The sequence below is a fragment of the Pseudochaenichthys georgianus genome, chromosome 5, assembly GCF_902827115.2.
Source record: "Pseudochaenichthys georgianus chromosome 5, fPseGeo1.2, whole genome shotgun sequence".
In the NCBI taxonomy this organism is placed as follows: Eukaryota; Metazoa; Chordata; class Actinopteri; order Perciformes; family Channichthyidae; genus Pseudochaenichthys; species Pseudochaenichthys georgianus.
The window spans coordinates 8,738,938-9,027,295 of record NC_047507.1 but is presented as its reverse complement, the minus strand read 5'-3'; the positions used below and the strand labels follow the sequence as shown (position 1 = coordinate 9,027,295).

At 42.2% G+C, this 288,358-nt stretch overlaps 1 protein-coding gene across 4 annotated transcripts; it reads left to right on the top strand.

The window, feature by feature from the left end:
- The first annotated feature begins 102,814 nt into the window (after positions 1–102,814).
- On the top strand, positions 102,815–235,426 carry LOC117446995 (chemokine-like protein TAFA-1). 4 transcript variants are annotated; one of them, XR_011643248.1, is made up of 6 exons: positions 102,815–103,211; positions 105,663–105,799; positions 214,672–214,812; positions 225,947–226,071; positions 227,636–227,727; positions 234,495–235,426. XR_011643248.1 is itself a non-coding variant. In XM_034083553.2 (5 exons), the coding sequence occupies exons 2-5, from the start codon at positions 105,676–105,678 to the stop codon at positions 234,510–234,512; spliced, it is 408 nt and encodes a 135-aa protein (XP_033939444.1). In that variant the 5' UTR covers positions 102,815–103,402; positions 105,663–105,675; the 3' UTR covers positions 234,513–235,426. The 4 variants fall into 4 exon arrangements, 1 of the variants encoding a protein (XP_033939444.1); XR_004552184.2 differs by having other exon boundaries at positions 102,815–103,402; XR_004552185.2 differs by lacking the exon at positions 102,815–103,211 and adding an exon at positions 103,985–104,206.
- Positions 235,427–288,358: the final 52,932 nt, after the last annotated feature.

Here is a 288,358-nt window from a genome sequence, read left to right as displayed (position 1 = left end):
ATACACATTAGGTAATGGGGCACAGGTGGACACAATCAGGGGCGGGAACAACAATCAGTCTAGCAGGTGCCACACGGACAGGAAGTGCCGACACCTGGAGAGAGAGAGAGAGAGTATAGTAATTATCATCAAAAGACCGATAGACAAAACACTAAAACACAACAGCTAACAGGATACTAGCACTAAACCCTGACAGTGACCTGACCATGACCAGCAGAAAATAATTGAAAAACATACTCGTCTACCAGCAATGTGGAAGGAGTCTATTTCCTAAGCAGAGTAAAAAGAAAACCTGCTAATTCAGGTGGAAAATGTTATTAGTGACCGTGTGGCAAATTACAATGTTGCATGTCAAAACATATTTTCTTCCGTCTGCCTGTCTGCCCTGAGGAAATTGAGCGAATGTGTAGGAAGAGCAACTAATTTGAGGTTTTCCCCAATAATCTATTGTCTGCTTGCATCCAGTGAGCTGCGAGCTGTCAGAAAACCAGAAACCGCGAGCCACAGATCCCAACGGGAAGAGCCTTGTGGTCAGCTCGGACCCCTCCCTCACACTTAAAAGCCTTAATGCTTGGCTAACAACCCACAGGCCTCACAGCTAAGCTGACACCCTAAGATAGCCCAGAGTCTGGACCACACGCCTCTGTCGATCCCTGTTTGTCTGCCTACACCCTCCCTCTCTTTTTCCTTTCTGCCTCAAGCCTCTCTCTCTTTCTCTGTTTCCCCTCGCTGTGTTCCTTTCACTCTTTGCTTGCCCTCTGTTTCTGCCCTCTCTTCCTCTCCGCATGTCTTCCTCTCCCTGACCTGCCTGTTAACCAGAGTTCCCAGATGGAGGGTTCAAAAGCAGATTCTGCACCGTCCTCCTCCTGACTGCAGGGCCTTCTTCAAAAGTCAATGAAGACAATGACAGCAAGGCTCTGCCCATCTCATTAATGAGACTGGCCAGACAGCAGATCACCAGAGAGAGAAATAAGAATCCACAAGCATCTGAAAAGGTTTTTCTTCTCCATCTGTCTGTCGGTTTCACATGCAGAGTCTGGACAATTTAATGACCCTTTCTCTGACTGAATGCTGATAGCTCCAATTCATTTTATTCAACGTGCACTCACACTCTCTGTCTCTCAGCCGTTAAGGAAAGCAGACATGGCCAAGCACCAAGTTACTCGGTCTGACCTCTGTGAATATATGTATATAATGCGCTGAGGCCAAAAGTACAAGCAGTGCATACAAGAATAAGTTCACATCAGTGCATACAAGTTCTGAAAGTAGCTATTCAGCTTTGAAACAGAGCTGTTATTCTGTTAAAGCTAGAGGTTTAAACTCAGTTTTTTGACATGTTTTCATATAGATTTGTGTGGCATTAGCCAGCCAGGGAACAGTTTTGTTTTCCATCCGACAGAATAACAAATGAGTGAGAGAGAGATGGGGAATTAATGCACTTAACTGCTGAGTCAACAGGCAAGGAATCTAGCGGCTTAGTCACAAAGACAGTGAGCAGACTGCGGACAGGGAAATTAAAATAGGCAAGAAAAGACGCTGCGGAGACCTGAGATCGGACGGAGAGAGAAAGTGAAAGAGATGAGCAGGGGAGGGGATGGTCATTGCCCCCTGCGCTCAGCACATCTTTTGATATGACAGACGGCAAACATAATTAGTCATCATTTTCTCCGCTAACCCTTGGAGTTCACAATGTCACAGCTATGCATATGTATGAGCCTCTTTCATCCTTCTAGTTTGGACGGATTATGACCTAGTAAACACTTTTTTCTCCAGAAGAAGAGAAACAGGGCATTTCCCCCAGTTTGTGGACTACCTTAGCTCACCCAAGATAACTTTCACTTTTCCTCCATAAAATGCCCAGGAACATACGATTTTCGGCGCTTCACTTGCATCTGCTCTGAATGTCAGTGAATCAATACAGTGACAGCAGCTGCCACATCTTACCTAGCCTCCGCTTCGGATGTCTGTCAGCCACACTCAGCTGGACGCCCTCCATTAATGTGCTGTGCAATAACATAGTCGGTGGGTCCCCATGCTTGGAGACAGATGCATCAAACAGAGCTTGTGAAGTGTTGGGTCTATGGCTGTGTGATGTTCCTGCAGGTTTCTTTTCAGCAGATCCCTCGATGGAAATAACCAGCCTGGATCAAAGCAGGGGGGACACCATATCATAATATGACAGAGAGATACCCTGGTGGAGGTGACTGATTTGCTAATCATGTGTGCATATGAGCCGATGCATTGAAGAACATTGGTGGGCTTCTCAGAACATTTACTCATAGATACCAGGAAGATACTATTCATTAAAAGGGTTTGGCTGCGCACCAGAGGTAGGCGGTTTTGGGGACTTTCTTTTATTCCCGAAATGGAAAACGAATGCTGACAAACTCTCAAATTCAACAGCATAAACAGGTGAAAATACTGACTTCAAAAGATTGGCCTCTTTTATCCTATAGGCTCCAGAATCACTCGCACATCATTGCATTGGGGAGAATGGAAATCATAAACAAACCCCCAAACACTGCATCTGATAAACACACAAACACTCACGGACATGCGCACCCCCCTCACACACATACAGTGGGTATCAAGGCCAGCAGAGTTTTTGGAAAGTGCTTAGATGTGCATATGAGAGAATAAGAGGAGCCAGATTCCTTCAGAAGCCTCTCAGCACACGCTGTGCCACCTTCGTCACCAACGAGGGACTGGGTCATGCTTTAAAACGTGTAGCTGCTCCTCTCCTGCTTTCCATTCCCCTCACAAACCTCCAGCATATCAGCACCGTGACCCCGAAGAAGCAGCAGGTTGCCTCTCATCCTCTTCCCTGTGAAGGTGATATCTTCACATGGACAAGAAGATGTATCGAGAGACAGAACTCATGGAACAGAAAGCAAACATGATTGTGCCACATAAATCTCCAGGCAGGTTCGGAGAGATAAGGTGTCTTTATTTGATCGTTTTCAAGACTATCATCTGTGGATGCATGGGAGGCGTTCCAGTTGGAGCATGAAAAATGCATGCAGGTGAGAATGGTCGGAAATGTCAATAGAGAAATCAAAGCAATCATGGTGGCGCCGAAGGGGATGTTGGTGTGATAAATCATCTTGTTGCTGACGGAGGTCGCGGAGGTGGAAAGAGGGCTTGGCAAAGTCCAGTGTGCTCAACCGTTTGCCCCAGGGAACGGCTCGAAGACACTTTATTCAGAGGTGCGATTCAGAGTGTGACTTTCGATGCAAAGTCATTTGTGACACAGTGACCTTTGCAGGACTCCCGCTCTCGCTGTGAGTTATTTCTTTGATTTAAACCTTGTGTTACTGCCTCTCTCTCTGGGGAAATGATGACAGATTCATCCATGAGCTCGAGATTAGCTCAATGGGACATTATTGCCTACATCAGAAAAGCTGCTGCACAGCAAGATCATTGATGGATGATAGTTCCTAAAAATGGTTTTCCAGGCGAAATGATATCCAAATGCATTTTTTAGTAGCGAAAATGTTTTTCTGTTATTGCTGTTTCTGCACACTGACACATGATGATCAAAGGTCTTTGTTTTCCTCACACAATATAGCTGGAAATGGCAATTGGTTGTTTACCATACTGCCATTTCCCATTGCCAACTGGAGCATTACTTAAATAATGCAATGACCGCGAGCAGATGTGAATGTCATCTCAATGGCTAATATCTACAGTTCAAACTCCCAAGGCAGCCAGCCCCACTACCTTAAAGTCTGATGAATAACTAAGGCACAGTAACACTCTGTGTGTGGATGCATATGGACGAGGCACAGAGAAGGAGGGAGTTATCTGAGGCTCCATTAAGCTTATTTGTGTAGAGCCACCTCCACTATACTAAGCCCACATCGCGTGGTGGACCTCAGGGGACCCTCCACTAATTAACCTTGTGGAGACACCCTCAGTATAGAGGGAGGCTGGGGCCAGAATAATAAGGAGGCCTTGCAGGCCATTAGCAGGAAGATTAACACATCTACCTTTCAAGTAGCTTTTTGACACAAAACCAATATTAGTCTGCACAGGCTTGGTCCGGGCTGTGACACAGCTGAATTCAAAGTTCCACATGTGTTTCAGCCTCGCGCCCTAACACAGTCTTTTCCTTTTCATCTCTGCTATGAAAAGGTATGGTGTTCACATGAACATCTGTAAATGGACAACCCTGTAGCATCCATTGACAGTTTAAATGCATTTTTTATTAGTTTAGAGTGAAATCTAAAAGTTGTTTGATTTGGTTTCATAACAGATCAAATCTTGTCTTAGAATAAGTGTACTACAGTACGTTATTCCAGTAATAAACATGAATTAAGAAAAGTTAATGTTGAGTTTCAGGTTTTAAACTGGATACATGCCAACCTCCTCGAAACGCAGACTTCTTCTGACTTGAACAAGAAACATATTTGTACATCAAAATTCTAATGTAATATGGGAATAAATATGCTTCCCCATTAAAAACAATATCTATTTTATAGGACACCGGGCTGAAATAGAACATGTATTATAAAGCTGAATTTGTATGGCATATTCATTCTGTAACAGTTCTTTTAGCGTGAAGAGGCTCCTTTGGTGTCAAATGTATGACAGCAATGTGGTGCACGTTTTATGTACCAAACCACAGGTGCAGAGTTCACTTTAGCACTCACAGAGAGAGGCAGAGAACATCCTTCATCGATTACAGACCAACACCGAGGGGGGAAAAACATCCCCACCTTCAGGCAATTTAGATTCATTAATTCTCCTGACCTGCATGTCTGCACTGTAGGAGGAAACCAGTGTGAACACAGACACAACACATCCTCACAACCTGGAAATCACACCGCAATGAGTGGACATGGTACCAAGCACGATAGGACACAGGGTTTCTTATCCATAATTAATGGCTGCATCTTTTACTTGCACATATTCCAGTTTGCTGTTATGTATTTCTTAAATAGGGTTTATTGGGAACATGACAATCATATTATTGCGATGGTGAACAGTGTCCTCTGAAGCCCTGAGTCCTGGTCTATGTTCATTAGGCGCTTTCACACCAAGTACTTTGCCGTACTTAGTTCATCAGAACTTAGCTCATCAGAACTCGTTAGTCCTGATGAACTAAAGGGCAGATCGCGTTCACACCGGAATAAATCCCAGAGGGAGGATTAGTCAAATGAAGCCGCTGACGTCACTTCTTCTTCTTCTGCTTTGGGTTTACTGGCAACAACTTCACGGTGTATACTGCCACCCGAAGTCCCCGGCCGGAAGTCCCCGGAGTTAGGGACTGGCTTCAGTAGAAGCTGCTGGGATTCCCAGCAGCTTCTACTGAAGCCTTCTGAGTAAATCACCAGAACGCCGACATCTCCTCATCACTCCACTGCTCCCACGTTTTCTTTTGTGTTGCCATAAGTTAGTCTCTCTGCGTTTGTGCGCTGGGATGCTAATGCTAATAATGCTAATGTGAGGATAATAAAATGGCGGCTTCACAAAACTTCTTCGGAGTTTTACGGGCCGTGGTTTGCAATCCGCCGCCCAGCCAATCAGAAATGGGCTCCCATGAAAGTACCTGTACCTCTCTAGCAGGGACTGAAAAGGGGGTGGAAAGGTTCTCATGAACTAAATTCTACTTCCGGATTTTTTTGGGGTGAACACAAATGTTCGGAACTATATCGGAACTATACTGGGAAAAGTACTCCGGTGTGAAAGCGCCTAATTTGAAGCCCATCTGCTGTTCATTTGAAGCATGGTATATATTTAACTCCAAAAGGACCACGTAGAAATAATTTTTCATTCAAAAAGAAAGAAAATGCAGTTTCCAGCCTCCCAAAAATGAATATTTCTTAATTTTCCCTGTTTCATTTCATATTTAACGGAATATCTTTGGTCAGATGGTCAGATGGACATTTTACCAACTTTTCTAAGTTAATCATCCTTTTTTCTTTATAATTACTGAGTATATCTTTCCTGAATCATTTAATGAAGGAAAAACATTAAAGTATTTGTCATGAAGTGAATACAATTTAAAAAACATGTTATGTATACTCGCTTCGATGAATGCAGGAAAAAGAGACAAAATATATTCCTCGTAGATTTTAAAACTGTCAGCATAAACACGTATTCCTGCGAGCAGTAGAAGTTAAGATCTTTGACTGTTTGTTATCTCCGTCTGCTTGACATTCTGGGAATTGTGCCAGCAGTAGTGTTATAAAAAATGCATGCAAAAGTGAATGTGGCACTTTCTCACCTGCCTTTTATCAGTACATGCCATTATATAGCTTGTTTTGTGCATGATCTGATTCAGCCTTTATCTGTTTCCTTTATTTCCCCTCCGTGTTTTACTCTGACTTTATCTGCAGAACACACCTGCCAATTGTTTGGGTGGTTGCCACATCCCTAACTTGCTTTCCTTTCCTAAACTTTACAGCAGAAGAACAAAGTGTTGCAGTTCTACCCAAGAGAAAATCCACAGATATCAGAAAAATCCAAAAAAGCACTTTGAGACTTCAAAAGAAAAGGACACACAAGGCATTTGAATATATTTTAAAACTCTCCCTAGGCATTTTATATTCAACCTCCACCCACGAGGAAAAGAGATGTCTTATCTGAAAGATGACGGGACGTTAGTTAGACTTCAATAACAGAACAGAGGAGGTGGTCAAGGCAAAAAGTGTAAGAATTATCACCTCCTAACCCCTCATTGATTTGGACGTTTTTTATTGTGTCATGCAGCATTGTGAATTCTGAGAGCCTTGGTGTCGGAGTGACTTTGTACACTGGAGCCGGGCGACAGCATGGAGTGCGCTCAGAGACCTTCTGGGCTTCATGCATAATGCTCTTTGTGTTTCCTGGGAAAGGATGGACGAGTGACAGCGAGGACTGAGTCCCTTCCAGAATCTCAAATGGATTACGCTCAGTCTCTCCCTCGTCTCTCCCAGCTCTCTCCATCTCCCTTGTATGCTATTTGCTATCATTGATGTGGCCTTTCCCTGTGTGTGGCATAAGAACAAAGGCATTGTGGTTCCTTAGCAAGCTACTGCCGTCCCTATCTCCCGCTCCTTCTCCGTTTATCCTCCTCTATCTCTCCAAGCTGTTCTCCTACCTTGCTTTTATCTCTCAGTGTTATCTTTGCAAGAATGTCTGACCCGTGCTCGAACATAGTCTAAAGTGTCACTTCAAAAGAGTTATTCATTTGGATTATTTCCATTTTAGACGATGATAGAGATAAGAAAAGATTAGATAAGGATATTTGAGTGTGGCTGTTTATACAGTAAAGCCACTTATTTCCTTTCTAGTGGCCAGCTGGAAATACATTCTCCATAGGCTCAAACTGAAAATGGGTAACCTTGCATTAAATAAAAGATATATAGCCAGAACTTCCAAATTAATTAGGAAAACCTGGTTACACTACACCCAATTACATGGGGGTAAAAAAAATTCTGTACATTTCATTACGCCGTGGTTTATTACATAACAGCACATCGCCCATTAGCCTGTTGCACCCACATTTACAACACCATGAATTATGAATCAGTTTCCTTTCATCACAGCTGGAATGCTCTCCCTGATGTGCAAATTATGCTCAGGAAAACAACAACGGAGTTAGTCTGTAAAAACACAACCTCAAAGCCAGACTGTATGGACCCCAGGCAGGGTCACCACCTAGATAAAATAAAACTTTAAAATCACATGGTTGGTAAATGCAATGAGGCATGCCATGTGAGGTTAGATATGGTTCATTGTCTATAACAGCATTACAATCACTCCATTGGAAACATTGATTAAACCCTCCCTCCTATATGTACGTAGAATGCAGCCAGGGTTGATTCATTTCATTTTTTGAAGTTACCCTAACTTCAAAAAATGAAATTAATCAATATTAAATGCAATGCAAATAAATACAAGAGAAAATAAATATCCATAGTTAGTTGTATCTATCTATCTGTCTATCCAACAGAAGAATGTACACTTTAGAAAGTATCAAAATTAAACTGTGTCCTCTGCTCAGCATAAGCCCCGAGCCTGTTTTTCAGGTCTCAGACTCGAAAATGACATTCCCAGAACAAATGACCATATCTTCTCTTCTAAAAGGGTTAAATTAATAATCTTTTTTCTCAAAGCAAGGTTATACCTGTGAGTTGGATGTAGAAGTGTCAGAATCAATATAGATGTTTTTATTTTAAGGTAAATTCAGATTGAACACAGTAAAACAAATGAAATTATTGTGTCCGTCCAAAAAAAAAAATTACTTATAGTGAAAAACACCCTTGAGTGACAACATAGAATACAGTGGTTCTCAAACTTTTTCTGTCATTCCCCACTTTGACCAGGTGGGCCTTTTCAAGCCCCACCTGTTCCTCATCGCTCCAATCAAATGGTAGGCCAAGCTTAAAATTGTCAAATGTATCGTTCTATAACAGGGGTCTCCAACCTTTTTTAGGATGAGAGCTACTTTCAAAAAATAAAACAAGTCGTGAGCTACTTTTACTCCTCTTTTTTGCAGTGTATATATTTAGCACCTTTTAACATTATTATATGCTACCTTTAACCTTTGTGTGCTGTTTGGGTCTGTGGGACCCGTTTTCAGTGTTTACTAAGATAAAATGTATGCAATTTAATTATTTTAACCTGCTTTATTTGGTGGAGGACGTCACATCCTCTGGATCCGGGGGCATGCACCCCCAGGAAGATTTTTTTTTAAATGTTGAAGTTAAATGCATCAATCTGGTGCACTTTGAGCTAGGGCTGCTCAATTAATCATATTTTAATCGCAATTACGTTTTTGGCTTGCAACGATTATGAAAACAACATAATCGAAATAAAACGATTTTTTTTTTTAAAAATAGGTTTTTCAGTTGAATTATACTTAAAGTTCAGGGTAATCAAATGTTAAAAACATACTTTTCAAATTATTTTCTTCAATAAATTGATGTTTTCAAAGTAAATGGTTAGTCGTTTTTAATAATCGTGATATCAATTATTGACCCAAATTATCGAGATTATGATTTTTGCCATAATCGAGCTGCCCTACTTTGAGCCCAACATGAATTTATGGATACAGCTCTCAACACTCAGATGAAAGGGAGCTGTATACTTTTCAATAATCCAAACATCTTTAGAATATGATCACAACAAATCATTTAAACTTCTTTATTCTTATCTTATGTTACCTAGTTAGCATTCTTTCTTTTTATTTATGCATCTTTGACTAATCCCTCCCCTTTTAAACTTTTTACTGTCCTATAGTACACATTGGTACACATTGGTACACATTTCTTACTTTATTTTGTACCACTTTATTAAATAGATAAAGGTGTGCTCTCTCTCTTGCTCTCTCGCTCTCTCTCGCTCCACATTGCTTTTCTTCCCGACCTCAACGCTGTTGTGTGTGTCTGTGAGAGTGTTTCACATGTGTGTATGAGAGATTTTTACCAGTGGTGAGCCTGTCTCTGAGGGCCTAAGATATTCTACAAAATAATATTTAAAAACATTAAAACAAATTATATTTTTCTTTATATATTTTTTTTAAATATGTTTTTAGTAATATTTGTCATTAGTTTTACCAAAAATAACTCGATTAAATTGTATTTAAAATAACATTTCCAAAGAAATAAATCCTTTGAATCTGCCTATTCAGTTTCTGTTTGAATGTGAAGGGTTAAATGAAAGAAGCTCGTCTCTGCGAGGTGAAGACAGGAGCTGATTGGACGTCCAGCTATGAATTCACAGAGGGCCAGCTATAGTAACTGAAGAGAGAGTAATGTCAAATGACAGTACAATTGAACAATCATATCTTCCCTCTAAATGGGTGGGCTTTATTATCGCGGACTTTATGACAAGTTCCGCCCGCTGTGAAACATTTCTTGTTTCCATAGCAACAACAACTGTCAACAGCGTAAACTCGCCTTCATAATAAAAGCATGCCTAATTACACTTAAGACATACAACTGCAACGAAACTATCAAACACAATGCAATATCCTTTTCAATTTCAAAGAACACAAATTGGGTTATCTACAGGTGTTGTTTTGTGTGGTAGAGGGTCGCTTTCATTGATGCGTTTTGCACCCCAGGCGGACTGTTGTTTTGATATTCCACCAGTGTAAAAAAAAATATATTTTGTATTTCGCGACCCACCTATCACATCTCTGTGCCCCACCATTGGGGCGCGCCCCACACTTTGAGAAACGCTGATATAATAAGTACCCTGTATCAAGATTGATGCAAAACAAGTGAAATGTGACCTTTTTAGAGAGATTTAGCAAAAAAACCCACTTCTGGGGTCATTTGACCTATCTCTGGCCCCCCTTGCTCGATTTTGCTGATTGACATCTCTTTCTAACCGTCAGAGCCAATGGAATCGAGGGGAACTCCCACATACTCCTTATTTGGTAATGTGTGTGTGTGAGACTGACGCATAGCCAAAACCGGAAGCTGCGATAACTCTGGTGGCTACCATTAGCAGCTAACTTTTACTCTCCGAATTTTACATAAAAATGGAATTATGGATTATAAATTAAAAAAAAATATTCCACAGAAACATTATCAACCTATCGATTAACCGAGTCTTTTGATCAGATTGACAGCTACGGTGAGACGATCTCCCGTAAAAGCTCCGTAAAGGTACGTGTTGTGATGTCTGTGTTTGCTTCCCCTGTCGCGAGTTCGGGTCACTCAGTGATGATATATATACCTAAATAATCTGTGGAATCTCAGCTTTAATCTTATATCTTGTGTGTGCAGCTATGATAAGTAATAAGGGTATCTTTTATCTTGAGTTCTGTGCCCAAGTGCGTTAGCATTTTTCGCTCAGGGGTCATTTAGATGCTTCTTATGAGACTTGTGTTTTGTTTTGGTAAAAATGGTTTGTATCGTCAGTTAGCTGAGATTCTTCCCGTTAATCTGGTATAACACATTAATAGGGTCTTAAATATTAAGATGCCCTGAGACACAGTGTCGTGAAAAAAAAAGCCCCCGCAGAGGGGGGCTTCTGGGCTTAACAGGTTAAAAATAAAATAAAACCTGCCTTTTATTAATCATATTCAAGCAGTAGTCAATAGACCAACATTAAAAAACAAATGAGCCCATACTACAGTTTAAAGCCAGCTCAAATAAATCAGAGCTAACAGAAAAGGCTCCATTTGAGTTAAATACATACAGTTCAGATCACCCACACTATTTCCTGAACATATGGGTTCAGCTACTAAAAAAAAAAAAAAAGAATTAACAAACTAAAGAAAGTCTCAAATTCAGGCAGAAGGCGTATAGATTCAAACTGAAATGATCTTCTTTTTTTATGTAACTCTAAGGGAATACATTTTCTTGTAACCTGTTTCCGTAATCCACTTACATGTTATCCGTTACTCCCCCCCAAGCCTGTATGCAGCAGATCGATAATTAAAGGTGTCTGATTTTAACATCTTGTGGTTTTTTACTTACAATACATGGGATCTAATAGATAAAGGCAGCCCCTAACGTGCCCCAGGAGGTGGCCCCCGGGGCGGAGGATGTATTAACAACAGACGTATACTCACAGCACTGCTCCGGCCACACGATTTCTCAAAGGCATGGACTCCCTGTAGTGCTTTATAATGCTCTCAGATATCCAGGTCAGCCACTAGCTACATCCAAACTCCACACGAGCCCACAAGCAGAGATAAGTGAAACATAAATCAGGGAGGCGAGAGAGGAATGAGCCCCTGGCGTAATGCAAAGGTGATTATGAACTCAAATGTGCACTCTTTTCAATAAAAACATGAAATATGATCGGGCTTCAGGAGAGTTGAAAGACACTTACAAGAACATTAACAAGAGCTGTTCTCTGAGGTGAGGGCAGGGTTGCTCTGATTTAACCCAGTGCTGTGTCAAGTTCAAATTAATAAGAGCAGCATGGAAGTGCTATGAAGAATACAGCAGCATCATATTTCTATGAACCTGTTGCAACAATAAAAATATATGAGGAATATTTCTTTTAAAAAGCCCACTTTACGGCACTTAAGCAATATTTTGTATTGATTTTAGGCATTGCAGAAGCACCATTGCTGCTCTCAGCTAATGGACCTTAGATGAATTGCACCTTATGTGTGCAGGGAGCTGGCTTTCTTATTGATGGACTCTGGCCTAATAATGAACCTATTATGAGAATATCTATAGGGTTTTACTGTACTGTACATGTTCAACCTATAGCCACACGAACATGCAGCCTCTGAAGTTAAAACAAGATGGTACACACAAAAATAGAAAGGCAGAAGAGAACATTCGGTCCTGAAAAGTACATATGTGAAAGATGCACCTTAAGACACACATAATGGGTCTTCTTCAGAGCTAGACCCTTTTATCCACTGTACAGATACAAAAGAGCTTGGATATGTCAAAGTACATCTTTCCAGCATTTCAGCATGAACTAAGGGTACAGTTGCTATAGGCAGTAAGAAAGCACATTGATCAGAGAGCTTGGATGGCGCGGGAGAAGAAAGCACTCATCTATCATCAGAGAAACCTGAGGGTCAGCCCTACTAGCAGTGCTTATGGGTTGGCACAATAAACCCAAGCTGTTGCAGAGAAATCATGGAGGGTTCATGACCTAGAAGTCACTGCAGAAGCAACTCCTGATTGCTGTTCACAATGTCGTCACCTTGCTCAGGTCAAGAGCTAATCATCATTGGATGATTCTGCAAAAGGCTATGGATTCTAAAACTGGAAATGTTAAAAGCAATGATTGATTCCAAACTATGTTGGGGACAATTTGTACCTCCTTTAGACAGATGACAGTGTTTAGGTTTTCATGAAAGAAATAAGAGAAAGAAGGGAATGAAATGCAACAATCTCCCAAAGCTTGAATGGAACCTGGGACGTTATTGTTACATGGCATGCACTGGTCCATTGGGCAACCATTGCATATTCATTATAGTTTTGTTATGAAGGAATCAAACTCAAAGTCACCATGAGACACATATAAAAACTATTTAGCCCTTCATAAGCACTCATGGTTTACTTTGACTTAAAATGGTTGTTGTTCAAGTTTCCAGAACTGAAGGGATATAGACAAAAATGGCTTACATATTTTTAGTTTTGCCTATTGTGTGTTCTGTTTTAACTCGGAACATATTTCCCCTGAAGTACATGATTTGTAGTTTTGAATGTACAAATAATAGAGTTACAAATTTGACTTGCATGAAGGACTACTCAAGGTGGCTCCAGCATCCAGCTTTTGTAATACAAAAAGGTAACATTAGGCTGCACTTTCTCTAACACTGTATATCCAATCCCTGATTCATATCAATGGACCCTTTTGTGTTAAATAACTATGTCAGATTTGCTCCCATTCAGAGATGTTCTCAGCCAAGCGTACAATCTTATCCATGACGCAGGGCGACATGGATAAGATGCTGATGTGTGCTCACAGAATCTCATCAGACACGCCGTTCCACCTCTGCTCGGCTCCTCTCTCCTTCGGCTTTGCTCTGATTAGCCTCTAAATTGGATTGCAGTGGGGTTCTATCATTTTCGTGTTGTTTTGTGTGTGTGCTCCCCCCCCTGCCCCTCATGCCCCACATCTAACTCCATCCTCCTCCATTTTTCAGCTTTCTGTATTCGTGCCAACTCAGCTTTTGTTACACCGAAGGGCTGACACTTCAGTAGAATGTGTTTTTGTAATATTATGCCGTGCAGTTCAGAAGGTGAGACAACAGAACACAATTTCTCCCACTGTGTTAGATATTGTAGAGAAAATATTGTTCTTACTGTTGTAGTTGCAGTTTATCTGAGAGGTCCCAGTCCACAATTCTTACCCCACAATATGAAATCATCAGAGTTTGCCCCAAGTTACGTAACTATCTAATATGAAACAGCATCGCACCACTAATGTTATATTATATCTACTGTAATAAATACACAACATGAAATGAATCTAAGGCTATAGTATTAAAACCTTTTAGAGTACACAGAGCCTAGGGTAATATCAAATTAAAAGCAGCGCAGCTAAGTAGCTCTCTGTTTTTATTTCTATTTCTGCTTTCATAGGCCACTTGTCTCAGAGTGCAACTAATGTGTTCCTCGCATTCATGATTCATCAGTGTGTAGTTGTTTGATGATTCTATTAAGGGCACGATTTTAAAATATTCTATAAAACACTGCCAACACCACCTCAAATATTAATGTATATATTGTCCAAACTGCCATACACATATCTGTTCCTTGTAGTTGAGAGTATTATCTCATTGCTGTCTTTCAAAAAATGGTTAAAGGACTGGGAAAATGGTATAATCCCTTCACTATACAATTACCTACCAAAGTAACGATCCCCTGCCATGTTCGAACCCCCTCACCAATACAAAGCTCGTAATGTTACAAATCCTTTGATGATGCTAAATCCAGTCTTAATGTCTTGATTTTGCCCATGTGCGCCAAGTCTCCCACGTACAGATACTTTATTAGACTTGGATATTTTTTGGGCAGCTGCCAGTCCACAGCCCACTGCTTGGAGAGGCAGAGATAAAGATTCTGCTGGGTTTTTTTCGAGGAGGAAGAGCCTGAAGGTAGGTGATGAGCGGGGTCACCAGCTGAACAAGCCAAGCGTGTTGTCTTGTTGCCCTCGCCTCACCACTCTGCTTTCAATGCACGCTTCTCCCTCCTCCAGTACAAACCGCACACACGCACATACAGAGGCACACATTCCTAAAGATATGAATCCACGTGCAGCACATACACACTGTTATTGATAACCACATCCAAGACATATGTAAGGCAATCACTCATATCTAACAGTAACAGTAATACGAGCTATCTAAAGATGGCTAAACCAAGTATCTTTAAATCGTTGTTCAAATACTTTGATACTGGTTTGGTTTCAATTTCCTCTACGTGAGGGCACTTGATTTAATATATAGCATTGCTGCTGTTTTTTTAAACGTGGGTGAAATGTATGAAGCTCTTATTACATGTTGTGGTAGTACAAATATGTCGACAGTGAATGGAAATATTAAAATGGATGAGAACAGTTTAAGAGATTCGCTCTGGCAGCACAAAATGAGGGAGAAGACTTCAGACAGTATCATTTTTAGCTGCTTGTTTTAAGGACCTCTTTCACCGTCTGGACCCGCAAGGTGTTTCCATAAATGTACTGATGTGAGGGAAAGATCTTCAGCCTGAAGATGTTATGGATAACAGCCACGATGCTGTGCTTCCTGTTTCTGACCACCTTGATCACAGATATTGTCTGGCTGTATCGTATCCTGCAGCAGTATGGTAAATAGATAGATTAAATATGTGAATACAAATATATTCTCACGCAGCAGCATCAGTTGGCAGCAACATTACTCCACTGGTGTGCCTGTTAACAGGTATGTCCTACATCGTACTGTAGGAGAAAAAACATTTTGTAGTTGAAAAGTGTTTGGTCCAACCTTTGGGAGATGTAAGCAAGAATGATCTGTCCGTCTACAGAAAAGTAAGGTTCAACCTAAATGTCATAAACAGGTATCGGTCTAAGACAAGAAACTTCCCAAAGGTTGGACCAAACACTTTTCAACTACAAAATGTTTTTCTCCTAGGATGTAGGACATACCTGTTACAACAAGTCCTCCAACTCATACGACCAAATGGGCTGATTGTTCAGGCCCTTATTACGACCAAATATGTTGTTTGTTCAAGCGCTTAATACGTCCCATAATTATGTTTTAAAGTTTTCTCCCTCCAGTGCTCCCGTTGAATGCAAACGTTACAGATGGTCGTTTATTCACAAATAACCGTCTCTGTAAAATCCTAAATTGTAGGATAGTTTGGTCATTAAAACGCTTTTTGATTAGATTTCTAGCGAGAAGTGTATATTGTAGTTTTAGAATCCATGTCCAGTCGATATGTAGGATCTATAGTTTGATAGATATTACGAAGATGATTTGAGGTATGCGGCAGCCTCCATGTGAAGTTACGGGTTGAAAACAGTATTTCCGGTCTCGACCTTTTCATAATAAAACCAATGAACAAACTATTTAACAGTGATATCTGCACTACTCATCAACTAAAAAACATCAGTTTGTCCTTGTTAATTATACGACATTTATTGGTTTAAATTGTGTACAATGCTTTTGTGTTTTCCCCATAGCTTTTTCTCTTTCGATTCTGAGAGACACCTTTCTTTTTGCAGAGGTTTTGATAGGCTAAAACATCGATTGTTTTAGCCGCAATGCATTTCGGGATATGGTGTTTATATGATATGAAATCGGAAAAACTTTTTTTTAAAATAAAATAATACTTTATTCCGAGTGTTCTTGCTTTTCTCTTTGGAAGTCATCACATAACGGCATTGTAATACACGGTTCGGCTGCATTAAATATTACATATCTGCCGTAAATATTTATTTATAGAGCCCTGATCAGAAGACCTTTTGACAAACTGTAAAGAATGCCGCCAAAACTGAATTGCAATTAAACAATCCCACACAGCTGCTGTGTCCTCTCTAGAAGTAGCCTGCTAGCTAGCTAGCTAGCTTACTAGATTGTGGACTGTGTTGTTGTTCTCAGTCCCAAATCATTCCGCTTTTACTCAATTAACCCAACACAATTAATAGTGTTTTTTAGATTAAATAAAACAAATAATGTACATCTATAACTTTTTTTGAAGTGCTGTGTTCACCAAATAAATGGCAATCGTGTCACGTCACTGCCGTTAAGACGGCGGTTGTTGAGTGCGAGAAATGTCAAGCGTTGTCATTAAACCTTTTGACTGTGATGAGTGCACCAACAGGGACTCATAGTGCACTGAATGTACTGTTCATTTTACCCAGCTTTATAGTCTATTCTTCTGTAAATGGGACCATATCTTGAATGATATAATGATGTTAAATGAGGGAATAATGGAGCACCAAAGGGGAAGTTAGCATGACTCATCTTTTGACAGGAAATCCCCCAAAATACCCAAGCCCTCATCAGCATGCCTTCTCGTGATGTCTCCAGCCTTCTGAGGAGAAATCTTTACCAGAAGAAAAGGGGGCGACCTGAGAAGCATGGCCCCCCCAATGGCCTCATATTGTTCAAACACACTATTGAGTGTAAACCCTCAACAGGCTTTGAAGCCATTACTTTTTCACAGGAACTGCTGACAAAACACTCCTTCCCCACCTGGAGGGTGTGTGAGTGAGTGACAACAGATCACAGCTATTTCTGTCCATGACCACACCTGCTATGATGTCTCCAAGCAACATCATGTCCATAGTTTGCTTATATGCTAGTTCTATTATCTGAGTTAAAGGGGCAGTCAACAGACGTTGTAATTGACGATACAGTATCTTTATAGTGCTTTCTAGCATTTAAAAGAAAAATGTTTAATCAATTTCAGTTAAAGAGGGATCTTGCAAATGTTCAGGAGAACAACCCTGATGTCTTTCGGGGTTGACCTGCATGGGGCTTGAGAGTTTTTTTGAATATTTTTGCAGAAAAGTAAGCTCCCATTTAGATATACGTTTATGATGTATTGATCCTAGTTTGGGAAATACTTTAAAGTTTGACCCATTATCATATCCTGCAGCAGTATCACATATAAATGTATTAATATGTGATATCTGGGAACATTTTGCATTGTCAGTGATCGATTACAGTAGACTGTCGTTAAAAATGTACTCTTGAGAAATAATTTCTATAGAAAATGTCATGCTTTTGACCTAACAAACATGTGGCCGTCAGCTATTCGTTGGACAACATAAATAATGTGACACGCAGAATATATAGGCCAAATATTATCTTAACCCTTATGTTGTGTTCGGGTCTCCCGTGACCCGTTTCAAGTTAAAATGATATAATAACTACGCTCTAGTTTTTTGGATCGGAACAAGGTTTCATGATATCCTCCACAGCAGCTATAAACACTACAAAACAGATTTTGACCATTTTTGCCAAGTCTGAAGGTCTCTAAAAAAGAAAGTGTATAATTTGGTGTTCGGGTCTGGGGAGACCCAGCAGAATGGTTTTGGGTGACTCGAGGTCAAATTTGGCCCAATCAAGATTCATCTTTGACTTTAGCCACCCCGCCCCCTTCATACACTGTAACAATACTTTTTCGCAACATGCACCTGGTCTCCCCTCCCTCTGCCCCCCTCCCCTCCCTCTGCCCCCCTCCCCTCCCTCTGCCCCCCTCCCCCCACGGGAACTCAACCTTTCTCAAAGAATATGTGCACTAACACTTGAACCTGAACACACATATGCACGTGTGCAATATGTGGTGTAATGTGTTGTGGGCCATAACATTAAATTACAACAGGATTGTACGGTTATGGATGCATTATAAGTTAGTTATGATGTAGTTAAAACAATATTGGATGATAGTAATCTTTTGTGTATGTTTTGGACTGAAATAAATCATGGGTCAAAATTGACCCGGAACACCATGAACGGTAACAGCTTTTGAACACAACACAAAAACAGAATCTGAAATGATGAGCTCATCAATTTATTCCCAAAATTGGAAATGTTACTTGGAACACTAAAAGATAGAAATACAACACATTCCACCACAGTACCCCTTCTGAAATTAGGATTCATGGGAGACCACCTCATATTTAATGTTTTTTAATCATGTTTACTGATTTCCGGAGCAGAATTCTCCAGGTGTGTAATTGTAATTCTGTGGCTCTTCCACGTCCTGATGGAGGGAGTGTTCAACTCTGAACAGAATGTATTTCATATCTAATAAACACCTGCCGCGAGGTTTGATAAAAAGCCCCTCAGCTGAACTGTTCTTATTATGAGGCATTGCCTTTTGGCTGCTCTAATTCTCGCTCACATTCACTTCTTCTCAGTTATGTGTGTCCGCCGTTGGTCCTAAAGCTGAGCCCTCTTCCGCTCAGAGCACATTTCCTGCCTGTGACAGCTCCTCTCTGGGGAGTGACACTAATTCTAGTGTGGTGGAGTGAGAGGGGAGCCCACAATTCACTTCTCACACTGTAGTAAAACGGACTACACACCAGGGCCGAAGAGACTAGTGCCTCACATTTACTTGACCTTGTATGGACTAAGTTTTTCTCAGCAGGCAGCGGCCGGGTGCTGCTCTGAAATACTGAGTAAGAGCCGGAAGAACATCCCCTTAAGGCGACTGAATTATATTTCATGTTGGGTTCAGATGTGGCGGTCTTTGAACAAATAACTAAATAACTATAATAAAGGGGCTGTTAAAACATAGAGCTGTGGAGAGAAATACCAAAGTCCTTTTTTCACATCCTTATACCTTGCTACCTTATTACCTATCTTATGCTACTTAATTCTTCTACCTCACTGTATTTCAGAGGCAAATATCTTACATTTACTTCTCTTCATTTATCAAACACTCATAATAACTAGTTACTTTTTACATGTATTGTAAAAACACATGCTATGCTTTCATGTAGTACTGTACTAATCAACCCAGTATTTTAAAAAGTGTCTACTTCAACATCAAAATGCTCTTATATGATGTGTGTGTTGCTCATGAAAACAGGGTAATATAAAAGTAGTGTAGTAGTAAGGCAAGGCAAGGCAAGTTTATTTATGTAGCACCTTTCAACAGGCAATTCAAAGTGCTTTACAAAAGTAACAAGAGTTGCAGCGGACCTGCTGGTTTCTGGGAGTTTGTTCCAGATATTTGGAGCATAATAACTGAACTCCATGTTTAATTCTGACTCTGTGGACAGAAGGGTTAATGTTGGGCTTAAATGCTTTAGAAACCAGCAGCAGTACTTTAAAATGAGTTCTTTGACAAACAGCAAGCAAGTGTAAATATCTCAGAACTAGTATAATACTTTAAGATGATAGTATGTATACCGTCACCTCAGTAAAGGAACATACATGTAATGTTGTAATCGTATGTGAAGTCAAGGACACCAGATATCCCCAACATGAAACTGTAACCAGCACACTATATCCATCAATGATTTTCCCAAAGCTCAAAGGCTTTTATACTTGATTTTACAATGGAAATGTAATTCTGTTGAAGAGTTTCTGCATGCCACATGAATGCCCTTTTTGACTTTCAAAAGAGAGGGCTCCAGGCAAAGGTAATTCATGCCAGGCAAGAAAAGAAAGAAACCTTTGTGCAGCAGGCAGGAGAAAGTATTCCGTGACTCACAGCCTACTTCTCTCCTCTTGTCACACACAGAGGCTTTTACGGGGGCACAAATCACTCGTGAACAATTCTATATTCCGTAATTGCATCATAACACGCTTCGCATTCATTCAGTCTCAGCGCATTCACCTATTCAGGATCATCAGAGCCCTTTATCAGCGGGCTGTGTGCCAAAGGCAGATTGAGAGGTTGCCAGTCCATCTCAGTGCACAGATTCATAATGAAGTTCACACCTGTGGAGGAACAAGCGAACTTCAGAAGCCCGCAGCATTATGGCTGTGCTGCCCACTCAGCCTCTGCAAAACTTTATCTGCTTTCTGTTGTCAGACACATACATTAATATTGGCAGCTCACGAAGATGCAGATTGTTGCTTGGTTACATCTGCAGATATGTCTCGGATTGTATACAGTGTTGACACTAACAGGCTTTGTCTGGAGAATTAACGTGGAATAGTATGTGACAACATTAGAAGCAATGTCAGTGTGACAGAAAGCAAATAGGATTGCCGTGTTTACATGAAACATTTATCATGTTTCTTTGTGCAGTGATGTGAGATTGTATGTTATACTTTGAGTGGGAGAGAGTTTCTCCAAAGCTTGGCCTTTTTAAAAGTTTAAATCTCCTCTTCTTGAGCCTCAGGGGCTGAACAGAGAATGTAAATGTTCAGCGAAAACGGAGGTGAAACTTTGCACAAGGTTGTGGAAAAAGAGCTGGATCCTCCAGGCGCTTGGTAATGTTCTGACCCCGATGTAAATCCATCAGTGCCATTTTGCTAATGAACTGATCTATGATTTACACTATCAGTGGAGCTCGTTTCCGCCTCCTCTCGCAAAGTGCTGACAGCACCGCTCTGTATTCGCAAGACCTTTTGTGTTATTGTGAGTAAGCTGATATTCACCTTACATCCCTGATCCAGCCTGGTTGTCAGTTGATAACTGTTGGTCACTGCATACACAAGGAGAAGAAAATACTTTAGGAGGAAAGTTTTATAACATAAAGCCAATTACTGAGCTACACTGGGTGCGTGGTGTTTGCATACAGATCTACGCTTATTCATGATGCATAATCCAGATGCAGCACATCTTTGCAACAATAACAAAAATGTGTTTGAAGCACTTTTTTCATCTTTTACATTAGTGAGGATAAAGATGATTGAGTAGCCAAACAATAAAAGATTGCATCTGTACAAAAAGTGTTTTTTCCACATCTCTGTGAGCTGCTTAAGTGATCACAAGGTGCGCTGGGAAAAAGTATGAGCTGCGGGACATCTGCGACATTAAGGGAACATCCTGAGGTTTAATGAGGCTTAATGTTGCAGATGCGTGTCTCCTGCAGAGTGAACCCCACTTCACACAAGCTGGCACTTTGCGTGAGATGGGATTACAGTGTGAGAAAAAGGGAAGCAGAAAGCGTTCACGATGTGTCTTTCTTTTTGCAAAACTCAGCAACAACAGTCATTACATTAAATGAGTGCATCTCAGTCCATAAGATAATATAAGGCCTATATCAATTTAATATTGATTATATTACATTGATAGTCAATTTTCACCCAAGGTCATAAACTCAACTAACATAAATGAAAAACTCTTGTGTGTACCTTTTTTAACAAGATGTGTGAAAGCTCTGGCATGAATAGTAAAAGAACATAAACTTGAACACATTTTTAAACGTTTATGTAGTCTGTCGTGCATTGAGTAGAGATTGGCCTGGGATGACGTTAGATCCTGGTAAACCCTAAACAAGTTATTAAAAAGCAGAGATTACACGTATACATTTGTGAAATGATTTTAAAAGAACGTGTTGTGGAATTGTATTAAAATGGACAAAACGAAATTACAATAACGTAACTTCTGCTTGGGATGAAGTTTCCTTAGTTTACATTTCTTCAAAGAATTCTGCACAAGTGAACTCCTGGAACACACTTGTGCTAGTTTTGTTAAAGAGATTGCATTGAGTTGCAAAAGATAGTACAGAGACTATCCTGAGCACAATGTCAAGATGTAAGCTCTCTATCAGGAACAATTGACAAAACTATAAAAATAATAATAATCTGGAATACAACTTTAAGTTTAAATACAAGAGGACATGTGTTTGCTAGCAGCCTAATAGTTAGTGGAATAGTGCAATATACAATATGCTTTATAAATTAACTTCAATATATGTTTGAATGGCAATTACAAGCTCAGGGCCAATAGCAATAGTTACAATTCCTCTAGGCAGAGGCGGAGAGAGATGTGTGTGTTTCACATGCTATTGTCCTCAGGTCTGTTGTCATGAGGCATATTTCATTGATTGTTTCGTGGTAATTCACAGAACCGCTGCGATGGTGATCTGCCTGGTGTCCCTAGAACGTTATTAATTGTTTTTAGAGTGTGGGGGACGGGGTCATGGTGTGAAATGGCACTGCTTCAGTTTATATGAGTGATTTCCCTAATAGTCAGACAGGCAGCCATTTGATTTGTAATATATGTGTATTACTGTGTGGCCATGGTGTAACCGAGAGAGATGAATCACTGAGGAACATATATAGGAATCCTAACTACATTTGCAGATAATAGCAGATGCTCTGCTGTCCACGGAGCTTCTCTACAGAGACTTGTCTGGGTGAGTGCTGAGATATGGGCCCTATTCCAAACCGACCCCTACACCCTCCTTCTTCGTGAGTGAATTATATATGTAGTCACTTACAGCTGAACAGGACTCGTTTGATCAAGAGGCTCTATTATGTTTTGGGGGGATTTCCCTTTTACTGTAGTGTTGTATAGGTTTGTGTGCATGTACATGGTTTGTAAAAGGGTAAAACCACAAATGTCACGCCAGAGGGAGAAAAAGAGCATAATATGTCCTCTTTAAGATGTAGGGTGAAAATATAGTGGCAAACTTCGGGATGAAATTCCCTCTCCGGCAGAAAGAGGAGCTGTCATAACATTTAACTTCTTCTTACATTTAAATGATGTTTATGAGCCTCTTGGTTTTTGCAACATTCTCTGTAAATATAAAAAACATTACAATCAAATATACATGCAATGTTTTAGATAAAATAGTTGTTAACATCTGTATGACAATATCAAATGAAATCTCTTATTTTGCGCAGTATACACGTAAGTCTTTGCATAGAGCTCTCTCTACTCATTGGTGCCATAGACTTAAGACAGGACAGATGCAGACTTGCTTTAATAACTTCTACACTAGTTGGCTTGGAACGGCATTGAATCAAGGTGGTGGGGGCCGGATTGGAACTGAGCCATTGTGTCTTCTTCCTGTTGTGATAGAGATTCAGCTGGCTACTCTCACCTGTTCTGAGCCCTGCTGTCCTCTCTCTTCCAGCCTCAGTGCACCTCCATCTGCAACCAGCCAGACGCAGTCAGACACGGCTTCACGCTGCTCGTCGAAGAGCCTCAGGGATAAACGGTCCTGAGTGTTGACAATGGCTGTTATTTTATGAAGAGTGTGAGGCGCTGTGTCTCTTTATTCGGCTAACCTGATTACAGTCCTTCTCTTCCTGCGCGAGCACACAGTGTAATCTAAAAGCAACACCTGGGCCACTAGGCGATTCAAAATAGACGGCGTGCCAAAGTACTGGCACGTCCCCAAAATGAATTAAGGTGGGCTATTCAGGTCTGTCCTGACCTTGGGGAGGTGTGCATACTGGTTTCTGCTCTCAGAGAAACAAGTCTTTCATCACAGAGCCACTGTGAAATGTATGTTAATCCGTCTGGGGTTGGGAGGAGGAGAGAGGTTCTGAGGGGACACAATGATGAGAGAGAAGGAGATGAGGAAGAGAGGGCAGAGAAGGAGAGAAAATTGGTTCAAACGGGACATTTAAGTGGACCAGACGGGGGAGAAAGAGACATTGATACAAATGATAGAGAGGTGTGTCACAAACGAGCTGAGGACCAAAATGCAGAACACGGGAAACCAGGGATAGTCGGTAACCAGCTTTATTGAAGGCAATAGGCTGGTAGGAGACAAAACGGCAGATAGTAGGCAAAGGGCTGGTCGGGGACAGGCGAGGGTTCCAGGAGAAAGCAGGACGGGAGTCGCAGGTACAGAACGGGTCAGGGAGCAGGCGAGGCAGGCTGGTCAGGGACAGGCAGGGTCGAAACCGGGAGAGCAATCTGAAGGGTAATGCGGGAAAGACTGGCATGCTGCAAAGTACGATCTGGCACTGAGGTGAAAGTGAAGTGGGCCTAAATACTAATGGAGCTGATGGGTGTAACAGAGTGAGAGAGAGACAGGGTGTGACTACCAGGTGACTAAGGAATGTTAATGCAGAAAATAGGTGAGTGAGAAAGCAGACTGTGACAGAACCCCCCCCCCCTTAATGGACGGCTCCTGACGTCTAAGAAAATTCTAGGAGAGAGAGAAAAAAAAAAAAGAATTAAAGAAGAATCAACAAAAACCCTACAGACACAGGGTGGAAGGTGGAGGTATGGGGAAAGGTTAGTACTCATCTGAGAATGCTCTCTCGGCCTCTCCCTCCTGGAAATCCTCGTCCTCCTCGACTGATGATGCTTCCCCCTCCCCTCGACGAAGCCTCTGGTCTGTAGGGGACGAGTATCCCCTGGCTTAACGCCTGGTTGAGCGTGGGTCCTAGAAGGCTGCTCCGGGTAATGCAGGTGGAAGTCTCGGATGAGTTGAGGGTTGAGGATATGATGAGCAGGAATCCACTGCCTTTCCTCAGGACCATAGCCCTCCCTGTCCAACAAATATTGAACCCCTCTTCCTCTGCGACGGGAACGGAGTAGACGACGAAGGGTGTAGGTAGGACCCCCATCGATCATCCTAGGGGGTGGTGGTGGAGGGGGGGCGGAAATCATAGGACTCTCCCGGACAGGTTTAATCCTAGAAACGTGGAAGGTGGGATGGATCTTCATGTTCCGGGGCAAACTCAGTCGAACTGCTGCGGGGTTAATGACCTTGACAATCTTGAAGGGTCCAATAAACCTGGGAGCTAACTTCTTAGACTCCACCCGAAGGGGAATGTTCTGAGTGGAAAGCCACACCCTCTGGCCTACCTGGTACACAGGTGCCTTGGTGCATCGGCGGTTCGCTGATGTGGCGTACCGGTTAGCAGACTGAAGCAGAGTTGTTCGAGCCTGCCTCCAAGTCCTCCGACAACGTCTGATGAAAGCCTGGACAGACGGGCAGGTAACCTCCTTCTCCAAGGCAGAGAACAATGGGGGTTGAAAACCGTATGCACACTGAAAAGGGGAAAGACCAGTAGCGGAACTGATGAGGGTGTTGTGGGCATACTCCACCCACAGGAGTTGTTTTGACCAGGTCGTGGGATGATCGGAAGCCATGCAGCGGAGAGTGGTCTCCATCTCCTGATTCTTCTGTTCGGTCTGGCCATTGGCCTGTGGGTGGAAACCGGAGGTGAGACTGACCGTCGCCCCGATCAGTTCACAAAACTCCCTCCAAAACACAGAGGTGAACTGGGGCCCCCGGTCGGAAACCACATCAGTCGCCAGTCCGTGAATGCAAAAAACGTGAAGAAGAATGAGTTCTGCCGTCTCCTTAGCTGACGGGATCTTAGGCAGGGGTACGAAATGAGCCATCTTACTAAACCGATCTACCACCGTCAAGATGGCAGTATGTCCGTGGGACGGTGGTAGACCAGTCACAAAGTCCAATGAAATATGTGACCAAGGGTGACGTGGGACCGGTAATGGATGAAGGAGGCCAGCTGGCGCTTGGTGAGATGGTTTGTGCCGATTGCTCACAGGACAGGCGTTCATAAACTCCCGGGTGTCAGCCTCCAGCGTGGCCCACCAGAACCGTTGTAGGACCATCCCTCTGGTACGTTGAATTCCAGGGTGGCAGGAAAGTCTGGAGCTGTGAGCCCACTGAATCACATCAGCCCTCAAAACCTGAGGAACAAACAAACGGTTGAGAGGACTAGAACTAGGACCGGGTTGGTCCACCAAAGCGGTCTTAACCCTCTCCTCAATCTCCCAAGCGAGGACGCTGATCACTCGAGGAGCAGGAAGAATAGTGTCCGGAATACCCCAGGTGTCTCCCTCCCTCCCGAACTGCCGGGACAAAGCGTCGGCCTTCACGTTGCGGGAGCCCAGGTGGTAGGAGAGGAACAAATTAAACCGGGTAAAAAATAACGACCACCTGGCTTGCCGGGAATTAAGTCTTTGTGCCGACCTGATGTATTCCAGGTTCTTATGGTCGGTCCAAACCTGAAATGGTTGTTCTGTCCCCTCAAGCCAGTGTCGCCACTCCTCCAACGCCAACTTGACTGCTAGAAGCTCCCGATTCCCCACGGCATAGTTTCTCTCTGCCGGACTCAATCTCCTTGAAAAGAAAGCACAGGGGTGGAGCTTCTGGTTCTCACCAGAACGTTGCGACAGGATGGCCCCCACCCCTACGTCAGAAGCATCCACCTCCACCACCAACTGACCAGCGGGATCTGATACTTGCAGGATAGGAGCCGATGTAAACCGGCCCTTGAGGTCCTGAAAAGCCTCCTCGGCTGCAGGGGACCATCGGAACGTCACCTTGGACGAGGTCAGGGCGGGTGTCACTACCAGGTGACTAAGGAATGTTAATGCAGAAAATAGGTGAGTGAGAAAGCAGACTGTGACAGGTGACAGGCACAGGAAGCCAGCAGAGGGAACAGATAGAGGATCCAGGGTAGACAGATGGAAAGACAAGGGCACATTCACAGTGCAGCTGAACAGCTCCCTGATTCTGATTTTTGTCACACGTCAAGTAAAACACAGATTTTATATTTTCAATGCGATGCAAAGAGCAGCGTGACATCTATTTCTTTCACTGGTCTGAACCTGTGGACCACAGAGAATTGGGATCCGAAGCATGTGACAGGCATGCGACTTGACAGCGCTTCATGGCGATAAGGAAAAGGATATTTCACCTGAGACAGCTGACATTGTGTTGTTGTCCATGACTGCTTGGCTGAACTCTAAAACAAGATATGCAACTTTGCAAAAATTAAATAACATTCATTTAAATACAAACAATCTTTACTGATCAGCAACACCACACACTCTTACTGGATTCTGTACTCTGAGGGGTTTGACTTCATACCAGTGGAATAAATCAATCAGTGCTGCTAAACTTTGACATGCAAACCTGGCTGTTGTGTTGACCATAAACAAGTTGTCTTGACAGTGCTGACCTTTGAGAAAACAGAGGGCCAGAGAGTTCAACATGACAGCTGCTGTTGTAGCACAATAGCTGTAGAGCAGCCATTTCTCATGTTTAAGAATATGAATTGCTTTAATAAAAAACCAATGTTTCTGAGACAGTTACACGAGCCGATGGGACAAATGAACGTATGATGCGTTTACGGTGGAGAGAGTCAGCAGCTTCAGGTTCCTCGGTGTCCACATCACTGAGGACTTGACATGGACTCTTCACACCACCACCATCACCAAAAAAGCTCGACAGCGTCTCTTCTTCCCCCGCAGGCTGAGGAGGTTCAACATGGACTCCAGGTTACTCTGCAACTTCAACAGGTGCACCATAGAGAGCATCCTGACTGGCTGCATCACGGCCTGGTACTGTAAGGCTTTACAGAGGGGGGTGAAAACTGCACAGCACATCACCAGGACGGAGCTGCCATCCATGGAGGACCTTTACTCCCAGCGGCTCAGGAAGAAAGCCCTCCGGATTATCAAAGACCCCCATCACCCCAGTCACAAACTGTTCTGTCTGCTGGCGTCTGGCAGGCGTTACCGCAGCATCCGGACTAAAGCCACCAGATTCAGGGACAGCTTCATCCCACAGGCAATAAGACTCTTAAACACCTGAACTGTTGAAACAACATCCACAATATTCATCTGGCTGCTACTTAAAAAATATTTATCTAATATATCATATTTCAATGATTTGCATATAGACTCTTATTGCACTATTTCACTATTTCACTTTTTTAAACTATTTTCTTCTTGTATTTACTATTTACTTGCATTATATGTTTCTGTTTATCTGTGTTTTGTGTTGCAATGTTGGAGAAGCCTGTGACACAAGATTTTCATCGACATAACTACACTGTAGCTATGTTCGTTTGACAAATAAAGAATCATGAACCTTTAGCGTCCGAGCTAACTACCATGCTCCTGTTTGCCTATTGTGTTAGGATTTTATCAGATCTGAATACATTTTAACAAAGTAATATTTAATCTAAATGCTTAGTATTCAAATACTGAAATATACTAAAATTATGGATAGGTAAAACTCAAAAGAGCCAGTTAAAATCTCAAAGCTGTAGCAGCAACCTGGTAATAATACATACAATTATTTAGTTCAATTCAAATTACATTCATAATCATGCATTAAATATGTGCACCGCACCGCACCGCACTTTGGGAATTAAGGTGAGATTTATTGAAGGGGATCACAAATTAACACTTTGACACAAGAGCTGTTTTGCAGAGAGCACTAACACCTGATATTAATACAGTTTCATTTTGTTTTGAGATGAAGATTTTATAGTGAATACATGTTGTTTCGTGACATATTATGACAGTGTTTTTAATATTTACATGGTGAATGTGAAGATCAGCCCTGCCAAAAAAAACAAGAAGGTCCTATACTCTGCATGTTTGGTAAACTAAACATATCTAATGACTATGGATCGATTAAATAAAAAAATTGTATATGGCCTGGTTATTGTTATATTCAGTCATTAAATAAGCGTAATACTTAAAGTTTAAACAGTGCCTCTGCTGTGGAGATATCCTACAGTATCCCTGGACATACATCTAAATTAAAAATGTTCTGAACCTGTTTTGACATTAAAGATGAAGTGAAGTTCAAAATGAATAAAGAACATAACACTCAATATTATTCATCCTGTTCTGACACATTCGCTCTCACTGTAGATGCAATCTCAGGGCAAATGGCTTGAAAACATTTGATGTACATATAAAGAGCTATACTTGTTTTATGGATGTTTTGATATGGATGTTTGTGTGTGTGTTTGTGTTCGTATGTGTGGAGGAGTTCAGCACAGCCCTCAGGCCGACACCAACACAGAGAGAGAAGAGAGGAGGCAGACAGAGGAGAGGATCCATGTGTGATCATATATTACAACAAAAGCATAGTTTTCAATCCTCTAATCTCACTCACTACTTCTCAAACTACTGATAAAATGCCTCAGGTTTTTATTAATTTAGAACCGTATTTTGGAGGACATCCACCCGAACTCTCATTATTTTGCACCACTGTACCCAAGTATGTTTTCCCATTGCACAATCTGGCACTGTAGAGCTGACATTTTGTCTCTGCTTTGATCACATCTGATGTATAATTTAAGCAGGATAGAGAGCCGAAGTCCCTCCCTTTCCGGTGGACCTCCATGGGACCTAATTTCGGAAAAATTATGTATTGAAGTCAATGGCGAGAGAAGAATTATCTTTCAATCCTTTTTGAATTGTGCCATGAATTACACATGTTTGTCAATTTAAAAGATAATTTTGCAAGTAAAAAAAACACTTTTCTGGTCTCGCACAACACACGTCACCAACACCAAGCTGGCCGTCACGTTAGCACATTTCATCTCTTTCTTTCAGAATGAGGCGAAAAGTATTAAGCGAGGAAAAAATCACTACAAGTCTAGGCATGAGAGCTGTATATACACAAAAGGGGAGTTAGTCGGCTCCGTAAGAGCCGAGGTGAGTGTTAAACGAGTGTAATAACGTTAATGTCAGCTAGCTTACAAGGTAGCTAGCAAGCTTGTTAAACGAGTAGCAAGCGAGTGTTAAACGAGTGTAATAACGTTAATGTCAGCTAGCTTACAAGCTAGCTAGCTAACAAGGTACACTCCCGTGTTTTGTTTGAGTAACAAGTTTTCTCGTTAAGAACGGCGTGATCGCTGTGTATGCTGTGGATAACATTAGTGATGGCAAGGACAAGGTACACAGAAAACTAGTTGCTAAAACAAAACACGAGAGTGTACCTTGTTAGCTAATGTTAGCTAGCTGACATTAACGTTACACATTACACTCGTTTAACACTCACAGAAACCTTGTACAGCCGATCCCGCATGTTGGCTCTTACGGAACCGACTAACTCCCTTTTTGTGTAATAGCAGCTCTCAACATGCCCAGACGTGTCATGATTTCAACCTCCTTTACTTGGATACCTTTCACCTCATTTTGGTGTTGGTGACGTGTAGTGTGCGAGACCAGAGATGTAGTTCATTGAGCGGTTTCACACACTAATAAGTGTTACTTCACAGTTTTACGACAAACTGTGACTTTTTTTACTTGGAAATTATTTTTAAGATTGACAAACATGTGTAATTCGTGGCACAATTCAAACGGGATCTAAAGATAAATGTTCTCTCGCCATTAACTTCAATACATAATTTTTCCGAAATAAGGTCCCATGGTGTTCCACCAGAAAGGGAGCGACTTCGGCTCTCTATACAGCCTGATCACATAGCTTAATATTTAGCTCAAATCAAAACCTATCCTCTCTAAATCCTGCTTTTGTTCCACTTTGACCGGTAGAATATATGATATATATTTTGTTAAAATACCTACAAAGACATTTGTTGAGTTGGACACAGGTAACATACATCACTGACTTGGGCTTTTTGACTGAAATCAAAAGTATTAATTTTACGTTGATTTAGACTAGCTAAACGGACAGCTTTTGAAAGTGCCTTAAGTGCCAATTTCGACAAAAGTGACTGCTTTTGAGCAAGGACTATCAGTACTAAAAGGAATATGAGAACAAAATAAAGTTACATGCCTAACCCGAAAGCTAGTACTAAGCATTTGTCAAATCAAATAGCAAAGACACATATGACAGATACATTGACTTTGAAGAGAAGTAGGATAAGTACAGCTGATGCTATGACTTTTGACAGTGAGGAGCTTTTTGCAGAACAGACAGATGTGAGCAGCCTCGGTGTGAAAGTGGACACAAAGAGCTGCTGGTACACAGCGAAGACTCCAGTCAAATCACTCAGCTCATGGCAGCCTTTCCTGTCTCCATCTATTGAGTGGAGAGTGAGAGGCGCCTGGGCTGCCTCAGTAACTGTGGGATCAGGTGGCTGTTCCTCCCCGGGCCATTCGATCCTGTCCCGCCATCCTTCCTCCCTCTCCTCTCCTAGAACTGATCAGCATGCACGCTGTCGCACGCTCTTCCCCTGCCAAGAAGAGTGAGGGCGAGGATACTCTGTAATCTAGGCTGCCATAATGATTTTGAGGAGTACAGTTGTCACCTCCCATTCCCTCTCAGCTCTCACCTCACCCTCTTCCCCACTGCCGTAATCCTGGAGCTGTCACTGGGCAGAGAGTTATGCTCGGACTGTCGAGAGGGTATTTTGTCATAGAGATGAAAAGGGTGAGAAAAGAATGTGGGCAGCGGGAGGCCTATAAATTTGTTTTATTGCATAGCAGGGAGGCGCTTCTGTGCAGCACACTTTTAATTAATGATGATACCCCCACATGACCCAGCGCTACTCTGCGCTGTACGTCCAACAGCCGGAGTGCCCTCAGTGTCAGAGAGCCGCCCGCGCACTGCATGGTGCATCCATCCTTAAAGTGAGCACAATTTACAGTTGAAATATTAGCCCATAATTCTCAGCAGGATCATCCCTTTAGTTTTTACAAGTTTATACAAAAGCATCACCATGCTGAGAAAATTACTTTTGTTTCTAAGAGGCAAGTTCTGTAAAGTTGGGGCTTTGACCGAGATTTCAGTCAGATTCGACTTGTTATAATAATAATTACCTGTACATTTCCTTGAATGTAATTATCGAAGACCCACGTGGCAATGTACGTCCAATATTTACTCTTTTTCTAACACTTGGGAGTATTGAACCAAAGACTGACAACTTTCACAAAATAGGGACAATCTAGGACGTCTGTTCAAGCAGTTTATTGCAGAACACATTTGTGTTAAGCTGCATCCTCTAGAAGCAGAGTAATATGATAGGACTGAACGCAGGACTTTCACCTAGGTGACCAGTATTCATTTCCAATGTGAAACCAGAAAGTCAATGTCATTTATTTTAAATAATGACCTGGCCATTTCTACTGATCATAATTCCATTGTTGAGGTCTACTAGAATAGATTTACATTGTTCAATGTTACAAACTCACATTGGTTTCTCATACAGCATCTCTGTATAGCATGTGTATTCACTCTGTCCTAAACGGCTTGTTGGAGCTCCTGCCCCCCCCCCCCCCTCCCTGTGAGCCCAGTGTGCTCTGATTGGTCAGCTCGCCCACTCTGTTCTGATGAGTCCACCACCGTTACAGCGGAACATCAGTGATTACGTGTTACAATGGCGTTAGCAACCTGAAAATGACACCAGTAACGACAAACAGATGAGAATGCTGCGTGGGGTCTGGGTGCCGTGTTGGCGGGACGTTGCGCGGCTCGCTGCTCCGCCCTTTGAGGCTTAAGGAGCGGACAGTGTGAGGTGGATTACTGGTGTCGTTTCCTGGTTGAAGCCAGGCTGTGAGTGTGTGTGTGTGTGTGTGTGTGTGTGTGTGTGTGTGTGTGTGTGTGTGTGTGTGTGTGTGTGTGTGTGTGTGTGTGTGTGTGTGTGTGTGTGTGTGTGTGTGTGTGTGTGTGTGTGTGTATGTGTGTGTGTGTGTGTGTGTGTGTGTGTGTGTGTGTGTGTGCGGAGATCCGTGGCTGAGAAAAAGATAAGGCTGAGTGAGTGTGTGTCTGTGTGTGTCTGTGTGTGTGTGTGTGTGTGTGTGTGTGTGTGAGGAGCTCCGCGGATTGGTCCAACGTCACGATGACCATTACGTCACTATGACCAGGAAGAAAAAATGGAAAAAGAAAAATCTCCAACGAGGCGTTCTGGGGCAGCATAGACACGTATTTTCTGTGTTAGAGTTTTACTCGCTACAGGGTGTGCTTTGAGGGTTTGTGACTCTGCAGACCGTTCACATGCAGAAAAAGCTTCATAACACACAAGGGGACGGGTAACAACCGGAAAAGCACGGCATGGTACCTTTAACATAACATGTAAACAACGGTACTTATTTTGAACAAAATCATCTTTTATTTCTTCTACCAAGTTATTTAGCCTCAACCAACAAAAACTTGGACATGTTGACAATGTGGGCCTTTCGTACACTCCTATGACTTTGAGAATAATTGGCAAACGCCCTGTTCTGTCGTTCAGCTACGTTGATGACATGTTGCTTTATCTTGAGAACTGTGTCATCATAAAACTATACTTTTGACCATACAATGTGGAATGTATTGTGAATTCATAGCTGCTTGTCAGAAAGGATATGAAAAATACATGGGACTCAGGTAGGAAAAGTGCAGGCTAACATCAAAGCCATCACACAAAAGATAGGAAGAGCGGCCGCATGAAACATTGATGAGGCACTTAAAACTAAGATTAAAAAGGTAGAGAGGAAAACAAAAAGGAATCTTTTATAACTCATCATAAACAATAGAGGGGCTCCGCTTTCACAAGAGAACTCCTGAAATATAGATAACTGGCTTTGCGACCTAGAATGACCAGCAAGCTGAACCAAGTCTGTCTTTGTCCGCTGTGATGGGCCTTGATAGTGGGTCATGTATTATGGATGCGATAGCTGGAAGTTGGAAGAGTTCCCTGCCCTTCACTGTTTTATTAATCCCTTAACATTTGATTTTAGACCTTTGAGCTGGGATCCTTTTGTGTTTTGGAGAGGTTGCATTGGTAAAAATGTGTGACAATAAAGGAGGATGTTTTTGCTGTGAATCGATGTCAGACAAAGTATATCTGCGCCTTGCGGAGCAGCAAAAGCTTTTCAATTAGAAAAGTCGGCCATTGATTGATCTCGTTATGTGAGTCTCTGTTGGCATAAGACAGAGGCTATATTGCTGCAAGGGGCCTCTTTTAAAGTGTTCAGACAGTTTGGTGCCTGGAGTGTGAAATCTGTGATATCAATACTGAAATCGGAGTCTCTCTCTCTCTCTCTCTCTCTCTCTCTCTCTCTCTCTCTCTCTCTCTCTCTCTCTCTCTCTCTCTGATGAAGGAGACATCCCCAGATCTGTGCCTTGACTTCAATTGCTTGTTTATCAGTCTCATTATTCATAGTCTGTTTGAATTGCTTTAACAGTGAAACACAGAAGTAACTATTTCCCGATCAAAATCACGAGGTTATTGAGAGTTTTATCACGCTCCCAAATGTTTCGGGGATTGCAAAGTGGGTCCATCATTTAAATACAAACATGCTGTCACAATCTGTCTGTGTTGTGTTTTGTCTTTTTCTGTCTTTGGTTTCATGTTTTATTTTGAAAATTGTTCACCCCCTGTCTTGCCTGTTGCGTTCTGTCTGTTTTCCCTCCTACCTGATTACCCGATTGTGTTCACCTGGTGCCCCTGTGTTTTCTCCTCCCTCCTCACCTGTGTCTTGTTTGTGTGATTTGTCTTGTGTGTATTTAAGTTTTGGTTTGTCTGTCTCTCATTGTTGGTTCCTTGTTTGTCTTTGACTGTGTCACGGGGTAGTGTTCTGTTTTTTGACACTTTGGCCTTGGAATAAAGGTGTTTTTCTTTGAAATCTGCATTTGGGTCCTGCCTGCTTCACTCAACCCTGACAAATACAGAAATGTAGCAACAACAACGGGAACGTTTGAGATGAAATTTGGTACAGTTGGTCTTTTGGTTTAGTGCCAAAAACATGTTGACACTTTTTATAATGTTTAAATAAAACTAATTGATTAAACTTGACCGTTCAAGTCAGCTTTTTTTAAAATGATTAGCTACACCTTCACATTACAGTGTATACATGCATATTTATTATAAGCATTTTTACAATAGTAATTACATTTTTTTAAATAATGTTTCTGTATGTACTCTTATTTATAAATCTCACTTTCTCATACTTTGAGGATGTATCACACCAAGCCAAATCCTTATACTGCGAAATGGGAAATCCTTATTAGCAATAAACCTGCTTCTGATTCTGAATGATATGAAATTTGGTTCAGATATCTTCTGTGCTCAGAGAATGGACCACAATGAGTCAGTGATCCTGTCACCTTTACTGTAATCTAGCACCAACAGCAGGTCAAACTCTTCACCAATACACCAACATATCGTAACATCTACATGTATTCTTATAAAGATCTGTAAATACATTTTTGGTTAGCAGACAACGAATTATCAAGATTTTGGTCATCCCCTGACGTTGACTCTTAAGTGCCAATTTATCTCAAAAGTACCGCTGTGCTAAATCACGGCTTGTTTATTTGTGCCCCCAATTTATCCCTCACCGTCAGGTCCTTTCCATCTATTGCCACATAAAAGTATATTTATAAAAGAGTACTTTTGAATCCCCACTATTAACACAATTACTTTATATTTTGTGTATTTAACTTTGTAAGCTCTCTTCCTTTTTATTTGAATGGTGCAAATTTATATTTAATTCCTCTGTGACGCACATTAAACACACTTTGGATGCTAAAACGTGATCCATGAATAAATAAAATGAACTTGACTGTTCAAGTCAGCTTAAAAAAACATTAGCTGCAATAGATTCATGCTGAGAAGCAAAGACTCTCTCACATCACAGATCTACACTAGCTATTTATATACATGGCATTGACGAAATTGTAATTCTTAATGTCCTGATTTAACTTCATGGTACATTTCACATGATATCACACTGCTGGAAACACATCACTGTACATTTATAAGCAGCGGCCACTGATAAGTGCGTCCTGACAAGTAAGTTGCCATCATACTGCGGGCGTGTAAATCCCCTTAAGGGTGGAATTAGTCATGTTAATAACAACTTTTTTAATTACATCAGAGGAGAGGAGCCGATATAGAAAAGTGGTTATCCAACAGCCAAAGCTGGGATGCAGATCATGTATTTTTTATGAGCTCGTGGTAAGATCAGACATCGTAAAGGGCCACACATCTGTGGGATATTTAGTTCCTCTAAAAGCCACAAATGAAACAAACACATCTTTTGGGATATGAAGTAAACAGCAGCGGCAGGGACATCGGCCCACAGTGGCGACTCTGGAGGGAGGGAGGCTTGGCTGGCGATGACCTTTTTGATGGTTGTCATACCGTCCAACAGGGGTTCTGCTCATACTGGGCCTATTTCCCAAGGCTGTGTTTTACAGAGCAACAGAAAGTGTTTTAAAAGCATAGAAAACACAACACATATGTTTTTCACACAGAATCACATCACACCCTCCAGGCCCTGAGGGAATTAAAGGGGATTTCATTCCGTTTTCAATATAGATTTTGTTTGTTTGAGAACCTTATCAAGAAAGGAAATCCATTGCTCTGTTGTGCTGTCGCGTGAAGGTTGTGAGTGTAGAGAAAGAAATACGCCCATGAATAATAAGGAATTCTGAATGGAACTGTACAGCAATTTCCTTTCACTCTTGTTCTTTTAAATGTCAACTGTGTGTGTGTGTGTGTGTGTGTGTGTGTGTGTGTGTGTGTGTGTGTGTGTGTGTGTGTGTGTGTGTGTGTGTGTGTGTGTGTGTGTGTGTGTGTGTGTGTGTGTGTGTGTGTGTGTGTGGGTGTGTGTGTGGGTGTGGATGTGTGTGTGTGGTCATGAACAATGTCCTCAACAATAATTATGAAATTGTATATGTTTAATATTGAAAAGAATGAAAACTATGCCTCACGATGGGACAATGAATATTGAATTTCTTCTTTAATCATTTTCTTGTCTGATAGCTGTGAATATATTAATGCTGAAGCTATTAACAACATTAAGTAGGTGTAATTTCAATACCCAGATCTACCTATTGAAACGCTGAACTTCTGTAAGTTTGAAAGGTTATATAAAACGTAATTTTTTCAATATGCCCCTTCATAGAAAAACCGAGGTCAGCTTGAGGTCAAGTCAGTTAAGACAAAATGAATGAATTCCAACAGTGAACCATTTTAATTGCACAGAAAGCCAAACAACCCACATATATTCTAGTATCACCAGCGTCATCCTCCTCTCCTCCGCTCATCCAATCTGATGAAGGTATTCATTTAAGGACATTTTTTAAATCATAACATGTAAAAACAAGGATTTTTTTGCTATAGTAAAACATCAATTTAACTGCAGTTGTTAACAAGGACATAGTATGCTCATTTTAAGGTTCATATTTGTACTGTGTGCCTCTACTGAAACATGTCTCCATGCTTTAAAGGGGAAAGGAAACACCAATTAGAGCTATAATATTCCAGTAGTTTATTCATTTTACAATGGATATTGATCGTAATATTTATTGTATATGATATTACTCTCCAAAAGAAAATTAATTATCCGCCGGCCGGGTGGGGAATTCCGGGACCAGGCCGCCGCCATTAGGGGAGTCCCAAATGGTGACGACACTGGGTGGGTCTTCGCTCCGGGTATCCATACCGAAAGTCAACACAACGTAGCAGATATGGCAGCGATGGAGGAATTTTGCAATGAGATCGACGTTTTGAACGATGAATTTGACTATTCGTCGGGAGATGACATTGATGTGGAAGCATCTACAGTTACCAGGCATCCCATGGCCTAGCTTATGAACCGATTCGGTCGAATACTAGAGTGGTATACGATCCGGAATCCGCCGAAAGTACAGACGGTTCTGAACTCGCCGAGTGGGATACCACCAGTTCCAGTACCGACTCGGTCTCAGAGAAAGAAGATGTTGCTCAAAACCCGGGACGAATGGACAACACAGATTGGTGTACATGTAACAATTGTGTGGTGATGCCATCGGAAAATGAATGTAGATGTTGCAGGGGAATTGGTATCGACCACATGCTCAATTCAGACGGGAATAATCTCCAGTGTATCATGGAATACCGACTGTTCCCTATGGTTTCCATCGAGAATGATATGTTGGCGATCGCAATGGTATCGCTACGAGACGTGCGTGCAGCAACCCTCGAACGACCAATAAATAGCGAGTAAGCGTAGGTCCTATTTAAAAATATATAATTGTTTTAAATGAAATTATTTGTATTTATATGTGTATCCTATTTATTTCAGCCTCTACAGACTAACAGCTTATCGGCAATTCACCATCTGGACTAGAGGTTTCCTTGGAAAAGGGAACAGAGTGCCGATACCTGCCTGTGTTGTGAATCGGATACGAAGTCACTACCCATCAGTAACCTACAAAGGATTTGAATATTCTGGAGGGATATGATGTGACCAATGATTCCATGCATGGAAGGCAAATCTTTGACAGTGAAATCGTGACATTTAGGCTAGCGAAGAAAATTCTACTTTGATAGTGGAACCATTCATACAATGTTTGTGATATATCAGAACAGTATTTACAACTTATATTATCAAGCATATACATGTATCTCACTAGATTCTACAAATGTTTTTCAGTGCTCGATGTTCATAAAGTAATAAAGACCATTTTCCTGAACCAAACTATGTTTTTACCCTTCAAATAATAATATACAAATACTACCAGCATATATTACTTCAGCCATAGACGTCCTTTATTTATTTGCCACAGAGCCCCACAGGTTGACTAAGCTTCATACACCACAGACACATTGAGCCCCACAGGCTGACTTCATATATACGACAGACACACATCGAGACCGACATTACTTGTTCACAAATCGACGTAGGTGGTGTGCCACAGCATCCTCCTTCGATGGTTTTACCAGGCCTTTATGCGCACCAAGTGTCCTTTTCTCCTTCTCTGCATCTGTATGACGGTGTTCTGCAAGTTCGGACCTCATGGACGATGCTGATAAACACCTCTCGACTACCCCTACCATGATTTCTCTTCGGAAGTTGTAGCTTTTTGGTGTCTTCATCGCCTTCACCACATATCCTCCAGCAGGCTTCGAGTACTGCAGTTTGAACTGCAGTGCCCCCTTCTTGGTCTGTGCCTGCTCACGGTCGATGTTGTGGTTGTGATCCAATGCAGCGAGGCGTGCCAGCTCGCCAGTATGGATCCCTTCTGTAACCTGCAATTGAACAGAGTGGGTCATGAATGTCAGCATTATTTAACATTTTTGTTATTGCTTAATTTGTCAGATTGCGAACTATTGGAGTCGAGAGATGCCAGACATGCAAACATCACTATTGAATAAACACCCATGGTTGGTGGATAATTCAAATACTGATATTAATTATGCATGTGTATTTTCAATTTCATATTTTACTGTTTGTTCAGGGCTACATCCGTTGAATATATTCTCTTTAGATAAATATACTGCTTTGTGGTGAATTTATAAGGCCATAATATATAAATGAAGAAGGGCAATTAAGACAATACCTTATCTAGTTTTTTCAACAGTCTCTTGTCCATGACCACTTTCTGTAGAGTGCCAAAGGCCTTGGATGAACGCTCCAACCAAGGTCGGGAACTCCCATCCTCTTCAGAATAAGGCTCGTGTTCACACTTCAGCATCTTCTCTGCCGACAGCCACTCGTGAACATTGATGATATGATGGAGGATGGACGTCCATTTCTCCTTCAGCAGTAACGCGTCACCATCACATGTACACACACAACACCAAAGATGGTTGGATACCATGCGCACCCACTCCTTCAGCTCGGTATTCCTGCTCTGCAGCATCCGCTTCTTCACACCTTTCACAATGTGCCACAAGTCAAACTCATGCTTGATGGACTTGTGGTCCTCACGTAGCATCTTCTGCACTGCAGGGTGGCAGTCTGTGGCTAGTATGGAAATTGTAGGATTAATTTTTGCAACATGGAATTTAAGACTTAACAATTTAGGTGGATTTCCATATTTTCATGTGACAATGTTTGTCCGAAATCATGGCCTCTCTAGCATATCATGTAACAAATGTACATACATTATATATCTTTGGCTATCAGCAGAGATCCCATACATACAATGGCACAGGCAGACAGCTAGACATCACAACCTTTCTATTCCAAATTGACAATCGTTATTTAAAATTAGACAAAAGATTATACAATATATTGTAGCAATACTACATGTACTATTGACCTGTGAAATAAACAAACTAACAATAGAATACCTGTAGTTTGGAAATACATCTTTCAAGTCCAACAGGCTCCAACCAGTAGCTATTTTTGACCTCTGTCACCTTCACTGTCTGCTGGGCAATGATGAGCCTTGAGTTAATATCAAGCATGGTGTACGTTCCAAACGTAGCACAATGACCAGGGCTGTCACATCGCCCATCGCCTGACACAGTGACAACCTGATCGCCAGTTGCTGCCATCACTGCCTCATTGTCCAAGTTCCAGACACTGGTAACTTCCGGCAGCACATACACTCTCTGGATGTTATAGCAGTGTCTTGTCGAGAGTGATTACAGGCCCAGACACTGGCATATCTCAGAAAATGGGCCATAAGCATTTCCAGTCAGGAAAATCGCGGCTGGCACTAACAGGTTGCAGGACATTGTGCCATTTAAGAGGGGTTGAGAAGTCCACACAAAGTCATGGCCATCTATGCAGTCAGTTTTCACTGTCAGTCCAAAGCCTTTGGCTGAACAGTACGGCCTGCTGATCACACATTTTCCGCATCCGGCAAAGTTGCATACACAAAACAGCTTCATCAGTTGTGCATGGGATACCAGATATTTTTTGTCTGACACTGGATCTTCTGCGCCATCCACTGAATGTTCTCCATCATCCTCGCTGTCTTCGCCGTCATTCTGTATAATGTCATCTTCAGTAGGGCTGTAGTTCGACGAAGAAGGCTCAGTCCCTGGAATGCTCTCCCCAGAGCTGGAAGCATCTTCTTCAGGCATTGACACATCAGGTGTTGGACTCGGTGGTGCTTTGGCCATTGCATCTGCAGGTGCCAGTGTGGCGGATCCACCAGCAATGTCCCTGCTGACGCATTATGGATGATCATGACTGAGCAACTGACTGTTGTTGATGTCATCGGTCCCAGTCTGCACACTCACCAAAGTCACAGTTTTACACGGGCATGGTTCCAGTGGTTCCGTCTGTGTGGCCACAGTCACTGACTGCCCACGTTTAGTTGTGTGTGCCTCTAGTACCTGGGAATCATCACTTGCATCATCAGCAACTATGCAGGATGTATCTTCTGTCTGACAGGACAACAATACTGCAGCAGTATGGACAGCTCGTTTGACCTGAAACAAAACAATATAAATATGTTACAGGTTAAGGTGAACTAGAAATATTCAAAATCATGACTATGATAAGTTGGCCGGAAAAACCCCATCGCCACTATTTACCAATGTGATTATTCCATAATGGTAAAATAAAGAAACTGTTCATAGAAACCTAAGAATTAAAAGAACGTGATCGAGCCACCACAGCCCATCAGAGAGCAAACAATCAGCCTGAGCTCCATGGAGATGCCCTATAATTATGTAGACCTATGTGTATCTCGGCCGTTGGAAAAAAAATAGGAAAATATTTGTTTTTGAAGACTATTTAAGCAAACTCTCAAACTGTTATTACTCAGAGCAAAATATATTATTTATAAAGGATTGTGTTATTATTAAGCACATGTTCAGAAAATACTCAAGCAGGGCTGAGGATGGGCAGTCATCTTGATGAAGTATACTCCTACCAGGCTACCACATGTACCAGTGGTCAGTTGACATATATTTTGTATTATTTTCCAACACCTCATACATCTAGGCAATACCATCCATTAGCCGCGTTCACACTGCGGTACTTTTCCCACAAAGGTTCATGCGAACTTAGTTCATGATCGCGTTCACACCAAAAAGAGCCGGTACTAAAAGTAGTTAATGCGAACCTTTTTACCCCCTCGAAAGTCCCTGCTAGAGAGCAGGGACTTTCGAGCGGCTCTTTTTTGAGAAAAGAGCTATATTCCTGATTGGCTGGGCGAATTGCTAACCACGCCCCGTAAAACTCTCAAAAAGTTTTGTGAAGCCGCCATTTTATTATCCTCGCATTAGCATTATTAGCATTAGCATTAGCCCAGCGCAGAAACGCTCCCAGCAGCTTCTACTGAAGCCAGTCCCCAACTCCGGGGACTTCCGGCCGGGGACTTTGGGCAGCAGTATACGCCGTGAAGTGGTTTGCGGCCTGCCAGTAAACCCAAAGCAGAAGAAGAAGAAGTGACGTCAGCGGCTTCATTTGCCTAATCCACCCCCAGGGACTTTTTCTGGTGTGAACGCGATCTGTACTTAGTTCATGCGAACTAAAGAGTTCGCATGAACTAAGTTCGCATGAACCTTTGTGGGAAAAGTACCGCAGTGTGAACGCGGCTAAACCTAGTCCAGCAATACTTTTTAGGGCTGTTTTCGACAGATGAGCGTGTGTATGCCAGTTTAATTAGTTGAGCTATAGAACACCCCCAATTCTCCATTGTACGTCATAATAATAGCTACCATTTAGTTTGAGCGCGATTGCGTTAATTAATAAGGTCACACTGTGTCAGTAAATACATGTGTGAGCTAGTAATCTGGTAGTGCTGCAATATTTACCTCTCTCTCGGCAGCTGAAGCAGCTCGTTTGGTGGCTCGAACTTCACGTTTGTTGACACTGTCATTGTCTTGCACGGCCGACGTGCTGGGACGGTCGTTGTTCCCGACTGCATACGTTGAGAAATCGAATATTGTGGGAACAGATCCTAGCTTCAAATCCAATGTTTTGTATTGAACCAGGCATCCAGACTCATCAAACCTCATTTTGTGGACATTTGTAAAGTGTTCGCTGCACACACGTGCGTACTGATTCAGCGGCGGATCGGACTGTTTCATGGAAATAACCCATGCTTTGAGCAGCTTCTCATCCGTTAGTGGCAGCCTATGGAAATGTACTTCTTCCTTCTTCGTATAAAATCCATTTGTGCAGCCTGGGGCAATACAATAAACTCCTGACGACGACCGTTTTCTTTTAATGTAAACTACTGGTGCATTGCACGCCATGTTGTTTGTTATTGAGCTTTGGCCCAGGAAGCCGTAACCACTCAGTGACTTCACTGGGAAAGTCCCGGAGCAATGGAAGCGCCCATGGTCATTAGGCACGTATTTCAAAAAATAAATGTGCGTATCTCGATCGTTTACATTGGAAATAGACTAGATACATACATTTCCTAATGGGAATAATGTCGCATGGAAAGCAGTTTGAAAAGTGTTTCCATTTCCCTTTAATGTTCAAAAAGCTCTTTAGTTTTGTCATACTGCCTGTGCTGCAGCACCTCTTTTCACCCTCTGTCTGAAACCAGAGCCCAGTCTGCCCTGATTGGTTAGCTGGCCAGCTCTGTTTTGATTGGTCAACCGCTTAGAGATGTCCATTGTCCGCCTTTCAGTTTATCATGTAAAATGTATCGGAGTGCTAGCCAATAGAAGCACGAGTGTTATGTAGTGATGTCACACAGTGAACAAAGTACTCCAATGGAGACGATTCAGGAAGAAAACCTATAGAACACACTAGAGGAAAAGGAAACTCCATACAGCATAATAGGGCCCCTCTTGTATGAATGTGTGCCTGCATGGCTATGTGTGTTTACAGTACTCTGCAGTTATTTTGCAATTGTTGTTACTCTTGTGAAACCTTCTTCAATTGATATAATGCTGTTGATAATTATTCTATATACGACAACAACAATGACCACCTCCTGACTGAAATGAACTGCTGTATTTGTCATATTCACATGCATTATGTAATCACTTTGTCTCGGATGAAACGATTTCCAACATTGCTAAGCTGGGCCTGTAGATTCTCTATCAGCATGAGCACAATGGTATAACCTTTTAAACAAAGGCTCACTTGCTCTGCCTCAGGCCACACTTGCCAGTTTGCTTTCTTGTCAAGGCTGAAAGGAGACGTACATGAAAGAGAAGTGCACAAAGATGAAGGATGGAGAACATTGGTGACAAGTCAAAACTCTGACAGACAGACGCGGAGAAGCTGATAGCTCTCTATTTACATGTCTGGAATGCACATTTACACATCAAACACTTGCTCGGCTTATTTAAAAGCCATGTGCTTCCAGAAGATGAGCAGAAAGGGAAATCAAAACAGGGAAATTGTTTATATGCACACTGATGTGCACGCAAAAACACAATAAATCTATCTGAATAAACAGGAAACAAAATGCACCCAGGAATATGCATGGAAAGATATGCACACAAACACAATGAGCAAGACGTGATAACACACAAACAAACATGTAGCTTTGATATCAGATATTCACACCAATATAAAGCGTTCATATCCACCAGCTGCTGTCAGGGTAAAGAGCCAATAGACTTAACATACTGCTGTATGACACACACTTAGATCAGAATTCACCTTTTTCTTTCAGTGTTGTTAATGAACACATCGTAAAGACAAGAGGTTGTACTCACTCAAATGGATATAAACATGTCTGTTAAGCAGATCGAGCGTTTCAATTAAACTACAGATGACTAAATGGCAAGCAACAGATTCTTGGTTATCACAGATTTTCAAAAACATATCTGTTGTGAGTCTTCTGTAATTGCAGCCTTCCTGAGTTCAGTATTAAATTATACAAATCATAAATTCCTGTACATGTCCAGTTTAAAGAGGACATATTATTAAGATTTTTACATTCAATCTTGTGATTTGGCTTTCACCTCGAATATGTTTACATACATTACTGTTGAAATAACACATTTGCCGTCACACTGTCTCTCTGAATGTACCTGTAATCAGCTTCTGTCTTAAACGCTACATTTTAGCACCTGTCTCTTTAAGACAAATCCCTGAGGAAAAGTAATTCTGCTGTATATGTCTTATTTCCCAGTTTGTGTTTTAGTATGCACTCCAGTTACCCATATATTTATACCAATAAGCCTTGAAAAGTAGTTTTCATAATTTGTCCCCTATTTTCCAAGACATTTGATGTTTAAGCAAGCGCTTCACATTAAAACATTTGACCATCCACCTATCTGTCTTTGCCTTTTAAAACTGTCCCTGTCCAATATTTTCATTATGCAATGGTTAATGTTTAGGCACAAAATGACTTGGTAACAGTTAAAATAATTGGTTATGGTTGGAAAACTTCGTGTTTTGGATTAAACTGTTAACATGGTAAAGGTTTGGAGCCCTTTGTTTTCATTCTTATTCCTTCACACTTCCAACCCGAGAGTGTAGTCAAGACTGGATATTAGTAACTTTTGTAATGCATTGTTAAATACTGCAGTTTGCATGAGGACATTCATTCTTGCCCCATTTGTTCAATTAATGTGTTTTATGATGTTAATTAATACAAACATTCAAAGTGTTTCTAAAAGACCCCGCTATGAATTTAAGCAAATTAAAATGAACTACACGATGGGGTAGATTTTTACACATTATTTGGTGGATAAGTCTTGGTTCTTTTACAGCTATTTCTGGAGCTCGAGAACATTTAATGCTTCATTAACAATTACAAAAAAAACCTACGGTCTTGTCTGTTAAACAAAAGCTTATTCTATAACACTAAGGATTTGTAAAAACACACTCTTTACATTATGTTTAATCTGAGAATAAATTTCTGAGGCAACAGGTTTTGAAGGTTTGTGTCTCTGCCCTCATCTCTGATATTGATTTTACGCTTGAGGCCAAATTGTTTTCAGCCCTGGACCTGAGTGGAGATGTGTGAAAGCTTGTTTTGTAGCATGGAGTTTCTTTTTTTATTATAACCCTAGTTATGCTTGACAGTGTAATGTGGTCAGAATTTCCGGTATCCAAAAGAAACTAAAAACCTGTATAACGGATTTAGTCAGATCTGTGTGTGTGTGTGTGTGTGTGTGTGTGTGTGTGTGTGAGCTTTTATTTAATGTGTTATATATGGATCGATTAATATTATTTGTTATGAAACTGAGCTGTGTATATCATTGCATTGGCTCCTATTGCAAAGAAAAACAATCGACTGTTATGCGCGTCTCAATGTAAAGAATAATTTCTCTGACATTTAGCAGATGCCCTTAATCGCCAGTCTAACCGTAAGCAGCACAATAAAGCAAGATGAAGTTCTCCTCATGCATGGCTTGACTCAAATCATGGGAGAAAAATCTATGTGACGGTACGGATCCATCTTTTAATGTTATTCATGTTAGTTACTGGAAAACATGCCTGGCGGCCATCGATCCTGAGCCGTTGGGCCTGGAGGCAGAACTGTCTTTATTGTATTTCACCTAAACCGCCCTTTCATACTTACAGTATCGACAGCTCATAAGGAGAGAGGATGAGACACAGAACAGAAGACCGCTTACTCTGGGCTAATTTGTTCCTGATCAGTCCATCCATTGTCTTCAGGCACATAAAGAGGACATTACATAAGAAGTCCTGCACGAGTGATGGAAATATCAAGAGGTGGTACAATTCATTTGCACAGAGATAAAACATTTGTATATATAACACACAGAGAGAAGGAGAGACCGTTTTTACTGCAACGCATCCAAATATATCTAGGCGATGTGTTACCAAATATGCAGGACCTAATTATGTCAGTGAGCATCAGTGCATCCCACTTACAGACACAGAGCACTGCTTCCACCCTTCAGTACAGCGGGGCATACAGTTTGTGTCACACACATGGAGACAGTCTTATTGTTTAGGGAGTCACCTTTGTTTTAACCCAGATTAAGTGGCTAGATTACACCCCTAAACAGGATGTGGACTCCCAAGGCCGGAAGACGCTAATGTTTAATAACCAACTCAAATAACCGTGACTAAGTGAGGAGGAAAAGAGCCTCAGAGGCAAACAATAATCTATTGAACAGTCCTTATAGTTTTAATGATATTCAATCAATCAATCAATCAATCAATCAATCAATCAATCAATCAATCAATCAATCAATCAATCAATCAATCAATCAATCAATGTTTATTGATATAGCCCTATATCACAAATGTTACATTTGTCTCAGTGGTCTTCACAGTGTGTACAGAATATCAGTATGACAATACGACACCCTCTGTCCTTAGACCCTCACATCGTACAAGGAAAAACTTCCGGAGAAAACCCAGTTTAAAGGGAAAAATGGGAGAAACCTCAGGGAGAGCAACAGAGGAGGGATCCCTCTCCCAGGACGGACAGACGTGCAATAGATGCCGTGTGTAAATTGAAAAGATAATACATTTGCAACATAGGTAGACCAAATGTTTGGAAATGCATGTGTGTATAATAGGAAGATGAATCCACGAGGATATCCATCCAGGACCTATGATCCAGGACCACAGCCACGACTCGCGATCCAGGGCTCGCGATGCAGGACACAGGACCGCAGGATCATCCATGACTCCGGATCCCGGCGTATATAGACACCAAAAAGAAAGACATTTCGGGAAGCTGGATTAATCGGAACATGAGAGTACACAGGTATAGACAGAGAGAAGGAAGAAGTAAGATGTCCCCCGACAAACTAAGCCTATATCAGCAAAACTAGGGGCTGAATCTAATCAGCCCTAACTATAAGCTTTATCAAAAAGGAAGATCTTAAGCGCACTTTTAAAAAACGGATAGGGTTTCTGCCGCCCGAACACAAACTGGAAGCTGATTCCACAAATGTGGAGCTTGATAAGAAAAGGCTCTGGCTCCCATTGTACTTTTAGAGACTCTAGGAACAACTAACAACCCTGCATTATTGGAACGCAATGCCCTAGTAGGACAGTAGGGTATAATGAGTTATTTAAGGTAAGATGGCGCCTGCCCATTACGGGCTTTGTAGGCGAGAAGAAGAATTTTAAATTCTATCCTGTGTTCTATAGGGAGCCAGTGTAAGGCAGCCAGAACAGGAGTAATGTGGTCCCTTTTCCTAACTCTGGTTAGTACACGAGCTGCAGCATTTTGAATCAGCTGAAGCGACTTGACTGACTTCTTGGTACACCCTGATAATAAGGAGTTACAATAATCCAGCCTAGAAGTAACAAATGCATGGACTAGTTTCTCTGCATCGTTTTGAGGCAAGATATGCCTGATTTTTGCAATGTTACGTAGATGGAAGTAGGCGGTCCTTGAAATTGATTTTATGTGGGCTTTAAAGGATAAATCCTGATCAAATATAACACCAAGATTCCTTACAGTCTCACTGGAGGCCAAATTAATGCCACCCATAGTTAGTATATCTTTAGATAATTTGTTTCGTAGATTCTTTGGGCCAAGTACAATAACTTCAGTTTTGGTCGTGTTTAACATCAAAAGGTCATCCACGTTTTTAAGTCCTTAAGGCAGTCTTGAATTTTATTTAGATGATTAATTTCATCAGGCTTGATTGATAAATATAGTTGAGTATCATCCGCATAACAATGAAAGTTTATAGAATGATTCCTTATAATATTGCCTAACGGAAGCATATATAATGTCAACAGAATAGGTCCGAGCACTGAGCCCTGTGGCACTCCATGGCTAACTTTGGTTTGCGTGGAAGATTCATCGTTAACACGTACAAACTGAGAGCGTTCAGATAGATAGGACCTAAACCAGCCTAAAGCAGTTCCCTGTATGCCAACTAAGTGCTCTAGTCTTTGCAATAGGATGTCATGGTCGATAGTATCAAATGCAGCACTGAGATCGAGCAAAACAAGAATAGAGACAAGTCCCTTGTCTGAGGCTATTAGAATGTCATTTGTGACTTTAACCAGAGCTGTCTCTGTGCTATGATGTGTTCTAAAGCCAGACTGAAAATCTTCAAATAAATCATTGTTTTTTAAGTAATCACACAGCTGTTTTGCGACCGCTTTCTCAAGAAATTTTGAGAGGAACGGAAGATTAGAAATAGGTCTATAGTTGGCTAAAACCTCTGGATCGAGGTTGTGCTTTTTAAGAAGCGGTTTTATCACTGCTACTTTGAATGATTGTGGAACATAGCCTGATAATAAAGACATATTCATAATATTTAATAAAGAAGTGCTAATTAATGGAAAAACTTCCTTCAACAGCTTAGTTGGAATTGGGTCTAACATGCACGTTGATGGTTTAGAAGAGAGAATCATTGAATGTAATTGTTCAAGGTTAATGGCTGAAAAGCATTCTAGCTTACTATCTAGTGTAATATTAGAACTTACGTTTCCGGGAGCTGTTGATAACACTATACTGGTCAAAGGCAAGAGGTCATTAATTTTGTTTCTAAGAGTAACAATTTTATCGTTAAAAAAGCACATAAAATCATTACTACTGAGTGCTATGGGAATAGAAGGCTCAATCGAGCTGTGGCTCTCTGTCAGCCTGGCTACAGTGCTGAAAAGAAATCTTGCATTATTCTTATTCTCATCTATTAATGAAGAGTAGTAGGCTGCTCTCGCTTTACGCAGTGCTTTCTTATATTCATTGAGAGTAATATGCCAAATTAAACGAGATTCTTCAAGTTTAGTGGAATGCCATATCCTTTCAAGTTGTCTTTATTTTTGCAGGTTTCAGCATTATGCCATGGAGCTAATCTATGTTGTTTTATTTTCTTCTTTTTCAAAGGAGCAACAGAGTCTAATTTTATTCGCAGCGCATCTGTAGCACTATCAACAACATGATCAATTTGGGGTGGTGTACATTTTGTATAAGTTTCCTCCCCTACATGCAGACATGCTATCGAGTTAAGTATTGGTGGAATCTCTTCCTTAAATTTGGCTATAGCACTAACAGATAGGTTTCTGCTGCAAGAGCTTTTGACTAATGCTTTGTAGTCTCGTAATAGTACTTCAAAAGTTACTAAGAAATGGTCGGATAAAGCAGGATTATGCGGTTCGACTAATAGTTGCTCAATTTCAATACCATAAATCAGAACAAGGTCGAGAGTGTGATTATAGCAGTGGGTTGGTTTATTTACACTCTGACAGAAACCAACAGAATCTAATATAGAGTTAAATGCAACAGTAAGGCTATTTTTATCATCGTCAACATGAATATTAAAGTCACCTACGATAATTACTTTATCTGTTTTAAGTACCAAAGTTGATAAAAACTCAGAGAATTCTGATAAGAATTCTGAATAAGGACCTGGTGCACGGTACACTGTAACAAATAAGATTGGCTGCAAAGTTTTCCAGGTCGGATGCGTTTCACTACCTCCACACAGCAGCTTTTCAAAAATCTTGAAAATCTTGGAGCTGGGCGTGTCTGACAGCTTGGGGATTTTTTGAGAGCAATGCGACCAACAACCAATCACATGAATCTCCCGCCCCCGACATACAAAGCAAAAAACCCCGGGGATTTTATGCGAGCAATATATATATATATAAACTCCCCAAACAGGCGAAAACCTACCAGTTTCACCCACTGTCTCTGCCACCTCCCTCCATGCCTGGTTCCTCCGGTTTGTATCCCGTTAATAGTTCTGGTCGTAAAGAACCGGGTGATTTGCTACCGTAATTTCTCGTTTGGAATATGAGGAAATGAACTGCGGTCTGGTTCTCCCTGCTTACACGCGGTTTGATTGGCTAGCGCTTCTACTGTCAGATTTGCATAAACGTGTTTGATTGGCTGGCGCTTCCAGCTCAGCTTCAAAAGTTGAACATTGCTCAACTTTTGAATCCTGGAGATCCTGGACATCCTGGAAATCTTCGCTTCGCTCCCCCACAATGCAGTTCGGTGAAAAGCGAGGCAAAGTGACGTCATCCCCATTCAAAGTCAATGGGCAGAGAAGCGTTGGAAGCGGTGGAAGTTTCTTCTGAAGCTGCTGTGTGGACGTACCGTAAGACTAAAAACGAGGCTTTCAAAGGAGGTATATATTCTTCATGTCTCAACCAAGTTTCAGTGAGACAGCATATATCAATATTATAATCTGATATTAAATCATTTACCAATATTGCTTTAGATGCTAGAGATCTTATGTTTAAGAGACCACATTTAATCTTCCTGTTTTGTTGCACTGTAGTAGTTGTTACATTTACTTTTATTAGGTTATTATGTATGACACCTCTATTAGGTTTTACCTTAAATTGTCCTGGGGCAGACACACACACCGTTAATATTGGGTATTTTATTGGGTTCGGGATTCCTATGGATGACTGCCTAGGAGAGAGCGCAGAGAAGCGTAAGACTGCGACTCCGCCTCCTGGTCTCAACTCCAGTTTGTCATGGAAGCCCACAAAGCCCTGAAATGTTTGCCGAAATGAGATCTGCACCTTCCAAAGTAGGATGAATGCCGTCTCTCTTAATCAGACCAGGTTTTCCCCAGAAGGCTGTCCAATTATTTACGAAGCCCACATTGTTTGCTGGGCACCACCAAGACAACCAGCGCTGAAATGATGACATGCGGCTATACATGTCATCATTGATCAGATTGGGGAGGGGACCAGAGAAGATTACGGTGTCCGACATTGTTTTAGCATAACTACACACCGACTCCATATTCTACTTAGTAAAGTGATGACTAAAGCAAAGTCTTCTAACTTCTATAACCTGTTTTAAAAGTGTGTTGTTATCACATTGAGCTTAAAGATAGTGAGGTGTTTGCAAAGAAAGAGAGGCGGGCGCACCGGAGCGATGGGGAGATGGAGGATTGGGAGGAGGGAGATGGCGAAGCATGCACACTCTGAATAGTTTCTCACAGCAGAAGGAGCGCTGCGCCGAGACGTCAGGCTGCACAGCTCGATGCTAACCACACTTGGCAATGAGGGGGCTCGACTCCTCCCACCCATGCTTGCTCCGGGGCCCACCGCCTCCCAGGAGGCTTCCTGGTGATTGAAATGGAAATTCGGGAAGTAATGCTTCAGAGGGAGGAAGTGTCTCGCTCCCCCTGCCAGTCAGTCTGTCTGTTCATCCTGCGGTGCTTTATTACTCACACTCTCTGTTCACATTAACCCATAATCATTCATGACACATAATCACTTACAGTATGTCCAGCCTCCAAATCCACCTGCAGCCTCCAAAGTTTTAAAGTTTAGGAACATTGTCCATAGATTTAGTTTTTTCGATCAAATGGAGACTTTGAAGGACTGACACTTTTGTATTGTTTTAAAGGGGCTCATTTATTATGCTCATTTTCAGGTTTCATAACTGCATGTTGTGCCTCTATTGTGACGTGTTTTGTCACAGTACATGCTTTAATGATCAAAAAGGCAGCTGAAGAAATTCAACCTGCCAAAGACAATGATGGTGAACTTCTACACCTCCATCATCGAGTCCTTCCTCACCTCCTCCATCACCATCTGGTACGCTGCAGCCACAGCCAAGGATAAGGGCAGGCTGCAGCTTGTCACCCGCTCTGCAGAGAGGGTGATCGGCTGCAATCTGCCATCCCTCCACGACCTGCACACCTCCAGAACCCTGAGGCAGGCAGGGAAGATAGTGGCCGACCCCTGCCACGCTGGACACAAACTGTTCACCCCCCTCGCAGGAGGCTGCGCTCCGTGAGGACCAAAACCTCTCGCCACCTGAACAGTTCCTTCCCCTCCGCTACCGGCCTCTTAATAAAGGCCCGGCCCCCCCACTGACACTTACCTCAGCCACAACGTAGACTCTATATGCATTACATTAATGCACACAATGTTCAAATACTGCACACATTTCTTATTTTATATTCTATAATTCACTGCATTCTATTTCGCTGTAAATTACTGCTTTATTTTATTGCTATTTAACTATATTTTATAACTGTGTCCTTAAAGATTTTTTGTTTTATATGGAGATGTTTTGTTTTATATTTGATGTATGCACCACGACATCAAGTCAAATTCCTCGTATGTGTGAACCTACCTGGCTGTGACGAAGGTAACTTCGTCACTATGGACTGATGGCTTCAGGCCGGGTAATATGGCACTTTATTAGCGTGATTGCACAGTTTATGTTGTCTGTGGCTGATGATTGTGTGCAACTGGTGTCCTGTGTTGTCTCCTCCCCCTCACCTGTGTCTTGTTGTGATGATTGGAGTGTGGGTAATTAGGCTCTGTTGCCCTGTCTGTTGAGAGGGCTGGGTGTGTGTGTGTGTGTGTGTGTGTGTGTGTGTGAGAGAGATCCTTGTGGCTGCAGGATGTGGACAAAGAGAACAGCAGGATTGAGGCTGTGAACTTTGTGCCCATGTTTTTAATAAATGCCCACGTCGGGTTATATTTTTGGACGTTCTGCCTCTGCCTCCTTGCTTGGTCTGGGCCGCTCAACGGTCAGCTTCACATTTGGTGTCAGAAGTGGGATTTGACCAAGTAAGGAGGTGAAAATTAGAAGAGGGACCAAAGAGAGGAACCGCGGCTGGGGGTGGCTGTGCCTGGAACGGACCAGGGGGCCATGGCTGTTGAGGCAGCAGGAGAAGAAAGAACGATAGAGTACGAGGAGGAACTGTCTCGTTCAAAACAGGAGAACGAGAGACACCGGTAACTACTGGACGCTGTTGAACAGCCTCAGCTTCAGATCCACAGAGCAGACGTCCAGCAGCTGGTGGTGGTTAAAGAAGAGGTTCCCCCTCAGCAGCAGGAGTGGAGCTCCAGTCTGGACCAGGAGGACCCAGAGCCCCCCATACATTAAAGAGGAGCAGGAGGAACTCTGGATCAGTCAGGAGGCCGAGACTGTAGAGACACTGTGCTTCCGGGGGAGAGGGGGAAGGAAATGTGACGAAGGTAACTTCGTCACTATGGACTGACGGCTTCAGGCCGGGTAATATGGCACTTTATTAGCGTGATTGCACAGTTTATGTTGTCTGTGGCTGATGATTGTGTGCACCTGGTGTCCTGTGTTGTCTCCTCCCCCTCACCTGTGTCTTGTTGTGATGATTGGAGTGTGGGTATTTAGGCTCTGTTGCCCTGTCTGTTGAGAGGGCTGGGTGTGTGTGTGAGATCCTTGTGACTGCAGGATGTGGACAAAGAGAACAGCAGGATTGAGGCTGTGAACTTTGTGCCCATGTTTTTAATAAATGCCCACGTCGGGTTATATTTTTGGACGTTCTGCCTCCTTGCTTGGTCTGGGCTGCTCAATGGTTAGCTTCACACTGGCAATAAACCCGTTTCTGATTCTCATTCTGAAAGTACTTCATTTTTCTCACACTGCCTGTGCTGCAGCACCTCTTTTCACCCTGTGTCTGAAAACAGAGCCCAGTATACTCTGATTGGTCAGCTGGCCGGCTCTGTTGTGACTGCCAACATAAATGTAAAAAATCAGTTTCATTGAAGAGTTTAGTAGAGTTTCCTGTTGATCCAAAGTGCATATGACCGTCTATTGGCCTCATAAGAAGCCTTTTAATCATTACAACAGCTATTAAGTCAGCTATTTTTTCCCCTTAAACTGTGGGTTTTCTCTGGAAGTTTTTCCTTGTGCGATGTGAGGGTCCAAGGACGGAGGGTGTCGTTTTTCTCATACTGATATTCTGAACAATCTGTGTTGTTGTATTTGCTGTAAAGTGTCTCTACTGTAGGCTAATTTTATTATATGTACAGCACTTTGGCTCATCCATCCATCCATCCATCTTCTCCCGCTTATCCGTGGTCGGGTCGCGGGGGTAGCAGTTCCAGCAGAGAGCCCCAAACTTTCTTTTCCCTGGCGACATCAACCAGCTCTGACTGGGGGATCCCAAGGCGCTCCCAGGCCAGCGAAGAGATATAATCCCTCCACCTGGTCCTAGGTCTACCCCTTGGTCTCTTCCCAGCTGGACGTGCCTGGAACACCTCCCTAGGGAGGCGCCCAGGTGGCATCCTAACTAGGTGCCCGAACCACCTCAACTGGCTTCTTTCGACGCGAAGGAGGAGCGGCTCAACTCCGAGTCCCTCCCTGATGACCGAACTTCTCACCTTATCTCTAAGGGAGACACCAGCCACCCGGCGGAGGAAACCCATCTCGGCCGCTTGTATCCGCGATCTCGTTCTTTCGGTCATGACCCATCCTTCATGACCATAGGTGAGGGTAGGAACGAAAATGGCCCGGTAGACAGAGAGCTTTGCCTTCCGGCTCAGCTCCCTTTTCGTCACAACGGTGCGGTAAAGCGACTGCAATACCGCTCCCGCTGCTCCGATTCTCCGGCCCATCTCACGCTCCATTGATCCCTCACTCGAGAACAAGACCCCGAGATACTTGAACTCCTTCACTTGGGGTAAGGACTCATTCCCTACTTGGAGTGGAGCACTTTGGCTCGACCAATATAAATGTGCTATATAAATAAAACTTGATTTAAAGTCATTTATTGAGGTCTATAAACTTGTAAATGGAATGAAGCTACAAATAAATAAGGGCTCACTTGACAAGCTACTCAAGAACAATCTGTTTATATAATTATCTGTTTATTGCTGCTGGCATATTACACTTGTTAAATATAACAAACGGAACAGCAGCTTGTCTCATTTCTGTTTTAGAAAAGAAGATATCAAAAATTTTAAATATTTGATTTATGCAGCACTAACACTTTAGAGGAACAAAGCAGCCCTAGGCAAGCAAGAGATTTGACAGCAGCTGTAATGCAATGTATTCAGTCTGTGTGTTTGGAAAGGTCAATAATGACGGCCACGGACCCCTATAATCAAAAAGCCGATACCTCTTTATAGGGCAAACAGGCCGGAGCCGGTCCCCGCTGCGCCTCTCTGTCCAACCCCGGTGTGTCTCTCTGAACAATACCAAACAAAACTACACACGTCATTCCCCATCTATCATGTAATAAAAGATTGCACAATGGAAGAAGAAGAATTATATGCAAAGTGAGTACAGAGCGTTGGGTTCAGTAGGCTGCAACCTTGTTTCCATGGTGAAGAATATCTATCCCTGTTTGCAGCGAGGCTGTGGACAAAGAGAGGAGATGAAGTGAGGAGACCAGGGTTCACGCTATACACGGAGAGCAGTTTTGTTCATTTAGAGCAGGGGTATCAAACTCAAATACACAGTGGGCCAAAATAAAAAAATGGGTACTAGTCGAGGGCCGGACTGGTTCAATGTTTATTGCAGAACGTATTAAAATGAACTTATTGCACATATTAAACCTGGAACTAACAAAGCTTCAATTATTGCCTATAAAAACAACATTAAAAATCAGTTGCATTCATTTCATATGGCTCGATCTTCAACTTTTCCAGAGTCATTTCTTATGATTACATTTTTCCACAGGCCAACAGCAGCTTCAAAAAAACTATTTCCCTCAAAGAAAAAACCAAACATGCCCTGTTGTCGTGAGAGAAAAAGTGCAGAAGGAAACATCCATCAAACTCAGTTTGCTGCTCTGTGGTGCTAGTTCAAGCCAGATACTTGGCATCTCATCTTGGGTGCAAGTTCATCAATGTTTGGGCTCAGGCTCTGAGCTGAGGAAACCCTCAGGATGGAGTGAAGGTGTGCGTGCAATATACCGGCGGGCCAGATCTACTAGTAATTAGAAATTATCCTGCGGGCCGAAATTAAATCCACCAAGGGCCTGATTTGGCCCCCGGGCCTTGAGTTTGACACGTGTGATTTAGAGTTTACAGCCATGACATGGGCTCTTTGTTGCTGAACTGCTTATTAATATGCCAACATCCTGACAGTAATACATTTTATTTATAGAGCAATTTTCCAAACAAAATAACAGAGCTTTACAATGTAGAAATGACAGGCAAGCAATTATACAACTATTTAAAATGTCAATCTGTTTTAATTAAGAACGGCAATGCTCACATATTGCTAAGCAGAATAACATGTTTACTCTGTTCATCGGCATGCTAACATATGCTAATTTGCTCAAAACCCAAAGTATAGCTAGGGTTAATGTGGGTGTAAATGTGTAAATATGGATAGAAAACATATCTTAGAAAAAGTTAATAATCAAATTGCAACTTCTGGTAGATTAATATTATAATTCAAAGGTTACTACCTGCAACAAAAACCTTTTAGACCCATTATACATCTACTGCAGCTAAATCTTCCCCAAACCCATGCTGCTGAGTTAAATGCAGAGAAGAAGCAACAGATTGAGAAAATAATTTTGGAAAGAGTGAACAAACATATGGAGGAACTCTAAAAAAGCAGATATGAGAGGAGAATAAAGAATGTGCTTTGTATCAATGAATATGCTTTAATGTGAAGTCAGTGAAACTCTTTTTCAACTTGAAAAAGAGCGGGGGTTGTTTTCAGTGGCCTTGAATACAGCTCTGTTGATATTAGCTCAGTCAATTAGCACTTTTTCAGGCGTGTGTTTTAAAGTCCCAAGCACTCAACTCGTGCTTTCACATTGGCCCTTTTAGACTGTCTGGATTTCCTCTTGAATGAAAAGTGACGTTTCATTATAAAGAAAGCAGCTATTAACATAAGCATCATGTTGTTGCTGTTGCCTCTGTGCATGCTGAAACCTTTACAGCTGTCAGTTATGGAGATGATAATGACAATGATGCTTTGTTAGCAATGGAGTTGCTAGCTGGAAACTGATGATTGGGGTATCAGTGACACTTGATCGTACATGATCTAGTAGGAAGACAAACAATCTGACATTTTCATACCGGTAAATGTCTTGTTGATCTGTTGTTGATTAATAAACACAAATGATGATCGAACATTAAACAGTGATCGATGGATAAAAACACTCAATTCACACTAAAGCTGGTTGAGTGATAGGAGCTAAGCAAAGACACAACATTAACATTTTAATTGAATATAGTAAAAGGAAATCAGACGACCAGCTTATATTTATTTTCTGTCAGCAGCAGGGTGCAACGCAAGTTGTTTTATGAAGTGCACTCGCCGTTAAGGGCCGTTTTTCCCAAATGTGTACCTTATACTGTGAGTTTATTAGCACAAATTGCAACTAATGATAGTGTTCATTGGCATATACACTGTTGACTATTCGGACCATTACAATGTGTTATTTGATCCATCAAATGGCAGAAAATGATAAAAACTAAAATCCTCAAAAGCACATTTTGTCCACAAGTTAAATAACAAGATATTTAGTTTCCTGTCATTAAAGAAACCACATTTAGTCACATTTTATGAAGCATTTATTTTTCTGAAAGACTCAATCCAATTAATGGTTAATCCAAAGGGTTGGCGATCAATTCAAAAGCTGGCAATTAATCGCTGCCGTTTAGGAATCACTAGCAGTGTTCTTGTTGAAGCTCATCAAAAGGAATATGATACCCTCAAATAAAGTACTCAAACACTGGGTAATTTTCATAAGGGCTAACACTGCTGATTAAGTCTCAGTTAAAACAACAATAATAATTAGCAGAAGAGGCTCAGAGAGGGATGATGGTGAGATGAACCTGAAGAACAGAGGCTGGGGGGGGGGGGGGGTGCAGATAAAGCATCCAGCAGAGACGAGGCAGTGGTGAGGGCAGAGCTGAGGGATAGGAAAATCAGCATTTCAATTACATGAAAGCAATTGTTTTTTATCTTGAGTGCAAGTTAATGAAACTAATTAGTCTTTGCAGCGTGAACCCTCTGGCACGTCAGATAAACGCCAGAGGCTCAGATAGTGCCAGTCAATTTTTAGCTTACTGCAGTGGAGGGGAAAACAAACAGGGCCTTATCTCTGCAGCAGGCATTACACCTGGGGTCTACATCGACTTCAAGGCCTCCTTTCACCTCTCCAGGTTACTTAATGGCCATTTACATGAGGCATCCAAGACTTCTCTCAACTACACGCCTTAAGAACAACTTCATTAGCATTTGATGGAGAGCTCCACCTGGGAATTTAAATATTTATCTGGAATAGTATGTGGCAGCTCTTAAGAAGCCGAAGCCTTTTCGGCTTTACAAAGGGGTTGATTTGATGCACTGCTATGCACCACAGGTACAAAGACCTGCACAATGCCACAGTACGTGTATGAGGAATTCACTAAAAAGCATGAGCTACCCAGGATGAGGACACCTGCAGAGGGCTGTGTGTGACTCATGATGTCTACGAGGGGAGACGGTGAATCAGAACCAGACAGAGTTGTAAGGCCGTGAAGGAGACATGCAGCATACACAAGGAAAGCTATATTTGTCATGCTTTTTGAATGCTCCTGAATATTTCAGGAGACGATGCATGACAACAATATACAACTTTAATAATAGTAATAATCATACTAATAACTTTTATTGTTATTTTGTATATATTGATTGTTGTGTTTTATCTTAATGTGTGCATATGTGTAAATGTGTCTGTTGATTGCATGTATATAGGATATACATATTTTATACATATTTGTATTATTGTATTTTGTATGGGAGGCTGTGGTTCAGTGGATGGTGCACTGAACTTCGAATCAGGGGGTAGCAAGTTCGAGTCCCACTGCAGTCAGCATGTCGTTGTGTCCCTGGGCAAGACTCTTCACCCCAAATTGCTCCTGTGGGGATTGCCCACTGTATTGAGTGTGTAAGTCGCTTTGGATAAAAGCATCTAACAAGTAACATGTCATGTAATATAATTGGGATTGTTGGACACGTTATTGCAATCTCTCTGTCTGTACAAACACACAGAAAAGTTGACTTTGACTTATTTATATAGGACCTTTCAAGACAAAGTTGCTTACAAGTAAAAAAAAAGTTAAAACAAATAAAACTCTAAACAGATAAAATAATTTAAAATAAAACATTGAATGGAAATCCACTACAATCATCTGTATGTCAAACAATTACAGTTGTGTAGTTTTCAATGATATATCAAAATTGATATTGACTATCTGACGTGACATTTCTTTGTAATTCCTAATTATTCTAAAGCATGTCAGGTACAATATCAAACCATTGGCTGCCAGTATACCACCATTTCAAATGGTCCTCCAATAAATACCAGTACAACTTTTCACATTTGAAAAAGACTAAATGTCCCTGTTTGACTATGGGGTGATTCAGCAATATACATGTTTTATTACTGATCATGTTAAAATATCAAGTATGATATTCTCACAGGAAGGTACTTCAAAGGTTGTAGATGATGGTACAATGATGGTTCATTAAAAATAAAGGGTACATTTCCCTGAATCATGTGACGTATAACACTAGACACTGACTAAGCTCGCAATTAAAACTATAAGGGGTTATGAAAAAGCCACAATATACTGTAAATGTGAGTTTTATGGATTGAGAGCGCAGTTCTAAATTTAACAAAGGCCACGTTGAGACTTGGGGAGCCGTTAACAAAAGCAACAATACGTCTGATAGAGAGTTAGCGGATCATAGAAATAAGCCAGAGCCGGGTCATTCAAGCCTTTAAACCCATCAGCAAAATCTTCAAATCAATTTTTAAAAGACAGAGAGGGTTGTTGTGAGATGTAATGGTCATAAAGAGCAGCTTCTATCACACAGAATGAGCAGTAAGAGCTGGCGCTGAACTATCATGCATGGAAACCATCTCATTGGCAGCAAACACCCAGACGACTGACACAATCCGTGACATCGAACATGAACTTTAGTTTAAAGAATATTCATTAAAAGGCTCCAACAGCTACATGGAGGATTTATGAATAATACAACTCCTTTGTAGTAACATAAGTTCATCTCGTTTTTTTATCCTGGAGTTTCAATGTGAATGTTTAAGCAAGTTGAATATGCTTCTGGCAAATATTTTATGTGTTTAGTTTAATTTTTAAATTGATGCTTGCAGAGAGCTTGTTCAAAGCTCAGAATAGGACAAAAAGGCACTGAGTGATGGAGAATTTAACCGAAAAGGTCAGAACGTTGTGGAGTAACAGCGATAGATTGCCCCCACATTGATCCGACAAAGCATCACCTTGTGTTTCTTGTTTTAATACCAACTATTGATTGGCTGACCTTCATGTATATAAATGGACAAACCCCTCAATGTGGCCAGCATGGATTATTTCCACTTATATCTGTTTGTCAAAGCTCTTAGGAACCACGGCTTGTCAATCGATAGTCAGAACTTCATGGGGATATTTCGATCCACATCAGAAAGTAATGAAAAACAGTATTAGGTGTATTGGCCTCAGTCATATTGGAGTTCACAGGGGGGGGAGGGGGAGGAGCAGTTTTTGGCACACCTTTGATATAAAGACACGTTTAAATTAGCACATTTTGGACAATTGTTGTCACACCCTGTAAAAAATTAACAATTGAATGACTTACTCAAGAAACCATTGCAAGAAACCATTATTTGACAGCAGTGCAATGGCTTAAAATATCCTGCTTTGATCAGCTATATTTATTTTATATTAAACTGCAGCCAGTTATTAAAGATTACCGAATATAAAAACAGTAAAGTCAGTGGACATATTTAGTTCTTGTTGTAACCAATACACAGAAAACCCAGAATGTGAAGGGAGATAGAAGTTTGATGGGAAGTGCAGAAGCTTCAACTAGGACAGAATTGTTTTCTGGTCTCCCACCCGACTGCTAAAAGGTGCTCTCGTAGTGAGAGGAAAACATCAGCATGGCAGGATGCTCATCAGTCGGCACTATGGGTATTCAAACGTTGGCAGTGTCCAGCAGCTGGTCAGCCATCCAGATCTAGAACACTGGGCCTGCCTCAAAAGCCAATCTCACCAAAAAAGAGAGATGTTCTCAGCATGAATATCTTTGAAAGTACTATTCAACTACAAGGTGCCAGCTGAGTCTGAGCGTATCTCAAGTCAATACATAAGGGGGGAAAGTATCAGGAACATGTCCTAAAATCTGAGAAATCTAAAAGTGATGTTCTGTCTCTTGACTCGATTCATGTTTAAATCTGATATTAACCTAAACCCCCTGCTGCTCTATCTCTCCTAGCCCTCAGCTTTTAAACACACACACAAAAGCAGATTGGATAAACTGGTTCAGTCTCTACTTTAAATTCTCAATCCAAGGGCCACAAGATGAGCAACAGATGGCTCATGCATTTGTATGTTCATGTACATGTTGCATCTGTGTAGGTGCAACTCATACATTGTGGTTTTCTACAGTGGTATGTCTGAGGGCTGAAAAGCAATCACAGTATAAGAAGTACTGTATGAAAGAAAAGGAAAAGTTTGAATATTTTTGGAAATACGCTTATTCCCTTTCTTGCTGAGAGTTAAATGAAACACTCGTGTGACACAAAGTCGGAAGCGAGCACCTGCAGTCAGCTCATTTAGCCCAGGACAACAACTGGAAACAGAAAGACAGCCTGGACACAATGGTTACAAAATCGGCCCACAACCTGTTGCCCAGCAACCAGCAGTAACTCATAGGATACTTTTCCTGACCAGAAAATAGTTTGACATAAACATATAAAATGTTGATGGGACCGCGGCCGTCTATTCGGCCTAAAGTTAACTGTTCTACTGATCAAAATGTGCCCTTTTATTCAAACTCCAATTAATCAAACAGGAAAAAACCCTCTGAGTCAATTAAAAACGACACAGTTGGAAGTCAACAAAAAGGATCAATATAAGGATTTACTCCCAAGAGTATGATATTTATTTATAAAAATCTGAACAATTTAATGAACAGGAAACTGACAAGAAAAGTGATGAGTTAAGAAACGTGCAAAAATGACTAACACACACACACACACACACACACACACACACACACACACACACACACACACACACACACACACACACACACACACACACACACACACACACACACACACACACACACACACACACACACACACACACACACACACAGTATTTCAGTTAATTGACTTCTTTATACAGATAATAATAACACTACTTTTGGGAGATTGGAAGCTTAGCCAAACAACAATGTAAACAAAAGTAACAAACCACAAAACTATAAAACAAAATAATTTTAACAAAAAACAACTTGTGGCGGACAATCTATAAAAGAACAGAAACATTAACTTTTGTAAAAACTGATCGCTCGTATCTCGGACAGCGCTGGTTTGGTCACAGTCACGGACAAAGCTTCAGTGTGCTGAAGTAATGTATAAAAGTCAAACAACCAGAGCCTAGCATGCCGCTACCTCGATAAAAAGTAGATTAATGACTTCTCGTCTCCGTCAAACGTGGGAAGAGCTATCAGGTATCAGCTGTTATATTGTCTACAAAGTGTATAATGCGGAAGTTGGCAGTATCACCATAGCGCAAGGGGCTGAAAGGTGGTTTGCTTTTATGGTTGGCTACATTCAACTTTCAATTTAGGTGCTGGTGCTGTGTGCAGAGCCAGGCTAACTGTTTCCAGACTAAGTGCTAAGCAAGCCTAGCCTAGCAGTTTTGGTATTTTTTCTTTGAACTCTCACAGAGGAAGTGAATAAGTGTTTTTTACATTACATTTTAGGCTATTTTCCATTTAGCTGAGGTTAATATTTAAAGGGACAATAACAGGGGGTTACGTATTGTAACCCTAGGTATATAAGCACAGGCGGATCCCTCTACTGGACTCTATGGGTACTACTCTCTATCATGCTGTGCGTGCTTTCACCATACTGAGTTTACGTAAACGTAGCCGGCCAATCGGGGCGAGCCTACCTGAATGCGCGCAGGCCCACAATATATAAAGGCGGCTACACCCGCCGCCCACTATCCTATACACTCTTCAGCGAGCGGACTAGGAAAGACAGGGCCCCCAGGTAGAGGGCTCCTCCTGTGCTTCTATTACTAGGGTTACAATACGTAACCCCCTGTTATATTTCACACAGGCTCCCTCTACTGAACTCTATGGGTACAGTGGGCGGAGCCCCGATGTATACACGCCCTGTCATCCAACAACATCGATCCACCACACCGTCCCTGACCGGCTTTTGGCTAACATCCATTGCATCCCCACTTCCTCCCATCCGGTTGTAACCGTAGAGAAGTTGGGGCCGCAATTTGGATAAGGCACACTCACACACACGCTTACCTCGTGTAGAGTGTGCATGGAAAAGATCTGTGCGGAGACTCCGTCTGGAGCCTACCGCGCACCATGTTCCCCAGGTCCCTCAGGAGCATGGGAAAACATAAGTGCACCACGTCCCCCACACTCACACACGCTCCGTGTAGAGTGGGCATGGACAATAGTGAGGAAGGCTCTCCCAGCTTGCCTCCAGCCCGGTATGGGGATGATTGCGCACCATGTCTCCCGAGTCCCTCAGGAGCATGGGAAAACACAAGTGCTTTATGTCCAGGGGGGGGGTCAGACACCTGCTGACCCACAGCCACCCCCCTGTTATGTATGTGTCACATCAGATATATACAACACCCCCCTCTCACCAGTCATGCGTTGCCTCGGCAAGCACAGACGACGAGAAGGAGCCAGACATGTCCAGGAGATAACATTTTATGAAGGAGCCTGGCGTAGACCAAGACGCCGACGTGCATATATCTTCTACACTCACGCTGCTGAATAAGGCTGTTTGACACAGCCCGTGTAGAATGCGCACGGACCCCAGTGGGGAGGGCTCTCCCCGCCCGTCCATAGGCATGTGTAATGCACCCGCATAGCCATGCTGTTAGGCGCTTCTTGGAGAGAGCTTTTCTAGCCACACCATCCCCAAAGCACACAAACAGCTGTTCAGTGCGTCTAATGGCAGACGTGCGCTCTACATAACATGCTAGCGCACGCATTGGGCAGAGGAGGTGCAATTTAGCCTCCCTGGCCTCAATATCGGGTGGAAGATTAAAGCTACCTAACTGAATAGCCCTTGAACTGAACGAACTCCTTAGGCTCTTAGGAGTAAAGGAGGGGTTCGGTCTGAGTGTCGCCCCGTCACCCCGGGTCAAAAGGCGCACCGACAGAGCGGTCAGCTCGGACGCTCTTTTGGCCGAAGTCAAGGCAAGTATGCTGTCTTCCATGACAGTGCTTTCAGGGAGGAGAGCTCCAGGGGCTCAAATGGTTCTGTGACCAGAGCCTCGAGCACCAACGGCAGGTCCCACTGTGGGGCGGAGGCGTGCACTACTGGGCGCTGCCTCCTGACTGCAAAAACCGCGACATAAGCGGCTGACTGAAGGCTGACCTGCCTCCAAATCCCTCATGGCAGGACGAAATGGCTGCTGCATACACCTTAATTGTGGAATGAGCCAGCCCCCTGTCCACCAGTATCTGTAAGTAGGTAAGAATAGAGCCCAGCGTGCATGACAGAGGCTATAGACTCCTTCCTTCACACCATCGCCGGAATCCTGCCCACTTTGGCCTGCAACAGGCTGTGGTGGATTCTGCTCCTGCTGCTTGGATAGTCTGAATAACGTTGTCAGACAGCCCCACCTGTCTCAGCCTGTCCCTCTCTGGAGCCAAGCCTGGAGAGGTTGGCCCAGAGTGGGTAACGCCCCTATTGCCCCTGCTTCCTGAGACAGCGCTCCCCAGACCTGAGGAATAGCCCAGAGCTGGCCCACCATCATCTGTGTTACCCCGCGTACCACGGCGCCAAGCGACGATCTGGGGCCACGAGGATGACTGCCAGCTACTCCCGCCTCACCCCATCCAGAAGGGGGGGGGGGGGGGGGGGGGGATAAGGTGCAGCGGTGGAAAGGCGTAAAGCAGCTTCCTTGGCCATGGCTCGTGTGCAAATGCGTCCACCCCCAAGGGCGGATTGTCCCACCGGGCCAGGGAGAACCACAGGGCACAGTGGCTGTTGCGCCGATTGGCGAACAGGTCCACCTCTGCTCTCCCGAACTGAGTCCAGAACTGCTTCACCAACTCCGGGTGAAGCCTCCACTCATCTGGCAGGGGTCTGCCTCTTGACATGAGGTCGGCCCCCCCGTTCTCCCGTCCCGGGATGTGCAGGGCCCTTAGAGACAACACAATCTGTGAAACCCACAACCACAGGTTCTCTGCCGCGGTCAACAAGGCTATTGAGCGGACTCCGCCTTGCCTGTTGATGTACGGTCGTCATAATGCCGTCTCTTTGAAACGGACATTATGGGAAATGTGGAATGTGGAGAGAGATGACTCTTACTCTGGGATAAATGCACTCGTTTTTACTGAATGCATTTTACACACCCATATCACTCTAGAACTAGAGTTACACTACATAACCCACTGTTCTTCTGCGGAGGTCCCTGAACGCACCGCGGCCACTCTCACGGGGGCCGCGCCTCATAATGGGTGTCCAATCAACATAGTATGAAAACCATAGACTGTATATATAAATGGACGTAGGGTCCGTGACGTCACCCATAGGAATCTGCAGAGTTGCCGTGAAGCCCTTAGTAGGCGGAGTCGGCCACTAACGGCTCGACAGTGACGTCAGAGTTCAACTCCCGCCTGTTCCAGCCTGCTCCAAATAAGGGCGAAGAGGCGGAGCCGAGGCGGGACCTGCAGCCACCGAGCTGGAAGTTCCAGAGCTAGCTGAAGCTACCAAGCTAAGCTAACATGCTCCCCATCTGCACACTGCCGTCGCATTTTACGTTTCTAAGGTAAGCGGACATAAAACTATTCAGCAAAACTATAAATAATAATCTAAGTTATTGAGTTTTTAGCATAATACTTCAGAATCTTAAAACCCCTTAATGTTTGTATGCAATTGTGCTAAATTCAACACTGGAATCAAGCAAATATTAATATGTTTGCATGACATTAGTTATTTGTATTTTGATATCACTTAATTATACGTTTAAGTCAAGCTAAGGTACATGTGATGGTAGCTAGTTAGTGCTCTTACCTGTGAGGCCTCCTCCAAACAGCATAATAACCAGACTGTATCATTAAAACTAAGTACCAGTTCTAGATCCTTGACTTTAGACAAACAATTCAAAAGACAACATGTATTTAAAGACCAATCTTTATTTGAATGTGCCTCTTAACCTGATATATTAGTTATACAGTAATAGTATTGACAATCTAAAAAAACTGAGCAATTCAACAGTCAACTTTATGTTTCTTATTGTCTAAAGCATTTATTATTTTCATTTTCCCCCTCTCATATTCAGTGTGGACGGATTGAGACAGCGTGGTGTCCAGAGGGCTGCAGAGACTTCAGGGAGAAACCTCCGTGTAATGGACGTCCTGTCTGTTGGTGTGGAGAGGACTGAGGGTCTTTCCTCAGCGAGGAGGACCAGGGCTGATGAAGGAGCCCATGCTGGGCACAGCTGATACCAACTGCACAGGCCTAGTCTGTCACTTTATTTGACTAAATGTGTTTACTTATAAATGTAATAGGTTTACACCTTCTGTCCATATGTGCTTTTTATTTAAAACATTTGATTAACTTTTGGTTCACATTTCAATAAATTGTATTTGTATTTGCACTCCTTTCGTCCATTATTCTTACTGAAAATGTTAGATTACACATTCACATCTGACTGAAGATTGGCCCCATTTATTTGTGATGTTGCAAACTCTGCGGTACAAGGCACAAGCAATGTGAAGCTCATAAAGTGAGGCAAATAGAAATAATCAGCTGATGGAGTGTCTCATAACATCAGCTTTTAATGTTCCTCTTGGATGCTCTTCTTGACCCTCAGAGAAGGAGAAAATGTCGTGTCTTTCAGGCATGTCCTTTCCTAACAAAAATGACAGGAAACATAAAACATATTATTGCAGAACAAGTGTGTTATTTATGAAAGCGTTGTGTTTGTGTGTTTAGGGGCTGTAGATATAATTATTTTGTAATTGTAATGGTTTTTTGTTTTTTTTAACAGTGAGCAATCAGATTATGAATGAACAGTATGAAGTTCATCAACATTGAAATATATGTTATTATCAAAATAATATTTAACTGTTGTCAAAACGTAGTGCAACTGTAGAAGCTTGCTCTGTTGTCTCACTGAAAGAATAACTTTTACCACGTTTTACAGACAATATTGAGAGATAAATAGTAGCAGTTCTCACTGTGTTAAATATCTTTGCCTTCAATACATTAAATTAGAAAGCTGACAAAGTCATATTGCTAAATATCTAAAAATGTAACTTTTTGCATGGAATAAACCCTCAACTTAACTGATGTGTAGGTGATCTAGTATTTAGTATTGTTTATTGGAATGTATATCAGTGTATTCAAGTCAATACTTGATTCTTTGTACAGTATGACAAAAGAGTCTTTGTACCTGAGCTGAAGTTCACTGCTGTGAGGAGTCCAGTTCTGTCTCTCACTCTCTGGTCCAGCCTGTCTGCATCACCTGGACACTTTAAACAAACAGATATATATGTAAAGTACCATGTGTACAAACAATATGACTGATTCTCTTCTGTTGAACATGTTGGATTGTGTATTGTCCGAGTCAGGGTCCTTTTTATTTTACTGTAACTTTGGAAGTTGTGTTACCAATGCTTACTGTTTATTTGATACCCATTTGGTAATGCAATTAATAAAAACAATAAGGTTTGGGTTCGTTCTTCAGATGACTATGACGTTAACGTGTAAGCTCAATAATGAACTCCAGCTCAATCAACCATATTGTAATATCTAAGTAATCATCTTGAAATATGACATTAATAATTGTAATATACACACCTTATTGTGAGGTTGATTTCACATACACTACTTCGACATTAGCTTGTCTACATACTTGAGCATAGCCAATTTAAATTAACCTTAGATGCATCCAGTTCTACCTACATAATAAAATATCTCTAAGTTACAAGGATGACCTTATTTTATCAACCTCAAACAGAAGCCGTTTGTTCAACAGTATTATCCCACTTAACGCTTGTCTATTTCGTTTTAACCTTTATATATACAGTCTATGATTTTAACTTGGAGGCTACGATTAGCATCGTTAGCACCGATGTAGCTACCACTAGCTTACATGCTAACCCAAGCCTTACCATTCATTACGTAGCTGATTAAAATCATTAACACATAAATAAAGGACTCGAATTTTACTTACCGCATTCATGCACCGTCTGTTTTAACCGCAGAGCGAGTCACAATAGTCCGATATATAAGCACGAAGAACAAACAACCACGGCCGGCTACAAGTTGTGTTTCCTGGATGAGCTGAGCAGGCAGAGTCCCTGTAGCTTCACGGAGCAGCTAGCAGAGAGACAAGAAGCTAACAGCGGCAGGCACTTGACAGAGCCGTCACTCAATGTGACCACGCCCTAATTGATGCACAAACTTTAAGACCTAATATAAATAAAAGGGTCGCGTTAGAAAACAATTCACTCACAGATCCATAATCATGCAGGTGGAATCTAACTATATCGATAATAAAATGTATGGAGCCAGGGGTAGAAACATGTTTTTTTCTGCTGTAAAATTGGGCATTTTAACATGGGGGTCTATGGAAATTGCTCCTTTCTGCAGCCATCGCCTATCGGCCAATATATGAACTGCAGTGTGTGGCACTTCCGTATTGGCTTCCCGGCTCTTCCCCAGAGTTTGCCGCTTGATGAAAACGGCCTTGCCGATCTCAACGAGACATTAAGGGAAAATGTGGAATTGTGGAGAGAGATGACTCTTACTCTAAATGCCATAGTTTTTACTAAATGCATTTTTCACACAAACATCACTCTAGGCCTAGGGTTACAATACGTAACCCACCGTTCATGCAACAGGGCCTCTTTTCGACTTCCTGTTGAAAGGAAACCTATCTCCTCCCAGGATGAAAGATTGTACTCTATATTGCCCCTGAATGGAGGAGGCAAGCTGCAAAGCTTGAGTGAGTAACCCAGTCTCAGTGTCCTGCCCCTCTACTCTGTCAGTACACAGCTTTTGTGGGGCTTCCATTCCCCACAAAACTGTGTTCAGGGGACATGCCAGCAGCTGTGGAGCCAAAGCTAAGAAGCTGTAGTATTCTCTGGTGGCCTACTCCGCTGCCAAACCTTTCCATAAGAAGGGAGTTTTGGCATGGGGGCTGACACAGAAAAGGGCCGATTTTCTACTGAGGTCCTTGAACGCACCGCGGCACGTTCCCGTGGGGCCGCGGCTCTGTCCTAATGCCCTTTGAAACGGACATTATGGTGAAAAGTGGAAATGTGGAGAGAGATGACTCTTACTCTGGGATAAATGCAATCGTTTTCACTGAATGCGTTTCTCACACACACATCACTCTCTCTTGAACCCGCACAGTGTTTTGACAGCACGGTTTATTCCACTCATGTGCACGCGCCCACCTGCTGGCTCCTATACTGGAGTTTACAGAGGGGGCGGGGAGTGTGGGACAGTGTTATTTCCTCTGGGGATGAGCAAGAAGCAGCCACGCTGCGACTACTCCTCGCCCACGTAACCAAGGAGCACGATCCAAAGAGCCCTTCCGTAAACACGGGGGCTCACGCCATTTTCCTGGAGGTGCAAATATCCTGGAAGTGCAAATATAAACAGCTCGCTAATGTAGCCAGGCAGAGCGCACTAGGTTTTTTTTCTGAATTAACGACCGAAGAAATCGCTGCATGTCTTCGGATTACATCTCTGGACTTAAGGGGTGTGCTTTAGGTCGTTACCAGCGTAAACTAGAGCTGTGTGGGTTGTCGGATTGCCCTTACAGACAGATGCAGATGTATGGAAAAACGACAGTGGCCTTCGTCGATTTTGGCTGCATCTACGTCTAATTTCTGGAAACACCAGGTGAATACTCCACTTGTCACAATAATATTATCATGCCATTGCATTGGTATTTTAGAGTTAACTAGATATTGATTAAGGCAATAGACTATGATATTCAGTACAGGAAGCTTAGCAACACCTAGACGGTGTACGGCTGCTTGCACCTCGCGTAAAACGGCGGATACCGGAAGTACCAGGGCCCTTAGAGACAACACAATCTGTGAAACCCACAACCACAGGTTCTCTGCCGCGGTCAACAAGGCTATTGAGCGGAACTCACCTCGCGTAAAACGGCGGATACCGGAAGTACGGTGTCGCCCTCGGCCCAATACCCGTATGTGTGTGTGAAAGAATGGTCATCACCTAGGGCGGTGGACCTCCATGGACCGGACCCGGAAGTGCCCGACAACGGCAAACGGAGCCATCCGCCCCGCTGGAATGGCGAACGTGAATGGCACCACCTCGGCCATATCCTGGTCCCCCAAACACTCTAAGCAGAGGTGGTGGAGACCGACGCCCGCGATCAAACCAGGGCAGGTGCATGGCCGAGCTTCCAGTAATGGTGAGTCCATTTTTCGTTTCTTCTAATCTTCTAATCTTCGTTCGTTTAACTCTTCGGTTGTCAGCTCGTCTGAAGAGAAAAAGGATAGTGGGCGGCGGGTGTAGCCGCCTTTATATACTGTGGGCCTGCGCGCGCATTCAGGTGGCGGCCGGCTACGTTTACGTAAACTCAGTAGGTGAAAGCACGCACAGCATGATAGGGAGTAGTACCCATAGAGTCCAGTAGAGGGTAGAGCCTGTGTGAAATATAACTGCATTGCTACCGTGAAACTAATTTGGTTCAATTGCTTAAAATGAGCCAAACGAGTGTTTAACAAATGGGTGGTGCATCAAGCTAAATCCTTTTTTGTGATTTTATTCAACCCAGTCTCACGAAATTTCGTGTTATAGTCACAAAATTAATTGAATCTATTGATTCGTGTTCACCAACACGATTTTTGCATTTTTTTCGTGTCACACAGAACGATTTTAAAAAGCAATGTATTTTCTATTGGTCACTTCTTTTTGTCCGGTCGGGTCTTGGAATACCAGAAGCTGTGTGGTTCATAAAAACATTTTCTTACTCAATATCTTACCCTAAGCCTAACCCTAACTCTTTTATTTTAAATTGTATAATGTCGGAGTTTTTTTGCCAGGAGGAAAATAAATGGGGCTCAGAGCCGCAGAATACTGGAATCTGTATTTTTTCCTTCAAATTTGTTATTATTTACAATGCTTTTAAAATCATTCTGTGTGACAAGAAAAAAATGCAAAAATAGTGTTGGTGAACACGAATCAATAGGTTAATTTTGTGTCTATAACACGAAATGCCGTGAGACTGTGTTGTTTTATTGTGAGATACAGTACAGTTGTGAAACAGACGCGAGGACATTGTCTGAACGTTTGGTGGGTTGGATTCAAAACTGTGTACAGGGATGCCAGCTCAAACCACTGAGCTATCTGATAGCCCAACAAGCTAAACCTGGAAGGTACTACAATCTTTAGATCCAGTCAAAACAGGCTTTTTTAAAACCCTGCAAATGAAACTGGTGAGGACTTTCAGCAGTCCTTAAATCAACTGGGAGATTGATCTGCCATTTTGGAGTGATACGTTTAAGACTCATAGAGAATTGTGTGTCTCTCTGACATTATAAGTGACACAGCAGTAGATTATTATCAATGTCAATGTTACCTTTACCATAACATGCTGCCTTCAAAGAAACCTAAACATCCCAGTCATCCTTTTGTTTTTTGTTTTCTCTATATCTCAGAGCTGTGTCCAGCATCTTTAATTAAGTGTGCAGTGTCAGGAGAGAATGTCCATATTACTCCTCTGATATTTCAGCTTCACATATATGGAAACCAGAAGTGCCCAGATTCCAATAAGTGTACAGGGTGCATGGCAGCTGAACACGGGGCCCCCGGGGGAATCCTAAAGTGGCAGTTCCTCGGCCAGTCATACCTTCTCTGCGAGTAATGAAATCCGTTTGGCTCCTTCACTCCCAGTTCAGCACTGTCCGAGGTTTAGTTTCGCTGTTTTAGTGAAATAAATGGGTGGAAAAACGAGCTGCAGGTAGGTCAAAAAAGTCGAAATTTAGATTTTCATAGCTGTCTTTGAATAAAACAGCCTTCACTGCAATGGTAGAGAGACTGTAATTCGATGGGATATATTTTCTTAATGAATGCAGTGATTCCATTAAAGAAATGTGTCTCACACCTGAATGCGCTTTCCATCATCCACTTATTAAGTAAATGTCTCATTAATACTTTTCCTCACAGCTTCTTTTAAAGCATAACTTTGTCGATTTTAGCTCGATTTAGAAATCGTTAGATCCTCACTGCCAGGGTTTTAATGTTGCCAGAAGAAAATTATTATACAGTTCTAAATTGCCTAAAAGTAGAAAAAGTGTGCTGCTGTATACAATGGGATCCCAGGACTTCATAAAGCCCTCGTAAGGAGCGTTGACTTTGTGTATAAAGTCCCGACCAATAAATGAACCCTAACAACACCATCCTGTGTGTCAGCCCAGCTGTCAGAGGAGCAGCTGGATTCCTTCTCAGCTGAATCTCTTGAAGACAATTGAACCCTTTGTGTGCTACCTCACCGGAATGAAGCTTGAAGTGAGATTATCTGGTTATCTGTTTATGCCCTTGATATCTGCCGTGACTGACTCTGCAGCCGAAAAAGGAACAGTGAAAAAAAGTCAGAGCTGATGATATCACAGAAAGATACAGAAGAAAGATCTCTGGGATGCCACTGAGGCAAAGGCTAAAGAGAGGGAGCTTCAGGGCACATAAAGATGAATTCCTTTAAATCTTTCTCCTGGAAATAAAAGAAATCATCTGGTGTTACACCCACAGGCAGAAATAAATCCTGTAAAATTGTAGACAAGAGGATTTTATGGCTTTTATATGTCTATGCTATGTTTACATTTAAAGACCTCACACAGCAGGTCAATGAAGAAGATCAATCCCATGAACTCGCCTGAAATATTCTCTACAACCTGAATCCATCACTGCGTCACACGAAGAAACTCAGGCTAGGTGTAAAAATGGGCTACCCGCTCAGCGTCCTAAATTTCACTGGGGCCCTGACCAGTAGCGGTTCTAGACCAATTTGACTGGGGGGGCCACTGGGGGGCCAGTTATTTTCTGAGGGGGGCACAATAAATGCAGGACGAAAAAGAGAACTAGACAGTATGAAGTAATTGTGCATAAGAAAACAATGCAATACAGTTATTAGGGCCTGAGCACGTAGTGCAAAGACCTATTGAAATCGTCAGTATTATTATTCTTCTGTTACCGGTTCTGCACTTTCGACCTGTTTTTGAGGGGGTTACGACACTATTCATGTAGCGACATTTGGCAACGCCGCCAGGACCGGTGAAAATGTTAACATTCTGGATTCGATGGGAGAACATTTTTCAACTTGCTCTCTAGCGCCACCTGTGTAAATTCAGTGTTTCGAAAAATTTACAAAGTCGCAGCGTAAGTCTGACGGACCTGAAATTTTGCACACTTATCCGGGTGGAGCAGCTCTACATATTATCCTCTCATATCCCGAAGCTCCGCCTACTTTGATTTTTTTTAAATTAGCATAATGTGAAAAACATTGAAATATTAACTTAAATTCCAATTTCTTGATTTTCCAAACCAAACTTAGTGCACAGCATCAATGGAGGGGCAGACACATTACCGTACAAAATGAGCACGAGGTGTGGAAAAATGTGGCCGACATCAATCAAAACGTATTAGCAAAAGGGTGTGGCCTACACATAAATGCTCACAATTCATCCAAAATGTATCCAAATATCACAGATTTCGGTGGATAGGTTCAGTGTGTCTTGGGGAATAGGCACAACAAACAATGTTCATTTCGAACAATAGGGGGAGCCAAAAACACAACTAATTTATATCTCAAGAACCGATGGACTAAAAAAATATATATTGTCATAGACATACTGGCAGGGTGAGTATAAACTGAGATTTAAAGGGTCGCAACCAATGAAAAATGTGGGCGTGTCCTATTCAGTTTTTTCTCGAAATCGAAGGGTTAAAAAATGTACCGAGCCATAAGTAGGGGAGAAAATGAGTTACGGCCTTTAAATTCGGAACGCATGTCACAGCCCACAACCTTTTCCTGACTGTAGAAAAAAATCGGACGTTTTAGCAAATATGTCTCAGTAGCGCCCCCTATTGTGCGGTAGTCAAATATAGTTTCTTCGAACTACCCGAAACTTGGCACAGAGATTCCTCATGGAAATGCGGACATATTTCAAAATGGCTTCCATTATCTCCGCCCCCCATGAAGTCGGCCATTTTGAAATATGTCCATTTTAAGCGCATTTTTGCATACTTGTCCTAGGAAAATGATCGGAAAAATGTCAAACCAGGACAAGATCAGCCCATATCCAATGTGATGCTAAATTGCGAATGAATAGTCGACTTCTCAAACGGGGAGCTCGTAAGCTAACGGAACATGTACCAATTTTGACGATTTAAATGCCACAAAATCGCTAAAATGACTTTCGGACGCAAAACTTGGAACACACGTCACAACCCACGTCTTTTTCCAGACTGTACAAAAAAAATGTACATTTTTGTACACCAGCTCAGTAGCGCCCCCTATTGTGCGATAGTCACATATAGTTTCTCCAAACTACCCCAATCTTGCCACAGACATTACTGATGGAATTGCGGACATATTTCAAAATAGCTTCCATTAGCCCCGCCCCCCAGAAAGTCGGCCATTTTGAAAAATCTGTGTTATTCATGCATTTTAAGCGCTTTTTCGCAAACACCTCCTCGGGAAAAGATCGGGAACATTCCAGTCCAGGACAAGTTAAGCCCATATCCAATATCATGTTAAATTGCGAATAAAATAGTTGCTAGCTCAATCGGGGCGAACGTAAGCTAACAGAGAATGTACCATTTTTGACGATTTACATGTCTCAAATTACTCCAAACTACTCGCATATAGTTTTCCAGATATTCACGAAACGCTGTATACACATTACTATTATGATGGCACACAAATTTACCAGCAACAGCTCTGCTTATTCATTTCCCACATTAACCATAAACACCCAATACATATAAAACTCCTAAACAATGTAGCCTATGGTGAAATGTTTTCCATCTTTGTTTTTCTATCTACGACTACAAACAGTATATCCACTACAAGCACAACAGTAACACATCTTTCTATGCAATACAATATAACAGTATGTGTTCACAGCCAATCCATGATTTAATGAGTATTTCCTTTGTGCCAAGAGCTGATTTAGTATATTGTATCAACGACCTTTTCAATTAAATTGACAATTCTTTTGTGTAATTAATAGTGTGTGAAACCAGGCAGAGTGAGTGACATGGTGTTCATTTCCACTATGCCAAAGCAGTTTACAGTTGCTGACGGTGTAAGGTAATATATATTGTCCTAAGTAATTGTAGCTGTGTTCAAAGGAGTACACGTTACAAGGCCGTGCAGGGGGAGCTGCCAGACCCAGATGTCCTCAAAGTCAGCGAGGTATACAAGGACCTCTCAGCAGACATCTCACCATGAAAAAAAACGAATGGCTCACTACTCAACTCAATCTTGTGCACAGAGCCTATAGAACACATAATTTAAACCAGCAGGATGTAAACAGAGGAGAACAGCCGGTCTGATTTAGTGCCATGTGATTATCCTGTAATGAGTAACATACACAGTGTTGATCGACTATATAAACAGTTCATTTATTGTCTCGATACATGTGTTGTGTAAGACATTTTAATCAATTTGATACGTCAATATTAAATGTACCTTTATTTTGAAAAACTTTATTTTGAAGGACAAACCGGATGTCACATTTCCGGTATTGCCGGTTTAGGGAGAGACTTAATTCAGGTAGCTTGCCTTGGCTGTCTGTGTGCGCGGAGGTTTTGTCGTCAACAGACTCATTAAACTACCCACTTCTCGGTACATAGAAACCCTGCTCCACGGTCAAACGTGAGTAATATCGCAATTGGTGTGTTATACTGAAATGTGTTGACCTATACTTTATACTTTATTTATATATATGTATGCTTTTCATTGGAACACGCCGTGGGTGTGTGCAGTGCTAATGCTAATACCACTGGTATGGAACATACATGGCCTAATATCAAGAGGAGATGCGTTTATTGAGTAAACAAACAGTCTAGGGCAGAACGTCTGCACAACCCACTGCACCGCACGCCACGGTTAACCTGTTAAGCCGGCGGGGACTAGGGATGCCAGCGATTATTCGATTATTCGAATATTCGTTACAGTCTCCATAATCGAATATTATTTTTAAAAATCGATTTTATTTATATATATTTTTTTATTATTATTTTTTTATTATTATTATTATTTATGTTTTTTTTTTTTTTCTGGCTTAGTTTCAACCAAAATATATATAAATATATGCTAATAATAGTAATAGTATTAATAATTGTAAATGGCCATTGGTCACACCACCAGTTTGTTTTACTGTAAACTTGGAGGAAGCCTGCGAGCAGAGCAGACTGCTGCTGCAGCAGCTACACACCGACCCCACCCCCACCTCTCCCTCACACGTGCGACTAAAGATGAACAAAGCGGCAGGTAAAAAGAGTTCCTCCTTGTGGAACTACTTCGAACATACAAGTCCAAAGGAAGTTAAATGCAAGCTCTGCGAAAAGACGTTGGTCTATCACAACTCAACCTCAACAATGCGTTCGCATTTGAGTGCGAAGCACGCCAAAGAGGTTACAGAGAAAGACGCAGCACAGCTGGCCATTACCAACTTCACTTCAAGGCCACGTCGTTGTGATGACATACTTGCTTGTTTGTTGGTTGTACTGTTAAACATGTTCTAGTAAAGAAAACAGCAAAATTCCTCTTGTCTGATTTTTTTATTTATTTTTTTCTTCCCGCGGGGGGGTGGGGTCGAATAATCGATTATTAATCGCCAGGGCTGCCGAATAATCGATTTTGATCATGGTCAGTTTCTGGCAACCCTAGCGGGGACCCTGTTTTCTTTTTCCACGACACTGTGTCTCAGAGCATCTTAATATTTAAAAACCTATTAATGTGTTATACCAGATTAACGAGAAGAATCTCAGCTAACTGACGATAAGAACTATTTTTACCGAAACAAAACAAAAGTCTCACAAGAAGCGTTAGCATTAGCCCTTAGCTAAAACGGGCAGATGCTACTTCCGGTGCTAACTAGCAAAAACGACCTTTAAAACTTAATGTTTTCTACACAAACTACATATCATCTGAAAGCTGATACTCCACAGATTATTTTTGTTATAAGTATCATCACTGTAGGACACAAACTCACTGAGCTATCAGCCAGAACAGAGAAGAAAAAAAACAACAGTTTTCAAAACCATAACAATAAGTATGTCTTACCGTTGCTGTTTTGTGATCAAAGCTCTTGTTCAAGGGAATAAAAACGCTGCTTAAGGTTAATCCAATGTCTCTTAGTCACTTTAGAATTGTTCCTGATAATCTATCATTACATTCATGGCAGCAGAGTAGGTATAACGTTTTGCAGTCCCGAGCTAATGCTGTCTCACGTGCTGTTTACGCAAACCTCTCTCTACTTGACGTAAGTGTTTAGCGGGACTTACTAACTGTCACTCGATTCTATTGGCTCTAGCGGTTCAGAAAAGGTGTCAATCACCCAAATCGACCAATGGGTTCCAAATATATGATCCTGCGTAGTATAAACTACGCCCGCTCCGGCTCCATTACGCATTACGCTGCCAGAAGGGAGAGCTTCACCACCGAGGCGAGCAGGTGCTAGAGATGCTAGCTGACGATAGCGGGGCTATGATCATACCAGATGACTCTTCGTCGGATGATGAAGATCTCCTCCAGCCAGACCTGGATCCGGGCAGTAGTGACTCGGATGTTGAACTTCCACCACGGGAAAGGTATGTAATCTCTCTGTTTTTATATATTACTTATGTGTTTGGTGGAACTGCATCACAGTGTTAGCTTAGCCAAGAAGCTACAGGAATGATTAGGCAAAAATGCTAAATAGTTTTACTTAGTAAAACGTAACTTAGAGTTACATTTTCTAAATGAATGGCCAGTGAATGAATATATACATGTGTTTACTTATTTATTTGGTGTAATATTATTTATTTATAGTCCAATATTATCCTTTTTATATATTACTTTTGTGTTTGGTGGAACTGCATCACAGTGTTAGCTTAGCCAACAGGAATGATTAGCCAAAATGCTAAATAGTGTTACTTGTCTTTTTGGAGTTACATTTTCTAAATGAATGGCCAGTGAATGAATATACATGTGTTTACTTATTTATTTGGTGTAATATTATTCATTTATAGTCCAATATTATCCTATAAGTATAAGCCAGTGAATGAATCTAATCTCTTTGTTTTTCCACATTTAACATTACATAGCATGCTGTTCCCAATTACGTCAGATCAATTTTATCCTGCAATACAGTGCAATACATATGTTACAACTACATATTTAGTCATACATCACTATTACCCAACACACAGCTTCACGCATCATTGTTGTGCCATTGACAACATCACATTAACAACTGTATTGCAGGTTTGCTTTTTGATCAATACACACAGCCACAAAAAGCAAACACCACTGGTATGGACTCTCATATGAGACAGGGTTCAAATCCCTGTAGTGGCTTGAACTATTGTTGGACTGTACATATTTCTTTAACACGCCAAATATATCCCGTAAAAACTCAAACAACTCTTAACTATACCTCCATTCAACAACTATAACATCAACCACAAATCAACACCCTGCTTACACAGCCAGAACCACTAACACACAAGCCTAATACCTCCTGGTCAGATCACACGCAGCTCATTTACCACGACTCCAGCACGCCTGCAGGACGCCGGGACGACCGGCGACCCTCCCCGACAGGCGCTCGGACGCGAAGGCCCGCCCACAACTGCGTGCACGTCTGTGACCGCAGTTTTAATTGGTATTTGTTTCAGTACACTTATTTATTTCAGATAGATCTTATAGTTATTACTGTTAGCTTCAGCTTAAGTTATAGTGCAATGTTTGCACTAACACCATATTTATATAAAAATAAAGGCAATGAACAGTTACATCTCTACTTTACATAAGGGTGTCTGCACAATCTCACATTACAGCAACAAAATCCTGCGTTTTTTTGGCAAACCGAGTACCAGAAAATATACATTAAAAAAAAAAAAAAACTTTTCATTGTTAGGGGGGCCACAGGGGGATCAGAGGTCAGTGTTAGGGGGGCACTGGCCCCCCCTGGCCCCCCTAGAACCGCCCCTGGCCCTGACAGGTTGATGCCATATTTACTGTGTGAAATATAATGCAATGAGATGTGGCTATTAGAATGGCTGTAGCTCTTTTTGATGAGAGCCCTCTGCTGCACAGAGCTGTCAGCGGAGCAGCCTGACTTTTTTATTGGGTCGGAGATGCACAGCTCATCGGGGAGCGGGAGGAAGGGAGAGATGGATCCTGGGGGGCTGCTGAACGAGAGTGCGAAACACAGACGAGCTCACTAGTTCTGGATGTTTCTGCAATGTTGCTTCACTTGTTGTGTAACGAGCCTTTTCAGCGTGAAGACGGTGACAAACTCACTCTAAACTTCCGACCCTCCTGGCAAATATTTCAGAGTGTGAGATTACAAGGTGTTACTTGTAAATATTTTTGGGAATTCTAACGTTTATCTGCATTCTCAGCAAGCAAAGCTGACACAGAAATCTATCTTCTATCTATCTTTCGGCATAACAGGATCCTTGAAGGAACTTCAAATAGCAATCTTTAAAATCATTTTTGTTTATCAGTTAGAACAAGTGTTTGGGGCTGCATAAATAAACTTGAATTGAATCGACTAATGCTGAGAGCTCATTTTCACTCAATACTACAGTATAAGGGAGGCAAGGAGGCAAAAATAATTAAGGGTTTTTCTTGAAAATAATTGGTATAATCTTACTTTATTTTAGTACACAACTCAATGTAATGATTACTGAATGATATTATAAAACAAGAAGTTGGAACAGGCAGAAATGTAGCTGTTGTTGAATGTTTTGAATTTGACAAATATTATTTGAATAACTGACAAATCTTAACTGAATGTATTATAAGTGAAGTTTTACTATTAAAAAACGATTATCTTTCTGTTTGCTGTTGTCTCTCTGCTCTCTGTATCTCTTTTCTCTTCCCAAATTTGCCTTCAGCATCAGCTCAGTACTCACCAGCAGTTTATAATATCACCTTTACACAAAGAATCCAGTTAATGTAAGAGCATAATAGAGTTAGTTTCGACAGCTCGTAAAAAAAGAAGTTCATCTCATAATATCGTCAGCCATAAACATCTTTCATCACAGTAATTGACAATAACATTGCTCTTTCTAACAAACAGTAGCATGAGCAGTGTAATTAACTTTAGCAAGATATATATCAAGCATGATAGCCAATGTTAAAAAGCAAGTTTTAAAATTCAAACAAGATTTAAAAAATGACTCAACGAAGTTGGCATCCGTTAGACCTTGTTTACAATGTCTGTGATTTAATCAGAAGAGGCTTAATTGAAAGAGGTTAAAGAGAGTATCATTTAATATATTGACAAAGTGTGCAATGAATAGGATGTCGGAAGATAAATGATGAGTCCTCCGTAATTAGACTCCAGAGTGATATTCAGGATTGTCTGAGGTGTGATTGTGTGAGATAGTTATTAGTATTCAATGTATTAACTTCAGTACATAGTGGTTGGTAGCCTCCAGTCTGGAGAAGTACAGGAGTTATGGCAAAGCGATGCTATAGACAGGGTAACCTATATAAAAATCAAAATCAATATCAGTTTAGTGTGTAAACTGTAATTAGAGTATTTTTTACCGCTTTACCCTGCTCTCCGACAGCCCTTTCCAATGTAAACTGAAGCCATTATCAAAGCTACCAGACTCCACTGACAAAAACAGTAATTGTACCCCGCAGAACCCAGAAGACGCTGGTCTACTGCCTGAATCGGTTCGATTATTTGGTAAAATGATTACCTATTTTCAGTGTTGCGCAAGTTACTTCCAAAATGTAATATATTACATATTACTTATTACTCTCTTTTGAAAGTAATAAGTTACATTACAATATTACTGTCTCTGAATTGTAACTTTAGTTACTTTTTAGTTACTTTCACCAAAGTAACCGCAAAAGAATAGCTAGGTATTTTAAATGCTAAAATGTAGTTTAGTGCAGCTCATTATACATCCAGTGAAGGGCAATGTGGTATAGCATAACAACTGTGTAGGCCCTTAAGGCTACTAACAACTTGTATTACACGGCTTAGTTGAATACTCAATTCTGATCTTAAATTCTTAACATGTGACACGTTGTTAATACAGCAGTACAGACCACTGTCAAAGACTATAATGAAGGTTGCTAAGGAAGATCAAGAAAGAGAAAGGGAAAGAGGTTAAAAGACGGAGCTTTGGACGTCAGATAAATCACCAGAAGAAGGCAGACAGGAAGTAAACAATAACAGGACACGGATGGGCTGGCTCTGTAGTGTGTTTAGTATATGGCCATGTACAGGCCCGGTTCCAGAACAAAATTACTCAGGGTGCCTCTGAGGTTACAGGGGGCGCAGCAGTAATAGGGTTACATGAGCAATAGTGGCCGGCAACAGCAATGAAAAATAGCATTGATGGTCCCCAATGAACAGATTATGGCATTTGTTATGTTTTGAAACCAAACAAGTGAGACCATTTCAAGTGAGTTAAAAGTGCAATCCTGAAATATTTCATATAGTCCAAAGTGACTATGGCAAGGAAAAGCACAACAGCTTCAAAGCTGTACTGATAAAACAAATGAGAACGTATTGTAAATCAAGGCAAATATTATTTAAACCAGCTCATGGTTTGAAATGGCAAACATTGAAAAGCAAAAGTATTATTAAAACCATGTACTAAATCATCACCTTGGTGCCATCATATACTCTGGGAAGAGAATATTTACTGTGCTTGAAAACTGGTATCACATCATCATCTGAGGTTGACTTTGTGACCTGGAGAACATTTCAGCTGCAACATCAGCTTGTTAATAAGCTTGGGATATATGATATATGATATGATAATATGAGATCTTTTGTAGCCATTCGTGGCTATTGTATGCATTATTGGCTATTGTATGCATTATTTTTGACCAAACATTTCTACAGGCATAGCAGAATATGGCACTATTTTCATATGAATATTCTAGCCATTGTCTATTTGTATTTCTACGAGCTGCAAAATGACCGCCTAACCCCACTGTACAGGCGGGTACTTGTTTAGATATACCTGGGCAGGTTCTGTTTTGCCGTGGTATCCTGGCACCTGCGGGCCGCAGAGGGGCGGCGTAGTTTAGGGCGACGAAGACTGCTGCTCCGGGGCTGGCGAGTCAGGCAGAAGTAAGTTAGTGTCCACAGCGGAGGGTAACGTGATGTCCCCATCTGACCTGTTGCTACGGTCTGCAGTAGATGCAGTGTTGCTGGCGTTTAGTGATGGTTGCTTTAACCATTTTCGTATAAATGATTATCCACAGATGTGTGTCACTGCTGTGGAAGCACTTTGGAAATGATGCACGCGCAGCGGAGCAGGTCACGCGCACCTGACAAAATGTGTTGTTTGTATTATTCGCTCCGTTCTCTTTTTTGAATGGTTGCATAACATTAAACTGTCCCAAAGATCCTGACGCGAAGCCTGAAGGGTAAACACCAGGTTTACTAATCTACCCGCAGAATTTGTCTCTGGTGTCGGAATGTCTCGCTATCTTAGTACATTCTTAAAAAACAAAACACCATTTAATTTCGGGTTAAAACGTGTTGTAACTGCGTTACTGAGCATTGTAACGGATAATATATTACCCATATTTCATTAGTAATGCGTTACATTACTTCGTTACAGCAAAAAGTAATATATTACTGTAACTCCGTTTCTTTTGTAACGCGTTACACCCAACACTGCCTATTTTAATGGAGACTGGTGGTTTGCAGAGCATACTGAAAGTCTATACAGTGGCTTATTCAGTTCCCTGCCAAAAAGGGCTGTCTGAAGGCAGGGTAGAGCAGTACAAATGTTTTAAATATGGCATGATACAAGTGAACTAATATAGATTTTTTTTCCCGGTGGCCAAAATAGATATTGATGCTGCCTCTGCACACAGTATATTTATTTGATCCTGTGTCGATATTCTGCCAACTGGGGTCGTGCCAACCGCCATCGACAGTATGTAACCCACTGACTGTAAAAACGACCTTGTATAAAAACCCAATTCTAAAGGTCTCCAATAGAGACTAGACACTGCTGGAGGTGGCTGATGGATGAGATGTGGGGCGGGACTTCCGAAGAGCTCATTGGAAGAACCAACTGGGAAGACTGGTTGGTATGGAAACCAAGGAGAGGAGGGTTGCATTGACCTTAATACTGAAATGATGGCTTACACCAGCAGAAGAAGCAACAGTATCTGACTTAGACAGTAGCGAGATGATTGGCTCACAGAAGTCATTGCTCAATCCGATTGGTTTAATCATTGAAGGAGTGAATGCCGTCAATCCAGAAATTGATTTGGAGGTGGGAACAGACAAAGAGAGAAAGAGTAACAAATAGCATTAGCATGAAGATATTACGCCTTTGTGATCTGTCAGCTTAATGAAATGTATCAGTAGTGAGGTTTCAAAATGTCAGAGTTCACACAATTATGTTCACACAACGCCCAATCCTGACTGTTATTCGTCCTTCAGGCCCGGGTCCTCTACTACCAGAGGCCTGGGAGTAGTGTTGCAGACCGGTCTCAAGACCACTTTCTAAATGTCTTGGTCTCGGAATCGACTGCATTTGTACTTGGTCTTGTCTCGGTCTCTTATCTGTAGGACTCAAGGTTGTATGTCAAGACCGGTCAAGACCACGGCTGTGGCTGGGGATGCGATTAGATTTAAAACACCCTGTATCAAATGCAACCAATAACGCAACTTCACTGACCTACTATTAAGCACTCACAAGACACAGAATCTTTGCACTGATTGATTCAGCCTTGCCCTGCCTTGGTCTTGGTCTTGACCTCTTAAAGTCTGTTTCTCGTCTTTGTCTTGGTACACTTCGGTCTTGGTCATGACTTGGTCTCGGGTTAAGGAGGTCTTGACTACAACGCTACCTGGGAGTCTGAGCGTTCTGCAAAGTTCTTTAAAAAAAAGCAGAAGTGTAAACACACCTATATAGGCACATCCTGTATTTCTTAGGAGGTCACCACACAACAGAAATGCTCGTGATACGTTCCATTTCTTGGGGGAAAACAGATCAGAACATAGGCTGAACCAAATAACAAAGAAATAATGGGTGAGTTGTACAGCCCGGCTCCGGCTCCATTGTGCCGGCTGACATTGACAGAAGCCCAGAGCCTACCTATATGAGGAATGTCTAATATCTGGCGGGCTGCTGATGACTGTTCCCTTTCTTCCCCTTTTCCCCATTGTGTCCAATCCACAGATTCGATTTACAGGCCTTTAAAAATGATTCAAACTTGTATTGCCCTGCTCACTGAACAGAACACCACCAACATGAAATATAGGAGGAACAAGGCAGACATATTTTACTTTAAAGTTTTACTCACTTCGAATGTCACAGCTGGTACACAGTGTGGGGTAAGGCTTTCAATGTTTTAGCTTTTAAGCGCCATTTTGCTATGGCTGTTACAGATTATTTTACAATTGTCACAGTGGAAATGGACAGCCGTTTTAAAAAGACACCGATAGATATAGTAGATTGTGATGAAAAATGTTAAAGGAAAAAGGTGTTTTGATAATTTCCCCACATTATGCTCTTGTCTCATCCGTCTTCCTTCACCGGATGAATTGGATAAAAAATCCAAGGCCTCAGCAGGAAATAGAGTAACAACATACATATATTAATATCAGACAAGATGCCAATAACCCAGAGTCATGATGCATTAACTTACTTAAGGTGATGGAAGTGGATGAAAATTGTTTAAAAGCTACCTCTCATCGCATGCTACATTATGTATAAAATATAATTATTTATACCTCAAATTGCTTGAATATGGAGAAATTATTGTGAGCAGCACACGATCCAGCTTTGCCCAGGGGGCTTTACATTATACACAGTGCAGTAAGTCAGTATTGCATATATTTATGGGGAGTAATAGGTTTGAGTTGGTTGGTAAACTGCAGGTAGTGAGCGGTAAACCCATCTCATCGCCTCTTACGGCGACGTTTTCGTGAACTCATCGATCTGCAGTACTAGAGGAGGGGCAGCTAAATCACACAGGGGAAATAATCTTTGACCTGAAATGTCACCAGTGGATTTTTCTCCTTCGTAAAATGGGCACGGGGAAATGAATGTTGAGGGAAGAGGACAGCCTTGAGAGGATTGTCAACATGGATTTCCTGGATTAGTGTTTCGGGGCAGCGGTGCGGAGTGACTGGAGCTGCGTTTGTGGCTACGGGAAGGTAATTAATAAAAAATGTTTGTAACGCACACTGCCCCGTCTGATCATGCCAGGGCTGTAGTGAGGGAGGTTATCTGAGCGGGCCGTGCTCAGAAACTCATTTCATTAGGGCCCGCATTATCAATGCCTGCATCTTTTCTCCACATTTGTTATTATCTGCCTCTACTGAAAATGCAAGACCATGTTTCTTAACAATCTCCTCCACCACGTAAGTTTCATCTTATTAAAGTCCAGAGCAGTCCATTTACCAGCATGCTTTAATAGATGAGTCGGATTTAGCGGGAGATTGGAGTTGATTGCGCCCTTGTTCTGTTCATTTGCACAGGCCGCGGTTAATTGACTCCTGAGCAGCGATCCATTGGACACACACTATCTGCTGCCAGCCTCTTCCTGACCCCGCTCACCGCAGGACACAAAAGAGCGGGGATTGTTTAAACTAATTGTTTGATTTTCTCCGTAGCATGTGTGCAGTTACTTGTTTGTTGGTGTGGAACAGCGATGGAGAGAAAGACATATGTGTGTATCTGCTGCAGAGATAATGAACAGGAAGATAAGATTGGCGGCAGAAAAGTAAGAGGCACGATTGATGTGGATAGCAGAATGCTTGGTAAGTCAGCAAGTGATTCATAGCACTATAAAAGGAGAAAGTATGCAATGAATGTCTAATGAGAGTCTAATTCTGGAATGATGCATGGACAGCTGCAGCTTCTTATCTCACCAGTTGTTGCACAAGAGGCATGCAGATAAAACGGAAAAATTATTTCATCTTACTTTTCAAAAAAGTTACCTAGACTATCAGCCCTGAAAGGATTTAACAAGCAAACATAGGTGAGCACACATAAAGCCATTTGGACTCTCAGGCAACTCGTGATTGGACAGTTGTGTTGACTGTGATCGTACATCAGTGTTGGACCAAAGTGGGGAAATCAAAATAAAATAAAAAAAGGAAATCATGCAGCACATTACTGTGCCTTATAAGTATATAGCTCCACAAAAGGGACTAATTATGCAAATAATTTGCCAAGACTTGAACTGCAACAGTATATTATAATAGGCTTTTGTACAGTAATATTACAGGGGGGTGGTGTGGTTGCTACGTATCACTTGTTTTACTCACATTTGATTGGGCAACTGCTGAAAGAAGTCTAGGAGTCAGTTCCACACAATTAATTTAATTGCTACATACGTGTTGCCATGGTTACAAAATGACCTCATTTAAATATGCTTCACATTGCTATACAGAGACCAGAGATCACCATGAGATAACATTCATTTTGAGTTAATGCTGGATTAACAAATGTACAATAATAAAATGATATGCTTTCTTTCAAGAAACAAACGAGAAGGAAGGAATCTGCACCAGATTCAGGTTGAAATTGGTTCAATACAGCTGTAGTTTTCAGCAGAGTTTAACATATGGTTTTTAACCAACCAAATGGAAATGAGAAAAAACGCGTTTCTGATGTTGAAGGGGAAAGATTTTAGTCAGTCACTGTAGGTTTTTTCCCAATTGAAGAGGCTGCATAACCCATTAAATCTACTGACACAGTGCTCTGTATAAGGCTGGAGTGACTTCAGCTCATTTCATGTTCTTGCTAGTTGCTGTAACATTCAGTTCAGTACAGGACTGTCTTGTACGAGCACTGTACATGAGGTTAATGGCTGAGCAGCCTATTATTTACATCTGAGTGGGCAGTTTATTATTTTTCCCCCCGTGGCTTTTATAGTCTTTTAATAAGACTTTAAATAGATAGCTTCTGTTACTGCATTACAGTCACCATGAGAAGAGGTCTACTGCTAAAAGATACACATTTGCATCATAACAATGGTTCAGTATAGTCACTTCAATTAAAAAATGTGTTCGTTCACACCTTTACAGCCCAAATGAACTGTACTAAAGACAGGCACCAGAGTTTGTTTTTGACAGAATCAAGGAGAGGTGTGAAAGCCCCTTTCCTTACATTTTACAAAAACTGTTCACTGCAACTCTGCCATGTAGGTTTCTCTCTTGCTTTACTAAAGCCATCATTTACAGCAATCAGAGATTCTGGGAATTCACAGATGGAGCTGTGCATAACCTTAACTAAAGGGGACATAATATGCTTGATTCAGGTTAATATATGTATTTAGTGCCTTTACTGTGACGTTTTTACATGCTTTAAAGTGTTATTTTTCTCATACTGCCTGTGCTGCAGCACTTTTTTTCACCAACTGTCTGAAACCAGAGCCCAGTCTGCTCTGATTGGTTAGCTGGCCAGCTCTGTTGTGATTGCTGAACCTCTTAGAGATGTCCCGCCCCTTATCACGTATAATGTGATGGAGCGCTAACCAATAGAAGCGTGAGTGTTACATAGTGTTGTCACTATGTTACGGAAGTAAACAAAGGAGTCCAATGGGTGTGTTTCAGGCAGTGGGGAGTGTGTAGCTTTGAAGATCATTTACATGCACACAAACGTATATATAACACACTACAGGCAACAGAAAACTCAAAATGCAGGGGTCAAAGTTAACAGATGAGCAGACAGGTGAAGCAGGCACTTGTGGGCAGCTGTGCCAAGGAAACAGAAGTAACCATGGCAATGCCGCACGAACACACAGCTCCAAAAGCCTGAAGACTCACATTTCCTCCTTCATCATTATTCTGCTATGGATATGCCAGCTGGAGAAAGAGCCACGGAGTAGACTTCAAAACAGTAACACATCTCGTAGAGTAGAACTGAATGATGCTGGAATCGATGTATTTGTGCTGAGTCCAAACACTCCCCACTTACTTTCGAACACAAAGCATATATCTGGATCCAACGCCGCTTAGTGACTCGCAATTTTGGAAGCACGGCATTGGATTTCACTCATAAATGTTTTAAAATCCAGCAATATTTATGATCATCCACTTTTATGGCTAATCTATAGCAGAACCATTAGGCATGCATTAGTGAGTGAAGTATATTTGACCTAATCCTGGTCCTCATTGTGAAGTCAATAGCCTGCATTAAGCCTGCCTAAATAAAAACTATGGCCTGGCAATGTTTTTGCGCCAGTCATTTAAGTACCTCTTTCAAGACCCTCTCCATCCACTCCCTGCTAATTGGGACATTTATAACTGGAACATGATCCCTCTGTGACTTTTTTATACCTCAGAATCCCAGAGGATGAGGCTGGAGATGGGGAAGGGTACAGTTGAAGAAAGAGAAATGCAGAAAGGCAAATTAGGAGCAGATGCTACGTTTACTGTAAAGGGACTAGTCTCAAGAGAATGAGTGTCCATCGAATTACCTCTCCTTCAAATGACCCTTATATTTATGAGTTTCAACATTATTTGAGCTGTAGTTGGATTTCTAAAATGCTCCGAATCGAATTTGTCTTTTTTATAATTACATCAAAGCAAGAAGCAAAACTGGATTAGTGGCGCCATGGCAGCTTCTATGAACGCAGCCTAATAGGCAATTTGGCGTCCAACTGAGTGCACTTCTAAGGTACAGTCTCAAATGTGAATATTACTCTTTTCAAATGCCAGGGTTCCTTCTTTTTTGCTTACTTCTGAGTCACGCTGCAGATAACAACAGGCCCAATCCAAGTATTCACAAAGAAAGGATGAGATTTCTAAGAACTCCTGGTTTTACTAGTCTTGAGTAGAAGAAGTCTGCGGGCGTGGTTCCACCTTCTCCATTTTGACAGCTGGCTGGTACAAACCAAGACTTCTGCAGCACTCTAGCTTTGGGCGTACATGCTGTGTTTCTGAGATAAATGGGGATGTGTGGAAGAGTCTCCAGAACCCTCGACCCCCTTTGTCACCTAGTCAAACTCTCAGGCGCTGTTCTGGATCAACTGTCTGGCTGAAGTGAATGAAAACATGAGGGGTGGGACGGATGTCACGGAAACTGTTCCCAGCTGCCTTGAGCCACTGCGGCTTCTCACATCATGTGTAGTACATCTCTGCTGCTCCCATCACACCTGGGAATCACTTAGAAGAACCAAGAAATTGCCTCAGTTCAACCAATATGTTTCACATGGCTGTCTCCTAAGAAAACGCACCTTCAGTTAAGCAGGCTAATGAAAGGAGACACATTTAACAGATTAAAATGCAAATGACATTTGCATTTTCCCAAGAGCTTTTAAATATATTTTTGCGAAGTGCTTTTAAATGGTTTGAGATGTTACATGTCGACAATTTCCATCCAATTTCTAGACATATTGACCCATGAAAATCACATGCAAATGGGATCAGTCGCGCCGAGGTTAAGTGAGCGATCTTGGCAGTGGGTAAGAACTTTACGGCTCACAAATAGCAAACGGATGGCTGGACGTGGCCCGCTTGAGTCCCTCTTTTCCTCTCTCTCTCACTCCTCTTCCTCAATAACTCAGCTTTGGCATGAATATAAATGGAGACCGGTGAAGAGCAGGGACCGGGTGCCGGTGAATGGCTTTCTGCTCGGCCTCCGACAGCAGCGCTCCCCTAATGGGTTCAGCCTGACTGGATTCAATCATGTCCCCTGATACCCTCTGAAGAGGATGCAAATTGTCAATCAGACCGCTCCCCCCTCCTCTCACGCTGTCCCCATCTTCTCCCGCTGTCTTCACCTCGTTCACTGTGATCATCTAACCATCATTCACCTTGCTCTTACTACATATTAGCCACACCCCCCGCTTTCCTGTCAGGTCTGTCTCCATCTGCCTTGAAGATATTGACATGAACTGCATCCAGAAATAATGAGTGTGGAGAAGGTCATGTAGATGCAAAATGCATCAATTCACAGCGATTCCAGCTATAAAGAGAACGTCCCTTGTCTAGGATGCATTTTCAGTGTTTGTGCTGCTCATGAAGGTCTCTGGCATTTTAACTAATAAAAACATCCCTTGTTCTGATAATGTGGAGATAAAAAGGAGATAACAGGTCCATTTACTCAACAAACACCAAAAATGAAAGAGGATAATTGTGTTTTTGTTTAATCCAGCCAATTTTAGGCAAACAGCAACAGCTAAGAAGGGTTGACGTGTTTTGATTTGTAAAGGTTAATGTATTTATTTGATTGCTTCATAATGCAGTCATATTTCATTAGCCTCATGTAAAAACAATCAGACTGTGAATGCTCTTGCTCGGGGGCAGAAACAATGAGTAGAAAATTAAACATATTTCCACAGCGGATGACAACTTACTACACCCTGTGGGCTACAGGTGCACACAGCTTTCCTGGAAATAAAGGGACTTTTTCATGAGGCTCATTAGTTTCTGCCACACAATAGGAACACACATGTGGTGGTTACCTGTGGCCTAAAGTCCGAGACAAATCCCTGTCACTGAAAATGATGGTTAGAGTTAGAGTTTTTCTATGTCTTTTGTGAGATAAAACGCTCTTTAAATGTATGTATGATTTTCGTAATTTAAGCATGGCAGGCAGAGTGACATGCCAGTTTAGTGTGAGCGAAGAACTGATAACTCTTAAGCCCCCATGAAGAGTGCCGGATGTTGAAGTAAAGTTCTCATAGTGGCCAAACGCTGGCCCTACAACTTCTACGTCGGTCACATGTTACCGTGGGTCCCACCATTCTTTTTGCCAATGACTTACAATGGGAAAGACACGTCTGTAAATCACGTCAAATCCAGAGTTATTCTCCCTCTCCATTCATCTGACTAGTCCAAGACCAGACATGCTGGAGTAGATATGCGGCGAGGCCTGTAGAAAACATAAGTGCACATGATCTACAGACAGTGGCGGCTGGTGGAAAATATATCTTTGGTGGGGCTATGGAAATAGGGACCAAACCATACTAGGGCGGGAAGACATTTTTGAGAAATGACCCCTTAAATAAAGGGACACACACACACACACACACACACACACACACACACACACACACACACACACACACACACACACACACACACACACACACACACACACACACACACACACACACACACACACACACACACACACACACACACACACACACACACACACACACACACACACACACACACACTGAGGCTTACAAATATGAGATAATCCATAATCTTCAGTGTGGTTAGCTGAATCTTCCAAAACTGTGCAACAGTACAGTAGGCCCACACAAACTGCAGAACACTGGTGCTTTGGGAAGACTCAAATTATTTAATTCCCATTTAAAATCAGGAGACTGAATACGAACATTGTGTGTGTGTGTGTGTCATACTTGCCAACCCTCCCGAGTTTCGCGGGAGACTCCCGATTTCATTGCCCTCTTCCGCATTTCTCCCGATTTCTGACAAAATCAGATTTACTCACGACTGTTTCCACTCGGACTTTAATACAGCTACACCATTGTTTGGTTTCCATGGCAGCGTGTCTCTTTAGCAGCGTGTGCAACTCAAAGTTTGAGAGGGTGACAGTTGCGGTTCTAGACCAATTTGACTGGGGGGGCCACTGGGGGGCCAGTTATTTTCTCAGGGGGGCACAATAAATGCAGGACGAAAAAGAGAACTAGACAGTATGAAGTAATTGCGCATAAGAAAACAATGCAATACAGTTATTAGTATTTGTTTCAGTACACTTATTTATTTCAGATATATCTTATAGTTATTACTGTTAGCTTCAGCTTAAGTTATAGTAAAATGTTTGCATTAACACCATATCATATTTATATAAAAATTAGGGCTGTCAAGTTAACGCGTTAATAACGCGTTAACGCAAAAAAAAATTAACGCCACTAATTATTTTAACGCGATTAACGCATGTGTATTTTTTGTCCTCGGCCGCCCCGTAGTTTCAGAGCGCATCGAGTTTAAAATACCATCTGCAAGCTGATGCTGACAGCCCCGCTCCTGCTGCCCGCTTGTGGCAGACCACACTTCCACGCTCATCGGCAGGCACCGACTGGCTATTGGGAGGACCGGGAGGGTGTGTGTATGTGTGGCCCGAGCGAGCGAGAGAGAGACCTTACGTGCATTGTTGTTGTTAGCATCTGGTGCTAGCTAGCTGCGCTAACGGATATAAGGAGCTGTTTAAATGAAAACAGAGGAGCGCTCTATCCACACAACTGCGCCGAGCACTTGACTTGATGCAGGAAGCAGACAGCAGGACATTGTACGAAAAGTCAGCACACTCAGCACGGATAGTGCGCAACATGATTGCAGTGTCCAGGCAGCTCCCGTTCGAGCATATGCCTTGAGTTGCACATAGCTCCAACGATCCATCACACACACACACACACACACACACACACACACACACACACACACACACACACACACACACACACACACACACACACACACACACACACACACACACACACACACACACACACACACACACACACACACACACACACACACACACACACACACACCATTTGTATTGTATTATTGTATGAGAAAGGTTCCAGGTTGAATTGAGGCGAATATTTATAATGTTCAGAGTTTGTTGTGTTTAATATTCATGAGAATATTTGTCATTGTTCAAATGGTAATAAACATTAGCATAAAGCATATTTGTCCACTCATACTGTATGTTGATAAGAGTATTACAAACTTGAAAAATATTCCTCTAAGGTACATTTAGAACAGATCAAAAAACTATGGACAATCATGCGATTAATCGCGATTAAATATTTTAATCGACTGACAGCCCTAATAAAAATAAAGGCAATGAACAGATACATCTCTACTTTACATCTACAATTACACGGATACAATAGTTTAACTCACCTTCAATTATCGTGGTAGTCTTTCGAAACGTAGGTTTCAATCAGTCTTTCTTGGATGCAACAGCCTCTGATGATCCAAGATGAAAAGTGTTTGTTTTTCGCGCGCTTCAGCCGGACAGTGAAAGTGAGTGCATCGCTCTAATGGGTCCGACTAGAATGACGAATAACGTTAGTTCCGCCTATTCCGTCATTCAATAAATCGTGTAATAAATCATACATTTTTCATTTTTTTCACTTTTCATTTTTAGGGGGGCCACAGGGGGGTCAGAGATCAGTGTTAGGGGGGCACTGGCCCCTCTGCCCCCCCTAGAACCGCCCCTGGAGGGTGAGGAAGATAGTCACAGAAAACTGAACAAGAATCGACAACTCGACCCTCTGCTCACTCCTTTCCTGTAAAATACAGGTCCAGCCCACACATATGCTCCATGGCGCTACAGGCATTGCCCTTACAACTACAATAAGCATGTAAATGTTAATCTACAGCTCCGGCGATCCACTAGCACCCGGAGTCTCCACCTGCAGACGCAGCCATCCTCATCAACTGCTGTAGCGTTACCTTGGATACGAGTCCAAACAGCTCACAGACACACAGGCCAGGGCGCTGACAGGGCGCCCTTTGAGCATCAGATCTGACGACGCTGATTGGCTGAAATTATGTTTCGGCGGCATAGTATACAGATAGCAACAGTCAGCTTGTTGGCTGCTGCTGCTCTGGCTGAGGGCTCCTTTCTACCGCCCGGACGATAGAGGCGGTCACATGTTTCCTGCTGTGGCCAGGCAGGAAACATGTGACTTATCGGTAACTTTAGACATCATAAAACAATTTTAAACGAGATTTTATTGTAGATTATACATTTTACTGATACCAACTATATAATATTTACCTTGTTCATTAAAAATAAAAATATAAATAAAAAGTAAAAAACATATATTTTTAAATATTTTTTATTTTATTTTTAATTTGTAATGACAATCAAACATGTGGGAAGAGGGGGGGCGGCGCCCCCAGCGCCCCTATGGGCCGGCCGCCACTGTCTACAGATAAAGTTAGGTCTAGACCCAATACATCAGGAAGATCGCTGGAAGATCCTTGGAAGTTCTCGAGAGTCAGGCCATTTTGGCTTCATGTGCCACCCAGCAACTCTCACAGGAAAGCAGAAGGCCTCAATGCTCTTCATACATCCACGATAACTGCAGATAACATGCAGTCATTTTCTCTTGCTGTTTGCTATGAATGATAAACTTACCCTAAGTAATGTTGTTACTTTTTCCTCCAATCCACAAAACAAAGTTGAACTAGAACAAGATGGTGCCGCCATGATCGATTACAGGGGGTGATGCACTGCAATTAGCAGTGATGAATGGCAAGGCTCTTTAGATACTCTGTAAATAATTGATTTTAAAACGAAACATCAGATATAGGCTTTCCAAAACTACAAGCATCAATGTCAGGAGGTGATATATGGAAACCCAGTTAAGAGCCCATTTCCCTCCCATCCACCGGGGAGTAGAGGCCGCAGTAAATAACAGCTACATCGCCACAGGGAGAAAAGGAGTGAGTGAAGAAAATCCCCGGCCCTCCCACCACCTTTCTTCCTTTCTTTGCTTCATACTTTTTTGCTACTTTTCTGCATTTTCACCTGCTTCCCTCTCCCCATCTTTCCTCTGGACGTCTCAATCTCTTTTGCTTTCTTGCACTCTCAATCCTGCTCCTTTCATTCCTGCGTGCCTGGCGGAAGATTGCTGAAAGGAAGGTGGAATTGGATGCCTCCTTCACAGAGCTTTCCGTTGAGACTTGTAGGAGATTTTGTTTTTGCTGGAGTGAGTTGTTACAGCTCATTGGCTCATCGTCATCCAAAACATCGACTGTCTGTCATGGTCAGCCGTGGTCCTTAAGAGTTCAAAGCATTCAGGACAACAAACGTGCTTCTCTCACACAGCATACATTTTAGTTTAAACACACTTTATTCCTCTAACACAAAGGCTTCCTCTTGATGATGTTCATTTCCTGTTGCAGTCGCTATTATCTAGATTTGGTGAGTCATTCGAGCAGATGTGTGTTCCATAATGCTGCTTTCAAGTATAGCTGAGTCATCCCTATTACCACTCAATGAAGAGCTCTGAGTCGCTATCCAACTCCAGTGAATCGTATTGGAAAAAGTAATCCTTCGTGGGTGGAACTCTGGGTCTTTGGCATTCTGCAGCGGCAACATTTTTCTCCCCTCAGGGCTTCACTGCCACTTTTAACATCATAATTGTCGGTAGAGGGAAAATGCTGAACACCATTGTCTCATTGGCTGACGTAAAAGGTTACTCCAGACCCTCTATTATACCGTGACCTGCTGATCCACTTGTACACATGGAGGCAGCGGCTGACAACTCCCCCGTTTCCTCCCAATCTCCCCACTCTAAAGCAACATAGGGTTTAATCCATTTCCAGAGTTTGAAGCCATCTCTTTTCTTATCTCCTTCTTTTTCTGCTTCTCTGTGAGTGATGGACAGGAGGCTTGAGCAGCTAGACAGGTCAAAGGTGAGCGAGCAGAATAAGCCCTTTATGAAACCCTCCTCCCTCACTGAAGTAAAGCTGGCGTAAGGAAGGTCAGTGTGTAGGCTCTGTCCCTCCTCAGCATCAGCAACATATTGTACTGCTCTATTCACTCTCTTACCTTGAGAAGCACACAACCGGCTTATCACCCTGGAATTGGCTGTGCAGCATGAATGCAGCGGAGGAAGGAAGCCAGACGAATGTTTGAATGGGGATCGAGTGTGAATGCCTTACCTGGTTCACTTTATCTGTTAGCCAGTTCTCTCTTTCCTCTATCTCTTGTGTCTCTCTTACTTTTATCAAACGTTTTCTTCAGCACATTCTGTAACTGTATTATGGAGGGAATTGATTCTGTCTGTGTGTTTTTAAAGTGAAAACTGACTCTTACTGAAAGGGATCATGGCCTTTTGTACGGGTCAGCCAGGATCAAACCTGTTCCACTGCACTGCTTCGAGGTCTATGCTGCAAACATCCTCAGATTTCATTTCAGTGACTATCAACTTGCCCAAGGCTAGGTTCACATTGAAAGGCCTCAACACTCTGTTCAGTCTGTGATTATTCCCCTGCTCTGATGTGTGTTTTTTCCCTCTTTTCCAGTTGAAATCCTCACATGTAACCGAGTTGGAAAAACAACAAGAAAGGCTACATTTGCAAGACAGGTATTTGGAAAAATAGTGACAGCAGTGCAAGGCTTTCATCTTTCAATTTGGACAAAGTCAGCAGGCCCCAATGTGGAGGGTTTAACGGAGGAACAGTCCCACTAAACGTTAGGATGTCCATGTTCAGGGGTATTTTCAATATCTAGGTCAGATGTTTTGCCTCTATTTTGTTGTACTGTAAAGCCTGAAATTAGTTATTTTGTTTCTTTGAGGTTATTTTGTATCTCTTTGTTTTCATTTTGTGTCTGTTCACTTTTTGGTCTATTTATACCTTGTGTGTTTGAGTGACATTTTGTAGGTGAATGCCTGACACATTGGGCCCCTGGGCCTGTGCCCAAGCATCCATGCTTGAAAGTAAAAACAAAAACTTTTGGTTCACTTTCATGGCTCTCATCAGCATCATCTCCACACAGCAGGCGAGTTAGTGCCTGGCTCGTGAACACAGGAGAGCTTTCAGAGGCTGATATTTCCCTCAGGAGATATAGGAGACATAAACAGAGCTCAACGGAGAGTCTTTAAATGAGAAGGAATGCTGGTCCATGTCGCCTGGATGCGTAAATAAGCAAACTGTTAGTGAAGAGACAGTGTCATCTTGTTATTATGTTGACGTCTTGTTTACAGCGTGTTGCAATCCCCCCCAGGTGACCAACAAAATCAATTAATGCAGGTTTAAAAATCAACACCAATTTGATGAGAAAATAATGTAAATGCAGTTTTCGCTGGGTAGCTTACTATCGATGTTTTCAACGTAAATCAATTTCTACCAAAAAGGTTTAAAGACTGAGGATCTGCATGTAAGTCATTGTAAAGGTTTACAATTAGATTCACATGGTAGCTGTAAACCAGTCTTATCATCAACAAATCCCAACATTCATAAATCAAGCAGTCAGATAAATCACTCACTCTGTCTAACTCTGACTCCTTGTGTACATTGTGATCAGTAGAAATCGTGTCGAGGAACATTGACAGCTGTCATTCTGTCGAGGCTTTGATCAATTACACATCTTCTCCTTTTCCAATTGAAAAGTGAAATGTTTAGTGGGTGCAGGGGGGTTTTGTCTCCTTGTTTTCATCATCATTATTCTCTTTATCACGCTTTTTCTTCTCCCAGTGAGTCCCCTGTCTCATCAGTTTAATAGTAGTGTATTGAGCAAAGCATTTCTACAGGTGGTCTCCTCGGGCAAGAACCCAACCCCACTGTCCCCGGTCCAATTACAGCAAAGACGGAGAGGACATTTGTATTGGTCTGTGAGGGGACATTTCCATGGCTGCCATCATCTCCAAGAGTATAGTCGTCTAGTGCTCAATTACTCCTCCATCCTGATCTGGCAAGGGAAAGGAAACGTCCCCTGCTGAGACCTGGTGAGTCCCAGCGCATTACGAAGCACAGAATTTCTGACCTACTTCAAACACAAAAAACCCACAACTTATTTTCACTGCTACCTACAGTATATGATTGAATGTGTTGCAATATTCCCTTGGAGTTAGGGGGAGAAAGTCACCGGCACACAGATCTTTAATAATATGCTTTTTCCACACAACACAAAAAAAAGCATTGAAAGCTATTTCAATATGCTTAAGTGCAAATACGCAAGTAATACATTATCTCAAAGGTGAGGGAGTGAAAGCCAATTTAATAACAATAATAACTATGATTTGTATAGCATCTTTCAAGAGGACAAAAAAAGCGTTTTATATTCAAACAACGAAAGTAAATGAATCTGCAAGACTGGAATTGTTTGTATGCAGATGATTAGATTTTCTCCCTGCAGTGCTGGTTATCAACAGTAGGTATGTTTAGTGCACTATACTCTCCATAGACACTCACATTATACTCTGACTACAAATGCATGATTTCAGAAACAATATAAGATTATTTGAATAGTCTTTGTGCGAGTATAATACTCTTGATTGAGCAATTTAAGAAATCATTTACTGAATGGCATTCGGACATGTAAATAAACTGTAATGTTACCATTTGATGTGAGAGCCTGGCTTCTGATGGATTATTAGATGTTGCTTGTTATGAAAGGGTAGCATGCAGAGAGTGACAGCGTCTTATTTGTTTGCCAAGATTTAAAATGTTTGTAGTATTTTCATCACCATAAATATGCCCACATCTCAGGCAGCATATGCAGATGATATTTAAGTAGGAAGGAAACATGATTATAGATCATTTTTCCAAAAAAGTATGAAACAATCACAAAATGGACCTAAATCCGCACTCAGAGGAACGGCACAATTCGCAGAGTTAGTTAAGTTCTCTCAACATCAACAGTAAACCAACCACTTGAGAGAAGTATGCGACTCCTCAAAGTCCACTCAAGCCCAAACATCAGTAGCAAGAAGGAGATTAATAACGAAATTGCCCAGAAACCAAACAAGGTCATGTTTAACTTCGACTTTCAGTTTTAACAGGGGAAACGTACTCTGAACAAATCCTGTGCCTGCTTGGCCCATCCATGCTTACTAACTCTCCCCCACCCTAAGTAGACTAAGTCATCAGACTTCCTCCTCTCTTCCAGTCTAAGGTTGATAAAGGTTACCCCTTGTTGTATTTGTATCAGTGCGCAACCATGTGAATAGATGATAATGGCATTCTCAACCTCCAGGCTGAGCAGCACCCTTCCAACTATTATTTAGGACGGTGATAATGGCCATTCAATAGGTCGATTCGAAGCGGGTCCACAGTACAACTACAGTCCAGAGTGCAAAACAATATACTATTTCAAGCTACCTACTGGCTGCTGCATGTGGTCTTCAGCAGGCGGCTCAGGTTGCCTGACACCATTGCATCAATGTCACTGAGGCCTGACGCCATCTCACTGTTAGAAGTCTCCAAACAGAGGTTTGTTTTTAAACTGACAGTACAACAGCTGATCACAAAGCTGGAAACAAAGAGCAAACACCAGAGACAATACAGCCACAGTGAAAACAGTCCTTACCTTGTGTAGAGGCAGTCTTATGGTCGGCAGTGTGAAGGCAGGCAGGACAAGCAAACAAATCGAAAGGGCTATAACAAGCAAGCAGGTCATAACAACAGGCACAGGCAAAACACAATGTAAGGCTGCAATGCCAAGACAACATACACAATCTGGCAGAGAAGGACCACAGGTTACTATCTACTCGCCCTGCACTAATAGGACTAAGGGGCAGCTGTACCAACAGATGACAGTTGAAGGCTAGGAAAAGGACATGGCATAACAAAGCAACTTACCACAGACACACGACAGTATGCCCAACCATCTAACCCAACCTCCTCCCTACAGCTTTATACCGTGATATGCCACACTACTTCTGAAAAAAATAAAATAATAAATACTAGTAAATTAAAAATGGCCCAATTATAGAAGAGTGAAGTGTGTAAGTGATGAACTGACTTGAATTTCCCTCTTGATGAAAATGAGAAAGAACATTAGGGACACAACAGCAAAAAATCATTTATCTTTTTGGCTATAAAATAACAATTTGTTTTTGTGTTTTCCTCGTAGGGTTTGTACTGACTATCAGTGTTTGTTCTCCCAGGATCTGCTGATGGTAGAGAAAAGCTGAAGGTAAAGCCAGAGAGGTTTATGTGTGGAGAACCCTAAATCCACTATCCTTAGAGTACCTTATACACGTAAAAGTCCACTGTTAAATCTACAATATCCTTGAAGCCCCTCAGTAGTGCACCTGTGAGCAATTGCTAAAAAAGGATATTCAGATAAATGTGAAATAAATTATTTCTACAGATCATGTTCCTCCATTGCATTAAACATCTTCTTCCCTTCACCATCCACCGATGAGCAAGCGTTGCCACTGCATACTTCTTCAAAATTAATTTTCTCTCTTAGGATTTCTAAGAGATTTCTGCCTTAATCTTTCTTGGCAATTTCTTTCTTTCCCTCTTTCTCCACCTTCCTGTGCCACTCTACCTTTCTCTCTGATATAATGGCTTATGGAGAAAGTGTCTACGGAGAGTAGGTTTCTAACAAAACAGCTCCCCTCGACAAATGAAGAAATGCTTGGTTTGCTTCAGTGAGAGATGTTGAGGAAATATTAGTGAACGAGGGCTCATATTTTACAGGAGACCAGCGACGGCTGGGGTTTTGAAATGGTTTTGGTACAGCTACCGGGTGCATATTAAAGCTTGTTGGCTCCACTGGAAGGAAGAGTTGTATTAGCCGAGGGAGAAATGGAAAATAAAGGGAATGAAAGAATGGGATAGAAAGATGGAGAGCAAGTGTGTGATGTTGGCAAACCTCTCTGTTTAACAGGGCTGCCCAGATCCAAACACAGAGTTGGCCAGTGATTGGTCGGTTGTGGTTAGGACTTGGCACGGGCTGTAGCGACAGCTGTTTGGAAATGATGGAAGCCCCTGAGAAGGGAGACGGAGAAGAGAGGGACCAGGACAACAATCCAGAATGACTGTGAAATGCTGTTGTCTCTGTCCATTCTCCCAACACAGCTCCGCCTGACGCAGAATGAAAAGTAACAGACCACAACAAATCAACAAACAGATTAAGATACAAATGGGAGACTTTTGTTGGTACAGCACATCGGAACTGAAAGGAACATGTAGTAATTGGATGCCTTCAATCTTAAGTTCTCCTCTGAGGCTTGTTTGGGGCCCTGTTTCATTTCACGCCTTCATCTCAGTCCAATGGGACAGATCATAGAGACATTACGACAAAATGAATTTCAACCGTGCATGCAATTAATGCCCCCAACAAAAGGGAACATCAACAAATGTGCACGAAACACAAATAAGCCAATTTATTGGTAATCAAGCCATTGTGTGCGAATAAAGCTCGACAGTGTAGAAGCTGTCATCAATGTGTTAATTACTCTGCGGCTCCTGTTTCATGTGAAACTGGTCACTTAACATGTGGCGTGCTTTAACCCAACAGACATCCAGATGGCAGCTTCACTATTCATATCTGCATTCACATCAGATTATTGCAGATCTATTTGAACACAAAGGACGCAGTCTGAAAAAACACATCACATGGATTCAAACAGGAATAACTGCTGCAAAACTCGTATGGTTTCCCCCAATGTATCCACTCGGGTATTCACATTACACTTTGAATAACTAAACAGGTGGTGATAGCAGCACCATGCTCTTTTACTAAACCTAACCAAGTAGACCAAGTTATGTTCTGTAAAGCTCAAAGTTAACTTTTGAAAGTATGAAGCAGAAGTTCATTTGTAATGTTGAACATATGAAATAATTAGCAATAACGTTGGATATGATACACACCGAGCCAGAAGGATACGTTGCACTCCATGGCATACACAAACTGTATTGACACAACCATAGCATACAAATCAATCAGGACGCAGTTCTAGCTCCAGGACAAAGTGTTTCCAGATATTCATCATCAAGTTCATCTGTCTGCACTCCCCCACAATACCAGCACCATCCTCACTGTCTGCCAGCTTATTTAGCCCCTCAGCTGTGTGTTGTTTTGAGTAGCATAGGGTTCATTGTCAGTGAAATGTCAGACTGTGAGTGAGTCAGCCGTGGCAGGTGCGTGGGATTGTCATATACTGTACATCTCCGGTTAACAGTGCAATACGTTGAAGTGGAGCTCCTCAACATGGAAGGAAATGTGTTGGGAAAAATGATTAATCAACACAAACAACACTTAGTTCCTCTCACCCATGGCTCAGCGGAAACACACGCGTGCAACCACCCACGCTAATACATACACAAAATACAGTGGCTGTCTTTCCTTCAGAGCCAACAGGTTCAGTTTGTGAGGAATGTGACAGAAAGATGCTCACAGGCTCTTTCAGGCTGCCGCTGCAGGTGCAAGGTGAGCGGTGGGAAAACCTCCAAAAAGAACAGGCCGTAAAAACAAATCCCGGCTCCTCACCACAAAAAGCATGTCGAAGGAGTACTAGATAATTTCGTGATTGCAGCGCCGTGATGAGGCACGCTGCCTTCTATTAAAAGTGCTGTGCTTGGAGCATATTTCACTCTCACCCCTTAAACGCTGCCGGGTGATGACTAAAGAAAAGGCACATTCAGTCATCTTCCCCCCACACCCTCTCAGACTCACACACATGTGCCGATGGAGAACACATTCAACGTCTCGGAGGCTGGGATCTAAAGAGGGGTGGGTTAATAAAGCATTCCTCATTTGCTGATGAAGTCTTGATGCAGAAGCGGGCAGTCTTGCTTTAAGACATGTGATCTCTCTCAGCTCTCTCTCTCTCTCTCTCTCTCTCTCTCTCTCTCTCTCTTTCCAGCTGGGCTACATTGTAAAACAACCACACACTCACACGCACGCTCACTCACACACCCACTCTCTCGCTCTGCCTCTCTGACACAGACTCTCTACTTAGTGCGTTGGAGAGATTGAGGACTGAGGCGCACACTATCAGCACAGCTTCTCAATGGGGGGACGCAGCCAAGAGCAGACAGAGCAGACATTCCACTGGAGCCTTCCGCCGCACGCGTGAAGGGGGGGTAAATTAGCTCCCTATCATCACAACGTTGGACTTCTACTGACGGGGGATAGACACAGACTGAAGGAAGAAGAGGACAGGAGATGTTGCATGCATGTGGCTGATACAGCAGTGACATGATCAGCCTGCCATCAACTCAGATGCTGGTCAGTTTGTGACACTCGGTGCTTTTGGTGATTGTGTTGCCCAAGGATTTCCAAAAGGAGCTGAACTGAAAATATTGCGGAGGTAAAAAAAAGAGAACAAAAAACTGCGTTATAGCTCCTTTTTCTGCCGTGTTTGGCTTATCTGCTACTGGAATTTGGTGCGGGAATCACTGGCTTCAAACTATGGATGGATTTAAGACTGAGAAGTGAGACTGCTTGGCAGGGAGGCAGTGATTTCGACTGAGCTCCTTTCCTCCTGAACATACTGCTCAGGTAAGGGTGTGAGACTTTCAAGGAATACCTCTGGTGTTTGGGGACAGGGAGGGTTTTAGGAATGAAGACAAATGTGTCTGAGTTGATTAGATAACGACTTCTATGCATAGTGAAATATAAAAAAGAGCTTCCACTAAAAACACCCCAAATATCGCAAACCAATATTTGAGCAGTTATACAAGTAGGCTATTACATGTAAAACAAACATTCTAATGATACTCCAAAATGCTTAAAGACGTTTTTATAAGTGCAGTTAATCTAAGGAAATGCAAAAAAGTTAAAAGCATCGATAAAATGGCAGCCTAAATAATACTGTGGCACCTCGATCTCCCTGCTGTATGAGGATCAGTCACACGTGTTTTTAGGGAATCGTCACGAAAGTTGTTTCTGCAGGAGAAGAAAAAAAAAATCAAGACTCTTTTTGTTAGATCCATGTTTAACGCAGGTGCTTCGTGCGCCTGCAGGTGTGTCTGCTGCTTTCACTCCTCGACTGCATTTACTATCCACGCTGCGAGACATACAAATTACGCATAAATAAGCTTTACTTTATGACTTTACGCAACATACCAAAACTGAGAGTAAACGGCTTTCACTGTGATTTTTATCCGAGTGGAAAACAAGATGGATATTTGTTTGAAAGCTCTTTCAAACGCTGTTAACACGAGGCTGCAGCGGGGACAGGAAGAGTTCTGTTTTCCTGAAAGCTGCTTCCCTTACCCGAAGTTCCTTTAAAATGATGGCAATGTGTGTTCGTGTTTATTTCAAGTCTGCCGTGCGTCTTCACCTCTGGTAAAAACGCCTCTGGTAAGAACAGCATTTTATTTTCGGCACGAATGCCTCCGATCACCGGGAGGAGCTCAGTCATATCATGCAATATGCAGATATCCATGCAAACGCAACGATGTTTATGAATATGAAGCCAGATTGCTGAACAGAAAATAGTGTGGATACAAAAAGAAATGGAAAACATACCCACGGGACCCGCTCACATTTCCACAACACCGCGGATTATGTTGGATTTAGCGCAGGGGTGGGGATTTACAATGTGCTGTTCATAATTGTATGTTTAATTTTCTCTGATTATTGCAGTCTCAATGTCACTGAGGGCACTGAACACATGGACCAACATTTAGCCTAATGGCTTTAATCTCATATTCAGATTAACACAAAGTGGTCTAGTTGGAGGTACACGGCAAGCAGTGGCTTTAATGCTTTGTGGAAACAACACAGTGGATCAGGCCTGACTTCATTCTGCAGACATTTGAGACATTTCTGCTCCGAATACTTTTATTTAAATGTGAAATATCCATGGTTTGAAGCTTATATTGAAGAGAGTCCCTGAGGCTCATGTGTCTGCTTAATATTCTCCTGTGTTTTGAGATATGGTAGAATCAAACATTAAAGGGGTGAACGATTGAAACTGTCACATAAGAGCAGCAGAGTCACTGAAGTGTTTGAAAACTGACACAAGTAAAAACATTTAGACAGTCCCTGTGATATCTGATATAGTGAGTGATTTGGGTGGAATAGAATCTTCTTAAAATCAGACGGAGGATTATAAATGTGTCCAATCAGTAGTCGGCAGGGAGCCTACACACACCAAGCAGGAGTTTAGTTTAAAGGAGGTGGGTTGATGCTTTTACATTTCCCACTGCGGGGTCCTGACTAGAGAGAAGCGCTGATAACACCTGGAAAGGAGGAGAGCCTCATTATTCAATGAGGGCTAAGGCGTGTCTCCATATGCTGGCCCTCAGCAGCAATCAGGCAAACAAATCTGAAAAAGGCAATTCGTGCTTAACAATTCAATATTTTACAACCATTTGGAATACCGCTGCTGCTGTTGTCAATTAAACTGTAATTTCCATAACAGATGATTACAGAAATAATGCCGTCTGTAAAAGATTATTTCCTTTTTTTGTACTTTAATTTCATGTGTCCTTTTCAGGCTAAAACAGGTTTGAAGCAGACTATTGTCAAGATTGAGTGTTTGAGTCTGCAGGGGTTTTATTGAAGCCTCTTTATCTTATTTCTCTTTTCATTCCCACCGTTATCGTAAGAACATACCTGCACAAAGCTTTTAAACACATCTAGTAGAGATACTGTAGTGGACAAAACATGTATTGGTTATATCCGACAATGCAGCAGAATGTCTCTTTTGTTTGACACATTAAAGCATGTGTCTGCTGTAAATATGTATGAAGACACGCTGTAATACAAATGTCTCCCTGTGGTTTCCCCCCCTGCTGTGCGCCTCCTGCAGACTCGGCTTTACCATGTCCTGGTTGTTGGCCATGTGGATTAGCCTGGGCTTCCTGCTGTTGTGCCAGGCCACTCTCTACCAGACCATCCAGCAGCACCATGTGGCCCGGCCCGGCCGCACCGACATCCTCACCCTGGGTACGTGAACCTCTTTGTACAGATTTCGGCGTTACTGCGCAGTGTTTAAGTGCGAGATGTTGCCTTTGATGGGGAGAGCAGTTCTCATCATTGGCTGTTGGAAAAAAAGCAACAACATGGCTGCTGCATTATGTCAGAATGATTTGCCACAGTATGGTACTCTAACATGATGATTCACCGTGCGCACCGTTTAGCAAAAGCGAATGCTAATTGTGCTTCAAATTGTAAGTTATGTGCTCTTGTTTAGTCATACTTTATTTATTTAACCATAAACATGTGGTTCTATTGACATATGTGTACTTTCACAGTGATACACTTTGGTTCTTTAGCTGAGTTGCACACTTCTGTTGAAATTTGAATATGGAAATCCTCTTGAGACAAAGAGTGTATTAACGTTGCGTTTGCAGCAAAGAAATTTTGACTACACCCTGAAATTAGCTGGAAGACTTGTTACGAGTAGGACGAGCTGTAGGCAACACATCCTTATACTGTGCTGGTAGCCAAGGGAGCTTTGATCACTGTGGCTTAGAAGGAAATGACAATTATGTTTCCCCCTTTTTGCACTTCGAACGTTTGGCAATTAAGCCTGACGGCTCCTGCACCGTAGGGGCAAAAGTGGAGGGTAGACGGCGAGGCGGATCTAATTCTCTGATTATGGAAAAGCTTACCAGCTGTTTGTATATGGGGTTGTTATAGGGAACTAAGGCAGAGGTTTTCTTGAGCAAAGCAAAGGCTTTCTTTAAGCTTCTAACAATGAGTGTGACTCCATGCCGAACACAGAGTGGCTCTCTCTCCAGAAGCCAAGCTAGCTGTTAAACATTGATGCTATCTTCAGCTCGGTTCCCCTTTGTGTGTGTGTCGCATTGCCGAGCAAAAAGACAAGCCATTGAAGCACAGCAAGAGGGGGGGGGAGAAAAAGTCCAGCAACGAATTCCCCAATCTTGTGTTGAACATTGGTGACTTTAAGGCAGCATCTCTCAGAATTGACGTACTTTTGCTTTGTGGAGCTGACACAGGAAAATCCAAGCTATATCGGGGTGAGGAAAGTTCTCAAAGTATCCGGTTCCCGTTAATTGCTACAAGAGGTTGAGGGATGAGCGACAGAGAGCTCCAATGAATTTTTAAAGGCTGGCTTGCAGTTTTTGTGTGTTTTTGTTCTCCTTCTGACTGGTTGGCAAGTGGAGCTTGGTGCCAAAGATGTACAAGGAAGTGCAAGGCTCAGTAAGTGTCTCTTGAATAATGCAGAAGTCCCAAAGGGAAAGAAAGGAACAAATAAAAGCCCCCTCCCTCCAATCACTACCCGGGGTGTAGCTCTAGAAGAGGCAAAGGATAGTTATTCCTCAGAGTTCTTTGGAAGGTTTCCTGCCAGACAGATCACATTGTCTGCATTACATACACCACTGAGGCGGGTATGGACATGCACATGCTCACACATTTACACACCATTTTCTCACCGACGCCTTTATGGTGTGGCGTTTTCATCCACCCCTGGGAATCTTGGAGTTGTGCTCAGGACACGTCAAGTCTAAGAGCATTCAAGTCTCCACTCTACAGATGGATGATGAACACACTGTTGATTCCGTCTTTTTAAGTCTCAGATTTCATGGTGTTAGATTTGATTGAGGCTGAGCCAGTCGATTTGAAATGACGTCACCAAGAAGTATTCAAAACGAAAGAGGATTTACAGAATAGATGCAATCAACCTTGGATCGATGGTCTGTTAAAACGTCATTTGACACAATTACTCTCTAGAAAACGTCTGAATCTGTGATGGATGACAGCCTTAATTGGAGCTGACAAAATTATAACGTGAGGATGTGTCGTGATATTTTAACATCCTAATCTGCAGGCTTCCCGGGGATATATGTCTATCACAACCGGGCACTCAAAGAGAACACAGTCCTTCTCTGCTGCTCGGCAAACTGTACAATTTAAAGTATATCATGTTTTTTTTTTAAGAGGATTAAGCTGACATCAATCTTACTCAGCCGTGGAGTGGCGTTAACCGATCTAACCAGAACTGCTCTCTCAGAATTGAAATGCCATGATGAATATTTGAATTGGAATTGATTTTATAATTTGAGAAGCTCTCTGGTTTCATTGAGGCCAAAACCCTCAGATATAAATAGATATGGCTATGTAGGACGTAGCAAAAAAAGGAAAAAAGATGTCTTGCCTTGTGCAATCCATTGGCTTTCATGCTTTGCTGTTTCCCGTAATCAAATTATTCTCGTGTTTCTAAAAGACGATGAAAACATGTATGATATACTCTCGACCATACAGAAATTAAGTTGTACAATTGTTTTCGCTAATGAAGCGTGAGAATTACCCGATTTAAAGATGTCTGTGCTGATAAACAGATTAATGGACTCACACTTGCCTTTCCATCTGCGAAGATTATTGATCTTTTTATTGCTTGCTGATAAAATAGGTGAAGCTGCTTTTTTTGATGTATTGTCTTCAGGACACAATATACAAGGTATGAAGTGAGCTTGGGAGATGGTATTTAGTTAGACAACATCCTGAAATAAGTTTATTTGGATCTTGGCATGCAGCCCGGACTACTGTCTGAGAGATGTGGTACAAAAACTCAGACAAGGGGCTGTGCGGGGATCTGAAGAGGAAGTGAAGGTCATGTGGAGCTCAGTATAGATGTAATCCCACGGCCTGTTGGAGCATCTGACAATATTTGAGAAATCAGCGCATCCGCCTTCTTCAACAGTGAGCTGACGGTGCATACTTAAAAAAAAACAGAATGTGACTGCTGAGATAAAGTTTCCGTATCCCATTTATTTATTTTTTTTCAAATGTTTCCGCTGAGGCGGAGATTGAATAACGAGTTTTCTGACTGCTTCGTCACCTGCTCGGAAAGCGGCGCCGCTCCCTTTCCCGTGAGCCTCCGCTTCTCACAGTTTCCCCCTGCGTCTTTCTGCTGCGGCGGAAGATTGATGGCGGCCTGATTCTGGGCAGCCAATTCTGGTCTCTCAAGAAATAATCCAGTACGTTGACGGATGAGCTGAATGTGACATGACACACACAAGCCCGGTTCGGCACTCTCCTCACCTGCCAACACAACGAGCAAAAGTACTCGCTGCCAACACAACTGCTGCACAAACCAGGGCAGTGTTGACAGTATGAGGCTCCAACACAAGCCAGTGAACGTGTGACCGATATACATTGACTGAAGTGTTTCTCCACGTGTTTCTGTATGTGCTCTTGTATGTTTTCTTTTAATGCTATCAACCTGTCAATATGGACAAATCTGGCCAAGTCAAGTGCTTATTTGGATTAATGTGCAGTCCCTTCTTAAATACAAAAAGTGCATTAATGAAGTGTTAACATTTAAGTTGTCAGTTTTCTTTGAGGCAACGCTTAGCAGGTACTGTATTTGTATACCTTTGCTCAGCCGTAGTTTCCTTACAGCAGCCATGTTCATAATATATCAATACCCAGCGGGGCCATATCTGAATATAACAACACTTTAGCTGCTGCTTTGTTTTATTACGACTCTGACAGGGCAGTTTAAGAGAGTCTCGGATCTAATAGAACAACAGGATCCTGTTGCAGGTGCAGCTGTACAACTAACTCTACTCTGCCTGTTACACTTTGATAGCAGCTTGTTGCCGACGTTTAGTTTGCCCGTTTTTATGGCAGCCATGCATCGGATCGGTCACATCTTATTAAAGCCTTTATTCTGAAAATGATATGCTGATCGTATTTAAACGGTGAAATAAACTCTGAGTGGTAACCATAGGGATGCTGGTTTCAGATGTACATGGAAAATATGACCCTTTACACAAAATGGATGATGGTAAATGCAGTGCTGCTGCTGCTGCTGTGTTTTCATCCACTTATTTTGAAACGGCTTGTAAAGTATTATCGCAGATGATTGGAAGGCATTTTAATGAGCTCATTGTTCAATGTGCCATAATGCTTCCTTCTCCTTTGTGTATTAAGAAACCTTTTGATGTGAAAGAAAACATGTAATTACTTTGATGAGGAGAGATGCATCATAAGGACAAACAAGCTAATCAGAGAAGAAGTGTTTGGTTAGGAAAAGTATCTTTGGCTTTAAGAACACAAACTGTCAAAAATACTATAGAGCTCAGCTTTATTGCTATTGAAGTTTTTTAGTGTCTGGGTTTTCTAGAGAGGAAAACATCTGACACGATACAGGCTGTTGAAGTATACCTTGAACTTAATTTAGGATAGCTCTCTTGTAAATGAGGATGGGGGAGAATCTGGAAGCCATATACACGCAATTGATTATTTTCCGTTCCATGGCCGAACGGATGGCTGCTTCAGACGATTGATGGTTTTCCTGCCAGTGTTTGGGAATGTGAAGAAATTAGCTGGCTCGGAAACTGAATGCATTCAACTCGGAACTCATTTCCATAGTTCTCAGACTCCTCATTACGACAGTGTTAGCGACAGAAATTCAAGTGAGCTGCACATTTTTTAGGCAGTCTGCCTTCAAAGTGGTTATCGTACTGCTTCGCTTCTTTTATGGAGGTGTAAGAGCTTTTATGAATGGCACATCCATCCATACTACCCTCGGAAAAGGCTTTCTTTTACAAACTCTCGGTGTTTTTTGTTTTTCCGTTAAATCCGCTTTATTTACATCCCGTTAAACTCTGGAAACTAATTAGTGAGAATTAATGGTGAAAGAAAATTCAATTATATTTCAATGGATGACGCTTTAATGATATTTATTATTATAAATACAAGTCATTACTGTCCAAGATTGAAGAATAGCCTTTTCATTGTTTGAATCTCTGCTATTGAGTCTGGCTAAATATTGACTTGTGTGGGTAAAACAGAAATGTTATACCACACAAATTAAATTAGAAACATTTTTATTTTTTTAACATGGCATCTGCAAATCCCGACAAGGGGTGCAAATCCTATAATCTACCTCCACATGGGATTATAATTGCTTTGAAAACTGTGAGTTTAGGTGGAGAGAGCTCATCTGCGCTACATGATCCCACTTTCTATCACACAGCATGCCCTTCGACTCGAGCTAATGAAAGCAACCTTTCTAAAAACTAGGCAATAACTGCCTGATCATTCAGGTGCCGAGCAGCTCTTTCTCCGTGTCCTCTTCCCCCAGCCCTCAATCGTCTTGCCCCCCATCCATCTCTCCCCCTCCCTCCATCTCCTCGTCTCTATCGGCCCCTCAGACGATTTGTCATGGATCAGATGAGACAATTTGTCATGGATTAGTGCACTTAAATGTCTGTGTGATAGTGGAAGCAGTCACTGGAAAAGCTTAGGAATCCTATTACATTGCGTTTTATGGCCGGCGAGAGGGGAGGGAGGAGTGGAGGTTGAATTGGCACTTTCTATAGCCTGTGTGCCATTTCTTGACTTTTTCCTCTACACATAATCAGATATTCACTTAGAGGTGAGCTCCACTGATGTGTCCACACTGGGAAAGTAGACCTGAGGTTACATGTTCTCTCTTGGCTCACTACTTTCTCAATATGTTTCCGTTTAATTAAGTCTTTGCTACGCCCCGCTGTGCCTGTCAAGCTTGTCATTTTGGTACAGCACATAAGCACTTAACAGTAGTAGATATGACTCAAAATTCGTAGTTACTTTTTTAAACTACAGTAAGGGCTCTTCATTTTTAACATAATTGGACAAAATCCAGCATAGTATATATGGATGGCTATGTACTGTAGCCTGAGTTGTTAAAAACGACAATAAAAACCCAGAAAAGGGGTTTATAAAATGCTGTGTTTACGCTAATCTTTTGCTCGTATTTTTGCTCCCATCCCGGGGGAAATTCAAGTCTTCAACAGGTATTGTTCTAACTGTACCTGTAACAACAGACTTAACTAACTTTGCTTAACTTTGCCTTTAAAAGAAAATGCTAGGTTATTTTTGTAGGTCGCACACAGTAGATTGTATGAAGTGGACGTAGTCACCTTCATGTCACCTATTGGTTCGGCACCACAGTGTGTAAGCCTCGAGTTCAGCATTCTGGCTTCTGCCATCTTTAGCTCTATAGCTGTTGCCATCTTGTTCAAGGTTCTTTATTAGTCATGCGAACACAGCTACAGTGTAGTTATGCCGATGAACATCTTGTGTCACAGGCAGGGGCGCCGCCAGGGATTTTGGGCCCCATGAAAAGATATCACTTTGGCTACTTAAAACATTTTTTTCTTAATGTTCTAAAATTGTTTAGGCCCCTGTCAGTCACGGGCCCTTAGAATCGTCCTAACTTTTCACCCCCTTACGGCGCCCCTGGTCACAGGCTTTTCCAACAGTGCAACGCAAACACAGATAACAGAAAAATAGAGTGCAAGTAAATAGTAATAGAAAAAGAAAAGAAAATTGTACCTGAAATCGCACAAGAGGGTGACACAAAGTACAACTGATCAGGAACAAAAATCTTTTTAGGAGGCTATGTTACAGACCCAGTAACACATGTTCCAGACCCAGAGGTAGGCAGTTGGCTTGTTAGTATTTCCAGTTTACACTAGAGCTTGTTTTTTGTATAGGCTACAAATACCTCATTGACCAAAAGCTTTAGGTAATGCATAGAGATCTTATAAGGGCCTCATGCGCACCACTTGTCTTTATCTGTGTGGAAATATTCAATGCTAAACAGACCTGTCCGGCAGTGGCTCAGTCAGTCGGGGCTTGGACTGGGAGCTGTACGCCGGTTCAAGTCCCCGACCAGACCTAAAATATGGAGTGTGGACTGCTACTTGGAGAGGTCCCAGTTCACCTCCTGCCCTGCCGTGGTGCTCTTGAGCAAGGCACTGGACACCCCCCTTCCCCCCTCACTCCCATTGCTCCCCGGGCGCTGTACAATAGCTGCCCACTGCTCCTAGTGCTCGACTCCTGGTACTAGGATGGGTGCTCTGCATGTGTGACCATTAAAGAGGGTTTCATCCCTCCCAATTCTATTCTATTCTAGTCAAGGTTGCTTATCTTTGGTTGGGGGTTTATTTTAGCAATCCTGAATGTTGTTGTACGCTTTTTTGAGATTGATACAGAACAACCCCCTGCCATAGCTACAGATTTCACCATATTATGTTACATATATCAATTGTTCCCTCAGCGTTTCATATTCTCTCTGAGCAAACGGATTCTGATTCAGCTGCGGTAATATTGTATCATTATAATCAGCATATATTTACTCGGTGTCCTCATTGCAAGCATTTAACTCTATGTACTCTATGGTCCATGTTCTCCCCCTTTGAGGTGGATTGGATTGAAGTAGATTAGATCCTATTTTTCTCTGATATCAGGTAATTGCATCAGACAGAGTGCACAGGTGCTATTTAACACAGGTGGCTAATTCCCCCAATTATTCCCAATAAATGGAAGAATATGAAAATAGACAAATCTGTCACACAGTGTTCAAGCAACCCATCTGTCTCATAATACCTGAGATGTGTGTGTCACAGTTAGTTTATCTTTCAGCCGTCTGTTTTAAATGGTGTACTCTTCTCCTGCGTCAGTGTTCATTCCATCCCCTTGAGGCACATCTATTTTATTTATACTAAACAGTGCGGCAGAAAGTTCCTGTATCATACATCATTACCATCTTTATTCATACAATATTTCATGCAGCTTGTCTTTCACCTCGAGGCCCATCAAGCCCGTTAGCAGCGTCTCACTGAAGTGAAAAGGCGTGCGTATGTTAATGGAGCAAAGAGACACACTGCCAGGTAATTGTGATGCAGCAGTGGCATCATTTAAAACCACTGCGGGGGACAAATGTTACTCATTGAGTGCTTTTGTTTGCAGAGGACTCGCTTCGCCCCAGAAACTCATTTACCCACTGGCAGTCAAATTACGTTGTCTTAACCGTACTACTAATTTATTTCCTAAATCGCTTTTGGTTTGCTCAAACGATTTGCAACTATTTTAACACACTTCCTTATATGTTTATATACGATAAATACAATAGATTATTTTTAACATAAATGTTTATTCACCATTCAAAACCAAACCAATAGTTTAGCTATGTTCTTCCCGTCTCTGGCTTCACTTCTGACATGTTAGGATACAGATAGAATACATTATGATAAATGTAAGCTTCTGGATTGCCTTTTTCATTAATATATATTAGCCTCTGAATTATTCATTGTTAAATGTCGGTATATTTATTTCAAAATATTTAAATGTTACACTTCATGCTGGTTAAATGTTCTTTTTTTGCTTCCATCATATTACCCCTCAACATACTTGGATACAATCACAAAACGCTTGAAGGAAACACTATATCTTTACACGTTCTGTGTTTCAGAAAAGATTTACTATACCATGACATTTGAGCGGCATCCATTCAATTTGTTGCCAAGGTGACTTGCCTTCTCAGTCTGGCCCACTGAATCACTCATTCGAGCCCTGACAGGGGACAAAAATGTATTATGAGGTTGGGAATTACGGAAACAGAAATCCTCTTGCTTGAATATTACCCTTCTTGTCAAATGAATGATTGAAAGTCCGTCTAAATTTTCCACCCGGGATGCTCCGTCAGCATTAGCTGAGGTCTATTTGTCTTGTCTGGATGAATCTAGACGGCAGCACCGTAATGTATATCTGACAACAGACGCTCTAATAATGGAACTTAGGTTGAGATGTCAGTCAGCTGCTCGTCACTGCTGTTCTGAATACGACACATGAGATGGACACGGAGAAAAACCTGAATAAAATGGACAGGATGTCTTATTTAATCTGCATTAGCCACCATGTTGTGGTGTTCACAGCATTGTGTATCCTGTATCGAATGGGCCAGTCACTTGTACTGTATACGGCCAGAACGCGGACAGAACGTTGAAAAAGGAGGGGGGAAATTAGTACCCACTGTCTCTGCAATGTGTCTTCATTTGCCACAGTTTCTCCAGCACACGCCAGGTTCACTGAACATGGCTCAATGCCCTCATACCTTCCTGTGCGGTGGCGGGGAGAGCGAGAGAGTGAAGGATGAGGTGGCACTTGCATGTGTCCGCCTGTAGCCTAATGACCCAGGCACGCTTTCCCTCTCCTCACTTTTATACTCTTTGTCTTTGTCGACGCCCCTTCCGCCTGTTAGCTCCACGGCTCATCTTCCTCGGCTCTTATCCCAATCTTGTTCTTTTACTTACAACGTCCTCTTTCCTCAGTGGACTTGCAAAATAAGACATGTTTAACTTTAATTATCATGGGAGATGACCGAGTGTGTTTTCAAGGAAATATTATTTAAACTTCAGGAAGAGATGGATTTTCTCTTTCTCATCTCACGTCCCAGAGGTTTAAGTCGTAGGAGCATCCGAGTTTTCCAGCAAAAAAGACCTTTTGACCTGCTTTCTGTACGTTTAACTTTTTCTTGAAGGCATTATATGAGGATTGCATAAACGTGTGCTAAATAAGAGTGAAGGGACCCGAGTGGATGGAACCGAATACCTTTAAGCATGCCGTCTTTGATCTTAACATATTTCCATCTACCTTGTAGATTCCAGACCTCTCCAAGGCATAAGCTGCATGACATACATGCGTGCTAAATAAAGACTGCTGCTACTGTACTGATGTGTAACAGGATCCCTCACCTCATCTCTTATTATTATTTTGTGTCTTCTTCTCTGTCCTTGTGGAGTTGCGCCTGTGAGCTTAAGCTCCTTCACGAAAGATAAACAAAAACCGTCAGTTTTTATAATCTTGCTGCTGAGCTTTTATGTTTGTAGGACAGTCAGCAAAATCATTTCATCCCCCACATTCACCAAGGAAAAGCAAGAGTGGCTGCACATACATTTACAGTACACGCATGAGTCCAGCACTTGCACACTGTCTATAACAGCACATGTCAGTACTTTTAATGTTTCTTTTATTATCTTTTACTGTTTTTAAATGCCTTTATCTGAATGTCTTTCATTTTTGTAAAGCACCTTGAATTGCCTGGTGCTGAAAGGTGCTATATAAATAAACTTGCCTTGCCTTACATCGTACTTTTCAACCTAGAATCCATATAAGTGGCTCATCCAACTTCTTTGTAATTGGTTGAATATTGAGCGAGAGCGATGCTGTGAAATGGACAGAAAAGTAGTCCCTCGTGTTTCGAATGTATCTCCAGCATCAAAATACTTCCATTTGGCCTGGACCCTGAGGAAAGACCCTTCATAGAATAAACTGATTTTCTTAATCGCTTATTGGAGAGAGTTAGTCCTCATCCTCATTAATATCAGCTACATATTCAGCCATGACATGAGCAAACACTTCCCGGTACTCCTCTCTCCACCTCTCCCTCACATCTCCACCTTTGTGTCAAGCGAGATTTCAGAATGAGTCTGACTTGGCTGGACATAATTACATGGGAAAGAGTCCAGGTAGAAAAAGTAACCATATCATGCTTTCAATATCATGCATAATCTGCGGATCCTGATTTTTCCCATTCCATGCTGGAAAAGGATTTCCTTAGACAAGTTAAGTGCTGCTTTGATTGTCTTTTTGCCCATTGATGGTATATGTTCCTGTGAGTGTTTGACTTTGGTGTAAGTGCGTAATGAAAAGTCTACTCGGAGCTGATCTAATGTGCTCTGCTCTCGTCAGGATCAAGGGTTTTAGTTTTGCTCTCAGCAGAGGCAAAGCAGCACAGTACCGGTGTGATGTGCTGCTGAAGAGAGAAGAAGTACCTCTGGCTCACTTACTGTATATTAGCTTTTAGCATTACATTCCACCTCTTCCCCTGTTTTTGCCGAGTGCGTGCCTGGCGTAGCGCTCACATCTCAACGCGACTCCCCCTCTTCTCTTAGGTGCAATCAAAGCGCAAGCCTTTGATTTAACCATGAATAAGATACAGAAATGTTTTCGGATGCATTCAGTGGAGTGAGCAGCACCTCTCTCCCGCTTGAATGTTACACTTTCACTCTTTTCTTTGCAGAATGTTTGTCAGGCAAAAAGCTGGCAAAAAATGAAATCTGGTTCTCCCTCAGCACTTATGTTCGTCACAGTCATCAGTATTAGTCATTCACATATTAGCCACTTATGTCGCACTTCCACAACTTCACCATGCAACTGATGGCATGTTGGATAAGCTCACATGCTGATGGCAGGATAGTAATCCTCAGCATAAAAAGCCTTTTGCCAGAGTTGCTCTCTCACACTGTCTTGGATTATACAGTAGAGGAGCCGTGTGACTTGTGTCAGGGCAGCGCCAGTGTCGCACCACACCGGGGCTCTGAGCAGCGGCAGCATGTTGGCTGTCGTGATGTTACTACAGTTGTGGATGATTCACATGAGAGGGCAGACATGCAGACACATATTTTTTTTTCTCGGCTCTTCAGCAAATGAGAAATGTCACCCACAGCCGGCTTTAGGGGCTACATATTGAAAGAGCTATGACTATTTGTAACACTGTTGTAATGTAGTAGAAGGTATACACTGGAGGGAAGTGGATACACACGTACTGAAGGGTGGTTGTAGATTCTATAGTGAAGAAGATGGAAGCCCCAAAAAGGCTCATTAGGGGCTTGAAGTCGGAGTTTAATGCTGCTCTCTGATCTTAGGCCCAATCCCAAACCACTCCCTCGACGCTTTGGGACGGCCTCCCCTCTCTCCGGCAGAAACAGGAAGTGCCGTAACTGTATGTAACAACGGTGTCAATTCAGCATCTCTTAGACAAAAAGTTTAAATGAATAACTCAAATAAAACTCCAAACATCTTTCGTTGTGTTTCAAAGCTCTTTTAGTTTTAAACCTGATGTTTATAAGCTTCTTAGTTTTTGCAACGGTCTGTAAATATACACAACTTTATATTAAAATGCACACATTTACCTTTTTCTAGACTAAACACAGGTTTGATCCTAAGTTTAAAACATATGAGGTTGTTAACATCGCAGTTTATCAGTGGATGTTTGCTGGAACTACTTGTACACAGCGTGTTTCCTGACGGACACACACAGCGTGACTCCGGTCAGGTAGAGACCGGTCTCAAGTCAGAGCCGCTGCTGCAGACTCGCTGTTTGAGGGCTTGATAGCCCACTCCCCCTCCACACTCGTTGCTTTGGAACAGCCCTCAATATGGCGGACCCTCCGCGTGAACACGCAAACAGAGGTGTAGGGTGTGGTTTGGGAATGGGCCTAACATAGTGACATCAACCCTACCAAAATGACTGTGTGTATTTCGTACGTGCATGTCTCTGTGTGTGGGTGGAGATGTGCAAATAGAAAAGGATGAGGCTGACTCAAGCACCCACTGAAGTACAGTCGTTTGCTCCTTCTCAACGTCGAGCCTTCTGTTATTATACTCTTGAGAACTTGGTGCTGGATGTGATTGTAGTTCACACAACACTGTCAGACATCCTTATTTGTGTTACTTTTCTCGCACAGTAGAGACACTTCTATTAGTGTCTGGTTAATATTACCTCCCACTGCCACATTCTTCTATAAAGCTGTGCCAACTTATTACCTCTCTTACTTTTACAGGATAAACATTGCAATGTCAAATATTGCAATTAACTCTAGTTCTGGCTCACAGAGACCCCTCAAATAAAGAAAGGGATTAGGGAGTAGGGTTTATGCCAGCATGTTTGAGCAGGGTTATTGCTTGTGGAGAGCACATCCTAGGAGACACTGTAGGCACAGAGGTAGACACTGTTCTACAGATCTCTTTTCTATTTGACTTATTATAAGGTAACGGCTTTAAATAAGTAATATAAGTGGAACTTGGTTCACATTACGTCATTTTTCAATAAGTGCTGCCATGGTTAGGACTAAAACATGTATGCATTTATCATCTGATATGAAATAAGCCTCTCAAATCAAATTGGGTTATTCATGGTTGAGAAAAATCAAGAATTTGGAAATATATCCGTGGCAACTTATACATGTTATTTTCACGATGCATCACTTTATAGACAAGAGATATAAATCAGAGAAAAAAATCATTATTTTATTTATCTCCAAAAGTAAATAGCTGCACTCTTAATATGACGACGAAGTGCTCATAACAATTGCATGCCCTGCCTTTTCACTTTTAATCACTGATTTAAGCGTGGAACAAAACACGACATCAAACAAATGGCACGCTGGTATACCGATCAAGAGATGGAATTGCCTAAACGCCGCAAACTCTTCTCTAAGTTTGACTAAGTCAGAAGCTCCTGGAATACATGTTCACCTTCCACCCTCAATAGGATGAGACCACCAGGAATCACCTTAAGTACCACTGAATGAATGAGGAGAGGTTTTCTGGGGCCTGTGGAGATGAAAGCTTTACAGTTGTGCCTGACGGATGTTATCCATCACAAGTGCTGGAGATGAGAGGACCCTTTTTAGCTGGAAAGGTGGTGTGCTAATGTTCGTAGTATTTGTGATATTGGAAGGTGAATACGAGCCCCTCGTAAGGTCTTATAGGCTCTCGTGAACACGCCATCTCATCCTGAGGTGAATTGGATGAGGAATGAGTACAGATCTCGTAAGTCCCCTCTAGGAGTCAAGGCTCTCTCAGCAAGGGCACTTGTAATGGATGTTTTACACATGGGAGAGCAGCGGTAAAACAGCCTCATGAACATGAGGCTGTTTTACCGCTGCTCTCCCATGTGTAATCCATCCATTCCTCTTCATGAGGAAGAAGGATTGTGTAGTCTTTAATGAGGAGTTTGTCTCATGCTTCAACGTGAAGGACACATCAACACCAGGCATACATTGCAGGTTTAACACTAGTGGAATAGTGTGCAGATCATGAGGTAACTACATGCCAATCAGGGTTTCCACTAGGATTTTTTTCTCGCCGGTCAAATGTCCGGGCAGAATTTATTTTACCGGACAAATTTGAAACTTACCGGTCATATTTCAATAATAATAATAAGAGTTGTGTAGCAGAGTTTCCGTTAGCAGGTAATTACCGGACTATGAGCAGATATGCTTCAGTTTAAAACTCAGTTCACGGGGCTCATTTTTATATTGCTTCAGTTTATAATCGTAACAGATCGAAAAATTCAGATTCATTTTTCAATAAATGATTCAACAAACAACATAATTATTACATTCAAACAAACTACTTGTAGTAGATAACATACATTATTCAGAAGTTTACATTACATTTGAATAATAACACGGGAGAAACGGATGCTCTCTTTTCCCCTCTCCCTCCCTCTCTCTCCTGACAGCACGTCAGTTTCTCATGCAGCTCCTGCAGCTCGCTAAACAGTGGGCGGGGCTTCAGGTGATTATGCAGAGCTGCGTGTCTCGGTCAGACTCAGCAGCTGATCTGATCTCTCTCTCGCTCCGGTTACACTTCACTCGCGTTTATGTCCATATCGATCAGATCCAGCTCTCCTGATCGGCCTTTATAGAGAGCACCGATCAAACTATTAAGAGTGAATATCGGCCGATAATGACCGGCGGCCGATCGATCGGAGCCTCCCTAATTATTACCAGACATTTTGACCGGCAGGTTTTGAATGTACCGGTTTTTAATAAATGTTACCAGCTAAAAACCGGTAATTACCGGCTAACGGAAACCCTGATGCCAATCTCTTATTGTCATTGTCCTTTGTGGCTGAATACGAGATTGAAGATAATTACCATTGATGTTTTTTTTGTGATTCTTGCCTTGCTGCCATTCGGAGGAGGCGGCTTTCTCTTAGAACAGTCAGAGAATGTGGCCGATCAATTACATTACATTGCACAGTGTGAGAAAAAGTTTTTAGAGAGTACTTGTCCATGGACAAGTGAGTTTGGCAATTTACTTGTCCGAATACATTTTTCACTTGTCCAGAATGGACAAAAATTGGGGCCACTGGAATCTTCTTCTTCGTCATCGTATTTTACATTTTCACACGGTTTTTATGACACCGCTAACGTAAGTGAGCGGTAAGATGTTACTGCATCACACATAGGGTTGGGTATCGTTTGGATTTTAAAGATTCCGGTTCTGCTTTTCGATTCCGGTTATTTTTGGTTCTCGGTTCCAGTTCTTTGAGAGGGTAAAAATAAGTCTCATGACAAACTGGGAGAAAAATATATTTATGAAAACATTAAGCCAAATCTGTATTCCTATTTACAAATCACTTCATACTGTTGAATTTCTTACGGTTATTGAATAAAATTATATAAAAATAATCTCTGCATTGTTTAGTTAGTTCTAAGTGGTGCAGTTTGAGAATGTACAATTGGCCCAGTGTCCTCTGATGTTACATTGCAACCTGCCTGTGAGACACAGTCCAACCACACATGTCCAACACAAAGGACATACATAACCTAATAATAATAATAATACATTATATTTATAGCCTATAGGCCTAGCGCTTTTCTACAACTCAAAGACGCTTGCACGCATTTATTTACAAACAGTGAGCAGCTGCTTGTCCGGTACCGGACAATTGTTATTTGTTCCTACTCGGAACCGAGTTTTGCTTCCCAACCCTGCCACTGTGCTACACTTCCCGCTCCGCTCCGTTAACTGTACAGAAAGCGGCGTGATGCATTTCCTTAGGAATCGACAAGCAGAACCGAAACTACATTTCTAAACGAACAATGGCGGACACGTACAATTTGCGAATGAGTTCTGCCTTTTGTAAACTGAATGTATCAATAATTTGTCAATAAATCAGGGCGAAAAACGTCACTTGTCCGCTGGACAAGTCAATTGAAAGATCTACTTGTCCGATATTGTAAATAACACGTCCCGGACGGTGGGACGTGTACTTTTTCGCACACTGTTGCATTTAGCTGACGCTTTTATCCAAAGCGACTTACAATGAGTACATTCGACCAGGAAGACGCAACCTTGAAGAAATCCGAATCATAAAGTACATCAGGTTTCATAGAGCCAAGCATTTCAAGCGCTACTCAACTGGCTTTAGATAAGCCAGTCCCAATCCCACATCTCTTGCCCAACGACTATACCACCATCCATCATCGTTTGAACAGAACGTCTCATTCCCAGCTATTTGCTTGTTGCCATCTTGTAACATTTTCCCTGGACATTTGCATGGTCTGGCTGGATTCACCCGTTTGTGTTGGGAGGAAAATAGAATGAGCTTATGTGAATGCTGAAGGACGAGATAGGATGTGTCTGTCGGAGCCAGCCAACCCGTTTGCTGCGGCGCTGATGCCTAGCCAGACAGATGGCTTCCATTTGATCAGGGAGAAGCTGTAATGGTGGGACGGGAGCGGCTGAGAGAGGCAGTTATCAGGCCTTCATGAGCAGAGTGTACTTCCAGTCTGGCAGGCATTGACAACTCTAACCTTTTTTAAAGAGCTCACCTTCTTTCCCCATACTGCTGCACTGATCTGTTGGCTGATGTGCCAGGTCGTTAACGGGATGGTCGGAGGGCTCACAGTGTGCATATTCATGACATTGATACATGATGTAAGAAGGCTCAATGCCATATTGTCCCCACTTTTAAACGTAGCTTATTTCTGCGTTTACTTGCACATTGTGTCACCATTCTCTTTATTTTCAATTTTATTTCTGTTTCCTCTTGCACTATTTTTACCAGTTTGTCTTGATTATACTGTATGTTGTATGATTGAGGAGCCTAAGACTTTCATTGCCCAACAACTCTGTAGCTATTATGCAAATGATAATAAACCCTTTAAATCTTGAATCTTTGAACTTTCGGGATTCAACACGGCACGAAGGCTGTCAAAATTAAACTACCGTACTTTTCGGACTATACGCCACAACTTTTTTCCCCATTTTTTTCTTTTGTACAGCTAACGGCCACTAGGGAACCTCCTAAATCTATGGATTTTACAGGTAAAATTAACCACCTTTAACGCTATGGGCTCTATGACCGGTCCGCGCCCGCCACCTCTAAGCGGCGGGCTCCAGCAGGAAAAGCTGGAGGCCGGAAAAGAGTGAGACAGGTAGCGCGCCAAAGTAAAAGTGGAACCGAGAGACAGAACGAGAGCAAGACAGACGGACAATTTAGCTGCTGCGGCTTATATGCAGGTGCGCTTTATAGTCCGAAAAGTACGGTACTCGCAATTTTTAGTGCAGGATCCTGGGACGCTTCTTTAACATTTAATAAACTTCTTAATCCACCACAGGGAACACGGCCAGTAGGGCTGCACGATATTGGAAAAAACTGACATTGCAATATTTTTTCGCCCTGCGATATGAAAAAATACAGGAATTGAAGAAAAGACAGTTTTTTTTTTTTGTCCGCAAACCATCCTTTCTTGAACTTTAATGCCATACAATTGGTATTTTTTTAACAATATTTAACCGGATGAAGGATTTTAGTCCCGGACTTCTGGATCTTAAGTTATCAGAGCAACAAGCTCAGCTAGCTCGGTTATCCTGCTGTGATCTGATCAAAAAGGTTTGTGATCGGTGGTTTGCTGTCACTCACTCAGAGCCGCGCAAGTTTTCCTTTTGTAGCAAGCAGCAAAATAATTGTAACATGATGGGTTTGAGTTAATTTGCCTACTTAATATCGCACGTCCAAAAAAAAAAAAAGACTTGTTATAGATGGTATGCAAATAAAAATAAATCGCACGTCCTGCGATGTCAATATCTGAAACAATTCTGTGACGGCTCATACAGCTAATACTGCAGAAAAGCATGAGCAGTTATCGTTGTAATGAGAAATATGTCTCCCACATTCAAAAATATTGCTTTTTATAGTTTCTTCATAGTTTTTTTTTATTCTAATGAGTTATATGGATATTGTGGCATAGGTTATATCGGACTGGTTGGAAAACGTATCCATATTTGTGGTTTATTTTACTGTTAGTTTTGGTCTTTTCATGGAATTTGTTGACAGCTATAAATAAATGTGTAATGGTGCCAGCCTTATCCTGTAAAAGCATCTGTATTTGATACATTATGGTTCATCCCAATCTGTTCATCTGCTTATTTAAAAAAATATATATTTACAACTATTTTCTCTGTTCAGTGTTTTTGTTTGCTTCCACTGTTTTCGAGCACCACAACTCGTACAGATGGTTTCTTTAAAAGGTGTTGGAGGTCAGTGGGAATAGCTTCTTTTAGCTTTTTTTAAATTGTATTTAGGCCAACACAGAACATATGCTTACTACAGTGACTATTAATTTTAGTCACAGTACAAAGGTGTTATATTAGATGAAAGACTTTAAGCACAGCGTGCTAATTGTACTTTGAACACTGGGATCGTCTCCCCTTCTGTTTCTCCATGTTACTCGTCATGGGGAGAACACATTTCCAGGATAACATTCGGCACTTATCTAGTCACACTTGCAAATCAGTTTTTAATGGTTAGACATGAATGGCAAGAATCCCCTCCTCCCTCCTCCTCCTCCTCTTCTCCCACCCACTTCTCAGATATGAGATTACACATTTCACCCTGAGCAACAGACAGAAACTAATCCCCGGTCCGTGTGCGATAGTAGGCCGATGTTAGCCATGAGGCTGACAGCTCTGCAGGGCTGAGTTTTGATATTGAACATTTAACAGGCTGCTGTAAAAAAAATCCTGTTTCCGTTAGGCACTAAGCCACACACAGATGCTACAACATGCACACTCCCACTCACTTGCTTTTGCACCAACCATGTGCTCAAATGAAGATTGAAATATACAAAAATGTGGAAAGACATGCTTGAACTGCCACACAAAGAGAATCAGAGCAGAGGTTTTATCCGAGTGTTGATGAAAAACCATGAGGGGGGATTTCGAGTATAGCAAAATGTTAAATAGTGAGATAAGCATTGGGCCTATCTGAGTTAGTGTGATAAGTATCCATTAAGTGCCCTATGGCTTCCACTTTCCTTCTGAATCAGTGGAGCCTAAGTGGAGATATTAATATTTAATGCCTCTGGTACAGAGTGCTACAGACACTTCCTGGATGATTGCATCAAACTCACAACAGTATCAAACCAACCTTTTGACCCGCCTTTTGCAGCAGTTGGCTTATCCAAAACTAGCAATACGTTTCCGACTACCATTTCTATGAAGTGTCCCTTTTTTACATATTCGTATAACTGTAAGTGGTGGACAATCTACTGTGATGTTACCCATACTGTAGGTCCTACAGTTTTGAATCACAAATCATGTATTTTCATTTCATTTTTATTTGTCCCGCTCATGGTACGCAAAACCAAATGTACAACAATTGCCATAAAACATGACTCCACCATTGAGCGAAAAGGAGCAGGGAGAAGAATAACATCTTATGTGACCTGACCCTTTTAAAAAAAAAAAAAAAAAAAAAAAAAAAATACAAATAGATGGTCTGCCCTTCTTCATAATATTTTTTTTTTTCTTTTTTTCTCACAGACAAACATAACAGTATCTTAGAATACTAAGAGAAACACACAAAAAAAAATACTTATTTCCCACTTGAAGGTTAACGGAAACAAAACAACACCAAATGATGATGATGATGATGATGATGATGATGATGATGATAACAACAATAACAATGGCAGCGGAGATATTTACGTTGTTATAATAAAAAGGACATTGCTGATAAAAGGCAAAACTAAGGCTCAAGTTTATCATTGCCATTGGTGAAGTCTTGGGTGCTAGAGGCCTCTCGTCTATTAGACTCAATGTGGACAAACTGTACAATGCAGAATCACGCTGTATTGACAAGACTTGACAGCAAGCATTGAGAACGTAAAATCATAAGGAAAATGTTTACTGAGGTAGCAAATACATTTAGAAATATGGTCATGTTCTCTTATACTTGAAAACATTTCATTTTTAGGGACTAACGCTCTTTGACATTTACTTTACTTACAGAATCGCCCTCTGCATTTTCCACATTTGTTCTAAGCTTACGGACACATGACGTATGCATATGTTCAGTACATTCAGTCTGTATACTTGCTGCTGTTCTTCATGGATGTGTGAGGCATGTCTCTATCTGATTTGGACTGGTTTGGCGTTACGAATAATTTACACCCTGCCTGCTTTCACTATTGCTACAATCAGCAATATTAACTCACAGTTTGACATGCAATGAATAATACAAGGGTAATGTTGATTATTACACTTTTTAAAGCAGAAAGTCATTTTAATATTCAACTGTTCTTTTTGAACTGCTTTACAACACTTACCATGGCAGTAGTATCAAACTGCCCTTCATTATTAAAATGTGAGTAACTCGTGTTCACTCTGCTAAAATAAAAAACTGACACGACTGCAGTTTTAAGAGCCAGGGGGAATGTACTCAGCATTCATCATGCATGTCCAATTCATTAGCATCTAGTGCTAAATGTATCATACATTGCAGATTTTAATTGTAATCAAGTTCTTATTAACACATTACCAACCATGTGATCCAGATAAAGTGTCTGTGGTTTGAAAGAATCAATGCTGCAGTGTGTGGAAACATAGCATGTGACACTATATTTTAGTTTTTTGTGGTGAACCACTCAACAGGGTCTGCCGTTTAATGATTTATTAATTTCTAAATTTTCAAATTATATGTTACGCTTGTCACAGAAGTAAACAAGTCTTGTTGACATGACCCAGGCTTCGAAACTGAAAGGGAAATGGAAACATGCACTGATTTTGTTGCTGTAAAGCATTAACCCATCACTGTACCCTGTATGCAAGGGCTGGTTTGCTTTCACTAACTGTACGGAGGCTCAGTCACTGGTACATTTTTAAATACAAAGCCATGCTAGGGAAACTTCCATCTTATATCTGCTCCCTGATCTCACAGAGAATTGTAAGTGGCTACTGCCTGAGATCGAATGCTGTGGTTTTATTAAATGTGCCAACTGCTAGGACTGTCTTAGGGAAGACAGCTTTTAGATGCGCAGCTCCTCTGTCTTGGAACAGTCTGCAAATTAAATGGAAACTGAACAATCTGGTGCCACTAAATGTTTTTAAAGCTCGGTTGGATGCTACTCAATCGGAAGCTATTGGTTCCTGTTTATGTGGATAATTATGTAAATGATGCTGTTTGATGTCCTTTTGTTGTTCTGTTTATGTTTTTTTATGTTTCATGTGGAACTACTTGAACAGGTCTCCCTTGAAAAAGAGATCAATGATCTCAATGGGATTCATCTGTATAAATAAAGGTTTGAAATGAAATGTTGTCTTTTCACCTTATTACATGCTGTACTGAACATTTGAGCAGCATGCGAAAATCTCATTTCAAAAGCAGCAAAGACTCAATATATATTTATATATATATATATATATATATATATATATATTATATATATATATATACCTGATTTCAGATGAACGGCTGTGCGCTGGATGTACACGATCATATCAGCGACACGACTCGTGTTTTTCCTCTTCGGACTAATTTCTTTGAGACCCGGCACACCACATTGATGAGATCAAAGCACTTGGTCTCTTTATTAAAGCAAAGCACGCTCTTTTCGCAGCAAATAGTTCCCAGTTGATAGACAGCCAGTTTTTCTATTGTGCTTCTGTTGTAAATACAGCCGTGAGCTCTGGACCAAGCTAATGAGTTACTGTGTGTGTGTTGAAATGCGAGCCAACACCGGGCGCCAAAGCCATTCACCAAGTTTGCTAACGCGTGCAGGGAGGGGGGGGGGGGGGGGGGGCTGGGGGGCTGTCAGATTGTGTGTTTAGACCCTCCATTCACACCAGTCTGCTGGTCTAAATCCAATTCATCAGCCCTTAATGGACTGCACAAATTGTCTCTCTAGGATCTTAACTCGAGGAGTGGACCAACTAAGTGGGAATAGAGTGGGAGCATATGGCCCATAGTGTTGAGCACAGCATCAAGACGAGGGCTGCAGAGTTGGTCATTAACATGTGAAAACATAAAAGTGTTGTACCCATAACTCAGTTTGAATACAACTACCATGGAACTACGGCCAGAACACCTGCCGTTACAGAGTGGGGGGGATACCAACAATGTGTGTGTGTGTGTGTGTGTGTGTGTGTGTGTGTGGTGTGTGTGTGTGTGTGTGTGGGTGTGTGTGTGTGTGTGTGTGTGTGTGTGTGTGTGTGTGTGTGTGTGTGTGTGTGTGTGTGTGTGTGTGTGTGTGTGTGTGTGTGTGTGTGTGTGTGTGTGTGTGTGTGTGTGTGTGTGGTGTGTGTGTGTGTGTGTGTGTGTGTGTGTGTGTGTGTGTGTGTGTGTGTGTGTGTGTGTGTGTGTGTGTGTGTGTGTGTGTGTGTGTGTGTGTGTGTGTGTGTGTGTGTGTGTGTGTGTGTGTGTGTGTGTGTGTGGCAATAAATCTAGCAGCAAAAAAAGCCCCTTGAGTCAATTTGTTAAATAAACAGAATTGACGTGACTCGACAATTAGAATAAATTACCCAGATGTTTCTCTAAACGTCTCAAGAAAGGTGCCCCTGGATTGTGATGAGTATTTGAGCCAATCAACTGTCACGCTCTCCATTGCAATCACAGTTTAGAGCAGCGGAACAAATGTCTCTGTAAGTGCTGTTGTGTGGCTGAATGTCACTGCTCACATATCCTGCAAACACGCACCTGCAGCTCAAATTACAGATGGCACGTTTCAATAGCAACGAGTGTGTCTGGGCGATGTTCGATGGGCGATGAGCGGCGTGGCTGGGATGCGAAAGCTATCTTTTTCTCCTAAAACCCATTTGCTCTCCACATTTCAACATATCACAGCTCAACGGCAGCAACAACGCCGGTAAAGTGTCACTCATCTACTCCGTGGCAGCCACATTTACTGGGCACTCTGTTCAACTCCATCGGGCCTTTGATCCAATTTGTGAATGGTTTGTGTTTGTGAGCAAAAGACACACGGAGAAACACATTGTATTTCTCAAGGATTCTCCGAAAAGGCAGATCATATCCGAGCCTTTTAAACGGGAGCATTTGCTGCGGAGAAGTTTCTTTGCCACCTTTAACTCTTTGGCCCCCACAGTGCCGCGTTTCTGTCTCTGCTTGGTTTGTCTGCCTTCTCTCCAGCCGTCAAATGTCTTCCCCTCTGACATGTTGCACTGCAATTGATTACTTTGTGCAATTTAGAAAGAAGAGTAACACAGGTGGCAGACTGTCTCACTTTACCTCTACTACTTGCCTCTGTGTTTAAGCGGGAGAGAATCAACCCATCTGCACGGAAATAACTTGTCAGTCCTTCTCCAAGGTTGATAACACCTCAAAGAAACAGACCCCGAGACAGCATCACATATTGTCAAAAAGCATGCCGCAAAAGCCAGACTGCACCCGTCAACATACACGCTCAGCAGGGGAGTTTATTTTCATCTCAGCTGATAAAAGATGTAAAATTCAGCTCTTGGAAAACAATATTTAATGTATTAATGTAAGGCCTGTGTCGTGCCACACATGTGTTGAGTGGGGTTACAGCAGAGCAGTATCCCAAGTTACCCGTTAACATCAACATATGACATATCCACAGAATATCATCCTCACCTAGGATAATCTCCTTATGTATGTTTTATAAGTGAATAGCAACTTCAGCCTTTGTGCATCATCTGTATTTACAAACTCAATCATTATTTTGATGTTACTGAACACAGAATTGATTGTTTAATGGAAAGCACAATATAAATTAAATGGAGCTCATTTTAAATTTCTTAGTCAACAGATCTGCTTTTCTCACACGTCCAACAGTCGGAGATACATTATCTCACATTGATGTTCATACAGCCTAATTCTCCATATCATATTCAATAATATTTTCAAAATCTGCCATTTCATTTTAGTCTGTATATCTAGCCAACATCCCCTTGGCAACTACAGATACTCTCAACAAATCCATATTTATAAAAGCTTCACGAAATGCCTCGTAGCACAAAGGAATGGATATATCTTTACTTTGTTTATATTTTTGGGCCACCAGTGTCTTTCCTATAGACCAGGGGTTCTCAAAGTTTTGATGAGTGAGGGCCAATTTAGGTACCCAATATTGGATTGAGGGCCGCCCAAGAAAAAACGGAACACAAAATAATTCCAAAACAAATCCTTTCTTTATTGTACTAACCAATTACCGCAAATCGCGAGATGCCTAGTTGCCATGCAACCAGTAGTCTCGCAAACTTTCCACAAGCTGTCATTCATAATTTAGGAATGACAACCCAGGGGGCGCAGTTTTACCATTCTTAAATTCCATTCTAATTCTTACTAGATACAACCATGGAGGATTAAAATATAAAGCATGCATTTCAGCGTGTCACATTAACTATCGCGGGCCGCCAGAAACATTTCCGAGGGCCGCCATTGGCCCGCGGGCCGCACTTTGAGAACCCCTGCTATAGACGAATGTAAATGGTCCCTTGTTCGAGTGGAGCCCCCTTACTTGTATCCATGGAGAGTAGCCAATGTCCAGAACTGAGCTATAGATATCTCCCCACGGACCTCACATACTATTATTAGGCCTAATCATACTTCTGTATTGTTCTGAACTTGTTCTAGTTACTGGGTCGGTCAGATTGGTCTAGCATCAGTGCATTCCTCTCATAGAGCGGTGAAGCTTTCCCTTCTCCACCTCTCTTTGAACGGCGGCCTCTCCTCTACCCTGCATGCATCTCTCCTGACCTTACTTCACGCTCCGCTTGCCAGGAACACTTAAAGACTTCTCTCCATCCATCCTTACACTCTCTCTCCCCGTTCCCCACACCTCCGCTCTCCCCATCTCTGGCATAAACTGAAAGGGATCGACCCTTCATGATTTTTTAATATCTCCCACATCTCGGGACTCTGTGGTCGAGGTGAGCAGTGTTTTGTGTGATCGGTGTTTCTCTTCATCTGGTATTAATCAGGATATCATCTCCCCAGTGGAGTCTCCCGAGTGCCTCGTCCTTCTCACTCGCCATCCGTCGTCACCTTTTGTCTTGCACTTTTCATTCCACCCCTCCCTGAAGTGTGAGCATGTTATTCAAGTCTTCCCGGATAGAGAGAAGGTGTAAGGTGTTACACCTACGTCATGCACAGTAGTGGCCAAGTTTGTTCAAACCGAGTTGAGCAAATCCTTTACAGAAATACTGCCGAATCACAACATCGGTTTTATTTTAACCCTGTGAATATATGTTCACTGAATGAGAGTCTGACACCTTTGAACAGTCATGCACTTTAAGATGCCTTAAGCAAAAGCTGTGGTGTAAAGTCACCAAGTAGATTTACTTAGAGTGCAATTTGGAGTTATGTTGTACTTCTTTTACAATTCAGAGGTAAATAGTGTACTTTTACTCCACTGCATTCGTTTCCCTTTAGTTACTTTGAATTAATGATGTGAAATAATGAAGAACTTTAAGACTTAAGTTACACCTGGAGTACATTCACAAGCTACCCTGCAGTATACAAAGTCATTCATTGTAGCTGCACCTTTACCAGCTTTGATAACACATAAATGCATACAAAATATATTATTCTGAAATGGGCCAATCTGCATAACAAGTACATTTACTTGTGGTACATCTAATACTTTTGTACTTTTACTTGAGCAGGGTTTTGATAGCACGACTTTTACTTGTAACAGAGTATTTCTACACTCTGGTACTTCCACTTTTACTTAAGAACAATATATAAGAGTACTTATTCCACCTCTGAATAAAATACATGTATGATATTTAGCTTATGCTAACACAATGCTGCTATAACGCCTCACAGAGGCAGTGATGTTGGCTCTGCAACTCTTTGGATACAACTCAAAGGCACAGACAACTACTTTTAAGTCATCATTAAAGGCATGGTTACTCTGTTAGAAGTCGAAACTTCTTTATTGATTCCAGTTTTTTTTCGTCATCCTGTACTCAATGAGACTTTGTGGATTTACTCTGAGGTAAATAATGTCCTCTCAGGGATCAGAGAGGCAACTTGTGTACAGTAGAGTCTATCAGAAGCGTTTTACCTCTGAGCGCTCGGGTGTGGGTTGGATCAAAAGCGCTCATCAGATCAGAGGGATGCCAGAGCGGGCCTGAACCCGCACTGCAAAGGTCACGGTTCACTCCATTATTCATCAGGCTCCCATGCAGAAGCCGGGGAGTGTTGAGAAAGAAAGGAGGAGAGAGATCGAGAGATTGATTTATAATCGACGTTCCTCTTTCTAAACCTGTCCTCCCTTCAGAGACCACATGCCAAACGTCTTCCAAAGTTATTCCAGAAGCCCGAGCTCTCCCGTGGATATGGAACAAAGTGATTGAAGGAGCATCTCAAAGAGAGGTAGAAGAAGCCTCCCTCTTGTGTGGTCTGACCCACGACACCTCAAAAACCTCTGCTCTCGATTTAACCATCACGCTTGTCTCCCACCAATAACCCTCAGAGGAAGGAGACCAAAACAGAAAGCTGCCCTTCATCTCCCCAAATATAACGCCTAGCACACCACTTTAATGTCCGAGCTCCCAGATCCCTTGACCTCTGGCCAGGATGAGTAGGTTTTCCAGGAACAGAGAGAATATGTATTCAGCGGGCTTCCCTGACATGCTGGAGCCTTCTCCCATCTCCACACCAGCAGAAGCAGCAGCGCCAAAACAATTCCCATTTCTCCACCTGTTAAAGGTTCTCCAACGAATAAAAGGAGCTGAGAAACACAGAGCACAAGATGGGGTAAAAGAAAAAACACATTCACACTTTCCCTGTGAAATCTTAATACGTCTGGGGCCCTTGTTGTACATTCTGTTCGGCTCTTGTATTCCCCGCAGAGCATATTTGCTTCAGCTGTTCCGGGTTGGTTTATTTAGTTCTCTGGCATGGGCTTAGCATTGGCCGTCAGCAAAGCTCTCTCTCAACAGTAACCCGCGCTTTGCAGCCTTTCTAAAAAACCCAATGTGCTCCGTACCCCGGGGAAGGTTTCAGGAGGAGAGCCTCAGAGGTGAATCTATAACTGAATACGCAACAGTTCCTTCGCCCCTGCTATCTCCCCTATCCTGTCCACACACACCCATACCTCCTCCTCCGCAGAACAATGAGGATTCTGTGATCCCCTGTTGTGCAAAAAAATAAAGCTCACTCCCCCTCTCAACTTCTTCTTCTTTTCCCTAATAGCAGCATACAGTATCAGCAGAATTACTGCGGCTCGACTCTGCAGCAGCCTCGCTAGAGTGTGTCAAGCCCAGAGGGGTTTATAGCTTTGATCTAACGCACAATACCCAGTGTGTGTGAGGTGGAAAAGTGCGCACAAACCCGTACGCAAATGAGCACGCAGCTCACCCGTACCAACACACACACCTCCACAGGCGCACACACATCGCCTTTGATATAGTTCCTGGCTTTTAGCGGGTGATTAGGAGAGGCGACCCAGCTAAGGTCTGGGGTGATGGGAGGAAGCAGGAGCCTGCTGCTCTTTAGTTAGAGGAAACCAATACTCTGCCTGTAGATAGAGGAGTAATTATGCTCAAGGGTTGAGGGGGGAGAGAGAGAGAGAGAGGGGAGAGAGCATTTTGGAGTAGAAGCCAATGAGTGGAGGAGATTAGGAAGAGGGAGACTGTGCTGGGGGTTGATTTTAGATTTCCCACTGTGTCACCCCCACAGACGGCAATTACAATTCCTCTAGAGGGATTTTAGTGTGTGTTTACGTCTGAGTGTGTGTGTGAGAGAGAGAGGCCAATCATGTGTGTTTTACATTATGGTGCAGGGTGCGGTTGTGTATGCGTTTCCATCCAGTGTTGCATAAATGCAGTGGAGGCTGCGGCGCATGCACAGCTGTGTGTGAGAGCCTGTTTAGTGAATCCACTCCCAACACTTGTTGGCGGTCTGAGGGCTATGAAATATGAATGTGCCCTCTCTCTTAATGATTCATAAATTGTATTTCGATACTCGCCATTCTGCTTCTCCTCGCTGCTTTCCACTCCCTATAATTGGACCGTTGGCTTGGTTAAAAAAAAGAGAAGTTTGGAGCATGAGAAGAAAATGAAGTTTTCCTACCTCCACGTATTCCAGGAAGCCGCATGCATCATATTGTCGGTAAATAGTATTCGTGAACAAAAGCTCTCCCAGGGAATGTGTTTTTTAAGCATTTGCACCAACGCTGTTTATTTTGCTGGGGAAACCGCCGCAGACTGCGACACCTTACAAAATATCAATTTGAGCAGACAGGCAAACGAGGGAATGCTTTATTCACTGCAATAAACCATCCATTATCAGCAGAGAGTTCAAATCTGTTCTCTTTCTCTCTCCTGACACTAAGACACGGTAAGGCCCCCCTCTAATGTGTGCTAATCTGAAAGAAACAGATTCACATTATGTTTGTTTTATTTATTTATTACCCGGCATCGATCGGCGCCGCGGAATCACCACTCAGGACTAAATGAAAAGAAAATAAGGTCCTCACTCTTATGGCTTCTTTATCTGCCGCCTCTCTCGATCCCCCAGCCTTCACCTTGTTCTATTTGCGATTCAATAACACTTTATAAGATGGCACCATTAATATTTGGACAGGAGAATATCTCCAGTGGGATGAAAATGGCTGCTTAAGATGCTTTTTATCAACAGCATACTCCGTCTCACACACACACACACACACACACACACACACACACACACACACACACACACACACACACACACACACACACACACACACACACACACACACACACACACACACACACACACGCACACACACGCACACAGGGTTCATCTGCAAGACCAGCTGGGTGTCTGCTTACAATAATGGGCAAAGTAATAAACCACAACACTCTACTTATGTGTACGGTGTAACACATTGAGCTGATTGTCTTTATACTGTATGGATGCATGTCTACACGACAATGAGGCTATATACATAACATTTGGGACTTGAATGAGCTTTAATGTATTCGCCCCCATCACACACAGACACACAACATGTACTGTGGGATAAGCTATGATGGCTTTTGTAGCAGGTGGGATGCCATTCTTGTAGAAGAATAGAATAGAATTGGGAGGGATGAAACCCTCTTTAGTGGTCACGCAAGCACACACACAGTGAAATGTGCATTTTACCCATCCTAGTACCAGGAGTGTAGTACTAGGCGCAGTGGGCAGCTATTGCACAGCGTGAGGGGGGAAGGGGGGTGTCCGGTGCCTTGCTCAAGGGCACCACGGCAGGGCAGGAGGTGAACTGGGACCTCTCCAAGTAGAAGTCCACACTGCATATTTTAGGTCTGGTCGGGGACTTGAACCGGCGGCGCCCAGTCCAAGCCTCGACTGACTGAGCCACTGCCGAATCATACAAACATGAATTCAGCTTGAAAACATTGACTCTCCTTAAGAAGATGTAACCTCTATAAAGTCCTCCACGTGTATGTTCACTCACGCTCACATATCCATTCAAGGATTCATCGAGATTGATCTGTGCTGCTGTAATTCCCTCTTATATGGCCCTTATGAATAGAACATGTAGTGAATATTGCTGATCATCAATCATTCACACACAAGAATGATCTTACCATCCTTATCTCTTAAACATAGCAGACCCCTGGGAATCAGTGGTAAAAAAAGTAATACTATCGTTTCATTTATTTGAAGGAGCAATATCAGAATATACTGTACATTATTTTATATATTCTAAATGTAGAAGTCCTGCATTGAAATGTAAGCATTATAAGAACAGACCGCATTAAAATAATATATATAATATCAATCAATCATTGTTTGAATGATTGATGTATATAATATAATTGGAATGATAACTATTGATGCATTAATATTAACTTTTTTTACTGTCAGGTAGCAATTAAAGGTGGGGTAGGTAAGTTTCAGAAACCGGCTCGAGATACACCTTTTGTTATATTCCATGGAATGCTCTTAACATCCCGATAGCAATGAATATCTTAAGTGCTTTGACAAAAAAACCATAAAAAAATGTCATCTGTAGAAGCCGTAATACTGTAAAAAGTACAACGGCCTACCTGCCTGTCAGCCTTCCATCGGGGCACAAACTTATCTCGTGCCCTCATTGGTCATGTGCGTATTCGTGTGTGTTGGAGGAGGGGCTCAATAAGGAAGTGGCAGATTTTCTCCGGTTGTGTATTTTCAAATTTTATCGATCTCGAGCCGGTTTCTCAAATTTACCTACCCCACCTTTAAGTCCTATATTCATCCAAAATGTATTTTTTTTATTTCATTTTGGGATTATTGAACTAAATTGACAATTCAACTGAATAATTAAAGGTATCAAATAATTGGAAAAAATTGAATTTTACCTCTGAGTGATTAGAAGTACTTTACAATTATTCAAAATTGGACCCATGTGCAGTGCCTAAAGGTGGGGTGGGTAATTTCAGAGAAACCAGCTCGAGTGTGCTAGAATTTGAAAATACACAACCGGAAGAAATCTGCTACTTCCTCACAGAGCCCCTCCTCCAACACACACGAACGCGCACATGACCAATGAGGGCACGAGATAAGTTTGTGCCCAGGTGGAAGGCTGACAGGCAGGTAGGCCATCCAGTTACTTTAGCCGGGCCGGCTCAAATGATTGGTCATGCTTTTTACGATACTACGGCTTCCACAGATGACATTATTTTATGGATTTTTTGTCAAAGCACTTAAAATATTCATTGCTATCGGGATGTTAAGGGAATTCCATGGAATATAACAAAAAGTGTATCTCGAGCCAGTTTCTCAAACTGACCTACCTCACCAAGTGAATGTTTACCTCTTATTAGGATGTATTATTATTAGATTTAATTGTGATTTTTGAAGAAAAAAACCGCAAGCAAATCTTTGAACAATTAGTTCAAAGATTTAGCAAGAAGCACTCAATAAATCATGGCGGCGGGGCTCCTTAATCGCCCTGCCAACCTACGGTCTACGGCAACGGTCGGTTCTTCTGAGCATCGCTGGAAACGACCGGCTCTAGATATCTTTGGTGACGGGAACGTTCATCTGAACCCAAGCTGACCGATGACCAACGAAGATTGATCTAGTTTATTATGGGCATAACGACTTCCAGGAGCTAATACATCCTGCCAGGGCTGTTGAACAGACGGAGACCAAATAAGAGACAGTTAAGGAACAAGTGCAGAAAAAAACATATTGCTGATGCACCCTTTTTCCCTTTTTGTGCTGCAGACGGTTTCCTTGGGACAACATTGGGGCTACGTGCGTCAGAGGCCAGATCTGTGTTGATGTGTGATGTAAGACCATGGTAGCAATTGCTGCAGGGCTGGAATTCATGTTATTTTACAACCCCCCCCCCCCCCCAAACAAATCACCAGAAAGAAATGGTTCTGGCATCCACACACACATCGCTATAATGAGCAAATCACCAGTCTGTCACCACACCGCACGTGTCGGTATACAGACTGAATGTCCTCCCACTTACTCTGTGTTTTCATGATAATGTCACCCACGCACGAGCAAGACGTGTTAACATTCCAGCCAAGGAACAACACCAGTGTCCACTGTTGGCAAGATTGTGCATTAAAAATACAATCACTCTCTCGGTGCATTTAACACGTAGCCGAAGAAGGGACGCTACACTGTGGCCGGACACGGCATGAGCTCACGGAGACATCTTCATTTTCACAGCATTGTCTTCTTTCATTTATCTCATTATAATTGCTTTTAATGAGGCTAAGAGAACAGAGTCTGGAACAGAGAGAGGTAGCTGCAGAAGCTTTTCATCACTGGGACAAAAGTAAATGTTGGCCGACCACTAGAGTGATGCAACATGGTGACATCTTCGTCATCCTTCTTTATGTAAATTGTTCCTGAATACAGTAGGTACAGTGCCTTTTCTTTTTTAGAGACAACTCTGATTTTTCTTTGCAACTCTCATAGCTTTGATTTTTTGCACTGCCACTTTGTGCCTGTGCTCTCAAGCGTACAAAACACAAGTCATTAACTTCCCCCACATTTTCAAAATGAGACACAATGAGACTTGCAATAATTTCCCTTATTTCCCGTCTTAGTGATGTATTCAAGCCGGCAGCAGCAACCACCCCCAGATCAACCTTCCACCCACTCTGGAGGCGGGGGGGATTGCTGTGATGGGTAGAGACATGCTCTCCAGGCCCTGTGGCCCTTTCCACATCTGTAGCCTGCCACCACCGGTCTGTCGGAGCAGGCTGGTGAGCCACACTGACCACTAAAGGTCACCCATCATCCCTCAGTCTCCGTCACTGCCATCTTCCTCTGGGTGGGCGGCGGGGTACACCTCCGCCAGCTGACATGGATGCTGTCCGTGTTGATGTTTGTGCAGCTTCTAATGATGTTCAGGTCATTTATGTGCCAGTCTAGACGGTGGCGGACCACCATAATGCGACTTGTCCTGCACTCTGACCCGCCTGTCTGCTACATTTCTGTTCTGCTAACAAGGGGCATTGACTGAGCATTGTGTGTTTATTCACTCGCCTCAGGGTGTTCCGGAACAAGCTGCTGCATAGACTGTAAATGCCTTCCCCGCCGTTCCTGTCGTTGCCTCTCTCCTCCTCCGCACATGTCAATATGTCATATTTATAGTATGCATTGCACTGCATAATAGCAAGTGCTAGCTTTTGATTAGGTTGATGTCTCACGGTAATGCAATTCAATGCTATGTATAGAGGGGTAATCGAAAAGGACCAGTCTGCCAAGACGTCCTTCACCGCCAAACACTTAGTCTGGAATGATGTTTCGCTCCATGTTTGAGATAGCCGAAAAGGGGGGCGGAGAAGAGAGTGGGAAGGAGAGGCCAGGAGCAGAGAGGAGTGGAAACCTAATACTGAGGGATTGCTCCGTGACGCAGCCCTACCGAGAGATAGCCCTCCATCTCACTTATCTCCTGTTTGCTCAATTTCCTCTGTGTACGACAGTGCACCTGGGGTCTGGCTGCAGCTTCCCAATGCTTCTCAGCGGCGGCCCCCGCGAGATAATAGCCAATCCCGCTCTCCACACTCCCAAATCAGACGGGGCCAAAAGACCTTGTGCTTTGTTTAAGATTTCCAATGAACAAACCCATGTCCCTGTGGCGGTAAGCCATTACAAAACCAGACAGACTTATATCGGACTCCTTTTTGCTCGGCTAATAGCACAAAGAGAAAAAATAGAAAAAGGCTCTTTGGTCTCAGACAGAAGGTGTTTCAACTGAAAGGGGCTATTGGTGCTAAAAGATGATGACTCAAAGGATGATTTTTCTGTTTTTAAAAAAAAAAAAAAAAAAAGTATGGTTAGCTTGAAGTCAATAATTCAGTCTCTTCAGTGCTGTATGATTGGCTGTTAATGGGGGGGATTGTGTGAGCATCACGAAGCGCAGATAACAGCGATAGCAAAGCACTCTGTACACACAGTTACAGAGCTGCCACTAATGCTTTGATGTCCTACCATTATCCTCCCACTCAACACCCTGTCTTTTGTGTTTGTTGAAGGAGTCAGATGCAATTATTAGACCGCTCTTCCGCCTGCGTCAATCAGTCTCCCGTCTCCCAGGTACCTAACTCCTCTTTCAACTTTGACGTCATATCTGTCATTATTAAAAAAAAAACAGCTGCCTTTTATGAAAAGTAGTCCTACTTCTCAGTGTGAGTCCCTCAAAGGAAAGTGACCTATGTTGGCAAAAGGCTTAAGAAAATAACTGGTAATTGGATGGTTTTTGAAGGATTTATATCCAGAGCCGTTGTGAACAGCTGTAATGATTGCCAAGCATGAATTCTGATTCAGTTTTCCTTTTATAGATGTGTTCGACTGCCAGTTTCATCACATCTTATCTGTATTTGCAGCAAAATTGCCAGATGATGTAAAACCCGTATGCCCATTGTGCTTGGTGGACTTCCTGGCTGATGCATTGTGCAGATCTGTACTCCACGTCGTCCGGGAGTGTCTTGGCCTAACTGCAAACCGATGTAGCGTACAGTTACATCCCAAGGGAACACTCTTTCTGGTCAAAGAGGAAAATAACCGCAGGCGAATCGTTAGGACATCCAAAACCTCAAAAACCCAAGCACAAATCAATGAGCAGAGCTGCCTGTAAGGAGTATGCAAACCAAACAGCCTTTGACTTCCCGATTGCCGCACTATCAACATTTCATGCTGATGTGAAGGGCTCAGAAGCACGCTGGGACAACCACTTGGGCCCTGTCCGTCATGGTGGAGACATACGAGCTGCTCAGGCCCCTTAGAGATGAACACACATTACCTACACATACATATGTACAGTCACGCTCTCTCACCCATATTATCAGCCACATAGCTATCGGAGCTTGTAAGCTGCAAATCCATTTGATATAAGAAATCCGAGCAGAACAACAGGATAATCAGCAACACCCTGATACGCAGCTCCTCTTTCACTTCTCTACCGTACTTCCACATGTTCTCCTTCGTAGTCTACGATAAGCCTCACTGCAAAGGAATCCAGTCTTAATATGTAGAATACCATTGAAGGCTTTTAATGTCTCCAGTTTCCGCACTTGAAAATGCCAAATCATTGCTAACCTACTTGACCCAGCACCTCCGGAGACGGTGAGGGATTACAGCAAGACTTTTATCCCTGAAGTAAAAGACCACACTTGCCAGGGAGAGGAATCGGGCGGACTGGTTCTTTCTTAATAGGCCAGTCTCTAACTAATGCTCTTAAATGATAGATTAAACAGGGAGGCTCTTGGTGGTACAGAGGGTGGCGGGGAGATCCAAGAGATCCGTGAGCGAAATCTGAATTCGAGACACATGGTTAGAAAGAAGCGGGGAGAGGCCAGCGGGAGTAGGAGATGCAGATGGTTGGAGTTGAGTCTTAACACAGCAAGTCATTCAGCACAACAGTTCTAAATAATGCAGCTGCGGATGCACAAACCCCTCATAACTAAGATGCTTTACCACATGCTCTCCGCTCACTAATCAATTACCACTTATGGGGTAAACCAACATGCCAGGTTGGGTATAATTGGAGGCAGTTTAAGTACTTTAAGGTATTTTATTGTATACAGTCTTTAAAAGTAAAACCTCAGAGCGGTGGCTGGAGAGCTGCTATTAGAAAGGAAGAGAGACAGGGCTAGGTTAGGCCCCAAAGATCATACACACGGCTTCCTGTTTACTAGTCTTAACCGCGTGTACACTAAACACACCCACACTGGTATAGCCACTCGCATTAGCATTTCCCAGAGTTGAATTGGGAAAAGTCAAGAATGCTTGCGAGTTAATGGAAAGTCTGGAGTCATTGTAAAATGCAGCAGTGGACAAAGACGTTTTTTTTCTCCCTGCTATTGCTCAGATTCCGCTCATATGCTGTATTGGCCGTATAGTCTTTTTACCACAGTCAGGATATGCAAGTTAACTTTCTCCGTTAAAGACGGGCACTTCACATGAAGGTGTTCACGCGGAGATAGTTACTGGTTCATTAACTTGGGATGGGCCATGCTGTGTGTTCTTTCATGCGACGCGGCACATGCAACTGATCACAGATGCGTATTCATGTCTGTTATAACGGCACAGTTTCAGTGCAGTTCTCACGCCCACCCGCCCTAAACTTGCCAAGCCATCTCTCTGTTTGTCTGCGGCTCCCAGCTCATTAAACGTGCCGGTATCTTCTGCGTCTCGTGCACCGCCATCTAAAACATGAGCAAACACACAATGACACATTCACGCGTAATTATATCGGATTATTATCACATTACAGCCTCTTCATCATGTTATCAATGCACAGCCCCCATAGCTGTCTCCCTGCTTTTACCCCTGGAAGGCCTGTGCTTTGACAGTGTTGTATACAATTAAATGTAATGGCCGATGCTTCATAAAGACCTTCTCTTCTCAAGAGCAGCCTGATGATTACTTGTTGAGATGCATATCTCTTGTAACACCCGGCCACTGTGCATGAATGTCACCATGTATTAGTCAGAGCAGTAGTCACACTGACAATCCTTATACTCAGAATGACACAGATAACTCTTCATTATTCCGTTATGCTAAGAGGAGTCCTGTCAGCGACAAGGAAGCTCTAGTGGCATTTGCTTTATAAAAGATTTGTCTATGTCGAATTATAGCAGTGACATATCATGTTGTATTTTGATTTTTATTTGTTTTGATATACTTTATTAATCCCCGTGGGGAAATTGTTTCTCTACATTTGACCCATCCTAGTGTTAGGAGCAGTGGGCTGCCATTTTGAACGGCGCCCGGGGAGCAGTGTAGGGAACGGTGCCTTGCTCAGGGACACCTCGGTAGCACTTGGTCTTGCCGGGACTTGAACTGGTGACCTTCCAGTTGCCAAGCCAAGTCCCTATCGACTTCACCACCACCGCCCCGTATCATGGCGACACAGGGATTTGCTGATGGAAAGAGAAAAGAAAGAGTGCATAGGGCGACTGTGGCTGCGAGGGAGTGCGGTCGTCTTTCAACCAGAAGGTGGTGGGTTCGATCCCAGCCCATGCAGTCAACATGTCGATGTATCCTTGGGCAAGATACGTAACCCTGAGTTGTCGAATGGCATGGCCAACAGTGTGTGAATGTTAGTTCCTAGAGTAACATACACTGCTCTGTGTGAATGGGTGAACGACATGTAGTATGTAAAGTGCTTTGAGGGGTCTTAAAGACTGGATAAAGCGCTATATATGTACAGACCATTTACCATAGACTCGAGCGTGTAGTCTATAAATGTTTCAGGACAACTGATACTGATATTGATCATATGTTTCCTGTTTGATAAATGTCGGCACTAAATCTGAGTTTAAACACACATCTTTGTGCGTGTGCAACATGCTTCTGACCCTGCACATATTCATCATCAACACTTCAAATAACCAACATCTACATTTAACGCGTATGTTGCGTCAAGAGGTACAACATGTCGCCTTTTAAACTTCAGAAAAAGGGATACAAATACACTGACTTTGCTCTGCTTGTGTAGTAGTAATGAGCTCAGTTAAAAATAATATTTTGGTAAACAAAAGAGTTATTAATCCCTACTACGATTTTCAAAAGGACGTGTGTGCCTCAGAGGGCAGACTGCAGCTTTTGTGATAGTGAAAACTGAAATCCATTAGACGGGCATGCAGGCCTTGGAAGTGTAATTAAGCAGCTACCTGGCAAAAGTGTTCAAAGCCCACCTTGCATCAAAGTGAAATACCCCTGAAGAAAATAATTAAATCATTATTTATTATTTACTGACTATACACAAGATAAACAGAATATGTTTTAAGCATCTAATGCAACCTCTGAGCTAGGCTCCGCAGAGAATAGACAATGGCTGGTTTTAGACTTCCATTTCTGCACCAAGTCTCTGCGCCTCCTTTCTATTGTGTTTGCAGCAGATAGAAATGTAAAAAAACATGTGCTGCCTGCAATTACAGTGTATGACTTATGCATATGAAAGTGAGAGGAAGGATACGGGTGGAAAGCATAAAAGAGACGAGTGAGAACAAAATGAAGTGACTAGGACTTGGCACTATAGTGAGAAATGGCAGATCTGACTCACCTTTGGGTGAAGGCCTGGTGGACACTGAGTGATGCTGATGTTGAGTGACGCAGCAGCCCATTGGCTAGTAACTAAACAAAGCGCACACTTGACACGCTTGGTGACGAGCCTGAAACAGAATATTATCTCTCACCAGTCCTTCTCTGTACCACAAATATGTATCATTTCATAAAGCTGGCTTTCTCATTTCACTGTGACATGCTTTGTGGCACATCACAGCTAAGCCATAAATTCGTTTTCACTGTTTTAATATTTTTGAAACTACCCGGGCGGGCATGGATGTTATTCGAGCAAACTTTTCAACGTGTAAATAATGAGGTTGTTTAATGTGATTATGGAGGTGTCAACATGATGAATGCTTTTGTTTGAATCTAGAAACATATTAGATGTTCCACTGACTATATTTAATGTGTGGTAACGATACAAAGACCTTTTGGTTCTCACTCTGCAGCACAACGAAATGCAGTTGTAGTATCCAATGACAAAAACAGATGTTGCAGTTTTTTTTTATTTCCACGAAATATAAACGGCATTTGCATGTCAACACATTTTAACAATTCAAATTCACAACGTCTCTTAACTTTGTGGTAACTTTACTGATGCTCAGTGCTCAAAGGTCAGAGTCCGCCTCCTCTCGTCCTCCGGAGTCCTACGCTCTGTCCTGCGGTCCACCTCTCAAGTCCAGTAGCTCAATCTGTAAGGTAGGCACAACTGTCTCTGATCTCCCATTGCTGGGTTATCTTGAAGTCTTATTTCATCAATATCTTTTTTCCTGCGACGGGACATCAACTAGGAGCAGACCGAGAAGCCCAAGGTCCTAGCCTGGTTAGCTTAGCCTGGTTAGCTTAGCTCCTGTATTTGAGCTTCTATATCTTTGATCACCTTAAGGTCTGCTGCCTTCTATCCAATCCCCACGCTTCGCTCGGATGTTTTTGAGTGAAAATCATCATAAGTCAGACAGGCTCCAGTCATAAAGGCAAACATAGCTCAGTGGTGCAGCAGGCGCAGGTTCAAATCCTGCGGTCTTGTAGCGTGACATCGCCTCAATCTTCCCATTCCAACACTGTCACTCCCTAATAAAGGCACACACTGGCCCAAAAACATCTGCCTCTACATGGCCACCCTTAAAATGTCCACTACACTTTTGACTATAACAATGTTGGCAAATAACCATAGGAACCATAGGAACCATAGGGACGGTAGTGGCGAAGTCGATAGGGACTTGGCAACTGGAAGGTCACCAGTTCAAGTCCCGGCAAGACCAGGGCTGCAGTCGGATAGTTTAAAAATCAGCTCCTAAGTTCTAACCCTATCTCCTATTCCTTGACCTCTGAGTGAAACGTCACGGGGTTAAGGGATAGTGGATAGGAGAAGAGACTGCGGTACTTTAAAGAATCCGAATGCACTTTCACTATCCGACGTGTTTATGATGCGCCAGCGGACGTCATTTTGTGCGTCTGCTGCTGTGGGGGAACTATGGAAACCACAGTTTTCTATACAGCGGACTACAACATGGATGTTCAATAAGAACGAGGGACTACTGTAAACTCATCTAGAGACTCTGCTCCGTGCTCTGGTGCTGCTGCTTTGCTTTATGAACGTGGACAACAGAGAAACATATTCTTCAGGACCAAAGTTGGAATTGAAATAAAAAAGGAAAGTGAAACTTCTGCTCGTCACCCTCTCCCTCCGGTCCACATTAATACAAATGATCCCAATACGACGTATGATTGTATGAACTAAAGATCTTAAAATCAATACAGATGTATTTATTATAAACGTTAGTCCTTAACATCTATCACTGTGTATATCACCATTCAAACATCTTTTAGAAGTTGAACAAACCCCACACAGCTCAGTAAAGACTGAAATGTTGACTTTATTTGATAACTTCAGTGAAAACTAACGTTCATATTTCTCTTTTTGATTATAATACTGATGAACGTTCAAAACAAAGCACTTTGGCAACTTACCACCTATGTTTTAAAATGCTTAATAAGCACCGTAACTTTCATGATATAATTTCTCCGTCATAATCGGTTGTTTCCGTGAACGGCCGACTGTTGAGTGACGGCAAATGCTGCGGCTGCAATGCATTGTGGGGCAGCATTTTCGCTTCTCCTGTCGGTTAGGGAGGTCCAGTGGTTCCTAAGCTAAAGGAGGTTATAAAGGAAGTTTGAAACCTCCTTTCCTATCATTCTCATCATTCTAGAGAATTCGAACGGCACTTATCATGGCTGCCACTGAGGGACTTCCGGGTCATTTCACTCCTTTAGGAAGGTTCCTAAGCTAAATGGACTAATCGACTTCAGCCCAAGTGCTACCGAGGTGTCCCTGAGCAAGGCACCGTTCCCTACACTGCTCCCCGGGCGCCGTTCAAAATGGCAGCACACTGCTCCTAACACTAGGATGGGTCAAATGCAGAGAAACAATTTCCCCACGGGGATTAATAAAGTATATCATATCGAATGTAAACCTCAAAATGAATCAGTGAGCCAATGTTTCTCTTTGGAGGCGAAGCAGGGTTTTCCGTCAGACGTTGCACTAAGTCAAGTCAAGCAGATCTTTTAACTCCATCAGCCTCCTCTCAGCACACATTTAAAAGTCTGTTTGAAGATTCAGCTGAATTAAATCACATGCAACAAGCAGACAGCGAAAGTGTGTAAGATGAAAGGCCCACACACCAAACTCGGACAAGATGAGGATACTCGAGATCTGCACACGTGCCTCTTGGTGGAGAACACACTGGAATGTAATGATTCACTGCACATTGAAATGTGTGAGTGCTATAAAGAGTACCAACACGCCTTCACTAATGTCTGTTCTAAAGCCAGCAGGATTTGAGATGATCACTATCGGCTCCCACTGCCGCAGCAGACAGAGGAGTAAATCACTCTGCGGAGATGATTCGCAGATGATGGATTAAGTATTCAAAATCTCAGGGAGACTGCAGTTATTGTAAATAATGACCCTATCTACCAGCGGCATTATGCACAAAACCCGTTCTTCAACATTACAGCAAGACTGTTGTTGTTCTTCAACATCAGTAATGCTGTCACACGCAGTAACTCATGTAAAGCTTTCCTCTGACACAGTCGTGCCCTTGTTGCCGAACACTTGATTAGCAAGCAACCTTGTTTTCTGTCTGCAGCTATTCAGATGTACACTGAATACAAAAGTGTTTAAATTGCCATCTTTACATCATTAGGTGTTAAGGAAGTGTGTTTTAATCGCCATGGAGACGGATATCTGGACTAACTTATATATGATTTATGAAAAAAAACTCATATCATAAACCTAAGGCTCTCGGAGGAAGAAGATCACAAAGCGTCTGGTCAGAGAATGGATTGTGAATCCATCACAAACATAACGACCGTTTTTGTGAGTCGACGTCCGAGACAGGTTTATTATTGAAATACAGGCTTGTCAGATAGGAGACTTGCCAACGTGTTGTTGGTGGGAATATTCTGCTAACACGGCTGAGTTATGCCAACAGTGTGAAGTAATGGATAATAATGGGAACAAAATCCGTCACGACTTTTGAAGTTTTAGAGTCGGCTCAGGGGATGTAACCCGAGTGAACTGAAATCATTTCAACCTCGTTGACCTGGCTCTGAAGAAATAAAGCTCCGAGCTGAGGAATAGGAGGTCAGGGGCCAAATGGTGGCTGGGGAATGGGTCAGTGATTACAGTAAGAGGCCCAGTCGCTCATCGATCCCGCGGCTCGGGCTAAAGCGGGTGAAGGAGTGGAGCTCTCACAGACACTCAGACACAAAATGGAGCTGATGCAAGGAAACAGGAAGAGATGGGGGCCAAGGAGAGGCCAGGGACACAGAGAAGCAGAGGCACGCACGATGAAGTCTTTCCGAATGCGAGTAGGAAGGGACGTGTCAGCGAGTGTCGAGGCAACAAGGAGTGTGTGAAGTGAACCTGAACCGAGAACCCCTGGAGAAATGTTCTGTATTCGTCCAGTGATAAACTAAAAAAGATAAAAACACACATTTAGTGTATTCTGTTTTATTCTCGAAGCGTTTGTGAACACATGCACACTCTGTTATAAGCTCTACCTTGACTGCACCAACACTTTAATTACTTTCAAACGCGGTCGTGCTTATGTAGCTTGCAACCGTTTCTGACTGAGAATCACAGACCAGTGTAGTACAGTAATCACAGTGAGAAGGGCTTATTGAAAAAGCTAATTGCCGATTAGGCTCAACTTGTTGCCTTGGAGGTTCCGAGCACGGTTATGAGGCGGAGGACTAAAGGGGCTTGGGAAAAATATGAGGCGATGTTTTCAAACTTCAGAGAGAAGCTGTCAAGCTGTAATGGGAAATGCCAAGTTCTGCAATGAGGGTTTTCCACAGCCAGAGAAACAGAAAATATTTATAAAGTTGGAGTCACTCAATCACACCGCCTGTGTGAAAGGGCTATACTGGAACAAAGGTACCTTCCCTAAGATGCTTACACTAAAATTCATCTCGACATTTACAAAGTGAAATGTGCCGGTGTTAAAGAAACATGTGATCTTTTTAAGTTATTCTTATATTTTGAGTGCCTTTTGTCTTCAAGGCTAATTTTGTAAGACTGTTTTATATTATCCCTTTTTAACACGGCTTGGTTGGATTTGTTGTTCTGATTGGTCAATTTGAAATTAAGAGGTCAGCTCTTTCTTGATGGCAGACCACTGCTAAGGACACTCTGGAATTAGCACAATATACAGTCATATCAGTCATATCATCGTATCCCGCTCACCCTTTCGTGGTTCTTTTCTCATTAATGACCGGCTCGCTGCATATTATCCCTTGCATACACACCAATAGAAAGAAAATAGTACAATTCAGACACACACACACACACACACACACAAATAAGACAATATCTTCAAGTTGTCCGCCCGTCCCCCGGCCAGCCCCACTTATCCTCTGCACTGTTATTTCTGTTCAGAGCCCTTTTCTTCCCAGTCCCCAGGAAGCCTTCACAGTCATTTCACCCCCAACTGAGTTAATCAGAGGTGGAAGCTACAGAAGAAGTCTACACTATAATCTGCCTGAACACATGCAGCCAAACACACACTACACTTGTACTTGTATAGGTAACAATGGAGTTGCTTGGCTCTCTCCTGTGAGTAGAAGAGAGGGATGGGTCAGGCAGCTGGGAGACTATATTGCTCTGATGATGGCTATCATTAAGCTACTGAAGGGGCTCCACTCAGGCCTCGGCTCCTGGCCCCATACAAACTACTGCAAGTCTGACTACTTTTAAATCCAGGCTGAAGACTTTTCTTTATGTCGCTGCTTTTAATTGAACTATTCATATCTTAAACTGCACTGTAACTTTTATCCATGTACTTTTCCTTTTAATGTTTATTTTATTAGCTTTTCTTTTTTAATGCTTAATGTCTTTCATTTTTTGTAAAGCACTTTGAATTGCCTTGCGTTGAAAAGTGCTATATAAATAAACTTGCCTTGCCTTACTGCCGGACACATAGTACACCCCCCTATCACGTCTATCATAAAAATGCAAATCGATGTATTTTGTGAAGCTAACGCTGGCTTTTTCTCATTCTACAACCTCGGATATCTCCGCTGTGATTTGGTGCCAAGTAAGGACAAGACATAGATTCCTGAAATGTGCAGATTATCATGCCTGTCGAGGGATGGTGTTAAAAAAACAGCAACTACCAATGTTTCATCCCAGTGATGCAGTAAGCAACACGGATTTGAGCCAAAGCCACCCCCGACAAAATGCTCGTGGGTGTGCTAAATATAGAGACAGTTTTTTCATAATGCTATTCATCAGCACTGGGGCCGTTGCCCAGCATATTCTTTTCTGATCATTGGCAGAAGCCTGTGCCGTATGCGTTGCTTATTTATTTGGCAGAGACCGACTGTTTACTAGAAGCAGCGTCACATAGCTGGAAGTTCCTGCTTGTTTATTTATTTGACTCCGGTGCATTCTGCCGTGGTGGAAACTGAAATATATCAAAAGGAAAGAAAATATGAAAGTGTTATTGGATCTGCTGATGAATATTTGTGAACTTAATAGTGCATGTGAAGAGTGTCGGATACATGCTTCATGAGTTTAAATTAAAGTGGAAATGATTTGTCCTGCTGGGTGTTTGTGATGAGAATATAAACAAATCTGCAATTATTATAAGTCTGCAGCCACTCGATGTTTCTGAACTTTTAAATGCGTAAATAATTCACGTTTCAGCTTCATTTAACCACAATACTTGCATATATTCATTTTAACGGAAATGAGACAAACCGCAGCCAAAATGCCAGAGGCAGTTAAAAGCATTTGCATCGTCGGGATGCTGTAGGGAAAATATAAAGAAAGAAAGAAAAGCGTATAAATAAAGAAGTAACTGATGACAGTAGTGTGATATGGATGAGAATACAAGAGAGGTCTCAGTGCGATAGGCAGGATGGGCAGGATGGAATAAAAGTGTGTTCTGGCCGTAGAGGAGCCCTCCGCTTTGTAATGGATCAGATCTACTGCCACTAACTGCACCTGTGTGGTTGCCATCACTTCTCTTCAATATGTGAGGAGGTAATATGCTGCCACGAAATCTGTTGCTCAGACTCTAACCTAGAGTGAAAGCACTGCAGAATCTAAAATGTTCAGTGATAAGGCAACCGTATTGTTAAAAAAAGAAACTGAAATCAATCCCTTGCAGCAGTACTTTATCAATGTATCGCGGCACGAAAAGGGATCTTGCATTAATATGGTCTATTAATAGTCTATTAATAGTGGTCTATTGTTTTTATTATATGGCTGTTGTTTATTTTTTTAATTATTACGTTTATTTTGTTTTGTGTTGTATCTTGTATGTATATTATGTTGTGAGCTTATCTCTCTGTTTGGTCTGAAGGTTTTAAAGTGCTATATAAATAAAGTTGGATTGGATTAAGAAGTTCTGTATTCTATGGTTTGAGTGAAGGTGCTGCTCTATTTCGCATTTCATCCATTGAATCTGTTTTGACTCTTTTGTAGTCCTAAAGGGATCATTCAAGTGGCCGGTCAGCTTTTACCCTAAAAAGAACACAAGCCAAGATGGATTTGTACACAACATATGAAACACTCTAGTAAGTGATGTCAGTTATTCAAAATAAAGGTGCACACGTTTCTAAAATGCCACTATTTTCAAGTGACTCGCTGCTATTTGCATACAAAGATGCATTTATTTTTGTGACCAACTTTTTATTGTTGTTTTTTTTTTTTTTTTCTCACAAAGGGGACTTATACAGATACAAATGATATAGACAATACAAAAAGAAAAAGAAAAAAAAGAAAGAAAGAACAAAAAAATATATATATCCCCCTCTCTTCCCACCCATCTTGGCATTTCACAGAAAATCCTACCTGATGTTTTTTAGCAATCGTCTGAGTTCATCTATATTATATTCATATTTTATAGCATAACAATTTATAGCATAACAATTTATAGCATAACAATTTATCCACATAAAATACATTCATTCCCTTTTTTTTTTCACATAACATTTCATCTGTTTAAGCTGAATTGCGATTAACTCCTAATAAACCACAACTGCACCAAGGTGTGCAAAGATGCATTTATGATGATCATTTCTGTCCTTGGTTTGATTCTGGACGGGTAAATATACTTTTATAAATGTGTATTTCAGGTGTAAATGAATCAAATTGGTTATATATTTTTGTGTGGCAAGTCAGTCAAATGTGAACTTTGTCATCAATAAATCATTAAGTGGCAAAGCTGCCTTTGAGCTCATGTGAGATATGTTGGATAATAAACCATAAGAACAGCACTTTCTAAAGTAGCAGCTTTTCTCAGTATAGCACCCGATGCAGCAGGTTTTTTAATATCCATAGATGTCAACAGCATACACGGTGAAGCCCTGTGAGCAAGCGGCAAATGTTATTCAGCCTCTCGCCTTGGACTATATTGCTATTCCCCACTGCAGAACACACTTCTTTTCTTTTTAGAAATGCAGCATCTTGAAAATGTTGGATCAAAAATCTTAAGTTACATTTTGTTTTTCCCCAGCAATAGCGTTCTTTTGCACGGGAACGGTTGCTACAAGACTTTCAGTGCTAGACATTCCAGCGTAGAAAATAACTGCGTGTGCTGCAGGGGAGCAACAAAGTCTCCAAGCATGTTTTGTGAGATGAATGACAACATGCCACCCACAGGTGTAGATTCAACCAAAGCAGTATTGTTCTTCCTGTGTTGGTACTAGATCCCTGTCTGGCACTTAATCCACAGTGTGTCTTTGAACGCATTTCCTCTCTGCTAAAGACTTGTGGGTATTCTTCCGCCATAAAGAAGAGCAGCACTTGTTTCACTTTTAATTACTTGGAAGCATTCATCTAATTTCTAAAAGCATCTATTCACAGCTCTGCATCCTGACATACACAACAACAGAGATGATGTTCTTATTGCAGAGATGGAGGATAGCGGGAGGAGGAGATGCTGCGTGTTTGTGGTATGTCAAGTCAAATTGTTTTTACATTTCATCTTGTTGGCTCCTCATCTATTCAACAGTTTATCTGCATCTCTGCTGGGATATGTGCAGGCTCCTGGCGTGTGTCTCTGTGTGTGCTAGAAACTGCCAAAGCAAGGAGGCGGGCAGCTTGCTGTGTCGAGGGCTGTAGGGGGAATGTTCAAACCTCAGTCAGCGGGGGATTGTGTGTGAAATACAGATGTTAGAAATAGCCCGCCTGTTTGCCTATTGTTATCACAGCTCTTTGGATAAGGGAAGAGCAGTCTTGGGTTTTGACTTGACAAGGGAGAAACAGAATGATAAATTACTAGCTTTCATCCTACCTTACACCCCCCCTCCCCATCCCAACTCTTCCCCCGCACCGCCGCCACACCCTGCTGTAGAATAACAACAGATTACAAAGTCATTCACAGGCAGTTACACAATAAGCAAAGCAGATGGGAGTCCCCACCCTCTTGTCTCACCAGCTGCCCCTCAGGAAAACACAGCATTGGTTAAAGGTTTAATCTGTAACACTTTACACGTTAAAATGCCTTAAAACGGACAAACCTGTGGAATATATAGTATTAAGTTATGTGCTTACATTATCCCAAATGTAACCAACAATGTTCAAACCTAGACGAATGTAATTTAATCAAGGTAACATTTAAAGGCATCATTTAGGGGCGTCGGTGGCGAAGTCCATAGGGACCAGTTCAAGTCGCGGAAAGACCAAGTGCTACCGAGGTGTCCCTGAGCAAGGCACCGTTCCCTACACTGCTCCCCGGGCGCCGTACATAATGGCAGCACACTGCTCCGAACACTATGGGTCAAATGCAGAGAAACCGTTTCGTTACATAGTAGGGATGCCAGCGATTATTCGATTATTCGAATATTCGCTACAGTCTCCATAATCGAATATTATTTTTAAAAATCGATTTTATTTATATATTCTTTTATTATTATTTATGTTTTTTTTTTTTTTCTGGCTTAGTTTCAACCAAAAATATATATAAATATATAACCATATTTGACCATGATCAAAATAGTCGATGTTGATCATGGTCAGTTTCTGGCAACCCTATTACCTGACTGTACGTAACGACGTTTATATAATAAGTTGAATCTTCTTCTTCTTCTTCAATCATTTCACACCTATGTAGTTGCTTTTACTTTTACAGGGACAAAGGTCAACAGAAAAATAAAGCATTCCCTTGTGTCGGCATTAATTGTGTGACATTTTGCAACACTTGCTGTGTGCTATTATACAAAGGTATAATTCAGCCACCTTTTTCAGTCGACCTTATCACCTTATCACCAGATGAGTCGACTATAATACACGGATAGTTGAGTCATCTGGTAATGAGTCAGCAAATTGACGTTAGCTGCTGTTCGTTTCATAAAAAGGGGTAAAAGGCAACTATGTTGTTGAGTGGCCTACAGAGTGATTGTCTAAGTAAATGTAAGTTTGCTTCGGTAAGCAGTGACGTGTATTCTCCTTGGGCTTTTGTTGTGAAAGGTAAGAGAGGAAGAAGCTAAACTGAAATGCCTTTGCAAAAAAGAGTTTGCCTTCTTGGTTGGGACGATAGAGCCTCTGTGTTATTATTTTAGTGTCGAGTGTACTACTAAGTGTATGTGCAACTCATAACTGTCCTCTTAAAACTTGAATGAATTCCCTCATGACTCCTGCCCAAATCATGTAATACAGATTTTAATCTTAAACCGTGATTGTGTACCAATTTAAGAATCCCACGCTATTTCAAAAAGTCAGCAAAGTAGTTCTACTATTACTGTTTTGATCTTAAGGCAGAAATGATGATGTAATGTGTATAGCTAGAAATATCCTGAGAGGATCACTTTTTATAAAAACAAATTATCCTGGGATCTTTGCTCTCGATAATAATGAACTAATTTTCATGTTTTACTGGAACTCAATATTTACATGCTAATTAGCCAGAAGAGGAAATAAGCCCTTAACGCTGAATGATGACGATGGCCAGTTTGCCTCCAGCGGTAATGAAGTCCAGCATGTCGGTTGCCTAACAAAGTAAATTATAATGTACCTGTTTAAAAAAAGACACAACAAAGATTAAGGTTTCGGACACGTCGCTAGCAGACACGCACCGTTTGAACTGTTTGTTTGGCCTCTCGGCAGGCTGACACTGCACACAAATAAGTTTGCTTTAAGGTAAAAATAGCATAGAACAAAAGTTATCTTGGCTAATTAAAGACATGATAATTCACAAGAACAAAGTTAGGTGTTAGACTGAAGGTGGGGATCTCAATGCGTTAATTAATCACCAGAGACCGTTGGCGTGTTTGTGGCCATGAATGATGCATTGTTTCGGAAGAGACATATTAACATGTGGAAATGGGTGCCATATTTGAGTAAAAATAAAGTTATACCCTGGCTGCACCTTTAACCCCACATGCCCATACCTCTCTCATGAAAAGCACAATCCTAACCACTATCCTCATCTTAAAACACATGACTGTCAACCTGCACCATCCACCACCTCCGAGGAAAAGTAAAAGATCTAAATTCCTCCACGCTGAGCTGCAGGAGCACTCTGGCTGATTTGTAACATTAATTTCTCATGATGTCAGTCAGCATCCATCAGCGTTAAACTTTAGCATATCCACAAGATGACTGTCTGGGACATACGTGGGAAGACACCGGAGGGCTGTGTGAGAGGATGACTGGGATGGCATCCCCCCACCCCACGCTGAACTTCTGTCGGAAAAAGTACAAAAACAAAAGCCAGATGAAACTTGTCTTCTGCCTCAATGCCCTCCCATAGCTCTGTGGTCGCGTTTCCCAGAACGCCTTCCCTGGCTTTTCCAATTACAGTGGAGAACAGAACAGGAGATGGGACAGAAGTGTGTAATGGAAACACACACTGCTGGCTGGCTGGTGTGTGTGCGTGTCTGGGCTGTGTGTTAGAGCGGTTTCTTTAACTGGTTAACAACGTGTTTTTTTTTTTTTAAATATAAGACAGTGGTGTAAATTTGTATGATCCAAAATATAGGTGATATATATATATATATATTTTTTTTTAAGGAGCTTTCATTTTGTGTAGGTTTTGGCGGTCCCCGTGTACAACAACGGTGATGTTTGCAGGCACAGGAGTGGCTTTAGAAGACCTCTAACATGACTTCTGAAGCAGGGTGGGAAGGTCTGCACTTCCCAGGCCTGGTTTTGCTTCTTCGGTGCCTCCACTTCCGACAGCCGGCCCACAGTGTGGCCTGAGCGTCGATGCATCCTGATCTTCTTTCAACATGACATGTTCTTCTCTTTGAGTCTATATCACTTATGTAATGGAATTGTTCTGTTTTTTTCATCATCTTCGAACAGGCTTTGCTTCTCTGCTGAAACACTTTGGCCAAAATGCAATCTTATTTATTTATCTGCATTCATATCTTTATCTAGATATCTGTTTATAGAGATGGCGTTGTCTCTCAAATGTTAGCTGCAGAATAGTTGTCAGACCAATAGCTGACACAGAGCTTGACCTCACGCACTAGGTAGCCGATAACTCCAACAGTGGTTTGGTAGATTGAACTGCAGATGCTGTCAGCAGAGCTCACCAGCTTCCTCTCCTCACATAGTTCAGCCTTTGTGGGCAGAACAGTGTTTTCATCCATCATGCATCACCTTTCCATGATAGCATGACTTCCGCAGCCAGATAGTTTTACATTATGTAGTAAGCCATGAGGTTTTATGCAGGCTTGCTGCCACTAGAGGAACAGCCAGTTCTTCGCTTATTGAAAGGATTTTTTCTAGGGATGCACGATATTGTTTTTTTTTTTTAAACCGATACCGATAACTTCCTGCTTCTCAAGACCGATACCCGATAATAATATAATATATATATGTTAAATGTACCTGTAGTTTTTGCACACCTGGTGGTAAAAAAAGACTAGTAGTGAGCAAATGACATGAGCATTACTACTATGAACAAAGCAAAGCCAAGAACAGCTTTGACTCTTCAAAGTGACCATATTTATTTTCCTTAAATAAAGTTCTTGCCTTTTTCAAAAGCCTCGTCGATCGGTAAAAGCCCCCGGTGCCTTTGCAGCTGGCTAGTTTAGCAGCGCAGGCGTCTTCGTACGCTTTTAACACACCATTGAAATAGTCCCATGCTACCGACGACATGTTTGTTTACTGTCCTGGCTTCACGGCCGCACACCATTTACGTCACAGCCAGGCATGAGTTAGGGAGCGCTTGATTTGTGAAGAACTCCCCTCTTCCTAAACCACTAATACCACAGTACTGGCAAAACGGGAGGAGCCGAGTGAAAAACAAGCGCCCCTCACCCCAATCCACCCACACCGCAGTACTTTTTTCTTTTTTTTCACCCAAAAAATACATTGTATATTATCAGGCTATTAATACTTGTATTGGGTTTATCGGGATGACGTCATAATTCCTAATATCGGGCCGATAATTATCGTGCACCACTAATTTTTCCCCCTCTGTCTCACTTGTTTGCATTTTTATGAAAAGGAAGAGGCTTTTAATGTAGCACATGCTAGCGCTGCATAGAGAATGACCTTCACTTGGTTGAACTAATCCAATTGGCCATGTCTAGAGATGAGCAGAAACATGTCTCTGCGTTATCTTATACCGCTTTAAGCTCTGAACTTGATCCTCATCCTTTTTTCATTCTGGGTTGTAAGCAGGAATGCGTTTTTATCTAGTCCAGTCATAGTATTATTTTATTAGAGACTTGAATAATCTTTAAGAAATCATTCCCTAATGCCCTGTCCCCGAAAAACAGAATGAGGGTGAACAGTTTTTCTACTTTTAGATGTTGGATCATGTGATCAGTTCAGTCGAGAAACCATAAATGAGCTTTTCATAGTGCTGGAGATAAAAATCTCAGATTCAGGCTTCTGTCAAAGAACTCTTTGCTGTGGCACAGACAGACAATAATCTCACCTCACATTGTTTCAAAGAATGACTCAGTAAAATGTGGTTTGCCACAGAGTGTATAAATATTCCCTCAACGTGCGCTCGCTAGGGATCTATGTGGACTATCAATATGATGGATCAATCTTTGCCTTCTAGAGGAAAGAATATAATTACTCAAAGCAATAATTACACCAACCTCATGCTGAAATGCACTACACTCGGCCGGTAGATCAAATGGTATCATCAAAGTGCTGAAGTGGATAACGTACACCTCGAAGGACGAGTAGAGAGCAACAAACTTCACAGGTTATCTTCTGATTTTGCGTCTTATATCTTGAAAATAGGACCGCTTAATCTTAAATTGTCGAGGTCAACTCCGGTTTCCTATAATCATTCACACGAGGGGCATGACGCATACATATTCCCCTGCAAATATATTTAATCAAAACTGTTCAAACAAGCGAATGTCTGGCAGTGGCAACACTTGTTAATTGAAAGGATCTTTATTGTCCTGCTGAAAATAATCTAGCAGTTTGTCCGAGGTTCGTTGTGAAGATACTTTAAAGGTGGGGTAGGTAAGTTTGAGAAACCGGCTCGAGATCGCTAGAATTTGAAAATACACAACCGGAGAAAATCTGCCACTTCCTTACAGAGCCCCTCCTTCAACACACACGAACGCGCACATGACCAATGAGGGCACGAGATAAATGTGTGCCCCGATGGAAGGCTGACAGGCAGGTAGGCCATCCAGATTAGTTGTACTTTTTACAGTATTACGGCTTCTACAGATGACGTTTTTTTATGGATTTTTGGTCAAAGCACTTAAGATATTCTTTGCTATCGGGATGTTAAGAGCATTCCATGGAGTATAACAAAAAGTGTATCTCGTGCCGGTTTCTGAAACTTACCTACCCCACCTTTTAAGCTATATTATTTAGTGAATTTCAGTTCCTTCTGTTTACCAGTACAATGTTTAGGTTATAGATGAAGAGGTGTTTTTTGTGAAAGGTAATAACAAAAGGAGTGTATCTTGACGGGGCTAAATAATCACAAAAAGCAAACGTTGGATATCAGCTTTACAAAGCGGTGACGCTGTTTGGAAACTATCACAACTCTTCTCAGAGTTCCTACATGTTAAGCTTCTGGTTAACCCACATGTTTAAAACACAGATCCTTCATCCAGCCTTCAATGGCATTCCCTTGTTTGGTCAAAGTTGTCAGCTGGCAGTTATGGCCGCCTGATACATGAGCAGACATCGTACTCTGCATTGCTCCAGTGAACTGTTGGGCAGTCGTGCATATTAAAGGTCACATTACTTTTGTTTTCGTACAGTACACAAATGCACTCAGCGGCCTCTTGCTTATTAAATGATTAAAGTTATTAACTGTAGCACACTCAGCCGTTAAATAAGCCTTTTAATTGGAGAGAAGGCAGTTTGATTATGGCTTTCTAGCGAGGGTTATGGTGCTTTAGACCTCTGTTTGAGCCTCGGTGTTCACATATGCATGTGAGTTCATCATATGGTGGAGATAAGCCCGTAGCTAGTGAAGAAACAAGCAGTGCTCCAGTAATTAATTATCGATGAGTGACAGGTCCTGGGAAGACGCCGCCCGTCGATGATAAACAGATAAGAGATAATTTATGTAGAAGTTCAGGGCATGTGCTCTTTTCTGTGTTTCTCTGTGTGCTTGTTCCATTTTCGCAGACACGCATGTGAGCGTGCTTATACATAATGCAGTCACTACAGCTAATGCCCCAAGCTATGTTTTTATTTTGGTCTTGGGAGTCTTCCTAAAGTTGCTTCATAGTGAAGGGATCCATCAAGGAGGAACAACAACAGGGGAGCAGAGGTCAATTGAGAGCGCATTGCACATCAGAGGAAACAATGGCTGCTGAATTATTGAGTCCTTCCTGTCCCATCAGCCATTTGTCCTGGGGCTAATGGGTTTCTTCTCTAAAAGGCCGTGTGAGAGAAGGGAAGGAATTTACTTTAGGGTTTTTTTTTTTTTTTTTTTTAAACTGGGCTTTCCTCCTGAAGACAGGCTTCTGCCTCCGCTTGTGTAAGAGTGCTGCATTCCAAATGAACCCTTTCACTTTCTCTTTGGGTTATCACATTGCTTGAAAGTAATAGATACATTTTGACTGCATTATTTATCCAGAGGATCTGTGCCTGAACTGCTCTGAAACACTGAGATTAGATTGGCTGGTGCATGAGGACGAGGGAGTGGATGTTTGTTAAAACACGCCCGCATACACACAGATATGTATTGAAAAAGAGGCATTGACCGAGCTGCTGTCTGCAGCCGTGGAAGAATCTGTCTGCCTGCTTCTTCGATTAATCCACACTTCCCTGGGCTGCTTAGCTCCAACTCTCATCACACTGCTATCAATCAATATGAGCTCACTGCACACAAACATGCACACGATTGCACGCACACATCAGAAATGAGTCCAGTGACACGGACAGACAGTTGGTAGATACATGTTCACACACGCACACACGCACACACACACACACACGGCCTTCACACCTTTCGCAGCATGTGAGCTCCTGTGGGTTCTTTTGGGTGGGCAGCCATCCAGCCGTGAGTTCAGGAATCCGGTCTGTCAGCTGGCAGTCAGGACTCGGCAGGTGTCTCCTCAGCACAAAAGCAAAGTCAAGGGCCAATAAACAACCACAGCAGGAGAACCCGGGGCCAAATCAATAGCCAGACCATGCAGTCTCTCTGCTCGAGCAGAAGGTCTTCTTAATCACGTTAAAAACTCGCCTGCTCCTCTTTTTGAAGTGGCAATCTCACACACACCTCTGCCTCAGCGACGTCGAAGCGACACGCCGTGGGCTGCAAATGTCTTCTCTGGAAACGGCGGCATCAATCGGTATACGCTCGCCCAAATCTACAGCTGTTGTCCCCCAGTGTCTGTTTGGGCGTGATTGCTGTCAGGTCATTCAAATCAACACTGATAAAAAGCAGCCCTTTACTTCCCGCGCCTCTTCACCCAGTAGTTGCTGTTTATCTAATTCGCTGAACCGGTAATATTTTATCTGGTAGCATGCAACATTCTCAAATGGACAGTAAGTGTTTGTCGTGTGGGTTTAATGCTAACTTGCACGATGGGCTAACTTTCATGAGTGGAAATGACGGAATAAATGCATCCAAATATGGGATGTGGAGTCGGTTGGCTGGATGAAGTTTTACTGAGCTTTAAGCGATTCACAGTGAACTCAGATGCAGTCAAACATGTGGTAACTATGCTGATGTTTTTGAAAGAATAACTATTTTGCTTCTCTGCAAGCTCCTGGGGAATATAAAGGGTGGTTAGTCTTGTGGGACAATGCACTGAGGACCTCTGAGGACAAGATGGATCGTACAGTAACAATGGCTCTAAATAAGGAATGGGAATGGTTATATAACCTTGTTCATAGTCACTCAGCAATTAGAGAACCAACTAAGGTTTTACTGCACAATATATTTAGAAAAGGAAAATCAATATCCAACATTTTCATCCAGCTTTTAAGGCTACTGATTGATTTCTAATCCGTTTTCAGTGGTTTAATTTAGCTCAAAGACATTGAAATGGCATACACATTGCATGAAGTCATTAAACCCGTTCTTAACGTAATAGCCAGGCTACACATTAACGGAACAAAACAATTTGCCTTTTCCTCAGGTTGCACCATGGGAAAATAATTTTACAGCTTTCCTCCCTCTTCCTACAGCGTTTAAATCTCCCAGTTCAGTTGGTTTTACTGTGGCTGGGAATATACTTCCCTTGCCTTCCCGCCTTTACTCCCTCTCAAGAGGTACATATATTGGTTCTATATGCATGTAAACATACCGCCTCAGACTTCAAACGCGCAGGCTGTCAGCAGTGATCAGTAGACCAGAATCTTAACCAGGTTTATATGGCTCGCCTATAGAGACCAGTAAAAAGCTGCACAGTTGTATAACTGCCGAGCCTCGTTGCTTCTGCCGACTGGTTTGTCCTCAAACCTCAGCAGCTTTAACATCCACAAAGAGCCACTGTTACGGCAAGACAGTCAGACCAACAAAAGTGACTCTTAACGTAGATACAGATTTAACTAGAATGGCAAAAGGACAGCGCTGACCCCCGCCAAGGCTTTTCCATCACTAAAAAGTACATATCTGCCCTTTTTAATCGTTTCACTCTATAATATGGTTTTTCCCTTGTCTCATGCTACACCATTCAACAATGTTTCATACAAATCAGGCCATAGTGTTTCTGTAATCTTGCTAACAAACCCACAGACAAACTGACAATGAGTCATTCAACACAAACCTTGCCCGAGTTATTGAATAATATAATGATGATACATTATTAGACATACAGTTTGAACATATTCTCAGCCAGGGGGATTGCTTTGTGTTTTGATAGCTTTAATTGATTCGTGTACGTCGTCAATAGCATTGGCTTGAGAAAGAATAAAGACGTCCACAACAAGGACACAGAGCAGCGCCCCCATGTACAATGCAGACAAAGTAGTTCTCTAGTTCGTCTCAAACAAGGTGCGCAGTTTGGATGTATTACATTACATATTATAACACATTTAGACTTGAACAATAAATGATTATTAACATAAGCTTCTGGGTTCTGAAATGTATTAATGAACAACATAATCTGCTCTTGCAAATACTACTAAGAGTAACCATTTTTTAATTCAGAGGATTAAAAAATGTACAGTAATCCCACACTTTTGTTTGTTTTCTGTTTGGTCATTAGGATAAATTAGCTTGTCAATTAAGTTTCATCACAGATCAGCACATTTAACAAATATGTTGTCGTTTTGCACCCAGTGCACTTTAGTAAGCATACAATTAATCCTCCTCTTTCTATCCACTGAATATATATTCAAAATAAAATTGTGACTCCAAAAAAGAGAATCAAATTGTGATGTTTTTTAACTCCATTTATCGACTCATTTAGTTGAGTCATTTGTTGGTGACTTAACCACGGACTGCGAAAAAGACTGCTGTCAATTTCAAGTATCTGGAACTGACCGCTTTGAAGGATTTAAGAAAGTCAAATTCAAGCTATTAGGAATTTAGTGTACTGCGTCATTATTTATTTTGAGCAGCTTGACATTCTCCACAGCTTGTTATATGTATTAATGAAAACCTTCACAACCCCCTTAGACAACAGCTTAGTTCTAAACGTGAAATCCCACAGTATTTGACACTATTTTAACCAGGAAAGATGAACTACTGACAACATTTGTCATCATGTTAATCTCTGTCAGTCTGACATGCTGTAACGCCTCCCTGATTAAACGTTCAACTACTCCCTTTAAGATTAGCACTGCCTTTTTAAAGGGTTAGCAAGTCATGCACTTAACATCACATAAAGCTTTAATTATGCTATGCAGAATATTTATTTTATATTTTATATACAGTATTAATGGTTGAGAAAATGCTTTGTGGATATGAGCCAAGAACCTCTTAGATGTCTCTTCTAAGGATAGCGAGGGGACATCCCCTGTGTGGGATCTGTTCTACACACCCTTTCACTGAGAAATTGTGTTTCCTTTTAAACATATCTCTACAGCCATTAGCGAGGGGTTTGCCCCCGCTCGCGAGGCCTTTTGATACCGGCAATACGGCCACATGGCTAACAGCCTTTATCACGAACTCGGTATCCACCAGAGCCCGGACAATTACAAGGGCCCGTGTTCTTGTGAATATGTGTCACATTACATCTGCACTGACGGGAGGGAAGTGAGGACAGAAATGCTGTAGGGATTAATGTTGAGCTCGGAAGCCCATTTCTTCAAGGCATTAGCTGCCTGGTGAAGCGCTGAGGGCCTGACAGCGAACTATGACACAGCGCGTTGAGCCATCTGGGAATGCTACAACTGAACACACACACACACACTCGTTTTCTTGAACCCTGAGTGTGTGTCAGTGTAAGCTGCAGTGCACCTAACACTTGTACCTCAGAGAGAGCCAGTAACTCCAAAAGCGCTTCGACACACAGTAGAATTAGCATCTAGTGCACACCTTGAAAAGTAGAATTTTCGATCTGAATAAACGGCTAGGACATTAATTATCATTACAGACTATGACATTTTATATAAATGGGAAAGGAGGACATATTTTCAACGGTAACCCGTGGCCCTAAACCTAGAGGAGAAATAAAGGTTAATTAATGATGCAGGAACGCGTATATCTACACACAGCCGTCTGTGCCGTATGTAAATAAGTTAGGCCCACAGGTTCGCTCTCTTTGAAGGGACGGAGCTCTGAACGCAGGCCAGAGGATTTGAGCTTGGTGTTTTAACGTTGTGACCTTTGAGTGAGTGAAATACATGCAGACAGCAGCGTGGAGCCTGATGAATAGCTTGGGTTTTTTTCCCAGCTGGGAGAGCAGATGCTGAGAGAAAAACAGAACATGTTTCCCTATCCTCCTGCACTCCCTTTTTCTGCCTGCTTCTAATCTTATATTAGAGGTGTGGGGAGGGGGAAAGGGGGCTCAGGAGATGACACACTATTAACTCTCCTGGCGTTAATCTTAATGCCTCATGCTAGAGGACTATACACAATCCATTTTAATGCAATTAGCTCTTGCCAGGAAGGATGAGTTATTCAATGGGAGCATAATTACATCCTCAAGTTTCTACACTGGTTCATTCCAGGGATGTGATTACTTTCATACATGGTTTAACACGCAGCGCCACTGACGCACACAGTACGTATAGATACTGAGGCACTCATGCAGACACATACAGTCATATCAAATTAAGTTGACATGTAATATATCACACAATTTTACCTGATTATTCAAAGTGGAAAAGTAGAACTGGCCGGCATCAGGTTTCATCAGTGTTGGCATTTACATAGCATTCCCAAGCAGCAGACCCAGACGCACCGGGCTGGAGATTGATGGCTGGCTTTGGATTTGTCACCCTGAGGGGGGAACTGTGTCTTCTTGCTGTCCTACAAAGCTAGCTGCTTTGTATTCAAATCAGAATGACAAAAAGCTCCAAACAGTACCCTTTGATATTTAAGGGAGGAGATAAACTAGGATGCTCAATACACATGCTGACATTTCTCTTCCTCAGTCTGTTTACCCCGTCCTCTCTGTTGCCAGCTTCATTCTTTTTGGCTTTAAAAGTCTGCTTTGTCTAAAGTATTTCCAAGAAACTTGGCAACGGTATCATCAACACAGACCCCCCTACCGCACCCGGCTCTTCTTCCCAGGAGTTCTCTGTCTATGTATTTCTGTTTTCAACTTTGTCAAAGTTCCCTCTGCCAAGGAGGGTTATGTTTTTGGTTTGGATTGTTGGTTTGTTTGCTTGTAGGCAGCATAACGGAAGAAAACTACTGGCCCGATGTTCCTGAAACTAGGTGAAAGAATGGGCTGAGATTGAACCCATTACATTTTGGATGTGATCCGAATCGCAGGTTGGATACATTATTTTTCATTTATGGAATGTCTGGGCGGAGGCTGCACTCTCTTCCCTTCTTGTTCAAGGATTATGATTTCCTTTATATTTATATATATATATATATATATATATATACACACACATTGAAGGTTAAAAATGCTTTTTTTTTGCTAGTTAATTTATTCTCTTCCCAAAGGATAGTGGACTTTAAAAACATGAGGACATTGCAAGATGATGACATCCAGTAATAAGCTATTGCAGTGGATTCTCAAAACTTCATGAATTATCTTGCTGCTCACGCTGAATAGCTTAAACACTAAGTCCCCGTTTCCATATTGTAGTATATTAGACAGAAGGCAAAGATGGTAGGCTTACAGCATTGTCCCTGCGAGGCCAGCTCTTAACGAGGGATGTCTGTGTAAATAAAGGTTCTTTGTAATAGTGGGGGGGGGGGAGCGGAGACATAAGCCCAATGAGCTGCCGCAAGGGAGATTGTTCCTCTGGTCTGAGTCTATAAATATTGGAGATGAAAGAGAACAAGGCCTTGAAATGATGAGCCCATGGGCTGCTGTCACAGCCAGAGGGAAGCAGGCCCTAAGTCCACCTACAACTCCTGTCCCAAATCTCCAGTTAAATGTGGCATGACCGCAATGCTCAGCCATTTGCAATGAGGGGGTGATCAATTGTTATGCAACTGTTTCACTTTCACCATCTTGCTAAAAGAACAGAATAACTCACTGTGGTTTTAAAAGTTTGTCGCATTATGTTGCGGTCCAGGAGCCACAATTATCCTAAAATATGAATGCATTATAGAATTAAATCTAGACTAGCCAATGATCTCAAAGTTACTCAGACAGCCTTGGAATGGTCCTGGAATGGTCCTGACATGGCTGTCTGAGGTCGGGCCCTCGGTGCTCCGGTGCTGAACCACGTGCCCTTCACGGTGGCTCCTTCTCGTGCCCCCATTATGTTCAGCTGAAGCAGCAGTGTGTCCAGAGGCACTGACCCCTGCACCGTGAAGCAAATCGCTGACAAGTCACTTTTTCAGGCAAACTCAACATTTCCGCGGCGTTGCCCGAGACCCTTAGAGGATTTTTGCCGATCCCCCAACCCCTGCAGCTAACATGACCTTGGCTGAAGAAACTGGAAGCCCTCTCGTATAGAGGCAGATGTCGGAGCGATCTCGGCAGAACTGCGGCCGGAGGTCACTGAGGAAAAAAGCATGTGATGCGCAGCGTGAGTGACACCTGCACACCTTGGATCTGTCATCCCACGCACAGACATGTCCCCGTTCCTGCCGTGTACCACACACATTCCATCTGGGGGAGCTATTATGTCTTGGCACTGGAGCATCAGATGTCTGCTGTTGGGTTCAGAGTAAAACCCACAATGGTCCACATACAGTATCCAAATGCTTTGACAGCTGAGCCTCTCCAATCTCGACAGTGCCTCGTTGCCTTAATCCCAGACTGCAGTAAACCACTGAAGTCATTTTACTGACCTGCTTTCACATCCATTGTTCTCTTCTCCAGTAACCACCAGAGATATTTAGATATGTTTCACCTCTTAGCTGGATGCTTGCTCTGGAAGTACATGCTCATGTAGCAAGTATGTGCTAATACGTGTCTCAGCACACGGAAACACCTTTCCTCCCTATTTTTTTCTTCGACTGCCATTGCATTTCACACGAGGAAACATTTACATGGCTGATTCTACATAATACCCCTCACTGTATCCGAGTTCCCTGGAGAGAACTGACGCCCAGCCGGAGATAGCTTGTGTCTATTATTGAGCTCTCGCCCTGCTCAGGCACGTCTCATGATGTAGACATCCCGCCAACTCATTTATAAATGATCTGAGAGTATAATACAGCCCTAGGAAGAAAATATTTAAAACGTGTAACTGTCGAAGTGAATTTCACTGACATGATGCTTTATATAGAGCAGTCTGGACTTTAAAGTGTACAGAGCGAGAGAGTGAATTCCGTTTGGTGTTTAACTCCACTGTCGTAACTTCAGGCTACAGACATGGACCCACAAGTCCCACTGTGACATTTTTCCACTGACTTAGTGCCGCAGCATTTACCTGCACAATGTGAAAAACACCTTTTTTTTTGTCTACCTCGCCAACCCAGCGAAGTATAACACGTTTTCTGAAGAGATTGTTGGGAGTTAACTTCTATCATTTCCCTATAAATCTTTCATTCTAGTAGCTGTGTGAGTTTACAGCAGCACATGTCTGCATAATGATAATGCTGTTGGCAGCAGCCATCTCTGGAGGAACTTTGTGAAAGTGGAACACTCTACTTGTGTTTACCTCTGCCTGTCCCAGGGAGGCGTGTGGGGAACGTGACGCAGGCATCACTTGTACAACTATGAACCCAACGGAGGTGATCTCTGGGCCCATAGATCTTGGCCTCTGTTACGGGTAATATAGCATTAAAAACATTGCACAGGAAGCATGGGAATATATGTAACTAGTTTGTCTGTCTCTGTTTCCTGGTTTCATGTTAAAAGTGTTCCCCTCCCCCCATGTCTGTGGCTGTTGATTGTGTGCACCTGGTGCCCTGTGATGTCTCCCCCCCCCTAACTGGTCTCTTGTCTAAAACCTGCAAGCACACAGTTGTAAAGTCCCTCATTAAACAAGGGTCCACAGTGAGCCCGATAAAGAGGCAGAAACAACGACCAGACACTTCTATCTGTTGTCTGAACTGCGCTGACAGGAGATGAGATGCAACAAGGCGCTGCAGTTGCAATACGTTTGGCCATCAATCAGGAGCATCAGTTTAGAGCAGGGGTGTCAAACTCAATTTCATTGCGCGCCACATTAGCATTATGGTTGCACTCAAACAACTATATATATATATGGTAACTTTATAAATATATAATGTATATAAAATAATGTATTATATGACATTATTGCCTCTGAATTGGATTATTATCGGATAGGTTAATAACTTAGTAATTAACTACGTCTGAAAGAAGAAGTCCAGGGCAAATAATTGCGAGTCTGCTGTGAGATGAACTACAATGAAATACATAGATGAAAGATAACTCTGGCACATTTACAGAAATGTTAATGAATGTGCACTGTCCCTGTTAAGTGAATACAAATTAAATTGCACCAGATTAACATTAGCGGCTTGTGTTGGTGTATGGATGTCAGCAGTGAAAAAGTGCAAGCGAACCCACTTCCATACATCAATCCCAAATTGCAATTAAGGTTATTCCAAATTTGAAAACCTCTCTCCAACCTGCTTGTCCTGACTTTCAATCAAGCTGTCCTTCTGTTTTGTTTTTGACAAGGCGTTGCACCCCAAGGTAAAGCCTGGCGCATTAACCTTGCCCATCCTCCTGGAGCATCTGCTGCAGGGTACCCTCCATCAAGGCTGCCCTTCCACCAGAGGTCTGACAGGCCTCTGTCACACCTCTGCCTTACATCTCAGTGCTGGAGATGGGTGGATGTGAGTCCCAGTGCCCAGGTGAACTACCGGGGTCCCCTTTCTGCCCAGGTGAACTACCGGGGTCCCCTTTCTGCCCAGGTGAACTACCGGGGTCCCCTTTCTGCCACGGTGCTTTTAGCTGCCAGCTGACCGGGCTGGAGCTGACAGATACCTGGCCCAGGAACAGAGCTGGATTAGGCAGAGAGCGGCCAGCAGTCTTTTGGTAAAATTACCATAAGCCTTACAGCAATTACTCAGAAGATTATGAGTATAATTAGGCCAAACCACTTCTTCTTCTTAAGATCCAGACTTTAGACAAACCCTCAGATCTTTACGTAAGACTGTTCACTGTTCACTGTTGATTGCCATTGATTAGAACAGTTATGTGTGTACATACATCATCAACCTATTTCCACAGGTTGCTGGGATAATGAGTAAGGAGTCAGCAACTATGCTGGTGATGAACTTTTCAACAAAAACATGATACATGGAGGTCTATCTTTGAACCCCCTCAACAATCACACGGTCAACTCATGCTGCATTTGCAAGGAATTTGGCATTTGTCTTTAGACTCTTGTCGGCCTTTATAGTGCTCTGCTAGTAGCAGCATGCATCCTTTCGTACTACTTTCAAAAGTAATCATTTGCATTCAGTTTGCAAAAATCTTTTCCTTTTTTTTTTCAGTCAAGGCTTAACAGTGAATCTGCATCAGTCGAAAAATAGATTTGAGGTGGCGGTCTAAACAAGGCCAGAGTGTAAACAGTTGCTTTAAATACCCAAGGTGAATCCAAGGTGGTACCCCACAGTCCACTGTTGTCTGCAGGGTAATGAGCTAGCATGATTGATCAGAGGCTGCCCAGGGACATCGGCTGGAGTCTGGACAGTAATGCTCAGCGCCCAGCACGGGACCGCCATCAGAGGGCAGCCGTACTCGGACGCAAGCTGCAGGGATGTCCTGCACCACACTGCTCCCTACATCAGCATTTAAGAGCAAGATGATGGAATAAATCCCACATACTGTTTTTCTTTGTTTTGAAGGTTTTGCCTATTATGCTGTCTAGCATACTGTAATGTGCTCACCGAAGTGTTAGTGGCTATGATGTGGCGGTGTATTGTGCTGTAATGTTTTTCATTTTCCAGAAGAACGTGGTAATTGCATGGAGCCACAGCTAATAACAGCTGTGGAGAATGTTAGAGGAAAAACATATTTGTCTTTGTTTACTTTGTTAGCTTTCTTCTGGCCCTTTTTTTTCTTCACCATTTTGGGTTTGTTCCCCCACTGTTGTTTTCACACTTGTATTGTGTTGGTCTCTGGAGTCTGGATACATGGCACAGTAAGATTGCCTCTAAACGGACTGCTGGTCTCTCCTGGTAGAAGATGGAGCTTGCCTGGTCACACATCCCCAGCTGAGTGACAATAAAGCTGGGTAGCTAGGGAGGACAATATGACAGGAAGCAGGAGGCTGTGAATATGGATGGAGGTGCCACTTGGAAGGTGTTGTTGGTTTGGTTGGAGAGGAAGAGGAGGAGAGCCGGGGAGCATTGTGAGGTGGCAGAGCGGACAGCCTGCCTCTGTGTCGGGCTCTCCTCGCTCAAGAGCCCAGTAACGCCAAACCAGCATGGAACATCCAAAAACGTTACCGCTTAGTGACCGCTCAGCACAGGACTAGACATCTGATGGGTGACATGGCCAAGCAGAATGGAGTGTAACTAAGAGTAGATGCTACATAAAGATAGCCACCATATATATATATATATAACACCTCAAGATAATGATTAAATGGCTCTGATACAAATGTCAGCTCAAATACAAATCTAAGTTGTTGGGAAAATTCTGAATGTACTCTTCCAATATAATAATAATAATAATACATTTCATTTCGAAGCGCTTTTCCAGGTGCTCAAAGACGCTTTACAGTGGTGATAAAACATGATAAAATAGAATTTAAAAATGTATAAGAACATGATAAAATAACATTTAAAAGTTATTAAAACAGCAACACAGCATAATTCACAGATTAAAAGCCAGTCTGAAGAGGTGTGTCTTGGTCAGTGTTTTGAAAGTGGGGGGGTCAGTGCAGTCTCTGATGTGTATCAATATCAGAGTAGCACATGATGACATGATGAAATGCCCAACTGTAAATGCGTACATGACGATGTATGATTACCCAGAAGAGCGTCAGGAGTCAGGACACTGTTTTAGGGATATGATAGCTATGTCACAATGATTAACATGATGATTCAGCCTTTAACCCTTCTCTTGCATTTCGGGTCAAAAGTGACCGAATGACTTTTGTTTTAATCATAAATATTGTGTTTTTCATCCAATTGCCTCAATACCTTACAGTATGTTATCCTCCACACTAGGCAACAGTGAAACACCCATGATGTTCTCGGTCAGAATTGACCGCCATAGAAAATGAATGGGTATGAGTGTATTATGTTCATCCTGCAGATGGAAAACATCTATACATACACACACACACACACACGTTATGGGAACCTCTCCCTTTCTCGCGCTGTATGATACAATGTATCATACCTTCTCACAGATGAGAGCTCCGTGCCCCTTGAGAAACACAAACCTCTCACTTTCTCGCGCTAAATGCGCCTCCCGTACTGGCTCTCAAGCAGTTATCTTTGTGCCTTGCTCACATTTGACTCATTGACACAATGAGCAGGCGACCGATTAGGCGATTTTCTGTACGAGAGGCTCTGGACACATTTTTTGAACCAGATGAAGAGGAGATTGAACCAGATGAAGAGGATAGAGGAAGATGTCTCAGAAATGGAAGACAACAGCGATCCAGACTATGAGCCTACAACAGACCAGGGAGAGGCACCTGAGGGAGAGGCACCTGAGGGAGAGGTCCCTGAGATAGAAGCCCGAGGTGACATTCCACAATTTTGCATTGCCAACTATGTGCGTGAACACACACACACACACACACGCACATGCACACGCACGCACGCACACACACACGTGCACGCATGTTCTCTTATGGTATATTTCTCTTTCAATAAATGTTCGTTGAGGAAAACAGTATCAGTGTCTTATTTTATATTCATCACAGTGAATGCTGAACTTGATGGGCCCACCGGTGGGTCCGGACCATGACATGAAACACTGGCTTGCTTGTATCAAATCAATACATCCCGTATATCATTGGAACGGGAAGAATCTCAGCTACAACACTAACTAAAGCATTTTCCAGTAAACACAGCCTACATGGCAAACATTTGTATAATATACAGTAATGTAAAATAAGCACTATCTTTGAACTTACTGCAAGAAATAATATGAAATTCACCCCTGGTGTCTTTCTGTCTGTCACCCCTTGATTCTACTTGCTTTGACTGTTCAAATGAGATGTCAACCATCAGAATTGGATAAGGGGTTCCAGAGATATCACTGTGCAAAACACACCGGTCAATTTTGATCGAAAATAGCATGGGAAGGGGGTATGACCTAACGCAAGAGAAGGGCTATGGAGATAGACATATGACGAGCAAGATCATTTCTGACGTGGGTCTTAGCTAATCTAAACAAAACATTGTATACTGCTTTGAACCGGGATTCCTGCAACTTGTGACTGAATAACACCCTCTCTTGTATATCAGCATCTGAAGGACACTGTTTTAGTTTAGTTTAGGACAGTGCACATTAATCCACATTGCTGTAAATGAGCCGTATTAGCCAGCAGGCTAATTGTCAATTGTTGTCCTTGGCAAGATGTTAAATGACCACAACAAGACTAGAACAATAAAAACATAATGTTCAGGAACTAGTTGTACCAAATGCTCTGTATATGATGACTACTTCCATTCTTGCAAGGATTAATAAATACATGTATCCTGATATTGAAGCTCAAGCCGGTGACGAGTGATATTCTTGTAACATAAGTCTACACTGGAAAGGTTGATTTTCCCATAAAAATCACTGATCTGTGGGTTATTGCTGCAACCCACAGATCAGTGCCTCAGTGACAACATGTTTATAAGTGGTTTTTACTGCTGATGATACACTGCCGTGCCTTGAATCCAGTTATATTTCTGAAAAAGATTAATTGCCAATGATGTAGGTTTTAACAATGACAGAAAGGTTACGATAATGTCTCGGCTCACTGCCCCGGCTTTGGTTGAGATCTTTGTGGATATTGTGTTATTGAAGATATATCTGGGATCTGTTGATCGAAGCTTCCTAGAATCCATCAGCAAACCCTGAAATTATTGCCACAAGTGATGTCCACCCATGTGACTCGAGAAGAAAAGAGGGTTGGGGGTGAAGGTCGGGAGACGCTGTTACCAGGCGCAATTCAGATGGAGACAATACTGCATTCTGTGTGTGAGTGCATCCATGGGTTCACCGAAGGGTTCCTTTGCTTCTTTTTTTCTATATGATGCTTTTCTTCTTGAAGGTTAATTGAATCTTTTGACCCCAGAAACTCTTTTTCATTCAGGAGAAAAAACATATTAGTTTCACTTCCAGCAAAGAGCAAAAATAGAGGAATTCAAAGCAATGTACCAACATTTTGAAGACATTCTATAGAGTGGCATTTTAGCATTGCATGGTTTCAAACATAGTTTTATAATCCTATACTTTGTGGCACAGAAGTATAACTTTCGCATACAACCCAAGCAGGTAGAAACACTTCCATATGAACATTGGGTTTCTCTGAATTATGCCCCGCTTCGCTACCATCGATCAGCACTTTTGTGTGACGGCAGGAAATAACATCATATTACTAGCCCTTCGCTAATGTTGTTAGCGGATATTGTTCTGAGGCGAAGTGTGGACTTGCCCAATGTGATTAAGCCCTATGATGAATTTGCCCTGTTGTTTGGAGACCGTTAACTGACTAGAATGATTGACTTGAACCCAGAGCCTTCTGGGCATTTATTGATGTTCCCCGAGTGTTATTCCTTTAATGACTGCACTCTGATCATTGCCAGCTTTATGGCTTGAGGGAAGCCAACTTGAGTGAGCAAAGTTAGACTAAATGGAGTTTTAGAGGTTCATGGTCACTCACCATCACAGTTGCTGTACCCACATGTGGTTTGGCAGAGTGTTTATCCCCCTGACTGCTGTTTTCTTTTTATGTTTATAATGACTGTAAGGGCTTTCATATTGGCAAGAGAGAGCCAAATATCTGGAGGCCTCAGTATTTATACAGCTGAGGATGTTAGGTTTCTCCTGGGGAGAGGCCTGGCAGTTTTAGCTAAGACAGAGTGGTCATGAGTCCTCTAGGTTTATTTTTCGCAGCCTCAAGAGGTAAAGGAAAAGAGAGGTCAGTGGGCTGAGAATTACCCATAATCACAGAGAGCAGCCAGAGAAAAGAATCCAGTACACTTTGGTGTGTGTTTGTGTGTACAAGCTATTAGGTTTAAGTCTGTCAATCAGTGGGTTATCTCCGCACTCAAGCAGTCCCAAGAGTCCAACCCTTACCTCTTAAATTGACTCCCCCCGGTCATTTTGACACAGGGCAGCGGAATATAAAGAAACGGAACCATGACAATCCTCCCGAGCAGAAGATGGATAGCAAGTGTATCATGCTCCCCAGGGCCGTTTCTAGCTTTTTGGGGGCCCTATGCAAGATGCTATTTGGGGGCCCTAGTTTTGACAGTTTTTTAACTACAATGGGGGGGGGATTCCGAAGCCTTTAAGATGATCTGTGGAGTTGCATCAATCTGTTACACTTTAATAGGAAAACAGGCTAATTTCACGAAAACCAAGCAATTGAAAATTACAAAAAATGATATTAAAAAGGTAAACAATATTGCTCCTCTATGTCAATAAATGCAAGAGATGCAGCATTTTCTCAACTGTCAGCCCAACGATGATTTGGACTTTATTACCCCAAAAACCCAAGCAACAGCTTTGCTATCATTGCAGTTTAGTTGTGTGTATATCCTACATTGGATTTGGAAGCATATAATGCTTCACCGAACACTCACAGGAGGGGGCTTGGCTGTCTACAAATAAAGACGGCTCATTTTAATTCTCCCCAAATATATTGAGGCTGAACCTGAACTTTGAATTCTCTGCTCCCATCATAATCTTGGCGATCTTGTTAAAATTGTGAATGCAGAATTAAAAATACTATATAACTGGTTTGCAGTTAATAAATTATCCCTTAATGTGGCCAAAACAAATTACATGTTATTCAATACAAAGTCTGAGAGTAGAAATGACTGCATTATACGGATTTGCAATACAGAGATAGAAAAAGTTGGTGCATGTACATTTTTAGGACTGCTTGTTGACGAAAAACTCAATTGGAAGCACTATATAAATTATGTACGTGTTGAGATAGTACAGCTTAAAACAGTACTGATTATGCACAACATTTTCCATAACAAAATGCCTAATAATATTCAAAAGCAGTTCCAAACCACAGCGTGAACATATGAATGTAAAGAAAGTCACTTGAAAATAAGTGTTCAATGTTTATATGCAATTGTGCATATATTATTATTATTATTCATTTGCCAAGTACATGTGTACCAGGGTTTCCGCTAGGATTTTTTCTCGCCGGTCAAATGTCCGGGCAGAATTTATTTTACCGGACTAATTTGAAACTTACCGGTCATATTTCAATAATAATAATAAGAGTTGTGTAGCAGAGTTTCCGTTAGCAGGTAATTACCGGACTATGAGCAGATATGCTTCAGTTTAAAACTCAGTTCACGGGTTTCATTTTTATATTGCTTCAGTTTATAATCGTAACAGATCGAAAAATTCAGATTCATTTTTCAATAAATGATTCCACAAACAACAAACAACATAATTATTACATTCAAACAAACTACTTGTAGTAGATAACGTACATTATTCAGAAGTTTACATCAACTTTGAATAATAACACGGGAGAAACGGAGCCTCTCTTTTCCCCTCTCTCTCCTGACAGCACGTCAGTTTCTCATGCAGCTCCTGCAGCCCGCTAAACAGAGGGCGGGGCTTCAGGTGCTCATGCAGAGCTGCGTGTCTCGGTCAGACTCAGCAGCTGATCTGATCTCTCTCTCGCGTCCGGTTACACTTCACTCGCGTTCATGTCCATATGGATCAGATCCAGCTCTCCTGATCGGCCTTTATAGAGAGCACCGATCAAACTATTAAGAGTGAATATCGGCCGATAATGACCGGCGGCCGATCGATCGGAGCCTCCCTAATTATTACCAGACATTTTGACCGTCAGGTTTTGAATTTACCGGTTTTTTATAAATTTTACCAGCTAAAAACCGGTAATTACCGGCTAACGGAAACCCTGATGTGTACCTATGTATATATTTATATATAGTATTTTAATTTCCAAAAAAAGATAGTTGAAACTGCTATTGACATGTGCAGAAAATGACCCTATATCTAATTTTCGTATATATTAGGGCTGTCAAACGATTAACATTTTTAATCAGATTAATCACAGCTTAAAAATTCATTAATCATGATTGATCACCGTTCGAACTATGTCCAAAATATGCAGTTTCTTTATTGTTGTGGGAATGGAAAGATAAATGAAAGAAGGCGGATATATCCATTTAACATACAGTATCTATGTTTATTATAACATTTGTCTGCGTGTCAAAATGAAAGACAGCCCACACACTTATCAATCATCAAACCGTGGGGTCTTAATTCATTACGTGTTGATTTCTATCAACGGGGGAGTACTTCAGGAAAGTCGACGGAGGGGGGGGGGGGGGGGGGAGTCTCCCTCCGCAGCCGGTTGGCGTAGTTTTGGCACAATTCCATTGTACAGAGTAGACCGATGTTAACAGCAGCCCTGTCTGTGCACACGGAGACCGACTCTGTCGTCCGGTGATCTAACCGCCTTCTGGAAAAGCTTCACAAGTAGTCCTATGTCGGTACGCAAATGCGCTTTGTGACACAAGTGACGGTAAGCATTTCAGATTACGCACATAACTTGCGTACCAGTTATGTGCACCCCTGTACTATAGCAAAAGTATTCTCCGTCGGGACTTCCTGCAACAACACCACACCGTTATCTTGATTCTGATTGGCCAGAAGACATTATAAAAGATGTTCTATTGAGAAGACGATCACTACGTGACAAAACCGTTTCTGGTCTTCGGTATTTCCAGACAAGTGATTACTGAAATCAATCTTACTAACTGCTGTCTGTGCAATTGCCATTGGTGGGATGTATGGGGCGGGCCATTCTGCACATGGATTAATTGCGTTAAATATTTTAACAATTAATTCAAAAAATTAATTACCGCCGTTAACGCGATAATTTTGACAGCATTAATATATATATATATATATATATATATGCATTTATTGTTTTCCTGCCCTAACTTGTATTTCATTTTTTCTCCTGTTTTCTTTATTTCTTTGTACTCCTTCATTTCTATACGTTTTTGACGCAATAATGCCGCTGTATTAGGATGATGCACGGGAGGGCTACTTTCCACAAGCTATGCTTCAGCCCTCCCGCTTCTACTAATTTTGTTCATTTTTGTGTGTATGAATTAAACTTTTTTTGTTTTTCGGATGAATAAAAAAAAGTGGCCGCGGGGGCCCTATGCACCCGCATAGTCCGCCTATAGGAAGAAACCGCCCTGATGCTCCCATCTGCTCACCTGAGTACAGTGTGTACAGCCAAGGTAACAGCTGGTGTGCATGGATAAAATGAACACAGGTTGTTGGGGGGGTAAAAAGATACCATTCATGTGTTGTAATTTCCAAGAAAATCAACAATTTGCTCTGGTTGCCTGTTTGTGGTTGTGTGTTTTTTGATCAATGCCGATCTTCCTCTTTTCTATTTCCTGTTATTTCGCTGCGGTTGTCTCCCTAACAAAAGCATTAAGTGCCTTTTTTTTTTAAAACAGTTATTTGTTCAGCTCATTTTAAGCAATAGAACTTCAGTAGCCAGTTTTGTCAAGCATTGAAGGTGGACACGGAGAACTATTTGGGGCTATTGTTGTGATTTTAGCTGTTAGAATGGACTTTTAATTAAGAGCCCTGTTAAAGAGCCATCTGTGCACTTAAAGTGTTATACAGCAAGTTCAGTTTGTATAACACTGTGAAAAGAAAATATGTCTTGTAAAATAAATGTGTGGATGAATGACTCACATCTTTAATTTTCATTCCATAATATGTTTTTGTTCATTTTTAATAGAATTTATTTTTAATTTTCTCATTTTGACTCTTCAGCTCTGCAATTTGACACAGCAGACTAAAATACCAAGAACAGAATTGTTGCTGTATCTCTAATCTAAAATACACAACATCTATAGAATCTTCTATCTATCTATACTTTCTTGTATCTTTGTAGGTGACTTAAACTCCATAAACAGTGTGTGTTGCCAGCTTTTGCACTCTATATGCTGGTTAATTTCTCACACAACCACATTTTTGTTTAAGAACACTGCCCACATGCTTATGAGCATATGTCCGGCCATTAGTTGCCTGTTCGCCTTCCTGTGGTATACATGTGGTGGAATTGTGGTGATCTCCATCCCACCGCCCACACCCCACACACACATCCACTGAACATCACCACGTCCCAGATGTGTAGTCGCTCACCTGCAGAGGAGAGAGGGTTCGTCGTGGTGCATGTTGATTTTAAACAACACTCGCCATATGCTGACTGCCCACACAGAACAATAAGCTCCTGCCCACCGTTATACTAATATTTAATACGGCACTGCACTCCATGCAGCTATATTGTTTTTATTTACATTATATCTTTTCCCTCACTTTTCTCCAGATGCACATAACATTTCCAATCATCCAGATCTGCTCTTGACCAGGTGGGCTGAACACCCGCTTCATTATAAATTGGAGCCATATGGCCAGGTTTTAGATATGATATACTACATTTACACACAAATAATGAGGTGTATTATACAAATACAAAAACGAGGCACTGTTAAATAAACTTAAACAAGTTTATGTGATTTTCCTGAGCACTGGCCATTGCAGTAAAATCAAAGAACATTTCTAACAGCATGTAAGCCATTCAAAAGCCAAACGCACATTACATTATACTCCAAGGGTGCTTTTAGTAATGGACCGACAGTATTTCTTAAGCACACCAATGTAACCATCAAAATATTATAATGTTTTGAAACATATAATAATTTAACTGCCCATAAGGATATTCATGTGATTGCGTACATTCCTCACATTTTAAATGTGTGTTTCCTAGCTCTGCAAAAAAGAAATGTGCGGACTGTGAAAACCAAATATATATAAATGTGTCTTTGCCATCTTTCTCGAAGTGCTCTCCAACACTCATTATACTTTCTCTTGCCTAAAAGACGAGCAAAAGTCGTAAACATTGGTGAATCCTAGAGATCAATGGGTGCTAAAAAAATAATAATAATAATAACCTTAGATACAAACTAAAGTCTTATTCATATCGCTTCCTGCATGAGGCCCCTTGTAACTGCACAAAGGTAAAAGTAACTGTACATTCATGCTTTAACCTGTATTGTTGTTATATGGTATTGTGTACGATGAATACTATGTGATTAATAGCAGTGAATAACCAACTGCTTGGTGAACTGTGTTGACAGGCATCAGGCTTTAACCCTCCTGTTGTCTTCGTCCCCCCCACCCCTTACTTTGGTGTTCGCGGTCAAATTTGACCGGTCCTGTTTTTACTGCTATTACATTAACACAAAAAACATTAATCATCACCAAATTTCATTTAACACCCTTTCAAACAGTAAATATTGTATCAGACTACTGGTGTACATGAAAAACTGCAGTAAATATACAAAGAATAGACACTGAACATGTATTGCGTGTGCCAGGTGTGATCCATGTGGGGGATGGGCACATAAGAGCGGGAAATGTGTCATTGTTCTGTTTGTGTTTGTGGGTGCCAGGTGTGATTCACATGGGGGGGATTGGGCACATAAGGGGGGGGGGAACACATCCAGAGTATGTGTGTGTGGGTGTTTGTGTGTGTTTTATCTGATCCGGATGGTTGCTAATTCCTTTTCTTTATGGTGGTCATTTTTGACCGGGAACACCATGGCTGTTACAAAGTTGACTAAATCATCCAAAATGCAATGAAAGTGGTGATCGGCAATTTTATATGTTCAAATCTCTACTGTGAAGGATATCATAAAGCCTTAATGCAATCGAATGTAAAACAAAATAGTTATAATTGATGAAAGTTGTAAATCGGTCAGATTTGACCCAAAGACAACAGGAGGTTTAAAGCAAGACTGTCAGTTAGGAGGGCACATTGAGATTGAATACAAGCCATGTGACTGGGGGAAATTATTATTATTTATCAGTGTTTAAATGTGCATTAGTAAACACAGTCCGACCCAATACACAGGCCATTGTTGCATTAAGTCATCGAATGTGACTTTTATTATATATTCCTGAATATTTTACTCAAATGATGAATGCATGTATGCCTAATGATGCACTTGATTAGAATGTATCATAGATGCCGTCATTTTGCTTACTTCCCCTTATCCATAACATATACATATTGTGTGTGCTTTTGCGTTCTGCTCTGTCGCTTTCAATTGTTGCACACACAGCAGGAAGAGTATGGCTACTTTAACAATGTAGGGATTGGAGAATCCATGAATACTTAATAAGTGTCTGGTAAAAAAAGTGATGTAATGGTGATGTAAGCCACTGAAAGCCATTAATCAGAACAGCTAAACCTGAGTCTTGTTTTCCGCTCCAATTCACCTTTAGGGAGTATCCTTATGCGCTACAATGGCGTCTGTATACAACATGGTGAGAGTATGGTTTAATGTGTGCAGCGCAGAGTCCTGCATCGGGTCGGGTACCCGACGGTGACCCGCAAAAAAGGTGATTCGCGGGTGGTATTTTTTCAAACGCTTTTTTCCGGGTTCGGTTCTGGGTAAAACAAAGATGGGTCGGGTCGTGGGTATTGCATAATAAATATATTAAAATAATAATAATTTAGTTTAATGTTTAAATCCTCAGACCTCTCCCCCGCGGGACCGCGCATAATCATAACCTCTGCAGCGCATCAATCTGCTGCTGTGCGCGCCACATTCGAAATGGCTGAGGTGAAGCTCTCTACGGAGAATACAGCATTTTTTATAACACTTCCTCAAGAGCGAAATCCAACGTCTGGGAGGCTTTTGGTGTCATCCTAGAATCTAGATGAAGAAAATAAACATCCCACGTTTTTTGAGACAAATATGCGTGTGTTAATAATTGCACGTTTTCACTGCTCATATATAGGCTATGTCGGGTCGGGTCGCAGAACTAATTGGCAATATGTGCGGGGGGCGGGTTCGGTATTGCGGGTGCGGGTCTTCAAAATCAGACCCGTGCAGGACTCTGGTGTAGCGTGGTACAGAGTGAAGTAGCCACTACACATTTAATTTGAAAGTCTTTTATTTTGTTCTGCAAAGAGCACAAATATATATATTATCACAGTTCGACACACACACACACACACACACACACACACACACACACACACACACACACACACACACCGTGACTTCACTGAAGTGTGTGTTTACGTTCTCTGAACGTATTCACTATACTAACACAGAAACATAATGAACATCTGCATCAACATCCAAACAATAATCATGTCTACCGAATATTGTCACATTAACCAAATCAATTATGTATCTCTTAACTTATTTATCTATTAACTATACACGAGCAGTCCCGGCTCTTTAGACCGACTCATAGTTCTATTCTCCCGCCTCACGCTCGCTCAAGCTAACTAGGCCACCAGTGCTAACTACTGGCTCGCCATTTTCAATACGTTACGTTTGCTGAACAAGTAACGTTCATAAACACTACTACATAAAGTCCAACCGGGATCATAAACTCACACATAACATATTCACTCATCAATTACACAATTCCAACTCTCCGTTCTTACCTGCAAAGAGCAAAAATATATATCTTATCACAGTTCGACGCACACACACACACCGTGACTTCACTCAAGTGTAGTATAGTTGTTAGGTTGGAGGCGGGAATCATAGCCATAGAAGCCCGGCTCCGCATCTTAGAAAGTAACTCAGCTAAAGTAAAGCCCATGTTGGCATGTGCGGACCGGCAAAATGTAGCTCCTCTTAGCCGTCCCCCGGCAACTCCCGAGCAGCAGGGAGGCTGGGTGACTGTTCAGAAGGGGCATAACGCGAAACCCGCAGTTCCCCACCAACCCGTTCACGTATCTAACAGATATTCCCCACTCAGCGAGACACCCGCTGAGAAGCCAACTCTGGTTATTGGTAGCTCTATTATGAGACACGTGAATTTAGAGACCGAAGCCTCCACAGTCACATGCATTCCGGGGGCCAGAGCGGGCGACGTTGAGGCGCATCTTAAACTGCTGGCTAAAGATAAACGTAAATACAGTAGGATTGTTATTCACGTCGGTGGTAATGATGTTCGTTTACGCCAATCAGAATGCACCAAACTTAATGTGGAGTCGGTGTGTAGTTATGCTAAAACAATGTCGGACACCGTAATCTTCTCTGGTCCCCTCCCCAATCTGATCAATGATGACATGTATAGCCGCATGTCATCATTTCAGCGCTGGTTGTCTTGGTGGTGCCCAGCAAACAATGTGGGCTTCGTAAATAATTGGACAGCCTTCTGGGGAAAACCTGGTCTGATTAAGAGAGACGGCATTCACCCTACTTTGAAAGGTGCAGATCTCATTTCGGCAAACATTTCAGGGCTTTGTGGACTTAATCCATGACAAACTGGAGTTGAGACCAGGAGGCAGAGTCGCAGTCTTACACGCTTCTCTGCGCTCTCTCCTAGGCAGTCACCCATAGGAATCCCGAACCCAATAAAATACCCAATATTAGCGGTGTGTGTGTCTGCCCAAGGACAATTTAAGGTAAAACCTAATAGAGGTGTCATACATAATAACCTAATAAAAGTAAATGTAACAACTACTACAGTGCAACAAAACAGGAAGATTAAATGTGGTCTCTTAAACATAAGATCTCTAGCATCTAAAGCAATATTGGTAAATGATTTAATATCAGATTATAATATTGATATATGCTGTCTCACTGAAACTTGGTTGAGACATGAAGAATATGTCAGCATAAATGAGGCCACTCCACCCAGCCATGTCAACACTCATATTGCTCGAGGCACGGGCCGAGGAGGTGGAGTTGCAGCAATCTTTGACTCAAGTTTACTTATCAATACTAAACCAAAATGTAATTATACCTCTTTTGAAAGCCTCGTTTTTAGTCTTACGCATCCGACCTGGAAAACTTTGCAGCCAATCTTATTTGTTACAGTGTATCGTGCACCAGGTCCTTATTCAGAATTCTTATCAGAATTCTCTGAGTTTTTATCAACTTTGGTTCTTAAAACAGACAAAGTAATTATCGTAGGTGACTTTAATATTCATGTTGACGATGATAAAAATAGCCTTACTGTTGCATTTAACTCTATATTAGATTATGTTGGTTTCTGTCAGAGTGTAAATAAACCAACCCACTGTTATAATCACACTCTCGACCTTGTTCTGACTTATGGTATTGAAATTGAGCAACTATTAGTCGAACCGCATAATCCTGCTTTATCCGACCATTTCTTAGTAACTTTTGAAGTACTGTTACTAGACTACAAAGCATTAGTCAAAAGCTCTTGCAGCAGGCCTGACAGGCCTGAGGCAGGAGACTCAGGGAACAAGCGTGTCCAAGGTGCCATTGGGCATCCCGTGCAAGATGGCACCCGTGCCCACCTCTATGGACAAACATTAGTAACTTTTGAAGTACTGTTACTAGACTACAAAGCATTAGTCAAAAGTTCTTGCAGCAGAAACCTATCTGTTAGTGCTATAGCCACATTTAAGGAAGAGATTCAACCAATACTTAACTCGATAGCATGTCTGCATGTAGGGGAGGAAACTTATACAAAATGTACACCACCCCAAATTGATCATGTTGTTGATAGTGCTATAGATGCGCTGCGAATAAAATTAGACTCTGTTGCTCCTTTGAAAAAGAAGAAAATAAAACAACATAGATTAGCTCCATGGCATAATGCCGAAACCCGCAAAATAAAGCAAAAGTCTAGACAACTTGAAAGGATATGGCGTTCCACTAAACTTGAAGAATCTCGTTTAATTTGGCATATTACTCTCGATGAATATAAGAAAGCACTGCGTAAAGCGAGAGCAGCCTACTACTCTTCATTAATAGATGAGAATAAGAATAATGCAAGATTTCTTTTCAGCACTATAGCCAGGCTGACAGAGAGCCACAGCTCGATTGAGCCTTCTATTCCCTTAGCACTCAGTAGTAATGATTTTATGTGCTTTTTTAACGATAAAATTGTTACTCTTAGAAACAAAATTAATGACCTCTTGCCTTCGACCAGTATAGTGTTATCAACAGCTCCCGGAATCGTAAGTTCTAATATTACACTAGATAGTAAACTAGAATGCTTTTCAGCCATTAACCTTGAACAATTACATTCAATGATTCTCTCTTCTAAACCATCAACGTGCATGTTAGACCCAATTCCAACTAAGCTGTTGAAGGAAGTTTTTCCATTAATTAGCACTTCTTTATTAAATATTATGAATATGTCTTTATTATCAGGCTATGTTCCACAATCATTCAAAGTAGCAGTGATAAAACCGCTTCTTAAAAAGCACAACCTCGATCCAGAGGTTTTAGCCAACTATAGACCTATTTCTAATCTTCCGTTCCTCTCAAAAATTATTGAGAAAGCGGGGCGCAAAACAGTTGTGTGATTACTTAAAAAACAATGATTTATTTGAAGATTTTCAGTCTGGCTTTAGAACACATCATAGCACAGAGACAGCTCTGGTTAAAGTCACAAATGATATTCTAATAGCCTCAGACAAGGGACTTGTCTCTATTCTTGTTTTGCTCGATCTTAGTGCTGCATTTGATACTATCGACCATGATATCCTATTGCAAAGACTAGAGCACTTAGTTGGCATACAGGGAACTGCTTTAGGCTGGTTTAGGTCCTATCTATCTGAACGCTCTCAGTTTGTACGTGTTAACGATGAATCTTCCACGCAAACCAAAGTTAGCCATGGAGTGCCACAGGGCTCAGTGCTCGGACCTATTTTGTTCACATTATATATGCTTCCGTTAGGCAATATTATAAGGAATCATTCTGTAAACTTTCATTGTTATGCGGATGATACTCAACTATATTTATCAATCAAGCCTGATGAAATTAATCATCTAAATAAAATTCAAGACTGCCTTAAGGACTTAAAAACGTGGATGACCTTAAACTTTTTGATGTTAAACACGACCAAAACTGAAGTTATTGTACTTGGCCCGAAGAATCTACGAAACAAATTATCTAAAGACATACTAACTATGGATGGCATTAATTTGGCCTCCAGTGAGACTGTAAGGAATCTTGGTGTTATATTTGATCAGGATTTATCCTTTAACGCCCACATAAAATCAATTTCAAGGACCGCCTACTTCCATCTACGTAACATTGCAAAAATCAGGCATATCTTGCCTCAAAACGATGCAGAGAAACTAGTCCATGCATTTGTTACTTCTAGGCTGGATTATTGTAACTCTTTATTATCAGGGAGTACCAAGAAGTCAATCAAGTCGCTTCAGCTGATTCAAAATGCTGCGGCTCGTGTACTAACCAGAGTTAGGAAAAGGGACCACATTACTCCTGTTCTGGCTGCCTTACACTGGCTCCCTATAGAACACAGGATAGAATTTAAAATTCTTCTTCTCGCCTACAAAGCCCTTAATGGGCAGGCGCCATCTTACCTTAAAGAACTCATTATACCCTACTGTCCTACTAGGGCATTGCGTTCCAAGAATGCAGGGTTGTTGGTTGTTCCTAGAATCTTTAAAAGTACAATGGGAGCCAGAGCCTTTTCTTATCAAGCTCCACATTTGTGGAATCAGCTTCCAGTTTGTGTTCGGGCGGCAGACACCCTATCCGTTTTTAAGAGTGCGCTTAAGACCTTCCTTTTTGATAAAGCTTATAGTTAGGGCTGATTAGATTCAGCCCCTAGTTTTGCTGATATAGGCTTAGTTTGTCGGGGGACATCTTACTTCTTCCTTCTCGCTGTCTATACCCGTGTACACTCATGTTCCGATTAACCCAGCTTCCCCAAATGTCTTTCTTTTTGGTGTCTATATACGCTGTGATCCGGAGTCATGGATGATCCTGCGGTCCTGTGTCCTGGATCGCGAGCGCTGGATCTTGAGTCGTGGCTGTGGTCCTGGATCATAGGTCCTGGATGGATATCCTCGTGGATTCATCTTCCTATTATACACACATGCATTTCCAAACATTTGGACTACCTATGTTGCAAATGTATTATCTTTTCAATTTACACACGGCATCTATTGCACGTCTGTCCGTCCTGGGAGAGGGATCCCTCCTCTGTTGCTCTCCCTGAGGTTTCTCCCATTTTTCCCTTTAAACTGGGTTTTCTTTGGAAGTCCTTCCTTGAGGGTCTAAGGACAGAGGGTGTCGTATTGTCATACTGATATTCTGTACACACTGTGAAGACCACTGAGACAAATGTAACATTTGTGATATTGGGCTATATAAATAAACATTGATTGATTGATTGATTGATTGATTGATTGATTGAGTGTGTGTTTACGTTCTCTGAACGTATTCACGCGAGACTTCTCTTTGTCCCCAACACAGTGTAGCGAACGCGCTCTCTGCTGGTCGGAGTTAGACACTACATACTGCTAGATAACTAAATTTTTCAAACAATAAACCAACCATTCCTTATCAGAAAACACACAGACAATTCTCACCACACTCTGAACATGAGCTGTACTAAATGCAAATCATGTTAACCATCTAATTACTAATAATGTAGGTATATCAACCCACTGATGGCTCTGTATGCCACATGTGCTTATTTGTGTCCGTAGTATTTAAGCAAATGAATGCAGACTGTTGATGTAATAAATGGCGTTCCAGGACACAGGGTTTTTGGTATTCACTTTGAATGTCTGCTCAACACTGATGTCAGCCTTTCAACTGTTTGAATAAAACATGGTAGATCCCTCGCTCAGTAATCCTGAGCTCCGCCATACGTTTGCATAATAAGGATCTGAGCCTTAGGTGGGGCTGACAATATCACTTCATGACTCACTGTACGCGCACAGTGGCAATCCTTTGATCCCTATCACTTTGAGAGTTGGATGTGAGCCACACACAGTGGGACAATGGGAGGCGTTTGGCCTCAACCACAGGGGATGCTGATCCATCCCAAAGCAGTGGTGGAAGAATCCTTAGTATTTATTTTTTTTGAAAATACACAGCCGGAAGAAATCTGCCACTTCCTTACAGAGCCCCTCCTCCAACACACACGAACGCGCACATGACCAATGAGGGCACGAGATAAGTTTGTGCCCAGATGGAAGGCTGACAGGCAAGTAGGCCATCCAGTTATTTTAGCCGGGCCGGCTCAGATGATTGGTCGTGCTTTTTACAGCGCTACGGCTTCCACAGATTTTTTGTCAAAGCACTTCAGATATTCCTTGCTATCGGGATGTTAAGAGCATTCCATGGAGTATAACAAAAAGTGTATCTCGAGCCGGTTTCTCAAACGTACTTACCCCACCTTTAATACAATTGTAATTTGTATCACAAGTTTTATGAAATAAAAAAAAAAATAATTAGCTATAACTTTTTAAACTATAACTTTTGTTGACTTTAGAAGAAATCTACAGAAACAAAAAAGTTAGAAAAAAACAGTATCTGGGTTTATAGTTTCTCACCCAAGTCAAGTTTTAATGTTCGGGATGTTAATTGTAACAGATTATCTGTAAACTATTGTATTGCTACTTTTACATTACCACCATATTTTGGTATATTTTTCCACCACTCCTCAATTAAGCCAACTACAGCTGAAAGTGTTTAGTGATTAATGCAACATTCGAGACATTCCAGTTTCTCTCTCCTTTCCATCCTTTCTCCCTCTCCCCCTGCTCCCTTTCTTTCCATCAGTCTCTGTGTCCGCCCATGTTCTGTACTGGCAGACGAGAATGAGACTCCTCCATCCTGTTCGACTCCATTAGGCAGCTAGTGTGCCTCGGTTCACCACAAATCATAATCTGCTCATGGTGAGAGGACCTCTTCAGCGTGGATGGGACTTGACGCCACAGAGTCACATTGAGTTTAGGTGAAGGTGTGTTTTGCTGGTAGAGTGAAACTGAATTATTGGCATGTCACCGCTAACACATATCCTACCCACACTCATGTCAGCCCGTGTACCAAACATGTATCACTTTCTCGCTGTGGATTTGTTAGCACATGGATGAATGCTCTTTCAATCTTTTCTCCTCCTGACACTGATGTCCCCGGGTTGCCGTCTCACCTCAGCATGGGACGGCCGGGGGGTCAGATCTCCCATTGTGCAGACCTTACAGTGGGACACAGGAGGTGTTGTCGGCCACACATGTTGTATCGATAAATCTCGCCTACATTCAGATACGACAGGCCAGCGTGTCATTGCCGCAAAACACTATTCCCCACGTCTCCCGAGTCAGCAAGACGGATATATTGCTGTGCTGCTTTTGTCGAAACTGTTTTATGTGATTTCTCTGTTTTTTTTTTAAGCTTGTCGCGCATTTTCTCCTTGCTGCTAACAAGAATTGCAAGTGATTGACAGAGAGTGCAGAAGGAAGATATTCCAAAGCCAATGAATTGATGATGTGTTTCCTGCCTGTTTTGTCTTTCTTGCTATTAAGCTCTTTCTGTCTTCCAACCTCTAGAACGCCATTATTTGCATGCATGAGTCTTCCGTTCCTCGGTGCTCTTGGGAGGCTCTCACCCAGCCGGTTCATATTTAGGCTCCTGAATGAAACATTCATAACTCAGGTATGCGGTCTAAAAAACAATGGGAGCTGCTGCTTCGGAAAGGCTTGCATCAATCACAAAGCTGGAGAAGCCAAGCATGTAAAGAGATAAAAACAAGCGCACTTGTCAGAGCCATTTGGGCTCACCTCAGTGGGGGGGTGGAGGGTTATGAGTTCCTTAGTGGGATCCACAGGAACTAACAACAACATTTGAATTTTGTAGGACCACCCATGTCTCAGTGGGATTATTATTTTCGTCTCTGCTGGGTTATCTCTTGAATACACAGAGCCACTACAGTCGGGCAGCCTCATGTTCGCTCTGCCTGGTTTATTTTCAGCCTTCAGCTTCTCTCTGTTGTGTAACCTGCCTCTCAGCCCCCGCTATGTTTCTAAACACATTAGTGCTGAATTATGGGTATGCATCATGTAATTATTGAAGAAATGCCCAGAGAAAGGGCTTTCCCGAGAGACTCAACCGTTGTTATTGTTGTTATTATTATCATCATTACTGCCATCAGCTTGTCTGGAGAATAAATATTCCCGCTCTCAACTGTAGGACAATTGCTGATTAATCCGGAACAAACGAGGCCTTGCAATTTCTGCCTCGAAAACAAGCACAAAGAGTTCCTGTGCTCAGCATCTCCCTCTCTCTCACCACATCGACCCTTCTCTGCCCGTCATCCAAAGTGCGGTTTGATCTCTCATCAAACCACAATGTGATAAACCTCCATGGGAAACGTCTCCTTCATCCTTGCTGCTTCATTGTACTCAAACTATTTGATTTAATGTAATAGTGCTTTTCAATTTGTGGTCCAATTGGCCTTGTCAATAATAATAATAATAATGCATTTTATTTATATAGCGCTTTTCACAACTCAAAGACGCTTTACAGCATGGGGGAGGGTAGACAAACAAGGACAGGCAAACAAGTAAGTATAGTAAAATAAAAAAATAAAAAGGAAGTCAAGTGGAAGTTGATTGACAGGGGGGGGGGCTTATGGGTAGACAGAGTTGAAAAGATGTGTTTTGAGGCGGGACTGAAAGACTGTGAGGGACTCAGAGTCGCGGAGATCTTGGGGGAGGGAGTTCCAGAGCCTAGGAGCTGCCACGGAGAAGGCTCTGTCCCCAAAGCTGCAGAGTGTGGATGTGGGAATGGATAGGAGTCCGGCTGCGGTGGATCTGAGGGACCGTGGGGGTTGATAAGGAGTGAGAAGGTTTGTGAGATAAGCGGGGGCCAGATGGTGGAGTGCTTTGTAGGTGACGACCATCATTTTGTAGTTGATGCGATGGGAGACAGGAAGCCAGTGGTCAGTTGCTAGACCCCCTACCTCTGTAAATTACACACCCCTGTGGTAACACACAGAAAAAAATGCAGTTTTGAAGTCTAGTGTAAAGGGGTATCTCATAGGTGTATGCAACTCATGACACTTTCAGTAAGTGGTGAATTTTAGCCTACAGCTCGATGCATGCCTTTTCTCTTTTCCTTGCCCCACTTTCTTTCCGTTTTGAAATATCAGAGACAGCTGCCACATCCAGGTGCGGCTAGGTCGTCTAAAGGCGCTACAGAGAAAGCACAGCCTCAAGGTCTCCTCTGCCAATAAAGAAAGGGAACTGGTGAGAACAAGAAAAATACAATTAGTAAAAGTCTGCTCAGTCACACACACACACATTTGGCAATTCCCGGCTCCCAGAAGAATACACACATTCTCCAAATGGTTTGGCTTAAAAATGCAATTTTGAACAAAGTGAAGCAAAACAGGTTATATTGTACATACTGGAAATGTTTGGTAAGGTGCCAGCTGGTGTATTCAGTCGAGCTCTTCTTCAGAGGAAAATGTGTTCCAAATGAGAGCTGGCGTACAGCTTCAATCAGAAACTGAGGGTAAAGATGGTGTAAAAATAAAGTCAGCAAAAGTCACTGCAATTTCAAGCTCGTCTTAATACACCACTGGCATGCCAAATGTACAGTTATGGGAAAGCATTATTCCTCTATATCCCTTCCCAATGCAACCAGTGAGTAGCACGTACTTATTTCTTACTGACATACTTGTAGCTTATAGGACACTGAGGTCATGTTTTGTGTATATGTTCTGAATATTGAGAGGGTTTAAATAATGTTGGCCACTTTGGAGCAGCCAGTGTATTTCTGAAATCCTTGCTTCAGGCATATTTACAGCGTGTTGCATAAGAAAGGGATCACTCCATGGCCAATATGGAGGAGGAATGATCACAGCGACTATTTGTTTATTGTCTAACGTACCACACCAGAGAATGGTCTTAAGATAGACCTGCGTATATCTCAACCTACCTAACACTAACGGCTGATGAATAACAAAAGAACAGCCATGGACTATTATTACTTAAACAATCATTAATATGCATGTTTTCATATATATACCGCATATGTCATGATGAATAAATACACCCACCCTGTGTTAGCTTCTATTTTGAAAGCCTGAACACCTTAGTCAGCTTCATTGACCGCTGCTATGTTCCTGTTTCCGTGCAGGTTGATGATGCAGGCGGATGTCACCTTAGAAACCACTGTGGGTGTTTGAGTGTTTTTTTTTTTTCCTCCTGGTCTCTGTAACTCTGTGGGGATTTCCTCATTGTGTACTTCTCTCCTAGTTTTGCCTGATAAATGAGCTGCATTTGAATCGAACAAAAAGGCGCAAAGGAAATTGCATCCAATGGTAAAAAAGTTTCTATGCCCTCCTGTTCTTTCAACCCTCACTGCTTTTTGTTCAACTTCTTTGTCGGAAACATCTGAGCGGGATTGGTGAAACGGTCTGGTGGTGCTTTTAGAGTTGGGAAAATATTTTTTTTGGGAGGGGGATCTTTACGAAAATGGAAATGTAAAAATAAAATTAGCACTCGAATACTGTACCTGCTCTCAGAAGAAAGATGCTAGCAATGCCAGAAACAGGCTCATCTTCTAACTGAGACGAAGAAAATGTCTTTCAACCTGCAGCCGCTCTTCTATTCCGAGAACAAAGGAAGCTTTCAGTTGAAGTAGAGTGCTCAGGCGAAAGAGCGAGTGAGAGAAACAGACAGGGAGGAAGAGGAAAGTGAACAAGGCAGTGAGCCCTGTTTGGGAGCCTTCATCTCTCATTGTGTTGTGAGACTGTCCCACAGCTCGGTCTCAGCGATGCCAACTGCTGAGAGGAAAGCCTCCTGCCAAGTGCTGCCTATTGGCTGCCACTCTGAAACAAGATTTCAGACAACATAAAATGGGCCATTTTGCATAATTCTTTTCTGCAGGAGATTTTTTTTTATAAACGGTCAGTATTGAAATCAAACCCTCATTAAAAGCTACCACTTTCGGCCTTTGGACATTAGTGCCTCTGTTATTGTGGCAGTGCCTCTGGATTCAGATGCTAGAACATTGTCAAACTTGCCACTTACTGTTTGAATTCCAGTCGCTTTATTTCACTTCAATTTAAACATGGAATATTATACTTTTGTCACCACTGCAGGTGACCTCCCATAGGGAAAATGATGTTGTGAATAATGACTCAACCGACTGTCGGGACGTTTTATACCGCGGCAGCATTTCTTGCATTACATTCGGTTATCTTTTAGTTATTTTAGTTCACTCCTTTCCTGCAGAAAATGAGTAAAAAAAAATGGAATAGTAGGAAGAAGCGTGTTTTCTAGGGAGCATTTGTGTGTTTATGTTTGTGTGTGCTAATTGCCTCAGTGAAAGGGCAGATTCCTTTGCAGCCAGGAGCTTATCCCTGCGACATAAAAATCAGTAAAAAATCAAATCACTAAATCAGAACTAAAAAGGGTCACCAACATGAGACCTTCATTATACCACAGCCCCATGCAAATGAACCACACTGGCGAACTCTAGTGTTATAAAAAAAAGGAAAAGGTTAGAAGGGGCCCCCGTCCACCTGTCTCCGAGACGTCCTTTTCCAAGGTGAGCTCCCCAGCGCCGTCATAATTGAAAATTAAGTATTTTCCGCGGTGTAATTAAATGGTGACTTTTGAACTCAAATGAGACCTCAGTTGCATATTAAGAGATGAGAGGTCTCGGATCTACTCTCACACACATGCTCACACACACACAAAGGAACAGTGAAGCGCGCACAAATACCGACAACAAGGTAACAAACGGTGACATCTTCTTAATTATCACCCTCCATAAGTCGTTAAATAACAGCCTCCCGCATCACCTTTCGATTTCAACAGCACATAAGTTCACCGAATATCTCGCTTATTTTTAATGAATGATCAGATGGCGCCATAAAGGTGGTGAAGACGCTCTGCTGCACTTCAGGGACTTGTTCTCTGAGTTCTGTTTGAGAACATTTAAAAAAAGTTGTTCGTCAGTGTGACTTTAATGAAAGCCATTTCTATTTAAAACACCCTATTTCTGTAGGACAAACGGTTAAGGCTTCACCATGGATATTTTCACAAGCTTTCATTTTGTGGACAGGCACACAAAGGGTCCCCGCTCCGCAGCTTAATTGAAACAGATTAGTCGGGGAAAAGGCTTCCGGACCAACTTTTAAAAGTGCTCACAAAGTCATATTATTCTCATTTGCTGACCACTTGCCACCTAATGTCTCCGTTCCAATTATCTCACTCCGCAGAGAAGTGTGAAATACTTCTATTACTTTCACTCTTATAGATTGTTAATGAATTAAAGTGGGGGATAGTTTGATATGTGGAACAGAGAGAGAAAAATGCTGCGAGCACTTTCCCATTCCAACAAATGGAATCATCAATGGGGTTTGTTTAGTATAAATCTTTTAGCAATGTTAATATAAATATGATTAATGATTATGGATGCAGCCCTTTTTATTCATACATAATTACCCATTACTTTGAAAGGGCTCTCCTAAATCATTCATCTCATTTCCGATTGATTGTCTTACAGTATATTGCTTTTCAAATCTTTATCGGCCAAGTTAAAATCTCTTATTGTACACAAAATAACAAAGTGGTGATCAAAATACCTCTAAAGTCATACTTGTACTCACTGGAATATTGAATTTGCCCTGCGTTGAGTTACATGTGTGTGACTATAATGGTGGATGGACTGCAGTTTAGCAATAGCAACATTTAACCTCACAGAATCCCAACGCTCACAATAATCCCTTTACACAAACTGGGAGGGGAGTGTTATGCGGGATGCTTTGAGCTCAGCAGTGGTTTAAATTGATTAGCACGCAGTGTCTCCAACAACCAGAGAGGAGGTCTGCATTTAAAAGAAAATCACAACGGCTCTTAATCTTGGCCCTGGACGAGGGCAGAGCCGAGGCAATCGATAGCATTAGAATGTAGTTCTTAGCCCCACTTATCGTTGTCTCTTTCTGTAACATAAGGAGCGGTGAGAACACGAGTCTTAAATAGGCTCAGTGCATGATTCAGGCCAGATGTCAGAGAGCTATATGGTGATGTCAGGAAATATGGTCCGGCCCGCGGCGGCTCGGGGAGCGCTTAGCGAAACAGCGGCCATTCAACCGAGTCTCCCTGGCTGCTTCGGAGATTGAGTGAAATCTTTTGAAATCGACTGGATTTTGGACCAAAGTGTTTTTCCTGCAGCTCAACCTTATTCACAGACTGCATGGGAAATATTTCAATGACATATTACACTTCATTTTGTATCTCTCGCCTCTGTCCACTGCTGTATATAGCCGCCTGCGCACCAGGGATAAATCACTTCCCAGCCAGCTTATTACGTGAAATGAAGGAATTCATCATGGTGACAGTCTGCCGTTGCGAGGCGTTGGCTGTGATTTATCTGGGAGAAATTGATTGATTCATTAACACTGAGTGAACAGTGCTTTGCAGCGGGGGCAGCGCAGCTTACCTTGCCGCATGCCGCTGTACGTGTTGTCGGAACACATCTGTGGTTTGGGGGTCTTAGCTGGGGCGTCCACTGTATCAGCATACACAAGTTCCTAAGTGGCCAGCTCATTACCTAGCCCATCTAGTCAGTGGTCCGCAGCTGGGAGAAGAACGGAGCACTCTTTAATTAGTTCTTCTATGTCTTCCAGCGTATTGGAGAATACCTTATAAAACGATAAGGCGTTATTATTTAACAGAGCTTTCCTCCGAGACATGGCAACGTGAAGAGCACGTAGGCTACAAGGCTGAATTACTTCTGCTCGCATGGCTGGCGCCAGGCTAACACTGAGTTATATATGACAGTTATGAATAACCTTTACAGTACTGTATATGCAACGATCAATAGTTAAAGCTATGCTTGAGTGAGTTGAGAAATGTGTTAACTGTGTGTTGCACACTAATGAGGAAACTGTGTCATTCCAAAGATTGCGGTTTTCTTAAATGCAGGACGGGAACAATGGGTGCTTAAGGAGAGATTTGACGGATTATTTTAAATGGGTAAAGTAGAGTTTTTTTCTCTCTACTCCTTTAGTAGCACAAAGTCCTTCCATTTAATTGCATTAGTGATTAAGTGTTGATCTTAATTCCTGGCAGCCAGATTGAGCATCAATAGTTTTGCGATTTAAATTAGTCAGGTATTCCTAAGAGAATGGCCCATATTCATGTTTGTTTTTATCTCTTAAATCAAGAGCACGGAGATACAGCGGGAAAGTTCTTCCGCGTCCTCTTAGAAAAGTTTTAGCAGCATGTTGTGACGGGGTCAGCGAGAGACCTAGTCTTGTTGAAGAAAGGAGAGAAAGGGATGTGCCTCTTTTAAAGAGTTATATAAAGAGACACAACAGTATGGCGTGCTTGCTGGCTGGCAACCTGCTCCATCCGTCTGTTTATCTCACTTCGTTTTCCTCCGTCTTTTTCCATCTTCTTCATCTGCCGCTCACATGGGACTCGGCTGAAGATTATATTATAGATCCGTTGATAGATTTTAGGATAAATGAATTCACCATTAAATTGATTAGATGTTCACTTGGAACACTAGCAGAAGGGAGTGATGTTGATGCCAGATTGCTAAATGGTATTCCTACATTTCATATTTGTATAAACCTGTTTACACTAGGGACAAGAGGGAACCAGCCTTTCCCTGTTGAGATTGTTCCAACCGGAAAATGTTTGGTGTATTTTGCTCCTGGCATTAGTCAACCAGCTGGCCCACTACGTTGGTCCAGCCTGAAATATGTAGTAGACAGATTTCCATGAACTCTTTGTTTTTATGCAAAACGAATGACTTTTCCTTCAACCTCAGCTAATTAGCATGGATTGTGTAGGCGTCTCAAAGTGCGGCTGCTCTTTTAGTTTACGTATGTGCGCCAGTGCAAAGTGCAAAAGGGCTGGGGAATCGGCGTGTGTGATGATTAATACATACACTCTCAGCCAGACACATCTCTGGGCTCATCGCTCGGAAACAGCTGCGCCAATCATAGGGAAGCATGACAACAATACCTGAACAAAGGAACACACTAATCATATGGTGTCTGTGTGGTGCCGAGCGACACCGTGTGAACACGCAGGACCACAAACTGCAACCAGAAGCAGATGGGGTCCTTTTTTCATTTCATGTGGACAATGATGATGAAAATAAGTAACACAAATCTTAATATGATTGACTGTATACAAACATGTGTTTTAGTTCTCCTCTGTCACATAATAAATGGTGCCATCGCATTGTCAATAGTGATATAACAACATTTGCACGCCTAAGTATTTAAAAAATGAAACCTTAAATGCTGCTTTTTGCTAAATCAAGTTGGAAAGGAGGCACAGACAAATAAGATGTATGAGCTGTCATAATCCAACCTGTACTTTATAAACACGATCAAGATAAAACGGAAGCGTCATATACCTGCGTAAGTGTGTGTGATTATTTATAACAGCTCTGGGTCATTTGCATGTGATTTTAATCAAGATAAACACAGTTCTCGTGTGTCGTCGCATACTTTTATTGGCCATGACATAAGTGTATTAACTAGAGTAAATCTAATAACTGTGACATCATAGCAACAAGGTAAGACAGGAAAGAAACACATTTACCGTTACAAATACACATCATGGCCAAAACTACGACTGAAATGACCAAGGTAATATCAAACCTTAATTTCCTTTTTAATGTTTCACTTGGTTCAGAGTAAAAGAGGCATTTCTGCTGCGATACATTGATAACAGGAACATTTAATTCTGTACATTTTGAGTAAGAGCTTGTATTGCTCTCACGTTACAAACCCCCTGCTTACAAAGGTTTAGGCATCAAAACAACTGGGAAAGATTAAGGCAACAAATGTGTTTAGGTTCAAAATAACTGCCAAAGAAGTTGCGCTAGGCTAGGCTAGGCTAGGCTAGGCAAGGCAAGGCAAGGCAAGGCAAGGCAAGGCAAGGCAAGGCAAGGCAAGGCAAGGCAAGGCAAGGCAAGGCAAGGCAAGGCAAGGCAATTTATAGCACCTTTCAGCACCAGGCAATTCAAGGTGCTTTACAAAAATGAAAGACATTCAGACAAAGGCATTTAAAAACAGTAAAAGATAATAAAAGAAACATTAAAAGAAAAAATTAGGGGACAATTAAGTCATAATTTTGGTTGGAATAAATAAACAAGTGGATAATGACATACAAATACTTCGAGATTTGGGTTAAAAGGAAATAAATGGTGCCTCTGTAGTACGAAAGTTGCTGGACAAATAAGTTCTGGTTTCACAATCGTCCCCGAAAGTGGTCTTAAATCCGATGTTTTCGAACATCCTGTGGCAGCTTCCAACTCCATGGTTCAACATGTCTTGGAGAATACAAGTTGATTTGATCAGATAGTGCTCTCTTAATGCTTAGAGACCACTGCCTTTCTTCGGTATACTAACAGTGAATGAGAACAGCATGATTTCCCCTCCTTATCTGAGCGCACAGAGGCGTTTTGACCGGAGAGGACATGCTCAGCTCTCATCGTGACGTCAACCAAAGTCTGCACTATTCAGAAGGCCATATGCCACAATTTGAAGGTGATTAATTAAATTCAGAATAGCACAGGCGGGTCTGAAGACATTTCTATCTTGAATAGAGTTGGCATCTGCCACAGCAACTCTGAAAAAGAAAGATAGGAGACCTTTTAAACGCATTTCAACAAGCATGCTTTTGTACGCAGCTGAATGAGTCCGTCTGGTTCAAAACACACACAACAGTTTACTGCTGCAAAATGCCATCGGTTGTGAAAATGGATAAATAATGGCGCTCTTCCAGAAAGGTCTGGGAGGATAAACAGAGAAGTGTCACAGTACAGTAACAACTGGGGATTTACTCTGGTTGTTGTGATCAACCATCTGCTGCTGCGTCTTGAGAGCTGCACTCTAATTTGATTTGTGTGCAAGAAGCAGCTGGTAAATATTGTTATTGCATTTTCCTCTGTTTAGAGTCCATAGGTGTTGACGGTTCAGAACAATAATGTGAACAATGTACAAATTACCCCCATGATACGATTAATCAAAAATGTACTTCTTTGCAGCAGCGTCGAGCACAACACATTGAATACAATTCCATTACTTGCCATTACAGTAAGTAGAGTTATGTGCACCATGCTAAATGCCTCATTTGTAAAACAGACTTACCTGCTATAATTGGATGTAATGTGCGTGTGTGTGTGCACATCCTTAACACACTGAATAGTGTCCTAACCGTACGCCTTACGTTTGCTCTCCATGTTCAGCCGAGTCTTAAAATGCAGTGCGTTCATGCTTTGAAACTACATTGTTTTATATGTTTCGAGAAAACAAAACTTTTGCTGGACGACATTTGATTTGGAAACATCACAAATACATTTCTAACGGAGGTCTGGAATAGGGGGGAGGATATTGTCGGGGACTTTCACGCAGGAGACAGTGTTCATGTCCCATGTCAAAGCAAAAACCAATGTTGACTTATTTTAAATAACAAGGATTGCTATGGAAGATGAAGTACCTATTTCTACACAATGTAACAAATACATTTATGCCGAACCATGATTGATTTTGTTACTGTATATTTAATTTAATATTCCATTCCTTACACACTTAATAATATCCTGCTTTATATATGTTTTACAGTAAATGTATGGTTTCTACTTTTTTAATGCTATGTTATTTCTATTTGTGATAGAATTGTTTATTTCTAGTCTTTTAATTTCTCTAATGTACGATGCCTTGTCTTTTTATGCTGCTGCAACGCAAACATTTCTCAAATTGGGATTAATAAAGTACATCTTATCTTATTATCTTAAACTTATTTTGAAGCCTTACCACAGCCACGTAGCTTTGTTGAGTTTTATTTCAATATTAAGATACAACAATAACTAGAGATGTCCCGATCCGATCACGTGATCGGGGATCGGAGCCGATCACGTGATTTTCAAAAAATCGGGGATCGGGATTTTTTTTTTTTTTTGTTACAAAACAAAAATGACCATGTTCACGTCTTAAAGTCATCCTGAGGACTTAGTTTTGGCTTGTTTTCAGACCTGGTTGCTTATTCCTCTCAAAGCTGTCAACAGAGTGGGCGCAGTGTCTAATAGCAGCAGTAAGCTAACGAGAGGCTACGTTCAGCTGGTGACTCGGGAGTCGGGACAGAGAAAATGTCAGGAGTTTGGAAGTATTATAAAATTGAAAGCGAAGGCAGTGTGACAGCCAGATGCAATGTTTGCAAGGCAGAGGTTCCGCGTGGTGGAAAGAACAGAGCTACGTTCAACACGACCAATCTAATACGCCACCTGAGAAACAAACACCAACAACAACACGACGAGTACACAGCGGCCACTCAGGTAACGGCACTGAAACAACCGACACGTTCAGAGACTTTCAAAAGGAAAGAGAAACTGCCCCAGAACAGTGAAAAGGCCAAAAGAATAGCAGCCAAGATAGCTGAATTCATCGCGTTGGATGACCAGCCGTTATCTGCTACCTTTTTTCTCTCTTAATGCATTGCATAAAGATCGGATCGGGAAAAATCGGTATCGGCAGATTGTCAAAATCAAATGATCGGAATCGGATCGGGAGCAAAAAAAGGTGATCGGGACATCCCTAACAATAACCGTGCTTTAAGTGTGGGACCGTCATCCAGGAGAAGATACATCCCTTGAAACGTGCAGTTCAGCTGTATGGGAACACCTTCCTGTAAGAGACACAGTTTCCATATTGTCATGCATTCCTCCCAACGCTATGCATGTTTCTTTGTTTGTTGGACAAAGGTGCATTTTTACCGCAACAGCTTCCAGCAGCTGACGCCCAATGACCTAAGCTGGGGTAATGAGCGCCCTTGCATGGTGGGATCTGACCTCTGAACATGTCACAGTGCAGTTCAGAGGCTGTACCTCCTCCTTCACTCCACTGCTGGAGAAGTCTTTAATGAGGGAGAAACCTGAGACATGAGAAAGGGAAGGCAGGCAGCGAGAAAAGTGAAATGGAGACATTCGAAGACAAGTATTAGAGTGAAAGATACCGCTGCAGCTTCCGTGTGTCCGTGTGCATGTGTGTGTGAGACACAGAGGAGTTGATGAGTCTCTAACAAGCGGCTTCATCCGAGTTAGGAATGAGCTGCCGAGCCGGATCTTTCTTTTGACCTACCTTGGAGAGCGATGGATGGACAGATGGGGGGGGATGGATGGAGGGAGACGTAACGGAGAGAAATAGGGAGAGCATCTACTGAAGTGCTGTGCAGAGGCTCCTTTCTTCATCGCCTGTCAAGGCAGCTCTTCAGTCTGCCAGGAGACAATCACTTATCTTCCAGCTCAGATCCCACAGTCACGACTTCGAGCACCACCAGTACACAGGCAATGACCAGGGAAATGATGCGGCAGATATGATGGATAAAGAGCATACACACGGCGACTGCTGCTTTTGGCCCTGTACCAGCCATATCTCTTCCCCAGTCGATGTGTGAGGAGGAGGAGGGGGGTTGTTGAAAGTACAATATATGGATGAAAGGTAGACGCCAGCGTGGAAAAGTAGTTGAGGTGGACTTTTTATGTACCTAAAAATTGTGTTTAAACTTATTTTTCTTTCTGTATAAAATATTCTCTAAATGTCAACACTATTCAGTTTTGCCAATATATTTATTTTTCTTTGAAGGGAGATTTTCTGGTTCTTACTCTCTCTCTCTCCATCACAGAGCTCTGTGCCTGCATAGCTGTGGCATTAGTATGCACACGGAGTTCCTTCACACTTTGATGTGCAGCCACATGATTTCACAGTCCACCCTGGTGGCGCAGATCAAATGTACAGGTATGTCGAGGCAAGGCTGATGACGAGATTCAGGTTTCCATTTCATCGAAGGGTTTCACAGCTACCAGACATAATGCCAAAAGGTACATGAACTGTTACATGACTTGTTTTGGTTGTTTTGTCACTGTGTGCATTAGAGTATCATGATGAGGCAGTTGGTAAATCCAAGCGAAACTATTTTTAAACATTTCATTCACCGTCTGTATTTCTTTGCAAAGAGTCCTCCAAGAGGGAGAATCAGGTTCAGGTTCAGGTTCAGGTTATTTATTTGTACCCGTAGGTAGATTCTGTTTGCAGAGAAAAATACAAGGGTTCCATCCTGACACTAAAAACAAACACAAACAACAGACACATCTCTAATAAAGGACTAGTAAAGTATACCCTGCTCAACCAAACCGAATGACCTTGAGAATCAGTGTGGGCACGAGTTCAAAACAAAGTCATGATTCTAATCTTTGTAATTAATGGGTGTGAGCCTGAGTCATTCATTACGGCTGGTATTTAATCTGTTCGATGGGGGGATAGTTTCTGTGACTGAATCGTGGCATATTTCAATGCATGATTGATTCCTCTCTGCAGAGGATTGCTCTGGAAGATGTAGTAATCACTCTCAGTCAGAAAAAAGAAAAGAGTGACAAAGTTGAGGCTTTTTCTTTTCTCCGGCGCTCCAGCATTCAGCACATCAATGGAGCGTGTTCCCAATGTGGCGTTTGATCGGAAACCACAGGACGCTTTGAAAAGGTTTGATTGCAGTTTTATCTCTGCACGGAGAAAACAAATGAAACATATAAAAACACTCTTAATAAACACTGCCGGAATATAAAAGTGCTCGATCAAAGAGATGTCAAGGGTGAGGAAAGTTTGTTGCCGTCTTTATCTCCGCGGGAATGTGGGATAGAGGCTCGTTAACGATGAACTCGTCAATCATTTTTGTAACCAATCATCTCGCACCGCTCCGGTACAGTACGTGGTTCATTTTTCTCTGTTGTGGTCTCGACAATAGGAACAGATGAGACTCTTCTCCCACTTGTGTCACCACATCAAGATGTTATCTACAGCTTAAAAGCTTATCAAGCCGACGGTAATGACGTTGAGTGACTGAATTGTGTGTTTTGATGGATATCGCTGTGAGTAATCTGATGGCAAATTGTGTTCCAGTTCTCATATTGTTCCGATTTTAGAGTCTGCAAATAACTGCGCTCCGCTTCTCTTCTCATTCCCCTCCACCCACCCCCCACCCATGTCTCGTCTCGCTTATAGTCATTTGTCATGGCTATGATTCTTTCCCACAGGTGAAGAAATGGACCGAAAACCCATTTTAGTGCTCTGTCACACAGAAATAGATGATCATTGTCCGATGTTTATTTTGCCACTAGTTAATCTGCTGTGCATTGTGTACTGTGCTGCGTTTCCAAAGGTCTCCATTCTGCTCTCTGATAGGATTGAAACCCGTTTCTAAAGGTATCTGCAGCGCTTTATGAGGGGGATAATTGGCTTCTACGGTAAAGAAACACCGCTGAGGATGGTTAGAAGACACCTCATCGAATTACTTTTCACAAGGTCTCTCGGTACATGTACAGGTAATCATGTTCTAGGAAGTATAAAAAGGCTCTCACTTTTTTAATGTGCTGTAAAATAAAAGTTTGTACGAGGTGTGGTCCGACCCAGTTGAAAGGCAAGTGCTTATATAGGTTGTTTGTTCAAATGGCTGTAAAACGTGATCACTTTAAACCGATGTCGAAAACCGATCCATTTCTGCAGGGCGTTGGTAGAGTTGCACTTTGTGCCGCAGGATTAGGGAACATTTACACCCAGTACATTTTGAAAGCAGATCCGATGCGTGTATTATTTTGTTGTTGGAATAATCGGAATAATGTTCCTGACTCGTTAAATTCCCTTGAGTCCAGTCAAGTCAGAACAACAACTCAGAAACAGACTCAACGCAAAGAAATACAACACAACCTTTGTAGCATCCATGTTGCCTTCCAATTAACAACCTAAAACACGTGACCATACTGTTACAGCTCTGCTCCATTCGTTGTTGGTGAATCCAGCATTAGGAATACCTGACATGACATTTGGATTGATGCTACGACAAATACAACACGTTAATTTCCGAACAAATTGTCCTGCATCGATGACCTATACAGGCAGATGTAACAAAGGGGTGACTACATGGTTGGAAACACAAATCTAATTGTTGACAAATAAAGATAATTTGTAGTTAAAAAAAATACCCCTTGTGTAAACTAAATACTCTGAAAAAAAAAACTGCAGATTTCCAATTGAGAACATGTTCACCAATATCGTAGGGAAATAACCCTCATGTTCTTTATCAGACTCACGGATTCATCTAATGATGAACAAAAAGTGATTTATTTAGGGTGACCTATCATATAATAGACGGGTATTAAAATATATGGCTGTTGAAAGATCATGTGGACTAAAATGACTTCAGTCAGGACGAATTATAGCTCTTTTCGACAGCTTTACGCTCCTGTCCTGTCCACAACAAAACACTTGTCCTTGTCGCTATCTAGACCAAGGTCAACCGCTGAATGCCACATCTGACATCGTTATTCAGCATTGTGTTTAGCACATCGATTTGTCTCCCTTTTACTCTTGCTCCCATTGATCATCATGCAGAAGTCAGTCTTTGGAAAAGTGATCAATGCTCTGCCATATAATTACCATCTCAGGAATGCGTCATTTAAAAGCCAATATAGGTTTTAATGCGGTGCTTAGTCGAAAACTCTGTCAGGCACATGACACTGGACCTAGAGAGAGAATCCAGGCAGTGAGGCGTAGGACATGTGCAAGAGCTGTACGCTTTAGTTAATAGATTCTCACCGTTTGACAGGACACACTTGCTCGAGACCAGACTGCTTCGGGACCACAATGGGCCTCAAGCAGTTGCTTTGCAAGGCAGGACCACTTATTTACACATTGGCGCATTTGTAATAACGACTTATTTGTTTGTACAGACAATGTCTTTTAGGATGCTGAGTGTTCTTGCATCCAATACATAAATAAATAAATAAACATTGAAAGACAAACATGAGCGCTTCATGCCTTAATGCGCACAGGCAGCGTTAAACACACCAACATGCCAGTGGGACCAGGGATTTAAGCTTATTAGCATGTATTGCTTTTGGGGCCCAGTTATGCAAAATCATGCAACTCCCTGATTGCTGGGCTTCAAAGAGAGCGGACAGATTACGTGCGCAGTAAAGTGTCCTCTCTCTACATACACTGGCCTACTCTGGCTAGTTTTGCATGCATCCATAATGTGATGTTAAGTGCCTGCTTGATGCATTATGCATATCAGATAATGCATTGTGTGTAATTCAGACAGTCCTCGCCTGAACCTCAAGCGGCATCGTTCCAGACCCCACGCGCGGAAGTATGGCGTGATCGCAGGAGGAGACAGCCACCGTGTTCTCTGCGTCACACCACCTCCACCGTGATCTTCTGTTCCACACAATTTTCTAAATAAACCTTCGACCAGACAATCTCTGATGGATTGTACTCGATAACCCTATATGGCATTGTATAACTTTATTATAAGCCCTTTTCAGAACTTTTTCCCATTCGTTTTAAGAAGAGGTGAACTGAAACTCACGGTCTCTCTTCAAGCCGTTCTCCAGGGCTCACAGCACAGCGCCAATTGTTTCCGACCCGGGAATGTCACTTTTTGAAGGCTGCTCGATGCCGCCGTTCAAAAAGTCCGTTTTGTGATTTTGAATGGACAATTTAGTTTCTCATTTCACCATCCGACTCTCATTTAGAGTGAGCAGTGACCTGTGTCATATGGACATTGGATAGAGGTCAGGCTCTGCCAACTGTGCTGCAGGGTGCAGTAAAACACAAAGACGTGCGGTCACACCTGCGCGCCTGGATCCAGTGTTCAGGCACACACCAGAAGAGAGGAATAAAGTACAAAAGAAAAAAGTGATAAATAGGAATTTGTTGACTCTATATACGAGTGTGACAGCACATGATACATTTGTGCAATAGTGTTTCTGGCACGGCACGACACTATTCCTGGCTTTACCCTCCTGTCGTGAAAATAAGATAAGCAGGATGTAAGTGAAGGGACACGAGCCATCTCTCCCCTCCACTGCAGCTTTTCATTTTGATACCACATTTAAAATGCAGCCGGGCTTGTCTCCATACAAGATCAAACTGTCATGCATATAAAAGAGCGCCAAACAAAGTTATCCTTACACCTGAAAGACCACAGAAGTAGGTTACTTCCTGCATATATTTACCATAATCACCCTCGTTTCCCATTCATCTCGAGGGTAACTTCTCAGAACTTTTAATGTGTTTTCTCCAAAGCTGTGTTTTTTAGTTTTTTGCTACCTGCCAGATATTACATTTCATTGCTTTTCTGAACAACCGTGAGGGTAATAAAAGCTTGAATTGACATTTAAACTATAATGGTTGTCAACGGCCTCTTTATTATTCACCCGCTTCAGCTTGGCAGTGGGTCTTCTTGCTCCATGACACGGCGAGTTATATGCCAAGGCATTACAGAGCCCTTCATAATCCGGTTTGTCCCGCTGCTCCCTCTGGACGGGGGTAATTTCATGGTTCTGAACTGGTATTGATGGAGCCTTGGTATCAGAGGCACGCGGCAATCGTTAACTTTAATAACCATAAAGATGTGAGCATTGGAGTCATACAGGCCCACAAGAGGAAACCCATACAGGTGATTAAGAATCGACCAGGGCCGCGGCCAGCAGCACCTCGCATTTAGTATTCCTACTAATGGAATTACCTGTTAAAGTTGTCAAGACTATTACCACCAATGGTGCAATTGCTGCACTTTACTTTTCCTTTTCAGTAAACTAGAGCCACTATCCACTTCTCCACGCATGAATAATACATGTTAAAAGTAAAGATTTTCCTCTTTTATGTATTTTTTTGCATCATTTATGAACCCCATTCAGATTATAGACTATGCAGATTTCTTATTGGTTGTCCTTTTCGTACACATCACTGCACAATGTATGACCAACTTAAAGGGCCTTCATTAAATGTAGAAGACACACGCATTGGCTTCAGCTGATATTTAAATACATTTATCTTAACTACTTATTTAAAGCAGTATTTTGTACCCTACTCGCCAAATCATCAAGTTAGACACTCTGTCCAGATTTATTTCTCTGTCCCCTCGAAAAAAAAAAAATGGATTGGCAGAAGAGCGTTCATGTTCAAAGCCCCACCTGACTGGAATACTTTACCTGCTGCTATTAGATCTCTTGCATCATTGGGTATATTTAAACATGCATTATCATCTCACTTTCAACTGCTCTGCACTTGTTCTTGATGAAACTGATTTGCTCGACTGTCTCTCAAATTGTTATGATTGACTTTAACAGACTGTACGTGGTTTGTCTTGTGTGTCATGTTTTGCTTTTTGTCTTTTTGTTTATGTAAGTCTGTAAGTTGCTATTGTCGGGACCCCCTTGAAAACAAGATGGTGCATCTCAACGGGTTTATCCAAATAAATAAAATGTCTATATATATATTATGATTCTGTAAGTTAGAGCCACTGTAGTGGAGCATATTTAGTATTCTGTAGGACTAGCTAGATTGAGAGGTGAGCCTTACCAGCAGAGGGGAAAAAACAACATTGATTTGTCTGACTCCAGTATAGCTGCGTCAGTAGTTCCTGTCAGTCAGTGTGAGCTCTGGAGTGTCTTTCCCCCCCTCTCCCCCTCTCCCCCCCTCCCCCTTTCTTCCTTAGGTTTGCGGTAGCTCTAGGCGCTACTATAGCTGCTACGTATGTCCACTTGTTTGTCTACTCCCATTACTGTGGGTGATGCTGCCTAGGGAGGAAAGTGAGATCCAGGCCAGAGAAGGGTCAGTGAGGAACCAGCCGTCACACTGGCTGAGGTCAGAGAAACCATACGGGTCACTGCAACAGGGTGCCGATGGGCACTTGATAAATGGAGGATCCACCACTGAGGCATCAGCGGCACGCGGGTCGAAAGGTTTCTCACATTGGATAAACAATGGTTAACTAGGCCTGAGATGAATGTCTTTGTTCTTCTCGGAGACAGTCTGCTCTGTTCCACTTCAGATGTGTTTGAGTGGTGGATTGTGCAAACTCCTCTGGTAGCCTTGCTCCTCGAGGCTAGCTTTTATTATTCATTGGTGGAAGTCAGTCCTCTGGGAGAAGGCTTCAGAGTGAGAACAAGTCGGCCTTAGTGGACGATTTACTCTCAAAGGCCAGGAGAACTTCAGCGCAGCAAAAAAAAAGTACTCTGTGTCCAGAACATAACAGGAATGTTGTCTCTTCATGTTTTGTTTACCCACAGAGAAATCTTTCTTATGTGGAATACACAAAGTTAGTATCCATGTTAATACCTCCAGGAGGCGCGATGTATAACAGTGTAGCACATACATAGATACATGCTCTCTGCCTGTCCTTATTGTTTGCCACTTCACACATCCTCCCTTCTCTGTGGTGTGAGGCAGAGAGCGTGAGTGCCACACTCGTGATATATTCTGGATATAAAGGGTGTAATTTCTCTTCACATACTCTTCTTTTTGTTAGCCGGTAACATTGCAGAAGAACATGGAGCAAATGAGAGTTGTGTCATTTCTGATGAAATATATAAACAGTATCAATTGCCAGGAGGAAGGATGTTAAAAAGTTGTTCCCTAGCACTGCTTTGAATCCACTCAACGGCGCTTCGTAGCATGTTTAAACATTATCCGAAGTAATCAGGGGGAGTGTTCATGAGGTTTAACTTAATGTTTAAGTCATGAAAAGCTCAATTCTGATGAGCTTCATTAAACATATATGCATTGGGACAGCTGCCCCAGAGCCACGTTGATGCGTTTTGCTTCTTGGATCTGATCATAAATAATCAAAACAAACTAATCGGGACAAACAGAATACGTTTTTTTTCATTTTGGAGTTATCGGACAACTTTTGAATCGGATACATTTCATTATATTTAAAACTGTGTTTACAAAAAAGGGTCATTTTCAATAACGCAGCATTTCAAATAAAATATTCAACTCGACAAACAATCTGCCGCTTAATGAAACTCGAACAGGGGATTGAATTGAGTTTTCTGGCGCACAGCGCAAAGTCACTTTGTTCACTTCACCGCGACAGTCTCCATTTGTCTTTCAGATGTGCATCATTTTCAGCGATGATTTGAAATGAGGAACTGTGTCGAATTTACATTTCTCAGCTCAACACATGTCTGCATTTATTTACTGACAATGGAGGCGATAATTCTTGTTGCCACGTGAGATGTAAATTGACAATTAGAAGTGTAGCGCAAAAGCACCGGGGAACAGCGACAAGGAATTTGGAAGAAAGATGGACCGTGGTTGATGCAGCAGCTGCCTGTCTGACAAAACAAAACAGGCACTTCAGCATGCTCTCCAGCACGCTCGCCAGCACTCCTTTTCACCTGAGTGTGCACTGATTAAGTTGTTATGACGATTCCTTGAGAGGCTTAAGTTTTCCCGGCTGCTGTGTTACTTCCCTCGGCCATATGTCATTACTTAATAACCGCAGCAGTGTGAGCGAGAGCGCTAAAGAGTGTTTGAGGAGGTGACAAAAATGCTTGTTGATGGCAAGCCAGTGATTACTGCTCTTGGCCACTCCGCATAGATTATAGTTGTTGACGCTGAAGCTGAGCCAAGACGGAAAAAGTAGTTTTTTTGTAGTGACATTGTCATGAGCACCTGCATCTATCTCTGTGTCTAAATGTGCCAGCTGCACTGAGATCAAAAGGTAGTTATAGTTTGTTTGTCACTCGGAGGATGAAAAGAAACCGTCACTGTCATACCTGCGAGTGTGAAGTCTGCGGGCGGATACACTTTTAATGGGTTTATTGCTGTGACCTTGACTTGTGTGGGATGCAGCTCATCATGGGTTGTAGCTCTTGATGGTGATCTGCATGTACAGATCATTTGCTCCATGGTCAGTACGCTTGAAACACTGGTTTCCACGCTTCATGTAATAATTCCCTCTTTTGCAGCAAAACAAAGCCTTCAGATACTTTCTGGGTTAAACTGGGCTAATGAAACACTCCGCTAAAACTCCCACTGTTAACTGAGTTAAAAGTGATGGGCTTGCAAAATTGATTTTCCATTAGACTCCAACTCATAACACTCTCTGTGGGAGTCCGTGTTACAATGGTACATTCAAAGGGAATAGTTAATGATAAGACAGCCAGCCCTATTTTAAGAATTTTACATTCTAGCCAATATTATACATTTATATAAGTGTAAAACGACAGGAACTTTGCCTTTCTACCATCTTAAACTCTTCGTCGTCTTTAATATCTCATTGCTCTGCAGAAAATATTCTAATATGAAGTATTGCTTTTTATTCTGAGCTCATTCTCCCCCATCTTTCTCCACATTGTACAACCATAGCTCATTAACAGCTCCTAATTGGCCGTTGGGCTAAGCTGAGAACAATGAAGCATTGATTTCCTTAAACCTAATCATCTCATCTAGTCGTTTAATGGCTGCTGTCACTGTGGGCCGCCAAGAGAAAAATGAGCAGCCAGTGGTCTCATCGGTGCCCTTCACCTCCCCTCACCAAAGGCTAAAGTGCACATCTACCCACTCCATCTTAGCAGGTTGGTTTAACCCCTTTCGCTGCCTGACAGGCTCTGAGCACTACATCCATCACGTCTCCAGTTGTGTGGATCCTGTGTTGCACCGCTATGCACACACAGTTACTGATGTGCACTTTAGCGCTTCAGCATATATTATGCGGTGCCACGGTATCGTGTGAGTAAATACACACAGTAACAAACTCATATGGACACACACTCAGACACACATAATGGATGGTCATTTACCGAGCTCCTAGCTACCTGAATTAAATTACCTCTTGACCAAGTGGCCATTTGTCATCTAAGTGGCTCTCGCGACTGGCCCAGTAGAGTCATCACGGAGCCATTTGCCTTGCCCCCTCCTCCAATACCAGATGGTTGATAGTGATCGCCCCTAATGTCCACCTGGCCGATGGCTGGACCTCTCCCCATCACTGATACACTCACAAGCGTGGCCTCTGTGTGTGTTGGGGATCATCCAGAATTCTGATGGCCATGAATAAATGAATCATCATAATAATAAAAAAATATATAATCAGTCTAAATTGCTTAATACTTAGTATTGAGTCAATGTCCAAAAGCTAAAAAACAAGGCATACCTTTCACAATGAAAACCCCAGACCCTATGTAACTTTTGACGAGAGAGAAATCCAGTTCAATCAAAGGAAAGGCTGTCTTTTTCCTCCAATCTATTCAAACCTGTTATTGAATGTTTAAAAATAATTTAACATTGTGTAAAACTTTGCTTAAAAACCTTATTGCAACTACTGCTGACACCTTGTGTATCTGAAACGTTGGTATTGTTGACTTTTATGAATGTATGTCAACCGCTGTCCCTAGTAATGAACTATTATATGTTACAGGGATTAGTTCTCAGAGCAGAAGCTTTTCATTATTTGTTTCTGTAAAATTTGTAGCAATAAATTGTTATCTAAAACTTTCCTAAGTCCCACAGAAGAAACAAAAAGTCACAGATCACATTGCATTGCAGCGATTTATAGTGGGGCAAAAATATTTAGTCAGCCACCAATTGTGCAAGTTCTCCCACTTAAAAAGATGAGAGAGGCCTGTAATTTTCATCCTAGGTACACTTCAACTATGAGAGACAGAATGGGGGAAAGAATCCAGGAAATCACATTGTAGGATTTTTAATGAATTAATTGGTAAATTCCTCGGTAAAATAAGTATTTGGTCATCTACAAACTCCACTATGGCCAATACCAAAGAGCTGTCAAAGGACACCAGAAACAAAATGGTAGACCTGCACCAGGCTGGGAAGACTGCATCTGCAACAGGTAAGCAGCTTGGTGTGAAGAAATCAACTGTGGGAGCAATTATTAGAAAATGGAAGACATACAAGACCACTGATAATCTCCCTCGATCTGGGGCTCCACGCAAGATCTCACCCCGTGGGGTCAAAATGATCACAAGAACGGTGAGCAGAATCCCAGAACCACACGGGGGGACCTAGTCAATGACCTGCAGAGAGCTGGGACCAAAGTAACAAAGGCTACCATCAGTAACACACTACGCCGCCAGGGACTCAAATCCTGCAGTGCCAGACGTGTCCCCCTGCTTAAGCCAGTACATGTCCAGGCCTGTCTGAAGTTTGCTAGAGAGCATTTATGATCCAGAAGAGGATTGGGAGAGTGTCATATGGTCAGATGAAACCAAAATAGAACTTTTTGGTAAAAACTCAACTAGACGTGTTTGGAGGAGAAAGAATGCTGAGTTGCATCCAAAGAACACCATACCTACTGTGAAACATGGGGGTGGAAACATCATGCTTTGGGGCTGTTTTTCTGCAAAGGGACCAGGACGACTGATCCGTGTAAAGGAAAGAATGAATGGGGCCATGTATCGTGAGATTTGAGTGACAACCTCCTTCCATCAGCAAGGGCATTGAAGATGAAACGTGGCTGGGTCTTTCAGCATGACAATGATCCCAAACACACCGCCCGGGCAACAAAGGAGTGGCTTCGTAAGAAGCATTTCAAGGTCCTGGAGTGGCCTAGCCAGTCTCCAGATCTCAACCCCATAGAAAATCTTTGGAGGGAGTTGAAAGTCTGTGTTGCCCAGCGACAGCCCCAAAACATCACTGCTCTAGAGGAGATCTGCATGGAGGAATGGGCCAAAATACCAGCAACAGTGTGTGAAAACCTTGTGAAGACTTACAGAAAACGTTTGACCTCTGTCATTGCCAACAAAGGGTATATAGTATTGAGATCCTGATAATGATTTTATGTGCTTTTTTAACGATAAAATTGTTACTCTTAGAAACAAAATTAATGACCTCTTGCCTTCGACCAGTATAGTGTTATCAACAGCTCCCGGAATCGTAAGTTCTAATATTACACTAGATAGTAAACTAGAATGCTTTTCAGCCATTAACCTTGAACAATTACATTCAATGATTCTCTCTTCTCAACCATCAACGTGCATGTTAGACCCAATTCCAACTAAGCTGTTGAAGGAAGTTTTTCCATTAATTAGCACTTCTTTATTAAATATTATGAATATGTCTTTATTATCAAGCTATGTTCCACAATCATTCAAAGTAGCAGTGATAAAACCGCTTCTTAAAAAGCACAACCTCGATCCAGAGGTTTTAGCCAACTATAGACCTATTTCTAATCTTCCGTTCCTCTCAAAAATTCTTGAGAAAGCGGTCGCAAAACAGTTGTGTGATTACTTAAAAAACAATGATTTATTTGAAGATTTTCAGTCTGGCTTTAGAAGACATCATAGCACAGAGACAGCTCTGGTTAAAGTCACAAATGATATTCTAATAGCCTCAGACAAGGGACTTGTCTCTATTCTTGTTTTGCTCGATCTCAGTGCTGCATTTGATACTATCGACCATGATATCCTATTGCAAAGACTAGAGCACTTAGTTGGCATACAGGGAACTGCTTTAGGCTGGTTTAGGTCCTATCTATCTGAACGCTCTCAGTTTGTACGTGTTAACGATGAATCTTCCACGCAAACCAAAGTTAGCCATGGAGTGCCACAGGGCTCAGTGCTCGGACCTATTTTGTTCACATTATATATGCTTCCGTTAGGCAATATTATAAGGAATCATTCTGTAAACTTTCATTGTTATGCGGATGATACTCAACTATATTTATCAATCAAGCCTGATGAAATTAATCATCTAAATAAAATTCAAGACTGCCTTAAGGACTTAAAAACGTGGATGACCTTAAACTTTTTGATGTTAAACACGACCAAAACTGAAGTTATTGTACTTGGCCCGAAGAATCTACGAAACAAATGATCTAAAGATATACTAACTATGGATGGCATTAATTTGGCCTCCAGTGAGACTGTAAGGAATCTTGGTGTTATATTTGATCAGGATTTATCGCCCACAAAAATCAACACATAAAATCAATTTCAAGGACCGCCTACTTCCATCTACGTAACATTGCAAAAATCAGGCATATCTTGCCTCAAAACGATGCAGAGAAACTAGTCCATGCATTTGTTACTTCTAGGCTGGATTATTGTAACTCTTTATTATCAGGGAGTACCAAGAAGTCAATCAAGTCGCTTCAGCTGATTCAAAATGCTGCGGCTCGTGTACTAACCAGAGTTAGGAAAAGGGACCACATTACTCCTGTTCTGGCTGCCTTACACTGGCTCCCTATAGAACACAGGATAGAATTTAAAATTCTTCTTCTCGCCTACAAAGCCCTTAATGGGCAGGCGCCATCTTATCTTAAAGAACTCATTATACCCTACTGTCCTACTAGGGCATTGCGTTCCAAGAATGCAGGGTTGTTGGTTGTTCCTAGAATCTCTAAAAGTACAATGGGAGCCAGAGCCTTTTCTTATCAAGCTCCACATTTGTGGAATCAGCTTCCAGTTTGTGTTCGGGCGGCAGACACCCTATCCGTTTTTAAGAGTGCGCTTAAGACCTTCCTTTTTGATAAAGCTTATAGTTAGGGCTGATTAGATTCAGCCCCTAGTTTTGCTGATATAGGCTTAGTTTGTCGGGGGACATCTTACTTCTTCCTTCTCTCTGTCTATACCCGTGTACTCTCATGTTCCGATTAACCCAGCTTCCCCAAATGTCTTTCTTTTTGGTGTCTATATACGCTGGGATCCGGAGTCATGGATGATCCTGCGGTCCTGTGTCCTGGATCGCGAGCGCTGGATCTTGAGTCGTGGCTGTGGTCCTGGATCATAGGTCCTGGATGGATATCCTCGTGGATTCATCTTCCTATTATACACACATGCATTTCCAAACATTTGGACTACCTATGTTGCAAATGTATTATCTTTTCAATTTACACACGGCATCTATTGCACGTCTGTCCGTCCTGGGAGAGGGATCCCTCCTCTGTTGCTCTCCCTGAGGTTTCTCCCATTTTTCCCTTTAAACTGGGTTTTCTTTGGAAGTTTTTCCTTGTACGATGTGAGGGTCTAAGGACAGAGGGTGTCGTATTGTCATACTGATATTCTGTACACACTGTGAAGACCACTGAGACAAATGTAACATTTGTGATATTGGGCTATATAAATAAACATTGATTGATTGATTGATTGAGATGAACTTTTGTTATTGACCAAATACTTATTTTCCACCATAATTTGCAAATAAATTCTTTAAAAATCAGACAATGTGATTTTCTGGATTTTTTTTTTCTCATTTTGTCTCTCATAGTTGAGGTATACCTAGGATGAAAATTAAAGGCCTCTCATCTTTTTAAGTGGGAAAACCTGCACAATTGGTGGCTGAGTAAATACTTGTTTGCCCCACTGTATGTTAGCTGGTGTGCTTACTCACGGAGCAAGTGTTGAATCTAGCTGAGGGAATTAAAACCAATTTCGTATTCTGTGATGCAATGTAAAGTCCTCACTTATTCAGTGATCTGCTTTGACTTGAAAGCAAGTCTGCAGGTCAGGAAGCTGTCGGTAAAATATTCAACAAGCGAACACATTGTGGAGTTTGGGGTTTTAGCACACTCAAGGGTTTTCTCCCCTCTCTTTTATAGTCTGTGTTCTGCCTCCTCCGGCTTAGAAATATCTAACAACAAGTGCTGAGAGAGTGACATTAATACTGCACGACAGCACGGTCCAGCAGGACTGCAAATGTTTGCCTTTTAATCCTGGAGTCGGAGCTCTTTGGTCTGGCAACGGCAGACAGTGATGGGAATGGGAGAAGAAAACTGTTGCCCAACTTGTCTGGGCTGCTTCAAGCTCACTTCCGTAATTCATGATCCGAGCCATTTCAAACATTTGCACAATTAACCTAGCTTGAGAAAACACACACTGGTGCTTTTCATGCCATTGGAGGCATATGCATAACCACAGAAGGATGTCACCATTAAACCTTTGTACGGCTGAGCTGAGTAAGGCACAAACCAGACGGAAGGTGGCATTTGGCTGTCTCCCCTTTTTTTGCTCTATCACTTCTGTGGATCGGAGAGGATTGATTAAAATCCTCCTCTCGTCTACTCCTGTCTTCTCCTCTCCTCTCCTCTACTTTACCTTTACTTCTACCTTCACTTTCCTTTCTTTTCCTTTCTTATATTTCCTTTCCTCTCCTCTCCTCTCCCCCTCTCCTCCCCTCTCATCTCCTCTCCTCTGTCCAGGGATGAACTCCAGTTTAATTGTTGGACGCTGGTGTCTGTTGCGGTGGCTGTCGAGGGAAGATGAAGAGTTTTTCCTGGGGCGTAAGGAAAGGGGAGAGCGGTGATGGAAGGCCTCTCTGCCGCAGCTCCGTTGGCTGCATTAGCCTCACACTTTATAATTGTGCGAAGGGGGCACTTCCAGGCGCCCCCTCATTACTCACTGGCATGGCCGGTCCCTGGCAGCTAGACACACCTTGTCCTCTAGCTCTCTCTCACCCTGCCGGTCTCACTCATTTCTGGATGTCCCTCCTCTCCATCACCCCCTCGCCCTCCCATGGGATATCTTCCCTAATGTTATTTTGACCCAATACCGCCATTGGCGCACATCGCCTTCTCTTTTCACAGAATCCTTTTGACATCCTCTTTTGTCACAGCGGGACCTTTTGTACAGCATTTGCTCCGACTGATGTCACCTATGCTTTGGAGCTAATGCTGCAGTGTGGTATGGCCTAAGAATGTATTGGCTTATTGAGTTAGACATCTTAGAATATGACTGAGGCCTATGACTGCCAGGTCTTTCTTGAAGAAGTGTTAGTGCATCACTTTTTAATCATATTGACAACATATGGCGAATATTAAGGGTGCAAAGGCCAGCACATGGTGTGATCTTCACCATAGGCTGATTGGTATGGAATGAGGACAGCCAACACTGAATGAGAGGCAATTAGGTGACATAATTGAGATGCCTCGAGGGCCAATTTGTTACACACACTTACAGTGTAAGTGCTCAATGATTGTACTGCAGTGTGCTGCTAATGATATGATGAGGTGGGGTAGTGGAGGTTCCCTGAACCTCTCTTTCACTCGCATAATTGTTGTGTATTTGAATTTTTGATGTATGAAAAGTTACAGGAGCATTTATTTATTTATAGAAGGACCATGCATACAAAAACATTAATCTCAGCAAAGAGAAGAGATGCAATATGCCAGATTATAGCTAATAGCTCATTTCCATCTGTGGTCCTCAGACAAGTTCATAACAATCAATAAACAAACAATAACATTGCATGATCTCTATCAGTCAAACAATTTTAAAACCTGATTTAAGTACAGCTCAATAAATTAATACATAGTACACTTGAAATACACTTACATGATCTCGGTCACTCAAATAATTACAAAGCCTGATTTAAATTCAGGTTATGAACATAACACTTAGTACACTTCAAATACACTTAAATAAAAAAAATGGTGTTTGCTACATGTATATGTAATTTTCAGTGACATGTTTCCTCTCACATGTACAGTAATAACCGTGTGGGTCTTTGTCTGTTTATCCGCAGAGGGAGGTACGTGCGAGGTGATTGCCGCCCACCGATGCTGTAACAAGAATCGCATTGAGGAGCGTTCTCAGACAGTCAAGTGCTCCTGTTTACCGGGGAAAGTGGCCGGGACGACACGCAACAAACCTTCCTGTGTGGATGGTGAGGAACGCTTATATGTTTTTAATATTGTCCTGCAGCTAACTATTTGTTACTGTGGCTCCTGTGTGGAAACCTGTTGTACCCAGCCCAGCTTAATTTGGACTTATGTTAAAATTACATTAAACGTGTCCTATAACATTCAGGTTTACTGGATTTAGTATTTTAAAAGGGATAAAGTAACAGTATTTGAGGTGGTTTTAGGATGTGTTACCCACGTTTCATGCAGGAGACTGTAATCCAGGGTACAGTTCTATCCTCCATAGTTTTCTACGGTGGTTATGTTGAAAAACACATAGTTCTGGTATTAAAAAAATTGTAATCATGTCAAATGTAATCAAATCAACCAAAGAAGAACACCAATAAATAGCAGTCTTTTAGAACTCTTCAACATTTATATGAGACAAAAAAAGCCGGAGAGGTTTTCCATGTAAGCACACTGGAGGTTACTAAATATTTCTGCTGAAGTGAATTCATTATAGTATTGCTTTGATAATGAATGCATTATTGAACTATTACATAATTGGTTCCTTAGTGGCTCATTCAGACTGCAGCTGATTCAATGGCATGTGCTCCGTAAACATGACATTTTAAAAACAGAATATGGTTACAAGGCGAGATTTGCATAAGGCTTAAATGAATAATTTTCAAAAAATACTTATTCTAAACATGCTTTAATAAATACCTTGAAAACACCCTAAGCATAACACTTCCTTTGCTGCTAGATTTTTTTAAATAAAAATACATTCAACCATTACGAGCAGCCCACAAGTGCCGCGCTGCTGGGCATCATGGGAGATAAGGGGTGATCCAGTGGGGGGGTTGAGCACCTGAGCAGGGAGCACGTTGCAGATCACATCGCCTAAGGCAGCTCAGGCTGATGGAAATGAATAACTAATAAACACAAGTCAGGCAAGCTCCAGGCTAGTGCACCTGAATTACCTCAGCTGAGAAAAACAATCAGGCAGAGGCAGCTCCATGGGAAGAAAAAGAAAAAAAAGTCGACAGAAAGTCACAAGTCTGCTGAGACAGAACTGTGATGCCCCCTTCACTCCGGGAAGCTAATGTAGTGCTCTTCAATCTCAATCTTTACACCCACACCTTCAGCAGAGATCAAAGTCATCTCTCCAGCTGCCCTCTCGCCAAGATATGACACCAAAATATCTTCATTACGAGGGGTGTTACATGAAGGGCCAGACAGGCCTGCTCAGTGGGCTTCTCAGGGTTGGTTAGCCACAGCTGACACTCAAGAAAACCCTAGAATATAAATTAGATATGAGTCAAGGATGACACAAAAACTTTCTCTCTGTCTGATAAGGAAATACCTGAAACTGTATAAAACCTCTGGGTGAGCAGCTACATTTTTAGTCCTTGTGACTTTTTGTCAAGGTTTGAATGTGTGTTTCCCTGTGGTTTGACACGTCTGCTGAATGAAACATTTACAGAGCTCTGACCTTGAGACTTGTAGACTGTGGTGTCCTTGTTCAGAAAGGCAGGCAACCACTCTGCACTCTTTTATATTTACTCAGATCGTGTCTTTTTTTACTAGACATGGCATTAAAGGTCACCTATCATGCAAAATCCACTTGTTCATATGTTTTATACATAAACATGTGTCTCCTCTGCGTAAAGAGATTCTGAAAGCTTCAGGAACAAAGATTCTCTCTCTTTTTGATCCATTTCTATAAAAACCTGTCTGAACATGAGCTGATCAGATTTTGGCCACTTTGTGATGTCATAATGATGTTTTGGCTTGTGTAACCATTAGCCAATCACCAACCAAGGTAACCCCCCCCCCCCCTTATCCCCTGAATCTCCTCCTAGAGCACCATTGTGTTCTTTGTACCCAAATCTCTCTCAGAGGGGCGTGGGGAGGGGCTCCTTATTTTCATCTAAAGTAACAGACAGAGAATCAGCACTTTTGAAACAGGGCTGAAACAGAGGGGATTATGGGTAATGCTGCAATGATCTGTTTGGTGTTTCAGCCAATCAGAGACATGTTTTGTATATATCTGAGAGCTAAACTATATTGATGAAAAACAGTATAATAGGGGACCTTTAAGACAAAACTGATAAGATGATAAAACAGCAAACTGAGAGATTTCTCTTGAGCTAACCACAGATGAAATTCACGTGATAGAAAAAGTTAACAGTAAAAGTTTGACAAACATATACAAATAGAAATTACATGGCCGGAGGCCTGTAGGTGGAGAAGTAGGAGATGTTGTTAACACTTCATGCCTCCATGCTTCGGGCTCCTGCAGCGAGAGAGTCCTCGCTGTTCGCGTATCGATTAACGAGCACTTATAGATGGAGTGGCGGTAAGAATGGAAACGACAAGCCACTGAACAGCACGCTACAGTATTGAGCAGCGTTGCGCCACACTGAAATAGTAAATAGAGCCTGACCTCTTGAAAATTGTATTCCTTTAGTTAAGGCCTCTTCTCCTGGATAATTTCCATCTGCTTGAAAGTGAATCAGGCTGTTATTTATTTAACACCGAAACCACTGCGGGATAGGGGCTGAAGGGCAGACGAAATGATTGCGTGATTATTCATAAGAACTCATCTGTAGTCGGAAGTGTCGCACTTTGCAAACACGGCGTTTGATTAAAGGATCTTTTTTCATGAGTGCGGGAAAAAATGGACATATGTGGGGGGGTGGGGTTTAGCTAGCTGCGCTCTGTGAGGGATTATAGACTTGTGGAGTCAGTGGTCTCTTCCCCTCGGCAGCGCACCGGTCTGGCCCAGGTGGAGCTCTCTCCCCAGGTCCCGGCGTTATTAATGTTCCGTCTAGATGAGGAACGATGCCGCAGCCCAGCTCATCTCTCCGCCCCCCTGGGGGACACCTGCTGCCCCCATAACAAACACAGGTTATGTTCCCACAAAAGAGAAAGGAATATAAAGAGTGGCCTGTGCTCTGATAGAAGAAATCAAAAGTGTATCTTCAGAGGTCATTTGGTTTGACACAGCCTGGAGGAATGAGCACTCTATCTTTGACCAAATCAGTCTCAATCTCGCGCTGTATTATCGGGCATTAGCATCAAACGCTAACATCAAAGCCCACATTGAGGATCAGTCCCATTGCCAAGTGTTTACCTCGTGAATGAGGGCCTTGTTGGATTAATGCAGCTGCTATTGGCAACTGTTGGGTTGTTATTCATATATGGGGATGTGACGACAGCTTCGAGGTGTCATGCTCAGCAGGGGTCCGCTGTCAGATTATCCCTATAGTGGGAATTGATTATTAGCTTTGTCAAGGGGAACTATGTTCCAGTTATGTCAGGGCCAACAAGGCTCTTAGTGAAGAGCATCCCTTTTAACAAGTCAAACGCTCCCATCTCTCCAGCCTCGCCGGGCTGATCACATGCACTCGGATTAGGCGCTCATCACTGCACTACTGCCTTTATCCCAGTGTACGAGACATGTAAGCCCTCAGCCACAGTATGGTCAAACACACACACACAAACATGTACTCATTTACTCAACACATGCATGCCGATGCCCTAATATCCGCTCATGCTACCACTTTGTGTTCACATGTAGCTGCAAACTCTTTCAACAAGAGATGCACGCGGTTGCACGCGGATGCACGCGGATGCACGCGGATGCACGCGGTTGCACGCGGATGCACGCTCGCTGTTGATCGGTGATGGGGAATGAACCCTTCTGTTTAGCTGCAGGCGCGTAAAGCCAAACATGACAGGTTGTCATGCTACATTTGAGATACATCCAGGGGGAGACACACGCGAACGCTACTTGAGGGGGGGGGCAAGGCGCTCTGTAGTTCTTCTGCACACGTTACTGGTCAAACAGATGCAATCAGAAAATCATACGCATGTTAGAGCACAGGTCCCCAATCTTTTTTTTCTAAAGTACCCCCAACGTTGATGAACTCGAATGCACCTTCATTAACAATACATGGTCATTTTAATTGGTTTTGAACTAGATGTTATGCTATTAAATATATAAAGCAATATTTGTCATAAATTAAACATATTCAGGTGTACGAACACACCACTTTAAATAGAAGAAAGTTGTAATTGCAACCGTTTATGATATGTAATGCTAACTGTTAAAACAGTTTGTTTGCTTCTAAATAACCATTTTAACTTTGCATCTATTGATGTTTCCATATCCACCATGTATCTGATATGCTTCATGTTAGCTCTTTCAACAGTTCCATTTGACAACATTAACCATTTAAACTCTTTTTCAGCTGCTTCAAACTTTAGCTTTTTTATCCGATGCATTAAATGCTATGAATTTGAAGAATGTAAAGGTTATATTTAGCAAGCTTTTCCAACAGTCTATCAATTACTTTAAGCTAACTGTTTAGCTAACTGCTAGCTTGCTAACTACATTTCACACACTAGTTGGGACTCACTTTTCACAAAGTTTCACAAACGTATGACAACCGTGAATGAAACATCTCGTCCTCCCATTATAAGATCCCCCCCCCCCCCACCAGTTTGCCTCTCTATTGTTCTCCAGCCCCCCTGATACTGTGTGTGTTTGGCAAGACATGAACCTGCTGCAGATACTGCCTGAAGGGATGGACAGAAGGAGCATATTATACTTTACAATACAGAACAGTAACTCTGTTTCCTTACTGACAAAAACACACACAGGTAGACATAGTGAGAGGTTGACAGTGAAACCCTCCAGGATTCAGATGTGTGTGTATTTAGAGGAGATGGAGATAATGATTGTATTGCAGGTTTGTCTCCACCATTTTGTCACATCCCACTGAGCTCTCACAGCATTGACGATGTGATTAGACTCTCAAACTTTCCCCTGCCAGGAGAAGAGCTGACCTTCAGCTGCAGGTCTCCTTTGTTTAGTTTTCCTCTTTCCTTCTCTCTGTCTCAATCTTTAAGCAACATCATATCTCCGTTCTGCTCTCACTGTACTGGAGTAACACGTCTACAGTTGTGCTGCGAGAGAAGTGGAGAAACAAAAGCCAGATCTATGTCAGCTCTGTGGGAGATGCGTTTTCGTAAATGGCTTTTGTAACCACATAAAGGAAAGGAAATAAGCACACAACAAAATGAGTCATTGTTCAACCATTAATAGGCACACTCCTACACACACACCAGCTCCACAGGCACAAAGTAACACTCACAGATGCTAGAAATGCACACACACTGGAAAAGGAATCATAACATTGAATCATTTTGACACTGTACAGCTTTCAATGTAATGGCAAATACCACATTTACATTTTAGCTGTAGGAATTGTCTACATGCTGTGTTTGCCTCATGAATCCATTATAGTTGTATTTATAATAATACATTGCAAATGTACCTGATTTCAGATAATACACAGTTGAAAAGCTCTTTCTGTTGCACTTCTGGGAATTAGCATTCTTAAAATCCGTAAAACAATCAAATGAAAAGAATATTTTTCCTGCAGGTTCTTGGGTGTCAATTAGAAATTCAAAAATTCAGAAAAACAGTGTGATTAAAAAGATAAATTGTAGTTTCTGAATAGCTAATCAAACCTCGACTCTCACTTTCCGGAGAGGGGAGTAATGATTAATGCAATAATGACTCCGTGAGGCTGATCTCGGGTCAGGGGTCGGAGCCTTGATCCCGCTGTAATTACACACTTGCTTCATTTGCTCCGTGCTCCGATGACCCTTTCAATACTGCTGTTACACAATGCCTGCACTCTTACCGCTGTCTCATTAGGAAGGAAATGTGTGGGGTTTTTATTTAAATCAAGAAGTCTACTTGAGCTCCTCTTGCTTACTTGCAATTGATTAGCTGTTTGGTTGGTTGATAACTGGGTGATCGGGGCACTTGCGGAGCTGCTCAGGTATATGTGAGAGACAAAGGACTTTCTGTCAGCAGACATACAGAAGAGGGCTTGTTTGTACGTCAGTGAAAGAAAATAAGTGAAGCTGGTTGTTTACTGTGATGTTGTGGGAAGCATCGATTCTCTACCCCTTTACTGTAAATTAACCCAAACACAATGGCATGAAAAAGCCTAATTGCTTTCTGTTTCATATCTTGGCTAAAGGTGACCGATTTTAAGCGACTCACTACGGTATGACATCATTGGAAAGTAGGGATGTCCCGATCACCTTTTTTTGCTCCCGATCCCGATTGTTAGCTTACTGCTACTATTAGACACTGCGCCCACTCTGTTGCCAGATTTCAGAGAAATAAGCAACCAGGTCTATGAAAACAAGCCCAAAGAAAGCAACACATACATGATGTTGTGTAATTTTAAACCAAAACTAAGTCCTCAGGATGACTTTAAGACGTGAACATGGTCATTTTTGTTTTGTAACATTAAATTAAAAAAAATATATATAAAAAAAAAAAATCCCGATCCCGATTTTTTTCTCCCGATTCCGATCTTTTGAAAATCACGTGATCGGCTCCGATCCCCGATCACGTGATCGGATCGGGACATCTCTATTGGAAAGCTTTTGCCATGTGCGAGCCGCTCCAAGTTAAGAAACATTAACTATTCATTCGGGCAACACACACATATTCACATTTTGAAACGGATGGAAATCAATTCACTTCCTAATCCGTCAAGGTGTTCAACCATCCTGCTACCTGGCAGGGACGTGTCAGCCGGTTCAATCCATCACAGTGCGCGCTCACCAGTGATCTGACGGATGCACTTGTAAAAGCTCCATCGCTTCATGTTTTTCAATCAATTTAAGTCCCACTCTCGGTTGTTTGTCTATCAAAGTTAAAGACTCCAGCTTGCTACATGGCGAACATCTTGAATCAAACACTCTTTGCTGATTATTCAAAGCCCATCTGTCATCTTTGACAGTACACCGCGGCTACTTTATGGCAACGTGTGAGGGTCTTGTTAATTGGTGTTGGTAAATAAAATGAAAGGCTCGCAGCTTGGAAACAGATGGATCTGAAACATGAATAGTTGGCGCAAAAGGGTTAGTTGGAACAGTGGTCAACTGTCAGTCACCCTTTCTTTCTCCTCGGGAAGACACAGAGGGCGGGTAAAGTTTGCTGGTGTCAGAACAAAGGTTAAAGCGGCTATGCTGACGATTGTACTGGGAGTAGTTAAAATAAAATGGTTGTTGGAGGTCAGTGGTCACCAGAGATGGATCTTATCCAGTGGTCAAGGTCAGAGCCAAATGTCCTGGCCTGGGTTCAGACGCGGACATGAAAGTGTTTTAACATTTATCTCGACTCCTTTCCTGCTTTTTCATCCTCTGGGCTATCAGAGCAGAGATGTCACTAACAATGTGTTGTTTTCTTTGATGGGCCTGCTGTATTCCACATAGACTGACTGAAACGGTATTTAAGGCAAAGATCAAATTTGGACATGAATATAAGATGGATTGCATAGCCAGTGCTCGTTAAAATGTTACTATCCTTTTAGTACAAGCTGTCATGGTATTAATAAGGGGTCGAGCAAAAGTGCATTTTTTAAATATGGTCCATTATCTATCCACATCATCTTGTCTGTGCTGTGGAATAACATTAACTGTAATGCTTTATTTTTGAAAACAGCCCTGCTTTAGTTAAAATGGCTGGGCTGACTCTGGTTATTCATGTTTGATCTTGTGGGAATAATATGAAGACACCAAGAAGGCAGCGATCTCTGGAAGACTTTCAATATCTCATATCTTATTTAAGGTTTGAATTGGGCGACTTCAATAATGATGAATGCTGCTGTTTTAATTGTTAGCATTCAACTATCCCTCCAGATGTATTTTAAGACATGTAAACATTATTCTAGTTATACATATTTAATGTGTTTTATTCACAGAGAAGTGAAATTACCAAGTTAAAAATCTTAAAAGTCCACATCATCATGATTTGATTCAACAACACGATTGTAGACACTAACGTCTGAGCAACCGTCTTAAGATATTGACTTGAATAACATTCATAGACATTATAACCCTGCTAACTTCATGAAGGATAGATGGGGCATATGGCAAAACCAACAGAACCATATTGGCAGTCAAAACAAACAGATCAATAATCCTGACCTATATGCGACTCTTTGATCTAAAAACATACTCGAAATTAACATTTATTATTATAAAAAGAAAATAAGAAGGAAAGAAAAAATACTGTGAAAAACCTCACTGGCTTTTGTCTCTTGTATAAATTATCTACATTCAACTTCACACATTTCAGGGCAGGGAGGCTGAGGTGAATCCAGTTCAGTAAATATCATCCAACTTTTATGCAAAGCGGCACTCGTGTGAGGCGGCCCCCGTCTTTTCTGCTTCCTCCTGTTCTCTCTTTTCCTGCTTTCTCCCTGGCTCCATTTGAAGAAAATCAATGTTTGCAGGACCAGGTATAACTTCACCATTTTCCATTTCAAGAGTATTCTGCGTTCACATTGTTGAATCCTCTTTGATGTGAGGTATGATGACACAAATGTTCTCCATTGTCCCCCCTTACTATAAAAGAAGGGGGCCAAACAGAGTGGCGGTGTCGAGGCACATCACCCTCAGCCGGTGGAAGTGGTTAAACACATCTCCCGAGCCCATTCGCCACTTAGGACTTCCTGCGTAGTTGTGCTGTTGCAGATAAACCACAGCTGAATGCAAACACCATTAATGATGTGAAATGCATATTTAGCGCATGCATGAAAGCCTAGGGAGAAAAATCAGGAGAACGGGGAGCGTATTGTGGATGATGGACCAACATGTGGTAATTAGTGGGTAAGGTAAACAGCCATGGGGGGAGCCAGAGGGCGGGTTCACAGCCTGTTAGTGGATGCTCTCTTTCTGCCGCTGAGTATCCTCGGGGCTCATGGAGGGAAAAGTGAAGGAGGTAGACAGGAAATGCTGCAAGTTCACTGAGCAGCAGTGGGGTGTTGCTCTGTGTCCAGTCTAGTGTGTGTGTGTGTGTGTGTGTGTGTGTGTGTGTGTGTGTGTGTGTGTGTGTGTGTGTGTGTGTGTGTGTGTGTGTGTGTGTGTGTGTGTGTGTGTGTGTGTGTGTGTGTGTGTGTGTGTGTGTGTGTGTGTGTGTGTGTGTGTGTGTGTGTGTGTGTGTGTGTGTGTGTGTGTGTGTGTGTGTGTGTGTGTGTGTGTGCGCGTGCGTGTGCAACACACTCTGCGCTGCTAGGGACTGCACTTTAACCATCTTCTTTCATCAATTGGAGACGGCATGGTGTTCATACTCACAATTGATTGGTGGTTGGCCTGTAACCTTGGCAACACAGGCTGCAAGGGAAAATGTTTTTTTTGTTCAAATGGATCAAGAAATTGGTTTGGAAAATAAAGATGATACTGGTTTAACTTATTGTATCCAGCAAGATAGTTATCCTTATATCCTCCTTTATGTCAACATGATCAAAGGAAGTATTAAAAAGCATATACATGCTGAGAGTTTAGTTTTGGTTTGACTTACCGTTTTAGAAGCGGCTTTGAACTTCTCACGTTTGCTGCCAGAGACGTCTGGCTGTTGGGAAACAAAACAGTTAAAATAAATAAAACAAAACTTGACTTTCAAAAAAAGAGTTTGTGCTATTCAATTCAAAGAAAGTTCCCACAGCAAGAAATCTGGATTTAACAAAGGATTACATCTTCATGAAACTTTGCTTTTTAGCTTTGTTGATAGCGATTCTGTCAATTGCATCACATTGTCAAAGAACAAGAAATCATTACATGTTACTTAATCATCATGATTAATATACAGTGCTAATTCATTTGTATAACATATGGTTGCATGACGTTTTTATTTTTACTTTAATCTACACCATGTACAGAACCTTTCCTAAGGGAAGACTGAAAGGTGTTTTTTTCCTATCATCAAACACCTGTAAGATATTTCATTTGAACACACAGCCTCGCGCACACACTGTGTTCACCCAGAGACATGCATATAGTGCAAGAGGAAAGGAGGGAGGGATACTTGATGAGAAAATGAGAACATATTTGTTTTTGTCAGATGGCTCGAGGAAGAATTCAGTGGATGTTAATGAGAGGCAATTAGTTTTGATTAAAAATTAGATGGCTCCCCTACATGCAATGTAGCCATATCAAAACAAAATAATGATTAATTTCTGTTTGTATAAGACATTATTGTCAACAGGAAAAGTACGATACAATTTCTCTGAGGCCGAAGAGGAGAAAACATCCATTTAGAGCTGGAGCTGCTCATAAATGCAGCGTGTGGGTGCCTGAGAATATCTATTGTGTTTGCGGAGGGCGCTTTCGTTCAATTCGTTCAACTTTTTGTGTTGATTCTGCCAGCATTCTAAACTCCACTTACTCTTAACATTTTAAATTGTGCACAATGATTACTATTATGTTTGCTTTAAATGCTCATTTAAGCTTCTGTCCCTACAATTTGCTGTAATTTGCTCTTATACTGATAGAGAATGTAATCAAACCAATAGCTTAACTTATAATTCACTAATACTAACACTGGAATAGCATTTTTGATATGGATAATGCAGTACACTAACAATATAAGGCCTATATATCTTCTTTACTTGCACAGTTAGCATTTCTGAGGATAAAAAACATACTTTTGAGAGGGTCATTTCTTTCATCCAACTTGATTAAATTATCCGTTTTTAAAGAAAAAAGACGACACCTGAATTATTATTGCTTTTAAACTAATATAGAAACATTTTGTATTCCAATACCAGTCAGGACATTTTATTACCGTACTTTTCGGACTATAAGCCACGACTTTTCCCCCCATTTTTTTTGTACAGCTAACGGCCACTAGGGAACCTCCTAAATCTATGGATTTTACAGGTAAAATTAACCACCTTTAACCCTATGGGCTCTATGACCGGTCCGCGCCCGCCACCTCTAAGCGGCGGGCTCCAGCAGGGAAAGCTGGAGGCCGGAAAAGAGTGAGACAGGTAGCGCGCCAAAGTAAAAGTGGAACCGAGAGACAGAACGAGAGCAAGACAGACGGACAATTTAGCTGCTGCGGCTTATATGCAGGTGCGCTTTATAGTCCGAAAAGTACGGTACACTATTGTTGTAAGTTAATACATGTTATAGTTGTATTACATTTTCAATCCGCTTAAGTTGTATTTTTATTTAAAATGTTAAAACATTTTCAGTAAATTACGACTTTTGTGCTTCAAGTTGTTTGTTTTTGTATGTGCTGTATGTGCTGTCTGATAAACTGACCTGATGTGTGTGTGTGCTCCTCCTCCCCAGCATCCATTGTAATTGGGAAGTGGTGGTGCGAGATGGAGCCGTGTCTGGAGGGAGAAGAGTGTAAGACTCTGCCCGACAACTCTGGATGGATGTGCTCCTCTGGGAACAAAATCAAGACCACAAGAGTGAGACCTCACACACACTTGAGCACAGATGCATCTCCCTGCACGCACAGATGCACACGTACAACACAAGTGAATGCCTATTTCCTATGTACCATATATGCACAATTAATGCAGGCACACATACATTTAAACACTTTAAATATCCACAGCACTCATTTTCACACAGTGCCAGACAGATTTCACGTTACTTATCTACCTTCATGCATGGCCCTGAAACGAGGAAATCACTAGAAATGCCACGCTGTGTTTCAATACCTTGTGTAATGCTTTAACAAAGCTTTTCTGCCAACTGCCTGCTTGATTCTTAATGAATCGTCTGCCATTCAAAATTCAAAGCTGTGGGAGGTGTCGCACTTCTCAGAAAGCATCCTTTGCCCTCTGTGTAATAAGGTGGACTCTGTTCAGTATCTCCAACCTATCTAATGGGCCCATAGTAGTAAAGAACACACATAAAGCAGGCAGTAAACAAACAGGTGGGCTCTGCCTCGGGCCACACTCCTCTTGGAGATAAAGTTAACTGCCACTCTGCCTCTCACTGCCTTTCGGCTCTGTAAACTGACTCCGGATGCGACATGCAAAAGTAATGAAGGGAGTTAAGTCCTCGAAGCCAGCAGTCCAGCACTCTGTGACAGGTTGATCACCCGATTTGTATTCATTTAATTAACTCCCCACCCCACAAACCCCAGCGGACCCCTGTCTTCTCTTAGTGCGTGGTGACTTTGAATAGAAGCAGAGACTTATGAGATTGTAGGGAAAGAGGGGACAGCCAGTGCAGGTTAGACCACACGGGGCTTCCCACGGTTGACCTGCAGATTTATACGTCAGCAAATAAACATAAAGCTTTCACTGGACCCGTTCAGCCACCAAAATGTTCAGATCGTTGATCTAATGCCATCCCGTCGAGGTGAGACGTAGTGCTTGGTTCGCTTTAAAGAATGCATCTCTAATTCTCAATTCAGTCCTTTGCACAATCTGACTTAAAGGTGGGGTCGGTCCTTTTGGAGAAACCAGCTCGAGGGCGCTAGAATTTGAAAATACACAGCCGGAAGAAATCTGCCACTTCCTCACAGAGCCCCTCCTCCAACACACACGAACGCGCACATGACCAATGAGGGCACGAGATAAGTTTGTGCCCCGATGGAAGGCTGACAGGCAGGTAGGCCATCCAGTTACTTTAGCCGGGCCGGCTCAGATGATTGGTCGTGCTTTTTACAGCGCTATGGCTTCCACAGATGACTTTTTAATGGATTTGTTGTCAAAACACTTAAGATATTCATTGCTATCGGGATGTGAAGAGCATTCCATGGAATATAACAAAAAGTGTATCTCGAGCCGGTTTCTCAAACTTACCTACCCCACCTTTAATTCAAATATGATTGTCTTTATTTAACAGAGTTTTTTTGACATACATCAATCAAGCCTGTACATTTCTGGAGGAGGAATATTTATATTTATGAGTTTATGGCTTTGGTCTAACATTATTAAAACCTTAAAGAGAAGAGGGCCAGTTGCTTTTTCTACCCAATACACACGTGTCCTTCTTTTCTTGACCCTCTCTTTGCAGAATACCCAGCCATACTCCCCTTTTTAGCTTCCGGAAGCAAAATGCAGAGGATGGGTCAACAGAAATTGAGCTGCATTCTTGCTTCTGTAAAGGTTAGTCTTTCTCTCAAGCTGTTCTATGTTTTTTTTTGTTCGCCTCTCTCACACATCACTGTAATGCAAGGGGAGTGGGACCAACTCATGTTCAATGACTTCTCATTAACCCAAATACTCAGTGCGAAATAATCAAGTGTGTGTTTACATGCTGTGCATGATTAGGCAGGCGTGACACAAATACTGAACGCACCGCCACCCACTGTAAATATTTATCACCCAGCGCCGGCAGTGCACGCATAAATAAAAAGTAAGTTGCTGCATTTTCACATAAACGGTGCACTATATCAGTCGGTAAGCGTGCATGTGTACGGTGGCAGCACACTCCTGGAAAACTCTAGAAACACACACAGAGCCAAGTCCGCCCCTCAGCAGAACCCTGCTGTTTGTGAATATTGTAATGGCAGGATCAGTCGCACATCCTTTCATCGCCTCCTTTGTTCCATGTCCTGTTTTTGCTATCGGCCACTGTGTGGGCTTGATTACAGTTACACCTCTCTGCCAATCCCATTAGTCGCTAATCTGTGACATGCTACTTGCTCCTCTCTGTGTGTGCTCGTAGTTGTGTATGGACGCACGTGTTTCGATGTGTTTGATATGTCTGTTTGTGTGCGCTCCAAATGTGTGTGAGACCCCCGGGCAAGGCCTCTTCCCTTTTCGGTTGTGTTTCTTCATATCAGAGTCCACTTGATATCCTAATCCCCCGCTGAGGGTCTTGTTGAAGCAGCTATCAGCACACAGCATAGCCCACAGGCTACATGAAAGGCCTTTTATCCTGCACTCTGCGCTCTTTTTTAATCAGCATTCCCCTTTCACCTGCGTCAGAACAAATCACCTCACTTGTCTTTGTTCCGTCACAAGCCAGCAAACTCACAACACAGCATTTTTTTAAACTCTCAGCCATTTTATTTCATCTGAAAGTTTCAATTTTGCTCCGAAAAATGTCAGTCAGGCAAAAGAAGGCAGGCACATACACATGTTAACCAGAAAACAGATGTCATCGCCATCTTGCGTTAAAGAAAATTGGCAGAAAAGGAAGAAGCCGAAACAAAGCCAGATGCTCACACCCGCGTTTCTTCATTTTCTTTTTCCTCATGTCCTTCAGAGAGAGCCCTTCAATGCCTGTTCTGTCGCAGCATACAAGGCAGGCCCTTTGTGTTTGTGGAAGTCCCAGTGAGAGCGAGACATAGGGAGCACCTTCCAGAAACACTCGCCCACATTAGATCTACTGTACCTTACCCAATCCACTCGCTACATAGATCAATCCATTTCTGCTGCTTTCAAAACAAGTATACACCTTCAGAAACACAGGCAGAATGAATGGGGCCGTAATGAAAAGGCTTTTTTCCCCATTCCGCTTTTGATGAGAGTGAGCGAAATCACACTCATTTGATGTGTTAAATAGAAAATGTATTCAGTATCAAGGCAGGAATGTCATACATACTTAATACAGCCTTCATCAGGTACTCAATTTTAATGGGTTATTTTAAGTTATCTTACCCTGATATAACCCATGTAACCCACAGCTTTTCTATGCACCGTCATTTCACGCTTTGCACTGTGCTACCTATTCAACCGGTCCAACATGATTGACCTGCTGTTCGGACACCCACGAGTCTCTTATTGAGAAGAGCGGAGGGGACTTTTTCAAGCTAAATCGCACACTGTGACAGAATGTAGCGCATCTGTGACACAGTTTCAGAGCAAAACAGACGCATCGCCATCTCATTTGTCAGATCGGGAGACCGCACTTGATCAAAATGAACTCCGAGCGGCCATGCCACACACAGTTCAACGTCACAGAGAAATCATCTGTTCCATCGGTGTGCTTGACAACACCTCTCCAGCGCCAGCCCTGTCTTAAGTTATGAGCTGACAAAGGCAGTCCGAACTGAGGAATGGCCAGATTGTCGTCCTTTTTACATTGTATACGGATTTAGGGAAGGGGGGGTGATACTGAATATTTCATACACTTTTTCTTTTTCCATTGTCAATGTCATTAAATGGATCCTGATGTGTTTTGTTGTCTTCTGTTTGTACACGGTGTGTTTTAGTGCACTTTGAAGAGGTTTCTCAGCTTGCATGATTGATTTGTTCAGCACTAAACAAGAAAGGGGAAAAGGGTAGGCTGTGTTTGCACTAAATTCTTTTGCTAAGGCAATTGTCCTTGGCTCCTTTTACTAACTGAAGTCTGAGTAAATTGCAATTTAATGCGGCCAGCAAATTAGAATGCAGACGGCTTAGTTGCCAGCAAAGACGGGATAGGCAGGAAATCCTTAAGCAATCCGCTGCTACCTGCTGCCCGGTTCATTTGAAGCGGCAGAGGACAAAAAAGAACAGAGGACACTTTTAGTCACACACACACACACACACACACACACACACATGCATCTGGGCTGAAGTGACAGAATTTGCATACAACCCCTTTTCTCCCACTAACAAACCTCTGGTGGATAGTGTCTGAAAAAGAGAGTGGGTAATGTGTAACCTGTTACTGCTCTTGTTCTGACAGAGGTCACACACTGCTACATCAGTAGATGATACAGAAGCAAATGCTGGACAGATGAGCCAGTGAGATTACTGTGTTTAAGGATCATAGGGGGAAAGAAAGACCACATATGTACAGAGAAAGACACTGTGAAAAGACCTGAGGTGAAATCAGCATGTTAAATCTGAGGCTGTGAAGCTTTTTAGAGCACACAGAGGAACAGCTGCTGTGCAACTTCCTAAATAGGAATGATGTTGTCAGCAAGGGACAGTGCTGCTAAGTGTTTCCATCAGAGGAGGCTGTGAGAGAGAGCTTATTTTTACATCTGTCTTAACAAGTCATCTAGTCTTCAAAAAAAGAATCTGCCAATGGTGTTGCACCCTAGCATTGGTAACCCTCAGACAAAGTGAAGTACTTTGAAGGGGGTGCAACCCTGTGAATGTGTTATTTAAGTAAGAGAAAATCTTAAAGGACATATTTCAAAATCCAAAAATGGCAAAAGTCCATGTGAAAAGAAACTAGTCAAACCTGTGGTAAAATGTCTGAATCTGTCCCAAAACAATAACACAAGTGCTTTTATCCTAGACCGAACTTACACCTTTACAAAGACGTCTGGCTAACACATGGGACTGATCACATATTCCTCTATTCTTGGTGTAAGTGGATTTTGTTTAAACAACTAGTGAGAGAAGTGAAAACCAAAGTGTATCAAATGATTCTGTCAAATCAAACTCCCAAACAGATCAATCCAAATCATGATGTTTTGAGACATACCGTGGGGCAAAGAAGTATTTAGTCAGCCACCAATTGTGCAAGTTCTCCCACTGAAAAAGATGAGAGGCTTGTAATTTTCATCCTAGGTACACTTCAACTATGAGAGACAGAATGGGGGGAAAGAATCCAGAAAATCACATTGTCTGATTTTTAAAGAATTTATTTGCAAATTATGGTGGAAAATAAGTATTTGGTCAATAACAAAAGTTCATCTCAATACTTTGTTATATACCCTTTGTTGGCAATGACAGAGGTCAAACGTTTTCTGTAAGTCTTCACAAGGTTTTCACACACTGTTGCTGGTATTTTGGCCCATTCCTCCATGCAGATCTCCTCCAGAGCAGTGATGTGTTGGGGCTGTCGCTGGGCAACACAGACTTTCAACTCCCTCCAAAGATTTTCTATGGGGTTGAGATCTGGAGATTGGCTAGGCCACTCCAGGACCTTGAAATGCTTCTTACGAAGCCACTCCTTCGTTGCCCGGGCGGTGTGTTTGGGATCATTGTCATGCTGAAAGACCCAGCCACGTTTCATCTTCAATGCCCTTGCTGATGGAAGGAGGTTGTCACTCAAATCTCACGATACATGGCCCCATTCATTCTTTCCTTTACACGGATTAGTCGTCCTGGTCCCTTTGCAGACAAACAGCCCCAAAGCATGATGTTTCCACCCCCATGTTTCACAGTAGGTATGGTGTTCTTTGGATGCAACTCAACATTCTTTCTCCTCCAAACACGTCTAGTTGAGTTTTTACCAAAAAGTTCTATTTTGGTTTCATCTGACCATATGACATTCTCCCAATCCTCTTCTGGATCATCTAAATGCTCTCTAGCAAACTTCAGAGGGGCCTGGACATGTACTGGCTTAAGCAGGGGGACACGTCTGGCACTGCAGGATTTGAGTCCCTGGCGGCGTAGTGTGTTACTGATGGTAGCCTTTGTTACTTTGGTCCCAGCTCTCTGCAGGTCATTGACTCGGTCGCCCCGTGTGGTTCTGGGATTTTTGCTCACCGTTCTTGTGATCATGTTGACCCCACGGGGTGAGATCTTGAGTGGAGCCCCAGATCGAGGGAGATTATCAGTGGTCTTGTATGTCTTCCATTTTCTAACAATTACTCCCACAGTTGATTTCTTCACACCAAGAATCCTATTGCAGATTCAGTCTTCCCAGCCTGGTGCAGGTCTACCATTTTGTTTCTGGTGTCCTTTGACAGCTCTTTGGTCTTGGCCATAGTGGAGTTTGGAGTGTGACTGTTTGAGGTTGTGGACAGGTGTCTTTTTATACTGAGTTCAAACAGGTGCCATTAATACAGTTAACGAGTGGAGGACAGAGGAGGCTCTTAAAGAAGAAGTTACAGGTCTGTGAGAGCCAGAAATCTTGTTTGTTTGTAGGTGACCAAATACTTATTTTACAGAGGAATTTACCAATTAATTCATTACAAATCCTACAATATGATTTCCTGGATTCTTTCCCCCATTCTGTCTCTCATAGTTGAAGTGTACCTAGGATGAAAATTACAGGCCTCTCATCTTTTTAAGTGGGAGAACTTGCACAATTGGTGGCTGACTAAATACTTGTTTGCCCCACTGTACATGACCTCACATGTTATTTAGCTAAAGCCTTCATACAAAGTGACTAACCCACAATACCGCAGACTTGCCTATAGTAGCAGTTTGAGGCTGGGTATCTTGCCCAAGGATACTCCAGCATATTAACTGCCGGGGCTCAAACCACTGACACGCTGATTGGTAGATCGTTGAAATGTTCCCCCCTGAGCCATAGCCACCTCATACTGTACTTGACATTCCCTACATTTCTTCTAAATAAACCCTCAATTATAAAGTCTAATGCTTCTCTGATAGTTCTATGAAGCAGCTTCTTAAAATAACACACACACTGTCGTTAAATACATGTGCACACAAATCCATGTACAGAAAATGATCAATGAAATCATTGTAGCTCTCTTGCCAGCATGTTCAACATATTGTCGCCCTGAGATGCTCCGTGTGCTACAGCCAAGCAGCACCATTCAAAATCAAATCCACACACCTGGCGACCACCTGCCAAGCCTGCTGGAAATGTCATGGCTGTATTTCTTATTTAAACAGGATTATGAGATTTCTAATTAGCCCCACAGTGTACAGGGAACTTCAGATGTCGTTACTGATCATTTTCAAAGCAGTAATATAACTCAAAAATATGATGAAAGAGAGGAATAGAAATATACATTCTTTAGCTGAATACATGTTCATGAAAGGGCAGGGACCTCGACTGTTGTAGACATCATGCACATGGTTTGTAGACGACAGCTTAAGGTTTAGCAGGATGCAGAAAAAGCAGTACATTCAATGGCAGTCTCAAGGTTGCACAATGTACCATTGAAATGTGCCCGGGTCTGCAACTGAGGCTCAATAGGAGTCCCTGAACCAGAGGCACAGAGAAAGCTCAGACTCCACAGCAGGAGCCATGATCCCATTTAGCAAAGCCAAAGTCATTTTGTCAAATCGGAGGAAAGGTCTTGTTTTGAAGGTGCAAACCAAGGAGGGTGGCGGACGTTGGGGATGTTGCTATAATGGTCCGAGATACAGTCACAAATCTAATTGTGTACAAAGCAGACATACTGGTTGATTAAGGGAGAGGGGGAGCAAGAAAGCCGGCCCATTTTCTAAAGATTGCAAAAGTGCCCTCTTGGATGCCCTAAAAACATGATTAAGTGCCCTCTAGGATGCCCTTCAAGTTGAGAAAGCATGACTGCTCTTTGACGCACCTTTCTAGCAGAGAAAAAGTGATGAACTACCCGCAATATTGACCTAACAGGAGAGAAACTTTGATGAAGTGTCCTTGAGAGTGCCCTTCCAGTGCAAAACACATGTTAAAGTCCCCTTTTTAAGTTGCCACTTCAGTGAAGTAAATGTAATGAAGTGTGCTTTCGGTTGACTTCCGGTAGAAAACAAGTCATAAGTCTCCATTACCTTTCCAGTCGAACGGAAAACATGAAGTGCCCCTCAATTAGAGATAGAATCCCCTTTTTAAGGTGCCTTTTTATAGTAGAGAAAATGTAACGAGATTCTATTGAGTAGAGAAAGTTTGATGGCCCAGAAATATAGAAAACATGATGCAGTTCCATGTCGGCTTCTCTACCTTCTAGGAAAGTACTCCGCCACCTGCAGCTGGTGCCCTTTGTATGTCTTTTGCCTCTTAGAAAGCCCGAGTCCGCCACTGCACAGCATGGAAACACACTGAGGTTGTTTTGTAGTGCTTTCATGATATTTCCCGTTATACCTAAATGCCAAGCACACTTCTATTTCAGCACTGTTCTTAGTAGGAACCGAGAGGTGAGACGGGGCTTTTAAAGCCTCCACAGTTCAAAAGACTCCCCCTTGTTTTTGAAAAACCGCGAACGGAGCAATTCCCCAGGGTCTAATCCTCGTACACTTGTATTCCTTTGTTCTATCTAAGTGTATGTGTGTTTTCTCTCCTCTCCTCTTCCTCCTCTGTGTTGCAGATACATCCCAGGACCTAACAGAGCGCTCCCACTGCAGGGCTGCGTACCAGGCTCTTTCCTTCATCTACCCTTTCTCTTCCCACCAAACGGACTAAAACTATTACATCCACGGCGACGGACTGGATTACCTGGGACTACAGAAAGGATATCCACCCAGATAAAACAGCTTTGCTGGTGTGGTGCTAAGGATTTGAAACCAGACTAATCCCTTGTTTGATCAATGAGCCCCATGTTGGTGACTCTCCTCTTCCTCACAGCTGTGGCCAGTTTTTGACCTACTCTCTTTCTGTTTCCCTCACCCGTGTCCCCCTCAAAAACTGAAAGAGCTTAGCAGGGGTTATTTAGAGGTTGTTAAAACATTATTTGAAGATATTTGCCCCTCGTGAAGGTAAATCAGTTTGTGATTACATGGACCTGAACATGGGCTCCACAGACCTGAGAGCAAGCGGATGAAAATACCTTGGCATCCTTTTGCTTCTGTGTGGGAGGCGTTCGTATTGGACCAACTCTTCGAGCAGGACGTGGTTGAAAAACACTGGACTATCAGTGAAGGAGACCAGCAGCGAGTTAATGAAGAATCTCTGAGAGGCTTAAAGCCCCACACGGACATTTTGACTTTAAATGGTGGGCATGTCCGTTGTAAATTCATGAGCACCTCTTTTCTTTGTATGTAAGATAATTTGTGTATATATACATATATAAATACATCACATATAAGATACCAGATCCAAGAAGCTGAAAAATATATTTAAGACTCTATTAGGAGCCCCTTGGTGGAATATTGATCAGAATAGAAGTATTGTTCATCCAGAGGCTGTTGTGTTAACGCTCGCTTTGGAAAAAAGCCTCAACAGAGTCATAAAAGTAAGCTTTTGTCATACAGCGATGTCCTTGGTTAAGCCAGTTAATGCTTGTAGTTTCTGTAAAGATGAGGAAAACACTGTATAGACCTGCCTCACAAAAGAAAGCTGCACTAACAACAACCCCTGAGCCCTCAGATCCAGAAGGGACGTAGAACAGCAGCAGAACAACTCGGACCATAATCAGACAGTTAGTGTATTTTTCAGCTATGGAAGGTTGTCATGGGCAAATGCTTGACTACATGTGTTGTGTGGATCTCCCTCTCACACGCCAGAGAGAGGTGATGTATTCACAATGACAGTGAGAAAGTATACGCCACAATGGAGAAACATACAGATAACCCCCGGTAGATATACAAGTACATTACAGGACAGCCTTATGAGAAATAAAAATGGTTTTCTATACTGATATGCTGTCTCCCTTTCCTTCATAAAACTAATATTTTGAAAAATATGCCTCGTATGACAATTTGATATATGGTAATATGCGGGTGGAAGATCTTGTCAGAGTTTCATTTCTACGATATGTTAACATTGTGGTGAATGTTTGCTCGACTAAACAGGCAATCATCAACAGCACAAGGCGAGTGTGAAAATGACTTGCGGGCAGACAAACACTCGCATGCAGTAAACACACAAACAAATCGCCGATGCTTCATTTATACAAGTCCCTTCGTGGCACAGAGGATTTATCGGAACAGCATATTCAATTCATCCATGCAATTAGAATAAAGATTTCCAATATTGTCGCAGGCTAAATTCCTGATGATATTCAATATCAAACTCTTCTCTCGGCTCATACGAAATGTGTTTCTTCTCCCAGTGGACGCACCGGTGTACATTCATCATTCAGGAATTTGGCTAGTCTCGTGGAGCCCGGCGCCTCGCTGAGCAGTCACAGAGGGTATGAAAAAGACAGACGCATCAATCTCCCAGCGGTCTTGCCAGAATCGTGAAGGAATATGCAAAGGGTGGGAGCGAGAGCGTGTGTTTTCCTCCTCAATGAGCCGTTCCCATTCTTAGTTTTCTCATATCTGATAGGATTCACTGTCCTGCAGTCTTATTGTGTGTGTGTGTGTGTGTGTGTGTGTGTGTGTGTGTGTGTGTGTGTGTGTGTGTGTGTGTGTGTGTGTGTGTGTGTGTGTGTGTGTGTGTGTGTGTGTGTGTGTGTGTGTGTGTGTGTGTGTGTGTGTGTGTGTGTGTGTGTGTATTTCTGTATGTATTTTTAGAGAGGGTACAGAGAGACTTGCAAACGTTGCACTGCGAAGATTATCCTCAAATTCTGTGCTTGTGTAGAAAATCATGGGATTTCTGCCTTTCTAGTTATGCAAGCACTAAGTGGATTTTTGCTTAAAAGGTGCTCGGGGTCAAGAATGGAAGAGGTGCCTTTTTATTTTTCTCTTTTATGCACTCCTTAGCTCTATCCAGACATGATGGGAGTCGTGCTGTGGAGGGAGGTCCTGCTCCATTTTAGGCAGAGTTGAAAGGAACACAGCATGAATAGATAACAGGGGCAGGGTCCTCCTCCCTCTCAGCGGGGCTCTGCAATCTCAAAAGAGACATCCATCAAGTCCTGCCGACCTCCCACCGAGACACAGAGGCAGCCATGTCCACATCACGCCAGACGGCTAATCAACGCCTGACAGCAAGGACAACCTGTTTCATACCGCGGCCGTGTGCAGAAGGCGTCGCAATGTGTTTATAAAACTTACATAAGTCACTTCCAAGGGTATCTGAAGTGTAACACAAACTCTCCCCCTTTTTAGAAGTTAAATGCTTGGTTGCCTTTTAGCTTTTAGTAGGAGCCTCCACTCCTCTTTGACACCACTTCCTGTCTTTGCACTTTATCCTTTAATTCATTTTGTAGCAAACTATAATTTGTGGAAAGGTCACCCTGCTTACCTGTGGTGGCTTTTACGTTCTGTAATTATAGTCGTTATTAATATGAGTCACTGTAAATGTCGCCTTTACAATTAACTTCCACTGGAGCTGGACAACTAGGAGCATCATCATGACGCTCAAGCTTCTTCTCAATGAAAGCTGTTCGATGGCCTGAAGATGAATTAGTCAGACTGATTTTAGGGGATATTTGGGATTCATTATTTTGTATATTGGGCATAAAAAATTGCGAAACTCAATTACAGCTAAAAAGCTAACTTGCCAGTTCAAAATGATCATGTGATACTCATAAAGAAAACCTAATACAAAGCAGCCTGCAGCTACTCTTTCTCAACAGACTGTAACTTAACACAGTGGAACACACCAGTGCCCTGCTGAATCGGCATTGTGTGTGACAAATTGTCACACACTGATGGGTACACAATACATCATTGCCATGGTCCCATGACACTGCGGCATGACCGGCAACCACCAACACCCTTGTCAGCGAAATGACTTGGCAGTCCATGATTGTCAGCAGCCGCCATAATGACAATTTATTTCCCTCCTGCTTTCCTCACCTTATTTACCCTCATGTGTCAACCAAAAGTGTAGCAGCCAGACCCCACCAGGGACACCAGGGACACCAGGGACGCCACAGACTCCCTTAAAGGGGACATGGAAGGAAAATGTCCGTATTCACTGCTTGTGAAGATACATTTGGGAAGGGCGTGCTAACCAACAGACTGGGAAATAAAAGTCCAGTGTGTTTATATTTAACATTTGGGATTCAACAAGGCATTAAGATGTGGCTTCTCTTCCTCTGTCACATTATCAGATACCGCGCACAACTATAAAAGGCAAGCCAAGTATAGCAACTGGGCTTTTTCATAAACATAGAGGCTAAAACAGAGCAGGAAGTATGTGGAAAAATAGCTTTTTTAACATTAAAGCATCTAAACATATTCAAGTGGAAATTCCAAAGTATAAACATGAAAAAGAGCCTTATATGTCCCCTTTAAACTTGCTTTTTTTCATAGCATTGTCTCCACACAACCGGATGGACGTCATCACACGGACTCTGTATTGTGTTCCACTTTTGGTTTGAATGACAGAGAGCTGGATTTTTAAATGAATCTTCTAGAGAGAGAAGCTAATAGTACATTGCTTCGAGCCTCAGGGGAGTGTACAAGCAGCATATTTTAATCAGATAGATGAATTTAGTCTTGTTCCAGCTTCCAACTGTACAACATTCATTTGTTTTCATGACCTTTCCATGGAGGCACACAGGGGATGTGAAGCCTCTGTGGTCACCACAGACGGTGTCCGCAGTCTGCTGTTATTAGAATTGGGCCAACACAACGCAGGCTTGAAAAGCACTTACGTAAAATGTCTTATTACATATGAAAACAGAAGTGCATGTGTTTTTTTAACATGTACTGACCCCAGTGCAATGTATGCCTACAAAACTAAAGAAAATACCCCTTTATGTCTTACTATTGCCTTGGCTTATGTCATGTTTAATCATCAAGGTTTTTACACACAAGTGAAACTATATTTAAAATATCACCTTGTTGCAAAAATATATTTTCTACTATTTGTACTTTAGTACTTTTTCTCATGTGCAGAATGTGCAGAATGTTTTTACACTTTTTCATTTTTTTATTTTTCATGGAGGTCAGATGATAATGTTGTCTGTCCAAGTTTGTATGGAGAGTTCACAACAGCAGCCTGGCCTTCAGGCTTCCTGCCAGAGACAAAGCACTGTGCTGTCAGTCCAAACCTGCCCACACACACAGTATGATGCCGTGAACTTATCTAAAGTTTGAACCATGGATAGGAAAGCTAGAGCATTTGTCCTGCCTACACACTGGCTGAAAAGTTTGGCCATGCCAGTGAGTTCATGCAGTATCTCGCTTTCACTCTCTAAGATACCTGCACTTAATAGTCACTAGTTACCATCCGATCCACTATGAAACTACTACATGATTTCCAGTTGAAGTTGTTGAGACTTAATGACCTACTTTGGCATACGAACCCACGGATGCAGTAGAGTTAGAAACAGCTTTAGTCCGGGGTAATGGTAAAGGTGATTGCCTAATGGGCGCAGGATGGAGCTGCTTTTCCAAATTCCACCCTCAGCCAATGAGCTGCTCCCTTCTCTGCTATGCAAATGACAGGCACAAGGGCAAGCAGGGATGCGAAGGACAGCGTCTTTGGACCAGGAGGAGACGGAGCTACCCTGGAGGGCCGAGCATGCCTCATTTAGATTCAACACTATCATTTCACTTAGGTGGGTGAAATCTAAGTGCTGTGCTTGCACTCCATACAGCGCCAAGAACAGGCAGGCGTTTCCTTGCATAAGCTACAGAGACAATCGTGTGTGACCTGTAATTGTTTTGCAAGCCGAGTAGAGGCTATGAAACCAGAGTCGGGTGTGAAATACCCTTTCCAGTCCCTAAATGTATTTAACTCAAAGCAACATACGCTGTTTAGAGAATCACCATAACCTAGCAACAAGCAAAGAGACACACAAACACGCCAAGAGGGCAGAACACCTTTTTTCAATCTAAGTAGCCAGTATAGCAAACCCCGATGCAGGAATGAAATGTTAACATGAGCATGGTGCAGGAATCAATTGAGATGTTATTCCCATGACAGCGCCTGCCTGGGTTTCTATTTTCTATTACCTTCCCCACCTTGTTTTTCCCCAAGCTATCATCCCAAATAGAATGGTGTCTGTGTCTCAAGGCGATGGTCATTGATCCACATTGAAAGCTAGACACTACTTCCTGAGCCATCAGCACAATGCATTCTTTTCTCCGGGCCACATGGATGACTGCAACCAGACACAGGGACCATACATAAAGTTAGCTTTGTAAATGAAATGCTGCGATGAATCACAATGATGTCCATCGGACTGCATTTACACACGTCATAAAAGGGTTAGTTCGGATGTTTTGAAATGGGGTTGTATGAGGTACTTATCCAAAGTCAGTGTGTTGCAATTATTTCCCTAGTTTAGAGAAGCAGACATGAGCTGCCCGACTGAAACACAGCAATGTACTGCTGTGGATTTGGGCGTAAGCAAAATAAATAAGTCCCACCACAAAAAAAGGCAATATCAGCTGAAGTGTCTGCTCGTTCGAAAAAATGTCACCGCTATGTTAGACAACTTTACAGTTAATGTTTCTTACTGATCTGTAGCTCCTGCCAAGGACATCAGAAAAGTCTGCATTCGTTAATTTTTATATTATGTGAGTTTTGTGAATGCAAACTAATCAAAGTAACACAGTAGACCAGCAGCTTATCTGTTCTGTGAGGTAACATTAAAAAAGGTGTTCAATGAAGTGTGATGGCTTTGGTGAGAGTATAGATGGATATAGCAGCAGAAAAAGCTGTCCAAGGCAAGTTAAAATTGTACAAATATTCTAAATATAGCATTTTAGGCTGATATTCATGATCATTGGTGGGCTTGTCTTTTGGGTGGCTGAAATACAGACGACCCAGTCCAGAACAGGACATTGCTTTGCTTCCCTGGCCATTGCTACTTCTTCAAACTGTGGGCATTCACATTGTAATCTACTGTCGGTATTGCAATGACTTTGGATAAGAATCACACAAAACCCCACTTCGAAACATCTGAACTATCCTGTTGAATGATATTGCAGCAGCTCTATAGAAAGACTATTCTTTTTTGCTATGTTTATGTTGGGAAAATACTGAATGTACTCTTCCAATATCAGAGTAGCACACGATAACAAAGCTCCTACGTAGCTGTGTACGTGACGGGATGTATGATTACCTTGAAGAGGGAAGAGCGCAGGACACACTGTTTTAGGCATATGACAACGATTAACATGAAGATTCAGCCTCTATGGAGATAGACATATGACTGGCATGTGTATTGCTTACGTGGGCCTTAGCTAAGCTGAACTAAACATTGAATACTGCTTTGAACCGGTATACATGCATCGTGTTCACTGTAACACCCGCTCTTGTATAAAAAGCATGTGAAGGACACTGTTCAGGGAACTAGTTATCTCTTAAGCTCTGTATGTGATTGCTACTTCCATTCTTCCACGGATAATAAATACATGTATCCTGATATTGAAGCTCAAGCCGGTGACGAGTGATATTTTTCTAACAGTTCACATGTATGAAATGAACCATATAGAAGTATTGAATGTGATATTCTGTCCACAGTTTTGATGATTGCACCATAATATGCAGTATGGACATACTGCATGCGTCCTGCTAAAACCAATTAAAATGGCAATGATGCAAACAATAGGGTACCCAGCCACATGGATACAGAGTCAATGCAAAGCATCCAGAATGCTGCACAGAGAGTGCCCTGTTGACTCTGTGTCCCTCATGGATCTATTAGGCAGGAATCGTTGACAGCCCTCTTCGTAGATGCAGCCTGCTTGGACATCTCATTATTATCTCATACAGTTTCATATTCCAAGTGTACTTGTACTTTCACAGTCACCACTAGATACACTCACCCACACACAAGAGAATATCCATTGTGCCTACTCTACATCAGACATGCCAAGAAACAGCTTTTTCAAATAAGTAGTTCTGCAAAGCTAGAATTAGAGGTTAGAAAATAGCGACTTTGGTGACTTGTGAAACGTGAGTGTTGTGTTTTCCTTTGTCTGCCATAATGTTAACAATCCTACCTTCCTCAGAAGACAGCTGGTTGAAGACAAATCTACCTGTTTGTGTATACATTATACCTGCATGTCACATAACGCTGTCATAATGCAAACTGACAAACTCAATAGAGGCACTGAAATATAAAGGAGTTATATTTTCCCACAGCACTGTCTACACTCTTCACCATGGTTACATTAATCATTGGAAAACGCTAAGACTAATTCCTACTTGCTGCGTGGGGTCTGCGAGACAGCGAGACACCGCCAATGGACGCGGGAAGGGGGGGTGCTGAGGGGGCTGCAGCACCCCCACCTGCGAGGCTCCACTAGCACCCGCACCCCCAAACGCGGCGCACCTACGGTGTAAGCGCGCCACAGTTGCGCCGCTGCGAGGCTCCACTCGCTAAAGGGTGCACTTTGAGGGTTTGTGACTCTGCAGACCGTTTACATGCATACAAAGCTACATAACACACAAGGGGACGGGTAACAACCGGAAAAGCACGACATGGGACCTTTAAGGAATGATATATCAAAAGCCGAAGTGCATGCTCACTATGTTCAGTCTTGTATTTAACATGATGCTCCTTTTGTAAAGTGTATTTCATTTGTTAAGTCACCAAAGCCGTACTTCCATGATGAATGTTCCCATAAAATAAAACACTATTTTTGATTGCATTCAAAATACATGTCCCAGATTATATTGAACAATTGATAAACATTTTTGAAACAAAGCTACAGTACAGGGTTAGGTTAAGTAAAATAGTTTTTAAAAAAGCCACCATTGACTTTTTTCATGGGGAAACAAACAGTGAGTTCCTGGGTGAAAGTCCCATGTTTAACCCACACACCTGCATAAAGATATAACATGCACTTAAAGCAGCGACAACTTTGCTTCACTGAAGCCATATCGCACATGTGAAGGCAGTTCTGTGTGACATTATGGAGTATTTCCAGTATAGCAAAGCTTTAAGGTGAAGCGATCAACCGGAGTGAAACTGTGATACCCCGCTACGAGGACCTCCCCTGCCACTGCTCTCATTTCATATTACACTTGGCGGTGCATTTACCCCGAACTGCTCTGAGCGAAACTATTTAAACTGGCTCCCCAAATGAACAACTTAGTAAATAAATGCCTGGACTGTGTCATCGATTAAACGGCACAGTCCTTCTCCTATGATTCATAGGCAGGGAGAGTGCACTCAGCCACATAATCTCTCTTTCTCATTTCAGCACCTCCAGAATTGCCTTCTAAACACAAATAATGACGGTGGCAGCAAAGCTCTGCGAGCCTATCTGCGAGCTAATATGAAATGTGTTTTGGAAATTGTCATTTGGCTGATTCATAATTTGTCACTACCCGGAAGCACAGTTCTGTGCTGCAGCAGCCAGTATGTGTTGTGCTGCATGCTAAATAAAATGATTCTATTGTATTATATCATGTTACTTTTACTATAATATATTACCCTTTAAAGCAGGGGTGTCAAACTCTATTTCATCACGGGCCACATTCGCATTATGGTTGCACTCAAAGGGCCGGTTGTAACTTTAAAGACGATATCAAAATACATATAAAAATATTTAATATATATAAAATAATGTATTATTACATTATTGCCTCTGCATTGGATTATTATCGGATAGGGTAATAACTTCATAATTAACTACGTCTGAAAGCAGAAGTCTGGGGCAAATAATTGCAAGTCTCTTCAGTGAGAATGTCACAAAATGATTTAAAAAGAAAAGCCAAATTCTGAAAAAAAAAAAAAAGTAACATTTTTGGAAAAGAAATCTAAATCTGAGAAAAAGTAAAATTCTAAGAAAAAAGGCATATTTTGAAAAAAAAGACAAATTCTGAGAAAGTAGAATATAACCGTATAATAAACATATTATATTTTTTGCAAGCTCTTATGGGGCCACAGAAAATGAAGTCGCGGGCCGGATTTGGCCCCCAGGCCTTGGGTTTGACACCCCTGCTTTAAAGGATGGTGTAGTATTTAAAAGAACATGATTTTTTGTACATAAAGCTCATATTCTCCTTTTTTTAAACACCTTGTGTAAAGTATTATATTCTTCAAATAAAGTTCAAAGATCGTCCACTGTTATTAACACAGTTCATTTACTTTAATTTAGCAGCAGTGAAGGATTAAAGTTACTTGCAAACTTTATAAAATTATAGTTAGCCAATTTCAGCCATGGCATGTCATTTGTCGAGCCTCGCCCTGACTCTTAGTTTTGGAGCAAATGAAACCTGAAGACCTTCCCCTGAACCGACCCCTTCTTCATCACATTAATCACTCTCACCTATGAAATCCATTTAAATACATCTAGTTACACAAATAATTTGTGTAGCCAAGTTGAAAGAGTATAGGGAGTCAAAGGCGGCATAATTAGACGGTACGATTCTGAAAGCTAATACAAGATGTAATTAAGGAAATTAATAAGGTGCCAGCCCCCTTTCACCGGGTGCTCCGCCTGATGATTAATCACAGCCTGGGCTAATTTGATTTGTGACAAGGAAAGGGATGACTTGGTAAGTCAGTTAGGAGAGCCCAGTTCGACAGCATATGACATTAATAAAACATGAGTAGCAGGGGCTCGGAGAGGCACGAAAATCCACTTGTGATCCACATGAAGCGATCAGATTAGAGAGGACTTTGAATAGATAGCCTTGCCACAAAGTCACTGACAGCGGAGTGACTGGAAGCTAATCAATATCTCTAATATTACGTTATTGTCATCGCTGAATAATCGGACCCGTGACCTTTGTGAATAAACAAGCGTTGACCTGTTATAGAGGCGAAGATGAGGTTAAACCAAACTAAATTCCAGACATAATGTGAACTTTTGCCAAGACGAAGACACTGTGTGACAGATCCGAGCAGTAAAAGGGTAAAAGATGAAGACAGGGCATTAATCACGGTGCCACCGGATTGGACGACGGGGGGATGTAATCACCTTTAGGGACACAAGGAGCCTGCCCTATGTCTCCAAAAAGGTCAGAAATCATCCAGCATGGAGGATTGGGTTTATATAAAGAGGGCTTGGGCCTGTCTATCGCCATGCTGTCGGTGTAACAGGACACAGTTCACCCCCTGCCTCTCTCTCCAGGTGAAGGGAAAGCTGAGTGTAGGCAGGCAAACTACCTATTTTATTTCTCCAGTGAATTCAAATTGATTTGTCATATATTTGGCAAGGTGAGTATGAAGGGAAGCGTACGTCAATTGTTATTGTGTTTCCCCTTCCAGAGGGTACACACAATAAGAGGAATACCTGTATAATATGGTGCGTTCACACAGGTTCATATTCGATCTGTAAGAAGCGCATGGTGTATGCTTTTGATCTTCAACCCCTCTGCTTTACAGATGTTGAAATGACTTTCCTCTATCAAAAAGGCACTGAGGCATTGAACCCATATGTGAGTGCAATATGTGATAGTGCTGTTGTACACATGTATGTGGACGCAGTTAGGAATGCAACTACATTCACATGTATTGCATTGCGAAACGTAATGTGGTAAACATGCAATAACATACCGGAGCACACACACACACGGCCAGGATGCAACTGCACTGACAACAATGATCCATTTGCAGACATATTCATATACAAATACACACTGATCTACATGTAAGCACTGTTCTTAAGTACACATTTGACTATTTGTACAAGTGCTTTCTAATTTGTATTTCACAAAACACATTGTATTGCTATAATTACTTTGATTTTGCAACAAAACAGTTTATTAAATATGACGCATTGTCATAGATCAAAGACATTTTAATTCAGGACTTTTACTTGAATACTTTTAAACTGTTGAATGTTATTATCTGAGTACTGCTTCCGGCATTGCACACACACACACAGACGTACTTATAAACATGATTACACTTTCTCCCAGCAGCCAGAGTATTCCCTTTCTTGCAAACCCACTCTGATTGCTCTCCTAGGTGGGTAGACTTGACAGGGTCCTGGTCTGACCCTCGAGGGGTACACACACGTGGGGGAACCAACCCTCAGAGGACTGCAGTGGGACCAGCCGCAGAATGAGAAAAAGACAACAGCCATTAGAACCAGGTCCTTGCAGACTGAGGTGTCTTGGGGAGTGTGTCGTGCCCACGTAGAACAGTAATCCAGTGCTCATTAAGATGTCATAAGCGGAGAGCTTTATGCACTGCAACACCAGCTCTGTATCCGCTCCACATATAGGACGTCATGTATGTGCAGAGACTAATTGCATATTCATGAGTATTTATAAAGGGGCATTTATCAAGGTTGAATCAAAGCTTTCTGTGTTCAGCAGAGGAAGTGTCTGCATAGGATTTTAGAAGGAGAACTCATTTTCAATGAAAATCATGTAACGAGAGTTGGTGAAGCTTAGTCAGACGTTTCCTTTATCATTCAACTGTTGGAAGTGTTTCGATAGTGACGTACCTCAGTGCCCTTTAGAGCTTTAAACCGAATGAACATGTCTTGAAAGCTATTGAAAGTTTGATAGATATAAAAATTAAACATGATTCCGCAACAACATAGCCAGTTACCGGTCTCATTTTATACAAAAGGAGTCATTTGACATTGATGTCAAGGAACCAAACCACGTATTTCCAGTTCAAAAATGGGATTGCAATGACTAATGAAAGCCTTTTTCACCTGAACGCAAAGTAGTGATTATTAATGTTGATGTCTGGGTGAAAGTAGAACATATTATTCACCTGTTATACAATTCGCATGACATCTGTCTGGAGATTTAGCCATGGCCTTGTGGGCTTCCTTTGACCGACTAGAAAATGATGGCAGGGAACAAACTGACAAGAAAAATATTGGACACAATTAACTGCATTTACCAGACATGATGATACAAGTCTGTCCACATATTCTCCCCAAGAAATGCATGAAGCTGGAGGTGGAACAGGTCGAGCTGACAGCAGGACAGCATGTCGGATGTGAGTAGGTGTAAATAGTACTCAGGTTATGGCTGAATTGTGTCAGTTGTAATTGAGATGAGAATGTTGCACTGACAGCCAGCTAGCGACCTGGCCATAAGGGGGATATTTACTTCCATTTGAGGGATATATACAGCATAAATCAAGCATAGTCATACCCCTCACTTACCCTGCACGCGGAGAGATATGTCCTATGAATAAAAGTCAATATATCTGACATCAGACAGACCGACAGTCGGATCTATCCGTGGCTCAGTTCGATGCCTCCGACAGCTTCCTGCAGCGATGCACAGGATGTGCTGGCCGACACTAAAAGGTCAATACAAGTAATGACTTTGACTCTTTTCAGTGGAGCGAAGTGGAAAATAAACGTAACTTTGGGCTACATCTGCTTCACCTTAGACTCCCTGGGCAGCAGAGAAGCCTTTTGATTACAAGGGGCCATAATTCAAAAAGACAGCCTCCAGTTTGATCCCTGTTGACAGCAGGCATCTTCCCTGCTGAGGTATTTCTGCATTGACTCACTGTCTGCCGGCTTAATGGGCTGATGAGTCCGCCTGTCTAGTGTTCCCTCTCTCCCAGATGTCGGACACCAGGGCTGTCTCTTGGCAGTGGATGCAGATGTTGTCATTGACTCTCTGGCCCCCGCCTCCAGCAGAAGCCCTTCCCCGACACGCTGCTCTTCCTCGCAACAGTTTCAGGTGCTGCCCTTACTGCCACATACTCGAGTGAATGTTGTGCCATGACCTCGCGAGAAACTCTAACATTTCATCTTCTGTCTTTTCTGAACTGCTAATATAATAATAATAGATTTAATTTGTTAGCGCTTTTACAGGTGCTCAAAGACGCTTTACAGATATAGTGAAGGGAAAAGAAAAAGAAGGAACAACAATATAATATATAGTTAAAGATAAAGTCAAATAATACAAAAACAGATTGAAGAGGTGAGTTTTTGTGAGTTTTTTGAAGGTGGTGAGGTCAGGGCAGTCTCTGATGGGTTGGGGGAGTGGGTTCCAGAGGGAGGGGGCAGCGACGGAGAAGGCTCTGTCCCCCCAGGTCCGGTGATTGGTGCGGGTGGGGATGGATAGGAGGTTGGCTTCTGATGAGCGGAGGCAGCGGGAAGGGGCGTGGTGGTGCAGCAGGTCTGTGAGGTAGGGGGGGGCCTGATTGTTGAGGGCTTTGTGAGTAATGAGGAGGACTTTGAAGTTGATTAATAGTCATGTTATATCTTTCTTTTGCTATTTTGTTATATATCATCACCGATGTTTCCTATAATGTAGAATAAGTTCTTACCCTATTGCAAGGGTTGTTATGATGTCTCCTTGTCCAATGCCAGCCTTTCAAACCATTAGAGACAATAACTCTGATGGAAAAAACGTGCCCTTGATTGAAATATTAAATGCAACAATATACAGACGGAATGAATGGAAAAGGCCACTTTGAAAAGACTCTGCTAGAAAGAAAAGCTTATTGTACAATATGTTTCAAGAACCTCTGTGTTAACCTGCTATATTCACTCACTTTTTTCTTATGTTTTTCCGACTGTCCGGTTTCATCTCTAAGCATCTTAAACCAACCTACACAGGATGTTTGCACGTTTGGTTCCTATACATTTAATTACGTTTTCAGACACCTTTCAATAAGATGCGTATTCACTGGGCTAATGGAATGAAGACATAACAGCGCAGAGGAAGCAGCCAGCGATATGCGGGGAAGAGGATATGAAGTAGAAGACACCACCGCTACAAGAGGCTCCGATGGCCGTGGCGGGCTCAAGTCCACGGGGATCGAGACTTGGACACGCGTCGGAAACAACAGAACCACGCAGACAGGCAAACGGGCGAGAGGACTGCTGCGAGAATTCGAACATTAAGAAAACAACGCAGAATGAAAGTCTTCTTCTTCAGCCTGACGCATAATGGAAAAAGATAATATATCCTTATAATGTTAATCAAAAACATTAAGAACTGTTAGTTTTGAAATGAGAAGTGACATGAATACATATTGATATCTGGCATGTTGGCTTAAAAAGGGAATGAAACATAGCTGCCTATGTTATAAGCCTAGTATGGGCAGGTTAACTCAATTTGGGTTTTATCCTACTACTAGCTGGGGGCCCTTCCCATATGGAAGACTTTCCCCCTCAGAACAAGAGGTGAGTCAACATCTGAGGGTTGTTGACACCTCTATTTGGAGGTCGCCTTTTCTGTTTATAGTTACGTTTAGAAATGTTCTCTTGTTTTCAATGTTGTTAAGTGCCAATAGTTATATCACTGTTAACCTGAGTGGGAGACACTACAGAATGACTGAACCAAAATCAACCTATGACTAACAAACAAGACGGAATTAAGCTCATGTCCCTTAACGTTTGGGAAACCCGATAAAAAGAGCAAAAATGATAACGAAAATCAAAAAAGAAAAGTCACAGATTACTTTCCTACAAGAAACCCACCTTTCGCAGACGGAACATGACAAATTAAAACAATTTGGATTCAAAAACTCCTTTTACAGCTCCCACTCTAACGCACGTAAAAGAGGAGTAGCAATTTTCATTTCTAATGCAGTCAAAGTTGAGTACCAAAAAGAAATAAAAGACAGAGAGGGACGATATATTATTGTGAAAGGGACAATTGACAAAACTAAAGTAACATTGGTGAACATATATGCACCACCTGAGAGTGATAAGTATTTCTTTGGGGCCTTGCTTGATCTGATTGCAGTAGAAACTGTTACGGTGTATGTTGGAAGCAGGACCCAAATGCAGATATAAACTGAAAAAACTCCTTTATTTCAAGGCTAGGGCTAGGGATATAAACAAAGACAAAACAGAACACTCACCGACGAACTAGTCATGACACAAGGAGTGACAGGTGAAAACAATCAGGAAATTAGACACACCAGGGAAACTAACGACAGGAGGAAAAACACAGGGAAAAGGACCAGACAATAGACCAAGAGGAAAACATGACGGGGAGAACAGCAAAACACCCAAACCAAGACATAGAAAACGTGACATAACACAATAATCGTAACAGAACCCCCCCCTCAAGGGACGGATTCCAGACGTCCCTAAAATACCAAAACAGTCCCATAAACGTCCAAAAAACAATGTCCAGCAGGGTGGGTGGAGGGGTACCGGAGGAGGGACATAAAACTAGGGCCACCAGGGTGGGTGGAGGGGGTCTGGAGGACGGGACTGAACTGACCGCCCAGGGGCACGGCAGAGGACCAGGAAGGGGTCTCGGGCGGACGGCCCGGGGGCAAGGCAGAGGACCAGGAAGGGGTCTCGGGCAGACGGCCCGGGGGTAAGGCAGAGTCCAAAAAGGGGGATTCGGGCGGACGGCCCGGGGGCAAGGCAGAGGACCAGGAACGGGTCTCGGGCGGACGGCCCGGGGGTAAGGTAGAAGCCGAGAAGGTGGACTCGGGCGGACGGCCCGGGGGCAAGACAGAGTCCAAGGTGGGGGTTATGGAGGGGCAAGGCCACCGCGGCCGGGAAAGTCAGGGGGCCGGGCTCGAGGGCGAAGGCCGTGACTCTCAGGGGCCCGGGATCGAGGGTGAAGGCCGTGGCTCTCAGGGGACCGGGATTGAGGGTGAAGACTCCGGCTCTCAGAGGGCCGGGCTCGAGGGTGAAGGCCGTGACTCTCAGGGGCCCGGGCTCGAGGGCGAAGACCGGACAGCTCTGGAGGCCGGGCAGGAACCGGAGGCCGGGCAGGAAAGCGCTGATGGGACAGCTCCGGAGACCGGGCAGGACCCGGTGTCGGCCGGACAGAAACCGGAGCCGGTCGGACAGGCTTCGGCAGGATCCCCCACGGAAGTGGACCAGGAGTTGGCAGGAACCCCGGCGAGACAGGTGATGGACATGGGGCTGGCAGGGCCCCCGGTAGAACCTCCAACGGCACGGGATATAGGGTTGGCAGGACCCCCGGCAGGGGAGTAGACGGCGGGACCTCCAACGACACAGGACACAGGGTTGGCAGGACCCCCGGCAGAACAGTAGTCTGCGGGACCTCCAACGGGACAGGACATAGGGTTGGCAGGACCCCCGGCAGGGGAGTAGACGGCGGGACCTCCAACGAGACTGGATCTAGGGTTGGTAGGACCCCCGGCAGGGGAGTGGACGGCGGGACCTCCAACGAGAAAGGAGAAGGAGCTGGCAGGCCCCCCGGCAGGAGAGTAGACGGCGGGACCTCCAACAGGACAGGACATGGAGCTGGCAGGACCCCCGGCAGGAGAGTAGACGGCGGGACCTCCAACGGGACAGGACAAAGGGTTGGCAGGACCCCCGGCAGGAGAGTAGTCGGCGGGGCCTCCAACGGGACAGACATACGATTGGCAGGACCTCCGGCAGAGGAGTAGTCGACGGAGCCCCCAACGGGACAGGACCCGGAGTAGGGACCCGAGAGGAGACTCGAGAGGAGACTCGAGAGGGGAACCAAGGGGGAACTCGAGAGGGGACTCGATAGGAGACTCGAGAGGAGACTCGAGAGGGGAACCAAGGGGGAACTCGAGAGGGGACTCGAGAGGAGACTCGAGAGGAGACTCGAGAGGGGAACTAGAGGAGGGACTAGAGAAGGGAACTCGAGAGGGGACTCGCGAGGGGAACTAGAGGAGGGACGAGAAGAGGGACGAGAGGAGGGACTAAAGGAGGGACTAGAGCAGGGACTAAAGGAGGGACTAGAGGAGGGACTAGAGGAGGGACTAGAGGAGGGAACTGGAGAGGTGACTAGAGGAGGGACTAGAGATGGGACTAGAGAAGGGAACTCGAGAGGGGACTCGCGAGGGGACTCGCGAGGGGACCTAGAGGAGGGACGAGAGGAGGGACTAGAGCAGGGACTAAAGGAGGGACTAGAGGAGGGACTAAAGGAGGGACTAGAGGAGGGAACTCGAGAGGGGACTGGAGAGGGGACTCCAGAGGGGACTCCAGAGGGGACTCCAGAGGGGACTCCAGAGGGGACTCCAGAGGAAACTGGAGAGGAAACTGGAGAGGAAACTGGAGAGGGGACTGTGGCAGCTGGGGCCGGAAACCTGGCTGTAAGGTCCGGAGCGGAAGCCTGGACCCTGGCTGTGTAAGCCAGGTAATCCAGTATGGACGCAAAGCTGCGTGGGCCAGTACTGGAGCATGGAGGCATGGCTGCTAGCTTGGCTTTGCGCCTCCTTCTCTTAGCAGCCGCCTGTGGCATCAAAAAAGCTGAATCCACTGGGTCCATCTTTGGTCGGTTCGTAATGTTACGGTGTATGTTGGAAGCAGGACCCAAATGCAGATATAAACTGAAAAAACTCCTTTATTTCAAGGCTAGGGCTAGGGATATAAACAAAGACAAAACAGAACACTCACCGACGAACTAGTCATGACACAAGGAGTGACAGGTGAAAACAATCAGGAAATTAGACACACCAGGGAAACTAACGACAGGAGGAAAAACACAGGGAAAAGGACCAGACAATATACCAAGAGGAAAACATGACGGGGAGAACAGCAAAACACCCAAACCAAGACATAGAAAACGTGACATAACACAATAATCGTAACAGAAACAGAGGGAATATGTATAAGTGGGGGAGATCTCAATTTGATAATGGAAGAAACTCAATATAATAATCTCACAGCCGACCTGAAACAATTAGAACAAAAACATAAAGAAAAAAGTGATAGAAATACACACACACAAATCAAAGAGGTGAGAAACCAAATCAACAACTTACTACATCAGGATATGGAGATAAAAGCAAGATATCTTAAACAAAATTATGAATTAGGCCCCAAAGCTACAAAGTTGTTGGCAAGACGTTTACGAAAGCAACAGGCAGCAATCACAGTCAACAAACTACATGACCCTAAAACAAATCAACATAAATATGAACCCAAAGAAATTGAAAATATTTTTAGAGATTGTTACAAAGATCTTTACATGCAAACGTCTACAACAAATCATATGCGTACAAAGTCATTCCTAGACTCACTGGATCTGCCCTCTATAGGCAAAGTTCAAAATGAACGTATAACAGCAAAGATAACTAAAGATGAAATCCATAAGGAAATCGTAAAACTGAAAACAAACAAAGCTCCAGGTAGTGACGGATTCCCATCTGAGTGGTACAAAAAACTAGAAAAAGAACTGTCTCCACTGCGACTAGGTGCCTTTCATTGGATCATGTCAAAAGAGGATACTCTCCCCTCGTGGAAAGAAGCAATTATTACAGTTATCCCTAAACCACTAAAAGATAAAGAATTTTGCCAAAATTATAGACCAATCTCAATTCTTAATGTTGATTACATGCTCTACACTACGATACTATCAAACAGGCTACAAACAATAGTACCAGACCTCATAGATGAGGACCAAACAGGCTTTGTTTCAGGCAGACAGACGCATGATAATATCAGAAGTTACACATCATACATAGAATACAAAAAAATAAAATACCAGCAGCACTGATTAGTCTCGATGCGGAAAAAGCATTTGACAGGGTCAATTGGGAATTTTTATATCTAACATTAGAGAAATTTGGATTCAGTAATAAAACAATTAAATGCATTAAGTCTATTTATAACAAACCAACAGCTCGAGTTAAAGTGAATGGCTCACTAACAGACAGATTTACATTGGAAAGAGGAACTCGACAGGGCTGCTGTCTCAGCCTACCCTGTTTGCTCTATATATAGAACCATTAGCCCAGATGATCAGACAGGAAAGTGCTATTGCAGGAATATAAATTAGTCAACAAAAACATGTTATTAGCCTTTTCGCAGACGACGTCATGATCATGCTGAAAGATCCAGTAAGCTCCTTTATAAAGCTACATATCTAAAACTCAAATCCTTATGTTTAACTGCGCTCCAAATCAAGAACTAAAAGAATTTAATTTAAACTAGGAAGCTAAATCAATTAAATACTTAGGAATAAACATAACCTCTCCTCTTCTCCCTGTACACAAACTCGCTCGGATCTGTCATTAGCCCACATGGTTTTTCATACCACTGCTACGCTGACGACACCCAATTAATTCTGTCCTTTCCCCGCTCAGAGACCCAGATCGTCGCACGCATCTCTGCTTGTTTAGCTGACATCTCTCAGTGGATGTCCGCTCATCATCTCAAGCTCAACCTTGACAAAACTGAAGTGCTTTTCCTTCCGGGAAAAGATTGTCCCTCTCTTGACCTAACTATCAACATCGGCCCCTCTGTTGTTTCCCCGACTCAGACTGCAAGGAATCTGGGTGTTATCCTAGATAACAACCTGTCGTTTACTGCAAACATCGCTGCTACAACCCGCTGCTGCAGATACACGCTTTTCAACATCAGGAAGATACGCCCACAGCTGACCCAGAAATCGACGCAGGTTCTGGTCCAGGCTCTCGTCACCTCACGCCTAGACTACTGCAACTCCCTCCTGGCTGGTCTACCTGCATGTGCCATCCGACCTCTGCAGCTCATCCAGAATGCAGCGGCTCGTCTGGTCTTCAACCTTCCAAAATGTTCCCACACCACGCCGCTCCTCCGCTCCCTCCACTGGCTTCCGGTAACTGCTAGAATCCACTTCAAGACACTGGTACTTGCGTACCATGCTGCGAATGGATCTGGCCCTTCCTACATCCAGGACATGGTTAAACCGTACACCCCAGCACGTGCACTACGCTCTGCATCAACCAAACGACTCGCTGCACCCTCGCTGCGAGGGGGACCCAAGTTCCCATCAGCAAAAACACGTGGGTTTGCTATCCTGGCTCCAAAATGGTGGAATGAGCTCCCCATTGAAATCAGGACCGCAGAAAGCTTACACACCTTCCGGCGCAGACTGAAAACTCATCTCTTTCGACTCCACTTCGAGCGATAGAATGACTAACAAAGAACTTATATACTAATAAAGGACTGGCTTATCTATAGCCAGTTGAGCAGCACTTGAAACGATTGGCTCTTTGAAACCTGATGTTCTTATATGATTCTGTTTTCCTCAAGGTTGTGTCTTCCTGGTCGAATGTACTTATTGTAAGTCGCTTTGGATAAAAGCGTCAGCTAAATGCAATGTAATGTAATGTAATAACCAAAAATGTAGCAAAGCTGTACCAAGGCAACTATGAATGTATTGACAAAGATATAAGGAAAGATTTCGAAAAATGGTCAACTTACCCGATGAGTTTTATAGACAGGATAAATACAGTGAAAATGAATATTCTACCACGCTTGTTGTATTTATTTCAATCCTTGCCGATAAATATACCGCAGATTCAGTTCCAAAGCTGGGATAAGCTTATATCAAGATTCATATGGGGGGGGTAAAAGACCTCGGATAAGATATTCCACACTGCAATTGCCTAAAGAAAGAGGGGGACTGGCACTTTCAAACTTAAAGGAATATTATCATGCAGCACAACTACGTCCTCTCATTTACTGGTGCAACTCCGATTATATGGCCCGCTGGAAAGACATAGAAATACTTACATATGAGTCCCCAATTCAACCACTCATAGGGCAAAGAGAAATACCCCCCATATTACAGAAAAGGGAGACCTAGACCCAATAACAACATTTACACTAGAACAATTGTATTCTATTATTAAACATTTGAAATTGGGAAGGGAACTTGGACTATTAGACTGGATAGCCTATGACAAAGGATTCAAACCAGGAAGCTATGACTGTAGATTCAAGCAATGGACAGAAAAGGGTTTAACAGCCACGGTTATCCAGAAGGGAGAAATGAGAAGCTTTCAAGACCTGAAGAACCTCTTTGACCTAGAGAACAAAGACGTATTCAGATATATGCAAATGAGGGCTACTATACAAAAAAGGTTAAGAAAAATGAAGATGACATACAACCTATTGTACAGATTATTGCACGAGTTTACCATGATGATGTTCCCAAAGTTGTGTCAACCCTGTATTCGTGCTTGATGGAAGCCAAAAAAGATTCTATGTAAAAACTAAATGGGAAAAAGAACTCAACGAAAGGATCTCAGATAAGATGTGGTATGATATGTGGAAAATGCACCAGACCACTACACAGTCACACGGATGGAGAGAATTTCTGTGGAAAAACCAAATTCGTTTCTTTTACACACCCAAAATCACTAGTGTCAGAGAATATTTTAATGACATCTCTTTGTGTTTTGAGATTCTCAGTCTTTCTTACATTTCTCCGGCAAGTAATTTCTCAGGAAGACACAGGTCAAAAGGTCTTCTGCCTTTCCTGTGGGAGGAAGGGTTTACTGTTACGGGACAAACAATCTTTGTTTGTCCATCTGTTATCGATTTAGAGTAAAAGCCTGCGCTTCTAAGCTCCGCCCCTTCTCAGAGACCAGGTCCGAGCGGTTCTTTCTTTGTGTGGGCAGAATTGATTTGGCAGCCTGCATTAACAGTGTGAGTTGCTTTGTTAATCCTCCGGCCGTATTAAACTCTCAATAAATCCCAGTGTTTGACATTCAGAACTCCTGCTCCTCCCGTGTCTCTCTGAGTCCTGATTTCCATTGCAGCGGAAGTTTCCCTTACAACTAGTAAACAAACAAACACTCAACAATCATGCTGGAGACTTTGTAAACATCAGGAACCTCACCATACACATGTGTTTTGAAGCTGCAGTAAAATTCAACCTTTCTGGGACTGTGTACACTCTGTTCTATGCAAGGTATTTGTTACGGTAGAGCGAAGGAAGCAGGTAGGACCCAAATGCAGATTAAAGTGAAAAGAACGCAAAACTAGGGCCACCAGGGTGGGTGGAGGGGGTCTGGAGGACGGGACTGAACTGACCGCCCAGGGGCACGGCAGAGGACCAGGAAGGGGTCTTGGGCGGACGGCCCGGGGGCAAGGCAGAGGACCAGGAACGGGTCTCGGGCGGACGGCCCGGGGATAAGGTAGAAGCCGAGAAGGTGGACTCGGGCGGACGGCCCGGGGCAAGGCAGAGTCCAAGGTGGGGGTTATGGAGGGGCGAAGGCCACCACGGCCGGGAAAGTCAGGGGGCCGGGCTCGAGGGCGAAGGCCGTGACTCTCAGGGGCCCGGGATCGAGGGTGAAGGCCGTGGCTCTCAGGGGACCGGGATTGAGGGTGAAGACTCCGGCTCTCAGAGGGCCGGGCTCGAGGGCGAAGACCGGACAGCTCCGGAGGCCGGGCAGGAACCGGTGTCGACCGGACCGGATCCGGAGGCCGGGCAGGAAAGCGCTGATGGGACAGCTCCGGTGACCGGGCAGGACCCGGTGTCAGCCGGACAGAAACCGGAGCCGGTCGGACAGGCTTCGGCAGGATCCCCCACGGAAGTGGACCAGGAGTTGGCAGGAACCCTGGCGAGACAGGTGATGGACATGGGGCTGGCAGGGCCCCCGGTAGAACCTCCAACGGCACGGGATATAGGGTTGGCAGGACCCCCGGCAGGGGAGTAGACGGCGGGACCTCCAACGAGAAAGGAGAAAGGGTTGGCAGGACCCCCGGCAGAAGAGTAGTCTGCGGGACCTCCAACGGGACAGGACATAGGGTTGGCAGGACCCCCGGCAGGGGAGTAGACGGCGGGAACTCCAACGGGACAGGACATGGAGCTGGCAGGACCCCCGGCAGGAGAGTAGACGGCGGGGCCTCCAACGGGACAGACATAGGGTTGGCAGGACCTCCGGCAGAGGAGTAGTCGACGGAGCCCCCAACGGGACAGGACCCGGAGTAGGGACCCGAGAGGAGACTCGAGAGAGGAACCAAGGCGGAACTCGAGAGGGGACTCGAGAGGAGACTCGAGAGGGGAACTAGAGAGGGGACTAGAGGAGGGACTAGAGGAGTAACTAGAGAAGGGAACTCGAGAGGGGACTCGCGAGGGGAACTAGAGGAGGGACGAGAAGAGGGACGAGAAGAGGGACGAGAAGAGGGACGAGAAGAGGGACTAGAGCAGGGACTAAAGGAGGGACTAGAGGAGGGACTAGAGGAGGGAACTGGAGAGAGGACTCGAGGAGGGACTAGAGGAGGGACTAGAGGAGGGACTAGAGATGGGACTAGAGAAGGGAACTCGAGAGGGGACTCGCGAGGGGACCGAGAGGAGGGACGAGAGCAGGGACTAGAGCAGGGACTAGAGCAGGGACTAGAGCAGGGACTAGAGCAGGGACTAGAGCAGGGACTAGAGCAGGGACTAGAGGAGGGACTAAAGGAGGGACTAAAGGAGGGGACTCGAGAGGGGACTCGAGAGGGAACTGGAGAGGGGACTCGAGAGGGAACTGGAGAGGGGACTCCAGAGGGGACTCCAGAGGGGACTCCAGAGGGGACTCCAGAGGGGACTGGAGAGGGGACTCCAGAGGAAACTTGAGATGGGACTGTGGCAGCTGGAGCCGGAAACCTGGCTGTAAGGTCCGGAGCGGAAGCCTGGACCCTGGCTGTGTAAGCCAGGTAATCCAGTATGGACGCAAAGCTGCGTGGGCCGGTACTGGAGCATGGAGGCATGGCTGCTAGCTTGGCCTTGCGCCTCCTTCTCTTAGCAGCCGCCTGTGGCATCAAAAAAGCTGAATCCGCTGGGTCCATCTTTAGGTTGGTTCGTAATGTTACGGTAGAGCGAAGGAAGCAGGTAGGACCCAAATGCAGATTAAAGTGAAAAGAATTCCTTTATTTCAAGGCTATATATATATATATATATATATATACACAGGTAGAACAGAACACTCACCGAGGACAAGCCAAATCACAAGACGAACCAACACTCAACACTGGGAGACAGGGGAATTTAAACACAGGGTAACTAGACACAGGTGGGAACAATCAGGGGTGGGGCTGACACTGAAGAGCACAGGAGACACACAAGGAGTGACAGGTGAAAACAATCAGGAAATTAGACACACCAGGGAAACTAACGACAGGAGGAAAAACACAGGGAAAAGGACCAGACAATATACCAAGAGGAAAACATGACGGGGACAACAGCAAAACACCCAAACCAAGACATAGAAAACGTGACATAACACAGTATTAGACGTAACAGTATTAGGCTATAGAATCCCTCGAACCTGTGTGGTATTATACCTGGGACATATGGAAGGATCTGTACATGTCGGAGATCAATACCTGATCAAGATCCTCCTAGCTGCTGGAAAGAAGGCTATCACTAAAACCTGGCTAAAGGCGGAAACACCAAGCTACAGACAATGGGTTAATATTATTGGTGATATCCTAATAATGGAGAAAATCACATACAAGTTGAAAGTAATGGAAGACAAATGTCTTAAGGGCTGGGAAAGATGGTTAAGGTACATAACAAATGAGTCGTAAAAAAACAAGCAATATTTGATAACTATGTAGATCGTCTCCGTGTACAGGCACTGTTCTCTCTGAAATGTAATATTTGTTGTGTGTAATTGTACCTTGTGAAAAAATCAATAAAAGAAAGTTAAAAAAAATAAAATGCCTGATCGAAAGTTGTAAATGTTAAAGAGATATTCACAGATATTTTTTTTATTTGTGAAAATATTTAGCGTTTTTGCAGATCCGTTTTACACTTGCAAATTTATTTGTGAGTTTGCAAATCTTTTAAATGCATTTGTGGATGGTCTTTTACATTTACAAATCACATATTTACACACAAATTATTTTTATGTTCACACAAATAATTATGAGACATATCTATGCCCATAGTTTGGCCATTAAAATGCGTTTTGATGTCATTTGATGCGAGAAATATGATGATCTTTAGTTTGCTAGTTATTACGAAGATTACTTCAGGAAATTGTGTCCATTCAACGTTTTCATTGTTACCAAGGTGGTTGCTAGGGACGCTGCTATCGATATTATTTCTGTTATGTTGTGTAACTGTTTAATGGTATTATCTTTATTGCTACCCCCTTCCCTGTCAATGTATAGTGTTGGTCCACAGCGCAAACGTATTAGTTTAACAAAATCCGCATCTAAAATTGTGGCATAGATACGTTATTTTCCCCTGTGCAATTCTCCAACCCAGTCTCACATCTCACAGCACATCGTCATAAACAAATACTGGAAACAGACCGAAAACATTTTTAAAAAATAAAATCCGCATCTAGAATAATACTTTATTCCGAGTGTGCTTGCTTTTCTCTTTGAAAGTCATCACATAACGGCATTGTAATACACGGTTCGGCTGCATTAAATATTACATATCTGCCGTAGTTCTGTATTTATAGAGCCCTGATGAGAAGACTTCAAGACAAACATGAGGAACTGCCGCCAAAACTGAAAACGTTACGTGGATCATAAATATATCAGCAATTAAACAACATCTTACATTTCTTTTCACACAATACGTCTCCTTGCAGTATCAACACTAATTCGGCTGACTTTTATATTTGATCCAATTGGTAGATAGGCTGTATTTACACCATAAAGGTGCACAGCTGATATAAAGGGACACCTGGTGGTTAAAGCATGTTATTGAATTTAATTATTTTTATTATTAGATAAGATAAGATAAGATGAACCTTTATTAATCCCCGAGGGGAAATTCAGTTGTACAAAAGCAGCAACAGGGTAAGCGTGAAAAAAAAAAACAGTACAGCAAAGATTCACACAGATCAATAAAATCTAAAATCTAAAATAAATAACATAAAATCAAGGAAATAATATTAATAGGATCCCTATAAAGTATATTCATTACTCGTTATTCTCTACTAATAGTTAATTAAAGACTGTATATAATGACTATTTTGCACATCCCTTTCAAGATTTAAAGATTTTCTAAGGTTTATTGACATATCATATAGGCCTACACAACTATGGTGTAGTTCTGCACTGAATGAAAAACTTGGGTCGCAGGTTCCTCAACAGTGCATTACAAGACATCTATCAATATGTGTGCATACCTCCAGCAATGTTAACTATGTTGAAGCACTTATTTTAACTGATATTATACATGTATTATAATCTTATAAGATGTATGTAGATAGTATAAGAGATGTGCAGAATATGACAGTTTAATGGTGGAGGTACACACATATTGATAGATGTCTTGTAATGCACTGTTGAGGAACCTGCGACCCAAGTTTTTCATCTCCGGCCTTCTCAGGTATTGAACAATCAATAAATAAAGAACACAAAATTATTAAATATAAAACACAGAATTTATGTGATTATACTAAATGATTTACACATAAACACCACTGCATATTTACAACTGTTACACATGCTGATGTAACGCAAATGTTTCCAACTTGGGATCAATAAAGTATATCTTATCTTAAGATAAGATATACGATATAAGATAAGTGCCTCTGAACCTTGACAAGTGCATGTTTCAGGCTCATCAATGAACAATAGGAGGGGTCACAGACATAAGACCAGCTGTTAAATAAAGCTCTTCTGACCTTAGCTGTCGTGTGGGTATATATTAATGCTGCCCATTATGGGCACAAGCCATTTTCACCCATTTATTAATTATATGTTTTACATTTGAGTGTTTCCTGTCCCCTAAATCTCCAGGGATGTACACAGTTTAATACTGGCAACTTCTTATTATGGGAAATACAAAAACGTCTTTTAAAACTACAACTCCCAGTAGAGACGTGACATAGATAGAGGACATGTTGCGAAACACACAATAGCCAGCATGTGTAGTTCTGGGGACGGGGTGGGGGAGGGGGGGACGGGGTGGACCCGTTCAAATCCAGTTTTGGACAGTCTGCCGTGGTTCCATCCCATTTCAAGTGCTGTTCGACGCTCGGCGTAACCCTCGGAGCACACTCAAACATCCAATCACAGAGCTTGAGGACTATCACAGGGTTTGTCAAGCGAAGCGGAGAGAATACTTACTTCCCGGTGTAATATTCTGTAAAGCAAATGAGCTGCTCCGACCCTCGGTCCTGACGGACTCCAACTTGTGTTTATTAATCAAAGAAATAAATAAACACAAGGATAATTATGTGTTATTGTTGTAAATGGAGAATTGCACAGGGGAAAATAACGTATGCCACAATTTTAGATGTGGATTTAATACGTTTGCGCTGTGGACCAACCAGGGACCAACGTAGTTATAACACGTTTTTTTGTGAGACTGGGTTGGCTATACTCCAATACTCCTATAACGGAGCGTCCACACTACAGCTCCAAAAATAGCTTGGAGCTGGGCGTGTCTGGAGCTTGGGGATTTTATTCAAGCAACACGGCCAACAACCAATCACATGAATCTCCCGCCCCCGACATACAAAGCAAAAACCCCCGGGGATTTTATGCGAGCAATATATATATAAACTCCCCAAACAGGCAAAAACCTACCAGTTTCCCCCACTGTCTCTGCCACCTCCCTCCCTGCCTGGTTCCTCCGGTTTGTATCCCGGTAGGTGAAGAGGGTCTGGTCATACAAAACCGGGTGATTCGCTACGGCGATAGTTAGTTTCTCCTCCGACTTTTTTTTAAATATAGAAATGAACGGCGGGATATCTCTCCCAGCTTAGACGCGGTTTGATTGGCTAGCGCTTCAGCTGTCAGATTTTGGGAAACGGGATTTGATTGGCTGGCGCTGGCTACTCCGGCGTCCAGGCGACCAGAAGTTGAACAATGTTCAACTTATGGTCGCCTGGGACGCCTGAGACGCCTCGCTCTGCTACCCACAATTCAGTTCGGCGAAAAAGCGCGGCTACGTGACGTCACCCCATTGAAAGTGAATGGGCAGCTTGGAGCAGCTTGGAGCTTTCGACGCTGTTGACGCTGTAGTGTAGACGGGCCGTAAGTGCAAACGCAAATTAGGAATTGGAAAATCTTTGTAGTTGAGTCCAAAAGGCACATAATAATATTGACTATGAATCTAAATGTTATTGTATCGAATGTTAAGGTTATTCTTATGTCGTCACTTTTGGGGTGTTTTAATTATTTTGAGCTGCTGGTTCGATGTTGTCATTTTAAGCATTTGACTCTTGAAAGTACAGAACCTCAGCAACATTGTTGATCTCAAGCGAACATGACAGGTTTTTCGAATAAAACCTCAAACAGTCTCAAGGACTCTTCATTTCCTTCGGCTTTCATCATATACTGCCACATCTCCCAACCCACTAGAGGTTTACCCAAGGACAATCATTCACATGTTGACATCTGTCAAGGCGGCGCAGAACCGCGAAGACAGTCTGATCTCGTGGGCTTTTCATACATTTACACTGACTTTTCACACGAGCAAAGGTATATAGACGTAATAATGGATGATTTATGACTTTCCCTGAGGACATATTATACAATTACATAATGAGCATGTATAGTACCCTTGATCATGGTCCAGGGTTTCCTGTGCATTACCTGCAATGCTTAGAACACTCAATTAAAAGGGACTCTCCTCTCATGGGTTTACATTACCAGCGTGATGGAGAGTAGAATTACAAGATAATTAGTGTTATATTTTATAGGATTAATTTGTGCCACTTCAAATCGAGACTTCAAGAAGGCTTCCTGTCAGGGCTTTGAAATCTTGTCAAGGATATTTGGCTAATTAGATTGTGATCGCTGTGGAGCATCGAGAAGAGAGGACGTGGTTCTAAATGTTCCTGTACATGTGTGTGTATCGCATGTGTGTGTAATTATGGTTCGTAGATGAAAATAATTTTTAAATATAAAGGTCCTGCATTTGACAAGTTGCTGTCACTCTTGCATTTCTACACCTTTAAAACTTAAATTAGGCTAAACGGGGTGCAGCAGAGATACTGTATATATAATAAAGCAACAATTCTTATTTGCTCACATTCACATTTGCACACACGCAATTAGCCTAAAGAAATCCCTAAATAAAAAAAGCACACAACTTAAATTAAAAGGGGACTCTTTTATATAAAAAGATATACAAATATGAAGTCATGGGCCTACTATGTCTGTAAAGATCAGATGCGTAATACAATATTGAATGTGGTTTTAAAAATATATGCTGTATATCTTTTGAAAATGACCAATTCAGACTCTGGTATGTATTGTATCACCTCTGCCAACCCAATTGGGTTCAGAATTACAGAGAAATACTGGGAATATTTTCCTAAAACTTGGTTGTAGCATGGATGCCTTTCTAGTTTTATCTTATTTTAATACATACAAATATTTGAGAATTTAAATATTTTAAAGGCACAACCTATAATACAATGTAAACATAGCCCCACCTCCCACCAAGTCAAAATAAAGTGGAGTGGAACCAACTCACTCCCATGCTGATTGACAGCTCGGTTAACATATAAACAAAACATGTTTAAAGTTATTAGTGACCATATATTTGCTTTAGTCTTACGCTTCTTCTTCTTCTACAAGGGCACCAAGTCTTTACTGTGCTGCAGTCCACAGAAATGTGCATGCATTGGTTTGGCCAATCAAAACAAACCCATCAAAGATGCCCAACCTAGAACCAGATGTGTAAACATCTGTTGCACATACAGATGGGATCATCATCTTTTTCAAATGAAATAGCAACAGTAGCTGCTAGGATGACTTACCTGCAGTCAGGGATGACCTTGTCTCCTGAAGTCTTGAATGACATCCTGTCGGCGCTGAGGCACCTCTGAGGTTTTGCACTGATGAGCGCTTCACTCAGTTTGGCTAGGACCAATCTGACACATGTCTGAGATTCATTTCAGACTCTGCCACCACCTCTGTCTCAATTTAGTCTCTGTCTATCGGTAGAGGACAGAAGGTACAGAAAAGTCTTTTTATTCCCTTTCACTGTATACAAATATTCCAAACCTCAAAAATATTACAGGTGGATTTGATCCATCAAAGGTAAACCGTGCCTGACCAACAACTTTTTTTAAACAACCAGACTAGCGTATAAACTAAGGCCTGTGATCTAAATATAACCTGAACGTGGTGGTTACACAACCCAGCATTTAGGTCATCTGCTCTCAGAGGGCCTGAACCTCGTATCATATCTAAAGAAGAGCTTTAACATTTCAGAGACACTGCAAGTGGATTGGTCTGCTTTCAGGAGTAAAACCTGGAAGAGAACAGACTCTACAGGATAATATATTCAAGAGATCTGATCATTAAAGGTAGAGGAAGCCTGCTATGGCTCAACTTCAACATGAAAGATTGAGGTCATGACTGGAAAAACGGTTTTCAATTCATTAAACTACATAATGGCCAACTCTATGCTTAGAAGAAAAAAAGACTCAAAGCGGACTTTTCTCAAGCATCATTGGCAGTGCAAGAGATAATGCTGAATTAATATACCTGCATGTTTACAGAAGAACATAATTACGTTGGGAATGGAAGTAATGAATGGAAACCTTTTCAGGAACCCAGTGCAACAGCTGAGGCTCAATGTTAACTGAGTCTGCTAGTCCATTGACGACCATGTGTTTCTTTGCCAACATTCATACTCGTGGAAATACACTCTGATGTGACACATCTGTAACCCCAGACCCTTCCGCACACTTGGCCGAAGCTTTCCAGCTCTGTCATCTCTCATTACAGAACTGCTGATTGTATCAACTCTGTAATAAGCTATTAGCTGATGATTGTGTTCTCAACGCTCCTTTTGTTGCAATACAGTAACTGTATTCATTATTGCAGACGTAATTATCAGCCCATTGTTCCTCTGTAATTAGGCTGTCGCTAATTAATTTTAAGAACCTCACCCCATCAAAAGCTAATTGATTCCTCCGACTCTCACCAACCTCTTTAACTGGAAATGAAAACGTTGCCACTGCGATGGACGTAAACACTCTCTGCACCCCATCTGTTCTGAGGCTCCACGGTGACAACAGCCTCCATTTCGCTATGAGCTCAGCTCTCACTTTCGGTGACCCAGAAATGTTTCCAGGCAGCTCAGCAGCCTGATAGGCGGCTTTGTTTAAGCTGGCCTTGCAACTCACCATCATCACCATCGAGGTTAATGAAGGATGTCCGTACGCATTGAAAGCAGACGTCAGCGGCCATGTCTGAAACATCAGTCCCTTGGATTTTATGAAGTGTTTCTTCAAGTTGATGTCATTGGTTGTCACCTATCTGCTGCCACAGTGTGCTTTCCCTATGACATTCTCATTCTGATTGGGTGTGCTGTGATGCAGACTTTATCGTCTGCTTCGTGCTTAACTGACTATGTGCACGTTTCTATGAGGACCTCGGCTTTGATGGAGCCTCTCTGTATGAGCATAGTTCTTGTTAATGAGTCTGGCTACGGCCAGTTAGGGAAATGAAGCAGATGCTTAATTTTCTCTTTCTCCTCTCCTCGTGGATTGGCTGACTTTGGGATATTACACCCAAATCAGCGCTGTGAAGTGACAGTTTTTTCTCTCATTAGCACAGTGTCAAGTGTGAATCAAAGCCTCTACAAAATCCTCTCTGAGGTTATATTCCTTAACACCATCCGTACTCATACATTGACTCCTGAATCTTTTGGACCTGTGCATGAGATGTGATTCATGCCACTGTTTGCACATATGTACTACCAAGCTAACCTCTGTGCATACTGAAGGGGCATGGCTCAGATATCCTTGCCATGTAACACCTAAAGACAGTCAAAGGTCAGGTAGTGGAGGAACAGAAGGGCCACAGATGGAGCTGCACCAACTGGCCCTGCTCTGCCCCAGCGCTGTCACATCGCCACGCACCTCGCCCCGGCCGTCCCACCATCTCACCCCCTGGGGGGCCAGACCGGCACCTTCACACGCACACAAGGACAAGCTTACATGCACTGCTGGCTACGCACTATAAAGTGCACACAAACACATGCTGAGTGGATTAATGAGGTTGAGTCAGTCAGATTGAGAGGAGTTTAAGTGGAGGTCTGCTGAGTGTGTCCACATTGACCCCCAGGCAGGATGGCGAGCAAGGAATGAGAGCAGGTGGTCTGGGGTCTGCGTAGCATGGCATCTCTCTCTATATCCCTCTATCATACTGTCAAGGTAATGGCTTTCTGCCAGTGAATGCACAGTTTATACTTGTCTCACTACATTTATCTGTGACTACGAGAAACATGCTGTTTATTCCATTGAGGGCTGAAAATGTTATTACGTAAACTCGACAATTTTTCCAACACTTTGCAAAAACACTTTCACGCTTTCACAAAGAGCCGCTGTGACCAGCCTCTGTGTAATGTGCACTACACAGGGCATCGCATGGTATTATATTCTCTGCCTTCAACATATTGTGAGCACAAACGGTCCCTACAGTAGTGGCCTCCTCAGCTATCGCCCACTCCTGTGCAACTTCAAGGAACTGGCGCATGTTTCAGCAACATCTCTTTACTCTGTTTTGACAGTCATATACCTAATCATAATGTATCTCAGATTATTATTGAGATTACATTATTTTTGTTTAATCAATCGACATCACTAATAAAAATGTAAATCAACGACTTAAAGAGCATTTGATTCAACGATGAATAGGTATGTTAGAAAAGTATCACTCGTCACCGGCTTGGTCTTCAATATCAGAATACATGTATTTATTATCCTTGCAAGAATGGAAGTAGTCATCACACACAGAGCTGCGTGGGACAAATAGTTCCCAGAGTAGAGTCCTTGATATGCTTATATAATAATAATAATAATAATAATAATAATAATAATAATAATAATAATAATAATAATAATAATAATAATAATAATAATAGATTTAATTTGTTAGCGCTTTTACAGGTGCTCAAAGACGCTTTACAGATATAGTGAAGAGAAAAGAAAAGAAAGGAACAACAAATAAATATGTAGTTAAAGTTCAAGTCAAATAATACAAAAACAATCACATATTAAAATATATATATATATATATATATATACAAGAGAGGGTGTTACAGTCAACAAGATGGAAGAATACCAGTTCAAAGCAGTATTCTCACATTAGTTAAGATTAGCTAAGGCCTGCGTAAGCAATAAACATGACAGTCATATGCCTATCTGTCTGGGCGCTGTGTCATCATGCCAATCTTAGGACAATCATACCTTCTCATGAACGTCATCCATGTAGTCATACATCCGGCTACGTACACGTAGGGCCTCTGTTATCATGTGCTACTCTGATATAGAAGGAACATTCAGTATTTTCCCAATAAGGTACAATACGCACAGTCTGTAACAAACATAGCAAAAGGCAGCAGCTGTGAAACATGTTTTATTGTATCATTTAGAGCAGTGTCCTCACAACATTTTATGTTTTCCACCATTTGCATAATTCCACAGTGATTAGTCAGCTGTCAGGAATGTGGTCAGTCCCAAACATCTCTGAGGACATGGGTCACTGTGCACGAGGTCCAGGATGTAAATCAATGGTACATTACTGCTGGCTGACTAACTGACATGGAGCTTGTCCCACACTATCTTTTTGAAGTGGAGTCTGGACTACATATGTCAAGTGCATTTATCATTAGCAGAGGGCTTAAGCTGTAAACAGGCCACATCATTACCAAGTCTAATTACTTTTGGGTCCAAGGTCTCACTGCAGTCAGGCACAGGCACTCACACAAGGGCACACTTACAAACACATGCACACAGTCTTTCCAGTGCAAGGGAAAGGCGGAAAAACAACCTTGACGCCACTTAAACAACAGCTAAATGGATAGTTTGGATGTTTTGAAATAGGGTTGAGTCAATTCATTAAAGAAGATGCCAGTCAACATGTTTACAGTTTTGAGAAGAAGGCAGGATAATGGGCAATGTACTGCTTTGCTGGGGGAAGAGAGAAAATGTATTTAAGCCGCCCACAAAATGTGCTTAATTTTTTATTTTGACTAAAACTATATTTTTACCTTAAATTACTCTTCCAGTCAGTTGGTTTGTTATTGTGTGACTTTGGTGAACTAACCAAAGGCACACAATAACAAACCCCGCCGTGCTCTGCAAGGGAAAATTACTTTTTTATGTCAAAAGAGTTTGGTAGCTTTGGGGAAAAGCATAGATATCAGCTTCAGTTTCGAAAAGCATTTGAAACTAAATTATATTGATAAGGTGTGCATTTCTTTCAGGTGGCTAATATTATGTTTTGCTACTGTACATTACTTAGTTTCCAAACTGGAGGCATGCCATCTTCCATCTATATTGGTACATAATACACTTGAGGACAACCCTACTTCAAAACATCCAAAGTATCGCTTTTTAAGGGTAACCTGTTACTGGTTACCTATTCACTTTTCCCCCCCGGAAGTGCTGATGCTAATCACATAAGCATGTAGAAATGCAACCCTATTTTCTGACATCATTTGGAGTCCACTGTTGCAACTGGCCAATATGTGTATCAGGATAGAGATTAGAGTGCAGTATGAAGCCACTAAGTGTTACTGCGTAGCTCCTCATATTGATACTCTCATGTCCGAGCAGGTGACACCAACAGCACCAGAGGCGTGGTGCGACTAGACAACTCTGTATTACACCTCAGACTTCATCAGAGTGGAAGGTCTGGATAATGATGCACGATGAGTAGCACCATGATTATCACTGACAGCATGATGAAAAGAGTGCTGTGATGACTGAAGCTATGGAGAGAGAAGGAAAGACAGTGAGAGTAACGTAGACGAAGAAGTGGATAGAGTCTGAAACAAGCGTGTTGAATAGATTAAATAACAAAGTCTGGCATGGAACCATCTTAATCAATTAGAGTGCGTGAGAGAACGGTTGATCGAGAGAGATGTTTATGCGGTTAATAAAAATATCTATTTCAGCAGAAATCATAATCAATACGCCCTTTTATAGATCCGGTTTGCAAACAGTGAGACGTTCTCCTGTGCTTGATAATGCGACCAAAATTATTGTCCGTCCGTCCGTCCGTCTCCCTGCTCTTTTTTCGGTCTCTTTCCTCGTTTCCCCGTCTCATACACCCTCACCGAGACAATATGTCATGCGATGGATATAATTGCAATAATGCAATTTGGTTCGGAGGCGGATTGAGAGAATAATTGGACTCAACCCCACCGAAGTGACAGGCTAATGATTTAGCATGGCCACTGGCTATTGTGAGAAGCGAGGGCTTTCAACGCTGCTGAGCTAATTTCCTCTGATGATGGTCTTAGCGCGTTGTCTTTGTGTCGGCACAGAGGAGCGCATGGCCATGAGGCGGACAGCTAGATGATGTAACCCACCCACCCAATGCCAAACAAACACATGTCTCTTGTCTGAGTGAAGCCACCCACTGTTCTCATTTACTTCATGCACAAAATGGGGCTTATTTGAGGGAAAGATAAAGCAAATCCCAGAGAAAGACCAAGTCCAAAAACAGGCCTTATCTTTATTCACTTTCCCCAGACACATGAGCTCCATAGCAGACCAAAGAGAGTTGCCAAGAGTAGAGAAAGCATTAGCATAGCCATGATAGCTAATTGTGAAATATTACAGTAAGGCAAGACCCAGGCTTAAGTCGAATAGTCCATTTAGCTTAGGAACCTTCCTAACGCAGTGGAATGACCCGGAAGTCCCTCAGTGGCAGCCATGATAAGTGCCGTTCGAATTCTCTAGATCAGGGGTTCCCAACCTTATTTCCCAAGAGCCCCCCCAAATGACTCCTGTTGGAAGTTGCGCCCCCCCCCCCACACACACACACACACATGCACAAGGGGGGGGGGGGGGGGGCGCAACAGCGGTAATTAAAGTTTAAAAGTCTTAAAATGCTACAACTACTGGACACAAACTGGATGAATGTGAAGTATGTTGTTAAAGGAGGATGAAGGCGTAATTAAGGAGCACTATTGGAGTGACTTTGATGGTTATTGGAGTCAGGATTAATTAATTTGGATTTCCGCTGTATGAAGAAATTAAAGGACGGCGCGGAAGTGGAAACAATTCACAAAGGGATTAAACTGTTTAAAACACATGTTCAAAGTAAACTGGATTTAGCGTTTTTATGTGCATTCAAAAATTGTAAATAATCTACAAAATGGAGGAGACCGATCTGATCGGAGCAACTGTGACAAATAATCCAACTGAAACCGGCATGGACAATGACTATGTTTGAAAGATGCGCTTATCCAGAAAAGCCCGGTTTGGACATTTTACGGGCAGAAGAAACATTTCTATAGAAAGAATGATACATTTCTGTCTTTTTATGCCTTTAATACTAACTTGAATTTGTATTAACATGAATTAACTATTTTTGTAATGTAGAGATGAGGCTTTTAGTGACAATCATGTATTGCCTTACAATTATATGTAAAAAAAAAAAATTAAATAAAAAAGTCTAAATATGATATTTGGCCTCAAATCATCTGAGGCCTGGCGCCCCCCCTGCGATCTTTGGCGCGCCCCCGAGGTTGAGAACCACTGCTCTAGATGATAGGAAAGGAGCTTTAAAACTTCATTTATAACCTCCTTTAGCTTAGGAACCACTGGACCTCCCTTGACGAAAGGAGAGGCGAAAATGCCTTTCAGCCGCAGCATTTGCCGTCACACAACAGTCGGCCGTTCACGGAAACAACCGATTATGACGGAGAAATGATATCATGAAAGTTACGGTGCTTATTAAGCTTTTTAAAACGTATGTGGTAACTTGCCAAAGTGCTTTGTTTTTAACGTTCATCAGTATTATAATCAAAAGGTGAAATATGAACGTTAGTTTTTACTGAAATTATCAAATAAAGTCAACATCTCACAGTCTTTACTGAGCTGTGTGGGGTTTGTTCAACTTTTAAAAGATGTTTGAATGGTGATATACACAGTGATAGATGTTAAGGACTAACGTTTATAATAAATACATCTGTATTGATTTTAAGATCTTTTCATTTTGTTAGAGATTTGTATGGACAACTGGTCCGCATTTCCAAATCTCTGCGCGTCGCTAACAAGCTGGTTATCATACAGGAAAGAATCCGGAGCATACAATTAACCGTTTAACAATAATTTATTTAATGGTAATATAACAATGCAATACAATCAATACATTACCATACAAAACCATATCATATCATATGCATAATGTCAGGAGCAGGCCTACTCCTGGCCCTTGTTCACAGGCCGGCACGACCTTCCGGTCCGAGCGGCGCGAGAAGAGAGAGGCAGAACAGAAAGCTGAATAGGCTTTCATACCAATGATACAGGAAGAGGTGGAGTTTAAGGACAACTGGTCGTCTTTTCCAGTCATCTCAAACAAACACGTCTGACATTCACTGTCTCCTATTTCTGCAGCCTCCACACATACACACATCCCCCCATCACATTCCAGAGACCACAGTGGGGTCCTCCCCCACAGAGTAATAAAACCCTGTTTACTCTAAACAGTTCTTGTTTATAGCCATTTTAGTCCTCACCTTTATGTAAGGATAAAACAGAGAAATCAATATAAAACACAAACACAGGTATTGTTTGAACAGTATTCACTTAACTGCTACTATTGATAATTACCAGAGGAACTCAAAGGACCTCTTTTAATATCTGGAAATTGCAACAAGACTTTCTGCCATTTCAAATGTAACACACTTCTTAAATATCAGATGCTGCAATACGTATTGGGATCATTTGTATTAATGTGGACCGGAGGGAGAGGGTGACGAGCATAAGTTTCACTTTCCTTTTTTATTTCAATTCCAACTTTGGTCCTGAAGAATATGTTTCTCTGTTGTCCACGTTCATAAAGCAAAGCAGCAGCATCAGAGCACGGTGCAGAGTCTCTAGATGAGGTTACAGTAGTCCATCGTTCTTATTGAACATCCATGTTGTAGTCCGCTGTATAGAAAACTGTAGTTTCCATAGTTTCCCCACAGCAGCAGACGCACATTCATGACGTCCGCTGGCGCATCATAAACACGTCGGATAGTGAAAGTGCAGTAGGATTCTCTAAACTTTGTGATCTCTACAATAAAACAGTTTAGTGCAGGATGTAGAAAGATATTAATAGGAGGATGTGCAAAACAGAAAAACGAATTAACCTTTATTTAAACATTAAATAACACTTTAGATTAAGGTCTTTTTTTAAATAAGAAAAAAGCTTTGGGGGTATCAACAGATAAATATTAAGCCTGACAAAGTACTTAACGTCTAATATATTGATTTCCTGCAATGTTAACTATGTTGAAGCACTTATTTTAACTGATATTATACATATGAATTATACTCTTATGTATGTAGATAGTATAAGAAATGTGCAGAATATGACAGTTTAATGGTGGAGGTACACACATATTGATAGATGTCTTGTTGAGGAACCTCAGCTGTGACCCAAGTTTTCCATTCATTGCATAACTACACTGTAGTTGTGTATATGATATGTAAATACACCTTAGAAAATCTTGAAATCTTGAAAGGGATGTGCAAAATAGCCATAATATACAGTCTTTAATTAACTCTTATAGAGAATAACGAGTAATGAATATATTTTATTACTCGTTTCCATTCATGTCAATTGCAGATACATGTTTAGTCTTCTCAAGCACCAACTATCAAATATCTCTCCTGATTGTTGGCACTTGACAATCACCTTACCTGAATTTTACTCAGGTGTAACTAAAGTCTGATTCAAGGGTTGTTTATATTTCACATCATTAATCAGAATCTGCAAAGTAACTCAAATAAGTGTAGTGGAGTAAAAATACCAGGTTAACCTCTGAATTGTGGTGGAGTAGAATTACAAAGTAACAATGAGCTGTCATGTGGGTATTAATGCTGCGCATTATGGACAGCGATTTTCACCCATTTATTAATTATATGTTTTACATTTGATAACACCAATGTGTTTAATAGTGGCATCTTCTAATTGTGCGTAAAACGAAAACGTTCATCAAAGACGTCCCATAGATCAGTTTGTAGTGTAGTTCTGGGGGGGCGTTCGATTCCAGTTTTGGATAGTCTGGGTGGTTTCGTTCCATTTCAAACAGCTGTTTGACGCTAGGCGTAACCTTGGCGCACTGCCACTCCAACATCCAATCCCACGGCTCCGTCACGGAGGGGTAGGGTCGAGGGAGTGGTTTGGGACTGGGCCGAAATGTCCCTTATCCTTGTCCTACGTCTGTTTCCGGTTATTTTTGTTTTGAAATTCAGTTCCTGACGGACGCCAAAAAAAGCCAGATTATGGAATTAAACAAATAAATAAAAACAAGGATAATTGTGTGTTATTGATGATTAAATAATAGTGTGTTATTTAGAAAAGAATAATAAATTAGAAGGAAAAAAATATTTAAAAAAATACAGATTTCAGTATTCTGAGGCTCTGAGCCCCATTTATTTTCCTCACAGACGACAAAAAAAGTCCGACATTATACGATTTAAAATAAAAACAATAATCGTGGCTTGATATTGAGTAAGAACATGTTTTTATGAACCCCATAGCTTCCGGTCTTCCAAGACCCGAACGGACAAAAAGACGTGCTGCAGGCACGAAACATACTACCAATTAGGGGTTTCACCAACTAATCGACTAGTCGACTAGTCGACTACCTTTACCACTAGTCGGCGCTGTAGGCCCTAGTCGACTAGTCGTGAACAAAATGGAGGTGAACGAGGTGCCGCAAAATGCTCCAAAAAACGTCCGACATTCATATGTATGGCAGTACTTCAAAGAAGACGTAACCAACTCCACAGTTAAGTGTCAGTTGTGTACATCTGTACTAAAGTACAACAAAAATACTTCTGCTATGCGCAACCACCTACAAATGAAACACCCGCTGCCGACAGCTAGCACTAGCAGTAATGCTAGCAGCACCAGTGAGCAACGGACCGCCGTCAGCACAGGACAGAGACAGACGAGCATTATTGATTTTTCCAAGTGCCCCGTTACGGACAAAAGAAGACAGCAGATAACAGACTTGCTTATCAACTTTGTCGTCAAGGATGTTCGACCACTTTCTGCCCTTTCCGGAGAAGGCTTCAGGGACATTATGAAGTTTTTCGAGCCAGGCTATAAGATCCCGTCACATGCTACACTTTGGAGCAACATCATGCTACAGTACAACACTGTGAAAGCGAGGATTGCCAATGAGATGAAAGATAAAAGTGTCTCACTATCTAACCACTGATCTGTGGACATCTTGCACCATGGATCCATACATCACCATAACTGCCCACTACATCACAGACACCTGGGAGATAAAATCCAGAGTGCTGCGAAGTTCGCGGAGGACAGCGAATAATGTGTTGCGCAATGCCCTGTTGCGCAATGGATTTACGTGGCATTTAAGTTTGCGAGTTTTTTGCTGTACATTTTGGTGAGTCCAGTTACCGTTTAAGAAAGATAAATAAAAAACTCATCACAACTTAGTAAAATCTTTGGCTTCTCCTAGCAAATCCATGCTGGAATGGTTTGCATTTGACATTATTTTGAGTTACCGTTTCTTATTTACGAAGTCACTGTTTGTTATTTACTCAGCCATGTCACACAAATTTAAAATAAAATACAGTTGAACACCTCTCTTTGTGTGTCTTTATTATGACGCAACGACTAGTCGACTGCTATTTTGAAAAATAGTCGACTAGTAAATATTGGTAGTTGTGAAACCCCTATAGAAATACATTGCTTTTAAAATCGTTCTGTGTGACACGAAAAAAAGGGGGAAATCGTGTTGGTGAACACGAATCAATAGATTAAATGTCGTGACTATAACACGAAATCCTGTGAGACTGGGTTGGATGTATTGTGATAAAACAGGCAATATACCGTCGAAGCACCTCCTGGTACAGCTGTTAGACTTTCTTCAAAGAAACATTTGCATTTGAATCGAGCGAGTACCCATCACTTTCACAACAATAACATGGAAGTGTTTCTTTTAGTGACCAGTGTTGAAGTGTCACATCTTGATTCTGCTTCTGTTTGATGAGACGAGAGTGAGACATTTTCTCCTACTTCTGCAAAGTACAGCTCAAGTGAAACAACCACAGATAAGCTTGTTTCCCAGTCTGTGGACATGATGTGAATGTGAAGTGTGCAAAGTCAAAAGAGGCTGTGAAACAGTGTGTGCTTCGTGTGGATCTACAAATGTGTGTATTGTGTGTCTGTGTGTGTTTGTTGGCAGACTTAGGCTTGAAACCAGACTGGTGAATTTATTTATATCAGCTCGTTTTATGAGCCCTGCAGCTGGTGAGATGAAAGGGTAACCACAACATAGGCAGTGTGTGTTTGTGTACATGTATGTTTCTGTATGTGGGAGCAGATTATTAATGACTTTTATCCAGGTAAAGTGGGGGGATCTCACACACTTTAATACGTAGTTTTCTGACATTTTGTGCCAGAGGCAGACATAGTGAAATGTTTGGCTATGGCAGTGTTCTTATACCCTTGCAGTCACTATCATGTTCTTCCTCTCTTTTGTCCTGTTTATATATTTAGTTTCTGATTTCTTTTTGTAGTGTAGTTTCTCCATCATCCTTCCATAATTATTTTATTTTTCACCCTTTTTAGCGGCCATCTGCTCCTTTGTTCCTCTCTGGCTATGTTGTTGTCTTGCACTGGCATGTTGAACTGCCCCATGATTCCACACAGAAACACAATACAAAAGGAGAGCATAGAGAGAAGCTGAAGATGAATGGAGTCGGAGAGGAAAAACTATACCTGGCATGCAAAGAATCACCACTGCTGGGCGAGGTGAGGGCTAAAGGACGGAGGAAAGCATTTATAAAGGCGAGCACCAGGAAAGCCTTTCTCTCTCCCCACATGCTCTCTCCCTCTTAGCCAGAATCAATGCTCCAAAATCCCCCAAAGCCAGATCCTCTTACATCCTATCAATTATTCAACCTGCCTCTTTTGTACAACCACTCCTGTTTACAAGGACTGCCTGGCCAATTGTAAATGTTTGCGTGCCCGCTGAGCCCCCATCACCTCCCAACCACACACGTTGATCACACAGTGATTTAGCTCAATTCTGCCATCCCCCCCCCCCCAACACCACTCACATCTGCACTGACGGGGCATCTGTCAGGCTGGCACAGAGGAGGCGGGTAGCCCTGAGCGCTGAGGGCGAGCAGAGTTCAGCGGGGGATGAGAGACGCCAGTCACCGCCTGTGGAGCTTGTCGGGCAGGCGGGAGTCCGGCTGAGGGCATGGCATCTGGCCGGCCAGTCCGGGCAGATGTGCAGCCACGCTCGGGGGGGCTCTGAAAATATGTGTCTGAAAATCAGCACCAGCAGTAGTAGTGGTCAGAAACTATGAGCGTCATTTCTCAATGCAAGCCTTAAAAATAAGGTATGTTTCCCCCATCCAATGACCTCAGTGACTGTCAATGAATTATCTCATGAGTGTAATAGTCATGATGACCTATATATCCATAACTGCAATGGTGGTGTAATGCAATCTGTTATTGATGGTTTCTTTAGTACATTTTGATATCATTTTAGGCAAAAACTCTATTTGTTTTGCATGACAACAGCTAACATCTAATAACTACAGCTCCCTTGAACGTGGTCAATCATAACACCCTCATGTCATTGTTTCATCTTAATAACTATAATTTCTGCTGTCTTAAAGACTGATATTTTAAACTGCAGATAGCAGCTTTTTATATTTCGCTCTAAGACATAGAAACCAGCAGCGACGTGCAGTCAGGGGAGGCAGAGCCTCCCCTGTCATACTCCAATGTAATGGAAAAACAACTAAAGAAAAACTAAATAGTAATAATAATAAAATGTCTCCACTGATATGTGTTGTAAATGTGATTTATTTATGATTCCAATCGCTTTTTATGGTCAAAATCAGCAAATTTGCCGAGCTCCGCTACAACTACGGGTAGCGATGAGAAGTGAGGCAGGGACGAGCTCTGCCTCTCGTAAACCCACAGTGGCTGGAGCGCGGGCACTAATTTAACGCGGGCACTTATTTTGTGAGCGCGCTCAAGCCAGTTACGGCCCGTCCACACAGCGGCGTGCACTGACGCTTGCCGGCGGGCGTGTCTGAAACTCGACCAACAACCAATCACATGAATCTCCCGCCCCTGACACACAAGCAGCGGTTTGATTGGTTAGAGCTTGTACTGGCATATGATTCGATTGGCTGACGCCTCACCGAGGCGTCAAAAGTTGAACATTGCTCAACTTTTGCAGCGAGCCACGCCAGCTACGCTCCACGTCGCTTCCCACGATGCATTTCGGCTAAAAGTGACGTCACCCCATTCAAAGTGAATGGGGAAGCGTCAACGCACGCCGCTGTGTGGACGGGCCGTTACTGTGGGGTGAGGTGAGGCACAGATGAGATCTGCCTCACCTCAGAATGCAACACACTCTCACTCCCTAAGCGTCCAATAGCGACGTTTGGTCAGTGTCCGTGGCGTCCAATTGTGACGCTCCTAGGCTCCTTCAGCGTCATAAAGAGACGCAAATAGCTTTCAACTGATTGCAATGTATTCCCATCTGCGTCGGGATTTGACGCTCATGGAAGCACGGCATTCGTTTATGTCGGCTGCCCTTAAAGGTAATGTGAGCGTCCATTCCCAGGAGTAAAGGATGGCAGAAGACACTACACTACCCAGAATCCCCAGCTATCGTTTGGACTACACCATGTGCTCTTGACAAACCCCGTGATAGTCCTCAAGCTCTGTGATTGGAGAGTGTGCTCCGAGGGTTAAGCCGAATCTCGAACAGCACTTGAAATGGGATGGAACCACGGCAGACTGTCCAAAACTGGATTTGAACGGGTCCACCGCGTGGACTCTGGGTAGTGTAGTGTCTTCTGCCATCCTTTACTCAGAAAACATATTTGTTTCTCCGAATCGAAGGGGAAAAATACAAAAGCATTGTACACAATTTAAACCAATCAATGTTGTGTAATTAACAAGGATAATCTGGTGTTTTTTAGTCGATGAGTAGTGCAGATATCATTGTAAAATCAATCGACAGTAAGAGGAGTACTTACTTCCGGGTGTAAAATTCTCCGTTATCCAATGAGAATGGATGCTCACATTTAAGGGCAGCCGGCATAAACGAATGCCGTGCTTCCATGAGCGTCAAATCCCGACGCAGATGGGAATACATTGCAATCAGTTGAAAGCTATTTGCGTCCCTTTATGACGCTGAAGGAGCCTAGGAGCGTCACAATTGGACGCCACGGACACTGACCAAACGTCGCTATTGGACGCTTAGGGAGTGAGAGTGTGTTGCAGAATGCGTCACCCCTCAGAAACTGACTGGAAAGCGGGCCCTAAGCGCATGCCTGCACCATCTTACTGTATGTCACCAATGTAATGTTTGTAGATCCCTTTATTACATTTATCCTCGCCATCCATAGTCTCTAAATAACTTATTTCACGTATATATGATATTTAGGCTCGCTGGTCTCATACAACGGCAATGAAAAAAGCACCAGGGGAGGCAGCCATAACCTCTGCCGCACTGAAGGGGGTGCAAGTGAGCCCACAGGTTCTTGTTGCTACTGTTATTCTACGCAGGGACGGTAGACGCGAACAACAAACTAGGGCTGAAGTCGAATAGTCCATTTAGCTTAGGAGCCTTCCTAAAGGAGTGAAATGACCCGGAAGTTCCTCAGTGGCAGCCATGATAAGTGCCGTTCGAATTCTCTAGAATGATGAGAATGATAGGAAAGGAGGTTTCAAACTTCCTTTATAACCTCCTTTAGCTTAGGAACCACTGGACCTCCCTAACCGACAGGAGAAGCGAAAATGCTGCCCCACAATGCATTGCAGCCGCAGCATTTGCCGTCACTCAACAGTCGGCCGTTCACGGAAACAACCGATTATGACCGAGAAATTATATCATGAAAGTTACGGTGCTTATTAAGCTTTTTAAAACGTATGTGGTAAGTTGCCAAAGTGCTTTGTTTTGAACGTTCATCAGTATTATAATCAAAAGAGAAATATGAACGTTAGTTTTTACTGAAATTATCAAATAAAGTCAACATTTCACAGTCTTTACTGAGCTGTGTGGAGTTTGTTCAACTTTTAAAAGATGTTTGAATGGTGATATACACAGTGATAGATGTTAAGGACTAACGTTTATAATAAATACATTTGTATTGATTTTAAGATCTTTAGTTCATACAATCATACGTATTGGGATCATTGGTATTAATGTGGACCGGAGGGAGAGGGTGACGAGCATAAGTTTCACTTTCCTTTTTTATTTCAATTCCAACTTTGGTCATGAAGAATATGTTTCTCTGTTGTCCACGTTCATAAAGCAAAGCAGCAGCATCAGAGCACGGTGCAGAGTCTCTAGATGAGTTTACAGTAGTCCCTCGTTCTTATTAAACATCCATGTTGTCGTCCGCTGTATAGAAAACTGTGGTTTCCATAGTTCCCCCACAGCAGCAGACGCACACAATGACGTCCGCTGCTGCATCATAAACACGTCGGATAGTGAAAGTGCATTCGGATTCTCTAAAGTACCGCAGTCTCTTCTCCTATCCACTATCCCTTAACCCCGTGACGTTTCACTCAGAGGTCAAGGAATAGACGATAGGGTTAGAACTTAGGAGCTGATTTTTAAACTATCCGACTGCAGCCCTGACTTTTGAAACTAGAGGAAGATAAGGAGGACTTTTACAAAAAAGTAATAGAGATTGTTGTCCAGAAGGATAGCATACTTCATCTTCAAGTCAAGGTAAGACCACAATTGTAATGAAAATGGGATCTTACTAAGAAAGAACAATCCAATATTTAAATTGTGGGTATCCTTTTGTTGAACGGTCTGTTTAAAATGAATCGAAGCATCAGACTAAAAAAGCTTTTGAAAATAACCGAATATTTCGATTAAGGTCAAAATATAATATTTGTAAATCTGACTCTGAAAGAGTCAGTGCCTCACCAGCCATGAACCTCACCGCAGGTCACTGGAAACCAGCCAGTAGGCCTACTGCTGTACAGATAAACTACTTAGCCTCAGCTTAGGAAAATGCACCCCAGCATGTGAGAGTAATATTTTTACCAAATGTTGACCAGGGGCCTGCTACAGGGCAGGGAAACCACATCAGCTTATGATAAAGCGATAGATCCGAACTAAACTGAGGCAAGAACTCTCAAACAGATCCAGCCTTGGCCCTGAAACTCATCACTAAGCAAGTTATGATCCAGCGCTGGTTGTATTTTGCAATATGAAAAAGGTGTTATTTTGAAAGAGGTTTTCTTTCTTTTTGGAATAGAAGCTAGAAGTTCCTGTCTTGTGTCAAAGTTGGTTTTCCACTTGAGTAGTTTCTCCCTTCCGTTAGAATTGTGTTTCCCGTAGCAACCCCCAAAAAACTACAAGAGGCAGCAAATATAAGCATAACTGTCACAGCATAAAGAATCGCAGCATGTTTTATGATTTAAAAATGACAAGGCAGTAAAGTTTCTCTATCTAGTACAACAGCAGATGTTCATTTAGTTCAAAATGCGGACAAAAGAAACACAGGAACTTCTTTCAGCCTTGAGTGAAAAAAAAAAACATACTGACCTTCAAATTAACTGTATTTAATGTGAGCAGAGCCTTGCTTATACCTGGACAAAGCAATTTTCAATTAGCTCGTTCAACCATTATCACACAATTGTACACTGGTAACCTATAGCCGGCATACTTGGCATACCCACTTGGAGGAACTTTCTAAAAATGCATCTTCCTCAAGGACACATAGACAGAGAAGACAAAGATTGAACCTTCAACCCTGTGATTGAAAGGCAGCCGATCTTTCTTGAGCCACAGTCTCTCCATAACAGAGGCTAGCTGGAAGGGAGGCTCAGGGGTTTGGCTCTCCCTCATACTACAAAAACCACAACATTGCACATCTTGTGAGGTCTCTGCTTGTAATGATTTTACATTTGCAGCAGCAGGCCACGGAGACAGTGGAACTAATGGTTTCTGTGTGTTTGGTCCTCCCTTCTTCTGTCTCATCACTTTCTCCGTACCTCACCTGACAGGGAAATGTATTAGGGCGTTGCGTCTCTACCCAATGTACCACACAGAAAGCATTTCTCGGGAAAACAAAACATTAATTTCTGTAAATAAGGAAGGAGTTGCACATTTGAATAATTAATTATGAATAATGCATGCATACTTAGCTATTGTTGTCATTGGTGTAAACACTGAAACACTTACTAGAAGGCTTATGTAATTAGCATAAATGGGGGCTGTTTGTCTGATAGTTAAATTCAGATTTGTGTGTCATCTTCGTGTGGAGCCTGTTTGTTCTAAGATGTCAGGGAGCTTGCTATGTGGCTGACAAAAATGCAGCATGACTGTAAAGTAAATGCAATTTCTTCAAATTAGAAACAGGCTCTTAATAGCAGTGTTACCATATCATATTCGCCAGCGAAGTGCCCGGGGCCACGCACATCACTAGTGTCTTTAGTCATATGTACAGCAGTGCCAGCAAGCAACACTTTTCCCCCTGCAAGCACTGGAACCCATCACATTGTCATGTTCATATCATCCTGATCTCACCAGAATGCGTGACTCCACCACGACTCCTTAACACCGCATTGCGTGGTGGAGTCACGCATTCTGCTACATTTACGTGTCGGCACCACGCAAAAAACCCCAATGTAAAGTGAATGAGGCTCCTTTGTCGTGGTGCACACACGCATTTCTACAACGTCCCGCAGTGAGCTTTTATTCTATAAAACGTTTTTAAAATCTACTTTATAGCTTGTAGTAACTCACGGGAGGCTTCTTTTATTTTATTTGTATTCATAATAAAAAAACATTTCGTCAGAATGTAAAAATTGCATTAGTTACGAATTTGTGTTCTCAAAAAACAGTGCATTGTGTGTAATACAACTGTGATTTTTATTAAATTAGTTAGTTTTTAAGCCAGAGCTTCAGCTGTGTCAAATAGATTGTTCCCTTTAGTTAACGTTATTTAAAAGATAATGATCAAATAGATTGTTCCCTTTAGTTAACGTTATTTCAAAGATAATGATCATGTCCCCTTTATTGTATTACGAGCGTCCATTCCCATTGGATAACGGAGAATTTTACACCCGGAAGTAAGTATTCTCCTTACTGTCGATTGATTTTACAGTGATCGCTGAACTACTCATCAACTCAAAAACATCAAATTATCCTTGTTAATTACACAACATTGCTTTTGTATTTTTCCCCTTCGATTCGGAGAAACAAATATTTGTTCTGAGTTTTTGGATGGCACTACACTACCCAGAATCCTCAGCTATCGTTTGGGACTACACCATGTGCTTAGCTTGACAAACCCCGTGTTCAGTCCTCAAGCTCTGTGATTGGATGTTGGAGTGGCAGTGTGTGAAGTTTACACGGAGCGTCAAAAAGCACCTTGAAATGGAATGAAACCCATCGACGGCACACTATTCAAAACAGGAATCGAACGTGTCCTACCCCCCCCCCCCTTAGGTCGCAGGCTCCTCCAACAGTGCAACACAATAAAACAGATACACAGAAAACCTTTTATTTAACCAGATAAAAGCATTGAGATAAAATCTCATTTTCAATGCTGACCTGGCCAAGAAGGCAGCAACGTTACACATAACACATAACACACACATATAAAGGAGAACATAACAAAGAAAACAAAAGACAAAAAAGAAGTCACTACATTGTGAATATGATATATTAGATAAATAATTTCTAAGTAGCAGCCAGAAGAATGTTATGGATGTTGTTTCTAAGTTCAGGTGTTTTAATAGTCTTATGGCCTGTGGGATGAAGCTGTCCCTGAGTCTGGTGGGTTTAGTCCGGATGCTGCGGTACCGCCTGCCAGACTGCAGCAGACAGAACAGTTTGTGGCTGGGGTGATGGGGGTCTTTTATAATCCTGAGGGCTTTCTTTAAGGTTAACCTGGTATTTTTACTCCACTACATTTATTTTAGTTACTTTACAGATGTGGATTAATGATGTGAAATATAAACAACCCTTAAATCAGACTTTAGTTACACCTGAATGAAATTCAGTGAAGGTGATTGTCAAGTGCCAACAATCAGGAGAGATATTTGATAGTTGGTGCTTGAGAAGACTAAATATTTATCTGCAGATCCGTATAAAACATATTAATTACTCGTTATTCTCTAATCGTTCATTAAAGACTGTATATAATTGATATTTTGCACATCTCTTTCAAGATTTCAAGATTTTCAAAGGTTTATTGACATATCATATACACAACTACGGTGTAGTTATGCAATGAATGCAAAACTTGGGTCACAGGTTCCTCAACAGTGCATTACAAGACATCTATCAATATATTATACCTCCACCATTACACTGTCATATTCTGCACATTTCTTATTCTATCTAACATCTTATAAGAGTATAATAAATATGTATCATATCGGTTAAAATAAGTGCTTCAACATAGTTAACATTGCAGGAAAGTTGATTGTCAAGTTCCAAAACAAACCATGCAATATATTAGACGTTAAGTACTTTGTCAGGCTTAATATGTATCTGTAGATAGATACCCCCAAAGCTTTTTTCTTATTTAAAAGAAGACCTTAGCCTAAAGTATTCTTTAATGTTTAAATAAAGCCTTATTAGTTTGTCTGTTTTGCACATCCTCCTATCAGGCACTAAACTGTTTTATTGTAGATATTATTTACAGTATCTTCTTGATATTTTCTATTCTATATTTATATCATTGACCTTCTACTTTCCCACTATGTTGTATGTACTCTTAATATTTAAATCATCAAATATAACACATTCAAAAGTGCGTTACAAAAATGAAAGACATTAAGAAAAAGGCATTTTGAACAGTCATTAAAAAGCAACATAATCTACCTGCATTGCAATTACTCCAAACGTGTAATAACGTGCTTTAACCAGTAGGAGGTGCGGGTTAAACAGCTGTCAAGTTTACAGTGTTAACAAAATAAAATATACTGCTGTTTTTGGTTCAGTTTACGACGGATATATTTTGTTATTGTTTTGATATTTGTAACACAAAAGCGATGGAAAAACCCCACAGCAACACAGAAAATATGGTCTTAACATGACCCAGCGGTCTAGTAGTTAATAAAAAACAATAATATCAAAACAGATTATTTCTACTAACTTTATTGTGAAATTAAAACAGAACGGTAAAAGAATAGTTTCTGGTCTATTCTGATGCCCGATCTCTGTAGATAAATAAATAACTACGACAGATGTGTAAAATAATGCAGCCAAACCATTTATTACAATGCATTCATGTGATGACTTTCAAAGAGTAAAGCAAGCACTGCTGAATAAAGTATGATTTTCTCTTTTACGAAACGTTTTTTTTTCATATGGAATGCAGTTGGAGGTCAACCAATCAAAGAGCTTGAGGACTGATCACGGGGTTTGTCAAGCTAAGCACATGGTGTAGTCCCAAATGATAGCTGAGGATTCTGGGTAGTGTAGTGTCTTCTGGCAACCAAAAACTCCGAAAAAATATTCGTTTCTCCGAATCGAAGGGGGAAAATACAAAAGCATTGTACACAATTCAAACCAATCAATGTTGTGTAATTAACAAGGATAATCTGGTGTTTTTGAGTTGATGAGTAGTTCAGCGATCACTGTAAAATCAATCGACAGTAAGGAGAATACTTACTTCCGGGTGTAACATTCTCCATTATCCAATGGGAATGGACGCTCGTAATACAATAAAGGGGACATGATCATTATCTTTTAAATAACGTTAACTAAAGGGAACAATCTATTTGACACAGCTGAAGCTCTGGCCTTCCTTAAAAACTAATTTAATAAAAATCACAGTTGTATTACACACAATGCACTGTTTTTTGAGAACAAAAATTCGTAACTAATGCAATTTTTACATTCTGACGAAAAATAAAAATTATTATGAATACAAATAAAATAAAAGAAGCCTCCCGTGAGTTACTACAAGCTATAAAGTAGATTTAAAAAACGTTTTATAGAATAAAAGCTCACTGCGGGACGTTGTAGAAATGCGTGTGTGCACCACGACAAAGGAGCCTCATTCACTTTACATTGGTTTTTTTTGCGTGGTGCCGACACGTAAATGTAGCAGAATGCGTAACTCCACCACGCAATGCGGTGTTAAGGAGTCGTGGTGGATTCACGCATTCTGGTGAGATCAGGTTGGTTCCATATGTGTGTAATCTTATAGCTTCAGTGGGCAACATTTAATCTGTTACTTCTGGCGCATGTCCGCACAAAATACCATGAATACAATAGCCCTATTGTATGGAAATATATATTGCTGGAGACCGATAGCTGCTATTGACATTATCAGTGCATTCAGCTCTTAAATTTTGTTGCATGTTGTAGCATAAAGGCAGGGGAAATTACATTTACACACAGATATGAAATGCTTACATTGGCCATTTAAATCCCCCTTTTGCAAACACGACTACACCACAGTATTGTACACAGAGACATAAAGAGCATATAGGTTCTCTTAATACAAATGGCACAACAGTGGCAGTTAATATGCATGTATGTATCCTGTGCTGTTCCAAGCACACACACGTGCAGCACACCGCAGGCCTCCTCTTTATCAGCCCTGCTCACATTGGCACCGACACATGCATTGCCAAGACTGCCAGGCCGCGGCCATGCTAATGCAGCCCGTTAGTCTAACAAAAGCTCAGGTCAATGGAGCCTCCAGTGGCTAATTGCTTCAGAGAGATAAGTGAGTTTGACGACGCAGCAAGGAAGGGCTCAGCGAGAGGAAGCAGCAAGGGAGGAGATGTTAATGAGTCCCCCGCTCACTCCACCGTCAATATCGGCCCGTCGCAGGCCTGCCGTAAAATGAATATTAAAGGCACTTTTGATTGTTTGCCGTTTTTTTTGTTTGGTTTCATTGAATTTGAATGGGCTGTGTTGTGGTGTTTTTGTCACATATTCTATGCTGGGTAAGAGAGTGGAGCTAATGCAATTAATCCCCACATCACCTGACTGCTAACCAGCCAATAATTTCACGTGACCACGTTGCACTAATCCAACACGCTGCACCAGAATACTGAGTGAAGAAGGCCACTGTGTAGCCTACTCGATTGAGATGAGTGATGGTAAAAGTCCTCGTTGAAATTATATGGGGTTTTAATCGTGTATTTTTGAGAGCTTTTGAGCACAGATTTTTAGTAATTATGTCACAGTTATTGCGCTAAATAGATGTTGATCTGTAGAAGGAAAGATTTTTGGCTTGAGTTGATTTGTTCTTTCTGAAGTGACAGTGACATGCCCATGCATGCAGCTGCTGCGACCCGGCACTGTTAACACCGATCAGATCGTCTTCATTAGCTAATCTCCCTCTGATTCATTATATCAATGTCAGTTTCAGACAGCAGGAGGTGGAGCCCGTTTCCTCTGGCATAACGCTCTCTTTTCCTCCAGCTGACTCAAGTTGTCACACATCTTCCCCCCTCTGACAGAGTCACTTCATCTGAAGATTACCATTCTCACTGAACATGAATCCTGAACTCATATTTCCCGGATATGGCTGGAGGCTATTACAAATTGGACTTGACAAAAGATGATGCATAAGCAAAGACAATGATGTTTCATCCCTTTATTTCTTCCTCTCTAGGTACCCATTGTGTGAATTGCGGACGAGGATGGACTATTGGAGGCGTTTGGTTTGACGATTGCAAGTGGCCTTTCAGGAGCCACTCAGACTTCACGCATAAACAAAGACACTTAAAATACTCTTCACACGCTCCATCTCTCTCAAACAGTATACCTCTCTATTTTGGGTTTTTCTTTAAGGTATCAGCGTTCCTCTGTTTCCTTTCTCTCAGAAACTGCCAATCCTCTGAGCATCTTTTTCTGCAGTCATGTCCTTCGCTGTTTATTTGCCTCTGTGGGTCCTGGCCTCTGGGGGACCACCAGTTGCTTACCCGTGGAGATGAAAGCAACCAGTCTCCATGGGACATTTGGAAGGTTAGACCCCCACCGACATATTAAAGACACATCCACTTACTTCGAGTTAAAAAGCAAGGGGAATGTGTCTGTAAACGGTCGTGCTTACAGACACATTCTCCTTGCTTTTTAACTGTAAATATGCTACTTACGTACTAGTACTAAATACTTTAAATATACTAAATACTTTAAATATAGCCTACTGTAAATATACTACTTACTTACTAGTACTAAATACTTTATAAATATACTTGTATATTTATGTCCTCATTTCTGAAGCCAGCTCGTAACAATAATCTTAAATGTGGATTTAGTGTTGTTCTATCTATAGACCCATGGATAGACTCTGGATATGGATATGCCTGTTACATTTCCATGCTATGTAACAACTCATTAAAGGTGAATATGGTAATATAAAATCCCTCCAAGATACCTTGGGGCCTCAGTCTTAGCCGGTTCAGTTGTCTCCCTTCTCGTAAATTGGCAAAAAACGGCCGAGGAGTGTGTGTCTGTTGTGCTGCAGGGGTGGCCAGACTGCAGCAGCTGTAAATATATGTACGATGCACTTGCAGATTCTCTTGTTAAATAGCGGTGACCCGAGACGAGCTGTGAATCTGTCTGAGGCGAGTCCTCTCCGTCCGAGGGTGGAGCTGCAGCGTCAAACCCCAGCCACCAGGGAGCAGCGCGGCGCAAATTGTCCTCAAATATTGATTCCGCTGCAGAGAGTCGAATGGGGGAGGGGGGGGGGGACAAGGCGCCAGACTCATCTACAGAACACCAAACCTCTGGGGTAAAGAGAAAGAGATGGAAAGAGAGAGGAAGAAAGGGGAGGGAGGAGGCAGAGAGAGGGAGGAAAGGAAACAGAGCCCTCTATGGTTTAATGCTGCACAGCTCCGAAGACATCTTGCCTTTCTCTGCTGATTCCTATTATCCCTTATTACTCGAGGTGTGGGTGGATGGGAGGTTTGTGAAAGTTATTGTCGA

Bases quoted from the DNA above. Each gene is read 5' to 3' on its own strand.
- LOC117446995 (XM_034083553.2), top strand. From the start codon at position 105,676: ATGTCCTGGTTGTTGGCCATGTGGATTAGCCTGGGCTTCCTGCTGTTG. The intron at 105,800-214,671 runs GTACGTGAACCT...GTTTATCCGCAG, and splicing joins CACCGACATCCTCACCCTGG to AGGGAGGTACGTGCGAGGTG. The intron at 214,813-225,946 runs GTGAGGAACGCT...CCTCCTCCCCAG, and splicing joins CAAACCTTCCTGTGTGGATG to CATCCATTGTAATTGGGAAG.